The sequence below is a fragment of the Pipistrellus kuhlii genome, unplaced genomic scaffold (assembly GCF_014108245.1).
Source record: "Pipistrellus kuhlii isolate mPipKuh1 unplaced genomic scaffold, mPipKuh1.p scaffold_m20_p_11, whole genome shotgun sequence".
Lineage (NCBI taxonomy): Eukaryota > Metazoa > Chordata > Mammalia > Chiroptera > Vespertilionidae > Pipistrellus > Pipistrellus kuhlii.
The window spans coordinates 52,236,154-52,499,052 of record NW_023425416.1 but is presented as its reverse complement, the minus strand read 5'-3'; the positions used below and the strand labels follow the sequence as shown (position 1 = coordinate 52,499,052).

At 67.5% G+C, this 262,899-nt stretch overlaps 22 protein-coding genes across 39 annotated transcripts in view; 5 read left to right on the top strand and 17 right to left on the bottom strand.

The window, feature by feature from the left end:
- The window catches only part of CDC25A (cell division cycle 25A), a 15,864-nt gene extending 10,941 nt beyond the window's left edge, over positions 1 to 4,923 (bottom strand). The window contains exons 1-5 of one of the 2 annotated variants that reach the window (XM_036432360.2): positions 4,325 to 4,923; positions 3,470 to 3,543; positions 2,489 to 2,531; positions 1,709 to 1,745; positions 852 to 953 (exon numbers count right to left, since the gene is read on the bottom strand). In XM_036432360.2, coding sequence (XP_036288253.1) covers positions 852 to 953; positions 1,709 to 1,745; positions 2,489 to 2,531; positions 3,470 to 3,543; positions 4,325 to 4,494 — 426 coding nt within the window. In that variant the 5' untranslated portion in view covers positions 4,495 to 4,923. The remainder of the gene's footprint in view (positions 1 to 851; positions 954 to 1,708; positions 1,746 to 2,488; positions 2,532 to 3,469; positions 3,544 to 4,324) is intronic. The other variant, XM_036432361.2, reaches the window with a different exon arrangement.
- A 15,274-nt stretch (positions 4,924 to 20,197) lies between these two features.
- On the top strand, positions 20,198 to 22,192 carry LOC118715792 (cathelicidin antimicrobial peptide). The gene is made up of 4 exons (XM_036432411.2): positions 20,198 to 20,440; positions 20,715 to 20,822; positions 21,453 to 21,524; positions 21,905 to 22,192. Exons 1-4 carry the CDS (start codon positions 20,228 to 20,230, stop codon positions 22,175 to 22,177), a joined length of 666 nt encoding a protein of 221 aa, XP_036288304.1. The 5' UTR covers positions 20,198 to 20,227; the 3' UTR covers positions 22,178 to 22,192.
- A 3,378-nt stretch (positions 22,193 to 25,570) lies between these two features.
- NME6 (NME/NM23 nucleoside diphosphate kinase 6) lies at positions 25,571 to 33,695 on the bottom strand. Of its 2 annotated transcripts, none has more exons than XM_036432362.2 (7): positions 33,548 to 33,695; positions 32,162 to 32,257; positions 29,989 to 30,091; positions 28,921 to 28,960; positions 27,118 to 27,278; positions 26,730 to 26,880; positions 25,571 to 26,548 (listed from the first exon to the last, which is right to left on the bottom strand). In XM_036432362.2, the coding sequence occupies exons 2-7, from the start codon at positions 32,249 to 32,251 to the stop codon at positions 26,515 to 26,517; spliced, it is 579 nt and encodes a 192-aa protein (XP_036288255.1). In that variant the 5' UTR covers positions 32,252 to 32,257; positions 33,548 to 33,695; the 3' UTR covers positions 25,571 to 26,514. The 2 variants fall into 2 exon arrangements, with proteins under 2 accessions (XP_036288255.1, XP_045435583.1); XM_045579627.1 differs by having other exon boundaries at positions 32,162 to 32,270; positions 33,549 to 33,695.
- A 277-nt stretch (positions 33,696 to 33,972) lies between these two features.
- Positions 33,973 to 39,864, bottom strand: SPINK8 (serine peptidase inhibitor Kazal type 8 (putative)). Of its 3 annotated transcripts, XM_045579629.1 has the most exons (5): positions 39,609 to 39,818; positions 38,468 to 38,514; positions 37,364 to 37,485; positions 35,747 to 35,789; positions 33,973 to 34,603 (listed from the first exon to the last, which is right to left on the bottom strand). In XM_045579629.1, the coding sequence occupies exons 1-5, from the start codon at positions 39,679 to 39,681 to the stop codon at positions 34,592 to 34,594; spliced, it is 297 nt and encodes a 98-aa protein (XP_045435585.1). In that variant the 5' UTR covers positions 39,682 to 39,818; the 3' UTR covers positions 33,973 to 34,591. The 3 variants fall into 3 exon arrangements, with proteins under 3 accessions (XP_045435585.1, XP_045435584.1, XP_036288303.1); XM_045579628.1 differs by lacking the exon at positions 35,747 to 35,789 and having other exon boundaries at positions 39,609 to 39,864; XM_036432410.2 differs by lacking the exon at positions 33,973 to 34,603 and having other exon boundaries at positions 35,171 to 35,789; positions 39,609 to 39,849.
- A 4,846-nt stretch (positions 39,865 to 44,710) lies between these two features.
- Positions 44,711 to 53,418, top strand: FBXW12 (F-box and WD repeat domain containing 12). The gene is made up of 9 exons (XM_036432409.1): positions 44,711 to 44,812; positions 45,341 to 45,378; positions 45,612 to 45,745; positions 46,655 to 46,770; positions 50,470 to 50,628; positions 51,277 to 51,493; positions 52,314 to 52,492; positions 52,850 to 52,983; positions 53,319 to 53,418. The coding sequence occupies exons 1-9, from the start codon at positions 44,711 to 44,713 to the stop codon at positions 53,416 to 53,418; spliced, it is 1,179 nt and encodes a 392-aa protein (XP_036288302.1).
- A 6,915-nt stretch (positions 53,419 to 60,333) lies between these two features.
- On the bottom strand, positions 60,334 to 90,170 carry PLXNB1 (plexin B1). The gene is given in 39 exon segments (XM_045579626.1): positions 60,334 to 60,911; positions 61,792 to 61,866; positions 62,353 to 62,428; positions 62,521 to 62,585; positions 66,091 to 66,238; positions 66,309 to 66,469; positions 66,557 to 66,726; positions 66,921 to 67,005; positions 68,684 to 68,787; positions 68,998 to 69,166; positions 70,803 to 70,949; positions 71,158 to 71,224; positions 71,323 to 71,501; positions 71,569 to 71,786; positions 72,218 to 72,318; positions 72,851 to 72,999; positions 73,961 to 74,125; positions 75,162 to 75,404; positions 75,894 to 76,056; positions 76,174 to 76,350; positions 76,611 to 76,747; positions 76,972 to 77,077; positions 77,654 to 77,805; positions 78,274 to 78,443; positions 78,535 to 78,628; positions 78,895 to 79,017; positions 79,100 to 79,222; positions 79,320 to 79,782; positions 79,784 to 79,995; positions 80,277 to 80,385; positions 80,463 to 80,571; positions 80,798 to 80,954; positions 81,180 to 81,312; positions 81,870 to 81,970; positions 82,067 to 82,195; positions 82,443 to 82,625; positions 83,295 to 84,392; positions 85,299 to 85,336; positions 90,078 to 90,170. Coding segments are annotated over 37 exon segments (6,360 nt in total). The 5' UTR covers positions 84,387 to 84,392; positions 85,299 to 85,336; positions 90,078 to 90,170; the 3' UTR covers positions 60,334 to 60,806.
- A 2,386-nt stretch (positions 90,171 to 92,556) lies between these two features.
- CCDC51 (coiled-coil domain containing 51) lies at positions 92,557 to 112,084 on the bottom strand. Of its 5 annotated transcripts, none has more exons than XM_036432350.2 (4): positions 111,941 to 112,084; positions 94,410 to 94,726; positions 93,941 to 94,105; positions 92,557 to 93,500 (listed from the first exon to the last, which is right to left on the bottom strand). In XM_036432350.2, the coding sequence occupies exons 1-4, from the start codon at positions 112,062 to 112,064 to the stop codon at positions 92,778 to 92,780; spliced, it is 1,329 nt and encodes a 442-aa protein (XP_036288243.2). In that variant the 5' UTR covers positions 112,065 to 112,084; the 3' UTR covers positions 92,557 to 92,777. The 5 variants fall into 5 exon arrangements, with proteins under 5 accessions (XP_036288243.2, XP_036288242.1, XP_045435574.1 ...); XM_036432349.2 differs by lacking the exon at positions 111,941 to 112,084 and adding an exon at positions 96,207 to 96,644; XM_045579618.1 differs by lacking the exon at positions 111,941 to 112,084 and adding an exon at positions 95,003 to 95,911.
- TMA7 (translation machinery associated 7 homolog) lies at positions 96,767 to 98,954 on the top strand. The gene is made up of 3 exons (XM_045579625.1): positions 96,767 to 96,916; positions 96,999 to 97,054; positions 98,590 to 98,954. The coding sequence occupies exons 1-3, from the start codon at positions 96,901 to 96,903 to the stop codon at positions 98,752 to 98,754; spliced, it is 237 nt and encodes a 78-aa protein (XP_045435581.1). The 5' UTR covers positions 96,767 to 96,900; the 3' UTR covers positions 98,755 to 98,954.
- On the top strand, positions 101,271 to 113,848 carry LOC118715697 (ATR interacting protein). Its single transcript, XM_045579616.1, has 13 exons — positions 101,271 to 101,522; positions 103,966 to 104,096; positions 105,030 to 105,200; positions 106,374 to 106,492; positions 107,738 to 107,892; positions 109,436 to 109,531; positions 109,800 to 109,929; positions 110,094 to 110,735; positions 112,418 to 112,554; positions 112,634 to 112,725; positions 112,963 to 113,043; positions 113,143 to 113,395; positions 113,703 to 113,848. The coding sequence occupies exons 1-13, from the start codon at positions 101,327 to 101,329 to the stop codon at positions 113,768 to 113,770; spliced, it is 2,271 nt and encodes a 756-aa protein (XP_045435572.1). The 5' UTR covers positions 101,271 to 101,326; the 3' UTR covers positions 113,771 to 113,848.
- A 17-nt stretch (positions 113,849 to 113,865) lies between these two features.
- TREX1 (three prime repair exonuclease 1) lies at positions 113,866 to 115,954 on the top strand. The gene is made up of 2 exons (XM_036432353.2): positions 113,866 to 114,372; positions 114,993 to 115,954. The coding sequence occupies exon 2, from the start codon at positions 115,010 to 115,012 to the stop codon at positions 115,916 to 115,918; it is 909 nt and encodes a 302-aa protein (XP_036288246.1). The 5' UTR covers positions 113,866 to 114,372; positions 114,993 to 115,009; the 3' UTR covers positions 115,919 to 115,954.
- Positions 115,955 to 116,359: 405 nt separating this feature from the next.
- SHISA5 (shisa family member 5) lies at positions 116,360 to 126,387 on the bottom strand. Of its 4 annotated transcripts, XM_045579621.1 has the most exons (7): positions 126,223 to 126,356; positions 122,607 to 122,760; positions 120,642 to 120,728; positions 117,957 to 118,072; positions 117,357 to 117,499; positions 117,278 to 117,323; positions 116,360 to 117,199 (listed from the first exon to the last, which is right to left on the bottom strand). In XM_045579621.1, exons 1-7 carry the CDS (start codon positions 126,275 to 126,277, stop codon positions 117,120 to 117,122), a joined length of 681 nt encoding a protein of 226 aa, XP_045435577.1. In that variant the 5' UTR covers positions 126,278 to 126,356; the 3' UTR covers positions 116,360 to 117,119. The 4 variants fall into 4 exon arrangements, with proteins under 4 accessions (XP_045435577.1, XP_045435576.1, XP_045435578.1 ...); XM_045579620.1 differs by having other exon boundaries at positions 117,278 to 117,499; positions 126,223 to 126,355; XM_045579622.1 differs by lacking the exon at positions 122,607 to 122,760 and having other exon boundaries at positions 117,278 to 117,499; positions 126,223 to 126,387.
- A 4,049-nt stretch (positions 126,388 to 130,436) lies between these two features.
- Positions 130,437 to 146,393, bottom strand: PFKFB4 (6-phosphofructo-2-kinase/fructose-2,6-biphosphatase 4). 3 transcript variants are annotated; one of them, XM_036432348.2, is made up of 14 exons: positions 146,272 to 146,393; positions 137,463 to 137,579; positions 136,925 to 137,021; positions 135,958 to 136,024; positions 135,426 to 135,500; positions 134,929 to 134,985; positions 133,891 to 134,012; positions 133,387 to 133,594; positions 132,690 to 132,836; positions 132,181 to 132,285; positions 131,843 to 131,972; positions 131,716 to 131,778; positions 131,236 to 131,300; positions 130,437 to 130,611 (listed from the first exon to the last, which is right to left on the bottom strand). In XM_036432348.2, exons 1-14 carry the CDS (start codon positions 146,333 to 146,335, stop codon positions 130,552 to 130,554), a joined length of 1,377 nt encoding a protein of 458 aa, XP_036288241.1. In that variant the 5' UTR covers positions 146,336 to 146,393; the 3' UTR covers positions 130,437 to 130,551. The 3 variants fall into 3 exon arrangements, 2 of the variants coding, with proteins under 2 accessions (XP_036288241.1, XP_036288240.1); XM_036432347.2 differs by lacking the exon at positions 146,272 to 146,393 and adding an exon at positions 142,331 to 142,485; XR_006741191.1 differs by lacking the exon at positions 146,272 to 146,393 and adding an exon at positions 142,331 to 142,488 and having other exon boundaries at positions 130,527 to 130,611; positions 131,716 to 131,773.
- Positions 146,394 to 146,499: 106 nt separating this feature from the next.
- On the bottom strand, positions 146,500 to 154,589 carry UCN2 (urocortin 2). Its single transcript, XM_045579624.1, has 14 exons — positions 154,550 to 154,589; positions 154,230 to 154,310; positions 153,960 to 154,013; positions 153,782 to 153,898; positions 153,236 to 153,298; positions 153,026 to 153,142; positions 152,822 to 152,899; positions 152,678 to 152,731; positions 152,507 to 152,555; positions 151,985 to 152,017; positions 150,549 to 150,626; positions 150,322 to 150,411; positions 150,039 to 150,236; positions 146,500 to 149,117 (listed from the first exon to the last, which is right to left on the bottom strand). Exon 14 carries the CDS (start codon positions 147,692 to 147,694, stop codon positions 147,380 to 147,382), a length of 315 nt encoding a protein of 104 aa, XP_045435580.1. The 5' UTR covers positions 147,695 to 149,117; positions 150,039 to 150,236; positions 150,322 to 150,411; positions 150,549 to 150,626; positions 151,985 to 152,017; positions 152,507 to 152,555; positions 152,678 to 152,731; positions 152,822 to 152,899; positions 153,026 to 153,142; positions 153,236 to 153,298; positions 153,782 to 153,898; positions 153,960 to 154,013; positions 154,230 to 154,310; positions 154,550 to 154,589; the 3' UTR covers positions 146,500 to 147,379.
- Positions 154,590 to 154,828: 239 nt separating this feature from the next.
- LOC123652093 (collagen alpha-1(III) chain-like) lies at positions 154,829 to 162,665 on the bottom strand. The gene is made up of 35 exons (XM_045579644.1): positions 162,585 to 162,665; positions 162,505 to 162,540; positions 162,197 to 162,292; positions 162,080 to 162,115; positions 161,230 to 161,288; positions 161,012 to 161,131; positions 160,723 to 160,923; positions 160,601 to 160,636; positions 160,461 to 160,514; positions 160,237 to 160,305; positions 160,117 to 160,161; positions 159,940 to 160,002; positions 159,798 to 159,842; positions 159,514 to 159,549; positions 159,396 to 159,431; positions 159,235 to 159,252; positions 158,747 to 158,782; positions 158,596 to 158,676; positions 158,394 to 158,462; positions 158,264 to 158,299; positions 158,153 to 158,194; positions 158,013 to 158,057; positions 157,900 to 157,944; positions 157,151 to 157,186; positions 157,015 to 157,074; positions 156,769 to 156,876; positions 156,585 to 156,656; positions 156,414 to 156,449; positions 156,148 to 156,207; positions 156,000 to 156,044; positions 155,754 to 155,789; positions 155,612 to 155,647; positions 155,481 to 155,537; positions 155,298 to 155,369; positions 154,829 to 154,906 (listed from the first exon to the last, which is right to left on the bottom strand). Exons 1-32 carry the CDS (start codon positions 162,663 to 162,665, stop codon positions 155,623 to 155,625), a joined length of 1,863 nt encoding a protein of 620 aa, XP_045435600.1. The 3' UTR covers positions 154,829 to 154,906; positions 155,298 to 155,369; positions 155,481 to 155,537; positions 155,612 to 155,622.
- Positions 162,243 to 183,237, bottom strand: COL7A1 (collagen type VII alpha 1 chain). Its single transcript, XM_045579643.1, is given in 63 exon segments — positions 162,243 to 162,292; positions 162,396 to 162,431; positions 162,505 to 162,540; positions 163,385 to 163,429; positions 163,514 to 163,576; positions 164,071 to 164,106; positions 164,299 to 164,379; positions 164,457 to 164,492; positions 164,771 to 164,806; positions 164,883 to 164,963; positions 165,078 to 165,107; positions 165,279 to 165,305; positions 165,545 to 165,589; positions 165,824 to 165,895; positions 166,099 to 166,143; positions 166,314 to 166,349; positions 166,964 to 167,044; positions 167,135 to 167,170; positions 167,281 to 167,340; positions 167,418 to 167,462; positions 167,574 to 167,606; positions 167,896 to 167,928; positions 168,051 to 168,086; positions 168,163 to 168,207; positions 168,504 to 168,539; positions 168,632 to 168,676; positions 168,792 to 168,827; positions 168,918 to 168,968; positions 169,052 to 169,114; positions 169,222 to 169,275; positions 169,356 to 169,382; positions 169,784 to 169,837; positions 169,974 to 170,009; positions 170,532 to 170,603; positions 171,098 to 171,142; positions 171,461 to 171,650; positions 171,732 to 171,878; positions 171,968 to 172,094; positions 172,353 to 172,489; positions 172,564 to 172,710; positions 172,784 to 172,912; positions 173,713 to 173,859; positions 174,028 to 174,150; positions 174,328 to 174,474; positions 175,072 to 175,197; positions 175,436 to 175,579; positions 175,699 to 175,818; positions 176,331 to 176,474; positions 176,565 to 176,690; positions 176,778 to 176,921; positions 177,747 to 177,875; positions 177,950 to 178,099; positions 178,172 to 178,288; positions 179,122 to 179,250; positions 179,253 to 179,267; positions 179,356 to 179,472; positions 179,555 to 179,684; positions 179,783 to 179,946; positions 180,063 to 180,224; positions 180,530 to 180,623; positions 181,366 to 181,529; positions 182,326 to 182,502; positions 183,153 to 183,237. Coding segments are annotated over 60 exon segments (5,241 nt in total). The 3' UTR covers positions 162,243 to 162,292; positions 162,396 to 162,431; positions 162,505 to 162,540; positions 163,385 to 163,395.
- A 2,798-nt stretch (positions 183,238 to 186,035) lies between these two features.
- Positions 186,036 to 194,959, bottom strand: LOC118715700 (cytochrome b-c1 complex subunit 1, mitochondrial). The gene is made up of 13 exons (XM_036432346.2): positions 194,815 to 194,959; positions 194,447 to 194,587; positions 192,210 to 192,296; positions 190,042 to 190,171; positions 189,744 to 189,942; positions 188,892 to 188,971; positions 188,207 to 188,322; positions 187,850 to 187,993; positions 187,590 to 187,750; positions 187,248 to 187,333; positions 186,942 to 187,030; positions 186,604 to 186,679; positions 186,036 to 186,180 (listed from the first exon to the last, which is right to left on the bottom strand). Exons 1-13 carry the CDS (start codon positions 194,881 to 194,883, stop codon positions 186,116 to 186,118), a joined length of 1,443 nt encoding a protein of 480 aa, XP_036288239.1. The 5' UTR covers positions 194,884 to 194,959; the 3' UTR covers positions 186,036 to 186,115.
- Positions 194,960 to 197,764: 2,805 nt separating this feature from the next.
- On the bottom strand, positions 197,765 to 199,789 carry TMEM89 (transmembrane protein 89). Its single transcript, XM_036432408.2, has 2 exons — positions 199,292 to 199,789; positions 197,765 to 198,185 (listed from the first exon to the last, which is right to left on the bottom strand). Exons 1-2 carry the CDS (start codon positions 199,574 to 199,576, stop codon positions 198,000 to 198,002), a joined length of 471 nt encoding a protein of 156 aa, XP_036288301.1. The 5' UTR covers positions 199,577 to 199,789; the 3' UTR covers positions 197,765 to 197,999.
- A 1,694-nt stretch (positions 199,790 to 201,483) lies between these two features.
- Positions 201,484 to 209,971, bottom strand: SLC26A6 (solute carrier family 26 member 6). 2 transcript variants are annotated; one of them, XM_045579612.1, is made up of 20 exons: positions 209,739 to 209,971; positions 209,526 to 209,665; positions 209,015 to 209,125; positions 208,022 to 208,188; positions 207,699 to 207,863; positions 207,044 to 207,196; positions 206,736 to 206,818; positions 206,520 to 206,667; positions 206,301 to 206,414; positions 205,666 to 205,743; positions 205,386 to 205,481; positions 205,197 to 205,303; positions 205,053 to 205,122; positions 204,485 to 204,577; positions 204,243 to 204,346; positions 203,997 to 204,087; positions 203,233 to 203,409; positions 203,091 to 203,145; positions 202,378 to 202,514; positions 201,484 to 201,606 (listed from the first exon to the last, which is right to left on the bottom strand). In XM_045579612.1, the coding sequence occupies exons 1-20, from the start codon at positions 209,855 to 209,857 to the stop codon at positions 201,592 to 201,594; spliced, it is 2,223 nt and encodes a 740-aa protein (XP_045435568.1). In that variant the 5' UTR covers positions 209,858 to 209,971; the 3' UTR covers positions 201,484 to 201,591. The 2 variants fall into 2 exon arrangements, with proteins under 2 accessions (XP_045435568.1, XP_036288233.1); XM_036432340.2 differs by lacking the exons at positions 201,484 to 201,606; positions 202,378 to 202,514; positions 203,091 to 203,145 and having other exon boundaries at positions 203,280 to 203,406; positions 203,997 to 204,091; positions 209,739 to 209,970.
- A 2,504-nt stretch (positions 209,972 to 212,475) lies between these two features.
- On the bottom strand, positions 212,476 to 235,612 carry CELSR3 (cadherin EGF LAG seven-pass G-type receptor 3). 3 transcript variants are annotated; one of them, XM_036432335.2, is made up of 36 exons: positions 231,865 to 235,612; positions 229,613 to 230,263; positions 228,874 to 229,099; positions 228,554 to 228,669; positions 228,244 to 228,332; positions 228,009 to 228,166; positions 227,500 to 227,663; positions 227,128 to 227,253; positions 226,868 to 227,037; positions 226,297 to 226,482; positions 225,528 to 225,644; positions 225,075 to 225,189; positions 224,809 to 224,950; positions 224,597 to 224,717; positions 224,180 to 224,363; positions 223,866 to 223,967; positions 223,646 to 223,660; positions 222,532 to 222,626; positions 222,179 to 222,388; positions 221,764 to 221,959; positions 221,431 to 221,586; positions 220,955 to 221,126; positions 220,410 to 220,577; positions 220,112 to 220,238; positions 219,823 to 220,029; positions 219,469 to 219,643; positions 219,202 to 219,314; positions 218,800 to 218,879; positions 218,242 to 218,365; positions 217,871 to 217,987; positions 217,649 to 217,797; positions 217,422 to 217,537; positions 217,011 to 217,169; positions 216,373 to 216,573; positions 214,893 to 215,769; positions 212,476 to 214,084 (listed from the first exon to the last, which is right to left on the bottom strand). In XM_036432335.2, the coding sequence occupies exons 1-36, from the start codon at positions 235,550 to 235,552 to the stop codon at positions 214,057 to 214,059; spliced, it is 9,840 nt and encodes a 3,279-aa protein (XP_036288228.1). In that variant the 5' UTR covers positions 235,553 to 235,612; the 3' UTR covers positions 212,476 to 214,056. The 3 variants fall into 3 exon arrangements, with proteins under 3 accessions (XP_036288228.1, XP_036288227.1, XP_045435567.1); XM_036432334.2 differs by having other exon boundaries at positions 225,075 to 225,246; positions 231,865 to 235,611; XM_045579611.1 differs by lacking the exon at positions 223,646 to 223,660 and having other exon boundaries at positions 225,075 to 225,246; positions 231,865 to 235,611.
- A 2,898-nt stretch (positions 235,613 to 238,510) lies between these two features.
- Positions 238,511 to 247,323, bottom strand: NCKIPSD (NCK interacting protein with SH3 domain). The gene is made up of 13 exons (XM_036432337.2): positions 247,059 to 247,323; positions 244,481 to 244,590; positions 244,118 to 244,319; positions 243,905 to 244,001; positions 243,283 to 243,773; positions 241,730 to 241,900; positions 241,538 to 241,624; positions 241,268 to 241,406; positions 241,108 to 241,188; positions 240,659 to 240,787; positions 240,468 to 240,560; positions 240,223 to 240,395; positions 238,511 to 239,396 (listed from the first exon to the last, which is right to left on the bottom strand). Exons 1-13 carry the CDS (start codon positions 247,227 to 247,229, stop codon positions 239,193 to 239,195), a joined length of 2,148 nt encoding a protein of 715 aa, XP_036288230.1. The 5' UTR covers positions 247,230 to 247,323; the 3' UTR covers positions 238,511 to 239,192.
- A 2,024-nt stretch (positions 247,324 to 249,347) lies between these two features.
- On the bottom strand, positions 249,348 to 256,764 carry IP6K2 (inositol hexakisphosphate kinase 2). 2 transcript variants are annotated; one of them, XM_036432344.2, is made up of 6 exons: positions 256,317 to 256,764; positions 256,132 to 256,164; positions 254,287 to 254,509; positions 253,044 to 253,219; positions 250,515 to 250,690; positions 249,348 to 250,096 (listed from the first exon to the last, which is right to left on the bottom strand). In XM_036432344.2, the coding sequence occupies exons 1-6, from the start codon at positions 256,702 to 256,704 to the stop codon at positions 249,596 to 249,598; spliced, it is 1,497 nt and encodes a 498-aa protein (XP_036288237.1). In that variant the 5' UTR covers positions 256,705 to 256,764; the 3' UTR covers positions 249,348 to 249,595. The 2 variants fall into 2 exon arrangements, with proteins under 2 accessions (XP_036288237.1, XP_036288236.2); XM_036432343.2 differs by lacking the exon at positions 256,132 to 256,164 and having other exon boundaries at positions 256,317 to 256,763.
- A 3,424-nt stretch (positions 256,765 to 260,188) lies between these two features.
- The window catches only part of PRKAR2A (protein kinase cAMP-dependent type II regulatory subunit alpha), a 48,397-nt gene continuing 45,686 nt past the window's right edge, over positions 260,189 to 262,899 (bottom strand). Inside the window, exon 13 of the mRNA XM_036432357.2 lies at positions 260,189 to 260,202. The gene's annotated coding sequence lies outside the window, so the exon portion shown is untranslated. The remainder of the gene's footprint in view (positions 260,203 to 262,899) is intronic.

Genomic DNA, 262,899 nt, shown 5'->3' with positions numbered 1-262,899 from the left:
TAACACCAGAGGCTCCGGTGCCAGGACTGGACCAAGTGCTGTCTGGGCACCAGCTCATCAGCCATCAACCATCACCCACAACCCGATCGTCCATCCCCGTCCACCAGAGACCTCACAGGCGGTGATGTGCCTGGAATCTGGCTTCACCGACGGCCAGGACACCTCTACCCTATGCTGTTTCCTTCTAGAAGGAGGCTCCAAGCAGGCCACCCCAGGAGAAGCCAAGGCTGGGAGGGAGAGGGGGACCGGGACACCAGGCCTGGCCCAGGTAGAAGCCACTGCCGAGGCCGCAGCCTGGGGCACTGAAGGCAGGAACTCATCCTCTCCGGGTCCCTCACAGCTGCCCAGGCATCAGGGAGCTTGTGGAAGCAGAGGTCTCCCAGAGCCTGTCAGGTTGTGAGGAGGATGGACCGGCAGTTTAGCAGGGAAAGAGGGGAGAGGAGATGGGAGATACACAAGAAGCCTGACTTCCCACGGCAAGCACAGCTCAGCCTCTCAGCTGCCGCTTCAGTGACTGACACTCCCTGGGACTTGGCCGCACTCCTGCATGGATGTAAGGACCCCTGAGAGCTCCCGGCAGGGCAAGGCCTGCTTTCCTGAACCAGGTGAACGGCTTGTGTCCTCTCCCCGAGTTCCCACAACAGCCCTACAGGACCCCGCTGCTCCTGCTCAGACAAAAACCTAGCGGAAGAAACACTGGCCGAGGGCAGAGCTCCCAGCAGGATGCACACACACCCCCCCCCAAGCGCCTTCTCCCTGGAAGCGCCCGGCTGGCCGGCCCCACGCCCCTGCCCTGGGGCTCTGCTTCGGGTTAGTCATAAACACAGGTTAGTCCACGGAGCAGCACTCACGTTTTCCTTATTCTCCTCCGGGTCCATCAGCTGGAAGACACCGCGGTCCAGAGACTCCGAATGGCTCCTCTTCAGAGCTGGGCTACATCCCAGGAGCTTCGGCTGCCAAAGGGAAGAAGGGAGGTTGGGACCATAGACGAAAAGGCAATGGCAACTCAGTTCCCCAAAGACAAGAGATGCCGGGCACCCGCCCTCACTGCAGGAAGGTGGCCTCACACGCACTCCCCACAGGCCTACAGCCCTCAGCAGGGACTTGGGGTTGAGGAATCACCCCTTCCTGATAACATCGCTTACACAAAAGAACCCCTCCTGGTTCCTAAAGCTAATAATTAGAGGTGGAGGAAAAAGAGGCAGATTTGAAGTACCGTATTTTTCGGACCATAAAACGCTCCGGACCATAAGACGCACCAGTTTTTAGAGAAGGGAAATGAAGAAAAAAAGATTCTGAAACAAATAGTGTCCTAAAATATTTTATGTGCATTAAAACCCAACATCATAAACACATGTAATCAACCCTGTAAAGTAAACAGCAGCATTTAGAACCATTTTAGAGCCGGGCAAGCACACAGAGACCACACAGAGCCGGGCAAGTAAAAAAACTTTTTTTTTTTAAAAATATATGTGTAGGCTATATTTGGACCATAAGACGCAGGGACTTTTTCCCCCCACTTCTGGGGGGAAAAAAGTGTGTCTTATGGTCCGAAAAATATGGTAGCTTCTAGGAATGTCTGAATGCTTTTGAAACTAAGGAAAAGAAGACTCCATTGTCTAAATCCATGTCAGGGATTAGGAGCATTCCTGGCAGCTTGGGGGGGGAGACACAGATTAGTTGGAAACATATTAGAGGACTGACTTACAGGCAGGGAGTTTATTCTCCTCATGGACTTTTCAAGGCTGCAATGAAACCAGAAGGTAAATCATGAGAATAAAGCAAAGAGTCTGGCATATCAGGACTGTGGACCGAAGGGTCCTGGGTCCGATTCTGGTCAAAGGCACATGCCCAGGTTTTGGGCTCGATCCCCAATGTGGGGTTCTCTCATCACTGATGTTTCTCTCTGAAATCAATAAAAAATATTAACAAATAAAAAATCAGACTGTTGCCCTGGCAGGGTGGCTCAGTTGGTTGGAGCATTGCCCACACACCAAAAAGGTCAAGGGTCGAATTCCCGGTCAAGGCAATAGATTTCCTGGATTGGCCACATACAGGAAGCAACCAAGGGATGTTTCGCTTTCACATCCATGGTTCTTTCTCTCTCTTCCCCTCCTTTCCTCTCTAAGGACATTTCCTTGGGTAATGACTTATTGATTATTTATTTACTTATTTTAGAAAGAGATTGGTTTGTTGTTCCACTTACTTATGCATTCATTGGTTGCTTCGCCATGACCCGGGATTGAACCCAGCGACCTTGGTGTATTGGGAAAATGCTCTAACCAACTGAGCTATCCCCACCAGGGCATTGGGTGAGCATTTAAAAAACAATAGTAGTAATAATAATAATGGTAAGATATCAGACTGTTGATAGGACCTAGGAGGAGTCTTACTAGGGACAGCTAAATCCAGAGTATGACCAATTTCATAAAAAAAATTAAGGGAATTTTTTTCTAAGCACTAACATCTAAAAGCAGCGAATACATACTTTTCTTTACTGTCCAAAGGCCCAGGAGAATCCAGACAGAAGCCTGTGGGAAAAAAGAATGCATCTTTTAGGCACAAGTACACAAAACACCATTTTGTCTTTAAAATAAGACTCCCTAGCTCTAACAGGTTTGGCTCAGTGGATAGAGCGTCAGCCTGCGAACTGAAAGGTCCCAGGTTCGATACCGGCCAAGGGCATGTACCTTGGTTTCGGGCACATCCCCAGGAGGTGTGCAGGAGGCAGCTGATCGATGCTTCTCTCTCATTGATGTTTCTAACTATCTCTCTTCCTTCCTCTCTGTAAAAAAGAAGCCAATAAAATATATCTGTCTGAAAAATAAGACTCCCTAGTCCTGTTTCTTTAGACCACTCCACAAAGATGGCCTGGACTTTATGCCAACTAGTATGACTGTCAGAAACATCACATTTTCATGGTATATCTGCCAGTCCCCTGGCCTATTTGCAAATCCCATCAAGGAAGATGGCATTTGAGGAGGGTGTGAATTAGCCCGAACCCTCTCATCTCTTTGTGGTTATTGAGAAAGTTACCCAGTAACTTTCTGTGAGTTCCAGCCCCCAGAGAGAACATTCCAGCACCAATGTCTGGCATAGTTTTTATTTCAAATACCTTATCTTGTCAGATCCCCATGCTTAACTCGGGGGTTCTGGAAATATGACTGTGTCATAGGACAGTCAGGCATTTATTGCCTTCAGCAAGTCACCACCAAGAGAGGTACCCGCCCACCAGAGGGGGCAGGTGGAACCACTGCCCTGCACGGCCCAGATCAGCAGCCTGCCTCTGCAGGTAACCGTGGGTGCGGATTTATTATTTATCTATGTTAGAGAGCGAGAGATGGGTGTGTTGCTCCACTTCTCTAGGCATTCAGTGGCTGCTGGGTCGGATCCCGGGGCAGGGGAAGCAACCACTGAATGTGGACAAGTGGCTGGCACCCAGGATGAACCAGCGGTGAGGACAGAGTACCTGAATCTGTTGACTCTGAGGAGCCCATCCTCTGAAGACTGCCGTTCTTGGCCTCCTGTGGCTGCTCGCCCACACTGAAACCAAGGAGAGAATCCGTGTTTCTCGGCCATGAGGGCATCGCTGCCTCACGCAGCACAACTCAGGGCCCAGCACCCCCCCCCCCAGGAAGGATGGGGAGGGGGCGGTGCTGGACAGGGGGACTCGGTGAGGGCTGGAGTGTGTCCTGCAGGCACTGAGCTCGGAGCAGCCACACACACAGGAAAACAAGCTACAGGACACGTGCTTCCTTAGGAAGCGCCAGGTCCAAGGTTGTAGGGAGAACAGCTTCCAGCAAACACGGTGGGATGCTTTTTTAAATTTTTCTTTCTCCTCGGAGAAGCCCAGAGGATTCTGCGTACAGGAAGTTGGGTAAAAAGGCCCGGCTGTAGGCACGCATGCGGGTGGTCATCGGGAATGTGCAGGGAGCAGGGATCCCCAGGGTTTTGCACACAAAAAAGCACAAAACACTCAGGAGAGAAAGCGCCACGTTCCTTTGTTGGGAAGGAAACGAGGATCCTGCAGGGTAGTGGGGCCAAGGATGCAAGTGGGGCCTCGGGGGGCCTGTCTGTGCCCAGGGGGTCCCGGCGTGGGGTGGGGGGTCCAAACAGCCTCCTGGGGCCAGGGCAGAAGCGGGCGGGGGGGAGGGGGCAACCCGAAAGGCAAGGGCAGCGAAGGTCGGGGGCCAGGCCGCCCCGCACCCTGCCGGGCCGGCTCAGGCCCGACGGCGGCCTCCCGCCCCAGCATCCCGCCCGCGGGGTGCCCAGGGGAGCCCCCGGGGGGACAGGCCCGGCCCTCCCCGGGCCCGCGCCTCCTCACCTGCCCAGGCCCTGCAGCTGGCCCATGGTGGCCGTCAGGGTGGTGACAGGCGACAGGCCGCCGGCGGCCTCGCCGCCGAAGAGCGCCTTCACGACGGGCGGCGGCGCGGCCGGGGGGCTGCAGGCGAAGAGCAGGCGGCGGCGGTGCGGGGGCTCCGGGCCCAGTTCCATGGCGGCGCCCCGGCTCCTCTGCCTCCGCGGCCCGCCCGCCCCGCCGCGCTGACTGGGCCGCGCGCCCGCCGGGGCCGGTGCCGCGGCTCAAACACAAACACGGCCCCGCGGTCCGGGCCGCGGCGGCCGCGGAGGAGGCGCGGACGGCGGGCGGGCGGGCGGGCGGGCGGGCGTCCGGCCCGGCAGGCGCCACCCACACGCACGGGTGCTTCCCGCTCGCCCCGCGAGGCCGGCGGGCGGCGGCGCCCGGAGGTTAAATCCAAACAAACGCGGCGGCGGCGAGGGAGGCGGCCGGACGGAGAGGCCGCGGCCCGGGCCCAGCTGCCTGCGCGTCGCCCCGGCCCTCGCCCGCGGAGCCCAGTGGCCGCGCCGGCTGCCGCCTCGCTCGTGGACTGCGCGGCGCCGAGCCCTTTCGCGCTAATAGCTGCTCCGGGAGACCCGCGCCGCCCGCCCCGCCCCCTTTCCTAGTTGGCGCCAAACGGACCCACCAATCAGCGAGCAGCCCCGCCCCCCGGCCCCAGACAGGCAGGCGGGCTGGACCACCGAGAGGGGGCGAAGGGCGCAGCTCGCGGGACCCGGCGGGGTCACGTCCCCACCGGAGGGGGCGGGGCCTCGGCGAGACCCGAGCGGATCCGAACGCTACCGAGGTCAATGAAAAGTCCCAGCAGCTCCCTGCGAGGCGCGGCCGGGAGGGGGCGTGGCCGCGCTTGGCCCGTTGCATGCTGGGGAGTGTAGTTCGCAGCCCGCGCGACCGTCCCGTTGCTACCTGCCCGGCCTGGGCTGCGGATGCTTGGCCCCGGGCCCCTGAGCGGCGGGGTGGGGGGAGGCTGGAGGCGGCCTTCGGGGCCCCCAAGGCCAGGCTGAGCCCCGTCTGGCAGGACTGCGGGCGCCGCTCCCCCGCGCGGGCCTCCCCGCCCCGGTTTTATGTTTGATAACGAGGGAGGGACCGAGTGACCCCCGGACTGGGCGCTGCCCTCCCACCCCGCTCAGCACCCTGCGGCTGGGCTGGCCCTGCAGGAAGGCGCGGGCGTGGGCCTCGGCACCCTGTGCTCACCTTCATTTTCGCGCCATGTTTTCTGAGAACCACTTCCTTCTCCTCCACCCTTTCTTCCCCCACCGGGAGGTGCTAGCCTCGCCATCACTGCAATCATGGCTGACACAGGCCCTCTTCCAAGTGTTATCTGTATTATTATTATTATTGTTATTGTTATTGTTATTACTTTTTCCTTCTTAAAGGTTGACGCAAGTGCGGAGGGTGGTTCTTACACTGTTGGGGCCAAATCCCGAAGCAAAAGGAAAAGCCTAATTTAGCCCCATCCTCCCCGTTCCAGCCGGTCTGCTCGCCCAGGCCTGGAGCAGCAGGAGGGCCGGGGCCTGGCCCTGTGGACTGGAGGTTGGAGTTACCGGATCCTGCTCTGGGGCAGGTCGGTTTGCTCTTTTGGTCTCTCCCCAGAGCCCACCACTTGGTTAGATCCACAACGACTGGGTCAACACGTCCTTGGAAAATGCTGGAATGCCCCCTCACGCCCTGCCCACACCCCTGAGCTTCCAGGACACCTCTGCTCCCAGGCCCTGACGGACACATTCCCGTGTTATCATCTACCTTCAAGGCCAGGCTGTGTCCACCCAGCGATCGGTGGTCCCAAATTCAGACTCAGGACCACCCCAGGGCCCGCCTGGGTCAGGGGCCCCTCGGGACATGGAGACGCAGGCTTACTGCAGAGAAAAGGTGTGCGTGCTGAGAGTTTAACAGGGAATCTGATCTGGTATGTCAGGAATTCTGAGGAAGCAGCGGGCTCAGTCCTCGGGGTGGGGAGGGAAGGCTGTGCGGGCCCCAGAGGGTGGCAGAAAGCCAGTCGGAGGAGAGGTGCGAGGGGAGGGCCCAGGTGCCCCGGGGCTGGCAGACCCCACGCTGGGACTGGAACTTTTCTCTCCCAGGGGCCATGGAAACCGTGGAAAAGCTGATGTTTCCGTTTAAGAGAGTGACCCTGACTCCAGGGTGGAGAGTGGAGTGGGGAGCAGCAATGAATAGAGCTGGGGACCCCTTGGGGGGCATCCTGAGGTCCTTCTAAGAACGAGGGAGCGAAAAGAACGATGCAGAGGAGAGAGGAGGCCTGGGTCCCATGGAGGGGGGGTGAGAGAGCTGGACTCCCCTGTGCTCCTCAGCAAGGCCCGGGCCGGCTCCTGGTTCCTCCCTGCCACTCCTTGGCCACTGAAATGAAACGTGGCCTTTCCATCTGCCACGCCCTGTGTCTTTTGTTTGGAGAAGGGATTCCCCTCCTTAAAAGCCAAAGCAAGGATAGATAGACATCCACACATCCTGCAGGGAGCCTCCTTCCTCAGACACAATCCGAGAAGCGGTTTGCTCGGAACAGAACCTCTTTTCCCAGCGGAAATAATGTCCATCGAATTAGATGATGCCCTGATTTAACCTTCCTTACAGGCAGTACACGGCTGATGTGCTGTTTAATTCACAAACACTTCTTACATTTATCAGACCTCTCCCTACGCCCCTTAAAGGGGTTTTGCATACATCGCTGCCTCTGAGTGCCACCTCCAGCTGCTTTTTGCTTATTCAATCCATTTTTCTGCCTCTCCCATCCATGCCCCTCGGTGGCTGTTCTGTGAGCATTTTCTCGTCCTTAGCGACATTAGCACTCTTGATGGTCTTTGTGGTTTAAAGTTGCCAGTACCAAAGGCATTCTCTCCTTCGTTTGTTACTGGAGAGAAGCGTTCGGTCCTGAGAGGGTTGCCAGGTGGAAAACTGAAGTTTCAGTCGACAACAGAGACATTTTTCTGTGGATACAGCCGAGAGCCATGGGAAGCAAGTCTTGAAGCGAGGTTTTCAAGCGTAGTGACCTCCATCTTGTATAAAAAACTGCTGCCTGAAACTCTCTGCTATTGTCAGAGAGACACTGTAAACACTGTCATTATGAACTCTGTCACTTTAAGACAGTCTGTTGTACTGTAAAATGACTTTGTTTTTTTTAGTTGAAATAATAGAAAAAGGTAAACTTAACTGTCTGACCTTGCAAGCTAGCCACCCAATGTGATAGACTAAAATAGATTAATACTATTGGGTCTCAAAAGAACTGGTGGCCCAGAAAGAAACTCAGCTATTAATACATAGGCCTTTCAGCATAACCATGATTGCTTATCTCAATTTTTATTCTTATGAGAATATTTCCAGGAGGACATGACCCCACTCATCCAGGGGAAACGGTGAACAACATAGACTGATGAGCAAGAACAGACCCAGAGAGAAGGAGCCATGGGTCAGACTGCTGGACCTCAGAGGGAGGGAGGGGATAAAAGGGAGAGATCAACCAAAGGACTTGTGTGCATGCTTATGAGCCTAACCAGTGGTCAAGGACAATAGGGGGGTGGGGGCATGAGTGGGGGGGCAGGGCGGTTGGAATGGGGGGTTGAGGACAAATATGTGATACCTTAATAAAGAAATAAAATAGACTAATACTGATAATGATGCCAAGTACAAACTCATTATGTATTCAAGGTTACCACTGCCGGTAACTCACACAGCCCTGCGAACAAAGAGGCTCCGCACGGATAAATGGCAGACTTCCTGTGTGTGGTGCAGATTTGGAAGGGACACCTCCCTCTGGGCCTGGGGCCAGAAACAACAGTCTGGCCACACAGAGTGACTGTAAATTTCCCCTCTCCTTTATTTTACTTCTATTTTTGTTAATCCTCTCCTCAGGACACGTGCATTGATTTTCAGAGCCAGTGGAAGGGAGGGGGAGAGACCAAACATTGATGTGAGAGAGACACAATATTTGGCTGTCCCCTGCACCCTCCTCAACCAGGGCAGGAGACCCAGGTGTGTGCCCTTGACTGGAATCAAACCCAGGACCTTCCGGTCCTCCGGTGAGGCTCTATCCACTGAGCCAAACCAGCTAGGGTGTGGGCAGGTCCTTTAATTCTGGACTCAACACCCCTGTTCTTGCAGCCATTTATTCAAGGAATGCTTCTTCATTGCGGATCAGAGCCCCGTAATTCCTACCCTCAGGTGCTCCCAGGCCACCTCAGGAGCATTTCTTTAATGACTGGCCACCTGCAGGGCTGCTGGGACCCGGAGGAGGGGCGGGGAATACAGATGGGGATGCTAGGGGGGCGGGCAGACAGGGGGAGGGCAATTTCCAGAAGGGATTAAAGCTTCAGAGCGGGCCAGGCTGCTGGGAAAAGGAATTCGGCCGGGTGGGGCGCTTGTCTGTCTTTCTTTTCTCCATTCTCCTTTGTTTGTTTGAAGGAGGTGGGTGCTTCAGGAGAGAGGAAAGAGCCCCAGGAGGCCTGGGAGGCGGGCCCGCTTCCGGGAGCTACTGCGGAGCCTGGGCCCCGGGGAGGCTCCGATCTGGCCGGACTTAGAACTTCCCCTTGGGCTGGGCCGGGTGGGAGATGGCGCCGGGCGTGGAGAGGGCGTGCTGCCGGGCTGGGCCAGGTGGGAGATGGTGCCGGGCGTGGAGAGGGCGTGCTGCTGGGATTGGAGCGCCTGGGGGGAGGTGGGGGCTGTGCAAACGGGGCACCGGAGGAAGGGAGTGGTGGGGCGGGCGGGGGCAGTGTTAGGGTGACCTGCTGCTCCCCCAGGCTGGGGCCCAGCCCTGTCTCTGCTGCGTTGGCTGGAGCCGTGACCGGCAGGAGGATCTCGGCAGGAGGCTGTGCCCCGGGAGGCGCTGAAGGCTCAGCTCTGCCTGCTGCTGCGTGGGGCGGGGCGGGCGCTCGGAGAGGGACTCGGGGTCCCCGGGGGGTGGGGGGGGCACACTGTCCCTGAGGGTGTGCAGTGTCCTAGGGTCGGGGGGCACCAGCACGCAAGCCTGAGTGTAGCAGAGGCGGGGGGCGGGGGGCAGGGGAAGGAGCTGGAGGAGGAGTGTCCAGTCCGAGGTTCGAGGTTCCCACCCCCAGGAGGGAGCCCCGAAGGAGCCCCATGGAGATCTTGTGGAAAGGGTGGCAGAGGTCAGAGGTCAGAGGGAGGATGTAGCCAGGGGCGGGCTCTGGGAAGCAGAAGGTGCAGCTGGTTCCTAAGCGCCCCCAGCGCCTCTGAGCTCTCATTTCAGCCCCAAGCAGAGAACAATCTACACAGGCGTCTTCAAACTACGGCCCCCGGGCCACATGCGCCCGCAGAGGAGTCTGATCCGGCCGCCAGGTTTTTTGGGCAGTGAGCGCAGCCGAGGTGTTACAGTAGGAATTAGTAGTTCATATAGTCCGGCCCTCCAGCTCTCTGAGGGACCGTGATCTGGCCCCCACTTTAAAAAGTTTGAGGACGCCTGATACAGCTACGGACGGACAGTCGGAAAGACGGACAGATGGATGGACGGACGGAAGGACGGACAGACGGATGGAAGGATGAATGGAGGGATGGATGGATGGATGAACGGACGGACGGTTGGAAGGACGGACAGATGGATGAACGGAGGGATGGATGGATGGATGAACGGACAGACGGAAGGATGGACAGACAGACGGACGGAAGGATGGTCGGAGGGATGGATGGATGGACGGAAGGATGGACAGACGGACGGAAGGACGGATGGAAGGACAGACAGACGGATGATCAGATGGATGGACGGAAGGATGGATGGAGGGATGGATGGATGGATGGACAGACAGACGGACGGAAGGACGGACGGAGGGATAGATGGATGGATGAACGGACGGAATGGTCGGACGGACGGAAGGACGGGAGAATGGGTGCCTAGAGGTGCCCCACGCAGTGATGGAAGCAGAGCACTGTGGGTGGCTGTCGCAGTTGGTGTTGAACATACGCCAGGCACAGGACATGCTACTCCATCCCCCGACACCGAGCTTTAAAAAGGAGAGGCCTGCCCTGGCCGGCGTGCTCAGTGGCTGGAGCAGGACCAGCAGACTGAAAGGTCCCGGGTTCGATTCCGGCCGATTGCAGCTGGATCCCTGGGCGGAAGGCAGCCAGGCCTCAGGCCGATGTCTCTCCGGCCGGTCCCTCCACTCTTCCTAAAAGTGAAGGGAAGAACTCCCTCGGTGAGGAGTAACAACAATAAATGAGTGATCCAAGTTTCTTAAAAAAATGAAGTTTAAAATTCTAAAAAAGAAAAGCCCTGCTTTTCCGCTGTTGGTGATGGAAGTCAGGGTGCTGTGGTCTTTGGGGTGGCCGGGCGGGCTCCGGAGGGCTGTGGACCCTGGTCACGTGGTTTCTCCGTCTGCGAGCTGGTTTCATGATGGTCACCTGGCGGAAACTCGCCGAGCTCTGCCACATGGTCTGTTCGCTCTTCTGCCTGAATGTTCATTTCAGTGAAATGTTTACTTATTTTAAATTTTTATTGATTTCAGAGAGGAAGGGAGAGGGAGAGAGAGAGAGAGAGAAACATCCCTGAGGAGAGAGAATCATGGATCGGCTGCCTCCTGCATGCTCCCCACTAGGGATCAAGCCTGCATGTGCCCTGGACCAGAATCGAACCTGGGACCCTTCAGTCCCCAGGCCGATGCTCTATCCACTGGGCCAAACCGGTCAGGGCTTAATTTTTTATTTTAAATATATTTTTACTGATTTCAGAGAGGAAGGGAGAAGGAACGAGAGAGAGAAACATCAATGATGAGCCCTAGCTGTTTTGGCTTAGTGCAGTGTTGCCCAAACTTCTCTCATGATGAGACAACTCCACCAGGTGATTCTCATCATGAGAGAAGTTGGGGAAACACTGGCTCAGTGGATAGAGCGTCAGCCTGTCGACTGAAGGGCCCTGGGTTCAATTCCAGTCAAGGGCAGGAGGCAGCCTATTAATGATTCTCTCATCACTGATGTTTCCATCTCTCTCTCTCACTCTCCCTTCCTCCTGAAATCAATTAAAAAATATATTAAAAACAAAACAAAACATCAATGATGAAAGGGAATCATGGTCAGCTGCCTCCTGCACGCCCCCTTCTGGGGATGGAGCCTACAACGGGGGCCTGTGCCCTGATGGAGAATGGATGGTTCACAGGTCGACGCCAACGCCTGAGTCATGCCAGCTGGGCTCAATGAAACGTTTATTTCTACTAATAAAAGCCTTCCTCTCACCCTCTTTCTCCTCCAGCGACATTCCTTCCCTTCAGGGTAAAGCTCTAAAAAGCTCTGATTTCTCTCCCGAACCCAATCCAACACTCCCCGCTCCCAGAAACCGGCTTCGGCCGGTTCTCCAGGGACAAACACAGCCTGGCCTCCCCGCCCGGGGCCAGCCCATGACTGGCCACGGCGCTCCCGCCCCCTCCCTCTAGGACGCAGCGGCTTGGCCTTCGGGGCACCCTTCTCCAGACGACCCCCCCAGCTGCTCCTGAGGGGCCTGCCAGGCCGGAGGAGGGAGGGCCTTCGGCCTCCTGGGAAGCCGGTCGGCACGTCATGGCCTCCTGCTCCCAGCAGCACAGAGCCCGGCTGGGGGCGGGGTGAGAGGTTATCTGAGGTCAGAGGCTCCCCCGCCATGGCAGATGGACCACACTTAGAGCTTGGGGCGGCGAGCAGTCCTAGATCCCTTTTCTCTAAGAGAGGGAAACAGCGATGGGAGAGAAACATCAATGGGCTGCCGCCTGCATGGCCCCTGACCCAGGGCCCGGGCCAGGAGGAGCCCGTAACCAAGGTTCCTGCCCTTGGCTGGACTCGAACCCGGGACCCTTCGGTCCACAGGCCGACGCTCTATCCATGGAGCCAGACTGACTAGGGCCCCTTTTCTCTTCTGAATAAGTTGAAGACTGAAGGGTCCCAGGTTCAATTCTGGTTGGTGCACAGGCCCAGGCTGAGGGCTCGATTCCAGTGGTAATGATTCTCTCTCATCTCTCATGTTTCTTTTTTTTTTCTTTCTTTTTCTTTTTTAAAATATATTTTACTGATTTTTTACATAGAGGAAGGGAGAGGGATAGAGAGTTAGAAACATCGATCAGCTGCCTCCTGCACACCCCCCACTGGGGATGTGCCCACAACCAAGGTACATGCCCTTGACCGGAATCGAACCTGGGACCCTTCAGTCTGCAGGCCGACGCTCTATCCACTGAGCCACACCGGTTAGGGCTCATCATGGATGTTTCTCTCTCCCCTCTCCCTTCCTGTCTGAAACTAATAAAAATACATCACAAAACAATACCAGTAAGCCCAGGCCTTTCTGCCACTCCCCCGCCCCACCCCCTGCGGGCACTGGCATGGCACCGCGGAGGCCACCAGAGGGCACTGGTCTCCCAGCAAAATGTGAGTCTGGAAAGACAGGTTTGGGGGAGCAGACAGGGGGGCAGACAGGGAGCAGACAGGGGAGCAGAGACAGGGGGCAGACAGGGGAGCAGAGACAGGGAGCAGACAGGGAGCAGACAGGGGGGCAGAGACAGGGGGCAGACAGGGAGCAGACAGGGGGGCAGAGACAGGGGGCAGACAGGGAGCAGACAGGGGGGCAGAGACAGGGGGCAGACAGGGAGCAGACAGGGGAGCAGAGACAGGGGGCAGACAGGGAGCAGAGACAGGGGGCAGACAGGGAGCAGAGACAGGGGGGCAGACAGGGAGCAGACAGGGAGCAGACAGGGGGGCAGACAGGGGGGCAGACAGGGGAGCAGAGACAGGGGGCAGACAGGGAGCAGACAGGGGGCAGACAGGGGGGCAGACAGGGGGCAGACAGGGAGCAGAGACAGGGGGGCAGACAGGGGAGCAGAGACAGGGAGCAGACGGGAGCAGAGACAGGGAGCAGAGACAGGGAGCAGAGACAGGGGAGCACAGGAGCTAAGGGCCGTGGGGGACTGCACGCAGGCAGCGATGGCCCGGCAGAGGGAGACAGGCCGGACAGTCTTCAGACTCTGTGGCCTCAGACGGGGTCCTGGAGTGACTGGGGTGATCACTACCTAAGGCTGAGTGTCTAACCAACTGTGTGTACCCCTGAAACGAATATAACAGGTTGTGTCAGCTGTGATTAAAAAATCAGCCGGCCGGCGTGGCCTGTGAACCAGGAGGTGACGGTTCGATTCCCGGTCAGGGCACAGGCCCAGTTTGCAGGCTCAGTCCCAGTGTGGGCGTGCTGGAGGCAGCAGATCGATGACGCTCCTCACGGATGTTTCTCTCTCTCGCTCCCTCTCCTTTCCTCTCTGAAATCAATTAAAAATATTTTTTAAAAGGAAAAGCAGAGCATGCCCCCATGTCCAGGGTCTGTTTGCAGAGCCTTCGCAGGGTGGGGCGGGCTCAGGGCCGGGCCCACACCCTGGGCTAACCTCCCTCGCTGGCGTTACCTCCCGGACTCTGGACTCACTGCTCTCCGTTTTCCCCTCGGAGACGGGAGGAAGAACCCTCACCTGTCTGCCACCCAGAGGCGGGCAGAGGACAGAGCCCTGTGTGGCACTTTCTGGAAATACAGCGGAGAAACCCTGGCCCTCAGCCCGGCCCTCCCCCTCCGCCCTCCGCCCGGCCCTCCCCCCCGCCCTCCGCCCGGCCCTCCCCCCCGCCCTCCCCCCGGCCCTCCCCCCGGCCCTCCCCCCGGCCCTCCCCCCGACCCTCCCCCCCGGCCCTCCCCCCGGCCCTCCCCCCGGCCCTCCGCCCAGCCCTCCCCCCCGGCCCTCCCCCCGGCCCTCCGCCCGGCCCTCCCCCCGACCCTCCCCCCGGCCCTCCCCCCGACCCTCCCCCCGGCCCTCCCCCCGGCCCTCCGCCCGGCCCTCCGCCCGGCCCTCCGCCCGGCCCTCCCCCCGGCCCTCCGCCCGGCCCTCCGCCCGGGCCCACCCCCCTGCCCTCCCCCCGACCCTCCCCCCGGCCCTCCCCCCGGCCCTCAGCCCGGCCCTCCCCCCGGCCCTCCCCCCGGCCCTCCCCCCGGCCCTCCCCAAGGCCCTCCCCCCGGCCCTCCCCAAGGCCCTCCCCCGGCCCTCCGCCCGACCCTCCCCCCGGCCCTCCGCCCGGCCCTCCCCCCGGCCCTCCCCCCGGCCCTCCCCCTGGCCTGTGGTACGTGGCTGTTGAGGGGTCACACTGCCCCCCCACTCCACAGCGAGTGAGTGCCCGCGCCGGGCATTCTGGGAGCGGGTTCCCCAGCAGGTGGAGGCGATGAGGCTGGATGAGGGCAGAGGGCCGGGCCGGCAGCCATGGGAGCCGAACATCAACAGGATGACGACTGACACTTCTTTGGAGAGCAGCATTTTTTAAACTTAAACTTCTTCGAACGCCACTTCTTCCAAATAGACTCGCCCAGGCCGTGGTGTTTTGTGGAAGAGCCACACTCAAGGGGCCAAAGAGCCGCATGTGGCTCCTGAGCCGCGGTTTGCCGACCACGGCACTGGAGCAGCGGAAGCCACAGCAGCTCTGGAGCAGGGCAGGGCGGGGGCACGCTGCATTCCAAAGGGTCACCGTTTCCTGTGGGGTTTCTTGGGGTGCCCCCTCTGGGGGTCAGAGGTCCTGGGCAGCAGCTGCGCCTCCTGACCGCCTGCACTGGGGTGCTGCCCCTGCCCCCAGATCCTGCCTGGGAGGAAAGGGACCTTGTACGGGGCTGAGGGGGCTGGAGCCAGCAGGCTGGGCCTCCTCCTCCCAGCCTCCTCCGTCCAGTCCCTTTCCGCCCAGGCCTGGGAGGTGACCCTGTTCCTGGGGCTGAGTTACAGCCTCTTGCACAGCCGCCTGCCAGTGGGTTAACAAAGGTCCCGTTAGGCAAGATGCGGGGTGTGTGTGTGTGTGTGTGTGTGTGTGTGTGTGTTCCAGGCCTGGAGGCGGTAAGGCCTGCCCTCCGGGATGTTGGGGGGGACCCACTCCAGTCCTCCACCTGACACCCAGACCCCAGGAAGCCGGCCTCCGGTGCCTGTGTGAGCCGTGCAGAGGCCGTGGGAGCAGTGCCCCCGCTTCCCCCCGAGGCCCCTCCTCACAGACGGGAACAGGACAGAGGGCCGGCCGGTCCCTGTGGGGCTCCTGAGCCAGGCGGCCGCCCCCCGTGTGCGGGAGGGGCAGCCACAGGCTCCTCCTTCCCTCTTCTCCTCACGTCCCCCCATCTGCCTCCGTGACCCCCGACCCCTCAGGCCGCGGAGTCGGGGGAGACCCGCCCCCGAGCGGCCACGCCGAGCTGCTCCTCTGCAGCCGTGACCGCAGCCAGTGCATCCGCATGAGGCCCGTCCTGCGTCATCACCGCAGCCAGTGCCGGCTGAGTCCCCGCGGCCTCGAGGCGCCCGGCGCTTCCGTTCCCGAACCGGGCCCTGCAGCCAGCCCGCCACGTCCCCTCCCGGGCCCTGCCTCCCGCCACCTCACAGGAGCCGAGCCTGCGGTCCCCCGGGGCCTCCCGGCCGGGAGCACCAAGCGGGAGTCTGGGTTGCAGGAGCGAGAGCTCGCCCTCTGATTCTTTTAAATCTGATGGTTTTGTGGATTTCAGAGAGGGAGGGAGGGGGAGAGAAACGGTAATGATGAAAACAATCTCAGAGGGAGGGTGGGGGTGTTAAGAGATTAACCAAAGAACGTAAATGTGCATCTGGGTAACCCCCGGACACAGCCGTGGGGGGGGGGGGGTCAGGCCAGAAGGGGTCCATGGGGAAAAGGGGGACATCTGTAATACTTTCAGCAACAAAGATTAAAAAAGAAAAATAGCCAAACCGGGTTGGCTCAGTGGATAGAGCGTCGGTCTGCGGACTGAAGGGTCCCAGGTTCGATTCCGGTCAAAGGCATGTACATTGGTTGCGGACACATCCCTGGTAAGGGGTGTGCAGGAGGCAGCTGGTCGATGTTTCTCTCTCATCAATGTTTCTAGCTCTCTGTCCCTCTCTCTTCCTCTCCGTAAAAAATCAATAAAATATATTAAAACAAAAAAAAATGGAAACAGCCCTAACTGGTTCGACCGTGAGGCCCAGCGCACACCCGGCCTCTGGCTGCAGCTGTGCTGGAAGGGCTTTGCCACCGGAGGACCCTCCCCTCAGTCCTTTTCCACCGGAAGTCACGGATCAGCGGCCCCTGCACGCCCCACCCTGGGGACCGAGCCCACCACCTGGGCGTGCGCTCTGCCTGGGAATCGAACCCTGACCTCCTGGGTCATAGGTCGATGCTCAGCCCCGAGCCACGCCGGCCGGGCTCCCCTGGAAAACCCGGTCACCTTGTTCCTGAGATGAGCCATTCTGAAAAAGGCAGGCTGGGAGCGCCCTCCCTCCCCGGGAGAGCGGTGGCCGTGGCTGCTGAGGGTCCGATCAGCCTCCCCCCTCTGTGGTGGACACACACACACACACACACACACACCCGCACACCCTGGCCCGGCGGGGGCTGTCCTGGGGGCTGGGAGGCCTGGGCCCCGGAAGGCGACCCCGGGCCCCAGTCCCACTTGCAGCTGTCAGAGGACCTGTGAGGCCCCGGCTCCCATTGGGAGCGGAGGGGTGTGCCGGCCGCCGAGGCCCAGGCCCTCCCAGCGGGAACAGCGCTGAGGGGGGTCTGGCCTGGAGGAGCGGACGGGCAGGTCCCTCGCCCCCTCCTCTCCCGGCGTGGCTCCTCGGGGACCCCGAAGCCAGGACAGAAGGTGAGAGGCCAGGAGAGGCCTCCGGGGCCTGGTGTCCCGCTGACCTTCCTCCCTCCACATCCAGGCGCCCGCCGTGTGTAAGCCCAGCTTGGCCAAGAGCCGCTGGGGCAACGCGGCTGTGAAACCAGGTTGCACACAAGCCCAGGTCTCCTTCCTGCTCCCAGGCCGAGTGCGCAACAGCCCCTCCACTCACCGCCCTTCCAGCCCCTGTCCAGGCCCCGAGGCCCGGCCCAGAGGCCGCCAGCAACCCAGCCGCCGATCACGCTGGCCTCACCTGTCCACGCCGCTGTCCACGCTGGCCTCGCCTCTGTCCACACTGGCCTCGCCTGTCCGCGCTGGCCTCACCTGTCCGCGCTGGCCTCGCCTGTCTGCGCTGGCCTCACCTGTCCACACCGCTGTCCACGCTGGCCTCGCCTCTGTCCACACTGGCCTCGCCTGTCCACGCTGGCCTCACCTGTCCGCACTGGCCTCGCCTGTCCGCGCTGGCCTCGCCTCTGTCCGCGCTGGCCTCGCCTCTGTCCGCGCTGGCCTCGCCTGTCCGCGCTGGCCTAGCCTCTGTCCGCGCTGGCCTCGCCTGTCTGCACTGGCCTCGCCTCTGTCCACGCTGGCCTCGCCTCTGTCCGCGCTGGCCTCGCCTCTGTCCGCGCTGGCCTCGCCTGTCCGCGCTGGCCTCGCCTCTGTCCGCGCTGGCCTCGCCTCTGTCCACGCTGGCCTCGCCTCTGTCCGCGCTGGCCTCGCCTCTGTCCGCGCTGGCCTCGCCTCTGTCCGCGCTGGCCTCGCCTCTGTCCACGCTGGCCTCGCCTCTGTCCACACTGGCCTCACGGCTGTCGTGCTGGCCTCGCCTGTCGTGCTGGCCTCGCCTCTGTCCACGCTGGCCTCGCCTGTCCGCGCTGGCCTAGCCTCTGTCCGCGCTGGCCTCGCCTGTCCGCGCTGGCCTCGCCTCTGTCCACGCTGGCCTCGCCTCTGTCCGCGCTGGCCTCGCCTCTGTCCACGCTGGCCTCGCCTCTGTCCGCGCTGGCCTCGCCTCTGTCCACGCTGGCCTTGCCTCTGTCCGCGCTGGCCTCGCCTCTGTCCACACTGGCCTCACGGCTGTCGTGCTGGCCTCGCCTGTCGTGCTGGCCTCGCCTCTGTCCACGCTGGCCTCGCCTGTCCGCGCTGGCCTCACCTGTCCGCGCTGGCCTCGCCTGTCCGCGCTGGCCTCGCCTGTCGCGCTGGCCTCGCCTGTCCACGCTGGCCTCGCCTGTCGCGCTGGCCTCGCCTGTCCGCGCTGGCCTCGCCTGTTGTGCTGGCCTCTCCTGTCCGCGCTGGCCTCGCCTGTTGTGCTGGCCTCTCCTGTCCGCGCTGGCCTCGCCTGTTGTGCTGGCCTCTCCTGTCCGCGCTGGCCTCTCCTGTCCGCGCTGGCCTCGCCTGTCCGCGCTGGCCTCGCCTGTCCACGCTGGCCTCACCTGTCCGCGCTGGCCTCACCTGTCCGCGCTGGCCTCGCCTCTGTCCACACTGGCCTCGCCTGTCCACGCTGGCCTTGCCTGTCCGCGCTGGCCTCGCCTCTGTCCACACTGGCCTCGCCTGTCCGCGCTGGCCTCGCCTCTGTCCACACTGGCCTCGCCTGTCCGCGCTGGCCTTGCCTGTCCGCGCTGGCCTCGCCTCTGTCCACACTGGCCTCGCCTGTCCGCGCTGGCCTCGCCTGTCCGCGCTGGCCTCGCCTCTGTCCACGCTGGCCTCGCCTGTCCGCGCTGGCCTCGCCTGTCCACGCTGGCCTCGCCTGTCCGCGCTGGCCTCGCCTGTCCGCGCTGGCCTCGCCTGTCCGCGCTGGCCTCGCCTGTCCGCGCTGGCCTCGCCTGTCCGCGCTGGCCTCGCCTGTCCGCGCTGGCCTCTGTCCACGCTGGCCTCGCCTGTCCGCGCTGGCCTCGCCCTCCCGGTGCTTCCCTCCAGCCGCCCGGCCTGTCTCCACTGGAGCAGAACCGGGAGCCGTCTGGGATCCAATCGGAGGAGACGGAGGCCGGGGAGCTTGGTGGGATGGTGCGGGGTGCGGGGCAGAGGGGAGGGAGCACGGGCACTGAGGCCTTGTGGTGGGGTGCGCGGCCTGGGGCCTGCAGGGCTGCGGGGAGGGCAGTGGGAGCAACGGGACTCCAGGCCCTGCCGGGCTGTGGAACCCGAGCCAGGAGGTCAGGGTTCCATCCTGGTCAGGGCACAGGCCCGGGCTGTGGGCTCCATCCCCAGCAGGGGGCGTGCAAGAGGCAGCCGATCCATGATTCTCTCTCATCATGGCTGTTTCTATCTCTCCCCCTCTCCCTTCCTGTCTGAAATCAATAAACATACATTTTTAAAAAAACCCTCCAGGCCCTGATGCCATTGGAAGGTAGGGGGGCTCCTGGAGGTGGGGGGGGAGGGGTGAAATGTGTTATCAACACCCAAAGGAGCCCCATGAGGACGGTGGTGATGGGGGGGATGGGGGGACGGTGGGGATGGGGGGGGACGGTGGGGATGATGGGGATGGGGGAACGGGGGGGATGGGGGAGACGGTGGGGGATGGTGAGGATGGTGAGGACGGTGGTGATGGGGGGATGGGGGATGGGGGACGGTGGGGATGGGGGGACGGTGGGGATGGGGGGGATGGGGGGATGGGGGACGGTGGGGATGGGGGGATGGGAAGGATGGTGGGGACGGTGGGGATGGGGGGGACGGTGGGGATGGGGGGATGGGGGGGATGGGGGGGACGGTGGGGATGATGGGGATGGGGGAACGGGGGGGATGGGGGAGACGGTGGGGGATGGTGAGGATGGTGAGGACGGTGGTGATGGGGGGATGGGGGATGGGGGGACGGTGGGGATGGGGGGACGGTGGGGATGGGGGGATGGTGGGGGATGGGGGGATGGGGAGGATGGTGGGGACGGTGGGGATGGGGGGATGGGGGGATGGGGGACGGTGGGGATGGGGAGACGGTGGTGATGGGGGGGATGAGGGGACGGACGGTGAGGAGGTTGGGGACGGAGGGGTGGGTGTCTGGGGCAGCCTGGAGCCTGGAGGAGGTGGGTCTGGAGGTTGTGGCTGCCCCTCAGAGGGAGGAAGTGAGGCTGTGCAGGGGCAGGCAGGGGTGGGGACCCGTGGGGAGCGTCCCAGGAGGAAGAGGAGCAGGTAGGAGATGGGGAAACCACTTCTTCACGTTGCACAGGGCCGACCTCGCCGCCCACCGCGCAGCAAGCCTGTGAGGCAACAGGGAGTGAGGCAAGCCTGGTGCCCATAAAGGGGGAGGGCGCCCATAAAGGGGAGGCCTGCAGCTGGGGGCCATCGCCATGGAGACCCAGGGGAGCTGCCTGTGCGGGGGGCGCCGGGCGCTGCTGCTGCTGCTGCTGCTGGGCCTGGCCATGCCCCCGCCGGCCGCCCAGGCCGCCCAGGCCCTGAGCTACCAGCAGGCCGTGCGCCTGGCCGTGCTGGGCTTCAACCAGCGCTCCCGGGAGCCCAGCCTCTACCGCCTGGTGCGGCTGGACCCACCGCCGCCGCCCGGCGTGAGTGGGGGGCCGGGGCGGGCTCGGACCCGGGACGCACAGAGCCCACCCCGGCCTCCCACCTCCTCCCCGCAGGGGGGCCGGGGCGGGCTCGGACCCGGACGCGCAGAGCCCACCCTGGCCTCCCACCTCCTCCCCGCAGGGGGGCCGGGGCGGGCTCGGACCCGGACGCGCAGAGCCCACCCTGGCCTCCCACCTCCTCCCCGCAGGGGGGCCGGGGCGGGCTCGGACCCGGAGGCACAGAGCCCACCCCGGCCTCCCGCCTCCTCCCCAGGACCTGAGCCCAGAGGCCCGCAGGCCCGTGAGCTTCACCCTGCAGGAGACCGTGTGCCCCAGGACGACGCGGCGGCCGCCCGAGGAGTGTGACTTCAGGGAGGAGGGGGTGAGCGGGGCTGGGCACCACAGACTGGCCACCACACAGGGGCCGGGCGGGGTGGGGGCCGGGGCGGCGGGGATGGGGGCCGGGCCGGGCGGGGTGGGGGCCGGGGAGGCGGCGGGGATGGGGGCCGGGGCCGGGCGGGGTGGGGGCGGGCAGGGTGGGGGCTGGGGCGGCGGGGATGGGGGCCGGGCCGGGCGGGGTGGGGGCCGGGGAGGCGGCGGGATGGGGGCCGGGCCGGGCGGGGTGGGGGCCGGGGAGGCGGCGGGGATGGGGGCCGGGCCGGGCCGGGCGGGGTGGGGCCGGGCGGGGTGGGGGCCGGGCCGGGCGGGGTGGGGGCCGGGCGGGGTGGGGGCCGGGCCGGGCGGGGTGGGGCCGGGCGGGGTGGGGGCCGGGCCGGGCGGGGTGGGGCCGGGCGGGGTGGGGGCCGGGCCGGGCGGGGGCCGGGCGGGGTGGGGGCCGGGGAGGCGGCGGGGTGGGGGCCGGGGCGGCGGGGGCCGGGCGGGGTGGGGGCCGGGCCGGGCGGGGTGGGGGCTGGGGCGGGGTGGGGGCTGGGGAGGCGGCGGGATGGGGGCCGGGCGGGGATGGGGGCCGGGCGGGGTGGGGCCGGGCGGGGGTGACCTGCGCCCCTTGCAGCTGCTGAAGGAGTGCTCGGGCTCCGTCATCCTGGACCCGGACAACGGCTACTTCGACGTCACCTGCGAGGAGGTGAGGGGGCGGGGGGACCGTGAACCGCTGCCTCCTGGCCGGGAGCCCCTCCCCTCACGCCCAGCCTGGTTCCCAGTGTGGCCCTCGCCCGCCCGGAGTGATAGGAAGGCCCCCTCCCAGCTCCCACCCCCACCCCTTGGCTTCAGACTCCGGGGAGGCCGCCTTCCGGAAGATTCCTGCTGAGCTGGGGAGGCCGTGGGGCCTGGGGGCCACCGGCCAGCTCCGGCCTGTTTCCCCGTCTGTTTGGGGACGGGTTCAAGCACAGGTCCCAGGGTCCCAGCCGGAGGGAGAGCCGGGCCCCTCGGGGGCCCAGGAAAGGGGGGCCTGGGGGGCTGCTGCCCCGGCCCAGCCCCAAGGAGCCGTCTCCTCCCCGCGCACAGATCAAGAAGGTCAATCTGGACAACCTCATCCAGAAAGGCCGGGAGAAGCTGGGCAGGCTGCGCGAGCTCTTCAGGAAAGGCGGGCAGAAGGTGGGCAAGCTCCTCCAGAAAGGCGGGCAGAAGCTGGGCGAGATCGGCCAGAGGATCAGGGATTTCTTCAGCAACCTGAGGCCCCGGGAGGAGGGCCCGCAGCCCCGGGGGGAGGGCCCGCAGCCCCCGGAGGGGGGCCCGCAGCTCCCGGAGGAGGACACTCAGCCTCAGGAGGAGTCCTGAGGGCCGTCGGCCCGGCTCCCACCTCCCGCCTCGGCCCCGACAATAAAACCCTGGAAAGCAGCCTCAGCCGTTCTCTGTCTTTTCTCGTCGCCGCAGTGCAGTCTGTGGGCTCTGTGTTTCTCTCTCTTCCTGAAAACCCGTAAATGGGGGCTGGGGGTGGGGCCTTGGGCGGCGGCCCCGTTGTGGGAGCAGCGTCCTGTGCCGGAAGGTTCCGGTTGGTTCCGGTTGGCCCCGGTCAGGCACACGCCGTGGTCTCAGGGCCCAGCCCAGGCCCGGGTGCGTTTGGGAGGCATCCAGCCAATGGTTCTCGCTCACAGTCTCCTCTCCCTTCTCTCTCCCTCTCGCCCTCTCTCCCTCTCTCCCCTCTCTCTCCCTCTCCCCTCGCTCCCCCTCTCCCTCTCTCCCTCTCTCTCATCCCTCTCTCTCCCTCTCTCCCTCTCATCTCTCCCCTCCTCCCTCTCCGCCCTCTCTCTCTCTCCCCCTCTCTCTCGCCATCGATCCCTCCTCCCCTCTCTGCCCCTCGCCTCCCTCCCTCCTCCTTCCTCCTTTCCTCTCTCCCTCGCGTCTCCTCTCTCTCTCTCTCTCTCTCTCCCTCTCTCTCCCTCTCTCCTCTCTCTCTCTCCCTCTCTCCCTCTTCTCTCCCTCTCTCCCTCCTCTCCCTCTCTCTCCCTCCTCCCTCTCTCTCTCCCTCTCTCCTCTCTCTTCTCCCTCTCTCCCTTCTCCCTCTAGCCCCTCTCCTCTCTCCCTCTCTCCCTCCCTCTCTCCCTCTCTCCTCTCTCCCTCTCTCTTCCCCCCCCTCAAAATCAATAAAAACAAAAACAAACCCTTGGGTGAGGATTAAGGCCGGCGTGGCTCAGGGGCTGAGCGTCCACCTAGGAACCAGGAGGTCACGGTTCGATTCCCGGTCGGGGCCCAGGCCGGGTTGTGGGCTGGATCCCCCATGGGGGGCGAGCAGGAGGCAGCCGATCCGTGCTTCTCCCTCATCACCGATGTTTCCCTCTCGCCCTCTCCGTCCCCCTTCCTCTCTGAAATCAATAAAACATATGAAGATAAACAAATAGAAGCAGTAAGCACACGTCCTCGGCGGACGAAACGAGCCAGGACCCTGGCGGCTCCGAGGAGCCGGCCCCAGCCCCCCTCCGGGAGCCGCGGGGAAGGCGCCGGCGACATGGGCGGGAGAGGCCCTCCGGCTGAGGACTCCGTTACTTCACGTGTGTGTGTGTGGGGGGGGAAGAGTGCAAGGGGGCACCCCAGAAGGCACCCCTAACTGCCGTGACTCGGGGCGTTTGGGCTTCTCAGACGGGCACCCCGGGAAGGGAGCCCCAGACTCACCTGCTCCCCGGGGAGAGGGCCAGCACTGCCCCCCGGACGGCCCTCAGGGTCACCCCGGGCCTCCGAGGGCGCCACCCCCGGCTCACAGACCCCAGCGTCTCAGAACGGGCCCCTCAGACGCGCGAGCGAGCGCGGGTCCGGGGAGGGAGTCACAGTCGGAGTCACAGTCGGTGAAGGATGGAGGTGAGGATCCATCAGAGATCAGCCTCAGGCCTGTCTGATGCCGATAAGCAGAACCAATGGACACCCCGTCGGGGGCTGGGACCGGCCAATGGGAGGGGAGGGGAAAGGAGACACATGTAATACTTTCAACAATAAAGAATTTATTTATTTTTTAAATCAAGCCCTGACCGGTGTGGCTCATGGATAGAGCGTCGGCCTGCGGACTGAAGGGTCCCAGCTTCGATTCCAGTCAAGGGCAAATGCCCAGGTTTCGGACTCGATCCCCAGTAGGGGGCGTGCAGGAGGCAGCCGATCAATGATTCTCATCACTGATGTTTCTTCCCCTATCTGAAATCATAAAAATATTTAAAAAATAAAATAACTCTTCCTTAAAAAAAAAAAATCCATTATAGTCTCAGGTCTAATTGCAGCAGAATGAGTTTCCCCTCAATAATGCACTTATGTTGAGTCTTTTTTTTTTAAATCCTCACCTGAGGATATTTTCCCATTGATTTTTCCCTTCTCCCTCTCTCTTCGTTATTTTTATTTTACTTTATTTATTTACACGCACACACCCCCCCCCCCCCCCCCCCGTCCATTGATTTTTAGAGAGAGTGGAAGAGAGAGGGAAAGACAGAAACCTGGATGTGAAAGAAACACATGGATTGGTTGTCTCCTGCAGGGGCCTGGGGCAGGGGAGGAGCCTGCAACCCAGCCCTTGACCGGAATCGAACCCGGGACCCTTCGGTCTGCAGGCAAACGCTCTATCCACTGAGCCACACCGGCTGGGGCTTATGCTGTGTCTCAGATAGAGGCATGGCTGAGCCAGCTCCCAGCTCTGTGGCAGACACTCTGAGTGCCACCGACGTGTGGCCGGGCCGGCCCTGGGCTGTGGGCGCTGAACCTGCACGCTGAGGACAGACACGGACTGTGGGCGGAACCTGCAGCTGGACGGGGGAAGTAGACGGTGGCCTTCTTCCTGGGCCTTGAGTTGGAATTCAAACCTTCCTCTCTGACCCTGGGCCTGGGACATTGGACTTGGCCGGAAACCAGACCTCAGACCTCAGGGAGGTTCCTGGATGGCCCTGGACCTGGGCCCTGACCTCAGACATGGTCTCTGCTCAGGAACCCGAACGCCTGAGAGGGTTTGGACCCTGGATCTGACCTACTGCCTGGACCTCAGGCCTGGATGTGGAATGAACTGGTCCCTGAACTCTGACCTACTCCTAGACATTTGACCTCCAACTGTGTACCTGGCATGAGATGTGGACCTTGGACCTGGATCAGACCTGGAATTTGGACTTGGACCTTCTTGCCCTGGCTGTTTCTTTAAAAAATTATTTTTTAATTAATTTTTTACAGAGTGGGAGAGGGATAGTTAGAAGCATCGATGAGAAACATCCATCACTTGCCTCCTGCATGCCCCCTACTGGGGATTGGGCCTGCAACCCAGGCATGTGCCCTTGATTGGAGTTGAACCTGGGACCCTTCAGTCTGAGGGCCAATGCTCTACCCACTGAGCCACACCGGCTAGGGCTATTTCTTCATCTCCTTTGTTGGCTTGTGCAAATATTTGTTCTCACAAATTCTGTGTGAATTCCAGGCTCACTGATGTAGATTGTCATGATATGGCCCCAATAGTTCACACCTCCCAGCGTCCCTCCCTTATGCAGGCCCTTGCCAAATGGACGCTTTGGCCAATGGGGTGTTAGCGAACGTGACAGGAGCTTGTGAAGGGGTGGGGCTGGCCCCTGGGGGCCCTGAGCCACATGCCGGGAGGAGCTCAGGAAAAGCCCCCGGGACCCTCCGCCCAGCGCAGCCACCAGTGAGCCCGGCACCCACCCTGCCGATCGACAGACACATCAGAGCAAACGACTCCTCTCTCTCTCTTATTAAAAATATATTTTTATTGATTTCAGAGAGGAAGGGAGAGGACAGAAACACTGATGATGAGAGAATCATGGATCGGCTGCTCCTGCGTGCTCCCCTTAGGTGCCCCTGACCGGATCTGAACCCGGGACCCTTCAGACTGCAGGCCGGCGCTCTGTCCACTGAGCCACACCGGCCAGGGCGTGATTACTCCTCTCTTAAGCAACTACACGGCCTCTGTTCACATAAAGGCCCCCCTCCCCCGCCCAGGAAGCAGGTCTGGGCCGGCGTCCAGCGGGATCGGAGCCCACACTCGCTCCGTCCCGGTGCTCCCGCACGTGGGCTGCACCGTGTGGACCCGGGAGAGGTCTGCAGGGCTCCCCTGCCCGGAGCAGGGGGGGGCCTCCGGGGGCTCAGTGACTCCATAGGGACCAGCACCCGAGCAGTCGCCTCGCAGGGAGACAGAGGCCGAGCCTGGGTACAGTCACCCGGCAGGCGGGGGGCTCCCCCGCCCCGAGAAGGGTGAGCAGTCTGAGGAGGAGGAGGAGCAGCCCCGCTCCGTTCCCGGGCCCCCGACCAGCCCAGCGCGGAGCAGAGCGCCAGGCCGAGGCAGGCAGCGCGGAGCCAGGCGGCAGGCGGGTGGTGCCCAGCGGCCTCGGCGCCATGAGCCCCGGCCCCCATCCAGCCCTCAGACCGCCGGGCCGCCTGTGCCCGCTGCGCAGTGGACGGGACCCCAGCCCGGCCCCCATCCAGCCCTCAGACCGCCGGGCCGCCTGTGCCCGCTGCGCAGTGGACGGGACCCCAGCCCGGCCCCCATCCAGCCCTCAGACCGCCGGGCCGCCCGTGCCCGCTGCGCCCGGCCCCCATCCAGCCCTCAGACCGCCGGGCCGCCCGTGCCCGCTGCGCCCGGCCCCCATCCAGCCCTCAGACCGCCGGGCCGCCCGTGCCCGCTGCGCCCGGCCCCCATCCAGCCCTCAGACGGCCGGGCCGGGGTCAGGCCGGGCCGGGGTCAGGCCGGGCCGGGGTCAGGCCGGGCCGGGGTCAGGCCGGCCGGGGTCAGGCCGGCCGGGGTCAGGCGGGCCGGGGTCAGGCCGGCCGGGGTCAGGCGGGCCGGGGTCAGGCCGGGCCGGGGTCAGGCCGGGCCGGGGTCAGGCCGGGCCGGGGTCAGGCCGGCCGGGGTCAGGCCGGGCCGCCCGTGCCCGCTGCGCAGTGGACGCCGCCCTCCGGGCTGTAGCGCACGGGACCCCAGCGCCACCGCGGCTCCTCCTCCTCGTACCAGCGCTGCTCACTGAAGTCCGGGAAGAAGGCCGCGATCTCCCTGCTGGCCGAGGCCACGGAGTCTGCAGCGGGGTGGGGGGGCCGGGAAAGAGAGAGAGAGAGAGAGAGAGAGAAGGGGTCGATCGGGAGGGCAGAGTGCAGGCAGGAGGCGGGGCCGTCAGGGTCAGAGCCCCTTTCCTCAGTCCCTGGGCCACATGCGTGGCTGGGCCACAAAGGGCCAGAAACGCAGGAGGGAAGATGCTCCCTGTCGTGTGTCCCCCGCCCCCCTGCCCTCTGGGCCGAGGCCGGGAGCAGCCTACCGGAGCCGTGGGTGGTGTTGCGGGTGTCGGTGAGGCCCAAACTGCCCCGGATGGAGTCGGGGGCCACGTGGCGCGCCCGGAACACCCTGGTGGGCCCCATCAGCGTCCTCCAGCGCTGGATGGCGTCCGGGTGGGCGAGGATGTAGGCCCGGATGGGCCCGCTGGGAACCAAGGGCCACGTGTCAGGCGTCTGGCCACCGGGCGCGGGGGCACGCCGGAGCGGGTCACAGGTCAAGGCGCCCTGCAGCCCTCAGACCGCCGGGCCGGGGTCCGGCCGGCGTGGCTCAGGAGGGGACACTGAGGTCAGGTTCCACTCCCGGCAGCGCACAGGCCCGGGCTGAGGGCCTGATCCCCAGTGTGGGGCGTGCAGGGGGCGGCCGCCCCATGGCTGTCTCCTCACTGATGTTTCCCTCTCTCCCCCTCTCCCTTCCCCTGAAATCAATAGAAATACGTTTTTATAGATGGCGTGCTGTGCACCCTGAGGTTTCCGGGCCTTTCTCGCTGGATGCCGACGCTGCTACCATAGGCGGCGAGGGCTACGGCTCATGGCCCAGCGCGCCGGAAGGCCAGCCGGTGCTGGGCAGAACCAGCAATACGCCGCTGGGCCGGGCACCTCAGGGGACGGCCGCCAGGCAGCATGGCGAGTCCGAGCCCCGAGGTCACGCTTCTGGACACTGATCACAACCTAAGAGTGGCCGGTACCACCTGTGCGCCTCTCAGGGGCGGCCCGTCTGGGTACCACCTGTGCACCTCTCAGGGGCGGCCCGTCTCGGTACCACCTGTGCGCCTCTCAGGGGCGGGGCCGTCTCGGTACCACCTGTGCACCTCTCAGGGGCGGGGCCGTCTGGGTACCACCTGTGCACCTCTCAGGGGCGGGCCTATCTCGGTACCACCTGTGCACCTCTCAGGGGCGGGCCGTCTGGGTACCACCTGTGCCTCTCAGGGGCGGCCCGTCTCGGTACCACCTGTGCACCTCTCAGGGGCGGCCCGTCTCGGTACCACCTGTGCACCTCTCAGGGGCGGCCCGTCTGGGTACCACCTGTGCACCTCTCAGGGGCGGCCCGTCTGGGTACCACCTGTGCACCTCTCAGGGGTGGCCCGTCTGGGTACCACCTGTGCGCCTCTCAGGGGCGGGCCGTCTGGGTACCACCTGTGCACCTCTCAGGGGCGGCCCGTCTCGGTACCACCTGTGCGCCTCTCAGGGGCGGCCCGTCTGGGTACCACCTGTGCACCTCTCAGGGGCGGCCCGTCTCGGTACCACCTGTGCACCTCTCAGGGGCAGGGCCGTCTGGGTACCACCTGTGCGCCTCTCAGGGGCAGGGCCGTCTCGGTACCACCTGTGCACCTCTCAGGGGCAGGGCCGTCTGGGTACCACCTGTGCGCCTCTCAGGGGCGGCCCGTCTGGGTACCACCTGTGCGCCTCTCAGGGGCAGGCCCGTCTCGGTACCACCTGCGCCTCTCAGGGGCGGGCCGTCTGGGTACCACCTGTGCGCCTCTCAGGGGCGGGCCGTCTGGGTACCACCTGTGCACCTCTCAGGGGTGGCCCGTCTGGGTACCACCTGTGCGCCTCTCAGGGGCGGGCCGTCTGGGTACCACCTGTGCACCTCTCAGGGGCGGGCCGTCTCGGTACCACCTGTGCACCTCTCAGGGGCAGGGCCGTCTCGGTACCACCTGTGCGCCTCTCAGGGGCGGCCCGTCTCGGTGGGTAAAGAGCCCAATCCCACACGGGGCCACAGCAGCAGCCCCCGAGGGCTGCCGGGAGTGCAGTGGCTGACATCAGGCGCAGCGGGAGGGTGGACGCACCTGGCCATGAACTCCACCAGCCGCTGGTAGAAGAAGCGCCCTGCGGAGAGAGCGCCCGCGTGAGCACACAGCCCGCAGCCCCGCGCCCCAGCCTGGAAGGCTGACGGCTTGACGAGGAGCGGAAGCCGGCCGTGCAGCCTGGCGCCCCGGGGGCCGAGGCCCGGCTCCGCCCCTTACACCTGGGCCGCGTGGCCCAGCGGCTCCCTGTGCCTGGGGACATGACAATGCCCGCTGGAGGGTCACCTGAAACAGGAGCTCAGCCCAGCCCAGGGCGCAGTGGGGAGAGCGTGGGCCCTCGGCCGGAGGACCCGGTTCTGTTCCCGTCAAGGGGGTCCCAGGCTCCGATCCCCAGATCCCCAGCCCCGGTTGGGGCGTGTGCAGGAGGCAACCAATCAATGTGTCTCTCTGTCCCTCCCCTTCCCTTCCCCTCTCCAAAACTGCGTGGAAAGATACCCTCCGTGAGGATTAACACAGAAACAGCGTTGGGAGGAGGTCTGAAGAGGGAACATCATGGTCGTAAATCTGAGCTTCCTGCTGGGGTGACGAGTTTCCAGAGGGGGGGAGTGACCGGGTCCAGGGCACCCTCTGTGCCTCCGGGCGGGCGGGCGGGGGAGTGACCGGGTCCAGGGCACCCTCTGTGCCTCCCGGTGGGCGGGCGGGGGAGTGACCGGGTCCAGGGCACCCTCTGTGCCTCCGGGCGGGCGGGGGGGGGGAGTGACCGGGTCCAGGGCACCCTCTGTGCCTCCGGGCGGGCGGGCGGGCGGGGGAGTGACCGGGTCCAGGGCACCCTCTGTGCCTCCCGGCGGGCGGGCGGGGGAGTGACCGGGTCCAGGACACCCTCTGTGCCTCCCGGCGGGCGGGCGGGGGAGTGACCGGGTCCAGGGCACCCTCTGTGCCTCCGGGCGGGCGGGGGGGGGGGGAGTGACCGGGTCCAGGGCACCCTCTGTGCCTCCGGGCGGGCGGGCGGGGGAGTGACCGGGTCCAGGGCACCCTCTGTGCCTCCCGGCGGGCGGGCGGGGGAGTGACCGGGTCCAGGGCACCCTCTGTGCCTCCTGGTGGGCGGCCCACCTTCGTGCTCCTGGTAGAAGCGGCGGCAGTCTTCCCTCCTCCACACCAGCTCTCTCCGCCGCACGATGAGGAGCTGGCTGCTCAGGATCTGCTGGTGGACGGCCTGGCGGGCACCACACACACGGTCAGTCGGGCGGGGAGGGACCAGGGGCCCAGGCCAGGAGAGATGGTGGGTGAGGGGAAGGCCTTTGGTCACATGACCAGCATGTGAGCCTGGGTGGAGGGGCAAAGTGCTGGCTGCCCTTCTGCTCTGGCCATCCCAACAGCCTCTCCCTGGTGGCCCTGCTGCCGCCTCCCACTCTCTCCCCATCACACCCGGTGAACACACATCAACCACCCTGATAACTCTTTCCCATCAATCACACCCGGTGAACACACATCAACCACCCTGATAACTCTCCCATCAGTCACACCCGGTGAACACACAACAACCACCCTGATAACTCTCCCATCAGTCACACCCGGTGAACACACATCAACCACCCTGATAACTCTCCCATCAATCACACCCGGCGAACACACATCAACCACACCTGATAACTCTCTCCCATCAATCACACCCGATGAACACACATCAATCACCCTGATAACTCTCTCCCATCAATCACACCCGGTGAACACACAACCACACCTGATAACTCTCTCCCATCAGTCACACCTGGTGAACACACATCAACCACCCTGATAACTCTCTCCCATCAATCACACCCGGTGAACACACATCAATCACTCTGATAACTCTCTCCCATCAGTCACACCTGGTGAACACACATCAACCACACCTGATAACTCTCTCACATCAATCACACCGGTGAACACACATCAATCACCCTGATAACTCTCTCCCATCAATCACACCTGATAACTCTCTCCCATCAATCACTCTGATAACTCTCTCCCATCAGTCACACCCGGTGAACACTCTCTCCCACCACACCTGATAACTCTCTCCCACCAATCACACTCGGTGAACACACATCAATCACCCTGATAACTCTCCCATCAGTCACACCCAGTGAACACTCTCTCCCACCAATCACACCCGGTGAACACACATCAACCACACCTGATAACAGTCTCTCTACCATCACACTGGTGAGTCAGACAGGCCACCATCTTGGCCACCGGCCATTAGCTTAGGGGTGGCTCCCCTTTCTGCGGACCGCTGGCCCTCACCTGGGCACCAGGGGGAGCCCGTCCTTCCCTGAGGCCGGGCCTGGTCCCAACACCTGCAGACGCCCTGCTGGCCGCCCATGGGGGCCCACTAGGCGCTGCCGGCGACCATCTATGAACAACTCCCAGATGAACGCGGCCCCTCCAGGACTGCGGACACCGTGCACACGGGGACACGGCTCTGGGGCGTGATGCTGGCCGCCATCAGCTGACTCTGCTTTCATCAAGAGGGAGAGGATCTGGCCAGGCCAGCGCATCACAGGATGCACCAGATCTTTAAAAGCAGAGCTGTGGCCCTGACCCATGTGGCTCAGTGGACAGAGCGGTGGCCTGCGGACTCAAGGGCCCAGGTTTGATTTCGGTCAAGGGCATGGACCTTGGTTGTGGGCACATCCCCGGTAGGGGGTGTGCAAGAGGCAGCTGGTCGATGTCTCTCTCTCATCGATGTTTCTGGCTCTTTCTCTCCCTCCCTTCCTCTCTGTAAAAAATCAATAAAATATTAAAAAACACACACAAAAAACAAAAAAAACCCCAAACCACTAACAGGTACTGGTCTCAGCTGCTGTGTTTACGGTGACTGCTGTGCAGCCACAGAGAGCTAGTACACAGACACTGTCTTGAGGGGGTTTGCTTGTGTTATTGTGGTTACGTCTTCTACGTTACACCTGCCCTGACTCGCCAACAGATCGTTATCGTCTTTTAGGGTCTGGTTCCTGGCTCCCGGCTTTGCCTCCAGGGCAGTGGTCGGCAAGCTCAGGAGTCCACAGAGCCAAACAGCATACAACCATCGACGTTTCTTTAGAGAGCCAAGTTTTTTAAACTTAAACTTCTTCTCACGCCACGTCTTCCACACAGACTCGCCCAGGCCGTGGCGTTTTGTGGAAGAGCCACACCCGTGAGCCGCCGATCGCCGACCACGGCTCTGTGGTCCCTCACGGGTGGCCCTGCGCCTGGAGCTGAGCGGGGCCAGGTGCGCCCCCAGAGGCGCGGCCCGTCTTACCTCCAGAATCAGTGGGTGGGCTACGGCGTCGGGCTTGACGAGGGCCAGGGTGAGCTGCAGAGCCTGAGGGCTTCGCCAGGCGGAGGCCATCTCGCTTCCGCGCCTGCTCCTGCCGGCAGAGCCGGGTTAGGGCCCCGTGGGGGCTGCTCGGCCCCCCCCACTCCTCCAGCCACGCAGCCCTGCAAGCTGACCCGGCGCCCCGCCCCCTCACACGCATAAAGCACACGACAGCCACATAGGAAGGCTGCATACATGGCTACTGCACACGTGTCTACACTGCTGTATTTAATGTAAGGTGACCAGACCATCCCGCTTTTGGCAGGACAGTCCCGATTTTCAACAATTTTTCCCGCGTCCCACGGCGTTTTAAAAAAGTCCCAATGGTGGGGCGATCTGGTCACCTTAATTTAATGCCTCTTTGTGCTCATGGGGCTGGGGTTGGGGGCGGGCAGGGGGCCCTCAGTTGCCCTGTGGAGCGCACGATCTGGTCTGGGCCCCGGTAAACCCATTCAGAGAAATCCCGGTTTAAACACCGCCCGTCTCTCCCTCCCTCCCTGTCCTGTCTCCCAGAGCAGTGTTCACCAGGAACTTCTCAGCCCGCCCGAGCGGACAGCCAGGATGTCCACCCGCCGGCCCCCTCGCTGGGTTTGCCCTCCCATCCATCCCAGGACCGGAAGATGCACGGACAGGAATGGGGTGTGGGCAGGATGCCACAAGCCTGCTGGACGCACCCCCCCTCTATCCAGGACCGTCCTGCCCGCCCCAACCCCTCGGCGGCCTGTCCTCGGCGGCCAGGCTGAGGACACACGGGCCACCCCACGCTCGGGGCCTGGGCACCCACTCCTGTCCGGCAGCTCGGAGTGCCTGCGGGGCCCGGTCACTTCCGCTGTGTTTGCTTCTTGCTGTTTTTACTTTCCTGCTTGACCAACTCCACTGACTGAATGCACCCGCATGGTCTTAGCTCGTTCATCTCCGAGTTTCCAGCGTCTAAGCTGGAGGAGCCAAGGACAAATGTGGGATGGTAGGAAGGACGAAAAGCATTTTACGGTTAGGTCTCTGGCCGGGGAGGCTGTGAGGGCTCCTCCAGCTGTGGATTCTGTTTCTCGGTGAGAAATCGACCACCAGGTCCCCAAAGGCCAGCGGCGGAACCCCTGAATCTGCCCCGAACGGGGCGGCGCCCGCGGACACACGGACGGTTCGAGGCCCGAAGCGGCCCCACAACCGCGCTCGGGTGGCGCAGGTCTGGCCCCGGGCGCCGGGCTCCGGTCCACGGCCCGGCCCGGCCCCGGGCGCCCCCGCCCCCGCCCCCCGGCCCGGTCTCGGCGCGGGCCCGGGCCCTCGCCCCCTCCATCCCCCAGGCTGCGGCCGCGGGGCCCTGCCCCCGTACCCGGGGCCTCAGGGCACCAGACTCCGGGTTCGGAGCCCCAGTCCCGTCGGAGTTCGGTCCGATCCACCTCCCCCTCCGGGCACGTCACGTGGCCAGCAGGCGCCGAGCTGGCCAGCCCCGCGGCCCGCGCGGGGTCCTTCAGGCGCGCGGCGGGCAGACCCGGGGTCCTCGCCGCGAGCGGAACCGGAAGCAGAGGGGCGGTGCTAAGAAGCCCTGGGCGGCGCCGCGCGGTGAGGCCCCCAGGGCTCCCGGGGGCAGGTCCTTGTGGGCGGGGGGCCGCGGACCCCGGTCGCTCCCGCGTCCGTCCTCGGAGGAAGCCGCCCCTCCGAGCCCGGCGCGGGCGCCCCCTTGCGGCGGGGAGGGGGCGGGGGAGCGGGAGGGGGAGCGGGACGGGGCGGGGACGGGGCGGGGCGGGGACGGGGCGGGGCGGGGAGGGCGGCCAGGTGCCCCAGTGCCTGCGGGGCCGCCCGCCTGTCCCCGGCCCGGGCATTCCGAACCTCCGGTTCGGTTCCGGTCTCTGGAGCCGCGTCTCGGGTGCGGACTGCCGTGCCGCCCGCCCGCCATGCGCTCAGCTCCGCGGGGACCAAGCCCGCAGCCTGTAACCCGCCGCCCCGGAGGCGCCCGGGCCTCTTTAAAGGTTCCGATTCGCCAAGGAAGCGCTGCAGCCACGTTTCTGCCGGAACGTTTACTGAGAGGCCGGGCCCCGGGGACCCGGATGGGCAGGGTGCGGGCCGGGCCCCGGGCCCCGGATGGGCAGGGTGCGGGCCGGGCCCCGGGGACCCGGATGGGCAGGGTGCGGGCCGGGCCTCCGGGGACCCGGATGGGCAGGGTGCGGGCCGGGTCCCGGGGACCCGGATGGGCAGGGTGCGGGCCGGGCCCCGGGGACCCGGATGGGCAGGGTGCGGGCCGGGCCCCGGGGACCCGGATGGGCAGGGTGCGGGCCGGGCCCCGGGGACTCGGATGGGCAGGGTGCGGGCCGGGCCCCGGGGAAGGAGAGGAGGGTCTGCCGGGGCAGCCGCGGTGGTGACGTGCCGGCGGGTCCATCAGGGGTTTTCCTGCGGAAGAAGCGTCTGCTCAGCGCAGCCGCCGGGGCGGTGACCGGACCCCGCCGGGGCCGCCCCTCCGCCCCGGAGGGACCTGCGGGCCGGGGAGAGGCCAGACCCAGGGGGAGTGGGGACAGGAGCCTGGGGCAGGGAGAGCGCAGGGCGGCCAGACACTGAATTATAATCCAGGGATGTGGCCTCGCCCTGGCAGCTTAACCGTCCTTGGAGTTTGGGAAGTTTTTGAGTCTTGAGGAAAAAGGTTAGTTTCCAGACACAATAGTTTTCGTTTGTTTTGAGTGATGTAATATTCCTCATTTGTTTTCCAGTTGGCTGTTACTGCTGTAAAGAAAAGTTATTGAGCCCGGCCGGCGCGGCTCGGGATAGAGCGTCAGCCTGCGGATGAAGGGTCCCGGGTTCGATTCCGGTCAAGGGCATGTACCTTGATTGCCGGCACATCCCCAGTAGGGGGTGTGCAGGAGGCAGCTGATCCATGTTTCTCTCTCGTTGATGTTTCTGACTCTCTATCCCTCTTCCTTCTTCTCTATAAAAAAAGTCAATAGAACATATTTTTTTAAATCAATAAAAAATATATATATTTTAAAAATGAAGTTATTGAGCCCGTCTGGCACTGCTCAGGGGTTGAGCATCAACCTAGGAACCAGGAGGTGGCAGTACAAGTCCTGGTCATGGTACATGCCCCAGGTTGCAGGCTCCACCCCCAGTAGGGGGCGTGCAGGAGGCAGCCGATCAGTGATTCTCTCTCATCATTGATGTTTCTGTCTCTCTCACCCTCCCCCTTCCTCTCTGAAATCAATAAAAACATATATTTTTTTAAAAAATTAAATAAGACAGCCTTGTTGGTGTGCAAGAAAGTGTCCACACTTCCTAGAGAAGTGCTCTGCAGTGTGTGGGAATCGAATACCATGATTTCGAGGTCTGTGGTAGGAAACTTCAGCGAAGGAAAGGAAACGAGGGGGGAAAGTGGCAGACACTGCGCTTTGTAGAGTCTACGTGGTAGGCATATGAGGTTTATGATGTTACTGTCTATGCTTGAGGTTTTTCATAACAAAATATTTAAAATTCTCTACTATGGTGAGCTCTTAACTATATTTGGTTTACTCCTAAAAATTAAAAATAAAAAGTGACTTTACTTACGCATGGTCCATCATGCAGTTTAGTTATGTTAAGCTTTTTATATCTGAAAGAAATTTTATTTTGAAATGATTATTTTTGCTCTATAAGTTATGACTTTTACTTAATAATCTAAGTTTGAGAAGAAAACATTCTGCTAATAGTGAATTCTTAATAAGTACTTTAAAATATCTACTACATAGATCTTTATTTGTCAAAGAGAGTGAACATATAAAATATACTCGGCCTTAATTCAAATATAGAAAATTCAGCCGGGACCGATTTGGCTCAGTGGATAGAGCATTGGCCTGTGGACTGAAAGGTCCTGGGTTTGGTTCCGGTCAAGGGCATGTACCTTGGTTGCGGGCACATCCCCAGTGGGGGGTGTGCAAGAGGCAGCTGGTCGGCGTTTCTCATCAACGTTTCTAACTTTCTGTCCCTCTCAATTCCTCTCTGTGTAAAATCAATAAAATATATACAAAAAAAAAAAAATTCAGTCATCTTGAATATTTAATAATAGTACGTATTAGAAAGAGAATGTACATTAAAGTATTCACTTGATGAAAGTTAAAGCATTACTAGTGACCTTAAAGAAATAATAACTATAAGGGAATACTATGAACAATTGCACATCAATAAATTAGATATCCTAGATGCAATAGACAAATTCCTAGGAACACTCGAATTACCTAATCTGACTAAAGAGAAAACAAAATCCACAGACCTGTATCAGGTAAAGAGATCGAATCAATAAAAAAACTAATAAGAGTTCAGAATCCGATGTTTTCACTAGTAAATTCTAACAGACATTTTAGGAGGATTTAATACCAATCCTTCTCAAACTCTTCCAAATGATAGAGGAATAAAACTCCCTAATCATTTTATGAAGCCAGAATTTAGTCAAAGACATCATAAAAAAGGGAAGCTACAGCCCTAGCCAGCTTGGCTTGGTGGACTGAGCGTCAGCCTGCAGACTGAAGGGTCCCAGGTTCCTTCATTCCAGTCAAGGACCTCTTCCTGGGATCCCCAGTAGGGGGCGTTCAAGAGGCAGCCAACCAATGATTCTCATTAATGTTTCTATCCTTTCTGAAATCAATAAAGAAGTTATATTAAAAAAAGAAAAAAAGAAACTACAGACAAATGTCCGTCATGAATATGATGCAAAAATTCTCAACTAAATACTAGGAAATTGGAGCCAATGAATATTAAAAATTATACATTCTGATTAAGTGGTGTTTTTTTTTTACCCATGAGTGCACTTAATAACCTAAAGTTATCAAGCAGTGTAATAACATTGGTCAAACAAAGGAGGAAAATACGTTTTTCTCTCTTAAAATTTTTTTTAATTGATTTCAGAGAGGAAGAGAGAAAAGCATCAGTGATGAGAGAGAATCATTGATTGGCTGCCTTCACGCCCCACACTGGGGATGGAGCCACAAGGGGGCATGTGCCCTGACCAGGCACCTGAACCATAACCTGGTTCATAGGCCAGCGCTCCACCACTGAGCCACACGGCCGGGGAGCACAGGGGAGAAGGGCAGAGATGGGGGGCAGTCGTGGAGGAGACTGGAGGGAAGATGGCCGAGGAGGAAGCCCTCTGAGGGCCCCCGGCCTCGGCCGAGAGGAGGGAGGGGGACTCACAGGACCGCGTAGCAGAGGTGGCATTCCCCGTTGTAGGTGACGCGGTCACTGCCACAGACGGGCTCGCTGGGCTTGGTGACGGAGACAAACCAGCACTGGTGGATTTCGTTGTTGCAAATGGCCTGAGGATGAGACATAGTGGTGCCTGCATCCGGGTCCTCCGGCTGTTCCCACCCCAGATGGTGGCTGTGAGTGATGGGGGTGTGTCATCTGATAGATAGGGCACCCCAATTCATCAGGAAAACAGCCATATTGTTTAAAAATCTTAGAACACGTATGTGAGTAGGGGATTACATTTCTTCTATGTGAATAGGGGGTTAAGTTTTTCTTAAGTTTCCTTTCCAAGGTCTGTGCCAGGCGATGGAGGAGGTGGCTCAGCTGTGACGCCAGCACGTAGAACTGATAAGCTGGGTCAGACCGACCCACCAGGAGTCAAAACCTCACCTCATCGCCATCAGCCCTCACCTCACCGTCTCATCGCCGTGGCCTCCTCACCTGGAGCCTAAGGACCATGGCTGCTGTCTGCACCCCAGGCCTGCACACAGCCTGCCCGCCCCTTCCCCACAGCCCTCCCCTGCACCTGCTGGAAGCCGGGGTGCATGGCTGTGAGCGCGGCTCCTTCATTGTGGGACAGCCGGCAGCCGAGCCCCCGCCCCTGGTGTCCGGGTAACCTCGTCACAGAGGGAATGTCTCTCAGGAGCATCACCCAGTGGCGTGTGTGTGGGGTGTGTGTGTATGTGTGTGCATGTGTGTGTGTGTGTGGGTATGTGGGGGGCGTCAGACAGCGGGGCTCAGGGCACAGGGCGTGAGGATGGAGACGGAGAGGGACAGAGCGGAACATCGGACCTTGTGTGTGGGAGGCAGGGCGTGTGCCAGCCGAGTGTCCCCCTCGCAAAGAATGTCCGCCAGGACGTCACGGCCGTCGCCCGTGCCACAGGCTGCCGTCCGCCCGCAGAGCCGCGCGAGGCCCCGGCTGAGGCCTGGGCAGCTGATGGCTCGGCTGGTGGGGGCATGATTCCCCGCTGCCCCCACCCCCCCACTCCCAGCAGAAGGCCGTCGGCTCGGCGCCCCCTGGCTGTTCCTCGGAGGCCGGGGGCAGCTCACCTGGGTCCCCCGGAGGCTGGCCCGGTCCCCGGTGGGAAGGAGGAAGTCTGGAAGACAGAACTCCCAGTTAGTCCTGCCCTGCCTCGCCTCAGGGAGCAGCGGGGCAGAGCTGGCTGGTCCCTGGGAGAGGCGGACCTTGGCCGGGCCTGGTGCCCCGGAGGGGGCAGAACCAGGGGCTCCCGCCTGCGCCCCACGTGAGAGACCCCCGGACACTTGGATCTTGTTTTTAATATTTTAGTCAAATGATTTCTACCTTTGGGACTGGGTTGTGGGATTCATTCACATTTAAAGTCTTATGATCTAGTTAGATTTGCATTTTATTTTGTTTTCCGTATGTCTCATCTCTTTTTGCTAACCTCTTCCTCTTTTGCTGCATTCAGTGAATATAATCCAGTGTTACATTGTAATTCCCATAATTTTTTCACCATTTTTCAGAATGCATATGTGTGTGTGTGTGTGTGTGTGTGTAGAAGATATATATTTGTATTGATTTCAGAGAGGAATGAAGAGGGAGAGAGGTAGAAATATCAGTGATGAGAGAATCATGGATCAGCTCGTCCTGCATGCCCCCCTCCTGGGAATCGAGCCCTCAAACCCAGGCCTGTGTCCTTGACTGGAATTAAACCCAGAACCCTTTGGTCCCCAGGCTGACGCTGTGTCCATTGAGCCGAAATGGCTAGGGCTAATGTTATGGGGTTTTTTAAATGGGGGCGGGGGGGGGGGGAGAGAAACATCGGCTGCCTCCTGCACACCCCCTCCTGGGGATCAAGCCCGCAACCCAGCCATGTGCCCTGACCGGGAATGGAACCAGCGACCTCTAGCTGCATGGGACAACGCCCGAGGCACTGAGCCAAACTGGCAGGGCCTGGGTGGTTGTAGTCGCTGCATTATTCCTTTCCACGGATAGCTAACTTATCAGAATGTGCCTCCCATTTACACTCTTAATTCCAGGGGCCTTTCGAAAGGTTGCTCCAGATAGCTCTATTCCTTCTTTCTTTTTTTGGTGGGGGGCATCCAGGCTGCCTCTGTAACGTGGAATTGGGGGTAAATAAGGCCAAATAGCATTCCCACAGCCGCCCCCCAACCCCCCACGCTCGGGGCAGACGGCAGGCCATGGGGCGCAGCGAGGACAGGGACTCACCCACGGCCAGGCCGGCCGGCGTGGAGCTGGCCAGCAGGAGGACGGCGCTCAGCAGGGCCCCCGGCACAGGCATGGCGGCGAGGAGCTGGGAACGAGGAGCCGTGAGGGACACGCTGTGCCCAGTGCGGACGTGGAGATGTCGCTGGCCAGACACCCAGCCACGCCCCGGGGCGGCCCTGTCCTGGCGTTGCTGGGAACGCACGGCGTCTGAGCCAATGAACTTGCCTCATTTTTTTTTTTAATATATCTTTATTGATTTTTTTACAGAGAGGAAGGGCGAGGGATAGAGAGTTAGAAACATCGATGAGAGAGAAACATCGATCAGCTGCTTCCTGCACACTCCCCACTGGGGATGTGCCCGCAACCAAGGTACGTGCCCTTGACCGGAATCGAACCCGGGACCCTTCAGTCCGCAGGCCGACGCTCTATCCACTGAGCCACACCGGTTTTGGCTGAACTCGCCTCTTTATTTGCTGAGGACATGCTGTAGGGAAAAGGATCTCCACAGGACTATGAGGAGCCAGAAAGGACACGTCCCAGTGTCTGCAGGGGCCTTGGCGGGAGCTCTGCACCGCCCCCCGGCCGGCCAGCTCTGGGCTGAGCGTCGACCTAGGAGCCAGGAGGTCACGGCTTGGGTCCTGGTCGGGCACAGGCCCAGGTTGTGGGCTCCATTCCTGTGGGAGCCCCTTTCATGTCCCTTGTGGTTCAGGGTTCCAGTTCAGGGTTCGGGTTCTAGAGAAGGCCCCACACAAATGAAAAGAGACTAGAAAAGTATTAATTTGGGAAATGGGGGGCCAGGCAGGAGCCCATCTCTAGGGGAGGACTACCCCTGCTCTGGCCTTGCCATCCCTTTTATTAAGGTTATAAGACACTCAGATCCTGTGGCAGGAAATCCCAATGAGAGCCAATCAGCAAGACTCTACATGTAACCAACAGGCGGAGGCAAGATTTTACATATAACCAACTACCAGTCTCAACTAAACATGAGTGATTAGTTCCGGCCGTTCAGAGCGATTAGGGTTGACCAGCCTCCCGATTCCCTGTTCACATTTCTGTTAGTGACAATGATCGGTTTCCGGCACATCCCCAGTAGGGGGCGTGCAGGAGGCAGCCGATCCATGATTCGCATCATTGATATTTCTTTCTCCTTCCTTCCTCTCTGAAATCAACAAAAGTATATTTAAAAAAAGAATAAGCACCAAAAATGTTTCGCTGAAACGTTGAGACGCTGGCACTTGCCTCTGAGGTAGGAAGGGCAGGCTCTAGAAGGTTCCGTGCCCAGGGAAGGCAGGCGGCGAGGAACAGGAAGGGACGGAACGCCCCCCCATCTCCCATCCTCCTCCTCACGATCCCTCTGGTGTTAACGTTCAGTAACCAATGACATGGCTGACTTCATGACGGAAATGTTATGGACCCGCCGATGGGCATTGCCTGAGGCTGCTGTACATTTTCCCATACGTTCCCGTGAAATGATCTATGCGGTCATTCCTACCCAAGACCTTCCCTGAGTGAAAATAAGTGATTGTTTCCTCCTCGAACGTCGGCCATGGGCAGGCACCTCACCTGCTGCGGCTGCGGTGGGACCGGCTGGGCCAGCTTCCTCCCAGGGTGTCCGCCCGGCAGTGCCAGCGTGACGGGCATGGCGTGACGGGCAGGACGCAGTGTTCCCGGCCTGGTGCGGGCACGGCCTTGACAGAAGCTGGCCCGCCGCCCCGAGCCTGGCTGCTGACCCCGCCTGCTGACCCCGCCTGCTGACCCCGCCTGCTGACCCCGCCTGCTGACCCCGCCGCTGACCCCGCCTGCTGACCCCGCCGCTGACCCCGGCTGCTGACCCCGCCTGCTGACCCCGCCTGCTGACCTCGCCTGCTGACCCTGCCTGCTGACCCCGCCTGCTGACCCCGCCTGCTGACCCCGCCTGCTGACTCCGCCTGCTGACCCCGCCTGCTGACCCCGCCTGCTGACCCCGGCCGCTGACCCCGCCTGCTGACCCCGCCTGCTGACCCCACCACTGACCCCACCACTGACCTCGGCCGCTGACCCCGGCTGCTGACCCCGCCTGCTGACCCCGCCTGCTGACCCCATCGCTGACCCCGGCCGCTGACCCCGGCCGCTGACCCCGGCCGCTGACCTCGGCTGCTGACCCCACCGCTGACCCCGGCTGCTGACCTCACCTGCTGACCTCGGCTGCTGACCCCGCCTGCTGACCCCGCCTGCTGACCCCGCCGCTGACCCTGGCTGCTGACCCCGCCTGCTGACCCCGCCGCTGACCCCGGCTGCTGACCCCGCCTGCTGACCCCGCCGCTGACCCTGGCTGCTGACCCCGCCTGCTGACCCCGGCCGCTGACCCCGCCTGCTGACCTCGCCTGCTGACTCCGCTGCTGACCCTGGCTGCTGACCCCGGCTGCTGACCCCGCCTGCTGACCCCGCCTGCTGACCTCGCTGCTGACCCCGCCTGCTGACCCCGCCGCTGACCTCGCTGCTGACCCCGCCTGCTGACCCCGCCGCTGACCCCGGCCGCTGACCTCGCGTTCCTGCTGCTGCTGTCTGAGGGGTTCCCATGTCCCCTGCGCCCCAGAACCCACTCGTCCTCGCCAAACCCCAGCAACAGCACAGCCGGTGTTCGGAGTCCAACTTTCTTTGTTAATCCTCACCCGAGGGTATTTTCCCATTTATTTTTAAAAAATGATTGCTGAAACCGGTTTGGCTCAGTGGAGCACCGGCTTCTAAAACCTCCGCCTACCTGTCAGCACAGAGGAAGCGCGGGGATGGGACTTCCAGTCCGCACTCAGAGAAGGGAAGGGACGGAAATCGTGTCTGTTTCCAGCGGGAGAATGAAGGCTGAGCTTCCCTCCCGCCGGCCCTGCGCCGGGTCCCGCAGGGCCGGCCCCAAGGCCTCGCGCTGGCCACAGGCCCAGGGCGCGCCCGCCCACCCCCTCCGACATAGTGTAACCCAATCTGTTTCCCAAACAAGCCTGCCTGTGGCTCCCAGTGAGTCAGAGACAGACCCTCCGTCAGAGGAATCGCAGCCATCGCCCGGAGAGACAGAGAACAGACACCCGACCCGCGGGCCTAATTCACTTACAGCCCGGCACAGGGCTCTGCGGGCGGAGAGCAAACCAGGAGCCGGAAGCGGCCGGCAAACCCATTAGTGCACAGAGCCAAATGCCGACAGGACAACGATGGAAATTTATTTATTTAAAATTTTTATTTTTTATTTTTTACAGAGACAAAGGGAGAGTTGGAGAGAGAGTTAGAAACATCAATGAGGCGAAACCGGTTTGGCTCAGTGGATAGAGCGTCGGCCTGCGGACTGAGGGGTCCCAGGTTCGATTCCGGTCAGGGGCATATATCTGGGTTGCAGGCACATCCCTGGTAAGGGGTGTGCAAGAGGCAGCTGATCGATGATTCTCTCTCATCGATGTTTCTAACTCTGTCCCTCTCTCTTCCTCTCTGTAAAAAAAAAAAAAAAAAAAAAAAAAAAAAAAAAAAAAAAAATCAATAAAATATATTTTAGAAAAAAAGAAAAAAGAGAAACATCGATGAGAGAGAAACATTGATGAGCTGCCTCCTGCACAGCCCCTACTGGGGATGTGCCTGCAACCAAGGTCCATGCCCTTGACCAGGAATCGAACCTGGGCCCTTTCAGTCTGCAGGCCAACGCCCTATCCACTGAGCCAAACCGGTTTCTGCTGAAATTTCTTTGGAGAGTCAAATCTTTGAAACTTAAACTCCTACTAACGCCACGTCTTCAAAATAGATTCGCCCAGGCCGTGGAATTTTGTGGAAGAGCCACACTCAAGGGGCCAAAGAGCCGCATGTGGCTCCAGAGCCGCCGTTTGCCGACCGCGGGGTTAGGGAGAACAGGGTGTGGAGACAGTGGTGAGCGGGGAGGGGAGTATGTGGGGGAAGCACGGGGCTCCAGGGCAAGAGGAGGGTCAGCAGCGACGAGAAATCTAGGCAACGCGGAGCACGAGGGTGAACGCAGGTGACTTCGGCGCCTCCTGGGACACAGCCAATGCCCGCGGGCCTGTCCCACCTGTGAACACGTCCGGCCTGAGACGCCGTGAGCGTCCAAGTGCAGACGTTCAGAAGAGAACAGGCTTGCCCGGCGGCGTGGCTCAGTGGCTCAGTGGCTCAGAGTTGACCCAGGAACCAGCAGGTCACGGTTGGATTCCCAGTCAGGGCACAGGCCTGGGCTGTGGGCTCCGTCCCCAGTGGGGGGCGTGCAGGAGGCAGCCGAAGTCACCTGCGTGCACCCTCATGCTCCGCGTTCTGTTACAGAAAACGGAAGAACAAGGCGATACCAGAGAGACGGAGTTACATCTATGACGTGCGGGACCAGAGGAAAATGGCTCTCAGATCCTGGCCCCCACATGCAGGAACTCTCCCTGTGTATGTGATTTTACCTTCCTCGTCTCCCAAATATGGGGTGTTCCCTGCCTGTTTTGCAAGTTCTTAAAGAGCCCGTATGTGCTGGGCCTCGAGACCTCCACCAGAGGCCTGGCGCCGCGCCGGCACTGACAACCTTGTCTGGGGAAGGTCCGACGGCCTCGCTGAAGGGGGAGTGGTCTTAGGAAGCAGGAACTCACAGAAGCCAATAGCAGGGTTAACATTTCTAACAGCAGTTTTCCCGTCCGATGGATGCGTCACCGCGATTCCCTCTCATCATGGATGTCTCTCTCTCTCCCTTCCTCTCCGAAATGAATAAAAAAATATATTTAAAAAGTGCCACCTTTCTTTAAAAAAAAAAATGAATGAATGAATGAATGAAATAACGAAGATTGGAGGAAAACCTGAGCTGGCGGCGGCAGCTGTCCGTGGGAGCGGGTCCATTGAGAACAGCGGGCAGCGGGCCTCGGCGGGCGGGGCGGGGCGGGGCACCTGCAGCCTGTTCCCCGCTGCAGCCGGGCGGGCGGCAGGTGGGCACCCTCCCGGCGGGCGGGCGGAGGCCAGGCCGGCCGTTAAATGCCGGGCGGCCTGCAGACCGGGAGGCAGCCCGGCCACGGCTCGGCCACGAGATGGAGGGGGAGGGGGAGGGGGAGATGGAGGTGGAGGGGTGGATAGAGGGGGAGGGGGAGGGGGAGATGGAGGTGGAGGCGCCGATGGAGGCGCCGGTGGAGGCGCCGGTGCCTCATGTGCCGCTGCTGCACATCTTCTCCTTCCTGGACGCCGCCAGCTTGCTGCGGGCGGGCCAGGTGAGCAAGGTGAGTGTGTGTGTGTGTGTCCTCCCCCCCCCCCCCCCCCCCCCGCGCTCTGCCCGCCCCGCTCCTGCTCCCGGCCTCCCGCCCCAGCACCCCCCCACGCCGCCTTCCTCTGCCCCCTAACGTGGCCGCTCAGGCCCACACGCCCGTGTCCGTGGGAGTCGGGCCATGTGGGTGCCGGTGAGCGGACAGCAGGGGCCCGTGGCCGTCGGCCGGCATCCCTCACCCCCGGCCGTCCTGTGCCACGAACACGACCACGGGAGCCGGGAGCCGGGCGGACGGACGCCAGCCCAGGCAGCCCCCAGGGTCCCGGCGGGCCTGTCCCGCGGCGGCCGCACTGACGCCCCCACGTCCGTCCGCGGCCCCCACGTCCGTCCGCGGCCCCCACGTCCGTCCGCGGCCCCCACGTCCGTCCGCGCCCGCCGGGCAGCTGGGGGCCGGAGGCTCGCTGCCCCCTGGGCCGTGCTCCGAGGGAGCTGGAGAGGAGGGGCCGCTGGGTCCCAGCCGCCTGCTTCTCCCTTCTCTCCCCAGTACTGGAACAGGATGGCCGATAACGAGAGCCTGTGGAGGTGCGGCCGGGAGGGGGAGATGGAGGGGGCGGGGAGGGAGGGGGAGATGGAGGGGGGCGGGGAGGGAGGGGGAGATGGAGGGGGGCGGGGAGGGAGGGGGAGATGGAGGGGGCGGGGAGGGGGAGGGGGGGGGAGGGAGGGGCCGGGGAGGGGGAGGGGTGGGGAGGGAGGGGGCCGGGGCCGGGCCGGGCGGCCCTGACGCTGCGCCTCCCCAGGCGCCTGTGCCGGAGCAGGTGGCCGGGGCGCTGGGCGGCCCCCCAGGAGCTCCGGTGGAAGCAGTTGTTCCTGGCGCACGGCCGGCGGGAGCTGCGGATGGCGCGGGCCCGGCCGCAGGACTTCTCCTACCGCGAGGCCCGGGGCAGGCTCGGTGCGGGCAGCGCGGCCACGGGGAGGCTCGCACGGGTTTGGGTGGTGTGCACACTCTGCGTGTGTGCCCGGGCGTGTGCACACGTGTGTGTGTGCACACTCTGCGTCTGTGCCCGCGCGTGTGCACACGTGTGTGTGTGCACACTCTGCGTCTGTGCCCGCGCGTGTGCACACGTGTGTGTGTGCACGTGTGTGTGTGTGCGTGTGTGTGTGCGCGTGTGTGTGCACATGTGTGTGTGTGCACGTGTGTGTGCACGTGTGTGTGCGCGCGTGTGTGTGTGCACGTGTGTGTGCACGTGTGTGTGCACGTGTGTGTGCACGTGTGTGTGTGTGTGTGCACGTGTGTGTGTGCACGTGTGTGTGTGTGTGTGTGTGTGCGCGCGCGCGCACTCGGAGGGAAGACGTAACGGGACTGGGCTGCTGTAATGATGGGACTGACCCCGTCCCGTCCCACCCCCCCGTCCCGCCCCCCGTCTCGCCCCCGGTGCTGCCTGGAGGAGCCGGCGTGATCTTCCCACACATAACGCCGGCCCTGACTCCCTTTCCCACAGGCTCCCCGTCCCTCTGAGAACACACGTTTTAAAGGAAAAGAAACATTTACTTATTTTCACTGACTTCAGAGAGGAAAGGAGAGATAGAAACATCGTGATGAGAATCATGGATCGGCCGCCTCCTGCCCGCCCCCTTAGTGGGGACGGAGCCTGCAGCCCGGGGCCTGGGCCCTGACCGGGACCCTCTATCCACCCGGCTAGGACCCGGCGAATAGTTGTCAATCCCCATTTTGTATCTCTGGAAACAGGTTAAGGAGGCCGGTGGGTGCCCCGGAGGCTGGGGGCGTGGCCAGGCCGCCCAGAGCCCCTCCCCGGGCCCCGCCCGCGGCGCCGGGGCCAGCCGCCTGCTTGCCTTCCAGGAATCCTGAAGCCGATGGCCTACCTCACAGGGAACGACCCCACGCAGAGCGGACAGCGGTCCATCCTGTGCTCGGCGTCCACCCGGCGCATGCTCTTCGCCTGGGACGTGCAGGAGGTGAGCGCCGGTCCGCCCGCAGGCCGGGCGGGAGGGGGCCCGACAGCGCGGGAACCGCTTCCCACCGGGTCTTACCGTCCGCACCGTCCCACCTCCGCTCAGCCTGGAGCAGGTGGAGAATTCGCTTTTCGAATGTCCCACCCTCCCCTAGGACATGCTTCCCGTTGATTTTTTTATTGATTAATTTTTTAAAAATATATATATTTTATTGATTTTTTTACAGAGCGGAAGGGAGAGGGACAGAGAGTTAGAAACACCGATGAGAGAGAATCATCCATCAGCTGCCTCTTGCACACCCCCTACTGGGGATGTGCCCGCAACCACGGTACATGCCCCTGACCGGAACCGAACCCGGGACCTTTCCGTCCGCAGACCGACGCTCTATCCACTGAGCCACACCGGTTTCGGCTATTGATTAATTGTTTTAGAAAGAATGAAAGGGAGCGGATGGAAGGGGAGAGAGAAACATCTGTGAGAGAGAGACATGGGCAGGTTGCCTCCTGGTCAAGGGCGCACACCTCCGTGCAGGCTCCTCCCCAGCCCGGACCCTTCGGCCCGCAGGCCGACGCTCTGCCCGCTGAGCCACCCGGGTGGGGGGCTCCCTAACCCTCCTCTGTGCAGGCCCCTCCCGGCCCCTCACGTGGCCACGATGCAGCAGACCTTCCTCCGCTCTGCTCCTGCAGAAGGAATGCCCTCCTCCCCCTGACCCCTGCCCTCCTCCCCTGACCCCGCCTCCTCCCTGACCACGCCTCCTCCCTGGCCCCGCCTCCTCCCCTCCCCCGCCCTCCTCCCCCTCCCCCGCCCTCCTCCCCCTGACCCCCGCCCTCCTCCCCCTGACCCCTGCCCTCCTCCCCTGACCCCGCCTCCTCCCCCCTCCCCCCGCCCTCCTCCCCCCCCTCCCCCGCCCTCCTCCCCCTGACCCCCGCCCTCCTCCCCCCTGACCCCCCGCCCTCCTCCCCCTGGACCCCCCACCCTCCTCCCCCCTGACCCCCCGCCCTCCTCCCCCTGACCCCCGCCCCCTCCCCTGACCCCCGCCCCTTCCCTGATCCCCCGCCCCCCTCCCTGATCCCGCCCCCTCCTGACCCCGCCCCCTCCCTGACCCCCGCCCCTCCCCTGACCCCCCGCCTTCCTCCCACTGAGACGACCCCCGCCCCCTCCCCCTGACCCCTGCCCTCCTCCCCCTGACCCCTGCCCTCCTCCCCCCTGACCCTCGCCCTCTCTCTCCACCTGACCCCCCGCCCTCCTCCCCCTTACCCGCCCCCCCCGCCCCCCGCCTCCTCCCCCCTGACCCCCGCCCCTCCTCCCCCCTCCCCCCGCCCTCCTCCCCCTGCCCCCCAGCCCTCTCCCCCCCCCGCCGTCCTCTCCCCTGGCCCCCGCCTCCTCCCCCTGACCCCACCCCGCCTCCCTCTCCTGACCCCCCCTCCTCTCCCCCTCCCCCCGCCCTCTCCCCTGAACCCCCCCACCTCCTCCCCCTGCCCCGCCTCTCCCCCGTCCCCGGTCCCCCGCCCCCCCTCCCTCTGGCCCCGCCTCCTCCCTGACCCCGCCTCCTCCCTGACCCCGCCTCCTCCCTGGCCCCGCCTCCTCCCTGGCCCCCGCCCTCCTCCCCTGGCCCCGCCTCCTCCCTGACCACGCCTCCTCCTGACCACGCCTCCACCCTGGCCCCGCCTCCTCCCCTGACCCGCCTCCTCCCTGACCACGCCTCCTCCTGACCACGCCTCCTCCCTGGCCCCGCCTCCTCCCCTGACCCGCCTCCTCCCTGGCCCCGCCTCCTCCCTGGCCCCGCCTCCTCCCTGGCCCCGCCTCCTCCAGGGCACCATGGTCTGGGCCAGCCCGGTGCAGCAGTCCACCATCATGTACCTGGCCACCCTGCCCGAGCGGGCGCTGGCCGTCACCGTGGACCATCAGGACACCGTGAAGGTGTGGAACTGCCAGGAGGCGGACGCGCTGGCCACGCGCAGCCTGCCCAAGCCCTGCCTCTCGCTGGACGCCTTGGTGGTGGACGGCGGCGCGGTGGCCGTGGTGAGCCCGCGCCTCCCTCCCGCCTGCCTTCTTTCTGTTTTCATTACTTTGTGAGAGGAACCCTTACCAGGCCCCAGAGGCGCGGTGCACGGAATCCACGCAGGGCCTCGGCCCTCGCAGCCCCGGCCTCGCCCAGAAGGACGTCCGGGCGGGGGTGGGGCCGCCGGTCCCGATAGCAGATGGTGCGTTTGTGGTTGTTACCACGGAGAATGTGGGCACGTGTCTCCCACGCGGCGGGCGCGCTCTGCGGACGGTTCCTCTGGCCGAGCAGCAGCCTTTATTCCGGTGTCGGCCCCTCTGGGACGGCGGTGGGCGAACCGCGGCTCTTTGCCCCCGAGTGTGGCTCTCCCACCAAGTGCCGCAGCCGTGCGGTGGGCCCGTGCGCCGAGCTCCTCCGGCTCCCAGGCCGATGCTCCACCCGGAGCAGCCGGTCAGGCATTCCCTGCGTACCCTCCCCGGAGGCCGTCTTCCGCTGACCCTCTTTAGACAGAGTGGAAGGGACGGGGAGCGATCCATGTGAGAGAGACCTCAATGGGCTGCCTCCGGCACACACTCCCCCCGGGCGGGGAACCTGCAACCGAGGTGCAACCCGGGACCCTTCAGGCCTTGGGCGGGAGCTCTATCCACTGAGCCACACCTGCCAGGGCTGCCGGTCTCCTGAGGCCGCAGCCCCAGTGCCACGGCCGCCTCTGGGCCCCTCTCCTCTGACACGGAGCCGCCGGGATTCCTTCGTCCCCCATTTCCTGTCCCGTGTGTCTGATCGCGGGGACGTGAGCTGGGGCAGGCGCACTTAGGGAGCGGCGAGGGCTGGGGCGTGGGAAGAGAGCGGAGGGTCGTGTGCGAGGGCTCAGGCCCTCGGAGCCCCTGGGATGGTCCCCCGGACCCCGTGGGCCAGGCTGGCCAGCGGAGTTCGTCTCCCTCTGGGAGTGAAGAAACGGTGGCGCCGCCCTGGCCGGTGTGGCCCAGCGGATAGAGCATCAGCCTGTAGAGCACATGTGTCAAACACAAGGCCCGCGGGCCACATCCGTCCCGCCAGGCCTTGCAATGTGGCCCGCACCGCGCTGTCATCACTGCACTCCGCTGCGTTTCCATCACAGTGACAGTTTATGACTGTTCAGTAAACCATTCGGCCCGCGATTTAGGCTGGATTTTAGATTTTGGCCCCTTCTCTGATTGAGTTCGACACCCCTACTGTAGAGGATTCTATTCTGGTCAGGGCACTGCCAGGTTGTGGGCTCGATCCCCAGTGTGGGGCATGCAGGAGGCAGCTGGCCTATGGTTCTCTCTCCTCATTGATGTTTCTCTCTCTCTCTTTCCCTTCCTCTCTGAAATCATAAAAACATATTTTAAAAAAAGAGACAGCTGAGACCGGTTTGGCTCAGTGGATAGAGCGTTGGCCTATGGACTGAAAGGTCCCAGGTTCAATTCCGCTCAGGGGCATGTACCTTGGTTGTGGGCACATCCCCAGTGGGGGGTGTGCAGGAGGCGGCTGATCGGTGTTTCTCTCTCATCGATGTTTCTAACTCTCTGTCCCTCTCTCATCCTCTCCGTAAAAAATCAATGGAATATATTTTTTAAAAAAGAAAGAAAGACAGACAGACAGACATGGTGGCCCGCCCCACCCCGGCTGCCTGGCTCTCGGTTCCGGCCGTGACAAGGGGTGCGCGTGGCTGCTTGCAGGTGGGCGACTCGGCAGGCGACATCCACACGCTGACGGTGCCTGGGCTGGAGCACCTGTCCCGCGTCCACGCCTTCGACCACACGGTGAACCACCTGCACTGCTCGCCCAACGGGAAGTGGGTGTTCGCCGGCGCCACCCTCCAGCTCATGATGCCCAAGGTGGGCCGCCTGCGCTCGGCTGGGCTCCGGGGTCAGGGCGGGGGGAGGCGGGGAGGCCCGGCCAGGAGCGCCATCAGGAGGGAGGGCCGGGCCCTGGCCGGTTGGCTCAGTGGATAGAGCCCTGGCATGTGCCCTTGACCAGAATCGAACCCGGGACGACTGGCCGCAGGCCGATGCTCTCTCCACGGAGCCCCAGAGGCCGGGCGTGGGAGCGGGGAGCTCAGGGAGGCGGCCAGCGGACCGGCCCTTGGCCTGTCTCTGCGGAGGGGCACCTCCCGCCCTGATGGGGGTCCGGTGGCCACGGGCAGCGCCCGGAGGGGGCGCGGGGACTCTGTGTGCGTGGACCTGAGGGCCGGCAGGGCGAGCGTGAGCTGAGGACAAAGGCCTCCTGCGGCTCACGGAGGGGAGGGGAGAGGGAGACGCACACGAGGGCGAGTCCTGGGTCAGCTGCCCCACGGCGGAGGAGCCGCAGCCGGACATGTGCCCTGACCGAGCGGAGGGGGAGGGACAGAGTGGGGACCCGGGGCCTGCAGTGGAGGGGGCTCTGGCCCCCGGCCCGGCTGGGCGGGCAGGGGCGGGGGTGGAGGAGGGCTTCCCGGCCTCGCCTCGCCTCCGCCCGGCAGCCCGCCCCGCCCTGCCCTCCCCCAGGTGTTCGCAGCCCAGTTCCTGCTCAGGCCTCAGGCCGGGGAAGACTCCCGCCAGTGGGCCTCCCTCCCACTCGCCTTCTGCAGCCAAGCCTGCTGGGCCCGGCAGCGCGCCAGCCGCGTGACCATGATGATCCAGCAGTCCTCCTTCAGGCGGACCGGCTTCAGCACCTTCGACCTGGCCGCCAGGACGGCCGCCGACGGGGCCGCCGTGGTGGAAGGTGGGCCGGGCTCTCGGCGGGAGGCCTGGCCGATGCGCGTTATTTCTAAAGCTAGAGGCCCGGGGCACGGAAACGGTGCACGGGTGTGTGTGTGTGTCCCTCAGCCCAGGCTGCACCCTCTCCACTCTGGGACATCCCTCTCACAATCCAGGGCTGCTGGCTCCCAACCGCTCGCCTCACTGCCAGCCTGATCACCCCTAACCGCTTCTGCCTGCCAGCCTGATCGCCCCTAACCGCTTCTGCCTGCCAGCCTGATCGCCCCTAACCGCTTCTGCCTGCCTGCCTGATCACCCCTAACCACTTCCCTGTGAGCCTGATCGATGCATAACTGCTCCCCTGTCGGCCCAATTGCCCCTAACTGCCCTTCCCTGCTGGCCTGGTCTCCCTCAACTGCCCTCCCCTGCCAGCCTGGTTGCCCTTAACTGCCCTCCCCTGCAGGCCATCTTGTGTCCACATGGGGGCAGCCATTTTTGACCACATGGTGTGGCCATCTTGTGTTGGAGTGATGGTTAATTTGCATATTACTTTTATTCGATAGAATAATTTTTACTGATTTCGGAGACAAAGGGAGAGGGAGAGAGAGAAACATTAAGGATGAGAGGGAATCATGACCAGCTGCCTTCTGCAGGCCCCACACTTGGGATCGAGCCCACAACCCAGGCAAATGCCGTTGACCAGAATCGAACCCTGACCTCCTGGTCCCTGTGCCGCCGCTCAGCCCTGAGCCCCTCGGCGGGCGGGCGGGCGGGTGTCTGTGCGTCTGTCTCTCCGTCCAGGGTGAGGACGTGGTTCTGACTGCGCGAATTTTCCCCGAAAACAGCCCACCAGGTGGCGAGCTTCATGCTGCCGAACAGGATGGAGCGGCCGTTCCAGATGGGGGTGCAGGACGGGGCCGCCATCGTGCTGCAGAGCGGCTCGCACCTGCTGCTCTTCTCCATCCAGGGCACACTGCTGCAGCGCTTCGACCACCACCAGCGGCACATCTGCCACCTGTGGACGGTGCGTGGGCCTGCCCCGCGGCTCCGGGGGGCGCTCCCCGCTCCCCGCTCCCCGCTCCCCGCTCCCCGCTCTCCGCCGCCCCGTCTCCCCGCTCCCCGCTCCCCGCTCCCCTCACCCCGCTCCCCGCTCCCCGCTCCCCGCTCCCCGCTCCCCGCTCCCCGCTCCCCGCCCTCCCGTCCCCCCGGGCTCCGGGCTCCGCTCCCCGCTCACCGCCGCCCCGTCCCCCCGGGCTCTGGGCTCCGCTCCCCGCTCCCCGCTCCCCGCTCCCCGCTCCCCGCTCCCCGCTCCCCGCTCACCGCCGCCCCGTCTCCCCGGGCTCCGGGCTCCGGGGGGCGCTCACCGCCGCCCTCCCCGCAGGACGCGCTGCACGTGGTCACCACGGCCATGGACGACTTCCTGCACCTGTACGTGTGGGAGGAGGGCGGCCTGGGCCCGCGCCTCCGCAGCTGCTGCCACCTGGAGCAGCGGCGCGCCGACCCCACGCCCAGCTGGTGAGCCCTCGCCGCCGAGGCTTCAGGCGTCTGTGAGGCAGAGGGTCCTGGGGTCTCTGCCCGGCCGGGGCGGCTCAGCGGGTAGACCATCCATCAGCCCGCGGACTAAAGGTCCCGGGTTCGATGCCAGTCAGGGCTCACGCCCAGGCTGTGGGCTCGATCCCCAATGGGGATGTGCAGGAGGCAGCCGATCAATGATTCCCTCTCATCATTGATATGTCTCCCTCCTCCCTCCCTCCCCTTCCCCTCTGAAATCGGTGAACATTTAAGAAGTAAACAAACCCCCACAGCAGTCCGAGGTCCCTGCCGTGCGCTGAGGCTGCTCTTCCTCGCAGCTTCCCCTCCTACTCGGTCTGCGACAACGCCAGCGTGGTGTGCGTGGTGACCCGGAACCGCGAGACCAGCGTGCTGGTGATGTACTCCCTGCCGCCCTGAGGCCGGCCGAGCTGCTGGCGGGATCGCCTCCCCCCGGCCTCCTCCCTCGCCCTCCTCCCTGCAGCCCAGTAAAGGGTTCTGTTTGCAAACCCAGGCGGTCGTGTCAGTGATATTGTAGAAATGGGCGTGATGGCCCCATCCATCAGACCCGGGCCAGCTCACAGGTCCAACACTCGGACCCGGACCAGCCCACAGGCCCCACGCTCACACCCTGGGCCGCTCACAGGCCCCACGCTCACACCCTGGGCAGCCCACGGGCCCCACGCTCACACCCCGGACCAGCCCACAGGCTCCACGCTCACACCCTGGGCCGCTCACAGGCCCCACGCTCACACCCTGGGCCGCTCACAGGCCCCACGCTCGGACCCCGGACCAGCCCACAGGCCCCACGCTCACTCCCCGGACCAGCCTGCAGGCCCCACGCTCGGACCCCGGACCAGCCCACGGGCCCCACGCTCACACCCTGGGCCGCTCACAGGCCCCACGCTCGGACGCAGGAAGGTGGAAAACGTCCCCCTGGCCCGCACATAGGGGAGCGTGGGACACTGAGGGCGGGGACGTGGCCGGCCGCACAGACACGGTTCCGGATGGTTCTGCGGGCACCTGCTCGGGAAGGGGGTTAGGCTGATGCTGGTTCAGGGGAAGGCCCCTGCGTCTGCTCGTCAGTGTTCTAGCCGGCGAGCAACCGAGGGACGTCCTGGGAACCGTGAGCCACGGGAGGGGCACTGGGAAAGTGGACATTTATATACGTATATACAAATCTTATTGATGCCAGAGAGGAAGGGAGAGGCAGAGAGACATCCATGATGGGAGAGGATCACTGATTGGCCGCCTCCTGCACGTCCCCCACTGGGGCTTAAGCCCACTACCTGAGCATGTGCCCCTGACCGGAACCAAACCCGGGACCCTTCAGGCCACAGGCTGATGCTCTATCCACTGAGCCACACAGCCAGGGTGTAAAATACAGAGGTTGATACTGACATGTACAATAGCTAAGAGACTCAGAATAAAAACGCTCCAAAGGACTGAGAAACACAGAACACATCGAAGGCTCACGCGCAGGCACACCCCACAGGAATGGGCCTGAGAACGAGCTGCCCCCCCGCCCTCTCCCACCCGTCCACCCCCCGTCCTGGCAGCGAGCGACTCCCCCAAACCAAGCCTAGAAGCCGGGGTCCACTCCCCTGACCTTGGGGCGGGCAGGGGGCGGACAGATGGGCGGATGACGGAGATGGTGCTCTGGTGGAAGTGTCTCCCGGAGCCTCCAGAGGCCGTGGGTGTGAGGTGGGCCTCCCGCCCCCTCTGTGGGCAGCGGGCCAGGAGCCCGGGAGGGAGGGGCGGGGAGGGAGAGCCTGGGAGGGAGGGGCGGGGAGGGAGAGCCCGGGAGGGAGGGGCGGGGGCGGCCCGGGGTGGAGCCGGCGCAGGGAGGCCTGGAGGCTGGCTGGCTGGCTCTGACCCGAAGGCCCAGCTCCCTGGAGGCGGCCATGGGGAGCGGACGCGGAGGCCAGGCGGGAGGTGTGGACTCACACCTAACACGGATGAAGGGCAATGGCGAGAGGAATTGTTCTTCAGCAAAGGAGCAAAAGACGCATGTTTTTTAGACCTATGTGTCTTTTGTTGTTTTTTAAATATATTTTATTGATTTTTAAGAGAGGAAGAGAGAAGGTTAGAGAGTTAGAAACATCGATGAGAGAGAAACATCCATCAGCTGCCTCTTGCACACCCCCTACTGTGCCCGCAACCAAGGTACATGCCCTTGACCGGAATCGAACCCGGGACCCTTCAGTCCCCAAGCCGACGCTCTATCCACTGAGCAACACCGGTCTTGGCATTGTTTCTAACTCTCTATCCTCTCTGTGGAAAAAAAAAAAATAAATAAAAATAAAAATAAAAAAGGTCTAGGACCCAAATATAGTCTGAGCCCCAGATGTTGGTCTGGGTCCTTGGAGGGCAGTTCGGGCCAGGGATTGAGTTCTGGGCCTCGGGGGACAGTCTTTTTTTAATTTTTTATCTAAGAAGTGAATTTTCTTTATTAAAAAAAAAACAAGTGATCACATGGTGAAATGTGGGAGATGTAATGGTGGATTTTCTATTTCCCACAGCGGGTAGAATGATATTTTAAAGCACCTGGAGACACAGAAACATAAAACGTATTTAAATACTGCTGCATCTTCCTCCAAAATACAGCAATTTTCTTGGGAAAACAACTTATGGGGACGAAGAAAAGAAATCAGCATTAGCAGAAGGACGTCTTTTCATGCTGTTAACATACAGACCAAATTTTTAATCAAGAACCATCCCCCGTCCCCGGTCATTGGTGTCCGGCTTTACCAAAGTTACAATCTGGCCCCCTCTCCTCTCTGAAATCAGTGAACATTTTAGAACTAAACAAACCCCACAACAGCCCCATCTCCCAGGCCCTTCCACACGCACCACCTGGCCCCCAGCAGCCGAGCGGCCACCTGTTAATCAGGGCCCGGGGGCTCTGTGTGCGGAAGGTGCTCAGTGAAAACCACTGGGACCTGCTCCGGGCCAGCCCGGTTTCCTGATGGAGCCCCCCACCGGCCCCTCAGGAGGCGGGGACCCCCTTTCCCTGATGGAGCCCCCCCACACCGGCCCCTCAGGAGGCGGGGACCCCCTTTCCCTGATGGAGCCCCCCCACACCGGCCCCTCAGGAGGCGGGGACCCCCTTTCCCTGATGGAGCCCCCCACCGGCCCCTCAGGAGGCGGGGACCCCCTTTCCCTGATGGAGCCCCCCCACCGGCCCCTCAGGAGCCCGGGGACCCCGGTTTCCTGATGGAGCCCCCCACCGGCCCCTCAGGAGGCGGGGACCCCCTTTCCCTGATGGAGCCCCCCACACCGGCCCCTCAGGAGGCGGGGCGGGTGCGGGAGCCCAGTGACCGGGCGGTCCCGGGGAGGGAAAGCCCGGCCGGATGGGGAGGAGGAAGGGCACCCGGAGGAGGGGCTGCAGGTGCGAAGGCGGAGGCGGGAAGAGCCGGGCTGGGAGCTGTGGGGTGGGGGGCGCCGGCCGGGAACCCTGCGGGGAGGCCCCGCCTCCGTCCCGGTGCCACGCTCGCGTGGTCACGTGGCCCGCCCCCTGATCACGCGCTCATTTACGGCTGTCCACGCGCTCACTGACGGCTGTCCACGTGCTCACTGACGGCTGTCCACGCGCTCACTGACGGCTGTCCACGTGCTCACTGACGGCTGTCCACGCGCTCATTGACGGCTGTCCACGCGCTCATTTACGGCTGTCCACGCGCTCACTGACGGCTGTCCACGTGCTCATTTACGGCTGTTCACGCGCTCATTTACGGCTGTCCACGCGCTCACTGACGGCTGTCCATGTGCTCATTGACGGCTGTCCACGTGCTCACTGACGGCTGTCCACGTGCTCATTTACGACTGTCCACGTGCTCACTGACGGCTGTCCACATGCTCACTGAGCTCACTGACAGCTGTCCACACGCTCACTGACGGCTGTCCACGCGCTCAGTGACGGCTGTCCACGTGCTCACTGACGGCTGTCCACACGCTCACTGACGGCTGTTCAGATGAGGTAAGACTCCCCCCGGGGGCAGTCTTGGGACCCCATGTGGCCATCTGGGGTATGGAATGTGGTCTGGGTTACAGGTGGAGAACTACACTCCTGATACAAGACTGTATTGTGTTTTTGAGGCCTGGGCCTAGGGTAAGGTGACCAGACGGCCCGCTTTTGGCGGGACAGTCCCGATTTTTAACAATTTGTCCCGCGTCCCGCAGTGTTTTAAAAAAGTCCCGCTCTTTGGAAAGAAGGCACAAGCTAGGGGACGGCGGGAGAACGGGAAGGGAATACGGCTTTCGGCGGCCACATGGCTAGCCAGGATATGAGCTTTATATTATTTTTGTTAATTTTATAAAATTAAACTTTAATAATAATAAATAACTGTTGAGAACGGGTTATCGAGAACTGCTTATCAAAGTTCGCATTGTTGACCAGTTGTTAGAATTTGACCAGCATTTGGACTTAATGAACAATGGCATTTTTTGGGATTGGCAAGGACGAAAACGTTTTGAAACTGTCTCTCAGACGATACCCATCGTACTGCGTGCTAGTAGCTAAACAAGTGATGCCATTACAAATCAGCTGTTCAGATAATTTAGGTAAGTTGTTTATTTACTTCACAAATACATAAATTTTCTTGAATTTAGCAGACAGTACTCATATTATTTATATTTTATAGTGGCGGCAAAGAGTCTAGCTCCGGCCTTGAAAGTGACACGACTATACATAATTTTTATTTATTATATTTGTAAATTGTACTTATGTTAAAATTTTAAAAAATACATTACAGTACTATTTTTGTGTTCTATGAAAATTTTTGTTGCTCCATATAGACCAAATTTTTAATCAAGAACCCCTCCTCCCAGTCAGTGGTGTCCCACTTTACTAATGTTGAAATCTGGTCACCTTAGCCTAGGAATAATCTCGGCTCCACCCTGATGGTCTGGACCCGGATGTAGCCGCAGGTGTAGGTCCTTTGGCTGACCCTGGATGTAGGTCTGAGGCCCAGGTGTAGGTCTGTTGTCTCTGAGAGAGGTGATGTCACTAGGGGGCGCTGTGGGCACAGGTGCTAGGTTTGGGTCCAGGGCAGGACCTGGGGATGAGGAACGTGTGGTTCGGACTCGCCCTGATATTTACACTCCATGGTAGGGATAGGCAATGGGTTCCAGTCTGGGACTCCAGAATGGCCTTCTGGTCCAAGCTATAAAGGTCAGGGCCCCGGTGGATACCGATTTCGCTCAGGGGAGAGAGCCTCGGCCTGGGGACTGGAGGGTCCCAGGTTCAATTGCCTTCAGGGGCATGTACCTTGGTTGTGGGCACAGCCCCGATGTGGGGTGTGCAGGAGGCAGCTGATCGATGGTTCTCATCATGTTTCTAACTCTCTATCCCACTCTCTTCCTCTCTGTGGAAAAAACAAAAACAAAAATCATAGAAAAGGTGAACCCCAGATGTAGGTCTGGGTCCTTGGAGGGCACTTCGGGCCAGGGAGGGAGGTCTGGGCCACAGGGGGCAGTCTGGGTACCTCACCTGGCCATCGGGGGTATGGAATGGTGGTCTGGGTTACAGATTGAGAACTACAGTCCTGATGGAAGAATATTGTTTTTGAGGCCTGGGCCTAGGAATAATCTTCTGGGCTCCGCCATGACGGTATGAGACCTGGATGTAGGTCTGAGCCCGGATGTAGGTCTGGGTGCCTGGAGGGAGGTGTGGTCACTAGGGGGCGCTATGGGCCCAGGTGGGAGGTTTGGGTCAGGGGCAGGATCTCGGGGATGATGAAATGGTGGTGTGGACGAGCCTGGGTATTTAGACTCCAATAAAGGGATAGGCAATGGGTTCTTGTCTGGGCCCCGGAATGGCCTTCTGGTCCCCGCCATAAAGGTCTGGGGCCTGGCCAAACCGGTTTGGCTCAGTGGATAGAGCCTTGGCCTGGGGACTGAAGGGTTCCAGGCTGATTTACTGTTTGGGGCACAAATTTTGGCTGTGGGCACATTCCCAGTGGTGGGTGTGGATGCAGCTGATTGATGTTTCTCATCGACGTTTCTAACTCTCTATCCCACTCTCTTTCTGTGGAAAATCAATTATGAAAGATGAAGTCTGGGACCGGGATGGAGGCCTGGGTCCTGGGAGGGCAGTTCGGGCCAGGGAGGGAGGCCTGGGCTCTGGTGGGCTGTCTGGTACCAACGGGACATTGGGTTATGGAATGGTGGTCTGGGTTTCGTGTTCGGTTTTGTGGCCTTGGCCCCGGGTTGGCATTCTCAGCCCGCCATGATGGTCTGGGACCTGGATGGAGGTCTGGGCCCCGGATCTAAGTCTCAGTGCGTGGAGGGAGGTGTGGTCACTAGGGGGCACTATGGGCCCAGGTGGGAGGTTTGGGTCAGGGTCAGGACCTCTGGGATGATGAAATGGTGGTGTGGACGAGCCTGGGTATTTAGACTCCAATAAAGGGATAGGCAATGGGTTCTTGTCTGGGCCCCCGGAATGGCCTTCTGGTCCCCACCATAAAGGTCTGGGGCCTCCCCTGGACATCTGGTGATGGAATGGTGGTCTGGGTAAGAGAGGGACAACCACAGCCCTGAGACAAGCCTGGACTCTGTGTTTGAGGCCTGGGCCCCGGGGTGATCTTCTCGGCCGTGAGGTCTGGGCCCCGGATGGAGGTCTGGGTCCTGGGAGGGCAGTTCGGGCCAGGGAGGGAGGTCTGGGCTCTGGTGGGCTGTCTGGTACCACAACGGGACATTGGGTTATGGAATGGTGGTCTGGTTTTATATGGAGATCTAGTCCCGACACACCATTGTGTTTGGTTTTGTGGCCTTGGCCCCAGGTTGGCATTCTCAGCCCGCCATGATGGTCTGGGCCCCGGATGGAGGTCTGGGCCCCGGGGGGCGGTCTGGCACCTCCTGTGGACATGTGGGGTATGGGTTACAGATGGGGAACTATGCCCCTGAGACAAGCCTGGCCTTTGTGTTTGAGGCCGGGGCCTGCCCTGAAGGTCTGGTCCCAGGTGTGGACAGCGGGTCAGTGTGGGAAGGGGCCCAGGACACCTCCATGCAGAAGACACCGAGCTGGGGAGCCCTCCCAGCCCCAGGTAGGGGGTGGGGCGGGCGGCTCAGACACAGGCCCGTGCACGGCCGTGAGCCGCTGCTTCCTCAGCCGGACGGTGCCATCCTTCCCGTCCCTTCCAGACGGACAAGCCCTGCCCTGGAGCAGGGGTGGCCAGTGGGAGCGTTCGGGGGGGAGGGAAGGGAGGGAGGCCTCCCCCGGATGCCCAGCCCACCTCCCACCCTCCGGTGACGCCGGGCAGCCGGCACCTCGGACCAGGCCGGGGCTGGCGGGCGCAGAGAGCAGACGCAGGCAGTGTGTTACCCTTTAATGAGGAGCTGGCCGGGCGCCCCTCCACGGCCCGCGGGCAGCGCCCTCACACGGCCGCCGAGGCTGGTGCCGGGCCAGCCCTCGGCCACCCCCCCGGAGCAGGCTCGCCCCTCGGACTGGGGTCGCGGCAGCAGCAGAGGCCGAGGCGGCTCAGTGAGGTCAGGGCGGAGGGCGGGGGCAGACAGAGGGGCCCTCCTTCCTGTGGGGACCCCGGAGGGACCAGGCCAGTGTTAGGACAGTGCAGTCTCCCTTCGTACCGGACGCCCGAGGCCAACAGCGCTGAGCGCGGTCCGGGGGCGCGGGGCCGGGAGCAGGCCGGCCGCCCAGGGGGCTCCTGGCCGCGGGCCCGCCGAATGCGGGCGGCAGGGCCCGGCAGGCCCGCCGGAGACGGCGCCACCTCTAGGAACGGCCGGTTGGGCGCTGAGGCATCTGCGGAGCCGCCCCTCGGGGCCAGGGCTGCCCACGGGGCTCGGCGGGCCTACAGGTCCGTGACCTTGTTCTCCACGGCTGCCGCCACCTGCTGCAGCCGGTAGCCCAGCTGCATCTTCTGCGCCGTGCTGTCCTCCTCCAGGGCCGTGATGATCTGTGCGCGGGGAGACCCCAGGCCCTGTGAGCTCCCTCCGCAGGGCCAGGAGCCCGCCCACCCCGTCTCCCCATCCCCTCCCACCCCGTCTCCCCACCCTCACCCCACACCCGTCTCCGCGGCCCAGCCCTCCCACCCGTTCCCCATCCCTTCACACCGGCCGTCTCCCCCGCACTCCCACCCGCCCGTCTCCCCCCCACCCTCCCACACGCCCCGTCTCCCCCGCCCTCACCCACCCCGTCTCTCCCATCCCTCACCCGCCCCGTCTCCCCACCCCCACCCACCCCGCTCTCCTCACCTCACCCACCCCGTCTCCCCCCTCCACCACCCGTCTCCCCATCCTCACCCACCCCGTCCCTCCCACACCCGTCTCCCCCCCCTCACCCGCCCCGTCTCTCCCCACCCTCACACAGACCCACCCCGTTATCCCGTCCCGCCCTCCCACCCCGTCTCCCCATCCCCTCCCACCCCGTCTCCCCACCCTCACCCGCCCCGTCTCCCCACCCTCACCCACCCCGTCTCCCGGCCGCCCTCCCACCCCGTCTCCCCCACCCTTACCCACCCCGTCTCCCCACCCTCTACCCCACCCCGTCTCCGGCCCCACCTCCCACCCCTCTCCCCCCCCTCACCCACCCCGTCTCCCCACCCTCACCCACCCCGTCTCCCGGCCGCCCTCCCACCCCGTCTCCCCATCCCCACCCACCCCGTCTCCCCACCCTCACCCACCCCGTCTCCCGGCCGCCCTCCCACCCCGTCTCCCCATCCCCACCCGCCCCGTCTCCTGGCAGCCCTCCCCCAGGCCGCCCCCCCGGCCGCCCTCCCCCCCCCCCCCCGTCGGCCCGGCCTCCCCCCCCGTCGGCCCCCCCCCCCCCCCGCCCACCTGGTCGTAGTACTTGTTGATGTACTTGTAGAGCTCGTGCAGGGCCACGCGCGCCCCCAGGTCCCCGGAGTGGTTCTGGGGGAGACGGGAGGCACAGCGATGAGCCCCCCAGGGGGCCCAAGAGCCAAGGAGGGGGCGGGGCCTCGGGGAGGAGGGAGCAGCCTGCAGTGTCCGACGGGCCTGGGGCCACGGGCCTGCCTCTCCCCCCGGGGGCTCAGCTGGGCCCTGGGTCCTCGTCCAGGTGGTCTGGCCCCACCCTTGGTCCCGGCCCCTCCTCGGGGCATCTCGGATGTGGAGCTGAGGGCCCCACTGGGGAGCCCCTACAGGGCCCAGCGAGAAGCCAATGGAACCCTCGCTCCGAGCACCCTGCCGCCAGGAGGAGTGTGCCCGTTCCCGGGCTGCCGTTCGGAGCTCCTTCAGGAGAAGGGGGCGCGGGCTGAGCCCCAGTAGCCTGGCCGCCTGGGCTGTTGTCCACAGACCCCACAAAGCAGGCGTGCGCAGGGGCAGGCCGGGGGGGGGGGGGCGTCTTAACCAGAGGCAGAGCGAGGGCCAGGGCCGCACCCGGGACAGCTCGGCCAGCAGCGAGTTCATCTCCTGGTCGCTGGCGGGCACGGCCTCTCGGATGTCAGCGTAGTACCTGCCGGAGGCGGAGGCGGAGATTGTGGGGACCGCAGCTGCTGGAGCACAACCCCCCACCCCCTCACCCCTCACCACCAGGCCCACCCCTACCTCTCCACCATCTGTTTGTAGCGCGGGATGTCCCGAGCGTACAGCAGCTTGTTGATGGGCGAGTCCTGGGGCCGGGCAGGTGGGAGGGGGAAGCAGAGGAGCCTGTGAGCGTGACCCACTGTCCCAGGAGCGCCCCCAACTGTCCCAGGAGTGCCCCCAGTTCCTCCTCCGCCCGCCTTCTCTGCCTGCCCTGCTCTCGCCTCGCCTCGCCCCGCTCCCCCCAGCAGCTCCACAGCTCCTCCCCTCCTGCTCCAAGGTCCTTCCCAGCTCAGGGCCTCCGGGGCCGCCCCTGGGCCCAGCAGGGCCTGGCCGGCAGGGCAGGCGGGGCCGGCGCCCTGAGCGGCCCTCCTGCCTCCCGGTGCTGCCTATTCCCCAAGCGATCATTTCTTTATTTTTATTTTACGGATTTCAGAGAGGAAGGGGGAGGGAGAGAGAGAAACATCAGTGATGAGAGAGAATCATGAATCATGGATCAGCTGCCTCCTGCACGCCCCGCCCTGCATAATCGAACCCGGGACCCTTCAGTCCACAGGCCGACGCTCTACCCGCTGAGCCGCACCAGCCAGGGCCCCCAGGCGATCGTTTTTAAAATCAGAAAATTGGCCGGGGATGTGAAGTCGGTTTCCCAGGCCAACCCACTCCTGCGTGGCTGAGCTGGGACCAGGAGCAAGCCTCTTAGATGAGAGCCTGCAACTTCCACCAGCAGCCGCCTCCTCGCCCACCCCCGGGAGCGGCTCCCAGCTCTGCCCCCGTGAGGGCTCTGGGGGCAGCCGCAGCCTCCTTCCCGCGGCAGCTGCCATCTCCCGGGGCTGCTGGGAGGCTGAGGCTGATGGCGCTGGGCCCTGAGGGGGACAGGAGCCCAGGCTGGGCTGGGGCGATGGGCGCCTGCTCCATGGGGGATGCCTGGCGTTCTGAGCTGCCCAGGAGGCATCTGCAGTTTTGCTGGGACCGGGAGGCAGTGACGCGGGAACAGAAACCCAGCCGCCCCCGTGGGCGCCATGGAGGCCGGGCGGCTTCACAAGAGGCAGAGATCGTCCTCAGGCCACAGGCAGCCGTCAGGCCTGGACGGAGCCCGGCCCCCGAGGCCCTGCCTGCTGGGCGGCCCTGTATGTCCAGACGCTCTGGACTCTGACTAAGGTCACAGCACAGCCCGCCCTGTGCCACCAGACAGCCCTGCACTTCCCGCTGCTCCCGCAACGCCCTCACCTCGAGGCCCTGCAGGCTGCCCCGTCTTAACCCCGTGAGTCAGCAGCTCATCTTCTCCTTGCTCATCCTTCAAGAATGAGGCCCCACCACTTCCCCGGAAGCGGGGACAAAGCCTGGCCTGGGCCTGGGGCAGGGGCCTGCCGTGGCCCTCCCCCTCCCTGAGGTTCTCAGGAAGCCTGGGATCTGTGTGCACGGAGGGCCTGGGATTTGTGTGTGTGCATGGAGGGCCTGGGAACTGTGTGTGTGCATGGAGGGCCTGGGATCTGTGTGTGCACGGGGAGCCTGGGATCTGTGTGCACGGGGAGCCTGGGATCTGTGTGCATGGAGGGCCTGGGATCTGTGTGTGTGCATGGAGGGCCTGGGAACTGTGTGTGTGCATGGAGGGCCTGGGATCTGTGTGTGCACAGGGAGCCTGGGATCTGTGTGTGTGCATGGAGGGCCTGGGATCTGTGTGCACGGAGGGCCTGGGATCTGTGTGTGTGCATGGAGGGCCTGGGATCTGTGTGTGTGCATGGAGGGCCTGGGATCTGTGTGTGCACAGGGAGCCTGGGATCTGTGTGTGCACGGAGGGCCTGGGATCTGTGTGCACGGAGGGCCTGGGATCTGTGTGTGCACGGAGGGCCTGGGATCTGTGTGTGTGCATGGAGGGCCTGGGATCTGTGTGTGCACAGGGAGCCTGGGATCTGTGTGTGCACGGAGGGCCTGGGATCTGTGTGCACGGAGGGCCTGGGATCTGTGTGTGCATGGAGGGCCTGGGATCTGTGTGCATGGAGGGCCTGGGATTTGTGTGCATGGAGGGCCTGGAATCTGTGTGTGCATGAGGGCCTGGATCTGTGTGCACGAGGGCCGGGATCTGTGTGCAACGGAGGGCCTGGGGATCTGTGGTGGGGTGCATGGAGGGCCTGGGATCTGTGTGTGTGCATGGAGGGCCTGGGATCTGTGTGTGTGCATGGAGGGCCTGGGATCTGTGTGCATGGAGGGCCTGGGATCTGTGTGTGTGCATGGAGGGCCTGGGATCTGTGTGTGTGCATGGAGGGCCTGGGATCTGTGTGCATGGAGGGCCTGGGATCTGTGTGTGCATGGAGGGCCTGGGATCTGTGTGTGTGCATGGAGGGCCTGGGATCTGTGTGGCACGGAGGGCTGGATCTGTGTGTGTGCATGGAGGGTCTGGGATCTGTGTGTGTGCATGGAGGCCCTGGGATCTGTGTGTGCATGGAGGGCCTGGGAACTGTGTGTGTGCATGGAGGGCCTGGAATCTGTTGTTGCACAGGGAGCCGGGGATCGTGTGTGTGCATGGAGGGCCTGGGATAGGTGTGTGTGCATGGAGGTCTGGATCTGTGTGTGTGCATGGAGGGCCTGGGATCTGTGTGTGTGCATGGAGGGTCTGGGATCTGTGTGTGTGCATGGAGGGCCTGGGATCTGTGTGTGCACAGGGAGCCTGGGATCTGTGTGCATGGAGGGCCTGGGATCTGTGTGTGTGCATGGAGGGCCTGGGATCTGTGTGTGTGCATGGAGGGCCTGGGATCTGTGTGCATGGAGGGCCTGGGATCTGTGTGTGTGCATGGAGGGCCTGGGAACTGTGTGTGTGCATGGAAGGGCCTGGGATCTGTTGTGCAACAGGAGAGCCTGGGATCTGTGTGCATGGAGGGCCTTGGATCTGTCGTGTGTGCATGTGGAGGGGTCTGGGACTCTGTGTGTGTGCATGGGAGGGCCTGGGATCTGTGTGGTGCACAGGGAGCCTGGGATCTGTGTGCATGGAGGGCCTGGGATCTGTGTGTGTGCATGGAGGGCCTGGGATCTGTGTGTGTGCATGGAGGGCCTGGGATCTGTGTGTGTGCATGGAGGGCCTGGGATCTGTGTGCACAGGGAGCCTGGGATCTGTGTGCACAGGGAGCCTGGGATCTGTGTGTGCACAGGGAGGCCTGGGATCTGTGTGTGTGCAGGAGGGCCTGGGAGCTGTGTGTGTGCAGGGAGGGCCTGGGATCTGTGTGCATGGAGGGCCTGGGATCTGTGTGCACAGGGAGCCTGGGATCTGTGTGCACAGGGAGCCTGGGATCTGTGTGCATGGAGGGCCTGGGATCTGTGTGTGCACAGGGAGCCTGGGATCTGTGTGCACGGAGGGCCTGGGATCTGTGTGTGTGCATGGAGGGCCTGGGATCTGTGTGTGCACAGGGAGCCTGGGATCTGTGTGCATGGAAGGCCTGGGATCTGTGTGTGTGCATGGAGGGTCTGGGATCTGTGTGTGTGCATGGAGGGCCTGGGATCTGTGTGCACAGGGAGCCTGGGATCTGTGTGCACGGAGGGCCTGGGATCTGTGTGCGTGTCCCACCCGCCCCACCACGGCCCCCGTCCCTGACCGCTCACCCGGCCCAGCTTGTGGTCCGCCAGGGTGCAGGCGTCCATGAAGGTCTGTGCGATGACCAGCAGCACGGCGTCCATGTTGTCTGAGGTCTGCACGTCGAACACAAACTGCGGGTTTTTGATGATGTTGATCCAGAACCTCAGCGGCAGGCTGCGGGCGGGGCGGGCGCGGTGTGAGCGGGGCTGCGGGGCGGACGGGGCCCGCGCCCGCCGCTGCCCACCTGTTGGTCTTCCAGATGTGCACGGTGTCCTGGTCGGAGATGCCGTGCTGCGCAGCCTGCTCGTCCAGCAGGTCGAAGAAGTACTTGACGGCCAGCGGGGCGGGCCGGCCGGCGCCGAGGATCGCCTGGAACAGGTCGTCCACGAAGGTCTGCAGGGTGCCCTGGGGGCGGGCCGGGGGCGGCGGTCAGCGAGGGCCGGGCTCCGGCCCGCGGGCTGCCCCCGCCCGCCCGCCCGCGCGCGCGCCCACCTTCATGGACAGCAGGCGCGTCAGGTAGATCTCGGGGATGGCCTTGGCCCGCTCACGCTCGCCGCCCCGCAGGCTGCCCCTCCGCCGCCGCGGCTCCGGCTCCTCGCTGGGCTTGACCAGGTGCCAGGGCCGGACGCCGCCCTCGTCCACATCCTCCAGCATCGGGGTCCCTGTGCCAGGACGCCCTGAGCCGGGGTCCTGCCAGCCCCCGGGCCGGGACACCCGGGCGGCTCCGCTGGGTGGGACGGGGGCAGACCCGGGCCCACCTGAGGTCAGTCCTCTCCCCACCGCCGGCCACCACCGGCCACCACCGGCCACCGCCGGGCAGAGCAAGTGCAGGGGCGGGGCAGCGGGGGACACTTACTCTCTCCAGGGACGTAGTCCTGGTTTTCCCGAAGGGCGTGCTTGGTGAGGCAGGGGACCAGGGCCACCGTCGCTCCATCCGGGACCTGCTGACCACAGCTGGTGACCCCTCTGCCAGCCGCCCCCCCAGCCCCTCCTCCAGCCCCCCAGCCCCTCCTCCAGCCCCCCATACCCTCCTCCAGCCCCCCATACCCTCCTCCAGCCCCCATACCCTCCTCCAGCCCCCCAGACCCTCTTCAGCCCCAGTCCCCTCCTCCAGCCTCCCTATACCTCCAGAACCCCTCCTCCAGCCCCCCAGACCCTCCTCCAGCCCCCCAGTCCCTCCTCCAGCCCCCATACCCTCCTCCAGCCCCCCATACCCTCCTCCAGCCCCCATACCCTCTCCAGCCCCCCGACCCCGCTTTCCATCTCCTCCAGCCCCCCATACCCTCCTCCAGCCCCCCAGACCCTCCTCCAGCCCCCCAGCCCCTCCTCCAGCCCCCCCAGCCCCTCCTCCAGCCCCCCATACCCTCCTCCAGCCCCCAGGCCCTCCTCCAGCCCCCCAGACCCTCCTCCAGCCCCCAGTCCCTCCTCCAGCCCCCAGACCCTCCTCCAGCCCCCCCCAGGCCTCCTCCAGCCCCCCCCCAGGCCCTCCTCCAGCCCCCAGGCCCTCCTCCAGCCCCCCAGACCTCCTCCAGCCCCCCCAGGCCCTCCTCCAGCCCCCCAGACCTCCTCCAGCCCCCCCAGTCCCTCCTCCAGCCCCCCAGCCCCTCCTCCAGCCCCCCAGACCTCCTCCAGCCCCCCAGGCCCTCCTCAAGCCCCCCAGACCCTCCTCCAGCCCCCCCAGACCCTCCTCCAGCCCCCCAGACCCTCCTCCAGCCCCCCCAGACCTCCTCCAGCCCCCAGGCCTCCTCCAGCCCCCTCAGACCTTCCTCCAGCCCCCCAGCCCCTCCTCCAGCCCCCCAGCCCCTCCTCCAGCCCCCCATACCCTCCTCCAGCCCCCAGACCCTCCTCCAGCCCCCCCAGGCCCTCCTCCAGCCCCCCCCCAGGCCTCCTCCAGCCCCCAGTCCCTCCTCCAGCCCCCAGTCCCTCCTCCAGCCCCCCCAGACCTCCTCCAGCCCCCAGGCCCTCCTCCAGCCCCCTCAGACCTTCCTCCAGCCCCCCAGCCCTCCTCCAGCCCCCCAGCCCCTCCTCCAGCCCCCATACCCTCCTCCAGCCCCCAGACCCTCCTCCAGCCCCCCAGCCCCCTCCTCCAGCCCCCCCCAGGCCCTCCTCCAGCCCCCCCAGGCCTCCTCCAGCCCCCAGTCCCTCCTCCAGCCCCCAGTCCCTCCTCCAGCCCCCCCCAGGCCCTCCTCCAGCCCCCAGTCCCCCCTCCAGCCCCCCCAGACCTCCTCCAGCCCCCCCAGTCCCTCCTCCAGCCCCCCCAGCCCTCCTCCAGCCCCCCAGACCTCCTCCAGCCCCCCAGGCCTCCTCCAGCCCCCCAGACCCTCCTCCAGCCCCCCCAGACCCTCCTCCAGCCCCCCCAGACCTCCTCCAGCCCCCCAGGCCCTCCTCCAGCCCCCAGACCCTCCTTCAGCCCCCCAGGCCCTCCTCCAGCCCCCTCAGACCTTCCTCCAGCCCCCCCAGACCCTCCTCCAGCCCCCCAGTCCCTCCTCCAGCCCCCAGTCCCTCCTCCAGCCCCCCAGCCCCTCCTCCAGCCCCCCAGGCCCTCCTCCAGCCCCCCAGCCCCTCCTCCAGCCCCCCAGGCCCTCCTCCAGCCCCCCCCCCCCCGCCCCACACACACACCTTGTAATGCTGCAGAGTGTTCAGGCGCCTCCACAGACCCTGGACCTCGGAAGTCACGTCCTCGTCAGAGAGGACGAGGTGCCCGGCCACCCCAGACCGCCACTCTGCAAGGGGAGGCGGGGCTGGCCCAGGCCCGGAGCGGCCTGCCTCCTGGGCCCCGGCCCTCCCGGGGCCGCCCACCCAGCCTCCGAGAGCCAGAAGCAGGTGCCCGCCCAGGTGAGGTGCCCCAGCCAGCTCTGCCCCCAGCAGGTGCAGGCCCAGCCTGGCCGGCCCGGCGCCCGCTCGGGACCGCCATGCCCCCCCCCCCGCCTCACCGACGTCCAGGGTGCGGGAGTCGGGTCTCTGGGCGAGCGGCAGGCCCTTGCACAGCTGATCCAGCATCTTCTCCTTGGCCTGGGAGATGGTGTCGCAGTCCAGCACCTTCACCGGCACGCCCTGGGCCTCTGCCGCCCCCGGCCCCACCGCCAGCAGCGCGTTCAAGGTCTGACAGGGACACCGGCGTCAGGGTCCGGCCGCACGGCACGGCCAGGCGCGGGCAGGGCAGGGCGGCCATGGGAGGCTCAGGGCCCCTCCCCGCGGCCCCGCGCCACGCCCAACATCTGTGGGTGAGGGGCACCTAACAGGAGCGAGGCCCGGCCTCCGTGGCCCGAGGTGGAGAGTCGACCTAGGAACCAGGAGGTCACGGTCCGATTCCCGGTCAGGGCACAGGCCGGGCTGGGCCTCGATCCCCTGGGCCTCAGGGGGCAGCCGATCCACGGTTGTTCCCTCTCACCACGGATATTCCATCTCTCCCTTCCTCTCTGACATCAACACAAACTCATTAAAAAACACCAGTGACCGGGGCTCGGGGCTCAGGGGTCAGGCTGAGGCACCGAGGGATGGGCACCCCCCCCCACAGCCTAATGGACGAGCAGGTCAGCGAAGCCCAAATGGGCTTTTCCCAAAGGAACTGTGTGGGTCCCGACGGAAGCAGAGCCGAGGGCGCTGCAGGCAGGTCTGCCGGGGGCTCCCGCCCGGCGGGCACAGCTCATCCCCGACAGGAGGGTGCGGCCAGGCCGGCAGACACACAGGCGCTGGCACGGAGGCCGGCCTGGGCTGGGCAGGGCCGGCAAACACACCCTGGCTGTCCGCCCCGACCCCGTCCCAAGCCTGGGACCTCCCGAGGCCCCGTCCTCCAGCCTCTATCCTGCTCAGCTGCTAACGGTCTCTCTCAGAGGCCTGGCAGGTTCTGTGCCCCGCAACACACAACACACGGCCTGTCATCGGGACTGACAACAGGCACGCGCACACACACACACACAACCACACGGCCTGTCATCGGGACTGACAACAGGCACGCGCGCACACACACACACACAACCACACGGCCTGTCATCGGGACTGACAACAGGCACGCGCACACACACACACACAACCACACAGCCTGTCATCGGGACTGACAACAGGCACGCACACACAGACACACACAACCACACAGCCTGTCATCGGGACTGACAACAGGGACGCGCGCACACACACACACACAACCACACGGCCTGTCATCGGGACTGACAACAGGCACACGCACACACACACACACACACACACACACAACCACACAGCCTGTCATCGGGACTGACAACAGGCACACGCACACACACACACACACACACAACCACACGGCCTGTCATCGGGACTGACAACAGGCACACGCACACACACACACACACACACACAACCACACGGCCTGTCATCGGGACTGACAACAGGCACACGCACACACACACACACACACACACACAACCACACGGCCTGTCATCGGGACTGACAACAGGCACATGCACACACACACACACACACACACACACACAACCACACGGCCTGTCATCGGGACTGACAACAGGCACGCGCGCACACACACACACACAACCACACGGCCTGTCATCGGGACTGACAACAGGCACGCGCACACACACACACACAACCACACGGCCTGTCATCGGGACTGACAACAGGCACACGCACACACACACACACACAATCACACAGCCCGCCGTCGGGACTGACACCCAGGTGCACACGCACACACGCACTCTCACACACGCACACATGCACACGCACACGCGTGCATGGCCCTCACCAGGGGCCGGTACTCCACGTCTTCACGCAGGAGGCGGTTGTCGTTCAGGGTGTACTTGGCTTTGCCCGTCACACTGTCCACGGGCCCCTTGTCCACCTGGTGCTTGATCCCACGGAAGAGCATGTACAGAGGCTCCCCCACTGCGTCCTGGGGAGGCAGTGAGCGCCCTGGGGCAGGGGACGGGCAGGGGACGGGGACGGGCAGGGGCAGGGGATGGGCAGGCGCAGGGGGGGCAGGGGCAGGGGACGGGCAGGGGCAGGGGACGGGCAGGGGCAGGGGACAGCCTGGGGCCAGGGTCCCGTGGTTGGAGCCGCCCTCCCGCCCCTCGGCCCCGCACCCGCACCCGCACCCGCACCCGCACGAAGCTGTAGAGGCAGATGGACATCCAGTTGGTGAGCAGCTTCTCCACCACGCTCTCCGTCCTGTGACAGGAGGGCGGGCGGGTCAGCAGGCGCTCAGAGCCCAGGCCCGGGGGTCCCCCTCGGCTCCCCGGGGCTCCCCCAGGCCCCGCCGCACCGACCTGCGCAGCATCAGCTTGGGGTTCTTGGCCACGTACTGGGCCACCAGGTGGCTGAGCAGCGTGCGCAGGATGTCGGTGAAGTACTCCAGCTTGCCGTGCAGCGCCACGGTGAGCAGCGACGCCACGTAGGCGCGGTCCCGCGCGGAGAAGGTGCGCTGGCTCTCCAGCGTGTGGATGAACTGGGGGAGGGGGGCGCTCAGAAACCGGGGGTGGGGCGGGCGGGCACGGAGTGGGGGTGGGGCGCACCTTGGTGAGGAAGAGCTTGCTGTTGAGCAGGTTGGACAGCTGCCCCAGGCCCTGCTCCACCGTGGGGCGCCGGCTCTCGGGCACCCCCAGGTCGCGGTGCAGCGGGGACTCGCGGTGCCCGGGGAAGAAGACGCGCTCGGCGTACGCCTGGTAGTCCAGGAAGGGGATGCCGCTGCCCAGCAGGTCGCTGGTGAGGTCCGTCATCTCCGTCATGAGGTCTGCGGGCGGGGGGGCCGGTCTGGCGCGCGGCGGGGGGGGGGGGGGGGGAGGGGTCCCCCGGGTGACGGGGGCGGGGGCGGGGGCGGGGCGGCCGGGGCGGGAGAGGAGGGCTCCCCCGGGTGATGGGGGCGGGTGACGGGGGCGGGGGGCGGGGGCGGCCAGGGCGGGAGAGGAGGGGTCCCCCGGGTGACGGGGGTGGGGGCAGGGGGGGGGCGGCCGGGGTGGGAGAGGAGGGGTCCCCCGGGTGACGGGGGCGGGGGTGGGGGGGTGGGGGGGTGGGAGAGGAGGAGTCCTCCAGGTGACGGGGGTGGGGGCGGGGGGGGGCGGCCGGGGTGGGAGAGGAGGGCTCCCTCGGGTGACGGGGGCGGGGGCGGGGGCGGGGCGGCCGGGCGGGATGGCGGGACCAGCATGGCGGCCCCCGTGGCCTCACCCGTGAACTCCTTCTTGCAGCGGTCCCGCACGCTGCTCTCCAGGTTCTCCAGCTGGATCTGCACCTTCTTGTAGTCCCGCAGGGCCTGCTTGCTCTTCCTCCTGCTCGGCACCGGGACGGGAAAGGCTAGAGGAGGCTGGAGCCCCCGCTGGGCCGGCCTGCCCCGGCCATGCCCACCGCGCCGAGGCCTGGCCCTGGACAAGGCAGCCGCTCGTCCCAGGCAGGTCAGACCTGCCTCTGCCCGTCCAGCCCAGCACCGGGGTCAGCAGGGGCCTGCTCTCGTGAGTAAAGGTTTATCGGGGCCCAGGCCGGGTGGTCCCATGGTTAGAGCAAGGTTGCCGTTGGATCCCGGTCAGGGCACGTACAAGAACCAGCCAGGGAATTCTTCAGTAAGTGGAACTAACGGATGCCCCTCCCTCCCTCCTCCCTCCCTCCCTCCCTCCCTCCCTCCCTCCCTCCCTCCCTCCCAAACCGATCACCAAGCTTTCACACCGGCGGAAAGGTGCCGGCGCGAGGCCGGCCCTGACCGCAGCGCCCAGCAGTGGCCGCCGGCCCCCAGGCTGACCCCTCCCTCCCGGCGCCCAGAGGAAGATGTCGCCCGGTCTTGCCCGTCCGCACCACGCCGGCACCCACCGGTACACGAGGACCACGACGCTGACGCCCAGAGCCAGGAGCGAGGCGCCCACGCCCAGGCCCACCCGGGCGGCCAGCGGGGAGGCCGCGGGGCCCTCGCCGTCGTACTGCACCCGGCCCAGCGCGAAGCGCAGGTTCCCCATCTGCACCTGCGGGAGCGGCCGTGAGCCTGCGGGCGAGGGGGCCCCCTCCTCTCCCGCCCCCACCCCCCCCGACCCCTCCGCCGCCCGGGGCCCCCTCCTCTCCCGCCCCGGACACCCCCCCCCCCCGGCCGCCTCGGGGCCCCCTCCTCTCCCGCCCCGGACCCCCCCCCCCCGCCGCCCGGGGCCCCTCCTCTCCCCGCCCCGGACCCCCCCCCCCCCCGCCGCCCGGGGCCCCCTCCTCTCCCGCCCCGGACCCCCCCCCCCCCGCCGCCCGGGGCCCCCCCCTCCTCCCGCCCCGGACCCCCCCCCCCCCGCCGCCCGGGGCCCCCTCCTCTCCCGCCCCGGACCCCCCCCCCCCCCGCCGCCCGGGGCCCCCTCCTCTCCCGCCCCAAACCCCCCCCGCCGCCCGGGGCCCCCTCCTCTCCCGCCCCAAACCCCCCCCCGCCGACCGGGGCCCCCTCCTCTCCCGCCCAACCCCCCCCCCCGCCGCCCGGGGCCCCCTCCTCTCCCGCCCCAAACCCCCCCGCCGCCCGGGGCCCCCTCCTCTCCCGCCCGGGGGCCCCCCCCCCGCCGCCCGGGGCCCCCTCCTCTCCCGCCCGGACCCCCCCCCCGCCGCCCGGGGCCCCCTCCTCTCCCGCCCCAAAACCCCCCCCCGCCGCCCGGGGCCCCCTCCTCTCCCGCCCCAAACCCCCCCCGCCGCCCGGGGCCCCCTCCTCTCCCGCCCGGACCCCCCCCCGCCGCCGCCCGGGGCCCCCTCCTCTCCCGCCCCAAACCCCCCCCCCGCCGCCCGGGGCCCCCCCCCCCCGCCGCCCGGGCCCCCTCCTCTCCCGCCCGGGGGCCCCCCCCTGCCGCCCGGGGCCCCCTCCTCTCCCGCCCCGGACCCCCCCCCGCCGCCCGGGGCCCCCTCCTCTCCCGCCCCGGCCCCCCCTGCCCCGGCCCCCCCCCCCCTGCCGGGCCGCCCGCCTACCATGAACTCGGGCAGTGCGTCAGGCGCCGTGCCCAGGGCCGGGGGCTGCTCCGCGGGGGGCTCGCAGTACAGGTGGTGCCGGGTCAGTGTCTTCACCACGCAGACGCCCGCCCCGATCGTGGCCACCACCTCCTCCTTGGACATGGCCAGGTCCAGATTCTCCCCCTGCAAGGCCGTCCGTCCCTGAGCGGCTGCTGGGAGCTCCCCCGGGCGAGCTGGGGCCCCTCAGACCCTCCCCCGACCAGGGAGGGCGGGCCCCGTCCCCGTGCCTTCACCCCGTCCCCGTCCCCGTCCCCGTGCCTTCACCCCGTCCCCGTCCCCATCCCCGTGCCTTCACCCCGTCCCCGTCCCCGTCCCCGTGCCTTCACCCCGTCCCCGTGCCTTCACCCCGTCCCCGTGCCTTCACCCCGTCCCCGTCCCCGTGCCTTCACCCCGTCCCCGTGCCTTCACCCCGTCCCCGTGCCTTCACCCCGTCCCCGTCCCCGTCCCCGTGCCTTCACCCGTCCCCGTCCCCGTGCCTTCACCCCGTCCCCGTGCCTTCACCCCGTCCCCGTCCCCGTCCCCATCCTCATGCCTTCACCCCGTCCCCGTCCCCGTGCCTTCACCCCGTCCCCGTGCCTTCACCCCGTCCCCGTCCCCGTCCCCGTCCCCGTGCCTTCACCCCGTCCCCGTCCCCGTCCCCGTCCCCGTCCCCGTGCCTTCACCCCGTCCCCGTCCCCGTCCCCATCCCCGTCCCCGTCCCCGTGCGTGAGGCCATGTCCCGGGGCGTCTTCAACGGCCAGCCCCGCCGAACCCCTGCCCTGCCCGTCTCTCCCTCCCGCCTCCTCACCCAGAGGCCAGCCATGGGCACGCCGGGCCCTACCAGCGCACCAGGCCCTGCCAGGTGATCAGCCCTGCCAGGTGCCCCAGGCCTGGGTCCACCGCCAGCCCCTGGGCCCTCGCTGCACCAAGGGCGGAGCTAGGGCCGCCACCGGCCTTGCCCTGCAGCCCGCGCCCTCTGCCCACGCCCCCTACCCCCCACGGCCACGGCCACAGCCACGGCCACGCTGACCCCCATGGTGCCACAACCACGCTGTCCGCCCCGCCCCGGGGCCACGGCCACGGCCACGCTGGCTCCCCCCGGGGCCACGGCCACGACCACGCTGTCCGGCCCCCCCCCCCCCCCCCCCCCCGCGGGGCCACAGCCACGCCGAGCAGGCACCTCCACGGACAGCACGCTGCCCGGCTTGTGGCGGAAGGGCGCGGTGGGGTCCTCGGGGTGCAGGGGCCGCAGGGTGGGGTCGGCCTCGTAGGAGAAGGGGGTAGGGCTCAGCGCGGCGAAGTCGAAGACCAGGTTGTCCAGGACGAACTCCACCCGCACCCAGCGCTCGGGTGGCGGCCCCGGCAGGGCGGGCGTGGGGCAGGTGACCAGCCGGGAGGAGTTCACACGGCACGGCTCCTCCACCTGGGGGCGGGGGGAGGGTCAGGGGGGGGGGCGGGACGGGGGGCGGGGGGAGGGTCAGGGGGCGGGGGGGGAGGGTCAGGGGGCGGGGGAGGGTCAGGGGGGTGGGGGAGGGTCGGGGGGAGGGGGGAGGGTCGGGGGGCGGGGGAGGGTCGGAGGGCGGGGGGAGGGTCGGGGGCGGGGGGAGGGTCGGGGGACGGGGGGAGGGTCGGGGGACGGGGGGAGGGTCAGGGGGACGGGGGGAGGGTCAGGGGGCGGGGGAGGGTCAGGGGGCGGGGGGAGGGTCAGGGGGCGGGGGGGGGGGGGCGGGGGGACGGGGGGAGGGTCAGGGGCCCTGCAAAGGTAGTGCCCACCCCACGGCTGTCCTGGGGTGGGATGGGAGTGGGGATGGGGTAGAGGGTGGGGTTGGGGAGGGGGGAGGGGTGGGGTGGGGATGGGGTGGGATGGGGGTGGGGGTGGAGGTAGGGATGGGGTGGGGATGGGGTGTCCTACCTGAAGGCCTTGGCCGCTGCAGGGGGCTCCGGGGGGGCACGGTGTCTCGGGGACCACGCGGCGCCTGCGCCCCAGGCCCCCGCCCGGTGGCAGCGTCACGCGGATCCTCGGCGTCTGGACCACGTCCAGGTTCTGGCCTCGGACCCGGATCTCCCGTCCTCCGCTGCAAGAGGAGCCGCCGCGGTCTGGGGCCGGCTTCCCGGCACAGCGGGTCCCGCCCCCGCAGCGCCCCTGGGGGCCGCCCCCGCCCCGCCTCCTGGCTCCAGCCCGGCAGCGGCACCTGAGGAAGCTCCGGGCCGGGCCGGCGGCCGTGACGTTGGGGTTGGCCGTGTACTCGAACCCGCCGTGCGGCAGCCTCCGCTCTGCCGCCCCGAACCACACGGCCACGGGCAGCGCGGCGGGCGCGGGGTGCGGGCCGGTCTCACAGCGCAGCTGCCCCGCCTGCGGCCCCGGGAGCCTGGGAGGAGGCGGGAGGCGGTGGGCCGGCGGCCGGGCCGGGAAGGGGGGTCTGGATCCGGGAAGGGGGGGCCGGGAGGGGGGCCGGGAAGGGGGGACCCGGGAAGGGGGGGCCGGGAAGTGGGGCCGGGAAGGGGGGTCTGGTTCCGGGAAGGGGGGGCCGGGAGGGGGGCCGGGAAGGGGGGACCCACGGACCCTCAGCGCCCCGCCCTGCTGAGCCCTCCCCGGAGCGGACCGCCCAGCGCCCTCCGCCGCTCTCACAGCGGACACGGCTGCTCTCCGACCACCACGCGGAGGTCCTGGGGCCGCCCGGTCAGCAGCCGGGCGCCGCGCAGCGTGAGGCGGGTGCCCCCCGCTCTGGGGCCTCGGGCCGGGAACAGGGAGTGCACCTTCGGGTCCTGCGGGACGGATGGACGGACAGACGGATGGACGGTGGGACAGGCGATCAGGCCGCAGACAGGGAGGCCGGATCCCAAGAGACACAAAAGCCCGCAGAGCCCAGAAACCCGAGGGCTGGGAGGAGCCACTGGAGGGGTGGGCGGGGCCAGCGGGGAGGTGGGCGGGGCCGGCATGGGGGGTGGGCGGGGCCAGCAGAGGCGGTGGCCCCTCAGCAGCCAGGCACCTGGTAGGCAAAGTCGAGCTCCGAGACCCCTCGTCCTCTTCCGGGGACTTCCACGGTCACAGGGCCGGTCACTTCCTCCCCGCTGGCCTCCGTCACACACACGAGGCTGTGGGCACCGGGCGGGCCGTGGGCACCGGGCGGGCCGGGGGCACCGGGCGGGCCGGGGGCACCGGGCGGCCGGGGGCACCGGGCGGGCCGGGGGCACAGGGCGGGCCGGGGGCACAGGGCGGGCCGGGGGCACCGGGCGGGCCGGGGGCACCGGGCGGGCCGTGGGCACCGGGCGGGCGGGGGCACCGGGCGGGCCGGGGGCACAGGGCGGGCCATGGGCACAGGGCGGCCGGGGGGCACCGGGCGGGCCGGGGCCAGGCCACGCCCAGGGCTGCCTCCTGCCCCGCCCTCCCGGGGTGGATGGGAACCCTCCGCGTTGGAGGGGACCCCAGGGGGCCTCCTGGAGGCTCTGCAATCCGGGGATCCACCAGCTTCCTGGGGTCACAGGGTCAGGCGGGGGCCGGGCTGGGCACGGTGCGCCTGCCGAATGCTGGCAGCGCTGGGCCAGGCCTGGCGATGAGTGACCACGGCGCCCGGCCGCAGCCCCAGCCCTGAGCCGGGCAGGGGTGCAGGGGAGAGGCAGGGGCGCCCCGGGAGGGGAGGGGCGGCCCTGAGCCCGAAGCCGCCCGCTCACCTGCTGGACACCGCGTACTCCCGCGCGTCCACGGCGCAGGGCAGCCCGGCCACGCGCACCGTGTCCTGCACGTCCCGCACGCGCTGGCCCAGGTTGGAGCCCCTGATGGTGACGCGAGTGCCCCCGTCCACCGGCCCGCTCAGCGGCTCCACCTGCCGGGACAGGGACCGCTCACACCGCCCCCGGGGGACCGGCACAGCGCCCTCCGCGCCCGGGACCCTTGGCGGCCGGGACCCTCCGCACCCGGGACCCTAGGCAGACCTGACCCTCCGCGGCCAGGACCCCCCGCGCCTGGGGTCCCCCGCGCCCGGGACCCCCGGGCCTGGGACCACCCCCCGCGTCCCTCCCTCCCGGGCGGCCCCTCCCCCGCGCCCCTCCCTCCCGGGCGGCCCCTCCCCCGCGCCCCTCCCTCCCCGGCGGCCCCTCCCCCGCGCCCCTCCCTCCCGGGCGGCCCCTCCCCCGCGCCCCTCCCTCCCAGGCGGCCCCTCCCCCGCGCCCCTTCCTCCCCGGCGGCCCCTCCCCCGCGCCCCTCCCTCCCGGGCGGCCCCTCCCCCGCGCCCCTCCCTCCCGGGCGGCCCCTCCCCCGCGCCCCTCCCTCCCAGGCGGCGGCTTCCACGCACCGAGTGGATGCGGGGCGCGGGGCACTGGGTGGCCACGGCCCCGGCCGCGCCGCAGGCCTCCCGGGCCACGCACCGCTGCGGCCCCTGGCACCACACGCAGCCGAACCGGGGTGCGGCCGTCTGGCAGAGGCTGCAGTCCCCGCGTCCCACTGAGCAGTCGTACAGCAGCACTGGGGGCAGAGGCGGGTGAGGGGCATGGGGAGCCCGGGCCCCCCTTTCCCCCTCCCCCCCGCAGCCCCGCCGCCCGCCGCCCCCGCTCACGGTGCAGCCCGCTGGCGCTGTCCACGCGCAGGCGGCCGGCTCGGCGCAGAAACAGCCCCACCCGGAGCGCTGGCTGCAGAGCCTCGTAGCTGAGCTGCGGGGTCAGGAGGGCAGGGTCAGAGCAGGGCTGGGAGGCAGCCGGGGGCAGGGGCAGTGCCTCTGCTGTGAGGGCAATGGGTGGGAGGCCCTGGGTTCCACGTCAGAGAAAGGACCAACCTGACCCCTTGTGAGACCCCCAAGCCAGAGATCAGAGTCGGGGTGCAGGGACTCCACGGGGGCACAGGGCCCCATGGAACACAGGGTCAGGGGTCAGAGAGGGGGGCAGGGTCCGAGCGGGGCTGGGCTGGGCGAGGTGCGCACCTGGTGCTGCTGGCAGGTGACGTGGCACCGCGTGTCCGGAGGCAGCTGGCACTGCACCTGGGCCGGCACCGCCACCTCTCGGCCCTCGAGCTCCATCACACACTCGCTGTGGCCGGGGCCGTCCTGGGGCGCGGGCAGCGTCAGGGGCGGGCCTGAGCCCCCGTGAGCCTGCCAGCAGCCGGCCCCCCACCGCCAGGGCCCTCACCTGGAGGAGGCGCAGGTTCCTGCCCAGCAGCCGAACCTGTCGCTCCACGTGGACCGGCAGCAGCTCAGAGCCCTGGACGCTGTCCACACAGGGGCAGGCGCCGGCCCCCCAGCTCCCCTCGTCCTGCGGGCACCGAGCCAGGCAGGCATGGAGCCCACGCCGGGCCTCCCCGCACAGAGGCCGGGCCTCCCCGTCCCCCGGCCCCGCCCGGCGGCCTCACCGGCTCCCAGGGCCCGGGGCCGTCCAGCTGGTAGTCCAGGCCGGACAGCAGGAGGGGGGCGGGCGGGCCCTCGAGCTCGGCCGAGTCCCCGTCGCCTGAGAGGAGGCTGGAAGTGGAGAAGGCGGGCGGGTCACCCCCCGGCCACTCGGCCGCCTCGGGCCGCGGGCCGCCTTCTCTCGGGAGCCAGTCCAGGCCGGGCTCGGTGGCGCCGGCCGCCCCTGGGAAGGGGGTGGCGGGAGCGGCGCTGGGCGGCCGGTCCGGGGGCCCCGCGGGGGGGAGGGCGCCGGGGCCGGGGCTGGCGGGGGCCGTGTCCGAGGGCGCTGGCTGGGGGGCCGCCAGGTCCGTGGGGGTGGCCGTGGGCTCGGCGTCAGTGACAGCGGGGACGGTGGTTCCAGGTCCGTCCAGGGGGCTGGGAGGGAGGGGGCCCTCGTGCAGAGGGGTGGCCGAGGCCGGTGTGGGGCTGGGGCCCCCCCCACGGCCCCCCGGTGCTGAGCGCGGAGGGCCCGGTCCCAGGTGGGGTCTCTGAGGCTGCAGCCGAGGAGGGGGCTGAGGAGGGCTCCGCGGGCTGGGTGTCAGGGGCAGGGGTGATGGCGGTCGTGGGGGAGGGGGAGGGGGAGGGGGAGGGGGAGGGGGTGGGGGCATCCTTTGCGGGAGGGGCCGGGGAGAGCGGGGGGCTCTGGGGGAGGCAGAGGAGGGCCCCGCAGCAGGCAGCAGGCAGCAGGCAGGAGAGGATGTGTGAGGAGGAGGAGACCAAGGGGAAGAGAAAACAAACAGCCCGTTAACTCTCCATTGGAGGGCGGCTCCGGGGTCTGTGCCGAGGGGCCAGGCCTCGCTGCCTCTCAGCTGCCGATGCCCCTCCCGCGGGAGCGGCCCACGGGGCGGGCGGGCAGGGCGGGCCGTGGAGCAGCGCTTACCCGGGCATCCGACCCTGCAGGGCCCCGCCCGAGTCACGCTCACCTGCTGGCTGGCCACCAGGGGCCCGGAGTCACACGCGGTCCTGTGCGTACACAGGTGCTGCCAGACGCACCAGTTACACCCCCAGCGGCTGCGCACGCAGGCCTGGCACCTGCACAGACACAGCCGTGGGCACAGGGCGCGGGCGTGGGCGCGGGCGGCGGGCCTGGGGGTCAGGGAGGGACTCACGGCGCAGACGGGTGCAGCTCGGTGATGGCCACGCAGTCGTAGAAGGAGAGGGCAGCCTTGGCAATCAGGACCGCGCCCAACCTGAGCTCCACGCTCACGGACACGTGGTCTGCAATGGGGGAGGGCCCGCTGAGGAGGGGGCAGGGTTTCCAGGCCCCGCCCAGCGCCCAGAGACCACAGGGTGGGAAGGCACGCCGGGTCGGGAGACAGAGCCCACTGGGAATAAAATGGGCACTTTGGGGGTTGGGGACTCGTGGGGGGACTCAGGGCCCACCCACACCCCCGGGAGCAGGCAGGCAGGCAGGGCTGGGGGGCCGGCCCCCTCTCTCACCCACCGGCTCCTCTCGGCAGCGCTGGGGCCCCACTCGGGCCTGGGGAGGGGCACCTCACCCCCGACGGGGCGGGCAGGGCCGGGCTCTGGAACTCCCCAAAGTGGCAGGAGTAGGACTCCCCCGGCCACAGGGCGGGCAGGTCAGGCACCGACAGGAAAACCTGCCGAGAGAGGCCATGGGCAGCAGATCCGGGCTTGTACCCGCCCGGCAGACTCCAGTGGGACCAGCCCAGCTCTCACGGGCACCCTCGGGCCCGGCCAGTAACCGTCAGCGGAAGCAAGGCCCGAGACGTGGCCTGCGCCGGCCACGGGCACTCAGCACGTCTGACACCCACAGCCACGGTGCGGACCCACCACCAGGGCCCTCCCCGGCCCCGCTCACTCACCTCCCTCCTCTCCTCCCGGCTGATGCTGGCGGGGCTCACGGCTGCCACCTGCAGACAGCCCGGCTCCGGCCCGAAGCTCCACAGCCACCGGGCTGGGCCCTGGCCCCGTGAGCACTCCGCCCGGCGGCTGCACCTGCGGGAGCGACCAGTGTCCCCCGGGACCGCCAGGCGGGGGCGCTCACGGGGTAGGGACACCTTCGGCCCGAGGACACCGGGCAGTACCCTCCGCGGGGCCGGGACACCGGGCTGGGGGTGCCTGGCCAGGCCCTGATCCCGGGCGGAGGACGGAGTCGGGGGTTGGGGCAGGCAGAAGGCGGGGGTTGAGAGACAAGAGCCAAGGACCAGGAACCCTGGAGAGGGCTGTTGTTATTATCATCATTTTAAACACGTTCGTATTGGTTTCAGAGGGGGAGGGAGAGGGAGAGACAGAAACATCAACCATGAGAGAGAATCATGGATAGGCTGCCTCCTGCACACCCCCTCGTGGGGATGGAGCCCGCAGCCTGGGCACATGCCCTTGGCCAGAATCGAACCCAGGACCCTTCAGTCCGCAGGCCAACGCTCTATCTACTGCACCATACCAGCCAGGGCCTGGACAGGCAATTATAACTGCAGGAGCATGGAGGGGAGGGGAGGAGGCTGGGTTAGGGCTGGGGCTGGGGAGAGGTCAGGGGCCCGTGCAGCACCCACCTGCCCAGGAGCACGCACCACCCGCAGTACGGGTCCCTGTGAGCGAGGCAAGAGGCACAGTCCGGGTGCTGAGCACAGGCGGCCACCGGGACCCGGAGGAGCTGGGACGGCGCAGAGGGTTGAGGCCGGCGATCCCAGCAGGTGTCCCCCCCCCCCCCCCCCCCCCCCGTCCCGGCCCCAGCGCCCGCAGCACTCACGATGCTCTGGGTCATGACATACAGGTGCTCAGAGGCCCCGTCGAAGGTGAGGTCCCTGCTCACAGGGGAGCCCGGCTGGATGCTCTGGGTGGAGTACGGGTGCCCGTTGCCGCCCGGGCCCAGGAGCACCTGAGATCGGAAACCACAGTCCGTGCCACAGGCCGGGCCCCCCTCTGCCCGCAGGAAGCAACTGGCAGGCAGCGCAGGTCTGCCCACCAGCCCTGGGGCCGGAGGGGGGCCGGAGGGGTGGGGGTCGCAGTCAGACACGGCCCAGCCCTCGGAAGGGGAGCCTGGGGCTGGGGTCGTGTCCCCATGCCCTGTCCCGGCCTCAGGGGTCACGGGCAGCCCAGCCCTCCAGCCCTCAGGGCAGACTCACCCTGTGCAGCTGCCCCTGACTGTCCCCCAGGAACGCGATGGTGTGGCCGTCCTCCACGGTCACCGCCACCGCCGTGAGCTGGACCCCCGGCCACTCCAGCACCGGCTGGGCTTCCAGGGGGACACGGCTGGCCATGGGGCTGGGCGTGTGGTCGGAGCCACAGGGATATGCATCCAGCGTGTCCTGCGGGGCAGGGGGCCCGTGAGCCCTCCGGAACCCCGCCCCGCCCGCCCCGGCCCCGCCCCCTGCCTTCCCCGGCTCCGCCCACTGCCTTCCCCAGCCCCAGGCTCTGCGCCAGCCTCGCTGACATCGCCCACAGCCGGTAAGGGCACTCAGCCCGCCTGCCCGGCGTACCCCCCGCTGCCCGGCCGGTCTCCAGCAGCGCCTTCCTCTTTGGTGGACGCCCACCCCTCTGGGCCCACCTTCGCCCACCCCTGGCCTGGGAGCCGCTGCTTCCAGGTGTGTGAGCTTGGCCTCTCCTGGACCACGTTTCCAAAGGCCCGCGCAGCCTGCACGGTCCCCAGTCCGCTCTGGGCACCTCTTCCCTCTCTGAATCCTGAGCTAGAGCCGGACAAGCCTCGCCCTCACCTGCCCTCTTGCTCAAAAAACTATCCCAACAGGACCCAGTCCCCACCCCATTCTGGGCGGCGGTCCCGCATCCCCCAGGGCCCCAAACACCCTCTCCATCACCCACCCAAACGCAGTCCCTTCGGTGCCCAGCTCAACCCCTCCCCTCCCCGTCCCCCCGAACGCCATGAGGTCCCCCCCCACCCAGATACAAAGGAAGCAACACCCCCAGCTTCCCGCTCGGGCTGCGTGGCCGTGGCCGTGGCCGTGGCCGCCACGGCTCACCACGGGCAGCTGCGCGCAGTCCGAGTTGACGTCGTACTCGATGTAGGCCACCTCGGCCCCGTCCTCCGCGCGGCCCTCCCGGGTGTAGCAGGCGTCCCGCGTGCGGTTGGCCAGCCGGTCCACGTCGTCCAGGGCGAAGGCGCAGAGGGCAGAGCCGCCCGCCGCCCCGGCCGCGGCCACGGGGGGCCGGCCGGCGGCGGGGGGCGCGGCCGAGGAGAAGGCGGCGAAGAGCACCTGGCCCCCGGCGGCCAGGGCGGCAGCCCGCAGCAGCCCGTGGCGGCCGGCCCCGCAGGCCAGCGGCAGCTCCACGTACGAGTAGTAGTGCAGGTCCTGCAGGCACACGCGGGACACGTAGGCCCGGAAGGCGCGGGCCTGGGCCTGCAGGTCCCGCCGCAGGAACAGGAAGTAGGCGCTGGCCCCGCGCCCGAAGGCGCCCACGAAGTGGTGGCTGAACTCGGACAGGCGGCCCACGGCCAGCTTGGCCGTCTCCTCGTAGGAGAAGGCGGCCTGGGGGTCCGGCGGCCGCAGGGCGCGGGTGGTGATGGGCGGGATGCCGCCCCCCACGCCCCGGCTGGTGTACCCCCGGCCCACAAACAGGAGGGGCTCGCCGGCGGGGCCCTGGGCCACCAGCCCCACCGTGCTGACCTCGGGGTCGTTGGCGGCCACGTACTGGGTGTCGCCCGGCCGCTCCGGCCGCAGCAGCAGCCGCCCGAGCTGCCCCAGGCCCCGCTGCTCGCACACGCCCTGGTGCACGCTCCCGCACACCACCAGCGCCCCGGGGCCCACCAGCAGCAGCTGGTTGGGGTTGTCGGTGGGCCGGGCCTGCGGGCACTCCTCGGGCACCACCGGCGGCAGGCAGTCCCTGCTGTCCAGCACGGGGCCGGTGGGCACGGCGGCCTCCAGCTGCAGCGCGGGGCTCAGCTGGAACAGGAAGTTGGTGGCGCCCAGGTAGATGGTGCCGGAGGCGGGGTCCCGGGCCAGGTGCTGCAGCTGCGAGCCGTTGGGCGCGAAGGCCTCCGGGGCCGGGGGCTGCAGGGCCAGGGCCCACCCGGCCCAGAGTGCCTGGAGGAGGGCGGGGCCGAGGGCCGGCATGGTCACCTGGGGGGGAGGCGGGGCGGGCTCAGTGGCCACCGGGGAGGGGCAGGGCGAGCAGAGGCACGTGGTCCAGGCGGAGCCCAGGCCACACACAGGCCTGGGCATGTCCTTCCTGGGACCTCCCAACTGCCCGGTTCCCGCAAGCACTGCCCTCTCGGAGGGAGACCTTGCCCCACCCCCTCACCGCCCGCCCTGGTCACCACCATCCGGGGACACAGCCGGAAGGGGCAGGAGGGAGCAGGGATGGGAAGGAGGAACCAGAGCCCAAGGAGGGCGGGCCCTCTGCCCAGCCAGCAGTTCCTGGGCAGCAGGAGGGAGGGAGCCGCCCCTGGGCCACTGGCATGTTAGGGCAGGGCGGGAGGGGGGGGCAGGAGCAGGGGGAGGGGGGCGGGCGCAGGGGAGAGGGAGGGGAAGCGGGGAGCAGGAGCTGGGGGAAGGGGAGCAGGAGTGGGGGGGAGGGGAGCGGGGGCAGAGGGGGCAGGGCTTTCAGGCAGGAGTCCAGGAGGCAGTGAGCACAGAACCAAAGGGCTGGAGAGAGGAGGGGGTCAGGGCCGAGGGGAGGAGGCGTGAACGGCGGGGCCGTCCTGCAGAACCCGGAATAGAGGTGGGAATCCCGCCTCTCCCGGACGCCCGGGGGAGGTCAGGACGCCTGGGGGGAGGTCAGGACATGGGGCGGGGGTCAGGATGCCTGGGGGGAGGTCAGGACATGGGGCGGGGGTCAGGATGCCTGGGGGAGGTCAGGACACGGGGGGGGGGGGGGTGTCAGGATGCCTGGGGGGCAGTCAGGACGCCTGGGGGGAGGTCAGGACATGGGGGGGGTCAGGATGCCTGGGGGAGGTCAGGACGGGGGGTGGGGGAGAGGTTAGGATGCCTGGGGGCGATCAGGACACGGCGGGCGGTCAGGCTCACCTGGCGGGGCCGGCTGGGGCAGCAGACAACAGCATGACCTGCCGGGAGAAGGCAGCGCGTGAGCCAGGCATGTGGAGGCAGCACCAGGCACCCTTCTCGGCCCGGCCTGCCGGTGGAGCTGGGCCCAGCCTGGCCCGCGGCCACCACCGCATTCCACAGGGGACGCCTCCTCAGCGCCCACACAGGGAGGGGGCGGTGGAACCGGAGCCCTGGGGCCTGGGAAAGGGCGAGAGGAGGGAGCCCGCGGCTGGCAGGCCCCGTGGGACCCGGCCCGGCCCGGCCCCCGCCGCCCCGCTCCCTTCCTGGCAGGCTCCCTCCCGCTCCGGGCACACGCCACCGTCCGGGCACCGGGCTGCCCCGGCCGCACCGCCACCATCACAGGCAGACACATGCTCACACACACCAACAAGCACATGCGTGCTCACACACACAGATGCCTGCAGACGCCATCTGGACACACAGACACCCAGGCAGACACACCACCCTCACAGAGCCACCTGCACCGAGGCACATCCACACGGAGACAAGCTCCCGACACACGCAAACACACAGGTCGCCCCTCACAGGCACATGTCACAGGCACATACCGAAGGCGTGCTCACATCCAGACACCCCACAGGCCAGGCACTGGGCCCAGGGCCGCAGGCCAGGCCAGCTCCTGCCATTTCCTCCGGCAGGTCAAAGCCGGGCCAGGACCGGGTGTGGAGAAGGGAGGGGGCGGGCGGATGGATGTCCTAGAACTGTGGTCGGCAAACCGCGGCTGGTGAGCCACATGCGGCTCTTTGGCCCCTTGAGTGTGGCTCTCCCACAAAACACCACGGCCTGGGTGAGTCTATGTTGAAGAAGTGGTGTTAGAAGAAGTTTAAGCTTAAAAAATGTGGCTCTCCAAAGAAATTCCAGTCGTCGTGCTGTTGGTATTTGGCTCTGTGGACGAATGAGTTCGCCGACCACTGCCTAGAATAAGACCCCGCTGTGCCCCCATCCCCGGAGCTCCCAAACCTTGGTGCCTGCTCTGCGCACAGACCCCTCCTCTCCTCAGAGGCCCCAGCTACGGCCTGCGAGGACCAGGAAGCCATGGCAACACCATCGTCCCGGCCCGGTGGCCCCCGGCCAGGACAGGCCGCGCACCGCAGCCGTGAGACACTCGCCCACTTCCTGTGCCCGGGCCTCGCTGCCCAGCCCCTCCTGCCACCCAGCTGCCAGGCTCTGCCCAGGCCAGCTCCTCCCCGCAAGGCCCTGGGTGTCGCCGAGGCCGCCGGAGCGAGTGGGGCTGGGCAGAGGCCCCAGCGGGGGAGGGTCCAGCGGCCTGTGGGGCCGAGGCCACAGCCCGGCCGGGCACGGCTCCCGAAATCGCTGGGGGTTTCCATTTTGAGTGAGAGAACAGGGCTGCTCTATGGGCACGGAACAAGGCTCCTCTGTTCGCCCGAGGGGGCGGGAGGGGCGCGGGGCGAGCGTGAGCCCCTGCCCGGAGCCGGAGCCGGAGCCGGAGCCGGAGCCGGACCGGCGGAGAGCTTCCCAGGAGCCCCCACTGGTCTCCAGGGCGCGGGGAGCGCCTGCCGCAGGACAGGGTGTGCCTGATGGCAGGGCCGCTCTGCCCGCCCCTCCCGCCCGGGGCCGTGCCCGGGGCAGAGGGTCCAGTGAGACCAGCGCCCCCCTGGTTCTCGGACAAACATTTGCTCAGTCTGTGCCAAGGCTCTCCAGCCGGGAGCAGCCCTGGGACACTCCCGAATACCAGAGCCCAGTGGGGTGGCCCGGGGAGGGGGGGGGGAGGGCGGGTCGGACAGCCCCAGGCCGCCCGAGGAGCAGGCTGAGGCTGCGGCTAACCCTCTGGAAAGGCGGCCGCACCATCGCTGACCCCGGCCTGCACCGGGTGGCCTGCCCCGTGACCGCGGGAGCCGGGGCGGGAACAGGGAGTGGCGATTCCTCCTCCTCCTCCTCCTCCTCCTCCTCCTCCTCCTCCTCGCTGGGCACGGCCCCTCTGCCACAGGCCACAGCGCAGGCTCTCCAAGCCGATTCCCCCATCCCTCTCCCGGCCCCCCACCCCGTCTCTGGGGCACCTGGGCCTGTGAGGAAGTCGAACCTCCAGCCCAGCCTCCCCATCCCATGCCCGCCTGACCCGCAGGCCCTACCCTCCTCCCTGCCCGCCCACGGCTGATCCTCCGCCTGGAGTACCCCACCCCCAGCCCGCGTTCCTGGGGACCCCGTCCCCAGCCCACCGGGCTGCTGCGCCCCGCACCCCAGGGGGCTGGGCAGCTCTGCTCTGGCCGTGACACATGACGTGGCACCTGCCTGGCATCAGTGGCTCCAGCCAAGGCCCTGTCCTCCCTGCGGCTCCCGCACCCTGGACAGGGACAGCAGGGGCTCCTGGGAGCGTTCTCTGAGCTCCGGCGTCAGAGGCAGGTGCGAGCCCCAGGGTTTTGTTTTTCTGTCTTTTTAATCCTCGCCCGAGGATATTTTCCCGTTGATTTTTGGGGAGAGTGGAGGAGAAAGGGAGAGACAGGGCCTCGGGCGGGAGGAGCCCGCCAAGGAGGTGCCTGCCCAGACGGGAAGGGAGCCGGGACCTTTCACTTCGCAGGCCGCCTGCGCTACCCACTGAGCCGCACTGGCAGGACAGGCCACTCTTCAGGAGCAGCCGGCGCGGGGGGCAGGAGGGCCTGGGGGCCAGCAGCCTGCCCCGACCTGCACAGCCGGGGCCTCCCGCCCGCGGCCGACCTCTGGCCCCACCGGCCGGGCCTCGGCCTCGCTCTTGACCCTGCGCACCGGGGGCCAGAGGTCCCCGCTCCCTCCGCCCCCTCAGCCTTAGGTCCCGTTCCCGCCGGCGCAGGGCAGGGACCCCCGTTCCCGCCGGCGCAGCGCAGGCCCCGGGCCTGGGCGCCCCCTCACCCGCGAGGGCGCACAGCCTCTGTCCCACCGCCCTCCTCTCGGACCCGGACCCGCTCTCCCCTCCGCCTCCGGCCCCGCCCGCAGGTCACTCAGTGACGGAGCGGCCCGGGGACCGGGAGGACCCGCCGGGGAGGACCCGCCGCCACCGCACCTGCGGGGCTGCACCGCCCGAGGCCCCGGCCCCCATCGGCTCCTCCCGGACCTCCGACCTCCCTCCCCCGGCGGCGGGCAGGACCCCCGGGGCGGGAGGGGGCGGCGGGCAGGACCCCCGGGGCGGGAGGGGGCGGCGGGCAGGACCCCCGGGGCGGGGAGGGGGCGGCGGGCAGGACCCCCGGGGCGGGAGGGGGCGGCGGGCAGGACCCCCGGGGCGGGGAGGGGCGGCGGGCAGGACCCCCGGGGCGGGAGGGGGCGGCGGGCGGCTCCACCTCCTCCGTCTCCCAATCGCGTTCCGGGCGGAGCCGCGAGTTTCCCTCCTCAGAGCAGCTTCCAACTTCCCGGCCCGAGGCCGCCGCACCGGCCGCCCCTCCCGCCGCCCCGGGACCGGCCCTCCCGCCGCCCCGGGACCCGGCCCGGCCGCACTCACCGCCGCGGGCCCGGGACCGGCGCGAGGGGCTCCGCTCCGCTCCGATCGGCGCCCCGCGCCCGGGCTGGGCCGGCGCCGTTACCCGAGGCCGAAGGCGGGAAGCTCCCCCGCCGCCCGCGCCGCCGCCGAACAAAGAGACAAAGCGGCGCGCCCGCCGCCCGCCGTCCGGCCCCGCCGCCCCCCGGCCCCCGCCGCCCCCCGGCCCCGCCGCCCGCCGGCCCCGCCGCCCGCCGGCCCCGCCGCCCCCCGGCCCCGCCGCCCCCGGCCCCGCCGCCCCCCGGCCCCGCCGCCCGCCCCGAGCTGCCCGCCGCCCCGCCGCCCGCCGCCCGCCGGCCCCACCGCCCCCGCCGCCCGCCGCCCGGCCGCCGGGCCCCCCGCCCCCCCGGCCCCGCCGCCCCCCCGGCCCCCCGCCCCGAGCTGCCCGGACCCGCGGCCCCGACGTGCCGGGGGCGGGGGCGGGATCGCGGCTGCGGGGGCTGCGGGGGCGGTGGGTTCCCCGCTCCGCCGGCCTCACCTGCGCCCGGGATTGGCGGGAAGGGGCGGAGGGGGACCGGGGCGGAGGGGGACCGGGGCGGACGGGGGACCGGGGCGGAGGGGACCGGGGGGCCCGGGGCGGACGGGGGCCCGGGGCGGGAAGGGGGCCCGGGGCGAGGGGGGCCCGGGGCGGGGGGGGACCGGGGCGGGAAGGGGGCCCGGGGCGGGAAGGGGGACCGGGGCGGGACGGGGGACCGGGGCGGACGGGGGACCGGGGCGGAGGGGGACCCGGGGCGGAGGGGGGACCCGGGGCGGAGGGGGTCCCGGGTGGAGGAGCCGGGACCCGCGCCCTCACCTGCTCGCTGCCCGCCCCCTCCCTCCAGCCCGGGCTCGGGCGGCTCCCAAGTTTGTTTACCCGGAGCCCGGGCTCCGGACCCACAGGCACCGCTTCCGGCCCCACCGGGCACCGGGGCCCCTCCCGCAGCCCCCCTCACCCTCACCCTCACCCTCTCCGTCCCCCTCACCCTCTCCTCACCCTCTCCTCCCCCTCACCCTCTCCCTCACCCTCACCCTCTCCGTCCCCCTCACCCTCTCCCTCACCCTCTCCCTCACCCTCACCCTCTCCTCACCCTCTCCTCACCCTCACCCTCTCCCTCACCCTCACCCTCACCTCACCCTCACCCTCTCCGTCCCCCTCACCCTCTCCTCACCCTCTCCTCACCCTCACCCTCTCCTCACCCTCTCCCTCTCCCTCACCCTCTCCCTCACCCTCACCCTCACCCTCACACACTCACCCTCACCCTCACACACACACACACTCACGTGCACGCCGCGCTCACCGGGGGCGGAGGGGACGCGGCGGCTGCGGGAGTCGCGGGGAAGGCGCTCCCTCCTCCTCCGCGGCCGGGACCTGCGCCTCCGGGAAGCCCTGGGCAAGTCCCAACGCCCCGGCAGCGAATACCTGGCCTTCCCGAGGGGCGGGCCGCGGGCAGAGGCTCCCGCTCCGCCCGGCCCGCGTGTGCCCCCTGCCGGCCGAGTGCGTGTGCCCCCGCCTGCGGCCGCCTCGGGAGGCCAGTCCTGGCGCCTGGGGGCTCACCGGTCACCCAGAGTCACCCTGGAAACCCAGGGGCCGTGTGTGTGAACCTGTGTGTGTGAACCTGTGTGTGTGAACCTGTGTGTGTGCGTGTGCGTGTGTGTGTGTGTGTGTGAGAGAGAGAGAGAGAGAGAGAGAGGGAACCCGAAGGCTCAGGACATTCACACGCTGCTATCCAAAGGGCTACCACCACCAGCACCCTCTTCCCACCTGCCAGCTTCCGTCGAGTCTGCCGTCATGCCCGGCCAGTTTGGCTCAGTGGATAGTGTCCTCCTGCGGACCAAAGGGTCCCGGGTCCGATTCCTGTCAAGGGCAGGTTCCCGGGTTGCAGGCTCTTCCCCGGCCCGGGCCCTGGTCGGGGCTCATGCAGGCGGCAGCCCATCGATGTGCTTCTGTCTTTCCCTCTTCCTCTCTCTAAGACCCATGGGCAATGTCCTCTGGTGAGGACAGAAAGGAAGAGTCCGCCTCACTCTAGTCTACCCAACTCCGCCTCCCAAATCCCCTTCCCAGCATCTCGGGTCACCCCCCTCCTCCACCCCTCCCCGCCCCCTCACCCCCAGGACCCCAGGTGCCCGCCAATCTGCACCCCAGCTCCTCCGCCTCCTGCTCTCCCCGTATGCTCCACCCGCCCCACAGCCGTCCCCGAGCCAGACCACAGCTCTCCTCCCCACAGCTCGCAGCGTCTCCCCCTCTCCCCCTACCCGGTTTGTTCCAGTGCATCCCTGCAGGACCTCCCGCACCCAAGGGACTTGCAGCCCCCACAGTAGCCCTCATCTGTCCACAGACACGGCCCCCGCTGCCCGTCAGGACCTTGCACATCCCACCGGCAGAGGTCGTGTCATCTGTTCCATCCTGGGGACCTGGCTGGTGCCACTCAGTGGATAGAGCCCTGGCCTGCGGATTGAAGGACCCCGGGTTCGATTCTGGTCAAGGGCACATGGGTGTGCAGGAGGCAGCTGACCAATGATTCTCTCATCACTGTACCTATCTCTCTCACTCTCCTTTCTGAAATCAGTAAAAATAAAAACAACAAAAGCAAAGAAAACCTTGCCAGGGGTGCAGTGACCGAATGACCAGGCGGTGCATAGCACTGGGGGGCAGAGCGGGTCATTTGGACTGAGCACAGCTTGGAGGGAGGGAGGGCTCCTCCCGGGAAGCTGGCTCCAGGGGGCGCCCCCTCGGGGTGAGTGCGAGTGCCTCCCCACTGCCTTGCTTACTCAGGACACACAAGAACACCCACACCAGCTGGCCCGGGAGGTCAAAGGTCGCCCTTCCCCCTGGAAGAAGAGCGGGTCAGAGGTCCTCGGGGTAGTCAGCCTCATGCCTGCCAGGCACCGCCCACCTCTGGGAGGTTCTCCCGCCACTGCCTCCCCCACCTCCGGCCGGCAAGCTGACCTCCGCTCAGGCGTCACTCAGCCCAGTGGCACCCAGTGCCACCTAAAGCACTGCACCAGGACCCAGGCGGACCCAGTCCCCTCATCGTCTCCAGAATATTTATCCCCCCAGCCCTGCCCTGCCCCGAGTGTCTGTCCAGCATTAGAACCAGCGGGTTCCCCCACCGGGCAGAGTGGCCCAGGGGGCGGTAACCATGGTCACCATCGCCAGGCAGCAGGCAGGGCTCCCTCTGGACGCCCAGGCTTCCTGACCGGGCGGCTGGGCAAGCAGAGGGCAGGCAGGACCCAAAACAAAGCGTCCAGACCCAGGAGACCGTGAGACGAGAGGAGCTGAGGGGGAGAGTCCGCAATTCCAGACCAGCCCTCGAGTCTTTGTTGTTGTTTTTATTTTTTAAATATAGCTTTAACTTTTTAAATTATTGATAGTGTTACAGATATCTCCCATCCCCCCCCTTTACCCCCCTCTTTACCCCCCCAGGTCTTCACTACTCTACTGCCGGTGCCCGCGGGCAATGCACATCCCATAAAATAAAAGACAAGCAAATTGATCAAATGGTGGAATGACCAGTCACTATGATACGCACTGACCACCAGGAGGCAGCTCCTGCATTGAGCATCTGCCCCCTGGTGGTCAGTGCGCTCCCACAGGGGAGGGGAGGGGGCGGCGGTAAGGAGTGAGGGGTCCCGGACTGCCAGAGGGCGCAGGCCGGACTGAGGGCCCTCCCCCCAGTGCATGAATGTCGTGCACTGGGCCCTTAGTAGGTATGCAAGTTCTTTGCAAACCCTCCAGTATTGAATCTCCATCTCCAACAAGTAAAACAGTTGATATAAATTACTTTAAATAACAAACTCAGACATTTTAATGGGACGTCAGCACAGTTTTCATAGTTAATATAGAGGAGCACTGCCTACGGAGGGAAGTGTGTCTGTCCGCCGTGCACCACACAGACGTGCCCGCACTCGGGCTGAGGTGGCGTGTCCCCCACGAGTCACTTCACCACCGGGACCCGCTGCCGCGTCCACGCCGGCCAGCGAGGCCCCCCGCGCGGCGGCTAGCTGGCCCTGAACAGCATGTAGAGCATCGGCATGGTGGCCACGATGGTCAGGCAGGTGGCCAGCGTGCTGTAGATGGTGTTCCTGTTGACCCGGGCCTCCAGCCGCTGCTCCAGGTCCGGCAGCACCAAGACCAGGCCCCCCGGCTCCAGCGCCGCGCCGGGCAGAGCCGGGTCTGCCTTCGCCAGCTGCGCCACCCCGGCCACCTGGCCCAAAGTCTTCTCCAGGCCGCCCAGCTGCTCCTGCAGGCCCTCCAGGCAGGAGCAGACCTGCCGGGAGAGGCCGAGCTGCTCTCTCAGGGCGGCTGAGAGCGCGTCTGCGTCGCCGCCTCGGGCGGGGGGCCCCGCCGGGGGCCCGGAGCCGGGCGCCGGCTCGGCCGGGACCAGGCCCCGCAGGTCCGCGATGAGGCCGTGCAGGTCGCGGTGCTGGAGGGAGTAGCTGGACGCCTGCTCCCGGATGGCCTCCTGGAGGCTGGCGGGCCCCTTCTGCGCCTCCAGCAGCAGGGCCTTCAGCTCCTGCAGCCGCACGCGGTTCACGTAGGTGGAGCCGGCCACGCCGATCAGGGCGCCCAGCACCGAGCCGATCAGGGACCAGTTCTTGGTGCGCTCGGCCCGCGCCCGCTCCTTCTCGTGGCTCTCCCGCACGGCCGCCGAGAACAGGGAGAACTTCTCCCGCTCCGCGTCTTCCGCCCGCAGGTGGGCCGTGCGCAGCCTCTTCTCCTCCTGCGGGGCGAAGCCGGTTACACAGCTGCCGAGGCTGCCGGCGCGTTCCGCCCTCGCCCCGAGGCCGGCCTCGGGCCTGGCACAGGTGACCTGCCAGCGAGTGCGGGCAGCGTGCGCCTGGTGTGGGCGGAGCAGGGGAGTCGGGGTGGCCAAAGCGGCTGCACTACCCCCCCGGCCCCGCACCCTAGCCGTCCTGGTGTTTGCCAGACAAGGGATGTGCCGCCAGAGGGGCGTGTCTGGCACGCTCTGGTGCCCCCTCCTCGGCCATCGGGGGCCAGACACACGCCCGGCAGTCCACACAGCGCTCCAGGAGGACGTGGGCGATGGGCTGAGCAAGCCCGGGCCCTGTCCCTCCAAGGAGCTTCTGGGTTACCTCCCTCCCAGGCCTGACCCTCGGACCAGCCGGGTTCCCACCGCCCCCCCCCCTCCCCGGGGCCTACCTGCAGCATCCGGTGCTCCAGCGTGGCCAGCTCCAGGTACTGGCTGTCCTCCTTGGAGATGCGGTCCAGTCGGTCCCTCACCGCCTTCAGCTTGGCCTGCTGCGCCTCCAGCTGCTCGTGAGCCTCGCGGACGAGCCCTCGAGCCACCATGAACACCTTCTCGGCCTGCGGGAAGGACAGGAAGCTGCCTGCCCCTCTCCTCACCCTCAGGGTCCGGCTCGTTTCCAAGCAGATGGGCCGAGAGGAGGCTGGGGGGGAGGAGGGGTTGGCCTCGAGGGCCCGGGAAGCAGCCGAGAGTGTGCGCAGCCGGGGAGAAGCCTGTTCTCAGCACATGGCGGGCAGGCGGAGTTCTCCTCGCTTCCTGCTACACAGTGTTTCACAAAGTATCGAACTTTAAAGACAGTAGCTGTGAGAACTTGTGATAAGGAACTCCCCCCCCCCCCCCCCCCTGCCCCCGGGGCCCCCTCACCTCCGCCACGTTTCCCTGGGCCTCTCGGACCTCGTTGAGCCCCACAAACTCCTCGTACCGCTCCCACCAGGCGGAGGCCTGGGCGGCGGCGCGCTGCTGCAGGCGGCGGCCCAGGGCGCGGCCCTGCTCCGCCAGGCGCTGGGGCAGCCGCAGGGCCTCCTCCGGCCTGTCCCCGCGGGGCTGCCGGGGGCCCGGGCTGCACAGCGTCCTGGTCACCAGGCGGTCCCGGCCGAGGAGGCCCCTCCGCACCAGCGCGGGGGGCACGCCCGCGGCGCACTGCATGGCGGGCAGGGCGCTGCACCCCGTCATCGGGAGGCCTGGGGGGACAGACGGGTCAGCTCCCAGCGGAGGAAGGCGGGCCACGTCAGGGTCAGGGCCTGGGCCTCGGTCAGCTCTGGACCGACCGGCTGCCATAGAAAGGTCCACACCGCGTGCCACTCCGCTGGGCCGGGGTCCGCCAGGGGAGTCCGCGCGGGAAACCATGCCCCCCCCCCTCCGCACCAGCCCCCCTTGGCAGCCTCAGCCAGGTCTCTGCCAGGACTCAGATCCCAATTCTGGGCCCAGGTTTCTGACGTCTAGGAGAATGGTCACACCTGAGTTTGTTCACGCCGGCAAAGCCCCACGAACTCCCTAAGGAACCGAGGACCCCAGGGGGTTTCGGGGACAGACCCCTCCCGGACTCTCCGGAGGAGGACCCAGGCCTGTCCCCGCAGAGGACGGGGTGTCCTGGGCTCCCCCAGCCTGTCCGCCCGCCTCCACGCCCACTCGCTCCAGGTCACGGGCTCCCGTTTCACTCGCCTCCAGCCCAGCCACGGCCACGGCCACGGCCACGGCTCAGGTTCCCGGGGCCCCTCCCGTTCAGCCTCACCCGGATGTTTGGGGCCCAGCCTACTTCTTCCCCCTGAAGGAACGGCCCGGGGCGTCTCCCCTGCCCGGCAGGCCTGGCCGAGCCCCAGAGCCCCAGAGCCGCTGTGGCAGAGGGACCCCCCCTTCCCAAGAGGGCAAGCCTGGGCCAGCAGCACCCTCCTCTGGCCAAACCCGCCCTTACCCCCACGTCCCGGCTCCGGCGCCAGAGCGACACCTGGTGGCCACGGGCAGAGGCGCTGGGACAGGGAGACCCACGGGAGGCGCTGGGGGGGGGGGGATGGAAACCCCACGTCCGACCTGGGCCAACAATCTCTCCTCCTCCCGCCTCACGTCCATCAGCCAACACCGCTTCCTTTCGTGACCCCGAATCCCTCTTCCTCTTGCCCCTGCCCTGGTCCCACTGGCCAGCGCCCCTCGCCTGGCTTTCCCGGGAGCCTCTGGACAGGTCTCCCTGCTTCCGCTCCCGTCCCCCCAGTCTCCTGTGGACAGAGCTGTGGTCCCTTCAAAACACGTCTCTTCTGCTCAAACCCGCAGCAGTCCCCACTTCTCTCACGGCAAACGCCATCCCTGCCCCCGGCCTGCCTGCCTTCTTCTCTGTCTCCCAGTCTCCGCACTCTGCTCCCACCACAAGGACCGTCCCCACGGCTTTATGGGACATTGCTGTCGTGTACGCCTGTGTAAGTGTCAGGGGTACAATGCGATGCTGTGATACACCTGCAGACTGCTAAACGTTTGCCACGATAAGGTTCGCACACGCCTCCTCCTGCTCACGTAACTGCCACGCGTGGACTTAGCGGTGTGGCTGGAACACACCAGCCTATCCCCCCTGCAGGGCCTTCACACCGGCTTCACTGTCTGTACTGCAGCTCCCTGCCCTTTCCCACGACCTGCTCAACCGTCATGGCCACCCCCAACCCCAGCACTCCTCACCCACTGCCTCTGCTTCGTTTTCCTCCAGGGACATGTCACATGACCTACGACAAGTATTTCTCTTCTTTGCTCGGCTCAGAGTCCGTCCGACTGACCCACCCCGGCGTCAGGTCTGCCAGAGCAGGCTCCGCTTCCTCCCCGGCTGCGCCCAGACCACCTCCTGCGCGTGGCACCCATTCAACACAAACGCTACGGGCATCAGCAGAAGGAGCAGCGCGTCGCGATCGGGGCTGTATGACAAAGGCCAGATGCCTTCGGGGGGGAAGAGGGGCTCCAAGGCTCTGGGGCCCGCGATCTAACCCCACCCCACCGCCTCCCGGCAGCGTCAGCCTCGCGGTGCCTTCCTACGTCCGCACACACGCGCCAAGGAGGTCTGTGCACAAGCCCTCCCCTCGGCCTGCAGGGCTCTCCCCGTCCCGCGCACGGCCCGGTGAAGCGCCCTCCCGGCCCCGGACCTCCCCTGGCCGGGGACCCCGAGCGCCACCCCCGTACCCGGCCCGCCTAGCACCTGAGCCGCCAACCCCGCGGAGCGGCTGCTCCCGCCTCCAGAAGGCCGCTTCCGGCAGCCAGCGCACAACTTCCTTTGTGGCAGCCAATCGGCGGGCGCGGCGGCGGCGCGGGGGCGGGGCCGGGAGCTGGGCTTCCGGTGGCGGGGCTTCCGGTGGCGGGGTCTGCGGCCGGGGCGGCAGGCACCATGTCCGGCCGCGAAGGTGAGTGTGCGGGTTTGGCGGGGCGGGCCGGCCGGGGTCCGGCGGCACGGGGCCCGGGTGAGCGTGTGCGTGTCGCCCGCAGGTGGCAAGAAGAAGCCGCTGAAGCAGCCCAAGAAGCAGGCCAAGGAGATGGACGAGGTGAGGGCGGCGCGGGGCGGCGCGGGCGCGGGGGCGGCGGTGGGGACCCGCCCGGAGGGGAGGGAGAGGGAGCCCGCCAGCACGGCGCCCGCTCTGCTTCCCCAGGAGGACAAGGCGTTCAAGCAGCGGCAGAAGGAGGAGCAGAAGAAACTCGAGGAGCTGAAAGCGAAGGCCGCGGGGAAGGGCCCCCTGGGTAAGTGAGGGCCGGGCCGGAGCCGCACGCCTGCCCCGAGCATCAGCCCGAAGGCGGGCCGAGCAGGTCCCGGTCCGCCCCTCGGTGAGTGGCGAGGCCTCGGGCCTCCGTGTCCGCCGCGGCCAGGCTGGGCTTTGCCGCCGCAGGAAGGGGCGGGAGCCAGACCGGCCTCCGGGCAGGAAGGGAAACGCAGGGGCCCTGCAGCGGGGTTTCCAGAGCCGGGACGCGCTGCCCGTGTTGCTGACGGCGGTAGGTGCGTTGGCGTCCTGGGTCCTTTGACTTCGGGATGTGCCTGGACTGAGGCAGCACAGACTGCCTGGCGGCTGTTGCTTCGCGTGCTTTTTAAACCGGACCCTCACCATTCTGCCTCTCCTCAGGTCAATCCCAGCAGCCCCGGTGTGGTCTGTGCTGCTGCAGTGCTGGTTACGTTCATCAAATTGGGATCACTGAGCCGGGGGAGGGGCAGTGGAGGCTGGGATGGTGGAGTGGCGTCCAGGATTTCCCTCCCAGTGGGTTTTATTGTTTAGCCCCATAGCAGATTCCTTTTTGAATGGTGTGATGAGGTATCCTTTTTAAAAAATATATACATATTATTGATTTTAGAGAGGAAGGGAGAGGGAAAGACAAACATCAGTGATGAGAATCATTGCTTGGCTGCCTCCTGCACGCGCACACACACACACACACACACGCACGCACGCACGCCTTGGGGATCCAGCCCACAGCCTGGGTATGTGCCCCGACTGGGAATGGAACCCTGACCTTCTGGTTCATAGATTGATGCTCACCACTGGGCCGCGGGCTGTAAAAGTTTATTCTGTCACAATAGGATCTCCATTCCTATACTGGGCATACCCAATTCTACAACTATTTCTTAAATTACATACTGTTGGCCACAAATACAGTCATTTGTAAATAGGGAAAAACATGATGCTGAGTGAACCAGACTCCAGGGTCATCATATAGAAGGTGTGGGATGATGTGACAGTTATGAAGATGGGTTTGGAAGTCAGACTGCCCGGTTGGAATCCTGGCTTCATCACATGCCGGTTTGTAACGAACAACACCTGGCACTCAGACTCGTATCTGTGAAGTGGGTTGGTGGAGATGAGGCTCGTTGAGCCAATCAGCGATGGAGCACAGGACACGGTGTGGCTGCAGCCAGTGCACAGCCGTTCCGGTGCCCTGCTCATCCTCAGTCTACCCCCCCCCCCCCCCTCGGGAAAATCACGTCGGTAAAGCCCGACGTGCTGGTCAGAGAGGACGCCCGTGGGAGAGGGGAGCCGAGCCGTGCTGGGATTCTGCCAGCACTGTCTTCCCTCTGACACCTTCCCTTCTGCAGCCACAGGTGGAATTAAGAAATCTGGCAAAAAGTGAACTGCTTGTGCCTGGGGCAATGGTGATCCTCGATTCCATCCCTGTTCTCACGTCAGGACTCCCTGTCATCGCATCTCCTGCCACCTGGAGCTGGAATGAAGTGTTGTCTTGGAGACTGTGGTACATTTAAGAATAAACGTTTGTAAAAACAAAAACAAAAACAAAAAAAAAATGATAACGATAATTATGCATCGGCTCATCTCTTCACCTCTCATTCTGCCATTTCAACCTTAGGCGTGTGGTCAGAGGAAGCCCAGCTCAGAATCCTGGCAAAGCGTGTTCTTGGAGATACTCTGTGTAACACCTGGAATTAAACCAGCGTGCTGGAAATGGCTGCTGTTTCCGTGTGGTTGTACGTACGAAGGAGTGCATGACATTGGTGGGAGGTTTCGTGTTTTGGAAAGAAAAGCCACCCTTCTCTGATACTCACGTTGCCTTTTAACGGGGCTGCTGGGCTGTTTGCGTACGCAGGCTGGGTTTGTGCCAGCGACAGTTCCTGTTGTCAAGGGGCTTCTTCCAGGAGGGGAGCAGGACAAACACTCTGCACCATGAAGGGAAGCAAGTGGGGGGCGGGAGGGAAGACTCCTGAGAGTCTAAAAACCACGCCTACGCCTGGGTCCCCACTAGGGCTTTGAGAGGTCCTTCCTGGTTCTAGGGTCTAGTGCCCCACATTCAACCATCAGGGAAATTAAATCGGACCTCTTCATATTTCTTCCAAGAACCATCCCCAACCCTAAGCCCTCACCTGGATTGTTGCAGTCACCTTCAAACTGTCTTCTGCCCCTACCCTGGTTCCCTCGGAACCCAGAGTGGCGGTGCTGAACTGCTGTTACCTGGTGTCTCTGGGCTCAAATCCCTCCGTGACTTCTTAGGGCAAAAGCCAGGGTCTCTACGATGACTGTGAGGCCCTAAGGGATCAGACACCACTCCCTGCCCTCCCATGGCTGCTCCTCCTGATCCATCGTGAGCTCAGTGGCCTCTGTTCCAACAAGCTCCTGCCTCACTTCGTCACCGACTCACTCCTCTCTGCCTGTCGCTCTCCCGGGTACTGGAGACTCCCTTCAGACGGCAGCTCTTCCTGATGACTCTAACGGAGGGCGTGCTTCGTTTCCCCCTGACATTTGTTGATTATCACCCTTCCCTCCAGTGTTAATTCCTGGAGGACAGAGGCCATCCATGATGTGTGCTAAGTGCATGTGTACTGAGGTGACTCAGAGGCACAAGTCTGAATTTCCCTCCGGAACCCTGACACACTGGGAGCAATGCTAAGCTCTCAGAATGTGTTCTCCACAGGGTCTCCAGAGTGACGGCAGGGGCCGCCGGTGTCTCTCCCGTAGATGTCTCTCCCCCCTCCCTCCCACTCTTAAAAAAAAATAAAAAAATCGAGGGGAAAATGTCCTCGGGTGAGGATAAAAACAAACCCCAGCAGGTCTCTAGACATGGTCAGATTTTGCTAGGTCAAAACTGGAAAAGGTTTTGATAAACCCTGTTTTATGACGAATGTGCTGGGTACTGATAGAAAAGGGGAAGCCTGCTCTGGCCCTCTCCTGGGAAGCGGAGCCGCCATCAGCACCATCCTGGGCATTCCCTGCGGGGCCTTGCCAGCTGCACCCAGCCCCAGCTGCTGAGAAAGCCCTCCCAGAGCCAGTGCCAGCGCAGGGTCCCAGCCGGAACCTAATCCCTCCGGCGAGCCCAGTAGGCTCCCGCCTCGGCAGATCTGCATCAGCTACCACTGAAGCCTTCGGCGTCTGGGCAGCTGAGGGAAAGCACCAATGACCCCAGAAACTAAAGGCAGGCATTCAAGACCCGCTAGGCCCTGACGTCTGCTGTTCATTTGCGGCCTTCACAGACATTCCCGGGCCACATATGGCACTAAGCACGCAAGGCGGAGAGGACTGCCCGTTACTCTCCCACTCCCTGTCCTGCTGCCTGTCCTGCAATGCTGCGCCAGGTCCCAGCCTGCCGGCAGGTGCCACTTCCGGGGGCCTCCCGGGACTCCCGAGCCTGGCTCATGTCTCTATGGCCAGAACTTGGGGTGACAACAGCCAAACGTTCCGGGAAAAGAACGAATGCTGCTACCTGCCCGAGGAGCTAGCTCCCAGCCCTCAACACAGCCACAGCCTTTCAGGATCGCCTCTCCCCTCGGACTGTCTGCCCGAGACCGACCTCCAATGGACACATTGCAACCAGGTACCGGTTCAAGCACAACTGCTCGCGACGGCTCCATCTATCCACCTCCCCTCAACCCCGCTCTCCGGGTCTCCACCCCCGGGAGCCTGCTGGTCTGCGAGGGGGGTCCAGGGGTGAAGCGAAGCGGCGGCGACGAACCCTGCCCGCTGGCTGCCTCGGTTCACGTGCGCAGAGTGGGGTGACGCGAGCTCCCGCAGCCGGGCCGTGTGCCCCCCGGCCCCCCGTCGGGGGACTGGGGAGCCCAGACGCACCCCCGGAGGCGCCGGTCTCACCGCGCAGAGCCGGTCTCAGACCCGCGGAGGAGCCGCCGCAGGCACAGGGGGCGGGCACTGGGCGGGGCGGGGGTCGCGCTCGAAGTGCGTCATCGCTCCGCGCCCGCCGGCCGCCTGCCGATTGGCCCGCTGGCGGGGGCGTGGCTTCGGCGGAAGCGGCGCGCGGCGGTTGGCGCACTGGCGGCCTCGCGCCCGGCCGGCTCTGCGCCTCCGGAGGCGGCGGCGGGCGGCGGCGGCAGCATGGCCGGGGCCCCCGCGCCGGGCAGCAGGCGGCCCCCGAGCAAGCGGGCGCGGGGCCCCCCCTCGGCAGCAGCCCCGGACCCCGAGGACCCGTTCGGCCTCCACGGGGACTTCACTGCGGACGACCTGGAGGAGCTCGACATCCTGGCGTCGCAGGCCCTGAGCCAGTGCCCGCCCGCGGCCCGGGGCGCGTCCCGTGAGTGCGCCCGGGGCTCCTCCCGGGGGGCTCCTCCCGGGGGGCGGCGCGGCGGCTGCGGAGCCCGCGGAGCCCGCGGGGGCGCGGCCCTGGTGTCCACCCACCCCGCCCCTTCGCTTCTTTAAAATCCCCGCCGGCTGGGCTCCGTGGATGGAGCGTCAAAATGTAGACAGAAGAAGGGTCCTGGGTTCGATTCTGGCCCAGAGCACAGGCCCCGGAGGCGGGCTCGGTCCCCAGAAGGGGGAGTGCAGGCCAGAGGCAGCCGACCCACGATCCTCTTGTGCAGCTCACTTAGCAAGGAGCAAAAGACAGAAGCCCCTTCCTTCAGGGAGCGTACATGCTTTCCAGTTGGGGAATGAATGAAGTCTTGGGCTCCCAAAAGAGGAAGTTTTTCCTTTATGTTTTATACAATAGATTTCAGAGAGGAAGGTAGAGGGGGTGAGAAATATCAATGATGGGAGAGAATCATGGATCTGGATGGGCTGCCTTCTGCACAGCCATATTGGGAATCGAGCCCAAAACCTGGGCATGTGCTTTTTTTTTTTTTTTTTTAAGATTTTTAAAAAATATATATTTTATTGATTTTTTTACAGAGAGGAAGGGAGAGAGAGAGAGCTAGAAACGTCGATGAGAGAGAAACATCGACCAGCTGCCTCTTGCACACCCCCTACCGGGGATGTTGGGCATGTGCTCTTGACCAGAATCGAACCTGGGACCCTTCAGTCCACAGGCTGACACTCTATCCACTGAGCCACGCCGGTGAGGGCAAAAGGGAGAAAGGTTTTGAGGACACCTTGTGTCTCTACTTGGATATCTCGCAGGCATCTTCAATTCCACTGTCATTTTCTGGAGACCCAGTCCTCCAGCATCTCCAGCCTGGCACCTGGCAAACACACCTTCAGAACACACTGCCTGGTGCCCAGATTCTCTGCACCACAGTGACTGGCACCACTGCCTCCCAGCTGTCACGGCAACGCTCCCTTTCCGTGGCCTTACACACAATTCCCTTCCAATCCTGTACCTTCACCGTTTGTGTGTATACACACACACACATACATATATATATATATATAAAATTTGATTTTTTACAGAAGGGAGAGGGATAGAGAGCTAGAAACATCTATGGGAGAGAAACATTGATCAGCTGCCTCCTGCACATCCCCCACTGGGGATGTGCCTGCACCCAATGTACATGTCCCTGACCGGAATTGAACCTGGGACCCCTCAGTCTGCAGGCCGACACTCTATCCACTGAGCCAAACCGGTTTGGCACCTTCACCTTAATCCACCTCTGAAATCTGCCCTCTTTGCCTCCTCTCTGCCACCTTCCTGATCTAAGGTACCATCGCCCCTCCCCTGGACAACAGTCTGACTGGTCGGCAAACTCATTAGTCAACAGAGCCCAATACCAACAGGACAACGATTGAAATTTCTTTAGAGAGCCACACTGTTTAAACTTAAACTTTTTCTAAAGCCACTTCTTCAACATTGACTCACCCAGGCCGTGGTGTTTTGTGGAAGAGCCACACTCAAGGGGCCAAAGAGCTGCGTGTGGCTCCAGAGCCGCCGTTTGCCGACCACTGGTCTGGGATGTCTTCCCAGTTCCAGTCCTGACTCCCTGCAGGTAGACTTCACACCACAGCCGGCGTGATCTGTTCACAACGCAGTCGGCTGCGTCTCATACGGACACGCGTGAACACCCTCCTGAATGCGCTTTAGTGGCCGCCGCCGTTTCTGGGGGAAAATCAGACCCTTCATCTGGCCTGACAGGCCCAGCGTGCCGTCCCTTCCCTCTTCCTCCTGGTCAGCCACACTGACCCTCCTCTGTTCCCTGAACTCTCCCTGCTTCTTGCCCCTCGCTCTTCCGAATGTCCGTGAGCTCCTCAGCCTGACAGTCCACTGCTCACCCTGTCCTGGGGCGGCCAGGCCGGCAGAGAGCAGGTGCTCAGTAAGGCTGTGATCCATCGCTGCGTCTGACCGCGGGTCTCCACAGCGCCTTTCAGCCTTAGACGAGGCTTCGCATCGGGGGGGGGGCTGAGCGGGGAGGGCGGCGGGACCTGCTATTTCATCGAGGTCATTTCTTTTTTTTCTTTTTTTAAATATATTTTATTGATTTTGTACAGAGAGGAAGAGAGAGAGAGTTAGAAACATCGATGAGAGAGAGTCATCGATCAGCTGCCTCTTGCACACCCCCTACTGGGGATATGCCCGCAACCAAGTACATGCCCTTGACCAGAATCGAACCCCGGACCCTTCAGTCCCCAAGCCGACGCTCTATCCATTGAGCCAAACCGGTTTCAGCCATCGGGGTCATTTCTGAGCTGAGGCACATTCCTAGGTTGGGAAATGCCTGCATCTCTTCTAGATCCTTCTCTCATTTGCTTTCGAGAGTGACTCCAGCATTATCTGGCAGGAGTGGGGAATGCTGGGAACTTTCTTCCAGGTGCTCATGGCGCCCCCAGGTCGGACGGGGTGTCCAGAGGCGCCGCGGGGAGGAGCAGGGAGAGCGCTGCAGTCAGAGAGAGTTTTGAATTGGAGCTGCTTCAGGCCCAGTACAAAGAACTTAGAGAAAAGGTAGGTGGCTCCCTTTGGTTCCTACAGCGAACCCTTCTCTTAGGCAGGCTTTGTGCAGTAGTGAGCACGAGGGCCTGGCAGAAGCCGGGGACAGGAGACACTTTGATACAACCAGTACTTGAATGAGGAGCCCAGCCCTATGGAGCTGCCGCTCACTTAGCAAGGCGGGAAAGGAGACCCTGCACCAGACCCCCTGCCCCAGAGACCAGCTTCCTATTCACACAGAGCTCACAGCACGGAGCACACGGCTTAGTGGTGGCTGTTTTCAGGAGCCATTTTGAAAAAAAAGCAGATATACTTCCTGTGACCAACCTGGGTCCCTAGGAAAACAGGACCATAACGTGGGATTTTCGTTCTGTGACGTGTGTAAGGCTCACTGGTTCTGCAGTCTGCATGTGTGAGTGGCAAGCGTCTGTAAGCACCTTGCTGACAGTCATGAGCAGGCCCAGGAACCTCAGTGCTGTGTGTGTGCGTGTGTGTGGGGTGGGGGGGGCATGGTGTTCTGGGCGCTCACCGGTCTGTGGGACACGTGTGTGTGTGTGTGTGTGTGTGTGTGTGTATGTGGGGGGGCACGGTGTTCTGGGCGCTCACCGGTCTGTGGGACACGTGGGGGGGGGGGCACGGTGTTCTGGGCGCTCACCGGTCTGTGGGACACGTGTGTGTGTGTGTGTGTGTGTGTATGTGGGGGGGCACGGTGTTCTGGGCGCTCACCGGTCTGTGGGACACGTGTGTGTGTGTGGGGGGGGGGGGGGGCACGGTGTTCCGGGCGCTCACCGGTCTGTGGGACACGTGGGGGGGGGGGGGCACGGTGTTCCGGGCGCTCACCGGTCTGTGGGACACGTTCCCATGCTTTCCCGCCTCCCCCTCGTGCTCACACGGTGCACATGTGATCCTCCCTTACACACGTCTCACAAGCTCGCTTTGGCGTTCCAGATGAAGGCCATGGAGGAGCAGGTGCTCGCTAAAAACGGAGAAGTTAGAATCCTGCGGGACTCCCTGCGGCAGACGGAGTCGGCACTCGAGGAGCAGAGGAGGTCGCAGCTCCTGCTGGAGCAGGAGAAGGCGCAGGCGCTGGGCGACAGGGAGAAGGAGTTCTCCAGAAAGGTGACCGCACTCCGTGCGCTCCCTGCGCCGCTGGCCGCTCGCCCAGTGCCTTTGGAGGCAGCGGCCAGTGGCCGAACCTTCCGGAAGATGCCAGCAGTTCTGTGCTCAGTGCTTCCCGCCACCGGGAGTGCGGGTCCTTGTCCTGGGCTCCGGGCGCGGCACCGCCGTGCTGGGGTAGCTGGTCTGGGCAGGAAGGACTCGCTTAGACCAGGAACAGGTGCGAATGGGGGACTCAGCCCACCGAGCTTAGGCCAGAGGGAAGGTGGCAGCGCCCATGACGAAGTCTGGGAAAAGCGGGTGTGCGTGCAGGGTGGGGCCCCTCCCCCCATGGCTCACGCCCGGCCCGGCCCTCGTGAGCCGCCCTGCAGCCAGCCTCCGGCCTCGGGAAGACTCTGCCAGCGCCGGGGGCCCAGCGCGTGGCCCCTGAGGAGCTTTAAGTTCTGGGGAAGCTCTGACGTTTACTCTGTCTGACCTGAGCCAGCGTCTGCCCCTGACCCGTCACTGTCACCATGGAGACAGCTCCTGCAGGTCACGTGGTCAGAGGTGCCTGCTTCTGGGGGGTGCTGTCCTGAGAGGAAAAGAGCGGTGCAGTGGCTACCACCCTTCCCTCAGCACTTCCGAGCCATCCCTTCACCCAGCAGCCTTTGCAAGCTGGACAGAGCAGCCAGCACCCAGGCAGGGGCTGCCTTTCCGCGTACATGGTGAGGGCAGGGGCCCAGCAGTCAGACAGCGTTAGAGTCCAGTCCTCACAGCAGCGCTGACCTCGGCAGAGCCCGGAGCTCTGGGCTGCGCATCCGGGAGGTGACCCGGAGGCCAGGAGACCAGACTCTGCACGGGTTTTGGTGGAACTTCAGGTGCTCTGCCCCGACTTCCCCGAAGCCTGGGATGTGCGCCACCTTCGCTGAAAGGTCACAGGGACCGAGACGGCCCCGTCCAGCTCTGCTGGCGTGTGGTGGCACTCTTACCCTCCGCTGTGAAGACGGGAGTTTCTGGAGGACCTGCTGGTTTTCAGAGAGGCCACCGCCGATGCTCAGGGCCCTCAGTCTCAGCAGGCTTCCCCCTTTCTCAGCACATTTCCCTTCTCGTTGCTCACTGTCTCCTTAGCGTGGATTTGGAAGCGGGCGCATCTGCGCGTGTGACGTGTATGTGATGGAGTATTTTCTTTTCCCCCAGCTCCAGGCGCTGCAGTCTGAGCTCCAGTTTAAAGACGCGGAGATGAATGAGTTAAGGACAAAGCTTCAGTGCAGTGAGCGAGCCCATAAGCCAGCTGTTCCCTCCACTTCCCACGGCAGGTGAGGGCGGTGCGGGGGGCTGGGCCGGTCTGGGGCGTCACGGCAGGAAGCCCCCACTCTGGCCGTGCCTCCACTGCCGGGCTGCTGGCACACCCCCTCGGGGCTAGAAAAGGTGGCGAGGTCGTCTCCAGACTCTGGGGTGGGTCAGTCTTCACTTTATGTCCTTTGTCTTATAACTGATTCTGCCCCAAGCGTAAGTGGGACCTTCCCCTCCCTCGCTGCTGGGGTCCTTGTCCGCAGCCCCTCATGCTGCGGGTGTGATGAGCCTGTTGATGGCAGGTCCGCTCCCTGCCGCCCAGAGGCAGGCAGTGCCGTTTCAGCCTTGACATTTGGACAGTGCGGCTCAGGCGCCTTTCGGTGGTGAGCGGCCTGGCCCTCATGGGCAGCTCGCCTCGTGTCCAGGGAGAGGAGAGCGAGGGGCCTCTTCCTGCCCAGAGGGCCGTGGCTGTCCCCTCAGAGGGTGAGGCGGCCTTGGACGCAGAGACCAGACCGTGGCCCCAGGAGCCGGCTCCCTGAGCTGCGGACACAGCACACCTTTTCCCTAATTCAAAATTTTAAATCCTTTTTTCCTTCTCACTCACAGTTGACATTTAATATCATATTAATTTCAGGTGACAACACACCTCCTAATCGACCCTCTTTTACTGAAAACCTTTGACTTCAGTCCCTGTGAAAAAACCTGTTTGACAGAATTATGGCCAATATTTGGGGGATTAGAAAAATATGGACATAAATGAAAGTTTTATTCAACACTTTGGATTAAAATGCCTTGAATTTTTTTCTGCTTTGCATGTTTGTTACCGCATTGCTAAGCCTTACTGCATTTCTGTCTTTTTTCGTTTGTTGGGGAAACATTGGTTGGTAACATTATGTAATGTTAGGTGTGCACCTTCACGACACACATCTGTCTGCCACCCAGAGTCCAGTCTCCTCATCACCTTACATGTGACCCTTACCCCCCATGCCCCCCCCCCCCGCCCTCCGGTGACCACCATGGTGTGGTCTGCTGTGAGCTTGCTGTCTGTTCCTTGGCTGGTTTCTGTCCCACATGGAGTGAGGCCATGTGGCTCTCGTCCTTTCCGTCTGACGCTTCACTGAGCCCATCCCCGTGTGTAAAGGCAGCGGCTCTGTCCTCGTGGACAGATAAGTGCAGAGAGAACCTGCGCCAGGTCACCGGGCGTGAACGTTCAAAGCTTGTCAGGAGTTTATGACCCTTACTCTGCATTCACAGTTAACTTTTTCTAGTCCTAGGAAAAGCCCTGTGGCTCTGAAGCCGGAAGCGTGTTCCCCACTATTTGGAAAACCATCTTTCCCTACAAAGGAGTCTTTCAGTGCCAGCACGTCCTTTCCCCAGCCCTGCCACACACAGCCGGGGTTCAAGTCGCTGGCCGGCCGGGCGGGTAAGTCCGTCCATCCGTCTCCGAGGGCTGTGAACACACCACCCCAACTGTGGCTTAAAACAGCAGCGAGCCTTCATTTCCTCCTGGTCCCTGGGGCCAGCGGCTCTGACAGGCCATGGGGATGGTGTGTCTGCAGGGTCAGTCCCAGCGGCTCTGACAGGCCTGGGGATGGTGTGTCTGCAGGGTCAGTCCCAGCGGCTCTGACAGGCCATGGGGACGGTGTGTCTGCAGGGTCAGTCCCAGCGGCTCTGACAGGCCTGGGGACGGTGTGTCTGCAGGGTCAGTCCCAGCGGCTCTGACAGGCCTGGGGACGGTGTGTCTGCAGGGTCAGTCCCAGCGGCTCTGACAGGCCATGGGGACGGTGTGTCTGCAGGGTCAGTCCCAGCGGCTCTGACAGGCCTGGGGACGGTGTGTCTGCAGGGTCAGTCCCAGCGGCTCTGACAGGCCATGGGGACGGTGTGTCTGCAGGGTCAGTCCCAGCGGCTCTGACAGGCCATGGGGACGGTGTGTCTGCAGGGTCAGTCCCAGCGGCTCTGACAGGCCATGGGGACGGTGTGTCTGCAGGGTCAGTCCCAGCGGCTCTGACAGGCCATGGGGATGGTGTGTCTGCAGGGCCAGAGTCCCAGCAGGCTTGTCTAGGGCTGTCAGGTGGCTGGCAGCGGATTTCTCTCCACGTGCGGGCGCCTCCATGGGGCTCCTGGGCTGATCTCATCACCTGGTGACTGGCTTTCACTAGAGCTAGCAAACCCAGAGTTCCAGGTGGGGGCTGTCCCACTTGCGGCCTCGCCACAGGCGCCATCGTGGCGCTTCTGCACGGTCTGTCTGTTGGAAGCACATCGCTGAGTCTGGGCCACGTGGAAGGGAAGGGAGCTCGGGCACCTTGGGAGGGACCTGAGCCAAAGCATGTGCAGGCCATTTAGAACCCGCAGCAGCACCAGAGCCTACCAGGAGCAGCCGGAGCAGGGACAGCGTTTCTCTCCCCCAGCCTCCAGCTGTCCCGCCCGCCAGGCTGAGGGCCGCTCCTGCCGTCCAGAGACAGTCCGGCCGCAGGAAGGCTCCGCTGAGACTGCTGGGCCCGCTCCCTTCTGCTCAGACGCTCCCTCCCCGGCGGGCTGTGGCCACCTCTGAGCACCCCGCACTCACCCCGAGTCCCGGAGCCACGGGGTGTGTGTGTGTGTGTGTGTGTGAGAGAGAGAGAAAGAGAGACGGGAGTGGAGCCCACCGCCTGGCCAGGAGGCCCTGCCCCTGCTTACCGGCTTGTGCCTCGGTGGTCCTGCATGTAAACAGCTGATGACAACAGCTGGTCGGGGTGCTGGGCAGCGAATGGGCAGCAGCAGCGGCTGCTGCGCTGACCCTGCTCGCTGCCAGGAGGGCACACGACCTAAGTGTCTCCCTTTTCGTGCGGGAGCTCCGGTCTCACGCGAAGACGAAGGCACGAGGGACCTTGGGTTGCTCTGGCCAGAAGTAGGAGCATCTGTGTGTTAGCCCATCGTATTGGATGTTTCTGAAATGCCTGTGCTTGGATTCACATTTTATGTTTCAGAAAAGAGGACCCACAGTCTGGGAGGTGACCCCACAAAGCAAGAAGAGCCCCCAAAGAGCCCTGTTGGCAGCCTGATGCGGAGACCCAACACTCGAGGTACCGGAGCCCCTGTGCGCTGCAGGGGCCGCCGGCTCTGCTGTGCTCTGGCGGCGGCAGCCGCGCCAGTGCCAGGAGCTGCCGCGCTCCGAGGCGCCGTCCTTCCCGGGTCCCGGAGAGGCCAGGTGGTGACCAGCAGCGGACTGAGAACGGCAGGGGCACAGCAGCATGTCCCAGAGCCCGCGGCACCCGGGGCCCCTCCGCTTCCCCTGAGGCCACAGAAGGCCTCCCGTGTGGGCACCGTCCAGAGTCGCCCTCCTTCCTGCAGGTTCCATTTTGATAAACCTCCTCCTGCAGCAGCCGTTGGCCCCAGGGTCGCCCCTCGGTCTGTGCCACCTCCTGAGCTATGGTTCTGAGGCTCCCACCAGCACTCTGCTGCAGCCCCCGGGGCTTGGCAGGTGAGCAGGACTCCTACAAAGCGTGTCTAGAGAGAAGTTTCCAGAACTTCTGGCCTTGGCCAGCCTGGGAGGCCTGTGGCTGGACAGGGCAGACGGGGACTCGGGGAGGCAAGTTGTCTGGGCCTGACCGCCGTCCTCACTCGCCTTCCTCTGTCTGTCGCTAGCGCGGGGGCTGCGGTGTCAGGCCTGAGGAGCACGGGCCCTGGCGATGGGCCCTTCCCCCGCTCGGCCCTCCGGGAAGCACAGAGCCTGGCGCTGACGGGGCTGAACCTGCTCGCCAGGGAAGAGGACTCCTGTGACGGGGCCTTCCCGCTCAGCCCGCTTCCCGGCGCCGTGCACCTGCTCCCGCTGGTGCAGTTCTTCGTGGGCGCGCACTGCCAGGCGCTGCAGGACTCGGCGGCCGCCCGGAGGAGCGGCACGCCCGCGGGCTCGCCCGCGCGGTCCTGCGGGGGCTCCAGGGCGGAGGCCGGCGCCGAGGACGCGCCGTGCAGCCTGGAGAGCTGCTGCCTGGCCGCGCTGGGCGTCCTCCGGCACCTGGTGTGCCACAGCGGGGCCGTGGTCCGCCGCCTGCTGTCCGGCGCGGAGGCGGGCTCTGCCGCTGGGCACGGGAGCCAGAGCCCGCGGCCCCCTGGGGAGGCCACCTCTGCCGCGGGGGGCCAAGACCGGCACCCCCTGCTGGAGACGCTGCTCCGCCTGCTGGCTCTCTCCGCTGCAGCCCCCGGGCACCTTCAGGCCAGCCTCCTGAGCCCGGGCCTCACGGTGCTGGTGACGTCAGCGGAAAGCGCTCCCCTGGAGCTCCTGCCCAGGTACCGTGCCGCCTGCGAGTGGTCTGTTCCCTGACCTCCTGCGGGTCATCCTGTGGCCCGTGGACTGCGGACTGCTGAGCTGGTTTAGGTCCCAAGGCCTGTCGGGAGCTCTGAGTGGTGGGCAGTGGGACTGGGTACTGGGAGAGCCAGGGAAGTGTTCGTTTGGGCAATGCTGCCCGCACAGCAGGTGAGCAGAGACACGTGGTGAAGGCGCTATGAGCCCGGGGAGAGTGGCTGGCCCGGACGTGGGTCAGGCAGAGACCACACGTCGCCACCACATGTAAGGGTCCCAGGAAGCAGCAGGTGCAGGGGGTGAGCCCATCGCTGTGCCCACCTTGTGCGTGAGCCACAGGCTGACCACTCCTGGGGTCTGTGGAAGTGATGGCGTGGCTGGCCCAGCTCACAAGCGCTTGGTCCTCAGTTCCCAGCGTGGGGCTCAGAGCTGCACGCCGGGAGCTCCTGACACCGTCCAGCCGTGCCCTCGCCCAGTACCCTCCCTGCCGCCCCCCGCCTTCCTCCCCGAGCGCAGCTGTTCCCTCGGCACCCGTGTCCTGGCTGCCACCCTCCTGCGGTGACGCTCAGGGCCGGCAGGACTGCAGGGCACGTGGGCAGCTGGTGGGCACAGGGCCGCCCCCAGGTGCCTGGCAGCCCAGCTCGGGCTGGCTGGTGGTTTCGTGTTTGTTAGGGGACGCACCAGGGACCACATCTTCACCGTTCCTCTTGACAAACACCGTCCTGCATCCCTAGGACAGCAGCCATCAGCCCCCAGGGCTTCCCGCAGCCCCGCCCCGAGACCCCAGAGGGCATGTGCTGGGTGGGCTCCAGCTTGGCCCTTGGTCACGGACCCCGCCTCCCCCTCGGAACGACTCCGGTTCCTTCCTCGAGGCGGAGCCACCGCACTGCTCCCATTGAACTTGAACTTGGCATGAAGGCCAGGACAGGTGCCACCTGGGAGGGTGCCTCGCTCTAAGGCAGGGCACTGTGCCCACCGGTGTGAGGGCACACCACCTCGGACGCTGGTAGCAGCAGGCCCAGGCTGCTCCCAGGCACTGGGACGGGGCCTCGGGCACAGAACCCTCACCCCCAGCGAGCGTGGGTCAGAGAGGCGCTGCTGTGGCCGTGGACCCACTGCCAACACGAAGGGGACTTTCCCTGCAGCCAGTCTGTTAGGGGCCACGTTCGATCCGGCATCCCTGGGGCAGCACCTTCGGCTTCTCCGCCCCAAACTAAAAGAGTGGCCCGTCCTAGTGCATCCTGGGAATCGTCAGCCCGGTGCTGGTGCTCAGGCTGGGGGCGGGGGGGGGGCACGTAGGACTGCCTCCCACCCATGAGGCTGTGCAGCCGGACAAGCAGCAAGTGGCTGCCTTGGGACTCGGTCCCCGGGCTCACAGTGGGCCTTCCCGCACGGACGGAGGGGGGCCTGGCCAGGCCCCGGGTGGTGGACTCTGTGCTCTCCCCGGCCTCAGAGCAGGAAAGCGCTCGCTAGGGTGTGGCCCGGCCTCTCCCTGGTGGCACTGAGTGGGCAAGGCTGCCACCGGCCGCAGCCGGCCGGCGAGGGCAGTGCTGCTCCTGTGGAAGGAGTGGGCGGCTGGCCTGAGTCGGGCCTTCGGGGCCGTGTGCCCTGGCCCCCGATGAGAAGAGGAGAGCCGGGGGGCAGGCGTCCACCTCGGCCTGCTTTCCAGGTTCCAGTGTGTGTTCCCGCTGCTGGCGCGGTGCCTCCGCCCCGACGCGGCCCTGCCCGGCGTGCTGCTGGCCGTGAAGCTGCTGGCCCTCCTGGCGGACCACGAGGCCCTGGCCCCACAGCTCTGCTCCCACTCGGGTAAGGCGGGCAGAGGGGCGCAGGGCCGGGCCGGGGCTCCCAGCTCGTCGGGGACCCTGAGCGAAGGTGCCCCTTCCAGATGGCTGCCTCCTGCTGCTGCTGTACACGTACGTCACCTCCAGGCCCGACCGCGCGGCCACGGACACGCAGTGGCTCCACCTGGAGCAGGAGGTGAGGACGCCCGCCCCTGGAGCTGCTCGTTCATTCCCGCCCCCAGCCAGCACCGCCCGGTGCGAGGGGAGCCCGGTCCGGAGGCATGCGGGTTGTTGGGGGACACAGGTGCTGGTCCTGAGCTGGTCTGGGGGACGTACCCCCGTGTCCTGGACCGTTCAGGCAGGCGAGCGTGGGGCTCGGTGAAGCCGAGAGGCCTCGCTGAGCCCGGTCTCCGGACGTCTGCTCTCGCTCCAGGCCGTGTGGCTGCTGGCCAAGCTGGGCATGCAGAGCCCCTCGTCCCCGGTGACCGGCTCCAGCTGCCAGTGCTACGTGGAGGTGCGTGCCCGGCGGGGGGCGGGCAGGGGCGGTGTGCGGCGGGTCCGGGGCTGAGCAGGCTGTGGGTGCAGGTGTGGCCTGACCTCGGCCTGCACCCAGGTGGTCCGGGTGCTCGTCGTGGTGCTGCACAGGCAGTGGCTGACGGTGCGCCGGGCCGGCCGGGCCCCCTGGACGGCGCTGCAGAGGCGCACGGTGCGCTGCCTGCGGGACGCGGTGCTGCTGCTGCACAGCCTGTCTCAGAGGGACAAGCTCTTTGCCGTGCACTGCGTGGGCGTCCTGCACCAGTTCGACCAGGCCCTGCCCGGCGTCAGCGCGCTGCTCCGCGGCCTCCCGGACCTCACCGACAGCGAGGGTGAGCGTGGGTCCTGCCTGCGCCCGTCCACAGCCTGGCCAGCGCCGGCGGCCTGCGGCCCTGTCGGGTGGGCTGGCAGGGCCTCGGTTTTCCACAAACATCCCTGCTGATTGCCTGGTATCACTTTGCTCCAGTAGCTGAGGGAGGAGGCCTGGGCTGGAGGGGACGGGTCAGCTCCTGCCAGGGAGGAGAGGGGAGGAGAGGGGAGGGGAGGGAAGGGGAGGGGAGGGGAAGGAAGCAGCAGGGAGGCGGGCTCTGCTCTGGCACTTCCGGCCTCCGCGGAGCAGAGCCCTCTTGTCCGGTGCAGAGGCTGCCCTGGATGACCTCTGCGCAGCGGATCCTGACGCCGAAGACCCCGACATGGACTGCGGCTGAGGCCGAGCAGCCTGGCGCCCTCAGGCCATTAAAGCCCTGAGAACAGCGCTTTGTTGCCTGAGTCTGGTCTGTGCTGGCGAGGGGGAGGGAGGGAGTGCGACACAGGGAAGGCTGGGTCCTCCTTCCGGGAGCGTCCCTATGGCAACAGCTGCCGGAGGAGGGAGCCCTGCCTGCTGTGGAGTCGTCCTGAGTCATGGCCCCGGGCTGAGCCCTGGGAAGAGACCATTGTACAGCGAGGCGGGGCTGCCTGGGGAGGGCTCAGGCGGGAGCCAAGTGCCAGCTGAGGCCCCTGAGGGCCTTCCCCGCAGCCTGGCACCTCTGCCCGGCCTCCTGGCTTGCTCTCACGGGTGCGCTGTGCCAGCCAGCAGGCACGGCTGTAGGTCTGAGGCCTTGTGGAGTCACGGGGCCGGGAGCTCTGGGCGGCATGGGTGCTGGCACAGAGGAACCAGACAGGCTGACTAGCAGGGCGGGCCCAGCCGCACGCCAGCTGGAGGCGGGCTCCGGCTAAGTTTCACTTCCCGCCTCCGGGCCAGCAGCGAGAACGTGTGCGGTGTGCGGTGTGCCGTGCGAGTGACTGCCACCCACCTGCCTGCCTGCGCGTGGTAAGTGCGGACCCTGAGGTGGGCCGGGTGGGAAGGCCAAGGACTCCGCGCCCCCACTCCCACCCCGGCCACCCCCAGACTGGGTGGGTACTCGGGGAGAAACCCTCCCCCAGCGGAGTGCGGATCCCACAAGCCACCACCTGCCCCTCTGGCTTCCTGCCTTGATGGTGGGTCCTGGGGCTCAGCAACCTGATGGGGCCTGTGCGGGGCCAGAGTGGTGCCTCCGCCTCCACTGCGTCCCTGGGCCTCACCCCTCCCTGGGCCTCCACCGCGTCCCTAGGCCTCCACCTCCACTGCGTCCCTGGGCCTCCACCGCATCCCTGGGCCTCCACCCCATCCCTAGGCCTCCACCTCCACTGCGTCCCTGGGCCTCACCCCTCCCTGGGCCTCCACCGCGTCCCTGGGCCTCACCCCCTCCCTGGGCCTCCACCGCGTCCCTGGGCCTCCACCGCGTCCCTGGGCCTCCACCTCCACTGTGTCCCTGGGCCTCACCCCTCCCTGGGCCTCCACCGAGTCCCTGGGCCTCACCCCCTCCCTGGGCCTCACCCCCTCCCTGGGCCTCCACCGCGTCCCTGGGCCTCCACCGCGTCCCTGGGCCTCACCCCCCTCTGTCCTCCCAGGCCCGGCAGCGTCCACTATGCGCTCGCAGGCCCCGCCCCCAGGCCCCATGCAGACCCTCGTCTTCTTGGACCTGGAGGCCACCGGCCTGCCCTTCTCGCAGCCCAAGATCACGGAGCTGTGCCTGCTGGCCGTGCACAGGTGTGCCCTGGAGAGCGCCCCGGCCCCGCAGCGGCCTCCCGCGGCGCCCGCCCCGCCCCGCGTGGTGGACAAGCTCTCCCTGTGCGTGGCCCCCGGGAAGGCCTGCAGCCCCGCCGCCAGCGAGATCACCGGCCTGAGCACAGCCACGCTGGCAGCGCACGGCCGCCAGCGCTTCGACGCCGACCTGGCCCACCTGCTCCGCGCCTTCCTGCGGCGCCAGCCGCAGCCCTGGTGCCTCGTGGCGCACAACGGGGACCGCTACGACTTCCCCCTGCTGCGGGCGGAGCTGGCCGCGCTGGGCCTCGCCGGCGCGCTGGACGGGGGCTTCTGTGTGGACAGCATCGCCGCCCTGAAGGCTCTGGAGCAGCCGGCACTGGCACCGGGCCCGCGGAAGAGCTACAGCCTGGGCAACGTCTACGCCCGCCTCTACGGGCAGGCGCCCCCGGACTCGCACACGGCCGAGGGCGACGTCCTCGCCCTGCTCGGCGTCTGCCAGTGGAGGCCCCGGGCCCTGCTCCGGTGGGTGGACGCCCACGCCAGGCCCTTCAGTGCCGTGGAGCCCATGTACGGGGCCACGGCCCCCCCGGCTCCGGCCGCCGCGGCCTCTGCACTCCTGGGCAGAGCCAGGCACGCCGGTCCCGGCCTTGGGGCCAGCATCCTTCCTCCGGGGAAGGGCCCCGGGGCCTCGCCCAGGGAGGGGCTGCTGGCCCCCCTGAGCCTGCTGGCCTTGCTGACCGTGGCGCTGGCCGTGCTGTATGGGCTGTCCCAGGGCTCGCCTGAGCAGTAGCTGAGGACAGCCTGACAATAAAGACGCCCGCCTGAGTGCCTGCGTGCCTCCACTTCCTCGCCGCCTCTGCCCGCTCAGGCCCCCGGAGGGCAGAGGGCGGCACATCCATGTCCCTCTGTCCATCCTCCCTAGCAGGAAGGTCAGACACCTGAGCCCAATGCTAGCAGGGAAAACCTGGAAGTCCAAGTGCTGGAAAGAACCGGTACCGGCCCATTTCCCCAGGCAGCTGCACCGGTGCGGCTCAGCTGGCTGAGCGACCGCCTGGGCACCAGAAGGCTGCTGGTCTGACTCCCGGTCAGGGCACATGCCCGGGCTGCCAGCTGGATCCCCAGCAGGGAGGGAGCATGCAGGAGGCAGCCAGAGGATTTGTTCCCACATTGACGTTCCTTTCCCATCCTCTAAAAATCAATCTTTTCAAGTCTTTAAAGAAGGGCCAGAAGCTCCAAATTTCTGCGTTTATTATAAACAGACTCAGATGCATCAACAGTACAACAGTACAAAGTGGAGACAGATCCAGAGACAGAGGGACGGGACGCCGAGGTATTGGCATCTGGGCCAGCAGCCCCCGGGACCCGCTGCCGGGACAGCGGAGCTAGGGCCAGGAGCAGGTGCGAGGGAGGCAGGAACTGTCAGGGCAGGAGGTCCCTCTCTGGGCAGTGTCCCTCTAGGACCAGGGGTTTCAGCCTCAGCAACATTTAAAAACAGAAAAGAGGCAAAAAAAAAAAAAAAAAAAAAGCTTGGCTAAAAATAACAGACACTGGGGAGGACACCTGAGTGTGTGGGTGGACAGAGACCACCCTGTCCGATGGGTGGGGGCCAGGCAGCCAGCACCGGGTCGGGAGTGGCTCCAGACGGTCTCCGGAGGGCGCAGGAGCTCCTGGCTCCAGGGAACGAGGGGACGGACACCCAGCCCAGCCGGCCCAGCCCCTGCCGGCCTCCCAGCTCTCTGGGAAGGGCTGGCCACTGCAGACCCGAGCCAGGGTGCTCCCTGCCCACAGAAGGCCTCCCCATTCTGTGAGTTCTGCTTGAGACTTCCAGGAAGCACGGTTTGAAGTGAAGAGAACAAAGCACGGTTCCAGCAACTCTGGTGGGAGTGTCCCCACCTTGTCATCACAAGTGTACAAACGGCGCGCACACACACACACACACACACACACACACACACACCACGTATCAAGTGGCAGCCAGAGTTGCATTGCGCTCAGCGGGTGGCCTTCGGGGGGTCCATGTAGGCTGGGTTGTAAGGAGGCTGGCTGGCAGGATAGGCCATGGCTGCATCCCCTGCAAACAGAGCGGAAGAGATGAGCCGCGGGCACCGCGGGAGCGGGGGTCGGGGGTCAGAGCTGGCCCCGTACTCACCAGCCAAGGTCTCGTGGTAGGCCGGCGGGCCCACGGGATGGGCCGGATGGGCCGGGTAAGGCGGTGGGTACTGCGCCGGGTAGGGTGCTGCCACCATCCCTGGCTGCGGGGGGATGGGGTGGTAGCCCTGGTACGACGGCCCGGGGTAGCTGGGCGGCACGGCGGGAGGCTGGGGGTACGGGGCGTGCACCACGGTGGTCGCCGTGGTGGTGGTCACCACCGCTGCGGAGAGAAGCTCGTCAGGGCCTCGGCTGGCCCCGCCCTTCCTCCAGCTAACCCAATCAGGGCCCGGGAGCTCCTGGCCCGCCCTTCCCCCAGCGTAACCCAATCAGGGCCCGGGCGCCCTGGCCCCGCCCTTCCCCCAGCGTAACCCAATCAGGGCCCGGGCGCCCTGGCCCGCCCTTCCCCCAGCGTAACCCAATCAGGGCCCGGGCGCCCTGGCCCCGCCCTTCCCCCAGCGTAACCCAATCAGGGCCCGGGCGCCCTGGCCCGCCCTTCCCCCAGCGTAACCCAATCAGGGACCGGGCGCCCTGGCCCCGCCTTCCCCCAGCGTAACCCAATCAGGGCCCGGGAGCTCCTGGCCCGCCCTTCCCCCAGCGTAACCCAATCAGGGCCCGGGCGCCCTGGCCCCGCCCTTCCCCCAGCGTAACCCAATCAGGGCCGGGGGGGCGGTGCTCACGGCGCGGGCGGCAGCACATCTTGTAGAGGCAGCAGCAGGAGCAGGTGAAGCACACGATGATGGTGACGATGAAGAGCACGAAGATGGTCAGGCCGATGGCTATGGTGGCCCCGAACCTGCCGAAGAGCCGGTGTGACCGGGGCCTCCGCCGGGCCAGGGCCCGCCCCCGCACCCCTCCCGCGGGAGGACGCGCCGGGCCGCGGGCAGAGCCGCTTCCGGGCGTGTGGCTGAGCCCGAACCGCCGCTTCCTCCCGGCAGCCCGGCTGCGGGTCCCAGCGCCGCGCCCGGGCTCCGTGCGTCCCCTCCGTCCCCCCCGCACCGCCCCCCGCCCCCGGCCACGCCCCGTCCCCCGCGGCCCCCGGCCTGGCCGTGGGCACAGACCGCAGCCGGCGCCCTGGTTTAAGCCAAAACCCAGCTGGGCCAGGTCCCGGCCGGCAGCCGCGGCCCGGGGAGCAGCCCGCTCGCTGCGGGCTCAGCCCGGCGGGCGGTCCCGGTGCCCCTGGGCTCCCCGCCCGGCGGACACGCGGGCTGCCTCCGGGGCGGGAGGCCGCCGGCCGGCGGAGAGCGGCCTCCCAGGAAGCCGCGGGGCGGAGGTCACCGCCGGGGACGGAGGGCGGCCCTTCCCGCAGCCCCGCGCCCGCAGGACGGCCCAGTGGGTGCCCGCCCGCCCGCGGCCGGAGCGGGGACACTTCCCCAGACCAGCGACCGGAGGGCGGGCCGCGCTCAGCCCCCGCCGCACACACTCACACTCACATACACACACTCACATACACACACACTCACATACACACAATCACACACACATACACACACACTCACATACACACACTCACATTCACACACACAATCACACACTCACATACACACACACTCACATACACACAATCACACACACTCACTCACATACACACACAATCACATACACACAATCACACACACAATCACACACACATACACACACACTCACATTCACACACACACTCACGCGGTGCCCACGCCCTCTCACCCCATGGCCGCTCCCTAACGGCGTCCTGCGCGGACTCCCCGCTCCCCCATCCCGTCCCCCCTCCTCCCCCTTCTCCTCCCCCTCCCCGCCTTCGCCTTCGGGGAAAAGGAAAGCGAACCCGAACCCGCGCCCCTGACGTCGGAGGCCGGAAGCAGAGCCTCTTAAAGCCACAGCCGGTGCCGCCCGCAGAGCCCAGCACGGCTGCCACCCTCTTCCCCCTCCGCCCTCTCCCCGCTCCGCCTCCGAAAGAAAACAAAACCAGAGAAGCCTCTTCTGGACAAGGGCCTGCCCGCGAGGAGCCTGATCAGAAAGCTTTTCTCCATCCCCAGATTCTCGGACCTCACTCAGTCTAGCGTGTCTTTTTGTTTGTTTTGTTAACCCTCACGGACCCTATTTTCCCATTGACTTTTTTTTTTTTTTTTTTTTTAGAAAGTGGAAGGGAGGGAGGGAGACAGAGAGAAACACGGATGTGAGAGACACATTCACTGGTTGCCTCCTGCACGCGCCCTAATCGGGGCCGGAGACCCGTGCCCTTGACTGGAGTCGAACCCGGGGCCCTTCAGTCTGCGGGCTGACGCTCCATCCACTGACCCAAATGAGCCAGGGCTGGTGTATCTTTTACACCAGAGAGACTTGTGGCTCAAAGGCCCAAACATGAGAGATTTAAAATGTGGGTGTCGGGGCACATGCCCGGGCTGCGTGCTCGATCCCCAGTGGGGGCTGAGCAGCAGGCAGCCAACCGATTTCTCTCCCATCAATGTTTCAATCTCTCTGTCCCTCTCCCTTCAATAAAATCACTAAAAACATCCTAATAGAGGGGACCTGCTAATTGACCCTCACACCATTGCAAAGATGGTGGCACCCACAGCCAATAAGGAGGAATATGCTAATTAACTGCCACTCCCTCAAAGATGGCAACACAAACAAGATGGCAGTGCTCAACCATCCAGGGCCAGCCGAGGTGCAGACAAGCCTCAGGTGGCGGCTCCCAGCCTCCCAGGGCCACCGAGGCTCCGGTAACCAGGCCGACGGAGGCTGGCACTGCCGGCAGTGGCAGCAGCAGAGGTGTGATGGGGCATTCCTTCCCTGATGGCCAGTTTGCCTCCTGCCCCTGAGGGTTCCCGAACTGTGGGAGGGGGCAGGCTGGGCTGAAGGTCCCCCCACTCCAGTGCATGAATTCTCATGCACCAGGCCTCTAGTTTAAAACAGATAGATAGATGCATAGATAGATAGATAGAGAGAGATAGATCTATGGGTGACCATGGACTTCCCGGTTTTCCTGGGCTTCATGGAATGCCAAGACTAAAAGGGTGAAGTGGCCCCAAGAAGAGAAAGGATGACGGATTTTATGGCAAAAGAGAACAAAGGGTGACAAGGGGGGGTGGTTTGCCCGGCCTCCCGGGATGTGCAGGGGAGCCAGGCCACTGGCCCATCCCGATACACCCACCACCACCACCCATCACTGTCTCCCGCTCAGTGCACCCGCCCGTCCGAGTCAACCCGAACCCCTCCCCTGGCCTTCCAAACGCCAACCCACCTCGGCCACTCCCAGCCCCGCCCCCGAGGAGGACACAACGCCCCAGCCTAAGGATAGAGTCGCTTCCAGGGGGCACACCCCAATGACTGTCTCCTCCCAGACCTCGCCGCCCTCCCGCGCCCGCCGAGCCCCCCGCACTCACCCCGGCATCGGGTCAGTGTCTACGTCGGACAGCAGCGAGTCCGACTTCTCCAGCAACGCGGCCGCCTCCTCCAGGTGCTTCTGGATGCTGCCGGGTGCGGAGAGGAAGCCTGTGATGAGCACGGCCAACCCCACAGGCCAGGGCACACGCACCTCCTCAGCACACGGAACACGCCGGGAGCCACGGGACTGCGCCCGGCGTCCGGAGGGCGGGTGGCTCGCTCGCTCCTAGGGTCTCGGGGGACGAAGCCACGCATATGCCACGCGTTCTTCTCACGTGCACACGGGACCTTCCCCAGGACAGACTACGCGTGAGACCATAACCCCCATCTCAACAGATCTGAGGAGACAGCGGACATTGAAGTCCCTTCTCAGACACAGTGGGGTGGAGTTAAAAATCAGTAACAGGCCCTGACCGGTTTGGCTCGGTGGATAGAGCGTCGGCCCCGGGTTCGATTCCGGTCAAGGGCATGTACCTTAGTTGGGAGCACATCCCGGGGGGGGGGGGGGGAGGCGTGTAGGAGGCAGCTGGTCCATGTTTCTCTCTCATTGATGTTCCTAACTCTCTATCCCTCTCCCTTCCTCTCGAAAAAAAAAAATAAAGTATATTTTTAAAAAATCAGTAATAGAAGAGTTCAATGCCACAGTATTTAAAAAAATGCCGAAAATAACTCAGACCTTGGGAAACGAATTAATCTGGTACAAAAATATTTAAATTAAATTTAAAAAAAAAAAACACACCCCGGGGGCTAAATAAATCATGAAGGAACAGAACCTCAATGGTGAGATGGGATTAAACTCAAGAAGGCGGGAAAAATTGTGCAGGCCCCCAAAGGGCAGGTGCGAAGAGGGTCCGAGGAGCTCGGAGCCAACGCCACCGCCATCGCAGGACAGCCCCCGCGAGGAGAAGTGACAGGGAAGGAAGAAGCAGGACGGGAAGCGGAAGAGGCTGCGGGCACAGCCGAGATTTAACAATAACAACCGCCCGGCGGCTGGCACGGTGGGCTGAGTGCCAGCCGCGGACCGAAGGGGCCGATCCGATCCGGCCAAGGACGTGGACTCGGGTTTTGGGTTTAATCCTGAGTCAGTGTGTGGGGAGGCAGCTGATCCACGTTTCTCTCTCTCCTCTCTCACTCCCTCTCTAAACTTAAAATCAATAAAAATATATTTTTAAAAACCAGTGTGCACGCTTTCCTCAGTGGAATGGTGGGGAGTGCCCAGCTGGGACTCAGGGCGGGAAGGCTGGGAGGGAAATCCAGGAGGTGAGTCCGGGGCACCTGCCGATGCCAGGTGGCCCGCCATCAGCAGGCGAGCTGAGCGCCCGGGCCCCTGACAGAGGCCACTTCCGCCCTCCCCGGAGGGACCCCAGCTCCACGTCCACCTTCACCTCTGCCAACGCGCGTCAGGCACACACAGTCACAGCTGTCCGATCGCCCGGCCAGACGGCACAAACAGAAAACACGCTACAGCGAACAGGAATGTGGAGGTGGGGGGGGCAGACACGGGTTACCAGGCACGGCCGTTCAGGGAAACGCCCTGATCAGGGAGATCGCAGAAAAGCTGGGGCAGTGATAACATTCTATCATAAGACTGAAAAATAATGCAGCAGGTTAATAACTGGAGCCTGCCCCAGCTGGCGTGGCCCAGTGGGTAGAGCCCCGGTCTGTGGGCCAGCGGTCCCGGGTTCGATTCCGGCCAAGGGCAGGTACCTCGGCTGCAGGCTCCTCCCGGCCAGGGCAGCCGGTGGATGTGTTTCTCTCACATGGATGTTTCTCTCTGCTCTCCCTCTCTTTCCCACTCTCCCTAAAAATCAAAGGGAAAACACCCTCAGGTGAGGATGTACAAAAAAAAATTAAAATAAGAAAGAATCAGACGCGGCCAGGTGTCCGCCACCATCTTGAAAGGGCTGAGAGGCGGGAGGGGCGGGCGCCCGCGGCCCTGGCCCACCCATGGCGCCCGCACGCACCTGTCCAGGCGGTGGTCGCAGCCCTGGCTCCAGACCGCCCTCTTGAGGACGTCGGGGCAGCAGTACTGGCGGTCGCAGGTGCCGCAGCAGAACTGGGGGCAGGCCTTGGGGGAGAGGCTGTCTCCGGTGTTCAGGAGGCACACGTCGCCCTGGGCTGGAGCGGGGACACGGCTCAGCGTGGCCAGGAGGGCCGCCCCACACAGCCCTGCCCAGCCCGCCTGCCCCCCGCACACAGGAGGACCCGCCTCTGACGGGGCTGAGCTTTCTGTGGGTCTGCCCGGCCAGGCCCACCCTCAGCCCTGCCCTGCCCGGTCACTCGCCGGAGGCTCCCATCCACAGCCCGCGGAGCAGGCCAGAGGCAGAGGGTCTGGAAGAACAGTCTCGCCCCAGCCGTCCACACTCACCGTTTCCCACCCTCGGCCTCCAGGCCTCCTCCTCCCGGCCGCCCAGGCCCAGGGCACAGGCTGGACGGCAACACCCTGGCCAGCCTTGGGCCACACAACCCTGCCCTCCCCACACACAACCCTGCCCCCCCCCACAACCCTGCCCCCCCCACAACCCTGCCCCCCCCACAACCCTGCCCCCCACATACAACCCTGCCCCCCACACACAACCCTGCCCCCCCCCACAACCCTGCCCCCCCACACAACCCTGCCCCCCCACACAACCCTGTCCCCCCACACAGAACCCTGCCCCCCACACACAACCCTGCCCCCCCACAACCCTGTCCCCCCCACAACCCTGCCCCCCCCACAACCCTGCCCCACACACACAACCCTGCCCCCCCCGACACAACCCTGCCCCTCCCCCGACACAACCCTGCCCCCACACACACAACCCTGCCCCCCCCCCACAATCCTGCCCCCCCCACACACAACCCTGCCCCCGTCTCGGCCCAGAGCCCAGTGTCCTCTGACCTCACACACCGGCCAGGGCTCTCCCAGCCTCCCCGGACCCAGCCTCCTCGGACCGGCCAGGGCTCTGCCTGCTGTTCCCCCCTGGGCCCTCGGGTGCCCCCAGCCCTCCAGGAAACAAGGCCCTTCCCCTGAGGAAGCACCCTCCCCGCTCCCTGGCTTCCCGCTGGGGTGCCCATTCCGCACCTAACGGCCCAGCCTGGCCCTGTGGATGCACCGCCAGGGCAGGCCCCCCCCAGGGGCGTTCCAGGGACCCCATCGAGGAGCACAGACGCCCCCCTGCCCTCCCCCCCTCCCCCCCTCCCCCTCCTCCCCCTCCCCTCCCCCCCCCTCCCCTCCTTCCCCCCTCCCCTCCTCCCCCTCCCCCCTCCCCCCTCCCCCTCCCCCTTCTCCCCCTCCCCCCTCCCCCCTCCCCCTTCTCCCCCTCCTCCTCCTCCCCCTCCCCCCTCCCCTCCCCCCCTCCTCCCCCTCCCCCCCTCCTCCCTCCACCAGCAGGGACTGAGCGGTTCGGCTGGATCTGGAGCACCGGCCGGCCGGAGGGCAGGGCGGGCCCAGCCGCAAGCAGAGGCCAGGGAGGCGGGGAGACGCGCCCCAGCCCCGGGCCCCCCCAGGACCTCGGGGCCCACAGCCCCCACCCCAGCTCCAGGACTGGCTGCGGCCCGGGGTCCGGGTCCGGGTCAGTCCGGGCGGCGCGGGGGCGGGAGGGGGTGCGGGGGGCGGGGGCTGCGAGCTCCGGGGGTGCCGCCCCCGCTCCCCTCCCCGCGGGACCCCGCTCACCCCCCGGGACCCCAGATCACCCCCCGGGGACCCCGCTCACCCCCCGGGGACCCCAGATCACCCCCCGGGGACCCCGCTCACCCCCCGGGGACCCCAGATCACCCCCCGGGGCTCCAGATCACCCCCGGGGACCCCGCTCACCCCCCGGGGACCCCAGATCACCCCCGGGGACCCCAGATCACCCCCCGAGGACACCGCTGACCCCCCGGGGACCCCAGATCACCCCCCGGGACCCCAGATCACCCCCCGGGGACCCCGCTCACCCCCCGGGGACCCCAGATCACCCCCGGGGACCCCAGATCACCCCCGGGGCTCCAGATCACCCCCGGGACCCCAAATCACCCCCCGGGACCCCAGATCACCCCCGGGGCTCCAGATCACCCCCCGAGGACACCGCTGACCCCCCGGGGACCCCAGATCACCCCCCGGGACCCCAGATCACCCCCCGGGGACCCCGCTCACCCCCCGGGGACCCCAGATCACCCCCCGGGGCTCCAGATCACCCCCCGAGGACACCGCTGACCCCCTGGGGACCCCAGATCACCCCCCGGGGACCCCAGATCACCCTCCGAGGACCCCGCTCACCCCCCGGGGACCCCGCTCAACCCCCGGGGACCCCAGATCACCCCCGGGACCCCAGATCACCCCCCGGGACCCCAGATCACCCCCCGAGGACTCCGCTCACCCCCCGGGGACCCCAGATCACCCCCCGGGGACCCCGCTCACCCCCGGGGACCCCAGATCACCCCCCGGGGACCCAAGACCACCCCGGGGACCCCGCTCACCCTCCGGGACCCCAGATCACCCCCCGAGGACCCCGCTCACCTCCCGGGGACCCCGCTCACCCCTCGGGGACCCCGCTCACCTCCCGGGGACCCCGCTCACCCCCCGGGGACCCCGCTCACCCCCGGGACCCCAGATCACCCCCCGAGGACCCCAGATCACCCCCCGGGGACCCCAGATCACCCCCCGGGGACCCCGCTCACCCCCCGGGACCCCAGATCATCCCCCGGTTACCCCGCTCACCCCCCGGGACCCCAGATCATCCCCCGGGGACCCCGCTCACCCCCCGGGGACCCCGCTCACCTCCCGGGGACCCAAGATCACCCCGGGGACCCCGCTCACCCCCCGAGGACTCCCGCTCACCCTCCGGGACCCCAGATCATCCCCCGGGGACCCCGCTCACCCCCCGAGGACCCCGCTCACCCTCCGGGACCCCAGATCATCCCCCGGGGACCCCGCTCACCCCCCGGGGACCCCGCTCACCCCCGGGACCCCAGATCACCCCCCGAGGACCCCAGATCACCCCCCGGGGACCCCAGATCACCCCCCGGGGACCCCGCTCACCCCCCGGGACCCCAGATCATCCCCCGGGGACCCCGCTCACCCCCCGGGGACCCCGCTCTCCCCCCGGGGACCCCGCTCACCCCCCGGGGACCCCAGATCACCCCCCGGGGACCCCGCTCACCCCCCGGGGACCCCGCTCACCCCCGGGACCCCAGATCACCCCCCGGGGACCCCAGATCACCCCCCGGGGCCCCCGCTCCCCCCCCGGGGACCCCGCTCCCCCCCGGGGACCCCAGATCACCCCCCGGAACCCCGCTCACCCCCGGGGACCCCAGATCACCCCCCGGGGACCCCGCTCACCCCCCGGGGACCCCGCTCACCCCCCGGGACCCCAGATCATCCCCCGGGACCCCAGATCACCCCCCGGGGACCCCGCTCACCCCCCGGGGACCCCGCTCACCCCCCGGGGACCCCGCTCACCCCCCGGGACCCCAGATCATCCCCCGGGACCCCGCTCACCCCCCGGGACCCCAGATCATCCCCCGGGACCCCAGATCACCCCCCGGGGACCCCGCTCACCCCCCGGGGACCCCGCTCACCCCCCGGGGACCCCGCTCACCCCCCGGAACCCCGCTCACCCCCCGGCGGCGGCAGCAGCAGCAGCAGCAGCAGGACCCGCGGCGCCGGCGCCATGGTGCGCGGTGGGCGGACAGACGGCGGCGGACAGACGCGCAGCGGGACCGCCAGCCGGAAGCACAGGCTCGGGCGCCGCTCCTCCTGGGCGCCGCCCCGTCCCGCCCGGAGCCCCGCCCCGCACAGCGGCCCCGCCCCGCCCCGGAGCCCCGCCCCGCACAGCGGCCCCGCCCCGCCCGGAGCCCCGCCCCGCACAGCGGCCCCGCCCCGCACAGCGGCCCCGCCCCGCACAGCGGCCCCGCCCCCAGAAGCCCCGCCCCGCCGGGAGCCTTGTCCGGGAGGGGGGAGGAGGGGGAGGCGGAGGAAGAGGATGAGGGGGAGGGGAGGGGGAGGGGAGGGGAGGGGAAGGGGGAGGAGTAGGGGAGGGGGAGGGGGAGGAAGAGGATGAGGGGGAGGGGAGGGGAGGGGAGGGGAGGGGGAGGGGGAGGGGAGGCGGAGGGGGAGGAAGAGGAGGAGGGGGGGAGGAGGAGAAAGAAGGAGGCGTCCCCGCTCCGCCCCGCGACGGGCACCCGCAGTCCAGCGCCCCCGGCAGAGCCAGCGCCTGTCCGGCCCCCCTCCGGAGTCCGGTCCGGAGCCTGGCGGGACTCACTCCGAGGACCCGGCACGCTCAGCCCCTGGGGGCGCCCCCGTTTCTAGGGCCTCCTCCCCGGCCCCCGCGACCCAGCCTGGCCCGGGTGGCAGGAGCCCACAGCCCCGGCCACTGGAGCCCACAGCCCCGGGCACAGGAGCCCACAGCCCCGGGCACAGGAGGGCACAGCCCCGGGCACAGGAGGGCACAGCCCCGGGCACAGGAGCCCACAGCCCCGGGCACAGCCCCGGGCACAGGAGCCCACAGCCCCGGGCACAGGAGGGCACAGCCCCGGGCACAGGAGCCCACAGCCCCGGGCACAGGAGGGCACAGCCCCGGGCACAGGAGCCCACAGCCCCGGCCACTGGAGGGCACAGCCCCGGGCACAGGAGCCCACAGCCCCGGGCACTGGAGCCCACAGCCCCGGGCACAGGAGCCCACAGCCCCGGGCACTGGAGGGCACAGCCCTGGGCACTGGAGGGCACAGCCCCGGGCACAGGAGGGCACAGCCCCGGGCACAGGAGCCCACAGCCCCGGGCACAGGAGCCCACAGCCCCGGGCACAGGAGCCCACAGCCCCGGGCACAGGAGGGCACAGCCCCGGGCACAGGAGCCCACAGCCCCGGGCACAGGAGGGCACAGCCCCGGGCACAGGAGGGCACAGCCCCGGGCACAGGAGCCCACAGCCCCGGGCACAGGAGGGCACAGCCCCGGGCACAGGAGCCCACAGCCCCGGCCACTGGAGGGCACAGCCCCGGGCACAGGAGCCCACAGCCCCGGGCACAGAAGCCCACAGCCCCGGGCACAGGAGCCCACAGCCCCGGCCACTGGAGGGCACAGCCCCGGGCACAGGAGCCCACAGCCCCGGGCACTGGAGCCCACAGCCCCGGGCACAGGAGCCCACAGCCCCGGGCACAGGAGGGCACAGCCCCGGGCACAGGAGCCCACAGCCCCGGGCACAGGAGCCCACAGCCCCGGGCACAGGAGGGCACAGCCCCGGGCACAGGAGCCCACAGCCCCGGCCACTGGAGGGCACAGCTCTGGGCACTGGAGCCCACAGCCCCGGGCACAGCCTCGGGCACAGGAGCCCACAGCCCCGGCCACTGGAGCCCACAGCCTCGGGCACAGGAGCCCACAGCCCCGGCCACTGGAGCCCACAGCCCCGGGCACAGACGCCCAAGGCCCAGAGAGTCGATGGATGCCAAGATGCCCCGGCCCCAAGGAGCAGCAGCTCATGGAAGCTCCCTCTACCTTCCTCTCCCCAAAAGCAATAAAAACATTACAATCTTTAAAAAGGCAATAAGATTTAATTTTTTAAAAAGATGCCAGCCCAGCCAGTGACCTAGGAAGGAGAGGTCACAGTTGGAGTCCCGTCAAGGGCACGTGCAGGAGGGGGGCATGGGGGAGGCAGGTGGCCCTGATTCTCTCATCATGGATGTTTCTCTCTCTCTCCGCCCCCTGAAATCAATAATATATATTTTACTATTTATATACATATACACACACACACACACACACACACATATATATATATAGATTTTACAGAGAGGAAGAGAGAGGGAGCGTTAGGAACATCCTACTGGGGATGTGTCCACAACCAAGGTACATGCTCTTGACTGGAATGGAACCTGGGACCCTTTAGTCCACAGACTGACACTATCCACTGAGCCACACCAGCCAGGGCAGAGATGGTTCCCGATTTCAGTGCAGAGACCAGGACCAGGTGACAGGGCCAGGAGCAGTGCTGAGCTGCCAGGTGTGGAGACGCAGCGGGGACACCCCCAGGTGCCCGGAGGGCTGCCCGCTGAGACCCAGCTGCAGGAGAGGGTGTGCCCCCACCGCCCCCAACATCAGGCCACAGCCCAGGCCCTGCTGGAGCGGGTGGCGTCCTCTCAGGGCCCCGTGGGAACAGCACAGGGTCACACTGCCCCGCCCCCTTCTTTATTTTAAAACGTTGCTTTCTTTTAAAGAACATTTATTTTTATTGATTTCAGAGAGGGAGAGAGAGAGACATCAGTGATGAGAGAATCATGGACCAGCTGCCTCCTGCACGCCCCTCAAGCCCACAACCCAGGCCTGTGCCCTGACTGGGAATCGAACCCCAACCCTCAGGCTCATAGGTTGATGAGGGCCGGGGCCATCCTTGACACAAAGCTGGCTCCCCTCCCCCGGAGGCCAGCATCTGGGACCCGCCTTTCCAGGGACCCTAGAACCCTGCACTTAATGGGGTTCCACCCGGCCCCCCGCCCCCACATCTGCCTCTGGCTCAGGGCGTGGAGACGGGCCCAGGCCCTCAGGAGACAGGGGCACAGCGTGGGGTCCGCAGAGCTGCCACATGCAGCCTCCCTCAGGATCCTTTCGGTCTTGAAAGCGTTATTGCAAAGAGCGCGGACACAGTGCGATGTGTGCCGATCCCACACCACCCTCGGGGAGAGCGGGAACCGCCCCGGACGACAGGACGTGCGGCCGGCCCAGCAGCCGGCGGCCTGCGGAGCCGTCCGGGCAGAGGCGGGAGGGCTGCCACGGCCCTGTGTGACCCGCCCCCCGCCCAGCCGGCCGGGGACAGGTCCAGGCCAGGCCAGGCCGTCCGGACACGGCGGGGAGGGCTTCGCCTCGGAGCCAGAGCCCGAGAGGTGTCCGTCCGCTCCGGAGGGACCACGGCCGACAGAGAGGGTCCGCGGACACATCACTGACTCCAGTGCACCGACTCAGCAGCAAAGTGCGCCGGGCCCGAGCTGCGGGGCTGGGCTCCGACGGGGCGGCCCCGAGGACCTGCCCCCCACCCCGGCCCCGGCCCCGGCCCCCTCTCCCCGCGTCCACAGCCGCTGCCGCCAGCAGCCGGGCCGGCCGGCCGGGAAGGGCGCTGTTCCCATACGGACACAGGAAAGGTGCAGGCGCAGAGCGGGCGGGGCCGGGGCTGGCATCCGGGGGCACCGCGGGCATCCGGGGCACCGCGGGCATCGGGGGGCACCGCGGGCATCGGGGGCACCGTGGGCATCCGGGGGCACCGCGGGCATCCGGGGGGCACTCCGGGCATCTGGGGGCACCGCGGGCATCTGGGGGGCACCATGGGCATCCGGGGGCACCGCGGGCATCCGGGGGCACCGCGGGCATCCGGGGCACCGTGGGTATCCGGGGGGCACCGTGGGCATCTGGGGGTACCGCGGGCACCTGGGGGCACCGTGGGCATCCGGGGGCACCGCGGGCATCGGGGGGCACCGCGGGCATCGGGGGGCACCGCGGGCATCCGGGGGCACCGTGGGCGGCAGGCACAGGCACCAATGCAGACCGTGGCCGTGGCCCCGGTGCTGCAGCCCCCGAGTCCGGGCCAGCGCGCCTGGCGGGCGACGCTCCCTGTTGTCGGGTTTCTGAGAAGCCGCCGTGGGGCCTGGCCAGCAGCTCCTCGGGCTCCTCCTCAGGCCCCCAGAGTGGCCGCCATGACGGCTCCAGGAGCCCGCCTCCCCATCGGCTCGGACGCGGCCTGGCCAGCAGCGTCCGTGGTGGGAGCCCCCATCCCTGCGGGCGGGTGGGGCGGGCTCTCCTCGCACCCGGCCAGCGGGCGCCTGCAGGGTCCCGGCCATGCCGGCAGCGTGGCCGCGGGGGGTCTCGCCCTTCACAGGCCGCAGGTGCCCGGTGCCTGCTGGCGGCCGGGCCTGGGGCGGCCCTGTCGGCAGAGACCGCGGCCGCCGGTCACCGGGGAGGCCGGGTCACTGGTGAGCGGGGACCGTGACCAGCGCCTCCTCTGGGGGCCTCGCGATGTCCACGTTCTGCATGGAAACGAACAGGCCTTCACCGCGGGCACCACCCTGCCGCGCCCTCCGCCCTCTCCCCTCCACTCCCCTCTGACCCCCCTACCCGCCCCCCAGCCACGGCTCCGCGGCCCTGGGTGCGTGGCTGCTGGACACCCAGGAAGAGGCCAGGGCGCCCGGCCGCACTCCTGCTCCTCGGGGAGGGTCAGATCTCAGCAGAAAGGCCGCCCGTGGGACCCCCTGTGGCCTGGCCCCCGGGCGGACGGGCAGAGGCCGGGCAGCAGACCTGGGGAGCGTGGAGGCGGGGTGCTGGGCTCAGTGGGAGGGTACCCATGACAGGGAGCAGTTCTGGGACACTTCGCGGAGCGCCTGCCTTAGTCGCAGAGAGCCAGCTGGTTCCTCTCGCTGGAACCCGCCCCGGCCCGGCCCCTGGCAGGCAAGGCCCTCCCCCCACAAACCCAGTTCATGGTCCCCTCCTCGGCTCAGTCCACTGTGGGGCTCCCCCCCAGACGGCACCCAGTGGGGGGAGAGCAGCTGGGCGGGAAGCCAAGCTCACCCCGAAGGAGCCTCTAGGCCGGCTGCCCCACCTTGGCCCCCGTTCCCCGGCCCCGGCCCCCGTTCCCCGGCCCCCGCCGGTGGTACCTGCGGCCTTTCCCGGTGTGTGTTCACTGCCCCCACGTTCAGGAAGATGGACTCCACCTTACAGCCTGCCCAAGGGAGAGACGGCGGTCCCGAGGGCGGCCTCGCCTGGGTCTCCCGCCCTGGGCACCCGCCAGGCCCTGCCCATCCAATGCCAAGCCCAGTGCAGCCTCCCGCGCAGCCCAGGCCCGCAGCCCAGGCCCGGCAGGGCGGCTCTGAGGCCCGGCTGCGCCTGGGGCGAAGGTGGTGGGAGGGGCACAGGCCCAGCCCTGCGGGGAGTCACTGCTCAGTCCTCAGGCCCGGCCCCTCCCGGTCTCCCACACCGAGCGGTGCCAGGGCAGTGAGACCGGCAGCTGGTGCCTCGCCCACACCCCGGCTCCTGTGGGCGCGGTGGCCTCCGCCGCCTTGGTGTGGGGACGATGGGGAAGGAGGCAGGGGCTCCTGGGCCACAGGAAAAGGACAGGCGCTCGGGAGGGGCCTCACCGTAGGCCACGGGCGTCAGCTTCAGCACAGTGTGCAGCGGGCACTTGAGGTAGGGCAGCTGCTCTGTGGGCACAGAGGGTCAGAGCCCGCCCTCCCCTCGCCCCCCCCCCCCCGGCGGGCGGCCCACCTGCCGCCTTGTCCAGGAAGTAGGCCAGGAGGCAGCGCATCACCGCCTGGTGCCCGATGACCAGCACGTTCTCCTGCCGCTCCAGCTCCATGATCACCGGCTCCAGGCGCTGCACCAGGTCCTCGTAGGACTGAGGGCGGCGCGGCTCAGCGGGCGGAGCCACGGGCCCCTCCCCACGCCCGGGGCGGCCAATCGGGGCTGGGCCCGCCCACCCCATGACTGACAGGGCCGTCGCCGTGGGAGGGACAGGGACGCTGGGGCTGGGGCTGGGGACGGGCGTCTGGGAGAGGGACCCCCCACCCCCGGCCAGGGGGGACCGGGCCCTGAACCCCACCTACCTCCCCCTTGGGGTAGCGGTACCGGTACTTGTCCTGGTCCCGCAGGGCAAACTCCAGGGGGTAGTGGCCCTGGATCTCCTCGTAGGTCATCTCCTCGCAGACGCCCTAGGAGACACGAGGGTCACCCCCAGCACCCAGCACCTGTCACCCCGTGCCGTGCCGGGCCGGGGTCAGCCTGGGGGTCCGGGGAGAGCCCGAGGCGATGAAATATGGAAGAAGTTCTTGGGTGAGGATGAACAAAAACAAATAATAATAAAAGGATGAGCCCTAGCCAGTGTGGATCAGTGGATAGAGCATCGGCCTGCAGACCAAAAGGTCCCAGGTTTGATTCTGGTCAAGGGCCCATGCCCGGGTTGCAGGCTCGGTCCCCAGCAGGGGGCGTGCAGGAGGCAGCCAGTCCATGACTCCCTCTCACCATTGGTGTTTCTCTCTCTCCCCCTCTCCCTTCCTCTCAGCAATCAATTAAACAGACTGAATAAGAACAAACCCGCAGCGCCCCAGGTGCCTACCGCGTCGATCTCGTTGAGCACCTTCCACTGCTCGTAGGGCACGCCCAGGGCCTCCGCCGTCTGCATGGTGCGGCGCATCTGGCTGGTCCACACCTTCAGGTCCTTGATGTTCTGGTCGCGGATGAACTGGGCCAGGCTCCTGGCAAACTGGACGGCGCCACGGACTCAGCCCACGGCCCCGGTCTCTGCCACGCGCCTCGAGGCCGCCCCCACCCCTCGGGGCCGCCCCCGTGCGCCCCTCCCGGACCCCGCTGTCGGTGAGAAGGCCCGCAGCTGCCCCGGCCCCGCCCACCTGAGGCCGAGGACCCCGCCCAGGCCTCAGGATCTCCCCAGACCACGGCCGCGCCCCGAGCGCCACGCTTCCCGGGGCGGCTGTCTCAGCGGAGGCCAGATTTCCAGGATCCAGGGGTCCTCAAACTTTTTAAAGTGGGGGCCAGATCACGGTCCCTCAGAGAGCTGGAGGGCCGGACTATATGAACTACTGATTCCTACTGTAACACCTCGGCTGCGCTCACTGCCCAAAAAACCTGGCGGGCCGGATCAGACTCCTCTGCGGGCGCATGTGGCCCGCGGGCCGTAGTTTGAAGACGCCTGTGACTGAATGAAGGTCATCATCTGGATGACTGCGTTAGCTGTGAGCTGCAGCCCAGCACACGCGCGTGCGTACACACGTGCACACACGTGCACACGCACTGACCTCCCGGCCGCGGGGGGACAGCCCGGGGTCCCCCCCGATGCGGCCCTTGAGGTTGAACTCGCTCTCGCCGTGCCGGCAGAGGTAGATGCAGCGGGGCGTCACGTGGATGTTCATGAGGTAGTACACGATGCGGCTCTGGATGTGGTCGGCCACGCGGTTCACCACGTAGCTCTGGCCCACGTCCATGATCTTGATGTAGGACAGGTCCCTGCAGAGAGAGGCCGGGCGCCGGGCCACAGGTGTGAGGGACATGCCGGCCGGCGGGCTCAGGGGCTGAGCGTTGTAAGGGGAGCAGAGACGGCTCTTCTGGACCGGACCCGGGAGCCGTGGCAACACTCCTCCCCCACCTACCACCCAGCCAGCACGCCGGGCCTCCCTCCCTGAGCGCCCCTGAGGTCCCGTCACCCACCGGACCCCCGGCAGAGGGCTGCCCCCCCCCGGGCAGCAGGCCCCGCGCGGCCTGCCGGCGGCCGTGGCCAGGCCCGCCTCGCCCCAGGCGCCCACCTGTCCAGCTCCTCGTCCAGGGGCTCGTAGGAGCTCTCGTAGCAGGCGATGCGCTGCAGGAAGTCCTCGGCCGCCTCCTCGCCATCGCGGCCCACGTAGTCCGGGCTGCCCAGCTTCACTTGCTGCCGGGCAGAGCAGCGGTCAGCGGGGCCGCACGCGGGCCGAGGACAGTGCGGGGGCTGGGGGCCCGGGGCTGGGAGCTGGGGGGCCGAGGACAATGCGGGGGCTGGGGGCCCGGGGCTGGGAGCTGGGGGGCCGAGGACAGTGCGGGGGCTGGGGGCCGGGGCTGGGAGCTGGGGGCCGGGGCTGGGAGCTGGGGGGCCGAGGACAATGCGGGGGCTGGGGGCCGGGGCTGGGAGCTGGGGGGCCGAGGACAATGCGGGGGCTGGGGGCCGGGGCTGGGAGCTGGGGGCCGAGGACAATTCGGGGGCTGGGGGCCCGGGGCTGGGAGCTGGGGGCCCGGGGCTGGGAGCTGGGGGCCCGGGGCTGGGAGCTGGGGGCCGGGGCTGGGAGCTGGGGGCCCGGGGCTGGGAGCTGGGGGCCGGGGCTGGGAGCTGGGGGCCCGGGGCTGGGAGCTGGGGGGCCGAGGACAATGCGGGGGCTGGGGGCCTGGGGCTGGGAGCTGGGGGCCCGGGGCTGGGAGCTGGGGGCCTGGGGCTGGGAGCTGGGGGGCCGAGGACAATGCGGGGGCTGGGGGCCCGGGGCTGGGAGCCGGGGGCCGGGGGCTGGTCCACCAGGAGGGACCCAGTGGCTCCTGGTCCCGGTTCCCACGCCGGCGCTGAGAGAAGGACTGGGCGCCCTGAGGCCGAGCCCTCCTCCTGTGGGACGGGAAGGGGGAGGGGAGCCCGAGGCTCCCTCCCTCTCCCTTCCTCTATGAAATCAGTAGAAATGTGTTTTTTAAATGTACCGCCCCTCCCCCACGCCCTGCTCGGGGCTAGGCCTCTCCTCACGCCGGACGGAGGGGAGGGGAAGGGGCCACAAAGCCCAGCCCGAGTGGCCTGGGGGTGCGGGACGCGGACCCCGCAGGCCGGGACCCACCACGATGTTGGCAGCGATGACCTCCGGATCCACACAGATGGACTCGACGAAGAAGGTCTGCAGCCGGGGCGCCCGGGCGGCGGGAGGAAGGGGGGGGGAGAGGGGGGGGGAAAGAGGGGGGGAGAGGAGGGAGAGGGGGGGGAGAGAGGGGGGAGGGGGAGGGAGGAAGGGGGGAGGGAGAGAGGGGGGAGGGAGAGAGGGGGTAGGGAGGGGAGAAGAGAGGGGGGAGGGAGGGGGGAGGGAGGGGGGAGGGAGGGGGAGGGGGAGGGAGGAAGGGGGGAGGGAGAGAGGGGGACGGGGAGGGAGGGGGAAGGGGGAGGGAGGGAGGGGAGAGGCGGGAGGGAGGGGGAGGGGGAGGGGGAGAGGAACCAGGTCAGCAGGCTCGCCGGTCCCAGAGCGCCCTCCACGCCCAGGGCCCCCAGTCCCGGCTCCAGGACGGAACCCCAGCTGGTGAGGGAAGTGCCCGCCCCCCCATGCCCTGACCCACCAGGCCTCACCTTGTAGCCGTTCTGCTCCCCGAAATTAAAGATGGTCGCCCTGCGTTCTCGCGTGGTGTTTGTGGCATCGAAAACCTAGGACCACAGGGTTACCGGCTCTGCCCGGGGGCTCCTGGGCTCCCACCAGCGGCTGCCGGCCAGTCTCCTCCGCCGGGGCTGTGGGGCGGGGGGCCGGGCGGGGGGGCGGAGGGGGAGGGGGCCGGGTGGAGGGGGAGGGGGCCGGGTGGGGGGGCCGGGCGGAGGGGGAGGGGCGGGGGGCCGGGCGGAGGGGGTGGAGGGGGGCCGGGCGGGCGGGGGGGCTCAGGGCCGCACCCTCCTGTGGGACACACTCAGCAGCTGCACGTCTGACCCACAGGTCGTCCATGGAACTAGTTAAACCGGAGACCGGAACCCTGTGCGGCCTCTGTCCGGAGGGGCTGTGCCCGGAGGGGCGGGCCGGGGGCGGGGGCCCTGGGAGCACTCAGAGGGAGTGCAGGCCTCGCCCTGCCTGCCCCGGCCCCGTGGCTCCCGCCCAGACGGCAGGGTCACTCACCGCCACGTGCCCGCCCTCCTCGCTGAGGAACTGCCGGACGTCACGGAGCGCGGCCAGGGCACACTGCCTTCCGGGGGAGACACGGTCAGCCGGGCGGCGGGGGCCGGGCACGGCTGCGGGGCGGGGAGGACACGGCTACGGGAGGAGGACACGGCTACGGGGGGAGGACACGGCTACGGGGGGAGGACACGGCTACGGGGGGGAGGACACGGCTACGGGGGGGAGGACACGGCTACGGGGGGAGGACACGGCTACGGGGGGAGGACACGGCTACGGGGGGAGGACACGGCTACGGGGGGGAGGACACGGCTACGGGGGGGAGGACACGGCTACGGGGGGAGGACACGGCTACGGGGGGAGGACACGGCTACGGGGGGAGGACACGGCTAGGGGGGAGGACACGGCTGTGGGCGGGGGGGGGGTGGGGGGGGGCTGGAGACTGACGTGAGCCCAGAACAGCCCCTGAACCAGGACCAGGGCCGGGAGCCTCCAGGTGGCCAGGGCGTGGGGTGCGGAGGGTGCCGCCCGAGGGCTGGGGGCTCAGGCCACGCCGCCCTCCCCCTTGCCCCTCCCCCTGCCCCGGCACCCCTGCCCCGGCACCCCTGCCCCGGCACCCCTGCCCCGTGGCTGTGGTCTTTCTTCCTTAAAACATTTCCATTGATTTCAGAGGAAGAGAAAGAACGTCATCAATGGGGAGGAGCAGCCTCCGCACGCCCCCTACTGGGGACTGGTGGCACAGCCAAGGCCTGTGCCCTCACCCAGTCCGAGCGCCTGGGTGTGAACACGCCCTCACGGTGACCCCGCGTGTGCCTGTGTGTGCTGAGGTGTGCAGGCATGTGCGTGCGTGTCCTTGTGTGCTGTGTGACCTTGGCTGCACACGCATGAGTGCGGTGACCTCGTGTGCAGACTCGTGTACAGTGCGACTGTGTACACACGTGCACACGCACACGCACGCACACGCACTCACTTTCGGATCCGCAGGCCCTCCTCGTTGTCAGGAAGGAAGAACTCGAAGGACCTGTACGTCTTGACCATTTCCCGGCGGTACTGGCCCACGTTGAACTCTGCGGGAGAGGGACGCTGGCTCCCCACGCGGCAGCCCTGCCCCCCCCTCCCACCGCCCCTCCCACTGGCCCTGCCCCCGGCCCTGCCCCCCGCCCTCCCACCGGCCCTGCCCCCCGCCCTCCCACCGGCCCTGCCCCCCGCCCTCCCACCAGCCCTGCCCCCGGCCCTGCCCCCCCTCCCACCGGCCCTGCCCACGGCCCTGCCCCCCCTCCCACCGGCCCTGCCCCCCGCCCTGCCCCCCCTCCCACCGGCCCTGCCCCCCGCCCTGCCCCCCCTCCCACCGGCCCTGCCCCCCGCCCTGCCCCCCCTCCCACCGGCCCTGCCCCCCGCCCTGCCCCCCCTCCCACCGGCCCTGCCCCCCGCCCCTGCCCCCCCTCCCACCGGCCCTGCCACCCGCAGTCCGGCCCCCCGGCCCAGCCCAGGCCCGGGAGCCGCCTCACCCCGCGTGGGCACGCCGATCCAGTTGAGGTAGCGCGTCAGCTTCTTGGAGATGTAGGTCTTGCCGCGGGCGGGCAGCCCCACCATGACGATGAGCGTGGGGCAGTTGGTCATGCACACTGCAAGGCGAGGGCACTCAGACCGGCCGCTCGGCCCACCCAGGCCGCCTCGCCCTCCGGCCCCCAGTCTCACACCGCCGCCGGCACCGGCCCCCAACCTGAGCCTCCGTGCCAGGCAGGCTGTCCGAGCGGAAGGCAACCCTAGCCGCAGACCAGAACCTGCCCCGGCCCTGAGCTCGGAGAACACACCCCCGCCCGCCCGCGGGGCTCAGAGGTCACCTTCGACCTCCACCGGGGGCACCCCCTCCGGGAGCACCCCTCCGGACACACACCCCTCCGGGCGCACCCCCCTCCGGGAGCACCCCCCTCCGGGCACACCCCCTCCGGGCACACCCCTCGGACACACCCCCTCCGGACACACACCCCTCTGGACACACCCCCTCCGGGAGCACCCCCTCCGGGCGCACCCCCCTCTGGGCACACCCCTCCGGACACCCCCCTCCGGGAGCACCCCCCTCCGGGAGCACCCCCCTCCGGGCACACCCCCTCCGGGCACACCCCTCCGACACACCCCCTCCGGACACACCTCCCCTCCGGACACACCCCCTCCGGACACACACCCCTCTGGACACACCCCCTCCGGGAGCACCCCCTCCGGGCACACCCCCTCCGGACACACACCCTCCGGACACACCCCCTCCGGGCACACCCCCTCCAGACACACCCCTCCAGGCACAGCCCCTCCGGCACAGCCCGCTGACGGAGGCGGCTCTTCCTCCCGCCTCTGCGGCCCTCGGGGGCTCGGGGGCTCGGGGGCTGGGCGTCTCCCTCCCCTGCCCCTCGGCCTCTGACCCGCTCACGTACAGGCCGCACGCGTGTGGACGTGTGTGAGTTAACTCGGTCACTCTGGCTGATGTCTCCGGTCTGTGACCGTTACACCTCAGGGCAGGGAAAGCTGGCTCTGCCCTCCTCCCGCCCCAGCGGACCTCGCCAGCCCGACCTGCTGGGCATCACCAGACACAAAGCCGAACCGGCCACGCCCGGCAGCCACGACGGCGAGCCCAGGGGAGGCCGGGCAGAGCCAGGGCCAGGGGACGCAGCGCCCTGCGGCCATCCAGGGGCCAGTGCTTCCTGCTCAGCCTCCGGCTCATGTCTCTTCCTCCCCCAGAGCCCAGCTCCACACGGCCTTTCCCCACGACCGCCTGGCACGGAGCGGGTGCCCACGGTGAGGGCAGGAGGAAGGAGGGGAGCTTCTCGAACCCAGCAGGGAGAGGCTGCCAGAGGCCGAGACCTGAGACCCAGCGACGCCCGCAGGTGCACCCGCGACAGCCCGCGCCCGCGCCCCGTCCGCCACCAGCCCGTGTGCCCGTCGGAGAAGCTGCGGAGGCTGGAGGGGGGGACGCGGCCCCACCCGGCCCCTGGGCAGGCCGGACCACAGGACGCGGCTGCCCGTGACCCAGCACACGCTCAGCCGCCCCCCGGAGCCCAGGCGCTGGGCCGGTGCAGCCGCGGGGACAGACACCACCAGTGCGAGCCTGCCAGGCCCTCCAGCCCGCGGGCGGCAGCGCCATGGCCAGGGCCAGCCCTGCCTGGGGGCAGGGGGCAGAGGCTTGGGTCCTGTCGTCGATGATTTTCATTAAACATATTGTTATTGATTTCCGAGAAGAAGGGAGAAGGAGAGAGAGAGAAACATCGGTGACGAGAGAGAATCATGGACCGGCCGCCTCCCGCACGCCCCCTACTGGAGATCCAGCCCGCATCCCGGGCATCTGCCCTGACTGGGAATCGAACCCTGACCGCCTGGTTCATAGGTCGATGCTCAGCCCCTGAGCCACGCCAGCCGGCCGGGTCCCGTGTTGACCGTCCCCACCTGGAGGGTCTAGCGCACATGTGTCAAACACAAGGCCCGCGGGCCAAATCCGTCCCGCCAGGCCTTGCAATGTGGCCCGCACCGCGCTGTCATCACTGCACTCAGCTGCGTTTCCATCACAGTGACAGTTTATGACTGTTCAGTAAACCATTCGGCCCGCGATGTAGGCTGGATTTCAGATTTTGGCCCCTTCTCTGATTGAGTTCGACACCCCTACTCTAGCACTACCTCCAGGGGAGAGCCCGTCGGGGAGCAGCGCCCGCTGAGGACACAGCTGCACCTCAGCACCGAGGCCCCTCTGACCCCAGGCAGGCCCTGCGACGACGGATGGCCAGAGGGGCCGGGGCCAGGCCAACGAGAAACCAGGGAGCCGGGGCGGCGGGCAGAGCCTCGCTGGCGAGGGGAGACGGGTCAGGCCAGGCCTGTGTCCCGGGGCCAGCAAGGCTGCTGCGCTGTTTGCACAATCCCCGCTCTCAGCACCCGGAGGGCCTTTGCAGGAGGCCGCCCCCCACCCCCGCCTCCGGGGGTCCTCCGCGGACTCGGGACAGGGCCTGCGTGCCCCCTGCACGGCCATCCCCCTGGGTGCCCCGCCCGCACAGCCCCCGGAAGGACAGCCGGTCCAGGCTGGGGAGAGCCAGAGCAATGTTACCTGTCACCTGCTCCTCCAGATAAGCCCAAGGAAACGGCCCTGGGCCAAAGTACAGGGTGGTCACGCACTCTGCTCCCGGCAGCAGAACAGGACCCAGCTCGGCCGTGGCAGAGCGTGTGGGGCACTGCGTGGACGGGGAGCTGGGCTGAGCACCAGGAAGCAGGCACACGGTTAGGACACACAGTTGGGACACACGGTTAGGACACACGGTTAGGACACACGGTTAGGACACATGGTTAGGACACGGGCTTGTGGAGAAGGAAGTGTGAAGACAGCCGCTCAGCTTCCTTTTCCTGCACAATTTGCTCAAGACCCGGGAGGCCTCACCCGGCCGGTGGGGCCCAGTGCACAGAGCATCGGCCTGGGGACAAAAGGAAGGGTCCCGGGTTCTATTCCGATCAAGGGCACAGGCTCCTCCCCGGCCCCAGCCCTGGTCAGGGCTTGTGCAGGAGGCAGCCACCGAGGTGCTTCTCTCCCATGGACGTCTCTCCGTCTCTTGCTCTCCCTTCCACTCCCCGAAAACCAACGGGAAACACCCTCAGGGGAGGAAGGAGAGAATGGATGGATGCTGAGACAAAGTTAAAGGCGGCCCTTAAAGAAAGGCCAGGGAGGCTGGGCAGTGTACCTTCTGGGGGTGCCCCCGGGGCGGGCAGTCTCCGAGTGAGTTCGGCGGACTCCCGCGCCGCACGGCTGGACGCCCCTGGGCGGGCGGGAAGGAACAGCTCCTGAGAGCGAGGCAGCAGGTCTGTCTGTTCACAGGGCAGACGGCCACTCTCCCTTGCCCGGCCATCCGCCAGACGCGTCCTGTCCTCCCTGCCCAGCTCCCCGGGTCCCTCTTTTTAAAAAAATTATATATTTTTTTATTTCAGAGAGGAAGGGGGAGGGAGCGAGAGAAACATCAAGGATGAGAGCGAATCCTGGATCAGCTGCCTCCAGAACACCCCACACCGGGATCTAGCCTGTTGTGGGCTCGATCTGGGAATCGAACCGTGACCTCCTGGTTCAGAGGTTGACTCTCAGCCACTGAGCCAGCCGGCTGGGCCAGAGCCGGGTTTTAACCACAGCCTGGGAGCCCGAGTGGCCAAAAGACCTGGGCCAGCCCCCTCCCCGAGGCTGCAGGCCCTTCCCCACCCTGGAACCCGGGGTTCGCTCAGAACTGCCGCTCCATCCCTGACTCTGTGGGAGGGACAGCGAGGAGCCGTCCTGCCCGTCCTGCCCGGGGCCACACAGCTGTGCCTGATGCAGCCGAGGCTCCTGCTCCGAAGTCCAGGGCCGGAGCGGAAGCGGCCCGCACACAGACCCCGGAGCTGGGGGCCTCCGGCGAGTGCGGAGGGGGCAGTGGGCGTGCCCGGAGCCCCTGAGGACGCAGAGCGGGAATGGGAGCCGTGGGCCCGGGACTGAAGGCAGGACCACAGGCTCACCCCCGCCAGGACCCACGGGCCACACAAGCCCCTCCCCAGCTCTCACACCAAGGCCCTCGCTGGCCACCATGCGGGCCCAGCACAGCACTCTCCCTCCCGGGTCACCGCCACGCAGAGCCAGGGGCAGGGAGACCCCGCACACAGCCCGGCCTCCTGGTCGCCATGTCCATTTCTGCCCCAGGAGGTGGACTAGCTGTTCTCTGAGGTCCTGGCCATTACTCCTAGGACCATCTTCTCTGTTTTTGTGTGTATTTTTTGTAATAAAGAGGTTGCAGATTCATTTTAGTTCAAGTGAGAAGTCGAGGCATGGATTAAACGCCCAAGACCCAGGAAAGCTGAGCCCCTTACAAGGTCGTGCTTTCAGCGTGTCCCCCAGATGTTTCACCCTAAAGTTCACCTCTGCCCACAGCACCGACGGGCCAGCCCACAGGGCACGGAGCCCTCGGGTCCCTTATCGGGTCGGACCGCACTTCCTGAAATTGCACGAACGTGCCCTGAGGTGAAGAGGTGGGAGATAGGCCCCGGCCCCGCCTCCCCCCTCCTCGGGGCCGGGCTCAGAGAGGCCCAGCAGCTCCCGCAGGGCCGGCCCAGCAGAGAGGAGGGCAGGGCTCCAGGCCCCGGGCCTGAGCGGTGGGGACCCCGGTGCGCAGGGACCGGACCAGACCTGGCCCCCGAGCCGAGGCTCCCCTCAGACCGGCTCCGCCTCCGGCGCTGCCTCCCTGCCCTCGGCCCACCACCCGGTCCTGCCCGGCCCACCGGCCTGGCAGCCTCGGCCGCGCGGCTCCCGGGCTCCCGGCCCCCTCCCCGAGGGACCGCCGCCCGGGCCGCCCGTCCATCCCGCCCGGCCCCGCCTCCGCCCCGCGGCCCTCACCGCGGCGCTGGCAGGCGTGCAGGGCCGGCCGCCCGTTGCTGTAGGGCATCCAGATCTTCCTGAGGGGGTTCTGCGTCAGCTCCCGCGGGGACGCCATCCCGAGCCGAGCGGACGGAGGCGCGGTGAGGCCCCGGCAGCCGGCCGCTCCGGCCGCTGAGGCCCCGCCCGCTGAGGCCCCGCCCTCGGCCCGCCCCTCTTCCAGCCGCGGCGACGCACGTCCAACCCCCCCAGGCCCCGCCCAGGACGCGCAGGCCCCGCCCTCGGCCCGCCCCTATCCAGCCGCGGCGACGCACGTCCCACCCGAGGCCCCGCCCAGGACGCGCAGGCCCCGCCCTCGGCCCGCCCTATCCAGCCGCGGCGACGCACGTCCCACCCGAGGCCCCGCCCAGGACGCGCAGGCCCCGCCCTCGGCCCGCCCCTCTTCCAGCCGCGGCGACGCACGTCCAACCCCCCCCAGGCCCCGCCCAGGACGCGCAGGCCCCGCCCTCGGCCCGCCCCTCTTCCAGCCGCGGCGACGCACGTCCCACCCGAGGCCCCGCCCAGGACGCGCAGGCCCCGCCCTTCAGTCCGCCCCTCTTCCAGCCGCGGCGACGCACGTCCCACCCGAGGCCCCGCCCAGGACGCATAGACCCCGCCCCAAGTGGAGAGGGCGTGGCCTCGGAGCGCGCACGCGCAACTCGCCCGTCTTCGGTTCGGACTCCGCAGCGCCGTCCGCCCTCCCTGCCGGACCCTGGATGCGCATGCTCAGCGCACTCGGGCCTCGTGCAGGAGCCCAGCACCCCACCTCGCCCGCGCGGGTTTGTGCGGGCCTCTCCCAGGGCCTCGCCCCCGGGGTCCTGCTCCTCAACACGCGGGACCGCGGGGCCCCAGGAGGGCGGGGCTTCCATGCATGGGGCGGGACCTACGGGACCGCGGGGCTTGATTGGTCAGGACCAGGCGGACTGCCTAGGCGTGACTGATCACTGGCCTGACTCTTTTTTTTTTGTAATATATTTTATTGATTTTTAACAGAGAGGAGGAGAGAGGGATAGAGAGTTAGAAACATCGATGAAAATCATCAATCAGCTGCCTCCTACCCGGGATGTGCCCGCAACCAAGGTACATGCCCCTGACTGGAGTCGAACCCGGGACCTTTCAGTCCTCGGACCGCAGCGCTCTCCACTGAGCCAAACCAGTTTCGGCTGGCCTGAAGTCTTGGCTGTCAACTCCGCCGTGCCCTGCACCCCCCTCCCCCGGAGCGCCTTGCACGGCTCTCAGGAGCGGGGAAAGGCCCTTGATCACAGACAGGGACCCAGAACACGGTTCAGAATTGGTCGTGTTTCTCTCTTGCCTCAGCTGCTGGGGAGCTCGGGCGAAGCACCGGTCCACCTGGAGCAAGTGAGTGGGAGCTGGTACCCAAGCTCTCCGGGGACTCGCCGAGGATGGACCGTGCATCACCAATCTTACAAGGTCCTGGCACACAAGGCTCATGGCACAGGCCCAGGTTGCAGGCTCGATCCCCAGTGTGGGGCTTGCAGGAGGCAGCCGATCCATGATTCTCTCCCATCACTGATGCTCTATCTCCCTCTCCCTTCTTCTCTGAAATCAATGAAAAAAATATTTTTTAAAAAATCTTGCAAGATTCTGGCATAGATGAAATGTGTCAATGTCTGAAAAATCCACTCAGGCACATTCATGTTATCATTTATTGTATGACTTGTCTCCTGTCTCAAACGCAGTGGAGGCGAGGGGCAGGGCGGAAAGTGGAAGCTCAGGATCTCCTGGCCTCTCCTGTCTGCACGCTGTGGACTCTTCCCAGCCGGGGCCCTGGGGTCCTGGAGCCCCTCGCACTGCCCTCTAGCGGCGGCTCCACCACACCCTGGACAGTGCCCCTCAGCCTCACGTTCTCTCTGCCCCAGGGTGCCTGGCCGGAACCAGGTGCTGGGCGTGAACAGGGGTCAGCGGGTACACCCAGCACCCCTCCTCTGCCCTCCTGGCCACGCCCCTGCCTTGTGTCAGTTCCCCAAATTCCCACCCAGCCCTTCAGAGTCTGGCCAGGACCTTAAGATGCCCGTACAGGGGCCTGCCCACTTCCCAGAAATACACCTGCTGGGAGCCCACCTGGGCCCGCCCTGAAACCGGCTCTGGCTCTGGCCACCCGCCCCTCGGATGCTCTGCCTCCTGTCTCCTCCGACAGATCCAGCCACTTCCCCCTCCCCCTCCCTCTGCTGTGCCCGCCCAGCTGCCTCCACCTCATGCCTGGCAGCTCTGAGCACACCCGTGGGTGTGGGTGGCTCCTGGGAGCAGGACGCCCCTTGTGACTTCCCGGCAGCTTCCTACTCCTCTTCAGCCACTCATCCGTTCCTGCCACAGCCAGCCTCCTCCCTGTCTCCCGGCCACGGCCAAGGTCATCCCAAGGCCAAAGTCAGAGCCTTGGTCACCCAGGCCCACACGCTGTCCAGCACCAGCTCTCACTGCAGAGGCCGCCTCCGCGGACATCAGACACCCAGCACCCTCAGGCCTGCCCCCCACCCCATGGGCTGTCAATCAAAAGCTGGGGGAAAGGGCAGCCAGGGCAGGGCGGGAGGCCAGGGCCAAGTCTGGGCAGCCGCCACCACACCCCGAGAGCATGGGCCTGGCTTCCTAGGAAATGCAATAGCTCGCCACCTCCCACTCTTCCCCACACAGTCTGACCCCGGGCTGACCCCCATCTCCCCGCCCAGGTCCCTACAGCAGGCAGGGGCCACAGAGCAATGCAGGAGAGGCCGGGCCCCCTGCAGCCCTCAGAGACCCTCCTCCTCGCAGCCACTCCCACGGCCACACCTGAACTCTCCTGCTCCTCACCCTCAGGCCAGTGGGTGCCCTCCTGGCTGTACCCCCTTAGCCATGCCAAAGCGAGCCAGCTGTCCCGGCCCAGGGGGGGACGTGCTGATGTCAGTGTGTGAGCGTGTCCTCTCAGTCTCCCCACATGAGCCCCCCGGCCCTGGTTGCCTCCCGGAGTGCCTGCTGCACTGTCCACTGGACCTCGCAGTGTCCTCAGTGCTCAAACTCTCCCATCCTGACTGCTGACCGGCCCTGGCCGACCACCAGGCCAGCCTTCGCAGCGGGAAGGCTGGGGATCCCGGGGAATACCACGCAGACCCACACGTCAGTGGGTGAACGCACGCGTGTGCACACGGCTGCAGGTACACACGCACGGACAAGCCCGCGCCCGGGCCCTGCTCTCTGCTGCCTCCCTCCGCCTTCACGCCCCTCCTCCTCTCCCTCGGCTGCCCCTGGAGGTTCGGAGAGCTCCCAGGAGTCCCGGCTTCCTCTGGCCACTTCCGGCCAAGGAGCATCCCCGGGGCCTCCCTGGGTCCAGAGCCTGCACAGGGCGTGAGGCCACTGGGAGACACGGGGTCACGTGGCCGGGGAGCCGGGAACCCTGGCCTGCACTTGCTGATCCCGGCCTGGCACGCAGTAGGTGCGCAGCCAGGGGCCCGGACAGGACCCCGAGCGGCGCATGGGCAGGGCAGAGCACACAATAGGTGCTTCGTCAACTCAGGAGGCCACAGGCCGCAGTAGGTGTCCTGAAAGTGCTGGTTTACGGCTCAAGCCACATCCTGTGAAAAACGTCCCAAAGGAGCCTCAGGACCTCCCCAGACCGGTCTGACCCCTCAGGGGGACCTGAACGGCGTGACCCCCTAGGAGGCCAGCGCAGGGCCCAGCAGGAGGCCCGAGCAGCTCCAGCTGGCGGTCCCTCCCCCGGCCGCAGGAAGCACTATTTATAGCTCCCCCTGGGCCCGCTCCCTCTCCCCGCGAGGCGCCCGTGTTCCCCTCTTCCTGACCACAGCCGGCCGGTGCCCCTCAGAGCACCCCTGTACCTGCCGAGACCCCCACCAGCCTCGCCCTCCTTCCAGCACCACCCCCGCCGCACCCAGACCGTCCCTGCCCCCCACCCCCTCCAGGCCACCTGTGCCTACCCCGCCTGCTGCTCCTTGGCCCAGGGTCCATCGGCGAGCTGCCTCCTTCCGAGCCTCTGTCCATGCTGCAGCCCAACTGGCCCGGGTTCCACCCCCAGCAGCATGGAGCCCAGCAACCCCGCCCTCAGCTCTGGAGAGGGGTGTGCCCTGGGGCCCCGCCCCTGCAGCCCCGCCCCCAGGCCGCCTGCACCGGATCAACACCAGGGCCCCCACTCCAGGCGGCCCCACGCCCGCCCGCCCGCCAGGGCTGCCTCTTTCCGCCAGAGCTGTCCATGCGCCCGCTCTGCCCCGTCTGCAGCGGGAGCTGTCTGCCCGCCCCCAGCCGCCCGCCCACAGCACCCGGCCAGGCCTCTCGGGCCGGCAATGGAGACGGGAGAGTGAGATAAGCCCCACCAGTGTGGCTCCGTGGCTGAGCATCGGCCTAGGAACCAGGAGGTCGTGGTTTGATTCCCGGTCAGGGCACAGCCCGGGTTGTGGGCTCCATCCCCATTGGGGGTGTGCAGGAGGCAGCCCATCGATGGTTCTCTCCCATCATTGATTCTCTCTCTCTCTGAACCAATAAAAAGCATGCTTTTTAAAGAGTGTGAAATAAGGGAAGCCTCCTCCTGGCACACCGAGGGCCGGTGTGGGCAGCCCGAGTGGGCGGGCAGCAGAGCCGCGGTGACAGCCTCCGAGTCCCCGCCTGGTGCCCACACCGTGGAACGGGTGACTGGCCGTCCTCCCCGCCGGTCACGGAGCACTGCTGCGGGCAGAGCCCTCACTCCCCCACCACGGGGGCACGGAGCGCGGCGGCTCCGCCGTTTGGGGGACGAGGGCGGCCGAGGAAACGGGCTCAGGAAGGGGCCGGCCGCCGGGGAGCTGGTCTCAGTGGGCGGTCTCGGGTGCAGTGGTGGTGACCACAGGGTGGTGTCCAGGTGCTCCGTGACCATGGGGCACCCACACGTAACAAGCTGGCACGGGCAGTGACTCCCATGGCGTGTCCGAGCTGTCCGGGCCCACGGGACCGAGGCGCGCAGGTGTGATGTGGCCCCACGTGGCGGTGCCCACGTGATGAGCCCGATGTCCATGCCCAGGCGTGCTGTCCGGCTCCGCGGCGGCCCTCCCCCGCTCAGCGGCGGCCCACCTGGGCCAGGATGCGGGCGTTGGCGGCCGCCTGCTCCCACAGGGCTCGGGCCCGGGCCTGGGCCAGGACGATCTGCTGGAGGCCCAGGGGCACATCCAGCGAGAGGGTGATGCGGGGGCCGGGGCGGGGCCCGGGCTGGCTCCCCGCGGGGCTGGCTGGGGGGCTCTCCGAGGCCGCAGGGCGGGGGGTGGCCGGGGGGGAGTGCTGCGCCGGGAGCTGTGGGGCCGGGACAGGGGTCGCTGAGGCCAGCGGGACCCCGCCCAGCGCCAGGACCATCAGCGCCATCACCCACCCGGGCATCGCAGTCAGGCTGTGAGGAGAGAAGAGGCTCAGGGCAGAGGCTGTGGGCGGCTGTGGGCGGGACAGAGACAGAGAGAGGGGGGACCCAGACCCTGAGACAGAGGCTGAGGCCAGGCCAGGCACAGAGAGAGACACAGTGAGAGCAGGGAGACACAGAGAAGGGGCCAGAGACAGAGGGTGAGGCAGAGAGTGAGCGACAGAGATAGATAAAGAGACAGAGAAAGCGGCCCGGGGTCCGGGCGGCGTGGCTCAGGGGCCGAGCGTCCACCTTCGAGCCAGAGGTCACGGTTTGACTCCCGGTCTGGGCCACACGCCCGGGTTGTGGGCTCGATCCCTGTGGGTGTGCAAGAGGCGGCCAATCAGTGATGTCCTTTCATTTCTTTCTCTCTCTACCTTTCCTTTCCTCTCTGAAATCAATAAAAATATTTTTTAAAAAAACCTTAAAAAAGAGAGAGAGAAACCCAGAGATGGCGAGTGTCCAGCACACACATGTATACGGAGGGAGAGAGAGACGGGGGGCGGGAAGGAGGGGATGGTGACAGGAGGAGAGGCGGAGGCAGAGCGGCAGAGGCAGCTGGAGGAGACCCAGGCGCAGGCAGACCCCGGAAGGCATGGCAGCGGAGACAGACCCGGAGGGCAGGGCCAGGCGGCCTGCGGTCTGCGCACGGGCCCCGCAGTAGGTCCTTGGGGAGCAGCAGCCAGGGACCCGGAGCCTCCTCAGGTCCAGAGACCTTCACTCGCCCACCCCCAGGTCCACTCAACCCCAGGCCCTGCCCGCCCTTCCGACCACCCGCCCGTCCTACCAGGAGCAGCAGCCTCCGCGGGAAAGGCCAGGCACCGGGCTGCCGAGGGCTGGCTCACCCTCTGCCCCTGGGGCCCATTTATCGCCCTCAGCTGGGGGTGGGGGGTGGGGGGCGGGACTGGGGTTCGGCTGCTGGCACAGGCAGCCCCCGCCGTGCCTCACCCCCTCCCGGGGGCAGTGAGGACAGACCCCCAGCTGCTCCTTCGGGGACACGTGGAGGGCTGAGGGTCACAGGACAGTCACCGGGCTGCAGAGGGGCTCCACGCCAGGCAGGGCAGCCCTGACCACCCCAGCAGCCAGTCACACAGGGGCCTTTCACAGCAGCAGCTTTAATGCCCCATCAGCACCATGTCACCAGCCCGGGGCGAGGGGCGGGCGGCGGAGTCACATCCGCTCCTGCCCACGGCCACCCCACACTGAGCCATCGGCCGGCGCCACAATGGGGGCCTGTCCACAGGGCACGGCCAGCCCCGGGGCCAGTCACCGAGACAACGAACGGACAGACGGATGGATGGGCGGACGTGTGCACGCTCCCGCACACGAGCCGCTAGCACCAGGAAAGACCCCGCCTCCAGGGTCGCTGAACTTCAGCCGCATCTGGGGCTCAGTGCTGGAGAGCACCTGGTGGGGGGGGGGGTCCTGTCTTTAGCCGCACCCTCACCCTCCCCCTCACCCTCACCCACCCCCTCATCCTCACCCTCACCCTCACCCACCCCCTCCCCCTCACCCACCCCCTCACCCTCACCCACCCCCTCACCCTCACCCACCCCCTCATCCTCACCCACCCCCTCATCCTCACCCACCCCCTCATCCTCACCCACCCCCTCATCCACCCCCTCACCCTCACCCTCACCCTCACCCTCACCCACCCCTCATCCTCATCCTCACCCTCACCCACCCCCTCATCCTCACCCAACCCCTCATCCTCATCCTCACCCTCACCCACCCCCTCATCCTCACCCTCACCCTCACCCTCACCCACCCCCTCACCCTCATCCTCACCCTCACCCTCACCCACACCCCACCCTCACCCTCACCCTCACCCTCACCCACCCCCTCACCCACCCCCTCACCCTCACCCTCACCCACACCCTCACCCTCACCCTCACCCACCCCCTCATCCTCACCCACCCCCTCATCCTCATCCTCACCCTCACCCACCCCCTCATCCACCCCCTCATCCTCACCCTCACCCACCCCCTCATCCTCATCCTCACCCTCACCCTCACCCACCCCCTCATCCTCATCCTCACCCTCACCCACCCCCTCATCCACCCCCTCATCCTCACCCTCACCCACCCCCTCATCCACCCCCTCACCCTCACCCTCACCCACCCCCTTACCCTCACCCTCACCCTCACCCTCACCCACCCCCTCACCCACCCCCTCACCCTCGTGGGCCCAGCGGCACTGGGAGAGGGGGCCGGGGAAGGGTGGGGGTCTGACCTCGGAGCGGGGTCCTTATCCAATGGGGTGAAGGGAGGGGGCTGGTGGGAGCCGCACGGCGGGCCTGTCCCGCCCGGCCCGGGGGCCGCGGCGTACCTGCTGCCGGGCTCGGGGCCCCGCGGGGCGGGCAGCGGCGCTCACAGGCCTCCCGGGTGGCGAAGCGGTTGGCGTTCCCTCCGCAGCCGCCGTAGACGAAGGGGTGGCAGGCCCGGGCGCCCCCCGCGGCGGCCCGGTGGTACCAGCGCAGCGTGTAGGCGGAGCAGGAGCCCTCGTCCAGCGGCAGCCAGCAGGGGTCTGGGGTCCAGGGCTCAGGTCAGCGGCGGGGCGGGGGCAGCCGAGAGGGAGCCTGCCCCGAACCCTGCGCCTGCCCCGCTCTCACCGCCGTCGCCGTCCCAGGGGGCCAGGGGGTCCTGGGCGTCCTCCCCGGGGTACTCGTCCTCGTACTCATCGTCCTCGGGGGGCACTCGGTCTGCGGGGGCGGTGGGGGTGCTGTGGGGGCGCTGCGGGCCAGCCCCAGCCACACCTCCCACGTGTGTGCGCATGTGCACGCGTGTGCCCTGCTGTGCCCGCGCCCCGCCTGCCACGCCCCCGGTGCGCAGCCCTCACCTTCCTCCTCCGCATGGGAGACCTGCAGCACCGGGAGGCGCTGGCGGCCGCTGGCGTCCGCGTAACTAGGCAGGGGCCCTGAGCAGAGAGAGGGTGCAGGGCCCTGAGCAGAGAGGGTGCAGGGCCCTGAGCAGAGAGAGGGTGCAGGGCCCTGAGCAGAGAGAGGGTGCAGGGCCCTGAGCAGGGAGAGGGTGCAGGGCCCTGAGCAGAGAGAGGGTGCAGGGCCCTGAGCAGGGGGGGGTGCAGGGCCCTGAGCAGAGAGAGGGTGCAGGGCCCTGAGCAGAGAGGGTGCAGGGCCCTGAGCAGAGAGAGGGTGCAGGGCCCTGAGCAGGGAGAGGGTGCAGGGCCCTGAGCAGAGAGAGGGTGCAGGGCCCTGAGCAGGGAGAGGGTGCAGGGCCCTGAGCAGGGGGGGGTGCAGGGCCCTGAGCAGAGAGGGTGCAGGGCCCTGAGCAGGGAGAGGGTGCAGGGCCCTGAGCAGGGAGAGGGGACAGGCCCTGAGCAGGGAGAGGGTGCAGGGCCCTGAGCAGAGAGGGTGCAGGGCCCTGAGCAGGGAGAGGGTGCAGGGCCCTGAGCAGGGGGGGGTGCAGGGCCCTGAGCAGGGGGAGGGGACAGGGCCCTGAGCAGGGGGGGGTGCAGGGCCCTGAGCAGGGAGAGGGTGCAGGGCCCTGAGCAGGGAGAGGGTGCAGGGCCCTGAGCAGGGAGAGGGTGCAGGGCCCTGAGCAGGGAGAGGGTGCAGGGCCCTGAGCAGGGAGAGGGTGCAGGGCCCTGAGCAGGGGGGGGTGCAGGGCCCTGAGCAGGGAGAGGGGACAGGCCCTGAGAAGAGAGGGTGCAGGGCCCTGAGCAGGGGGGGGTGCAGGGCCCTGAGCAGGGAGAGGGTGCAGGGCCCTGAGCAGGGGGGGTGCAGGGCCCTGAGCAGGGAGAGGGTGCAGGGCCCTGAGCAGGGAGAGGGGACAGGGCCCTGAGCAGGGGGAGGGGACAGGGCCCTGAGCAGGGGGGCGTGCAGGGCCCTGAGCAGGGAGAGGGTGCAGGGCCCTGAGCAGGAAGAGGGTGCAGGGCCCTGAGCAGGGGGAGGGGACAGGGCCCTGAGCAGGGAGAGGGGACAGGGCCCTGAGCAGGGGGGGGTGCAGGGCCCTGAGCAGGGGGAGGGGACAGGGCCCTGAGCAGGGGGGAGTGCAGGGCCCTGAGCAGGGGGAGGGGACAGGGCCCTGAGCAGGGGGGGGTGCAGGGCCCTGAGCAGGGAGAGGGTGCAGGGCCCTGAGCAGGGAGAGGGTGCAGGGCCCTGAGCAGGGAGAGGGTGCAGGGCCCTGAGCAGGGGGAGGGGACAGGCCAGGTCACCACTGTGGCCACCCAGCCCCGCCCCTGCTGAGGGCCAGGTGATGGGCAAGAGGCCTGGGGGAGGGAAGTTCTGGGGCAGAAAATACCAGGAAACTACTCACGGGATCCAGACGCGAGGAACTGGCCCTGGCAGGCTGGGGGGGACGGGACGACGATGACACAATGAGAGGGAGCAGGGAAGCGGCACCGAGGGGGGCACACAGCGAGGATGGAGAGGAGGACGGAGAGCACAGGGAGGACGGAGGGAGGACGGAGGGAGGACGAAGAGCACAGGGGGACGGAGCACAGAGGCCGAGGAGGACGAGGAGGGATGGAGAGAAGTTGGGAACAGAGTGAGCAAAGGGCAGGAGAGGACACAGGGACCAACGTGAGACAGAGGGGCGGGGGGGGGGGCAGATGCCTTCGGGGCCAGAGCCCCTCCCCCGCCCCATGTCAGGCCCAGGGACCCGCTCGGTGCCCCCCCCCCCGCCCCTGCCCGCCCACTGCCTCCACACGCCACACGGGCCTCAGAGACCACAGCCCATCGTCTGCTCCTCCTGGGCCCCCGGGGAAGTCCCGCGTCCCTCCAGCCCACCCGCTGACGCCGGCACCGCCGGGCGGGGGAGTGTGGGGCGCCCACTCACCGCAGTGCTGGCCCAGCTCCTGGCGCACGAAGCCCCGGATGTCGTCCTCCTGGGCGCGGCCACGAGGGTCAGGGACGAACAAAGGGCACAGGGCAGGAGCGCGAGGGACAGTCAGGCCCGGTGAGGGGCAGGGTGTTGTCCGGGCAGGCCCAGCCCACCCGGCACACTCACGGTCAGCGCAGCTTGTCCCTTCTCGCCTCGGGGGCCGGCAGGTCCAGGCCGCCCCTACGTGCAACGGGGGACCAGGCTGTGGCCTGAGCTCAGGGACGCCGGAGGTCACCCACCCTGACCCCAAGCCCAGGAATCCCCACTCACCTGTTCCCCTCTCTCTCCGGGGGCCCCAGGGGCGCCGGGGGCCCCCACCACGCCCTCTCCACGGGGCCCTCGCTCACCCTGTGGGACACAAAGGCCGAGGGAGCAGGGTCAGAGATTTGGGGTGGGAAGTAGGGCATGTGGGGTTCATAGGGTCAGAGGTTAGGATCCCAGGTCCGTGAGGCTGGGAGAGTCGGGGCCCCTCACCTTCTGGCCTTGGAGTCCTTCCGAGCCTTTGGGCCCCACACTGCCGGGAGGCCCGGGGGGACCACGGGCACCATCACTGCCCCGGGGCCCTGGGAGGCCCCCAATTCCTGGGGGGCCCTGGGTAGAAACAGGTCAGCGTCAGTGCTCAGAGCCCCCGAGGAGAGCACCAGCCCCCCAGCCCCGGTTCACCCCACCTTGGCCTCCACTTACCCGCTCCCCTTTCTCGCCCTGGTCACCCATGGGCCCCGTCTGCCCGTCAAAGCCCCGGTCGCCCTGGCAACGGAAGGAAGTGTGAGGGACCCTCTGTCTTGGCCTCCCCGTGGCCACACCTCCCGGAGCCCAAGCACCGGGGACCCTCTGAGCCTGGAGCCCGCAGCCATGTGCCCCCAGGACTGCCCCCACGGTAACCTGCACTCTGACCCTCTGACCCCGCCCCCCCCACCTCAGCCCTCCCACCCCCACCCGAAACCCCAAGACAGCCAGTGTCCCAGCCCCACAGCTCCTGCTCCCGACACCCCGACAGCCCGACAGCCCAACACCCCGACACCCCGACCCGCCGGCTCCCTGCCCCTCCGACACCCCAACAGCCCGACACCCCGACCCCCCGACCCCCCGACACCCCGACCCGCCGGCTCCCTGCCCCTCCGACACCCCGACCCGCCGGCTCCCTGCCCCTCCGACACCCCGACAGCCCGACACCCCGACCCGCCGGCTCCCTGCCCCTCCGACACCCGGCCCGCGAGGGAGAGGCCGTACCTTGGGGCCGACCAGGCCCTCCTTGCCAGGGGCCCCCGCCTGGCCCGGCTCCCCCGGCTCCCCCGGGTCGCCCTTGTGTCCGGCCGGCCCGTGTCGGCCCGGGGGCCCCGCCTCGCCCTGCGGGACAGGGGGGTCAGCGGGGCCCTCGCCCGGCGGCCGCCCCGCCCGCTCACCTCACCTTGTCGCCCTTCTCGCCGTCCAGGCCACAGGCGCCCTTCAGCCCGCGCTCGCCCTGCGGGGAGAGCCGGTGTGGGGGGCCCTGGCAGGTGTGGGGGACCCCGGCTGCCCCCCCCGCCCCCGAGCCCCGAAGCCACTTCCCAACCGGCCTCGCCCAGCGAGCCCTGACCGCCATCCCCACGGCCAACCCGGACACCGCAACCTCTGACCCCGACACCGCGCCCTCCAGCATCAGGCCTCCCGGCCAGGAAAGCGCCCGGTCCCTTCCCACCTTGAGGCCGCGGGGACCCGCAAAGCCCATCTCTCCTTTCTCTCCACGGAGGCCGGGGGCTCCGTCCCTTCCTGGGGACCCCTGGGGAGAGGGCAACAGAGGCCGGGTCAGGGAGGGTCAGGGGGCTTGTCCGGACAGAACAGCGTGGGGGGAGGCAGCCTTGGGGGCAGGACATTCCGGGGGTCAGGGGTCACTGTGATGGTGGGGGCCGCGGGCAACTCGATGACACCATGGAGTCCTGGGGCGTCGTAGGGTCAAAGGTCGCCACGTGAGGGGGGTAATGGGAAGGGGAGGGGAGGGAGAGGGGGGACGCGCCTTACCGGGTCTCCAGGGATCCCCGCGGCACCGGGCCCCCCCTAGGGAAACAGGAGGAGGTGGCCCTGAGTGGACTGCCCCCCACACGGCCTCCCGCCCCAGAAGCAGCCGCGGGGGCTGGTCAGGGCCCAGCTGCACCGACCCTGTAGGACACGCTGGAGGGAGGGAGCGGGAACCCCTGCCCCGTCCCCCCCGGGCCCCGTGTGTGATGTGTGTGCGTGCGTGTGTATGCGTGTGCGTGCGTGTGTATGTGCGTGGGCACGTGTGGCCAGTGTGGTGGGGAGCCTTGCCTGAGGTCCTGCAGGTCCGCGAGCTCCGGGCGGCCCGGCCGCGCCCTTGTCCCCGGGCTCCCCGCTGCTGCCCTGCGGGACACACACACACACACACACACACACACGGACGGTCACACCGCAGGCGGAGCGGCGACGGGACCTGCCCCTGCTGCCCCCGCTGCCCGCCCTGGCGTGGCTGTGCCCCACCCTCCTACCACCTGGGGGCCCTGACCCCAAGAAGCCTTTTCCTGTTCCCAGAGCCGCACCCCCATGACCTCCATTGAGGCCCTTGAGCCTCTGTGCAGCCCAGCTGTGCGCTGACCCAGAGGTCACTGTGGCCACCGACTCCCCTCTGAGGCCCAGAAAGCCCCCTCCCCTCCCCCTCCCCGCCTTCCCTGCCCCCTCCAGTGTACCACCCCTCCCCCTCCCTCCCCGCCTCCCAGGAACCCTCCTGACCCCAGGGAGCCCCTCCTGCCCGTACCTTCTCTCCAGGAAGCCCGGTGTCTCCCCGAGGTCCTTTCTCGCCATCTGCACCTCGCAGCCCTCGCTCACCCTGGGTCAGGGTCCGGGGTCAGGGTCAGGGTCAGGGGCTGGGGGTCTCTCACCCTCGGATCTCCTGGCCCCGCCCCCAGGGAGGCCGGCCTGCACGTGGGCAGCTACTCACCGCGTCCCCCTTGGCGCCGCGGGGCCCCGGCGGCCCCAGCACCACAGCCGCGTCGCCCTGCGTGTTCGGGACGGTCAGAGCCGCCAGGAGCCCCGAGTCCCCCCCGCACCCCCACCCGGGCCCACACTCACCCGGTCACCCTTCAGCCCCGCGGCTCCAGGGTCGCCCTGTGGGGGTAAGCGTGTGAGTCTCCCCAGACCGAGGGTCCCCAGCCCTGACTTACAGGGCCACCCCACCTCCAGGCACCCACCCCAGCCTTCCCCAAGTCCTTACCTTCTCCCCGCGTTCCCCCCGGCTGCCTGGGGGGCCCTGGGAGAGAGAAGCCTGTGAGCTGGGCGGCCGGGGGGACACAGGTCATGGGGGGTGGGTCGGGGGGAGCCCGGGGAAATGCGGGGACAAAGGCCCAGAGAGGAGGCGGGGCAGAGGGAGGAGGGGGCGGGGCCGAGTCCCCAGGGCACAGAGTGTGTGTGTCCACCCCCCCCTCCCCCCCCCCCCCCCCCCCCGCCTTCTGGGACCCACCGCAGGGCCTCGGGGTCCCTCCTGGCCGGGGTGGCCGTCTTCACCCTGGATGGTGACGGTATTCAGTCAGATGTGGGGGTACAGACGTGGGGGTACAGAGAGGAGCCGTAAGGGGTCCCGGGTGGCGCGTCCACGGGCAGATACGTACCCGGAGGCCCGGCTCCCCACGCTCTCCACGCGCCCCGGGCAGCCCCGCTCCAGGGTCCCCCTGCAGGTGAGAGGGCACCAGGGTCAGAGCCCGGAATCGGGGGGCGGGGGCAGGCAGGGGGCCATGGCAGGTCAGTGGGGTGGGGGGGTCAGTGGGTGGAGGGGTCAGTGGGGTGGGGGGGTCAGTGGGTGGAGGGGGTCAGTGGGGTGGGGGGGTCAGTGGGTGGGGTGACGGGATCAGGGGAGCCAGCACACCGTCCTGCCTACCTTGTCTCCTTTGAGTCCGGAGGCCCCGGGTGCTCCCTGTGGGCAGAGGGGGTGAGGGTCAGGGCCCCTCGGAGGCACCCCCAGCCCCCAGCCCCCCCAGCGTGGCGCAGCCCCCCCAGGCTCCGTGCGGACCGGCGTCCTCAGGACGGACACGGCGGGCACCTCACTCACCGCCGGCCCTGGTGGTCCCGGAGGCCCCGAGGGACCGGGGGCCCCCTCTCTGCCCGGGGCACCGGCCAGGCCCTGCGGGAGGGAGAGCGAGCGAGGAGCAAGGTGACTGGGTCCCCCCACCCCCCGCCTCCCACACACGGGCTGCAGGCCGGCCGCCTCTCTGCCGCCCGCCCCGGCCCCTTACCCGCTCTCCGCCGGGGCCCGGCTGGCCCGCCTCTCCCCGAGGGCCCGTCTGCCCGGGGAAGCCAACGATGCCAGGAGCGCCGGGCGGGCCCGAGGCGCCCACGTCCCCCTGGACACGGAGAGCAAGGGAGGAGCGGTCCGGCCCCCGCCGGCCCCCGCCGGCCCCGCCCTCTGCCTCCCCTCCGGCCCCCGCCGGCCCCCGCCGGCCCCGCCCTCTGCCTCCCCTCCAGGCGGGGCGGCGGCTCACCTTCGCACCCGGAGGACCGCCTGGCCCAGGGGGGCCCTGCGCCCCGACTCCTGGGTCACCCTTCGAGGGAAAGGGGATGGTTAGGCAGGGCGGCTCAGGGTGCGACCCCCCTCAGGGACACTTCGAGTGCACGTACCTTCTGGCCCTTGAGTCCCGGGGCTCCTTTGAAGCCCTGAAAAGGCAAAGGAGGCAGCTGAGGGGGCATGTGCGAGGGTCCCCGGGAGCCGAGGCAGACGGGACCGCGGGCACCGGGGACACAGACGTGTGACACGGGCACCGGAGACGCAGGCGTGTGACACGGGCACCGGGGACACAGACGTGTGACACGGGCACCGGGGACGCAGGCGTGTGACACGGGCACCGGGGACGCAGGCGTGTGACATGGGCACCGGGGACACAGACGTGTGACACGGGCACCGGGGACGCAGGCGTGTGACACGGGCACCGGGGACACAGACGTGTGACACGGGCACCGGGGACGTAGGCGTGTGACACGGGCACCGGGGACGCAGGCGTGTGACACGGGCACCGGGGACGCAGGCGTGTGACACGGGCACCGGGGACGCAGGCGTGTGACACGGAATGGCTGGTGGGGGCTCAGAGGGGATCAGGGACTCCGGGGGGCTGAGGTGACCACAGACAAGTGGGCCATGGACGTGAGCGTGATGTGTGGAGCTCGGACACGTCAGTCCACAGACACCGCCGGGCACACGCAGCACCGCCGGGCGGGGAGGGCCACGCTCTGCCGTCCGAGCCCGGGAGGGTCAGGGCCTGGGCCGTGCGGTCCGGAGCGTGAACCGCCGGGCCTGGGCGTGGGCTCAGGCCAGCAGACCCGGGCCCGTGTGCGATGGCACCCCCACCCCCCGGGCGCCGGGCCAGACTCACATCTTCCCCCGGGTCTCCAGGCTCCCCCGCGCGGCCGGCTTCTCCCTGCGCAGAAACGGGGTGAGGGTCTGCCGCCCCCTCCCCGCCCGGGGCGCAGCCTGGCCCGGCCTCACCTTCTCTCCCCGCGGCCCGGGCAGTCCACGGTCCCCCTTGGCTCCCTGCGGGGCAGCAGGAGGTGGCGGGTCAAAGGTGGTGCTAGGGCGCCGGGTCCAAGGGCACGGGGCTGTGGGCGGGCGGGCGGTGCCATACTCACCGGCTCTCCCACCAGGTCGCGGGCAAGGCCTCCGGGGGCTCCCTGTGGGGAGAGGGCTCAGCGGGGATCGGGCCGCCCCGCGCCCCACTTCCCGGGCGCCCCCACACTCACCTTCTCCCCCTTCGCGCCAGGGGGCCCGGCCACAGCCTGCGGGGAAGGCCAGTGAGCTCCCACACCTCCTGCCGCGGCCCCCACTCTGCCCCCGGCGGCCCTGCCAACCAAGCTGGGGGTCCAAGGTCACCTGTCCGGGGGTCCCCATGGGTCCAGGTTCTCCTTTAGGCCCGACAGGGCCGGGCAGGCCGGGCGACCCCTGTGGCAGAACAGTGAGGAGCTCAGTGCCTCCCCCTCCTTCCCCTCCTCCTCCTCCTCCTCGTCCTCCTCCTCCCTCCTCCCTTCCGCTCCTCCTCCCCTCCTCCCCCTCCTGGGAGCCCGCCAGGACACACCGGCACTCCCGGGGCTCCTCGGTCTCCGTCTTTGCCGCCGGCTCCGTCACGCCCGGGGGCTCCCGGCTTCCCCGTCTCCCCCTGGAGGAAGGGCGCTGTCAGGGCCGCCCCGGCCCCCACCGACCGGAGCCCAGCCCGACCTCGGACTCACCACTTGTCCCGGCAGCCCGGGCGGCCCCTGCGGCCCCTGCGGGAGAGAAGTGTGAGGGGACGCGCGGGCAGGGACGGGGACGGGGACGGGGACGGGGACCGGGCGGGCTCACTCACCACCAGGCCGGAGGCGCCGGGCGGCCCGGGGAGGCCCACGGGTCCAGGAGGTCCAGCCAGGCCCTGGGGGAGAGAAGTCAGCGCGTGACCCCCCTCCCCGTCGCCCCCCGCCCCTCCCTGTGACTCCGGCCACGGTCTGGCTACTCACCCGTCCGGGCGGGCCTGTCTCTCCCGGCTCCCCCTGCGAAGACGGGGCGTGAGCGGACAGGCCCGGCCCCCCCCCCCCCCCCCACACACACACACGCAGTAGCAGGCGGCCGCCAGGGGCGCAGGCGGCTCGCCCCCTCCTCCCACCACACCCCCTCCTCCCACCACACCCCCACACCTCCCCCACGCCTCCCTCACCTTCAGCCCGGACGGTCCCTGCGGTCCCGCGGGGCCAGCGAGACCCTGGAGAGAGGTGCCGAGGGGAAGGGGTCAGGGGTCAGAGGTCAGAGCCACCCACCTGGGCTCAGGGATGAACACAGACAAGGTCTGCTTCTCCGTGGGCCTGCCCTGTCCCGCCCCTGCGGGCAGAGCCCCCTGTCACTCACCGGGGCCCCGGGCGGTCCGGGGTCTCCGTGGCCACCCTGGTGGGGAGAGGGTCGGTGAGGCCGCTGCCCGCTGTGGGGCTGGGCAGGAGGGGCGGGGAAGGGGATTCTGGGTACTCACGGCTGGGCCAGGGGCCCCCCTGGGGCCTTGCAGTCCCTGGAGAGAGAAGGGGGTGCTGAGCCTCCATCAGCCTCCACCCCAGCACAGGTCACCCTGCCCACAGGCTGCTCCGCAGACAGCACATACGTGCACACACGACCCCCCCCCCCACATACACAAATCCTGCATCCGCACCCACACCCACACCCAGGCACAGACACCCCCCATCCCCCACCCCCCGCCCCGAGCCCGGGAGCGGGTGCCCAGCAGCCAGCAGCGCCGGCCAGCTTCCTGCCTCCACTCACCGGCTTTCCTTCGGGCCCAGCCACACCGCGCTCTCCGGGCAGACCCTGCAGAGAGGGGGTTCAGGCCCGCTGTCCCCCCCCTCCCCCCCCCGCTCCCCCAAGTGTCCCAGGAGCTGCAGACACTGGCGCTGTCAGGACTCACCGGGAGGCCGCCCAGGCCCCTCTGTCCAGGCTCCCCCTGCTCGCCCTTGACGCCCGGCGCCCCCTGCAGAGGAGGAGCTGTCACTGCCCTGCTGGGTGCCCACACCCCACCTGCCCAGCAGGCCCACAAAGGAGGGGAGAAGGGGAGGGGAGAAGGGGAAGGGAGGGGAGGGCTCACCCTGTCTCCTTTGGGGCCGCGGTCGCCGTCACTGCCTGGCTCCCCCTGTGAGGACACATGTCAGGCCAGGCCCTGGCGCCCAGGCGGGAGGCTGGCCCCCGGCTGACCCCCCACACCCACCTTCGCGCCCTTGGGTCCGGGGGGTCCTTGCTCCCCCGAGGGCCCAGGACCTGGCTTGTCCACGTCCACCTGTGAGCACAAGGTCAGAGGGAGGGTGGTCTGTCATGGGGGCATGGAGGGGCCAGAGGTCACGGGTCAGAGACACCACGTGGAGTTGCTGGGCCTCCACAAGGGTGGCTTCTGAGCGGCAGAAGCCGCAGGCCTAGGGCAGAGCAGGCGGTCACCTTGTCACCGGGCGGTCCGGGGGGTCCGGGGAGGCCCGGGGGGCCGGCTCTGCCCTGCAGGGGAGAGAGAGAGTGGGTGGCTGCCCTGTGAGGCCTCTCGGGGGCCCCCTCTCCCCCTGAGAGACCCCCCCCCAGCTCACCTGCTCTCCACGTTCGCCTTTCTCTCCCCGTTCTCCCTGAAGTGCACATGGTGGGGTGGGTGTGTTTGTGGGGAGTCTGGCTCCCTCCCCCCTTCCCTGGTTCCCGGCACCCCCAGGCTCACCCGTTCTCCTGGCCTTCCTGCCTCCCCCGCAGCCCCAGCCGAGCCCGGGAGCCCGGGAATGCCCGGCTTCCCAGGCTCCCCAGCCAGGCCGGGAGGGCCCGGGGCGCCCCTCTCCCCGAGGGCCAGGCCGGGCGGCCCCTGAGGGCCGGGGTCTCCACGGTCTCCCTTGGGCCCGCGGTCTCCGGAGAAGCCGATGGGGCCCTGGCGGAGAGAGGCGTGAGTGCTGGTGGCCGTGCGGCCCTGCACCACCCCCCGCCCCCCCCCCGTGCCCTGGGCAGCCCGCACGCACCTGCTTGCCCGCAGGGCCCGGCTCGCCGGGGTCCCCCTTGGGGCCGCGCCTCTCAGGCCCGGGCAGGAAGCCGCTGGCGCCCCCCTGCCAGGTCTCCACCATGTCCCGCAGGGCTGAGGTCTGACAGGGAGCAGAGGGCAGGGCATGGCTGCAGCCAGGCCGGCCGCCCCGTGGGCGTACTTAGCCCATTGCACCCCCCCAGACCCCAAACCACCTACCTTGATCCCGATGTTTTCCAGCAGCCGCTCCACGTTCTGGAAACACAGCTGGTGAGGGACTGCCGGAAGGGGACAGCCCTGGCCCTCCCTCCATGCCCCCCTAGCCTCCATGCCCACCCCCGCCGGCCTCCATGCCCGCTCCTGGCCTTCATGCCTGCCCCCCCCGGCCTCCATGCCCCCCTAGCCTCCATGCCCGCCCCTCCATGCCCCCCTCCATGCCCGCCCCTCTATGTCCCCCCTCCATGCCCGACCCCTGGCCTCCATGCCCCTCCATGTCCCCCCTCCATGCCCCCCTGGCCTCCATGCCCCCCCGGCCTCCATGCCTGACCCCGGCCTCCATGCCCCCCCCCCAGCCCCCATGCCCCCTCCACCCCCCCCCTCCACGCCCGCCCCCCGCCTTTCACAGGGACTCAGCCCCGTGGAGGGTGCAGGACCCTGGAAGCCCGCCAGGCGTGGCCCCAGGTTCCGGGGGATGATGGGGGTGGGGGGGTAGGGAGGATACAGCAATCCCAGCAGGACGGGCCGAGCAAGCGGACAGACCGTGTGGGACCTCGCGCAGGGGCGACAGGGAGGCCCCGCCACTCACCGGCCCACTCCCTGGCTCTCCTCTCAGGCCGCGCTCTCCCGGGAGGCCCTGGGGCAGAGACAGGCTGCTGGGCCGCGTGGGGCCGCGTGCGCACGTGTGGGGGCGTGTGCGCACGTGTGGGGCCTGTGGCCACCGGGCGGGAAGGGGGGCCTCACCTGCTCGCCTTTGGATCCGGTGTCCCCCCGGTCACCCTGAGCACGAAAACCATCAGGTGGGGAGGCCAGCCCGGGACCCCCCCCCCTCCCGCCCAGCACGTACACTCACCTTGGGGCCCGGGCTGCCTGCGACGCCGGGGAAACCCTGGGAGGTGAGAGCACGGGGTCACACGGGGTCACACGGGGCCGCGGCTGCGCCCACGTCCTCGCCGGCCCTGACACTCACCTGGCCGGGCGGGCCCACCTGCCCGGGGAGGCCCGGGGGGCCGGGGAGGCCAGGGCTGCCAGGGGCTCCGCGGTCGCCCTTGGGGCCCTCGTGACCCTGGGGAGGAGGCACCGGCGTCAGCCCTGAGGTCCCAGAGCCGGAGCGGGATCCCCGGGGCAGGGGCAGGGCAGGGTCAGGGGCTGAGGAAGATCGCACTCACTTCTCTCCCAGGGGCGCCTGAGTCTCCCTTCTCCCCCTGTGGAAGGAAGACAGGGCGCTGCAGCCACCGGCCGGCTCCGGCCCAGCGAAGCCCAGGGGCAGGGCCTTACCTTCCTCCCGTCTTCTCCGGGGTCCCCCGCTTCTCCCTGCGGACAGACGACGACTCAGCCAGACATTCCCAGCGTCTGACCCTCTGGGCAGCTGCCAGCGGCCCTCTGTGCCACGGCCCCCACCCCCCGTAGTCCTGGAGCGTGGCCTGTGGCCTGGCCATCCGTGGGAGCGGTGTGCCTGTGCAGGTCTGCTGGCTCCACACTTACAACACACGTGCTCCTGTCTCTGGCTTCTACACATATCCTGGGTCTCTGTGTCAGCACGTGTGCTTGTGCATGGGTCTGCGTGTCCCGTGGGCGACACTGGGTCGGTGTGTGTGGACGGGGCTTGTGCCGCACGCACTGGGTGAACACGTGTCTGTACGTCCCTGGGGCTGGAGAAGTGTCTGTGACTTCTCTGAAACTCTTAGGCACCTCATTTCAGTCGGTGGCGCACATACCACATGTGCATGTGCAGGTGGTCTGCGTGTCGTGTGTGTGTGTGTGTGTGTGCCTCTGTGCCTGCACCCCAGTCTGTGTGCGTGTGCAGGTGGCCTGCGTGTCCCGTGTGTGTGTGTGTGTGTGCGTGCAGGTGGCCTGTGTGTCCAGTGTGTGTGCGTGTGCAGGTGGTCTGTGTGTGCCTCTGTGTCTGCAGCCCTGCCTGTGTCCCGTGTGTGTGTGCAGGTGGTTTGCGTGTCGTGTGTGTGTGTGTGCAGGTGGTCTGTGTGTCCCGTGTGTGCGCATGTGCAGGTGGTCTGTGTGTCCTGTGTGTGCACATGTGCAGGTGGTCTGTGTGTCCTGTGTGTGTGCGTGTGCAGGTGGTCTGCGTGTGTACTCCCTGTCTGCACCCGGGCTGTGTGCGTGTGCTCCTCGGCAGGTTCGCCGTTGCCCGGACACTCACGTTTTTCCCGTTCAGGCCCGGCCTGCCGTCCTCGCCCGGCTTTCCCTGCAGGAAGAGATCATTGGCCGGAGGTCAGAGTTGGGGTGCGGGCGGTCGGGGGGCAGAGGGCACCAGGAAACCAAGACTCACCGGCGCTCCAGGGGGGCCGGCGGGGCCGGGAGGTCCCTGGTCTCCTCGGAGGCCCGGAAGCCCCTGGAAAAAGCCTTTGTAGGACGGAGGGGACACAGAATCCCTGGCGCCCGCGGGCTGGGAGGACCCCATTAGGATCTCCTCCAGCCTGGCAGGGGCCGAGCGTGACCTGTGACCTCAGAGCTGACCTGTGACCAGGGGTCACGGTTTGGTTCCCAGCCACGGGCACGTGTCCCGGTTGCAGGCTCCATCCCCAGTGGGGGGCTGTGCAGGAGGCAGCCGGTTCACGATTCTCTCATCATGGAGGTTTCTCTCTCCTCTCCCTTCCTCTCTGAACCAATAAACACATATTTTTAAAAAGATGCTCCTCCAGTGTAGAGAGCCCGGAGCTGGGAGTGCCACTGAGATCCCTGAGGCAGAGGCCAGAAGGTGGGGCTCGGCTAACATCTGCTAGGACGGGACCCCCCCCTCAGGACAGGATGTGACCACCTCCTTCCCCCAGATGGACACTGGTGATGGCTGAACCCTGCCCCCGCCTGATGCCTCCCCTTACTTACGTCTCTCCCTGGGTCCCCAGCTTTGCCCGGAGCACCCTGAGGAGAGACCACGGTCAGGGAGCCCACAGTGGTCATTATGGGCCCACGGCCTGAGGGTAGAGCACCCCCCCCCCCGGCAGGCCCTAGGAGGCGCACATGGCCCGCCCGGAGCACACCCATGCCAAGAAGACCCCGCGAGGCCGGGGCCACTCAGGGGCGCGGGGCGGGGCGGGGACCCCCACGACTCACGTGCAGCCCAGGGGGCCCAGTGGCTCCTGGCTTCCCATCCAGCCCGTTGCGGCCATCCAGGCCAGGGGGGCCTCGGTCGCCCTGGGGAGAACCGAGCGGTAAGAGGCCTCCCGGGCGGAGCCCAGCCACAGCCAGCACCTCCGCCTCCTGAGTCTCACCTTGTCTCCTGCGAGGCCGCGAGCTCCTGGGTCCCCCTGGCGGAACAAGGTCAGTGACGGGGAGAGCCACGGGGCGCAGGGCCCGGCCGGCGTGGCCCAGGGGCTGGGCAGCAACCCAGAACCCCAGGTCGCTGGTGCGGTCCCCCTCGGGGCACGGCCCGGGCTGCGGGCTCGATGCCCAGTGAGGGGCGTGTAGGAGGCAGCCGACCCACGATTCCCTCTCGTCACAGATGCTTCTCTCTCTCCCTCTCCCTTCCTCTCTGAACTCGATACAATTGTTTTAGAAGTTGTACGGGATCGCGCACATCACTCACCTGTGGGCCCGGGGCCCCCCGCAGTCCGGCGACACCCTGAGGACCAGGCAAGGAGAAGTCAGCGCCGGCTTCCCAGGCCCTACCCCCCCCTCCCCCCGCCAGCCCCACTCACCCTCTCCCCGGGGGCTCCGGGGGGCCCGGGGTCGCCCTTGGGTCCCGGAGGTCCTTCCTGTCCCCGGTCGCCCGGCTCTCCCTGCGGCAGAGACGGACGTGGGCGGCACAGGCTGAGCCACGGGCACGCGCGGCAGAGAGGCCTGGGTCCCGGGAGGCCCGGTGCCCCGCCTCAGGCCACCCACAGACCCGGTACCTTCTCTCTGGCTCCGGGCCCCGAGTCCACCTGCGGGGGAACGGCAGGGAGGGGTTCAAACGGAAAAGCGGCGGCGGGCAGAGGGGGCCGCGGAGGGCTGCGGGTCAGTGAAGGTGCCGAGGGCACTGGGGCGGGGGCGTCAGTGGAGGGAGGAGGGGACACAGCGAGGGGCCAGAGGACCAGACCTAGCTCAACCCTTACCAGCCGTCCCGGGGGTCCTGGGGGGCCCTAGAGAGGAAATCGCGGTCACCCGGAGCCCGGAGCCCCAGGCCTGGCTCAGGTCTGCCCTCCCAGAGGCTCCGCAGCCAGCCAGGGCCAACCCAGAGGGCCGGGCAGGCCTGGAGGACCCTCAGCTCTCCACCTTGACCTCCAGCCGCCTATGTGGCCGCTGCTGACCAGATGGAGACTAGAAACCTCCAGCACCAGCACCCCCCCGCCTCCCCGGGCCCAGAACCCCGAGGACTCACCGGCTCCCCGCGGTCCCCTTTGGGCCCAGAGGGGCCAGGGCTGCCCTGCAGGGTCAGAGGCCAAGTTTATGCAGCAGTTCCGTTTCAGGGAGCCTTGGGAGCACCCCAAGGACTCAGGGGGCCCCGGTGGCCTTTGGGGGTCATGACAAGGGGCTCACAGGAAGTGAGGCTTGTGAGGGGCAGCATTTCAAGGCTGGGGTGGCAGGACCAGGGCTTGGGATCTGGATGGCTGGGGCTGGAAGCTGAGGTCAGAGGCCGGGGTCAGGGGTGAGGACTTACGTTCCGTCCGTCCTCTCCGGGATCTCCCTGGTCTCCCTTCTCACCCACAGGCCCCCGAGCTCCCAGTGGCCCCTGGGGAAGACGGCGGTCAGAGCCGAGCCTCCCGGCACTTCTCAGGGCCCCCAGCCCCCTCTGCTGTCCCAGGTTCCCCGTCACCCCAAAAGCCAGCCAGGGATTGCCGTCACCGCCCGCCGCCCGCAGGGTCCCTTCTCTCCCCGTGGTTCCCGCCACTCGCCCTCCACCGGCCGCCCCGCCCGCCTCCTGCCATGCCTCACCCGCAGGCCACGCTCGCCAGCTTTTCCGGGCAGACCCGGGTCCCCCTGGGGAGAGAAAGCCCACGGGGTGGTGAGCGAGGCTGACCAGCTCGGGGCCTGGGCACTGGGCACACCGGCAGGTCAGGGGAGGGGGGGACGGATGCCCTGGGGAGGTCCCAGCCCAGGGGTCCCAGTTCAAAGGTAAAGGGGAAGACCCCACAGGCAGGGGGTCTCACCGGGGGGCCCTCGTCGCCTTTCTCGCCAGCTTCGCCCTGTGAGACATGAGTCAGCCGGGTCCCAAGACCCCAACACGCCGGGACCCCCATCCCGGACCCCCAATCCAGGACCTCCCATCCCGACACCCCCCATCCGGGACCCCCCATCCTGGACCCCCAATCCAGGACCTCCCATCCCGGACCCCCAATCCCGGACCCCCAATCCAGGACCCCCCATCCCAGACTCCCCATCCCGGATCCCCCATCCCGGACCCCCAATCCAGGACCCCCCATCCCGGACTCCCAATCCGGGACTCCCCATCCGGGACTCCCAATCCGGGACTCCCCATCCGGGACCCCCCATCCCGGACCCCCCATCCTGGACCCCCCATCCGGGACCCCCAATCCCGGACTCCCCATCCCGGACCCCCCATCCCGGACCCCCCATCCCGACACCCCCCATCCCGGACCCCCCATCCCGACACCGCCCATCCCGGACCCCCCATCCCGGACCCCCCATCCCGGACCCCGAATCCCGAACCCCACATCCCGGACCCCCCATCCCGGACTCCCCATCCGGTATTCCCAATCTCAGACTCCCCATCCGGGACTCCCAACCCCGGACTCCCAATCCGGGACTCCCCATCCGGGACACCCCATGGCCCCCTTACGTCTCTTCCTCGGGGGCCGACAGGTCCTGGGGGCCCGGGCCGCCCAGGGTCGCCCTTCTCTCCAGGAGCCCCTGAGTCACCCTGGGGAGGGGGCAAGAATGGGCTGCGTGCGGGGCCGGCCCCGGGAGGGGAACCCCCCGCCCCGGCCTCACCCAGGTCACAGGCACTCACCGGGGGTCCCGCTCTGCCGGTGAGGCCGATGGGGCCCTGCGGACACAGCGGGGGGGGGGGGGGCCCACAGGACTCAGCTGGTCTCCCAGACACCTCCATCCGCTGGCCCCTCCCCCACCCGCCGGCCCCTCCCCCACAGGACTCACCCGGCTCCCAGGGTCGCCCTTGGGGCCTGGGTCTCCAGGAAGAGCGAGGCCAGGAGGGCCCTGGGGGTGGAAGAATGAGAAGTCGGGGTTCGAGCCTTCAGCCCCCATCCCCCTCCTGCCCGCACGCCCTCACTCACCGGCTCCCCCTTGGCTCCCGCAGCTCCTCTGGGCCCCGCTTCTCCCTGGAGGGACAGAGACCACCAGCAATCACGGCACAGCCTCACGGCCTCCGGGCCTCCCTGTGACCTTGACCTCTGCCCTGTGACAGCCTCCCTGCCTTTCCCCAGCCTCACCTTCTCTCCTTTGACTCCCCCGCCATCAGGTCCCTGCAAACAAACAGGACAGACAGCTTGCTGGCCCGAACCACGGCCTTGTGTGGGGATGGGGTCCTGGCCGGGCCCCCGGAGCTCATGTGCCCGAGCTGAGTCACTGCTGGGAGCTCATGACCAGCATGGCGGTCACGGGGACACGGGTCACAGGGTCCCAGCCAAGGGCGGAGGCACTTCATAGCAGGAGAGTCAGCCTCGGCCTGCGCCTCCCCGGGGTCCCGGGTCCCTGGCTGGCAGGTCCGTCTCCTGCGCGAGGAGCTCCCCAGCTCAAGCCCCCCTCACTCACCGAGGCAGGGTCCCCCGGGCGGCCGGGCTCTCCCTGCGGAGAAGGGACAGAGGCAGAGATGGGACAGACCCCCGAGAAACCCAAGGCCCCCGTGTCTCGCTGCCCAGTCCCTGCTACGGGGGTCGGGGTGGGACAAGCTGCCAGCCACGACCCACCTTCTCTCCGCGGCGGCCAGTGGGTCCTGGTGGGCCCTGGGCGTGGAGACAGCGTGAGCCCGGGGGGGAGGGGCCGGGAGGCCCGCACCGCTCCCACCACCGTCCCCCTCACCTCGGGGCCCTCCGCGCCCGGGTGCCCGGCGACTCCCGGCAGCCCCTGGGGAAGAGGGGAGAAATGCTGGTCGGGGTGGGGACGGGCAGTTGTGGCAATGGCAAACCAGGGCTGGAGGGGGAGAGGAGCTGCAGAGGTCAGGTCAGACCAGGCTGTAGGCCTGCAGGGGTCAAACTCGGCCAGGTCGCTCGCTGGAAGTCAAGGTCAGAGCTAAGCAGGTCCCTGGGGCTGAGGCCAGTCCCTCCCCCAGCACGTGAGGGGGTCAGGGGGCAGGGCAGGGGCTCAAGGGTGGGAGGTGAGACCGGGAGGGTCACCGGGCACTAGCATGGGGCAGGGCTCACCTGGGGTCCCATTGGGCCAGGGGGTCCACGTTGGCCCTGACGGAACAGAATGGGTCAGAGTGGAGCCTGGCCCCATACACCCCCACACCCCCCGCCCCCAGGCCCTGAGAGCCCCCGGGCTGACTTACCTTCTCTCCGATCTCACCCACAGCCCCTGGCAGCCCCCGGTCACCCTGAGGACGGACAGGAGAGGGGCCTTGATGTTCCAACGCCGCCCACCTGGACTCTGAGCCCACAGCCCTAACACCCCCTCCTAGGGGGGTCCCCAAGGGTCTGAAACGCACTCACTCGGGGGCCGGCGTCTCCGGGCGGTCCCTGCAGGCCCTGGAAGGGGTTCAGGGGTGAGGCTGGGGCAGAGGGCGGCGCAGGGGCTGAGGGCTGAGGGTTGGGGCTGGGGCCGTGCCCCCCACTCACCGGGAGCCCAGGTGGTCCTGGGAGGCCTGGGGCTCCGTCCTCACAGTCCCCCTGAAGGAGAAACGGGGGGTGGACGAGCTGCTCCCGGCGCCCAGGCCCTGCCCCCGCCGGGCACCCCGAGATCAGGGTCCTACCTTCTGTCCTTTCTCCCCAGGGGCGCCTGTGGGGCCCTGGGGTCCGGGGCTCCCGGGAAGACCCTGGGAGGAGGGATCAGAAATGTGAGGCCCCAGCCGTGAGGCCGGCACCCGCCCTGGCCCAGCGGCACCCCAGCCCCTCCGCCCAGCCGGGCGTGGCCCGGCCTTACCGGCAGCCCGGGGTCCCCGGCCGCAGGGCCGCCCTCGCCGGGTCCAGGGGGGCCCTGGTGGGAATAGCAGGTCAGGGGACGGTCACGGGGACCCAGGCTCCGAGCCACCCCTGCCCGCCTGGCCCCTCGCTTACCCGCTCCCCACGGTCGCCTTTGTCACCCTGGAAGACAAGTGGTGACCTCGTGACCCTGGGCCACCCTCCACGCCCCAGCACACAGGAGGAGGAGGGTCACGGGGCCCCACGGGATGACTGACGAAGGTCACGGGCAACTGAGGGCCCGTGGGGGGAGTCAGGGTTCACCGGGCTCAGAACGACCCGGCGGGTTCAAAGGGCATCACCAGGTCGCTGGGTCACTGGCCATGGGGGTCATGCTGTCACCTTCACAGCTGTCCCAGGAAGTCCTGGGAGACCCCGGAGTCCTGGGTCCCCCGATGGGCCCGGAGATCCGGGAGGGCCCTGATGGAGGAGACAGCGTGTAAAGCACCCCCAGACCTATCCGCCTGCCTCCTGTGGGCACCCCCATCTCGCTGCCCTCAGGTCGGGAGGTCCGGAGAACTCACCGGAGGCCCCGGAAGGCCTGGGCCATCTCCCCCCGACACCCGGCCGGGCTCTCCCTGCAGGGACAGAGAGCGGCAGGATCCTGGGTGCAATTCTGGGCACAGGAGCTTTGCGGGGGGGAGGAGGAGCCCCTGGAAGTGCCCCCACTAGTCCTTAGGGTGCCTTAGAGCCTGCCTCCTCCTCTTCACTTACCGGCTCCCCCTTTGGGCCTCGAGGTCCTTGCTCTCCCTGAGGACAAAGCAGGCAAAGGGTGATGCTTGATCTCAGGGGAGTCCCCGGTGGGCCCCCACGGCCCCCCACCCCCACCCCTCGCCCCTGGTCCCCGCGCTGCCCAAAGGGCCGGGAAGATGCTGGGCGAGCAGGGGAGGGACCACGGCTCACCGGATATCCACGAGGGCCGGATGCCCCTGGGGAGCCCTGGAAAGGAGGCCAGAGTCAGGGCATCCCCGCCCAGCACCCCCCCCCGCGCCCCCGCCCCTATGTGCCCCCCCCCGCGCCCCCCCCCCGCCCCTGTGCCCCGCCCCGCGCCCCCGCCCCTATGTGCCCTGCCCCACGCCCTGCCCCACGCCCCCATCCCTATGTGCCCCACCACGCGCCCCCGCCCCTATGTGCCCCCGCCCCTATGTGCCCCGCCCCACGTCCTGCCCCGTGCCCCCGCCCCTATGTGCCCCGCCCCTATGTGCCCCGCCCCACGTCCCGCCCCGCGCCCCCGCCCCTATGTGCCCCGCCCTGCGGGCAAGGCTCACTCACCTTGGGGCCAGGCGGTCCAGGAGTGCCAGGGCGGCCAGGGCTGCCTGGAGCCCCATCTGCCCCAGGGGAGCCCTAAGGAGGCAGAGAGGTCAGGGCGGGAGTCCCTCCCTCGGGGCCCTGGGGCACCCAGACTGCTCTTTAGGGTGAGTGCTGTGGGCCTGCTGTGCTGGGGCCGGGGAGAGAGGCCACCCTCCAGGCTGGCTGAGCCCGCGAGCGGTGGGCCCAGGGCAGTGGGTCTTGCTTAGAACTTCCACCCATGGCTCTCCCCGCCCCCTGCTTCAGACCCTCCCCGTCCCGCCATAACTGCACAGCAGGGCCGATGGGGTGCAGCCCGGCTCCCAGGGCACCATGGGTCTAGCTGCCCGCTCTCCGACCCTCTCCCCAGGGCATGGGGGAGTTTGGGGGGCCACACTCACCCTCTCGCCCTTCTCGTGGGCACGCCCGGGGGGCCCCTGGGGGCCAGGAGCGCCGGCCCTGCCCTGCGGGAGAGAGCACTGAGCCGGCGGCCGGCAGGGCCCAGGGCACCCGCACGGGACACACACACACACACACACACACACACTCACCGTGAGGCCAGGGGGGCCGGGGGGCCCGTCTCGTCCTCTCGGACCCTAGAAAGGGTGGCCAGTGAGACCAGGCTGCCTGCCTCCCTGCCCCCTGCCCCCTGCCCCCAGCCATGCTCCCCACAGGCTGCTCACCATCTCTCCGGCTTCCCCCTTCTGGCCCTGGGGAAAGACACGTCGGACAAGGGTCAGCGTGGCCCGCGACAGGCACAGCCCTCACCCCACCTCCGTCCCAGACACTGACCTTCGGACAGAGCACCGAGCAGGGCTGTGGCTGCGGGCGGACACAGGGTCTCCTCAAGGCCAGGCAGTGCTACCGGGACGGGCCAGCCCCCCTCTTCTCCACGCCCGGCCCCCCCTCCCCACCCGAGGCCCTTCCGAACCTGCGCCGTAGAAGCCACCTGGCACAGGGCGGCTGCCAGGCCGCTGACCGCCCGGTCCAGGGCGGGCCCGTCGTCCGCGGCGAAGAAGGTCCGCACGGGGCCCGTGCCCGGCACCAAGCGCCGCAGCTGCTCCAGGTCGGCCCCCGCCAGGCCCAGGGCCATCACCTGGAGCCCTACGGAGGGGGCACAGCCGCATGGCACCCCGGGGCCCGCCCCCACCCCGCCAGGCGCCTCCCCAGCAGCCCGCTGCTCACCAGCCGCCTGGGCCTCACGGATGGGGCTGGAGACGTCACCTCTCAAGGGCTCGTCCACCAGCAGCACCATCACCCCTGGCGCCTGCCCTCGGCGGCCGGGAGCTTCTGGTGCCAACAGGTACCTCTGGGCCCAGGCCACGGCTGTGCCTGGGGGAAGGACGTGTCAGAGCCCAGGGCGCCGGGCTCCCAGTGGGGACACACACACACACCCCGAACCCCGTCCGCCGCAGCCGTACCCAGGTTGTTCCCGCTGGGGTCCCCGTAGGGGATGTCTCGGATCTTCTGCAGGACGACGCCGAGGTCGTGGGAGCTGTTCAGCGGGAACAGTGGGAAGGCCTGGTAGCTGTAGGTCAGAAGGCCCACCTGGGGGAGGGGACACAGAGCCTGGAGGGGTGATGGGCGGGGATGGGGGACCCCGAGCCCGGGGGGCAGACTCAACCTGAAGCAGGAGGGGCCGCAGTGATGGCAGGAGCGGAAGCCGAGCAGGGGCAGTCTGGGGCCTGGGGCCTGGGGCTGGGAGGACCGCTGGCGGGGAGGGGGGGGGGGGAGCTGGTGTGGAGCCCGGGGTGGGGGCAGCGGGACAGGCAAGCAGGGGTCTGGCTGCTGCCTCCGGGGCCAAACCTGGACCGCCTGTGGCCCGAGAGGCCCCAGTGCCGACACCAGACGCCCCAGGGCCGCCTTCACGGCCGCGGCGCGGTGGGCGCTGTCCCGCGTGGCGTGCACCAGGAGCACCAGGTCCATCAGGCCCCGGGGACATGCTGCGGGAGGGGGGCGGTTACTGACTGAGGAGGCCGGGCTCCCTCCCCTCAGGCCCCGCCCCAGGGCCGCCTACCTGGGCTGTGTGTGACCGTGGCCGGGGCGCCCCGGACGCCCTCCTGGACGGCGGTCAGGGAGAAGACGTAGGACACGCCGGGCGCCAGGCCCGTCACCCGCTGGGAGCTCGAGGTGCCGGGCAGCGTCTCTGAGGCCCCGGGCGGCTCTGCAGGGGACGCCCTGGGCTCAGCACCAGCCCCTGGGGCTCCCCACCGGCCCCCAGGCCCCGGCCCCCTCACCTCGGCCCTCCAGCGGCCGCCAGGACAGGATGAAGCTGGATGCTCCGGGCACAGGGCTCCAGGCCAGGGTCACCGAGTCCACGGACGTGCCCACCACACGCAGCTCCGGGCCCTGGACACGCAGTGGCTCTGCGGGGGAGCGGGCGGGCTCAGCCTGTGTCTGGAGCACCCGAGGGCCGGGCCTGAGGGGCCCCGGGCAGGCTCTGCCAGCGAAGGCGGCGACAGGGAGGTCATGCGGGGTCGCCCAGCACCGGGAGGGGTCACCAGCACCAGGAGGGGTCACCCGGCACCAGGAGGGGTCACCAGCACCAGGAGGGGTCACCCGGCACCAGGAGGGGTCACCAGCACCAGGAGGGGTCACCCGGCACCAGGAGGGGTCACCCGGCACCAGGAGGGGTCACCAGCACCAGGAGGGGTCACCCGGCACCAGGAGGGGTCACCCGACACCAGGAGGGGTCACCAGCACCAGGAGGGGTCACCCGCACCAGGAGGGGTCACCCGGCACCAGGAGGGGTCACCCGGCACCAGGAGGGGTCACCCGCACCAGGAGGGGTCACCAGCACCAGGAGGGGTCACCCGGCACCGGGAGGGGTCACCCGGCACCGGGAGGGGTCACCCGACACCGGGAGGGGTCACCCGGCACCAGGAGGGGTCACCCGGCACCAGGAGGGGTCACCCGCACCAGGAGGGGTCACCCGGCACCAGGAGGGGTCACCCGGCACCAGGAGGGGTCACCCGCACCAGGAGGGGTCACCCGCACCAGGAGGGGTCACCCGGCACCAGGAGGGGTCACCCGGCACCGGGAGGGGTCACCCGGCACCGGGAGGCCGGGGGCTGCGGGGAAGTCACTCGAGCTCACAGGGCGCAGACAAGCAGGAGGTCACGCGGGGAAGAGAGGAGAGCGCGGGAAGGACGGCCTCTGGGCTCACCCGTGTGCGCCGTCACCTCGGCGGGGGGCCCTTCCCCAGAGGGCCCCAGGACGCTCAGCCACACGCGGTACGGGGTCCCGGGCTCCAGCCCGTCCAGTTCATAGCTGCTCAGCTCGGCCCCCAGGACCCGAGACTGGTCCTGGCCGCCTGGGCGGGCGCGGAGGGGCGGGCGTGTCACAGCGCGGGTAACGGCCGCCGCGCTCGGCCTCAGCCCTCCTGCCCGGGACCTCGCCCGCCTGTGACCACCAGGTCCCCCCGGCCGTCTCCCCTTCCGCTGCCCCGCCCGCCCCAGCCCCGCCCCGGGGCACCGCTCACCCTCGGGCCGCCAGCGCAGCCGGAAGCCGTGCGCCCCGGGCGCCGGCCGCCAGCGCAGGCCCAGCGAGTGCTGGCCTCTCCGCACCACGCGCAGGCCCTCCACGGCCGGCTGCAGGGCGGGCGCTGCAGGAAAGCGCGGGAATCAGGAGGCCCGCCCCCGCGGCCCCTGCGCCAATCCCAGGCCGGCCGCGGAGCACGCCCCGCCCCCAGACGGCCCCTCTGCCTATCCCAGGCGTCTCCCCGCCCCGCGGCCCCGCCCCCGCGGCCCCGCCCACGGCCCTCTCCCAGTGGCGGGCCTACGCGTGGTGACGAGGATGGAGACCGGGGCGCCCTCGCGGTCCCCGACCAGCGCGGTCACCCGCACCGCGTAGCTGACTCCGCCCTCGAGGTCGCGAATCTCTGCGGACTCCGCGTTTCCGGGGAGCACCTGCTGACTGGTGGGGCCCCCTGAGGGGAGGGCGGGGGGCGGGGCGACAATCAGGGGTGCCACGGAGGACAGGGGGAGCCGGGGTCAGGGTGGGGTCAGGGCGGGGTCAGGCCAGGCAGGGGTCAGGGCAGCCAGGGGTAAGGTTGGGGCTGGGGTCAGGGCAGCCAGGGGTCAGGGCAGCCAGGGGCCAGGTTGGGGCAGGGGGCAGGGCAGCCAGGGGGCAGGGTGGGGCTGGGGTCAGGGTAGGGCAGGGGTCAGGGCAGCCAGGGGTCAGGGCAGCCAGGGGTCAGGTTGGGGCTGGGGTCAGGGCAGCCAGGGGTCAGGTTGGGGCTGGGGTCAGGGCAGCCAGGGGTCAGGGCAGCCAGGGGCCAGGTTGGGGCAGGGGGCAGGGCAGCCAGGGGGCAGGGTGGGGCTGGGGTCAGGGTAGGGCAGGGGTCAGGGCAGCCAGGGGTCAGGGCAGCCAGGGGTCAGGGCAGCCAGGGGTCAGGGCAGCCAGGGGTCAGGTTGGGGCTGGGGTCAGGGCAGCCAGGGGTCAGGTTGGGGCTGGGGTCAGGGCAGCCAGGGGTCAGGGCAGCCAGGGGTCAGGGCAGCCAGGGGTCAGGGCGGGGCAGACAGACCCTCGCTCCGGCCCCAGGCCAGTCTGTAGGCTGTGGCTCCAGGGACGCCCACCCAGGTGACCCGCAGGACGTCGCTGGACGCGGTGAGGATCTGCAGCTTGGACACACTGCCCACGGGCACGGGGTCTGGGGGCGGAGGAGGGATAAGGGGTCAGGGGCCACGGAGTGGCCGGCAGGGCAGGCTGGCCAAGGCACAGGTCAGAGGTCAGAGGTCAGTACGGGAGCCTGTGAGCGGGAGCGGGAGCCCCGGAGGGCGCTGGGGTGGACGCGCGGTCGGCGTGGGGAGAAGGCACTGAGGGGTGCAGGGCCGGCCGGAGCGGCCAGGACCACACGGCAGGGCGGGGCCCGTCAGAGGTCCGCTCACCGGTCCGCACAGCCAGCGCCGTGGGGGGCCCGTCCACACCGGCCACGTGGGCCCACACGCGCACCGTGTACTCTGTGTCCGGCTCCAGCCCGTCCAGCCGGGCCGCCGCGGCCTCCCCCGACACCTGCCGGGACCTCTCGGGGCCTGGGGGTGGGAGGGCAGCTCCAGGGCTCGCCAGACGCCGGCCCCGGCCCTGCCCGGCCTCCCTGTCACCCGTCCTGCCCCTCCAGCCCCCACCCTCCCGGCCCCCGACCCGGCCCCACCGTAGCCTGCGCGCCAGGAGACCCCGTATCCCGTGGCGCCAGGAACCCTGCTCCAGGCGATGGTGGCCGCGGAGCTGGTGGCTTCGGTCACACGGACGTTCTTCAGCGGGTCCAGGGGGTCTGCGGAGAGGCAGGGGCGTCCGCTGGGGGGCAGAGGGGGTCTGACGGGGGAGGCAGGGGCGTCCGCTGGGGGGCAGAGGGCTCTGACGGGGGAGGCAGGGGCGTCCGCTGGGGGGCAGAGGGCTCTGACTGGGGAGGCAGGGGCGTCCGCTGGGGGGCAGAGGGCTCTGACGAGGGAGGCAGGGGCGTCCGCTGGGGGGCAGAGGGCTCTGATGGGGGAGGCAGGGGCGTCCGCTGGGGGGCAGAGGGGGTCTGATGGGGGAGTGTCGGGGGCCGACAGAAGGCAGGTGTCTGAGAGGGGGGCCAGGGAACGGTCCGATGAGGGTAGAAGGGGGATCTGATCCTGAGAGGACAGGGGGATCTGAGGGCAGGTGGCGGCGGCCGAGACGGGAGGGAGAGAGGGAGGGAGGAGGTGCCCACGGAGCAGGAGGCAGCCAGGGGCCGGGGAAGGAGAAGGCGGAGGCGGAGCGGAGAGGCAGGGTCCGAGGGCCCCGGGCAGGCGGGGGTCTGACCGGTGCGGGCGGCGGTGATGGTGGCGGGGCCCTCCTCTCGGCCCCGCAGGGCCCGCACGGACACGCGGTAGGCGGTGCCGGGCCGCAGCCCCGTGATGTCCGTGCCCGTGGATTCCGGGGGCAGCGTCCGGCTGGCCTCGGGGCCTGGGTCAGAGGGAGGTGTGGGCCTGGCTCCCGCGGCCCCGCGGCCCCGCACCCCGAGCGCCCCCCTCGGCCGCCCCGCCCTCCACGGACCACTGTCCGTCCTCCAGCTGATCCGATAGCCGCTGGCTCCGGCCACGGGCCCCCAGGCCACCCGCACGCGAGTCAGGTCCGACGCCGCCACCTGCAGTCCTGGGACCGCGAGCAGGCTTTCGTGCTCTGGGGGTCGAAGCGGAGGTCGGGGGTCACGACCAGGACCAGCAGGGTCAGCGCCGGGCCGCTGGCCCCACCCCCGCCTGCGCTCACCCCGGCCGACGGCGAGGGTGCTGGCACTGCCCTCGCGGGAGCCCACGCGGGCGGACACCCGCACGGTGTAGCTCAGCCCCGCGCGGACGTCATCCAGGTCGAAGGCCGTCTGGCTCCCGGGGAGCACCAGGGTCCTCTCCACTCCTGAGGGGAAGCGGGGGGCCTGAGCCCGGGACGGGGGAGGCAGAGGGGGGACGGGGGAGGCAGAGACCGGGACGGGGGAGGCAGAGACCGGGACGGGGGAGGCAGAGGGGGGACGGGGGGGAGGCAGAGGGGGGGACGGGGGAGGAAGAGGGGGGACGGGGGAGGCAGAGGGGGGGACGGGGGAGGCAGAGGGGGGGACGGGGGAGGCAGAGACCAGGAGGGGGAGGCAGAGTCTGGGACGGGGGAGGCAGAGACCGGGAGTGGGGGGGGCCTGAGGGGAGGGCGGCGGTCAGTGACGGACAGATACTGTGAGGGATGGGCATGGGCTGGAGAGGGGTGAGGTGAGGACGTGAGAAACAGGACCCAGTGATGGACAGGGACACGGGATGGCAAGGGCATGGCAAAGGGAGGTGCAGGATGGTGGGGTCAGTGGGCGGGGACATGGAGGTGGGGTCAGTGGGCGGGGTCATGGAGGTGGGGTCAGTGGGCGGGGACATGGAGGTGGGGTCAGTGGGCGGGGACATGGAGGGTGGGTTGGCGGGGACATGGAGGTGGGGTCAGTGGGCGGGGTCATGGAGGTGGGGTCAGTGGGCGGGGACATGGAGGTGGGGTCAGTGGGCGGGGACATGGAGGTGGGGTCAGTGGGCGGGGACATGGAGGTGGGGTCAGTGGGCGGGGACATGGACATGGATGGAAGTGGAGACAGACGGGCAGAGCAGAGCTGGCGTTGGAGCGGGAGGGACAGGGAGTGAAGGGGTGCGGTGCGGTCAGACTGAGGACTGGAGCGTTAGTGGGGGCGTGGAGGGTGCTGGCTGTGTCCCTCACCCTGGGTGCCGCGCACAGCGATGCGGTACTCGGTGGCACCTGGGACCGGGCTCCAGGTCACCCGCACCCGCTGCCCGGGCAGCTGGGTCGCCCGCAGGTCTGTCACGGGGCCCACCGGCCGCTCTGGCCCTGTTGGAGGCCACAGCGTGAGGAGCGGCCGGGGCTGTCCCTGCCCCTCTGGCCGGGCCGGCCCGAGCCCTCACCTGTGGGGACCACGGTGGCCGGCGTGGCCACCTCCCGGCCCTCCAGCAGCGTGTAGAGGGTGAGGCGGTACTCCGTGCCCGGCTGCAGCCCGTCCAGCTGGTAGCGGGTCACCTCGGGGGGCAGCACCAGCTTCTGCGGCGCCTCCAGGCCTGCGGGGCGGCGAGGTCAGGCCCCGAGCCGCGCCAGCCGCGCCCGCCGCCCGCCCTCCGGTCGGCACTGACCACTCTCCCGCCGCCACTCCAGCCGGTAGCCGCGGGCCGCGGGGACAAGGTTCCAGGACAGGAGGATGGAGGTGGGGCCCAGGATGGTGGGGCGCAGGGTCTGCTCCACAGGAGCGTCTGCGGGCACAGGGTCAGCGGCCAGCCCGGTGCCCACTGCCCGCCCCCCGCCCGAGGGCACCCCGCCGGTGCCCACAGCCCGCCCGCCCGAGGGCAGCCTTCCCTCCCGGTGCCCGCCGCCCACACGTCCCGCACGAGGAGCAGCCACGCCCGGTGCCCACGCCCGCCCGCCCGCCCTGAGGGCAGCCCCGCCCGGTGCCCGCCGCCCGCCAGGGGCCAGGCCCCCCCGTTGCCCGCCCACGCCCGCCCGCCCGCCCGAGGGCAGCCCCGCCCGGTGCCCGCCGCCCGCCCGCCCGCCCGAGGGCAGCCCCGCCCGGTGCCCGCCGCCCGCCCGCCGCCCACCCGAGGGAAGCCCCGCCGCCCGGTGCCCACCGCCCGCCCCGCCGAGAGGGCAGCCCCGCCCGGTGCCCGCAGCCCGCCCGCCCGCCCGCCCCGAGGGCAGCCCCGCCCGGTGCCCCGTCCCGCCCGCCCGCCCCGAGGGCAGCCCCCGCCCGGGTGCCCGCCCGCCCGCCCACCGCCCGCCCGCCCGCGGGCAAGCCCCGCCGGTGCCCGCCCCCCGCCCCACCGCCCGCCCCAGCCCGAGGGCAGCCCCGCCCGGGGTGCCCGCGCCCGCCGCCCGCCCGCCTGAGGGCAGCCCCGCCCGGTGCCCGCCGACCGCCCGCCCGCCCGAGGGCAGCCCCGCCCGTGTGCCCGCCCCGCCCCGCCCGAGGCAGCCCCGCCCGGTGCCCGCCGCCCGCCCGCCCGCCCGAGGGCAGCCCCGGCCCCGGTGCCCGCCGCCCGCCCGCCCGCCGCCCGCCCGAGGGCAGCCCCGCCCGCGGGCAGCCGGGCCTCACCCGTGCGGGCTGTCAGGGAGGCGGCGGGCCCCACGCTGGCCACCGCGCAGGACGCTCAGGGTAACCTCGTAGTCAGCGCCGGCTGCAGGTCCCGAAGCAGCGCGGACCCCTGGCCCGGGCCCAGCTCTGCTGCTGCGTGGGCCCGCCTGGCGGGCGCAGAGAGTCAGTGCGGCTGACCCGGCCCCCAGCGCCTCTGGGGTGCAGAGCGGCCTGCGGCCCACACCCCTCGCTCACCGCTCAGCAGCCGCCAGGTCACGCGGTAGCCGGTGGCGCCCGGCACGCCCCGCCAGGCCAGCAGGAGGCTGTGGGCGGTAGTGTTCTGGACGGTCAGCTCCGGCCCCTCCAGGGCGGCTGGGGAAGGGCCCGCAGGGTTAGCGGAGAGCTGTGGGGTCCCGGGTGGGCGGGAGGGGTGGGCGGGGTAGCAGGTGCTCACTGGTCCGCGCCGTCCCGCTCACGGCCTCCCCGACGCTGTTGGCGTAGAGGGCGATCACCGTCACCTGGTACTCGGTCAGGGGCTGCAGGCCCTGCAGCCGCGTGCCGGTCTCGCCGGCCGGGACACTCACCTGCCCGGGGTCAGAGGTCACCGAGCCCTGCCCAGTGCCCAGTGCCCAGTGCCCAGTCCTCGGCCCTTCCCCTCCTCCCCTCCCCCGGACAGCGTTACCTCCCGCCGCTCGCCGAGCCGCGGCTGGCCCAGGCCTGTCAGGGGCGTGTACTGGACCTGGTAGCCGCTGACGGGGCCGCTGGCCGCCGTCCACTGCACCCGCAGGGACTGGCCGGTGGGCTCGGACAGCACCAGGTCCCGCGGGCCCGAGGGCGAGCCGTCGGCTGGGGAAGCGGGGATCAGGCAGCAGGGTCAGGCTCGGTGCTCGTGTGGGCGCTGGGGTCAGGGGTCGGGTCGCAGGGCAGCAGCCCGGGCGCAGGCCAGCGCGGGCGGTACTCACGGGGTAGGGCCACGGGCACACCGCCCGCGCTGGTGCACACCCGCCGGGAGACCAGGGGCAGCAGCGTCCGCAGGATGCTGAAGTCGTTGACGTAGAAGAAGAAGTCGGCGGTCGGCTGGGAGGCCACTCGCCTCAGCTCCTCGGGGTCCGCGTTCTTGATCCCTGGGGAGAGGCGTGGGGCTGAGCCGTACGCCCGCCCACCGCCCGCCCCCCCCCCAGCCCCCAGCCCACCCCCGGCCCTGCCCCCGGCCTGGCTCCCCCACCCACCCCCACCCCCGGCCCCCGGCCCTGCCCCCGGCCTGGCTCCCCCACCCCACCCCCACCCCCACCCCCGGCCCCCAGCCTGCCCCCGGCCCTGCCCCCGGCCTGGCCGGCCCCCCCCGCCCGCCGCCGCCGGCCTGCCCACCGGCCCCCGCCCCCGGCCCCCGGCCCTGCCCCCGGCCCTGCCCCCGGCCCGCGGGACTCACCCACAGCGAACAGCTTGACGCCCTGGCCCTTCAGCCTCTGGGCGGCCGTGTCCACCAGGTCCTGGGACCTCCCGTCCGTGATGAGGATGCAGACCTGCGTGGGGAGGGGTCAGCGGGGCGGCCGCAGACACCGAAGCTGGGGGCCAGGCCCCGGAGGGGTCACCTGGGGGGCCGGGGCAGGGGGGGTCACCTTGGGCACACTGGGCCGGGGGGAGGGCACCGTGGGAGCCAGGGGGAGGGCACCTGGGGGCCGGGCGGGGGGAGGGCACCTGGGGGCCGGGGGGAGGGCACCTGGGGGCCGGGTGGGGGGAGGGCAGCTGGGGGCCGGGCGGGGGGGGAGGGCACCGTGGGGGCCGGGGGGAGGGCACCTGGGGGCCGGGCGGGGGGAGGGCACCGTGGGGGGCCGGGGGGAGGGCACTGTGGGGCCGGGCGGGGGAGGGCTCCTGGGGGGCCGGGCGGGGGAGGGCACCGTGGGGGCAGGGGGAGGGCACCGTGGGGGGGCCGGGGGAGGGCACCGTGGGGCCGGGGGAAGGCACTGTGGGGGCCGGGCGGGGGAGGGCACCGTGGGGGCGGGGGGGAGGGCACCTGGGGGCCGGGCGGGGGAGGGCACCGTGGGGGCCGGGCGGGGGAGGGCACCTGGGGGGCCGGGCGGGGGAGGGACCTGGGGCCGGGCGGGGGAGGGCACCGTGGGGGCGGGGGGAGGGCACCGTGGGGGCGGGGGGGGGCACCGTGGGGGCGGGGGGAGGGCACCGTGGGGGGGGGGGGGGGGGCAACCGTGGGGGCGGGGGGGGGGGCCACCGTGGGGGCGGGGGAGGGCACCGTGGGGGCGGGGGCACCTGGGGCACGCCGGGCCGGGCCAGCGGGGGCAGGAAGACGCGGTCGGCCACGTGCAGGATGGCGGCGCCCGTGCGTGTGTTGCCCCCCTTGTAGCTGAGCTCGCGGAGGGCGTGGATCACCTCGCTCACCAGACCCAGCGCGTCTCCAGGCCCCGAACTCTGTCCTGTGGGGGGGAGGGGGGGGGTGGCAACAGACCGGGCCGGCCCTTTCCCGCCCTGGTCTCAAGGGGCCCTGGGTGAGGGTGGGGTGTCAGGCACCTTGGGGGTCCTCTTGGCCCTGTGGTTCCTTCCTCCACCTCTGACACCCCAAGCCAACTCCTCAGTGTCCCATGTCCGCCTGTGGCTGGGCCAGGGCCGGCCTCAAGCCCTGGTGCTCCTGGCCCCCCCCCGTCGGCCCCCCCCCCCCCCCCCGCCCAGCCCTCCCTCCCCCTCTCCCCTCCCCCCCCCCTCCTCCCCCCAGCCCCCCTCCTCCCCGCCCTCCTCCCTCAGAGTTGATCCCTCCCTCCCGCGCCCCCTCCCCCTCCTCCCGAGCCCCCCTCCCTCCCTCCTCCCGGCCCCCCCCCCCCCCTCCTCCCGGCCCTCCTCCCTCCCTCCTCCCGGCCCCCCCCCTCCTCCCGGCCCTCCTCCCTCCCCTCCTCCCGGCCCCCCCCCCTCCTCCCGGGCCCTCCTCCCTCCCTCCTCCCGGCCCCCCCCTCCTCCCGGCCTCCTCCCGGCCTCCCCCCACTCCTCCCTCCGGCCTCCCTCCTCCCTCCGGGCCAGGCTGTGGGTCAGTGAAGGAACCGCAGGAGGAGGGCTGCTGCCTGGCAGAGGCCCTCTGGGTCCGAAGGCTAGGGGGGCGGGGAGTGGGGGAGCCCAGCAGGCAGGGCTTCTGAGGGGTGAGCCCTGGCTCCCCAGGCACGCCCTCTGCGGGGCACTGGCCGGCTGGGGGAGGAGGGCAGTGGGCGGCGGCCGGACGCTCACCGCGGGTCGTCGCTGTACTGCACCGCGGCGAAGCGCACGCCGGGGCCCGCGGCCGCGCCCGCGAAGGGCAGCGCCAGCCCCTCCAGGAAGGCCCGCACTTCGCGGAAGTTCGCGCGGCCGATGGACGAGGAGCCGTCCAGCAGGAACACGATGTCAGCGGCGTAGAGGCGCGTGCAGGTCACTGCGGAGCAGCGGCACCTTTCTCAGCCCCTCCCCCCAGCCCCTCCCGCCAGGGTGGTGAGAGGAGCGCAGCCTGCACGCCTGCGGAGTGACCGGGCAGAAAGCCAGGGCGCATCTGGGGGTCGGGTTGGGGTGCATAGGCTGGGTGCGGTTTGGAGACAGGCGTGTCCTGGAGGGTTTGGGGAGACCAGGGAGACGCAGGGGCCTGTGCGTGGGGCAGCCAGGGACCAAGGCCAAGTGTGGCCGCGGGGACGGGGCGCGGGGCCGCGGGGACGGGGCGCGGGGCCGCGGGGGCGGGGCGCGGGGCCGCGGGGACGGGGCGCGGGGCGCGGGGCGCGGGCCGCGGGGACGGGGCGCGGGGCCGCGGGGACGGGGCGCGGGGCCGCGGGGACGGGGCGCGGGGCCGCGGGGACGGGATTCGGGGCGACGGGGCAGCGGGGACGCGGGGCGGGGACGGGATTCGGGGCCGCGGGGACGGGGCGCGGGGCCGCGGGGACGGGGCGCGGGGCCGCGGGGACGGGGCGCGGGGCCGCGGGGATGGGGCGCGGGGAAGGGGTGCGGGGCCGTGGGGACGGGGGCGGGCCCGTGGGGATGGGGACGGGGACTGGGTGCAGGCCGCGGAGCGGGTCCCTCCTGGTCGTACCCACCTCGTTCCGCGGCCTGGGCCTGCGCTCGGGGTGCCCTGGCCAGGATCCCGGCGCAGAGCGCGGCCACCAGGAGCGGCAGCTTCATCCTGGGGGTGGGGGACGGTCAGCCAGGACCCCGCACTGGTCCCGCACCCGCCGCCTTGGCGTCCGAGCCCGGTGCTCCCCAACCCCCCGTCCCAGTCTTGCCTGCGGGTCCGGTCTGGTCCGGTCCGCTGGCTCCCCCGCCAGCCGCCGCGGAGTCCCGCAGCCCCAGCCCCGGCGAGAAAAGTCCCTAATCCCGGGGGGCGGGGCGCGGGCGGGGACCAGGGGCCGCCTCCACCCACCGGCCCAGCGGCCGCCGCCTCGCCGCCCCGCCATATGGACAGATGCTCCGACTCCCCTCAGAGCCCCACATCGCAGGGCTCCTGGGAACCCCCCAAGGGTCTGCAGACAGTGGGGCCGTGGGGACGGGGGCAGAGGTCCTGGCTGAGCTGGCACCGAGCCCGGGCACTGGCGGCGGGTTCCCAGGCTCCTGGGCAGTGACTCACCCACCCTGGGGGCTGGACAGCCGCCTGTGATTCAGCCCCTCCATCCTGGGGGGGTCTCCTGTGCCACCCCCACCCCCTGGACAAGCAGAGCAGCCCCTCAACAAGGGCTGGGAGCTCTCCCCAGGGCGTGCCCTCGCGCGTGTGCGCGTGTGCGAGAGGGGTCAGGAGAGAATCTCACGCTTATGCATACGTGTCCATCCAGCACCCTGCACCCCACGTGCCGGAACCGTCCCAGACAGATGCCATCCAGCTGTGCCTGCAGGGACCACCCACAGTGACAGCTCCTTCCTCAGGAATTCGCCCTCCTGCCTGCTCCCCTGTTCTGCCTCAGGCCAGACCCCCTGCCTCCGCCACCTCCTCTTCCTGACATAGCAAGACCCGCTTCCTCCGGCCGCCCCAGGCAGGGGCCCCCTGGCTCCCCTCCCCCTGCCCACGCCCTGTAGCTCCCACCTTCCTCACCGTCCCCCACCCCAACCAGCCTGGCTTCCCACTCGTCTCCTGGGCCTGGACAGGCCGCCCAGGACCCCCGTCAGGGCCATCAGAGGAGGTGACGGTGTGCGTGTCCATCAGAGGCAGAGGGTGCCCAGGCCTCCCCTCCGTCTTCCCTGCCAGCCCGGATCATTCTGGAAACCTCGCCGCTGCCACCAAGCCTCCCAGCATGCCGGGCCCTGGCGGAGTGGGGACCCAGGCCGTGGGGAGAGCCGGGGTGGCGCTTGTTGAACTGGTCTCCCCGGGACAGGGCCTGTGGCTCCAGGGACAGCCACTGGGCTCTGCGGCCTGTGTCCCGTCACCCAGAAGGCAGAGGCGACCTCGTTCTCCTGGGGTGCCGAGCTGTGACCACAGGGCCCACACCTCCCAGGGCCACGCTCTCAGCGTCTGCCAGGACCCCCCACCCCCAACAGACCGACAGGTGAGGGTAGCAGAGAACCAGACAAGTCTTGTGTTTTTTTTTTTCTTAATGTATTTTTATTGATTTCAGAGGGAGAGAGAAACCCCTAGGATGAGAATCATGGGTCGGCTGCCTCCTGCACGCCCCACTGGGGATGGAGCCTGCAGCCCGGGCCTGTGCCCCGACCAGGAACCAAACCCTGACCTCCTGGCTCATAGGCTGCTGCCCAACACTGAGCCAGCCGGCCGGGCCCAGACACGCTCCTGTCCCGCGGCAGCTCCGCCCCAAGACCCCCTCCCCTTGCACAGCAGGGTGGGTGAGAGCGGGAGCAACTGGCACACAGTGTGGACACTGGGTGAGCCTTCAGGGGAGACAGGCCCAGCTGGCAAACCTCACCGGAACCCGGAGGGGCCCCAAAAGGCAGGCAGGCCGCCTGCTGGGCGGGTCATTCCGAGGATGCTGGGAGAGGCTGCGGGAGGCAGGGCTGGGGCCGAGTGCGAGTCTGGAGCTCCTGGGAGCCTCGAGAGCACACATGTGGTCTGTTGGGCCCCTGGCTGCCGCCTCCAGGCAGGCCCCCCTCCCCACCTGGGACACAGCCCTTCCAGGCCCTGGCCGGGGCTTAGAAAGCCAGTTCACCCTCAGGACTCCAGCTCTGCCTGGTGAGCTGCCTGTGAGCACACTGCTCCCTGGGCCCCAGTGCGGGGGTCTGAGTGCCCCCAGCCCGAGCTCCAGAAGCAGCTGGCGCTACTTCCTGACGGCGGGAGGGAGTCCACGGTGCTCTGGCTGCTGAGGCCGGGCCTTCTGAACCGTCCCCAGCAATCCCGACCCAGGACCTGCTCCAACTCCCAGCAACACCTTCCTCGGAGACTTGCCCCCTCCCCCCCACTCCCGGGACCTGACTCCAGGGCTGGGGCAGGAAGAGGACCTCCCCTACCTGCCTGCACAGGGCCCCGGGGGCCAGGGGACCAGAGCCAGAGCCTCGGAAGATGGGGAGGGGACGGCAGCAGCTCAGGACTTGCCTGGGAGACCGACCGAGGCAGGGAGGGGGTTCGGGTCCCACTGAGCTCAGGGCTATTCTTGGAGCCTGAGTCAGCGCCAGCATGCGAGCGGGCGAGAGGCAGGCGTTTCTGCCCTGCCTGTCCAGGCAGCAGCGAGGAGCCAAATGGAGCACCATGCCCAGGCTCCCTCCTCCTGGATCCAGAGTAAACATGAAGGGGGCTCCCTGGGCGACAGCCAGGGACTTCCGCCTGAGCACCCGAGTCCCGGGGCCTCCCGAGGGCCGAGGCTGGCGTGCAGTTCCCGTGGCGCCCTGCCTCACCCGGGACGTCCTGGAGGGGATCGCCCCACGTGGCTAAGTGGGAACATCTGGCCTCTGCCTGAGGCATCAAAGGCTTCCCGCCTGCTGCTGGCCCGCGAGGACACAGCCTGCGGGGGCGGGAGGACGCGGACCCACACAAGGCCAGAGGACAGCGGCTCTCACCAGCTTTATTGGTGCCGGGTGGCAGGGCGAGGGCTGAGGCGCGTCCCGTGGGGCGGGCAGGCTCCCCCTAGAAGCGCAGCCAGAACATGCCGCTGCGGGTCCGGTTGTAGTCCGGGAGCTGCTCAATGGGGCCTGCGGGGATGGGCGGGTAAGCGGGCGCCCGCCGTGCAGGGACACCTGGCCCTGCACCGCACCCAGCCCGGGGCAGCCGAGCGGCTCAGGCAGGCGGAGGGCGGGGGAGGCCGTCCGGGGGCGCTGAGCCTGTCCCTTCACGCTCGGCGCCGAGCCCCACCCCGTGGTGCCCGTTACCTGGAGGGTCGGGCACCGAGGGAGGCAGCTTGGCAGGGAGTCAAGGAGCTGCTGGGACAGGTTTTCTGAGCAAGAACTCCCTGGCAGCCAGACTACGGCACAGCCTCTTGGGGCTCTGGCTGCTCCAGCACAGGCGGGGGGGGGGGGGGGGGGGGGGGGGGGAGGGGGGAGAGCGCGGGCGGAGGGGCAGGGAGAGGGGGGAGGAAAGGCCCAGGGAGGAGAGCAGCTGGCCGGCCGGTCACTCACCCACTGCGGCCACCGCGGGGCACTGGTCATAGAAGTACTGGGAGCAGACCTCACGCACCATCTGGGCATCGACCTCCTGCAGGCGAAGCAGGGCACCCTGACGGGCGGGCACTGGGCACCACCCCACCCGTCAGGACGACCCCGCCGACCAAGGGCTTCGGCACAGACCTTGGCACTGCCCCCGGCCCTGCAGGGAGGGCAGGGCTCGTCCACCCCACAGCCAGGCCTCTGCTGTCCCTTCCCTCCGCCCCGCCAGCCCCGCGGAAGCCCAGGCCTCTGCTGCACCCGGGGTGCCCATCGGAGTCAGCCAGGCCAGAGCCCACACCGCCCCGCCGTACCGCAATCCTGCTTTCCCACTCGGCGAGGGGGATGCGGCGGCCGTAGGTCAGGAGGCTGCGTCCGATGTCCTCGCACACAGGAGTGGTGCCTGCCAGGGGAGGGCAGGCTACAGGTCCCCGGTCCGCCCAGCTTTCGGCTGACCCTGGACCCTTCTGACCCCACTGTCACCGGGAACGGCCACCCCCTGGCCGCCCGCCCGGGTCTGGTCCCGGCTGCTGTGGGCGGGGTGGGCTGTGGCGCAGCCTCGTCTCCCTTCTCCTCGCCTTGGGCAGGAGCAGCCCGGCCGTCACGCAGGCAGAGCTCACCGTCCAGGTGGGACACGAGGGCGTTCCTGAGGAGGTTCCCGCCACGGCGCACGTCGCTCTCCGTGGCGCTGGTGCACAGGCGCATCCTGGCGGGGAGGGGGGGGGGGGGCGAGGGGGGTGAGAGGAGCTGTCCGGGCCCCCCTGCTCCCCCCCTTCCTCCTGCTCCTGCCCCCCCTCCTGTCCCCCAGGTCCCCCCTCTCCCCGCCCCTCAGGTCCCCCCCTGCTCCCCGCCCCCCAGGTCCCCTCCCCTGCTCCCCGCCCCCCAGGTCCCCTCCTCTGCTCCCCGCCCCCCCTCCTGTCCCCCAGGCCCCTCCCCACTCCCGGCCCCCGCGCTGCCCTCACCACTGGCCCTGCAGGAAGAACACCATGTCGTCGATGCTCATGCGGTCGCAGACAAAGTGCGCGCCCAGCAGGCCGGTCTCCGCGTAGCAGATGTTGAAGGTCTGGAAACTCTGGCACAGCTTGTTGGCCACGGCGACTGAGGCCAGCGGGCTGGACAGGTGCTGCAGGCGAAGGCGGTCAGCGGCCACCCCTCCCCCACAGGGCAGGGCATGCCGCCCAGAGCCCTCCCCTCCGAGACCGGCCCCGCCCACGGCACTCACCACGCCGCCGCCATAGGTGCGGTCGTAGTGGCCGATCGTGGCGTTGGCCACCTGCAGGGCCACGTTGTCCGGGTTGGCCCAGCCAGGCCCCTCCACGGCGATGGCCACGTGGGCGAACGGCAGGGCGTCGTCACGGTGGGCGATCTGAAATGGGCACGCAGGGCTGAGGGACGCTGACGGCCCAGGCGCCCGGGAAGGGTGCGGGTGGGGGAGGGGGAGCGAGTGCGAGCACATCTGTGAGGCGGCAGCCCTGGCCCTGCCCACTGCCAAGGCAGCTCCGGGGTTGGGAAGGTCCCGTGTGCATGAGAGTCCCTCCTCCCGGGCCGGCGAGCAGTGCCCCGCCCACCAGGAGCCTACCTGGCTGCCAGTGAAGCGGCACGGAGCGAGCGTGGGCACAGCGTCCTCGGCGTACGAGCCAGAGATGCCCCCGAAGTGCTTCTGGGCGAGGTCCAGCAACTGCCGGTGCTCCACCCCTGCCAGACAGCGTGTCACCGGCTGCCGGGCGCGGGCGCGGGGCCGGACAGGGCGTCACCGGCCGCCGGGCGCGGGCACAGGGCCGGACAGGGCGTCACCGGCCGCCGGGCGCGGGGCCAGACAGCGTGTCACCGGCCGCCGGGCACGGGCCACATGGTGTGTCACCGGCCGCCGGGCACGGGCATGGGGCCGGGGAGGGTGTCACCAGCCGCCAGGCGTGAGCACAGGGCCGGACGGTGTGTCACCGGCCGCCGGGAGCGGGCAGGGAGCCGGACAGGGCGTCACCGGCCGCTCTGCCTTCCTCTGCAGGCACCACCCGCTGCCTCAGAGCCGCGGGGCGGCCGGGCCTCTCAGACCAGGTGGCTGAGGGAGGCGAGGCCTGGACAGGCCCAGCCCGCGAGGCACAGGCAGGATCCACTCCATCTGAGCCGGGAAGGGGCTGCTCCCCGGGCGGGGAGGACAACAGGGTCGCCAGGAGTGGACGATGACCCGCTCAGAACCAGGGACCCGAGCCCGGTGACCAGGCCGGCCTCCCCGCCACTGCCCGCGGCTGCGGCTCAGCACTCACCTCCCGCCGCCGCCAGCACCATGCGAGGGGCCTTGTAGTGCTGGCCCAGGAACTCCGTCAGGTCCGCACGCGACAGCTTCCTGCGGAAGCGGCCAGGGACTGGGTCACACATAGGGCGGTCCCTTCCCCGTCCCTGCCCCCCCTCCGCTCCCCGAGGGCCCTGCCTGGCCCAACTCACCCGACCCCAGGACGGGCGCAGAGGCCCGTGAGGAGGGGGAGTGGCCCTGTGGCTCCGGGCGGCAGAGCTCTCCCACCACGGACGGCACCACACCCTCCCTCTCGCCGCCGTCAGGGCAGGCGTGCAAGCGCCTGGGATAAGCCCTGCATGCCAGCAGCGGGCACAGCAGCCGGGGGGCACAGGCCACACTACAGAGGAAGTGCTTCCAGGGGCCGGGGGGCACAGGGGCCGGGGGCACAGGGGCCGGGGGCACAGGGCCGGGGGGCACAGGGCCGGGGGGCACAGGGGCCGGGGGCACAGGGCCGGGGGGCACAGGGCCGGGGGGAACAGGGGCTGGGGGGCACAGGGGCCGGGGGCCCAGGGGCCGGGGGCACAGGGCCGGGGGGCACAGGGGCCGGGGGGCACAGGGGCCGGGGGGCACAGGGGCCGGGGGCACAGGGGCCGGGGGCACAGGGGCCGGGGGCACAGGGGCCGGGGGGCACAGGGCCGCACTACAGAGGAAGTGCTTCCAGGGGCCGGAGGGCACAGGGGCCGGGGGGCACAGGGGCCGGGGGGCACAGGGCCGGGGGGCACAGGGGCCGGGGGGCACAGGGGCCGGGGGCACAGGGCTGCACTGCACGGGAAGTGCTTCCAGGGCGGGGACGAGGAAGTCCACAGCACGGCGCCGCCCCCACCTGACGTTGTCGCTGGGCCCCTCCACGGGCTGGGCGAGGGGCGTGCCCTGGAAGGCGGTGGCGTGCAGGTAGTCGAAGACCACGTCTCGCAGGGACGCGTCGTTCTCCTGCAGCTCCCGCAGGATCACGTCCCGCTCCTTCTCGATCTGCGAGTCCTCCAGGCTGCAGCTCTGCACGATGTCGGCCAGCAGCTCCACGGCTGGGGGGAGGGCAGGTGTGGGCACACGCCCGGGCGGCCGGCTGCCCGCGGCCAGGCCGTATGCCAGGGCGGCCCGCCCCGCCGGCTGCCCCGCGGTACCTTTGGGCAGGTCCTTGGACAGCGCCTTGATGTAGTAGGCCGTGTGCTCCCGAGTGGTGTAGGCGTTCAGGTGGGCCCCCATGCTCTCCACCTCCTTCTCCAAGGCATTGCCAGGCCGGTTCTTTGTTCCCTGAGCCAGACCCATCGGCACCGTCAGGAGCCGCCAAGCCCGGAGCCCGGCTTCGCAGACGGAGTCCCGGCAGAAGCAGTGCCTCGGCAGAGCCCGGGTGCAGGGCAGGATCTGTGCCCCCGGCACGGCAGCTCCGCGCTGAGGCCAGACACGAGCCCAGGAGGCCGTGGCCAAACGTGGCCTGCAGCCCGGAGCGCCCCCTTCAGTGGCCTTACCCTCCCCTCACCCACAGGCCGCCCAGGCCAGCTCACACCTGCCTTCAGGGACCCTGCCGCTGCCCGCTCCCCACACCACGCACTGACTGTGTGCGGAGGCCTGTCCTGTGTGTGTGTGTGTACGGGCGCTCTGGCCGGCTAGCTCAGCTGCTTAGAGCTTCGTCCCGGTACACCAGGCTGTGGGTCTGATTCCCAAACAGGACACACAGGAGGCAATCAATGGCCCGTTCTCTCTCACTCATGTCGCTCTCTAAAACCAAATCCTCAGATGAGGGGGAAAAAAAATCAATCAAGCAAGAATCAACATAATTGGTATCTTTCTCTCAAATCAAGAAATGAAGAGAGTCCTGACCGGTGTGGCTCTGTGGTGGAGCACGGCCTGCGGACGGAGGGGTGCCAGGTTCGCTTCCGATCGGGGGCACAGGCCCAGGTTGTGGAGCAGAACCCCAGTTGGGGCATACAGGAGGCAGCTGATCAATGATTCTATGGTTGATATCCTCCCCCATCCCACTTCCTCTCTGAAATCAACAAAATTAAAAAACAAAAAGATCTATGCCTTAGCCAGATGCTCAGTGGTTAGAGCACTGGCCCACAGACAGAAAGGTCTTAGGCTTGATCCTCGGTCAAGGGCACATATTCTGGGTTGCAGGTTCGACCCCCCACCCTGGCTGGGGCACATGTGGGAGGCAACCAACTGATGTGTCTCACATCGATGTTCTTTCTCCCCCCACCTCTTCCCCCCTCCCGCCCAATCCTCTCTGAAAATACGGGGGACAGCACCCCCTCCGTGAGGAGTGACAACAGGCGCGCACACATCTGATGTGGAGCCGGCCAGGCTGCCATCCCACGCCCCCTCCGTGTTTGCATTCATTCAAAACGCCGTCTGCTCTGTGCCAACCGGGCCGGCAGGGCCGCCGTGGGACTGCCCCTCAGGAGAGCCCGAGGCCCAGGGCCCACAGGCAGCGCCGCCCCGAACGCCTCAGCCCAGCGGGGGGTCACGGCGCGTGTGCCTATGGCCACTCCGCGCGGGGCCACTGGGGAAGGGGGGCTCCTGCCGCTCCCCAGGTCTGATGGGGCCTGGGCAGGGCTCCGCACAGGTGCTCCCAGGAGGGGCCAACCTGGAGGCTGCCCCAGCTGCAGCCTGTCCGAGGAGCGGCTTCCCAGGAGGGCAACCCGGAGCCGGGGAGAGGGGGCCGGGGGCTGGGAGCCCGGAGCCCGGGGAGAGGGGGCTGGGGGCGGGGAGCCCGGGGAGAGAGGGCCGGGGGCGGGGAGCCCGGGGAGAGGGGGCCGGGGGCGGGGAGCCCGGAGCCCGGGGAGAGGGGGCCGGGGGCGGGGAGCCCGGGGAGAGGGGGCCGGGGGCGGGGAGCCGGGAGCCCGGGGAGCGGGGGCCGGGGGCGGGGAGCCCGGAGCCCGGGGAGAGGGGCCGGGGGCGGGGAGCCGGGAGCCCCGGGGAGAGGGGGCCCGGGGGCGGGGAGCCGGGAGCCCGGGGGAGAGGGGGACGGGGGCGGGGAGCCCGGAGCCCGGGGAGAGGGGGCCGGGGGCGGGGAGCCGGGAGCCCGGGGAGAGGGTGGCCGGGGGCGGGGAGCCGGGAGCCCGGGGAGAGGGGGCCGGGGGCGGGGAGCCGGGGGCCCGGGGAGAGGGGGGCCGGGGGCGGGGAGCCGGGAGCCCGGGAGAGGGGGCCGGGGGCGGGGACCGGGAGCCCGGGAGAGGGGGCCGGGGGCGGGGAGCCCGGGGAGAGGGGGCTGGGGGCGGGGAGCCCGGGGAGAGGGGGCCGGGAGCCGGGAGCCCAGGGCCCGGGGAGAGGCGGCCGGCCGGGAGCTCACCTTGAAAGCCAGATGCTCCACAAAGTAGCCCGCCCCGTTGTTCTTCTCGTTCTCGTAGCGGCTGCCAACGTCAATCCACACCCCGACCTGGACAGGAGGAACAATCACGCCAGCCCATGTACCCACCCTGGCGCTGAGCAAAGCCCGGGACCCCCACCCACAGGCGGGACCGCTGTCTCCCAGGACGGTGCGTGGAGGGGCCCGGAGACGGTGCGTGGGACAGGCCCAGCCGCTGCACGCTCCCCCTCCCGCTGTCTGACGGTCAGCCCGCGCTCCGAGTCCCTGACTCTGCCGGCCATCACCGGCCCCTCCCGCTCCTCTGGACGGTCAGGGACTGCTTTCTAGGAAGCAACGCATCTGCAAACAACGACCTTCCTCTCCTCTAACCACTGCCCTCTCCTGCTGTGCTGAGGAAGGAGGCTGCCTCTCAGACGGGGCGTTCACAGAGGAAGTGCCTTCACTCCCGGAAAAGCTCACTCAGCACTGAGCTCGCCGTGCTCCCTGCGAGCCAATCAGAGGATCCACCCTTTCTGGGCAGCCTCCTGTGAGCTGTGCAACAAGCCCCCCCTCACCCCCAGGTCACACAGGCCGTCTTTTAATTTACTATTCGCTCAGAGTCCACTGGAAATTTTACATCTTGCCCTGGCTGGTTTCCTCAGTGGATAGAGCGTTGGCCTGAAGACTGAAGGGTCCCAGGGTTGATTCCTTCCAGTCAAGGGCACATGCCTGGAATTCGGGCATAATCCCCAGTAGGGCGCGTACAAGAGGCAGCTAATCAATGATTCTCTCTCATCACTGATGTTTCTCTCTTTACCTTCCTCTCTGAAGTCAATAAAAAAAATCTACAAAAATTCTCACATCTACTTTCCTGAGAGATATTGACATACCACCATATGTCATAAATTCTTTTTAAAATTTTATTTATTTTTTTTTACAGAGGGGAAGGAAGAGGCATAGAGAGTTAGAAACATCGACGAGAGAGAAACATCGATGAGAGAGAAACATCAACCAGCTGCCTCCTGCACACTCCTCACTGGGGATGTGCCCCCAACCAAGGTACATGCCCTTGACCGGGACCCTTGAGTCTGCAGGCCAATGCTCTATCCACTGAACCAAACTGGTCAGGGCCAGTATGTCATAAATTCTTCCGTGAAGATCTATCCCACACGTAACACCTTGGGAAGATGCGTTTAAAACCCACGGCGCCTTTGACAGTAACTGCAGCATCCTTTCTCTGGCTTTCTCCTCAACCTGGAGCATCTTCTCGCACGGGAACTCCTAGGTGCACCGGCTAATAACGCGCGTTTTTTTTCAATAGGAGGTTGATATATATATATATGTGATTTGATACGTATGTGCAATTTGATATGTATCAGCGGCACACACACTCTCTGAGCAGCACTTCAAGACGTACGAAGAAGTGGAAGATCGGGTCTCTGAACGGTCTGCCTCAAAACAAGAAAAGTTCTATGGGGACGGTACCCGCCAATTACCTGAAGGATGGGGAAATGGGTAGCTAGCGATGGACATTGCTTTGAATAAAGCACTTCAGATGTTTCTCTTGAAATTATTGTGTTTTCTTTGATTACAAAATTCGCATTATTAACCGGTAAAGGGTTGATTACTAACCAGGTGCGAGTGGTTAACCCGCATTATTAACCGGTGCACCTAGCACAGGTGTCTCTGCTGAGCCTGTGGGCGGCTCTGGCGTGGCCTACGCAGGTGCCATGTGATAAGGAAGTGGCCCTTGCCCTTTGCTATGCTTTGTACCACCACCACTCGGGGCACCTCCGTTCCCGAACGGAAAGGTTTTGCCAATCAAACCATGTCGCCCCGGCGTTTGGGGTGGGGAGGAGGGAGAAGGGTCACTTCCTGAGGAAACTCTCGCCGATGCCTGTGTCTAACCAAGATTTCTATCCTTGAGTCAAATGTGAGGATGTGCATTTTCCTGGAAAATCACCCTTCCCTAGAGGCCCCAAATGCGTCTCCCCTCAATGCCTTCCCGGTCCGCCCGGAGAGTGTGACCTCATGTCTCCGAACCCCGTTTTCCTCGGCGTCGCCCTGAGGCCGGGGCTCCTCTCCCGTGAGCTGCGAACGGAGAAGCTGGGGGGACGCGTGGCCCCTGCTCGGGGGGCATCGTCCGCGGCCTGCGAGTGGGCGGCGGGGCCGCGCCCGCCCCAAGGTCACCCCGCCCCGGCCCCCCGCCCGGGCGCCCGGCCGCCGCGCGGCGCACTCACCGTGCAGGTGGGCTGGGCCGACTGCTCCGAGGCCACGCGCAGGCCGCTGTCCAGCTGGCTCACCTGCGTCTCGGGCACGCGCTGCAGGGCCTGCGCGAAGGTGGCGGCGCTCCGCAGGCCGGGCGGCAGCAGGGCCGCGTGCTGCGGGGGGCCAGGGTCCGGCATCGCTCCGCGGCCCGGGCCCCCGGCCCCGCCCGCCCGCCCGCCCGCCCCGCGGCCGCCATCGCCGGCCCCGGCCCGCCCTGGGCCGTGACCTTCCCGCGGCCCTGACCCCGCGCCCGCCCCGGTCGCTCCCGCCGCCGCCCACAGCCCACCCCGCCCGCGCCCCGGAGCCCGCGCCGAGCCCCGCGCCCCCGCGGCCGCCTCACCGGCCGGCGTGCGCGCAGCAGCACTCGCGCCCCCGCGCCGGACGCCCGGCAGACCGCCGCCGCCGCCATCTTCCAGTCCTGTCGGCCCGGGCCGCGCCACGCATGCGCGGAGCGACGCGGCGGCGCGCGAGGCGCACGCGCAGTGGCGCCCCGGCGCGCGGGCGCCCCCTGGCGGAAGCCGGGAGGATTCCCTCCGGCCGGTCGCCGCCAGCCACCGCGCCCGGAGAGGGCTCAGCACCAGCCTGCGGCCCGGCCCCGAGGCCTGGGCGGGCGGGCGGAGCACTGCTGCTCGGGGAGGAAGAGCAGTGGCGATGAATGCGTGGGAAGGATTCCTGTTTGGAAAGCAGAATCCCCATTTCCTCCCGAGCCCTGGCTGGCAGCACTCCCTTTTGTTGTATTTTTAGTTTTAAACCCTCACCTGATGTTTGTCATGGATTTAAGAGAGGGGAGGAGAGACCCATGGGTTGCCTCCCTTCTGTGTCCCTGCAACTTGGGTCCGGGCCCTGACGGGGATCAAAGCCCCGGGCCGCGGGGGTGATGCCCCAGCAGACGGCGCCCCCCGGGCTGGGACAGCATCCTCCTGCCCCCGGGGGCAGCGGAGACTCTTCTCCCCCGTGTGGCCGGCAGACCCGGTGGAGGCCGGGCTCCAGATGGCTAGCCAGACTCCAGGCCAGGGAAGGAATGAGCAACCAGACCCACAACAAAGAGTGTAGCAGGACTGTTGGTCATAAAATAGTTCTGTTGCAAGGCTCCACCCCCAGGCAGGCACGTCCTGGTTCCAGTAGCCGCAGGGCAGGACCAACGGACCACACCAGGCACACAGAGACTGCTTAAGCTGAAAGTAACCCCCACCCAGGTGTTGTGAAAACTTTAAATGTCACTGTACTAGTGGGATTTTCTTTGTTAAAACTTTTAGCCAGTCATGATCTGCCAGGCTCCCTGAGACGGGGTAAAAGCGGCGTGCTTCGAGTGGGCCGGGCTCTCGTTGCTCGCTGCTGTGTCAGTTGAGACGGGAGCCGGGACGGGAGTTCGTAATGAAGGCTTCCTGAATTCCAATGTGGCTGAGTGGTGGCGTCATTCGCCGGTCGCCCATAACACTCCCCACATCGCCCGCCCCCGAGAATTTGGCTGAACCCACAGGACACAGACGAACGAGAGAAGACCGGGTTCCGATCCCCCTGCCTGGAACCCCAGAAACATGACCGCCGCCTGGAGCCCGAGGGGTTCGGAGGCAGAGTGAGGCCTGGGTGAGACGTGCTGAGCGGCACCCCACGGGCCCCACGGGGACGCCGGCCGCTCCCTGCCTGGCTCCGGAGCCGGGTCCTCGCGCCTCACGTGTCGAAGCGCCCGCACTCCGGACCCAGCACCGCATGTTCTGCTTCAGTCACGGCCGACACGTGGCCGGGAACCACACACGTGTCCCCTCCCGCTCACGAGGGAGGCCACCCTCCAGCATGGACGCCGCTGGCCGGACGCAGGCCCCGCGGCCCGGCCCAGCCCTCCCCTCCCCTCCCCTCCCCTCCCCTCCCCTCGCCGGAGGCTCGGGTAGGAGGCACCCTCGGCCGCCAGGCTGGCGACGGGGCCGGGCGGGGGTGGGGGGCTGGGGCCGGGCGGGGGTTGGGGGGACGGGGCCGGGCAAGGGTTGGGGGCCAGGGCCGGGCCGGGGGTGGGGGGCCGGGGCCGGGGCCGGGCGGGGGTGGGGGGCCGGGGCCGGGGCCGGGCGGGGGTGGGGGGGCCGGGGCCGGGGCCGGGCAGGGGATGGCGGGCCGGGGCCGGGCGGGGGTGGGGGGCCGGGGCCGGGGCCGGGCGGGGATGGCGGGCCGGGGCCGGGCGGGGGTGGGGGACGGGTCCGGGGCCGGGCGGGGGTGGGGGGCCGGGGCCGGGGCCGGGCGGGGGTGGGGGGACGGGGTCGGGGCCGGGCGGGGATGGCGGGCCGGGGCCGGGCAGGGGTGGGGGACGGGGCCGGGGCCGGGCGGGGATGGCGGGCCGGGGCCGGGCGGGGGTGGGGGGCCGGGGCCGGGGCCGGGCGGGGATGGCGGGCCGGGGCCGGGCGGGGGTGGGGGACGGGGCCGGGGCCGGGCGGGGGTGGGGGGCCGGGGCCGGGGCTGGGTGGGGGTGGCAGGACGCGTGTGTCCCTGGCGGCTGCCCCTGCAGGCATGCCCAGCCAGAGGCCCTGCGTGCGCAGACCTGGATGGGGAGGCCCAGTGGCAGGGCGGAGCCCCTCACCCTCTGAGCTCAGCAAACCGGGCCGCGGGAGGACAAGGGGTGAGAGTGGAATCCTTTAGTTCCTGATCTTAGAGGAAACGCATGAAGCCCGTCACTATCCTAGATAATAAAAGCCTAATATGCTAAGGCCACGCAACTGCTGGCTATGACACGCACAGACCACCAGGGGGCAGTTGACTGTTCAACCACTTGCATTGTGTGCACTGGCCACCAGGGGGCAGGTCGTTTCTTCTCTCCTTATTTCAGCTCACTGGCTTCTGTTTTTGAGTTTGTAACGTTGTTTTCTAAAACGGAGACCCTGGAAGTGCGCAGGCTCAGCAGCTACATGCCAGGCTGCGGGCAGGAGGGCCCCTTTGGGAGGGCCTGCCCTCCCTCCCCTCCGGGGGCCACGCGGGTGCCAGAGCACAGGTGTGAGGCACCACAGGCGCCCTCCCCCAGCTCAGGCCCCGGCCCAGCCAGGAGCCATGGCTGGTCTTCACCTCTGGGCCTCCCTCCCTGGACCACCCAAGTCTCCTCCCACCCCCTGGGGCCTCCGGGGAGCCCCAAAACAGCAGGTGTGTTTGTGGGTGAAACCCTCCAGGGGGAGGGGGCAGTGCAGCAGTGAGCCAGCTGCAGGCTCTCCGCACAGGAGGGGCCGCAGGGAGGATGGACACCCACACGGGTGGCAGTGCCGGCCTGCCCAGCGCCCGCCCCCCCCCCCCCCCCGCGGCCAGCGGAGGCGTGCTCGGGTCACCCGCTCGGGGTGGCAGTGCCGGCCTGCCCAGCGCCCGGCCCCCCCCCTGCAGCCAGCGGAGGCGTGCTCGGGTCACCCACACGGGTGGCAGTGCCGGCCTGCCCAGCGCCCGGCCCCCCCGCCCCCTGCAGCCAGCGGAGGCGTGCTCGGGTCACCCGCTCGGGGTGGCAGTGCCGGCCTGCCCAGCGCCCGCCCCCCCCCTGCAGCCAGCGGAGGCGTGCTCGGGTCACCCGCTCGGGGTGGCAGTGCCCTTTATTGCCCGGGGCTGCTGGGCGGCGAGGCGCTGCAGGTGGCCCTGGATCTGGGCCAGGAGGGCGTCCAGCATGTGCAGGACGGTGAGCAGCAGGGCGTGGTCGGAGGCCGGGGGCCGCCGCTTGGAGGGTCCAGGGGGCTGAGCCATCACCTGCAGGAGCTGAGGGGACGGAGCCCGGTGAGAGCCGAGGCCGCGGCGCTGGGAGGGCAGCCCTGGGCTGGGGCAGGGGCTGGGCTCTGAGGGGGGCAGGGGGGGTCTGTGGGGCCCCTGGGGCTGGATGAGGACCAGGCATTGAGGGAGATGGAGGGGCAGGATCCTGGCCCCGGGGTTGGGTCAGGGACCAACAGGTGTGATATATGTTCCCACCTGTGGGGTGTGGGGGGCCTCAGGGGCCCACAGTGCGGCCGGAGGCGGGTGAGGTCAGGGGTCAGGGGGTAAGGGAGGCGGGCGGAGGAGGCGGGCTCACTGGGTGAGGTCAGGGGTCAAGGAGGAGGGCTCACGGGGGGAGGTCAGGGGGTCAGGGAGGCGGGTGGGGGAGGCGGACTCATTGGGTGAGGTCAGGGGTCAGGGAGGCGGGCTCACCGGGTGAGGTCAGGGGGTAAGGGAGGCGGGTGGGGGAGGCGGGCTCACCGGGTGAGGTCAGGGGTCAGGGAGGCGGGCTCACCGGGTGAGGTCAGGGGGTCAGGGAGGCGGGCGGAGGAGGCGGGCTCACCGGGTGAGGTCAGGGGTCAGGGAGGCGGGCTCACCGGGTGAGGTCAGGGGTCAGGGAGGAGGGCTCACCGGGTGAGGTCAGGGGGTCAGGGAGGCGGGTGGGGGAGGCGGACTCATTGGGTGAGGTCAGGGGTCAGGGAGGCGGGCGGGGGAGGCGGGCTCACCGGGTGAGGTCAGGGGTCAGGGAGGCGGGCTCACCGGGTGAGGTCAGGGGGTCAGGGAGGCGGGCGGAGGAGGCGGGCTCACCGGGTGAGGTCAGGGGTCAGGGAGGAGGGCTCACCGGGTGAGGTCAGGGGGTCAGGGAGGCGGGTGGGGGAGGCGGACTCATTGGGTGAGGTCAGGGGTCAGGGAGGCGGGCTCATTGGGTGAGGTCAGGGGTCAGGGAGGCGGGCTCATTGGGTGAGGTCAGGGGTCAGGGAGGCGGGCTCACGGGGGGAGGTCAGGGGTCAGGGTGGCGGGCTCACGGGGGGAGGTCAGGGGTCAGGGAGGCGGGCTCACCGGGTGAGGTCAGAGGTCAGGGGTCAGGGGCCAGGGGGCGGCGGCGCGGGCCTCACCTCGCTCTGGGTGCCGGGCGCGCCCCGCCGGCGCAGCACCTTGCGGCCCACCACGAGCACCACAGCGCTGGTGAGCGTGACGCCCGCCACCGAGTAGACGGGGTTCGAGCTCAGGCCCAGCCAGTGGCCGGGGCAGCCCAGGCCGACCCCGCAGCCGTCCAGGCTGCTCGGCTGGCACCCCCAGGGCTGCAGGTCCAGCCCCACCTGGTACCACAGCGGCCGGGACCAGGCCAGGGCGGGCGCGGGCGCGGCCAGGGCGAGGAGCCACAGCAGGAGGGACGGCATGGCCACAGCAGTGCCCGCGGAACCCGGCGCCCGGCGACCGGGGCGCGTTCCGGGCGGGTTCCGGGCGGGGCCCCAGGAGAATGGAGGGCGCCGTGCCAGGCTCGGGGCCCAGGACGGGGGCACAGCTCCTCCCCTCCCCACGCCAGCGCGCGCGCGCACACACTCACACTCACTCACACTCACACACACACTCACACACACACTCACACACACACACACTCACACTCACACACACACACACACACACTCACACACACTCACACACACACACTCACACACACTCACACACACACACCACACTCACACACACACTCACACTCACACACACACACACACTCACACACACTCACACACACACACTCACACACACTCACACACACACACACTCACACTCACACACACACTCACACTCACACACACACACACACACGCACACACACACTCACACACACTCACACACTCACACACACTCACACACACACACTCACACACACTCACACACTCACACACACTCACACACACACTCACTCACACACACACACTCACACACACACTCACACACACTCACACACACACTCACACACACACACACACACACTCACACACACACACACACACTCTCACTCACACACACACACACACTCACACACTCTCACACACACACACACTCACTCACACACACACACACTCACACACACACTCACACACACTCACACACACACTCACACACACTCACACACACACACACACACACACACACACCCCGCCCGCCCGCAGTGCATGCTCCGGTGCAGGGCCGTGGCCCAGCGGCTGAGCACCGACTATGGACCAGGTCAGGGTTCAGTTCCCGGTTGGAGCCCGTCTCCAGTGTGAGGCGGCAGGTGGCAGCCGATGGGTGATTCTCTCATCATCCGTGTTTCTCACTCTCTCCCTGGATCAACAAACACATATTAAAACCCAAAACCGTGTGCCCCCCCCGGCCCTGCTGCCCCCTCCGGGCGGGCACTGGCTCCCTCATGACCTTCCCTTCGCCCTCTCCTGACCGTCGCTTCCTTCCTGGCTCTCCTGCGGAGCCCAGCTCCCGGAGCCTGCCCTTCCCTGGGCACGTCCGCCTCACCCGGCCAGTGTTTACCAGGCACGGCCGGGACGCGCGGGCAGCGGGCAGCCGGCCGCCGTGGCGTGGCGGGCGGGAGCGGGAAGCCGAGCCGGCAAGGTGACTGGGCCCGCCCCGCCCCGCCCGCTCCCGGCCTGGCCTCGGAGCTGCCCGGAGGCACAGCCCGCCCGGCTGGGGAGCAGACACCGCCCGGTTCCAGGACCTCCCACTGCCCACCGGCCACGATGGCAGCGTTTTATTTTAACTTAAATATTTTTATTGATTTCAGAGGGAGAAACATCCATGAGCGAATCCTTAATTGGCTGCCTCCACTCGGCATGAGCCCCTGACCGGAATCAAACCTGGGACCCTTCAGTCCCCAGCCTGACGCTGTCCACTGAGCCACACCAGCCGGGGCCGACTGTTTTCCCACACAGATCAGTGCGTGGACTCTTCCTCCTGTGATCACCTGGGCCTTCTCCCGCTCTCACCTCCCTCCCGCTCTCACCTCCCTCCCGGCTCTCACCCCCCTCTCGGCTCTCACCCACCCCCCTCCCGCTCTCACCCCCCTCCCGCCCAGCCCCCTGGGCCGCGGATCCTTCCTGAGATGGCCGATTCCAGCGAGTGGCCCCGGAGGCCCAGCCAGGGCCGCGTGGCTGGAGAACCGCGGCCTGGTGCCCCTGCCCACGGGCCCCCCGCCTCCCGCCCTCTCCACGCGTCCCGGCCTGATCCCGCCAGTCCCCCCTTCGGGCGTCGAAGTCGCCCACCAGCCAGCAGAGCGGGTGTGGGCGAACGAGTCTTTATTCCTGAGGCAGGGCACTCGCCCCGCGGCCGGCCAGGCCCAGCCCCGAGGCAGCTGCGTCCGGAGCCGCCTCGTCCCTGAGTGCGGGAGGGCTCCGGTGAGGGGCGGCCGGCAGCGTGGTCAGAGCTTGGTGACCTAGGGCACCGGGAGGGCGCGGTCAGCACTGAGGGCGCTCCGCCCGCCCGCCCGGCTCCACGTCCGGACAGGAGGGAGGCATGGGAGGCCGACCCGGAGCGGGGCCAGGGAGGGCGGGGGGGGGGGGGGGGGAGCGGAGAGCAGGCGGAGCTGGGGGGGGGGCTGGAGAGGGGGGAGGGACGGGGGGGGGAGCGGAGAGCAGGCGGAGGGGGGGGTAGGGACGGGGGGGGGGAGCGGAGAGCAGGCGGAGGGGGGGGTAGGGCCGGGGGGGAGCGGAGAGCAGGCGGAGGGGGGAGCGGGGGTCGGGGGGGGAGCGGAGAGCAGGCGGAGGGGGGGAGCGGGGTCGGGGGGGAGCGGAGAGCAGGCGGAGGGGGGAGAGCGGAGAGCAGAGCGGAGCTGGGGGGGGGGGCTGGAGAGGGGGGGAGGGACGGGGGGGAGCGAGAGCAGAGAGCGGAGGGGGGAGCGGGGTGACGGGGAGCGGGGCGGGGGGGGGGAGTCAGGGGGGGGGGGGAGCGGAGAGCAGGGCGGAGGGGGAGCGGGGTCGGGGGGGGAGCGGAGAGCAGGCGGAGGGGGGAGCGGGGGTCGGGGGGGAGCCTCAGGGGCCAGGGGGGGGAGGGAGGAGGGGGGGGGGGGGAGGGAGGGGGGGGGGGGGAGGGAGGGGGGGGGGGAGGGAGAGCAGGCGGGGGAGGGGGGAAGCGGGGTCGGGGGGGGGGGAGTCAGGGGGCCGGGGGGGCGGGGGGCGGCGGGGGCGCGGAGCGGGGGGCGGCTCACCAGGACGGGGCTGGCGGGGCCGGAGCGCGGGTGCTGGAGGGCGAAGAGGACGGCGTCGTGGACGGAGGCGAACAGGTGCTGCTTGGAGATGGACGCGTCGAAGAAGCCCCCGGCCTCCAGCTGGGCGACCACGGGCGCTGTGGGCGGGCAGGCGGGCGGGCGGGCGTCCTGACTCCGAGCCCGGGGACCGCAGCGGCTTCCCTCCCCCCTCCCCCCTTCCTCCTCCCCCTCCTCCCTCTCCGTCCCCCTCCGTCCCCTCCTCCCTCTCCCCCTTCCTCCTCCCTCTCCGTCCCCTCTCCCCCCCCTTCCTCCTCCCCCTCCCCCCTTCCTCCCCCCCCCTCCTCCCTCTCCATCCCCCTCCGTCCCCCTCCTCCTCCTTCCCCCCTCCCTCTCCGTCCCCTCTCCCCCCCTTCCTCCTCCCCCTCCTCCCTCTCCGTCCCCCTCCTCTCCCTCCCCCCTTCCTCCTCCCCCTCCTCCCCTCTCCCGTCCCCCTCCCCCCCCTTCCTCCTCCCCCTCCCCCCTTCCTCCTCCCCCTCCTCCCTCTCCATCCCCCTCCGTCCCCTCCTCCTCCTTCCCCCCTCCCCCTCCGTCCCCCTTCCCGGCGGGCAGCGGCCGAGAGCCTGTCACTGGTGACCCTTGACCCCTGCCTTCCCGGAGGCCTCCTTCCCCTGGAGCCCCGCCCTCTTCCCAGACCTCAGGTCCTGCCCACGCACCCTGGCAGCCGGCCAGGTACACCTGCACCTCGACGTCCCGGAAGTCCCGGAAAACCTGCGGGCGGGCGGGAGCGGCTCAGAGCGGGTTCGGGCCGGGGCTGAGCCCCCCGAGGCTGGCCTCCGCCCCGCGCCCCGCCCTCACGTTCTTGAGGCTCTTGATGCACACGGTGTCGGCGAAGGAGAGGGCGCCCAGGTCCAGCACGAGGCTGTGGAAGGCGGGCGGGGCCAGGCCCAGGCCCTGCAGCGAGCCGCTGCCCCAGGCCTGCGCGTCGTCCTGCCCGCCGGCCGCCCCCGCGGGTCCCGGCTCCGGGCTCACCTGCTGGGAGCCAGACACCTTCCAGGCTGCCCGGGGAGGGCGGACACGGCAGGCACGCGGGGACACGGCAGACACGCGGGGACACGGCAGACACGCGGGGACACGGCAGACACGCGGGGACACGCAGACACGAGGGGACACGGGCAGACACGCGGGGACACGGGCAGACACGAGGGGACACGGCAGACACGCGGGGACACGGCAGACACGCGGGGACACGGCAGACACGCGGGGACACGGGCAGACACGAGGGGACACGGCAGACACGCGGGGACACGGCAGACACGCGGGGACACGGGCAGCCGCGGGACAAGCAGGACGCACCCACACGCACAGGGTGTGTGGGGAACACGGACAGGTATGCAGACAGGAGGGACGCTTGCGAAGGGAGGTGCTGGGGGGCGGGGGGCCAGGGGCTGACAGACCCAGACCCCCGCACCCCTGCCCCCCACCTGCGTCTTAAGGGAGCCGGGCGTCCCCTTTGACCCTCGCCTGCCCCCTGGGGCCTGATCGGAGAGGAAGCCACAAGCAGAGCCTACGCCCCGCCCGCCCCGCCCGCCGGGCCCTCCACCGCCCGCCCGCGGCCTCACCGGGGCCTGGGGGCCGTCGGCGTCCTGGCTCTTGATGGCGCCGTCAGGGGTGTGGACGTCGATGGGGATGGAGGTGCCGGTGGAGGCGGCCTGGGCGGGCGGGGAGGCGTCACCCCGGCAGCTGGCGCTGCCCCGGCTCCGGGCAGGAGGGGCAGCCGCGCGGGGAGGTCAGAGGTGGGGAAACCAAGCCCCCCAGAGCGGGGTCAGGGAAGAGGGGGCCGGGCGGGAGCGGGCCGCGGGGTCCCTGCCTGCTGCTGGGGCTTCTCCTTCTGCAGGCGCCGCAGCCTCAGCTCCTGCTTCCGGAGCAGCTTCTTCTTCCGGGAGATGAGGTGGTCCACGTCCACGCCGCACTGGGGGCAAAGGTCGCACGGAGGGCAAAGGTCACACTGGGACAAGGGTCGCACTGGGGCAAAGGTCACACTGGGACAAGGGTCGCACTGGGGCAAAGGCGGGGGGCGGGCGTGCGGCTGACCCGGAGCCGGCCTCACCCTCTGCTTGAGTGCGTCGCTGTAGAGGTCGGCGTTGGCGAAGTACACGGTGGCCGAGGAGCGGAAGACCTTCACGCCCGGGACCTCCCTGGCCTGGGGGGGCACGGGCGCTGAGCCCTCCCGGGGCACCTCCTGCCCCCTCCCCAGCTCCCTGCCTCTGCTCCCCACCCAGCGGCCGTCCCGCCCGGCCCTCTGCCCGGCCCCCGCGGCCCCGCCCCGGCCGCGTCTGTCCTCTGCCGCCCGCCATGGTGACCTTCCCGGCTGCCGCCCACGGGGCCGGGCCAGGGCTCGGCTGGGCTCAGCCTGCAGGCTGTGTGCCCGCCTCCCCTCCCTGCCGTCCCACGTGCTCGGCCCCCAGGGCTCCCCGTCGGAGCCCCTCCCTGGGCCAGCCCTGCCTGCAGGGCGGCTGGTGCGCCGGGGAGACCCCGAGCCCGGCTCCATCCCCGTCCGGCCCTGCCCGGCCCCTCGACGCGAGTGGGGCCCGAGCGAACCCCTCCAGCTCCGGACCAGAGTGTCCTTGGGGAGGAAGGGACTCACAAAGGCCCATTGTGCCCGCTCCCGGCCTCACCTCCGCGTACTCTGCCACGTCTCTGTAAACATCGGTGTCTGGGAGCTGCCCCAGGACAGAGTAGCGGGGCCTGAGGAGAGAGCAGAGCCGGTCACCGGGCGCGGGCAGCGGCCCGCCCTCCCCTCGCTGCGGAGCCGGACCCACCGCTGCGTGCGGACCACCACGAGCAGCAGCGAGAAGCCGACCGCCACGGCCAGGCCCACGTCCAGGTTCAGCAGGAGGGTGGCCGCGAAGGTGACCAGCCAGATGAGCTGGAGAGAGACGGGCCGGGGTCACAGGCCGCGGGGTCACGGCCCCCGGGGTCCCGGCCCGCCTCCCGGCCCGGCCGCTCACCAGGTCCACGCGGTTGGCCCTCCACAGGGCGCACACGTCCCTGGCCTGCAGGAGCATGCCCTTCAGGTTCACGATGACGATGGCCGCCAGGACAGCCTGGGGGCGGGCGGGTGGGCTGTCACCGCTGACCCACGCCCACCCCTGAGCCTGACCTGGCTCCACTCTCACCCCAAGATCTCACCTGGGACCTGACCGGTCACCTGGGCCCAGGGCCTGGCCCCAGCCTCAGGCCTGCCTGGGTGTGAGTGTGGGTGTGGGTGTGGGTGTGGGTGGGGCTCACCTTGGGCAGATCTTTGAAGAGTTCCCCAAGTTTGAGGATGATGATGAGGATGAAGAGGGAGGAGACAGCCCCAGCCACCTGGGTAGCAGTGAGCGGGGTCATAGGCCGTCTGTGCAGAGGCTGAGCCCGCCCGCGCCCACCCGTGCCCGCCCGCGCCCGCCTGCGCCCGCCCGTGCCCGCCCGTCTGTGCCCGCGTCCGCCTGCGCCCGCCCGCCCGTGCCCGCCCGCGCCCGCCCGCCTGTGCCCGCGTCCGCCTGCGCCCGCCCGTGCCCGCCCGCCTGTGCCCGCGCCCGCCTGCGCCCGCCGGTGCCCGCCCGTCTGTGCCCGCGCCCGCCTGCGCCCGCCGGTGCCCGCCCGTCTGTGCCCGTGCCCGCCCGCGCCCGCCGTCTGTGCCCGCGCCCGCCTGCGCCCGCCCGCGCCCGCCCGTCTGTGCCCGCGCCCGCCCGCGCCCGCCCGCGCCCGCCCGCCCGTCTGTGCCCGTGCCCGCCCGCGCCCGCCTGTGCCCGTGCCCGCCCGCGCCCGCCCGCCCGCCTGTGCCCGTGCCCGCCCGCGCCCGCCCGCCCGTGCCCGCGCCCGCCTGCGCCCGCCCGCCCGCGCCCGCCCGCGCCCGCCCGCCCGCGCCCGCCGGTGCCCACCTGCGTGTTGCCGCCCGCGCTCTCCTGGACGAGGCTCCGGGACATGGAGCAGCTCACGGGGAAGCACTGGAAGATGCCCCCGACGAGGTTGCTGAGGCCCAGAGCCACCAGCTCCTGGGGGAGGGGAGACGTCAGCAGCGGTGCCCGCCCCGCGCTCACCCGCACCCCAGGCCCTGGTCTCCGCAGCCTTTGGCCCTCGGTGCCCCGTCCCACCCGCACCTGGTTGCTGTCCACCCGGTAGCCGTGCCTCAGGGCGAAGATCTTCCCCAGCGAGATGGCGATGGCGAACCCCACCACGGCGATGGCGAAGGCGTTGCCCACGAGGCTGGCAAACAGCTCGGGTCTGGGGGCCACGGGGGGCACCAGCCTGCGGGGGCGTCTGTGAGGCCAGGGAAGCGCCAGCCCAGCCCTCCCGCCGGCCGGGGCCGCACTCACCCCGTGGGGATGCTGCCCACCACGTCCACGCCGAACCGGGCCTCGAGGCCCACGCCGTAGGAGATGGCCGTGGCGCCGATGAGCTGCGGGGACAGAGGCGGGCGGGCTGGGGGCCACGTGGGCACCGGGAGGTCCAGAGCCAGACCTCGGGGGCGAGGGGGGGAGAGGGGAGGTGGGCGGGGCTGCGGGAGGGGGTGCTGTGCCAGGGAGCCTGCCAACTGCGTGGCCCCCCAGGACGCCCCGGGTGCGGCCTGGCCCGCCCCTCGCCCCCCGCCCGTGCCCGTGCCCGTGCCCCTGCCGGGACGAACCGTGAGCAGCTCCCCGGGCAGCGGCAGGGGCAGGCATCGCTTCAGCTTGTCGTTCAGCAGCTTCACGGCCACGAGCACCATCCCAGCCACAGCGGCCGTCACCACGGAGCCCACCTTGCTCTGCGGCAGCTTCCAGCCGACCTCCAGCAGCGTCTGCGGGGAGCGGGGTCACGCCAGCCCTCAGGGTCCCAGCCCCCCCGAGCGGCCCGGCCCCCCCACCCCGGCCCCCCGCCCCCACCCCCCGCCCTCACTCACGTAGACGAGGGACAGCCGCCCGGCGCCCCCCCACCCCCGCTCCCCGCCCCCCGCCCTCACTCACGTGGATGAGGGACAGCGGCCCGGCCCCCCCCCCCCCCCCCCCCCCCCCCCCCACTCCCCGGCCCCCGCCCTCACTCACGTGGATGAGGGACAGCGGCCCGGCCCCCCCCACCCCCGCCCCCCGCCCTCACTCACGTGGATGAGGGACAGCGGCCCGGCCCCCCCCACCCCCGCCCCCGCCCCCCGCCCTCACTCACGTAGACGAGGGACAGCGGCCCGACCCCCCCCCCCCCCCCGCCCCCGCGCCCCGCCCGCCCGCACTCACGTAGACGAGGGACAGCGGCCCGGCCCCCCCACCCCCGCCCCCCACCCCCGCCCCCCGCCCGCCCTCACTCACGTAGACGAGGGACAGCGGCCCGGAGAAGCTGCTCAGCTTGAGGCCGAACACGTACTTGAGCTGCGAGACGAAGACCTGCACGGCGGCGGCTGTGGTGTAGCCGCGGACCAGCGGCTCGGACAGGTAGGTGACCACGAAGCCGAAGTGCACCAGGCCCAGCCCCACCTGCGGGTCGGCCACGGCGGTCGGCGGTCAGCGGTCAACAGGGCAGGGTCCTGGGTGGCTGGGCCAGCGCCCAGGGCGGGAGGGATGGGAGGGGGTGCGATGAGGACACGGGGGAACTGGTGGGGGGCCGAGGGGACACACTCCTGACGGCTCCGCACCTGGAAGAGGCCCACCAGGACGCTGAGAGACGAGGCCAGCGCCACCCGCTCGGCGTCCCTGGCCTCGGTCGCGTTGACGGTGGAGTTCCCGTTCTGCAGGAAGTTCTCATCCGGGGCCAGGGCTTCGGTCACGCTGCCCACCATCACGGACATGACAGCAAAGGTGCCTGCAGGGCCAGGCAGGTCTGACGGGCGCGGCCGCCGCCCCCGGGGAGCCTGGCCTCAGGGAGAGGCGGGGACACCGGACTGGACAGAGGTCCCAGACTCCACTGGGCAGCGGAGGCCGTGCGGGGGGTCGGGTGGGAGCCTGGCTCCGGGCTCCAGGGGCTCGACGTGCTGGCCCTGCGCCCTCTGCCCTGCCCCGCGCGCCCCAGCTCCGAGCAGGCGGCTCCTGGGCCCCGGCTCCGAGCGGGCGGCTCCCGGGCCCCGGCTCCGAGCGGGCGGCTCCCGCGCCCACGGCTCCGAGCGGGCGGCTCCCGCGCCCACGGCTCCGAGCGGGCGGCTTCCGGGCCCCGGCTCCGAGCGGGCGGCTCCCGCACCCCGGCTCCGAGCGGGCGGCTCCCGGGCCCCGGCTCCGAGCGGGCGGCTCCCGCGCCCACGGCTCCGAGCGGGCGGCTCCCGGGCCCCGGCTCCGAGCGGGCAGCTCCCGCCCCACGGCTCCCGCGCCCACGGCTCCGAGCAGGCGGCTCCCGCGCCCACGGCTCCGAGCGGGCGGCTCCCGGGCCCCGGCTCCGAGCGGGCAGCTCCCGGGCCCCGGCTCCGAGCAGGCGGCTCCCACGCCCGCGGCTCCCGCGCCCACGGCTCCGAGCGGGCGGCTCCCGCGCCCACGGCTCCGAGCGGGCGGCTCCCGCGCCCCGGCCTGCCCGGGGACAGCCCTCAGGCCGTCTCCCAGCTGCCCTCTTCCCAGCTCCAGGCCCTGCTCGCCCGCCCTCACCCTGGCCCCCATGGAGGGAGCGGGCACCGTCCCGTCAGGCAGGGCGTGGCTCCACTCACCCACGGAGATGTGCCGGGAGGTGCCGAACAGGAAGTAGACGAAGACGGGGTAGAAGGAGCTGTAGAGGCCGAACACGGGGGGCAGCCCCGCCAGCAGGGCATAGGCCAGGCCTGCGGGAGGGGAGCGTGAGGTTTGGGAGCTGAGCCTGAGAGGAGGAGGAAATCCCAGCACCAGGTCACGGGCCCCCGCTGCAGGGGCAGAGTCACGGCGTCAGGGCTGCTTTTGGTTGACTATGTGCTCACTGACTTCAGAGGAAGGGAGAGGGAGAGAGAAACATCCACAAGGAGCATCAATGGTGGAGGAGAAGCACTGACCGGCCGCCTCCCACACCCCCACACTGGAGAGGTGCCTTTGACCAGAACCGAACCCAGGACCCTCAGTCCACAGACTAACGCTCTACCCACTGAGCCACCCTGGCTAGGGTTATTTATTTATTTTGGGGGGGGAGGGCAGGCCAGGGTCAGGGTCACCCCCCGAAGGCTGGGGGTCAGCTTTGAATCAGGGCCTCACCCTGTGGCAGCTGCATGATGGCCACACTCAGGCCGGACAGCAGGTCGCCCAGGAGCCACTCGCACAGGGGGTACCGGGGCAGCCAGGCGGCGACGGGCAGGCGCTGCAGCAGCAGGGCGCGGGCCCGGGCCCGGGAGCACCTGGGGACACGGGGTCGGCATCCGGCACAGGGGCTGCGAGGCCCCCGGGCCCCTCCCCCGCCCTCGGTCTTACTGCAGAGAGGCGCGCCAGGGGCGGGCGCGGGGGGCCGGGCCCCAGCGCCCCAGCTCCTCCAGCTGCTCCTGGTTCAGCAGCGGCCGCTCCACTCGGTAGTCCCGCCTCCTCCACTCCATGCCTCCGTGGTGGCCGGCGGAACCTGGGTGCCTCTCGGTCTGGGGGGGGGAGGGGCGAGACCAGAGACACAGTGAGACGCACCCCCAGTCCCCCCCCCGTGGGACCAGAGCATCCCGTCTGACTTCTCGAGGCCCCAAGGCCCAGGTGGGTCCAACCTCCAGCTGGCCCCGTGCCCGGCCAGGTAGTCCCCGGGCCAAAGTCCCCCTTCCAGAGACGGCGGGATGAGCACAGGCCACACGCCAGCCCCGGGGAGGGGGGGCTGTGCATCCCAGTCGCCCCCAGCCAGGTCCCAGGCCGGCTGCCCCTCCAGCCTCCTCCCCTGAGCCCCCAGGCCTCCCCCAGGCCTCGTCCTCGCTCCCAGCTGTCCCGGGAGCCCCCGAGGCTGGCCGGGAGCCCAGACGGGAAGGACCCAGCACCGGGAACTGGTCCTCAGGGACAACCCTCTTCAGGGGGGCCCCCCGGGGGAAGGGAAGAAAGGTCCTACCAGAAGCGGGGGCCCCCCAGGGGCAGCCTGGCCAGCAGGGACGTTTCACCTGCCAGACCCTCTGTCCTAGGCAGAACCTGACCGCGCAGTTCCAACCGGAAGAGGGGGCACGACCTCCCTAGGAGCAGGGCTTCTTACCTGGGGGAGCGCTCACCTGGGGGCTCCCCTGGAACGGGAGCTACGAGAGGGGGTTCGCTAGGCCTGCCCGAAGCTCCCAGCAGCTGGAGAGTTTCAGGCGGGACGGTCCTCCCCGGGGAAGGCGCTGGCCCGGAGGGAGGAGAGTTCGCGGGGCTCCGCGCCCGGCGGAGAGGCCGCTCTGACCGGGAGGGTCCCCAGGGGCGGGCGCGCCGGGAAAGGCCTGCGCGGCGCTGGGAGGAGGGAGCGCGGGCACTCGCTCGGAGATCTTTGAGCCCCGCGCCCTGCGCCTGAGTCACTCGGGTCTTCCCCGCGCGGGCGGGGCCGGCGCCTGCGGGCGGGGCGGCGCCCGGGGCCCCTCCCGCGGGGACAGCCCGGCGGCCCGAACCCCAGCGTCCCGGACCGCGCCGGGGGCCCAGCGGGGCGGCCAGGCGTCCCCGCGGACTCGCCGCTGCGACCGCCCGGCACCGGCGCCCCCGCGCGCACCTCCCGGGCGGGCGGGCTCCGGGCCCGCCGCCGCCTGCAGCCCCCCGGGCAGCCCCCGAGGCGGGGTCCGGGCGCCCGCCCATCCCTCGTGCAGCTGCGGCGCCGCCGCGGGAAGCCGCTGTGCAGCGGGCAATGGCTGCTCCCGGCGCCGCGGCCCCGAGCGGCCCCGGCGGCGCCCGCACTCACCCCGACGCCGCCGCTCCAGCCACGCGGGCCGAGGCCGCTACGGGCCGGGAGGCGGGGCCCGGACGCGAGGAAGGGCAGCGGCGCGCGCCCGGGAGCCAATCGCCGGGCAGGACGGGGAAGGCTCGGGCCAATCAGCGCGCCTGGGCGGGGCCTCGGCGGGGCTCCCTGGGCGGGGCGGGCCCAGCGGGGGGAGATTTAACTCCTTCGCCGCCGCGGCCGGCTGGGCGCTCCGCCCGCCCTGCCCTCCCGCCCGCGCCGGCGGCTCTGCAGGCCGGGCCGCGGGCGGGTTCCTGACGGGACAGGGTGGTGCCAGGCCCTGGCTCCTGGGGGAGGGCCCCATGGGTGCCCTGCGGCCGGCTGTCCCTGACGGAGGTGCCGGAAGCCTCCCTTCAACTCTGGACGGACACCCAGACCTGAAGGGAGACTGCCCCCCCAAGCTCAGCCCGGAATCCTGCCCCACCAGCCAGGTGTCTGCGCGGGACGCGGACGTGGATGCCCCCGCGGCTCAGGGCGGTGCTGTCCGCGGCTGGCGGTCAGCAAGGGCAGCTGCCGGCGCTCTGCCCCAGGCCAGGCAAATGTCAGGGTTCCCAGCGGCCTTACTTGGGCCCCAATCCCAAGGTGAGGCCAGAATGGAGGGCAAAGGGGACGGGACTCTCCCATGAAAGGGGTAAAAATAGCTGCCATTCTCAGGAGAATCCCTGCTCAGGTTTCTCCCCAGGTCAGCCTGCCTGTGGCTCAGTTCCATCCCTGGTCAGGGCACGCAGGAGAAGCAACCAATGGCCCTGGTGGCTGGTGTGGCTCAGTGGATAGAGCATCAGCCTGTGGACTGAAGGGTCCTGAGTTTGATTTCCAGCGAGGGCACAGGCCTGGGTTGTGGACGTGATCCCCAGTAGGGGGCGAGCAGGAGGCAGCTGATCCATGATTCTCTTGCATCATTGATGTTTCTATCTCCCTTTCTCTTCCTCTCGGAAATCAATAAAAATATATATTAAAAAAAAGCAACCAATGAGTGCATAAGTGGGACAAATTGATGTTTCTCTCCCTTCCTCTCTCTAAAATGAGTATTTTTTTAAAAAAAACTATATATTTTATTGATTTTTTTACAGAGAGGAAGAGAGAGGGATAGAGAGTTAGAAACATCGATGAGAAAGAATCATTGATCAGCTGCCTCCTGCACACCCCCCACTGGGGATGTGCCTGCAACCTAGGTACATGCCCTTGACCGGAATCGAACCCGGGACCCTTCAGTCCGCAGGCGGACGCTCTATCCACTGAGCCACACCGGTTTCGGCTAAAATCAGTATTTTTAAGAAAGAGAGACAATAGCCATTTTCTATAGAAGTTTATTCCCAAAACAGAGTGCGGCTTCACGGAACAATGTACACAGACAGGAAGCAGGGCCACAGCTGAGGGGGCGACCCCAGAGAGGGGCATCTGCAGAACCCAGGACAGAGCCAGGACGAGCCCTCTCCCCACAGCGGACCCCGCAACCCTGCAAGGGCGGGGGTCCCTCTGGGCGGGAGAGCAGGTCCTGGCCGGCGGGGTTTGGCACCAGTCAGCAAAGGAGAACCTTCAGTCTCCTTGGAAACTGCCCCCAAGAGTCTCCGTGGAGGAGGGGCTGTGCCCGACCCCGCACCCACCCTGTGAGACCCGGTCCTGGTGGCAGGGGGCTGCCTGCCGCCCGCTGTCCGGCAGGCACTCGGCTGACCTTTGGTCTGGGAGAGCGAGGCTCACCCCCTGCCGAGGTCAGGGCCCCCCTAGGGGGGCTCCCCACACCCCTCGCCCAGTTTTCCTACCTCCCACTTGTAAACAAAGGGGTGGAACACTTTAAACTGTAAACAAAGCGTAAAAAGTTCCAGGTTTTACTGCTGTAAACAAAGGTTTAAAACGGTTTCCATCTTGTCCTGTAAACAAAGTAACAGAATGTAAAGTTCCCAGTTCTGGACCTCAGACAACGAATAAAACAGAAGTTTGTGGACAGGGTCCTAACAGTCATGTCTCCCTTAGAAGGGAGTGGGGGGGGGGGGTAGAGCCCGTCGGAGCCAGGTGCCCAGGTCGGCATTCTGTAAACATGGGGCGCTGGCACTGGGCATGTCAGCCCATGTTTCTGATCGCGGCTCTCCCTCCCACCCCAGCCCTCAGGTAAGTCCTGCTGGAGGCAGAGCCAGGGACCCAGGTGGCACCACAGACAGCCTCTGCTCCCCGCTGCGGGCGGGCGCCCTCTGCGGGACATGTGTGATCGTGTGATCGAGGCCTGAACCCGCTGGGAGGAGGAAGCTGCTCTGTAAACACGGCTGCTCCCGCCCCAGCAGCAGTCCTCGGTCATAAGGCAGTAACGGCGGGGGCTCCCCACCACAAACCCCCAAACCCATGGGGAGGGGCCGCACGAGCGGGCCTGTGAGGAGGGCTCCTGTGAGAAGGCCGGGGAACCCTTGTCTCCAAGCCCCACCCCCAGTCTCAGGAGTTTGCATCCAAGAAAAAGCAAAAATCAGTTCTGTCCGCGGGGCCCTGACCACACTCAGATCCCCGGGGGGAGGGGGGCAGCAGGGTCTGCCTGCGCCCAGCCCAGCGAAGCGGAGAGAAAAGGGCATGTACTAGTTTGCGGGAACCCCAATGGAGTCAAATCTGCACCTTTCCCCCTCGCCCCCCCTGCCCAGCCTCAGAACCCCAGGCAACAGAAAAGCTAAAAAATAATGTAGGCATATCTCTCTGGTTACAAAGGTACAAAAGTATAAAAGTCCGTCTTCAGTTCGCGGCCTGCCCCTCAGTCCCGCACGCGCTCAGGAGCGCGGCAGCTCAGCCTGCGGCCACGGGGAGCTGGCCGCCTGGGGTCCGCCAACTCCTGGGGCTTCCGTCAGCGCCAGCCCGAATCCTCCCGTGGCCATGGTCCTCGCTGCCGGCCTCCCCTCAGGAGTGGCCCTCACTTCGGGGGACTCTGCAGAATCGAAACGGGGAGACCCATCAGCAAAGCCGTGCCTCTGAGGCTGGAGCAAGCACCGCCCGCGCACAGACACCCGGTTAGGCCCAGTCTGTATCCCAAAACCCCCACCTCTCGGGGCCTGTCACTATGGCACACTGTGCAGGTCAGCAAACAGGCTGAGGGCCAAGTCACTGCAAAGCCTGAACCCCTGCTCCGTCCCCCAGCTCCCTGCCCCCAACAGCCAGACCCCAGACAGGGCTCCGCACCCTCCCTTTGACTGCCAAGGCCTGGCAAGGCCTGCTCTGCCCCACGGCCTCCCTGACACCTGTGTCCGCCGTCCCCCACCCTCAGACGCCCAGGGGCACCGAGATGCACCAGGCCCCAGCTCAGTGTCTGCCCAGCCCCCAGTGCCCTCAGCAGAGGAAGCTGACATGGGCTCAGTGAGGGATGAGTGCGTTACCATTGAGTGTCCAGCCTGGCATGCAAGGGCCATATCCTGACACTACTCCCCCCCCACCACCTCCTGCCTCACCCCCCCACACCGCACAGCCTCCTGCCTCCCCCCACCCCACCCCGACAGCCTCCTGCCCCGCCCCCTGCACAGCCTCCTGCCTCCCCTCCCTCCCCAAAGCTCAAGCCCCTGAGAAGGCCCGGCACCTGGAGGGCGCAGGGAGGGTGCTGGCCCATCACAGCCGCGAGCGCCCGTCATCACCGCCCCCTGCCTGCAGGTCTCTGCCTCGGCCCACTGAGGCCCCTACACCCCGCCCCTGGCAGACATGGGGCGTGCCCCGGAAGTGGTCCTGAGCCCACGGGCCCCGCTTACTCTGAGTCGGGCGACAGCTCGGAGATGCTGTGGGACGTGGCTGAGCGTGGCGTGGAGGGCCCCAGCGCGGAGGCGGTGGCGGAAGGCGTGGCAGTGGTGTGGGGGCCGGAGGGCGAGCTGGAGGACTGCACGGAGGAGGAGAGGGCCGAGGAGTTGAAGGAGGCGAGGATAGAGGAGAGGATGTCCAGCTGCTCGGTGGAGGGGCCGCGGGCCGGGTCCTCCCGGACTCGGAGCAACTGCAGGGGAGGCCCCAGGCCTTCCCGCGAGGGGTGCCGGCTAGGCCCCTGGTCCAGCCGCTCCCCTGAGTTCGAGCTCCTGGACAGAGAGTCCAGGGGCCGGGATGGCAAGAGGGGGTCCCTTGAGAGCTGCCGCGGGGGAGACAGGGGCAGAGGCGGGGGCTGTGGGTCCCGGTCGCGGGCGCTGCGGGGCGGCGGCAGCGTGCGCAGCCACTCGCAGGGCGCGCCCAGGTCCAGCGCGTCCCGTGACCTGACGCGGCCGGCCGCGGCGCCGGCGCAGTCCCGGGGCGGCTGCCTCCGCGGCAGGGTGCTGCCCCGAGCCCTGGGCTCCGGGCGGCCGGGCCCGGCAGCCAGGCGCTCCTGGGAGCCCGGCCGACTGAGGGCGCGCAGCAGAGGGCCCGGGGCCTCCTCCAGCCGCTCCCGGCTCAGCTGCCGCCGGAGGAGCAGGTCCAGCTGTTCCCGGGAGGAGTAGCGGCTGGCCGGCTGCGAGAGGCTGCCCGAGCCCCCTCCGGCACAGATGCGGCCGTAGGAAGCCGCCGGCACGGCGCGGTGGCCCAGGGTGGCTGCGCGGCACCAGGACAGCTCCGGGGTGCCTCGGGGCTGTGGCACCAGTGGGCACTGCAGCCGGTTCTTCAGGATGCCTGGTGGGAACAATGGGGGAGAGGTGTACACGGGGCAGGGACCCCCTGGGCCTAGGACATGGCAGCTGGACAGCCGGCCCCCGCCTGGGCCAGGACGGGACAGTCCCCAGGTGTGGGGTGGAGATAAAGCTCCCCGACCAGGTTGGGGTGGGGGCAGCCCCGGGGCTGGTGATGCGAACACGGTCAAAGGGCAGAGCCCCCTGGGCTAGGGCAGGGGCACTCCCCGGGCCCCTGTGTGCAGGAGTCAGGGCAGAAAGCCCTTGGGTGGGCGGGGCTGTCTCTCGGGGCCCCTGTCCAGCGGGGGGGCAGGCCGGAGGCCGGAGGCACAGGCGCTCCTGGGGCTCACAGGACGCAGCCGGGCCGGGGAAGGACCCCCTGGGCTGGGCAGGAGGCCCTGGGGTTTCCGTGGTCCACCGCAGGGCGGAGCAGGCGCTGCGCGGCCATGAGGGCGCCCCCGGAGACTGTGGAGCAGGGCTGGGAGTGGAAAGCCCCAGATCGGAGCAGAGGGAGCACTCAGGGCCCCCTGGAGCAGTCTGGGTTGGGAGGGCGGAACCCCGAGTCAGGACATGGGGTCCCCGCAGTGCCGGCCGGGCCGGCTCGCACCTTTCCTCTGGCGCTGGGCCCGGCCCAGGGAGGTCTCATCGCCGCTGGTCAGCACTGCGTCCGGCGGGTTGTTGTTGGCTGCATCCTTGCTGGCGTCCAGCCCCAGGCGCCGCTCGGAGCCCCAGGCCTGCAGCGCGCAGGGCGCGGCCTCACACTCCCCCAGGGCCGGCCAGTAGGACAGGAGGTCATTGCCGTCCACATCTGCAGAGGCAGGGCCGTGACAGGACCCGGTGGTTCATGACCCCTGCAGCTCGACTCTGACCCCTGACCCCAACGGCTCCTAAAACCCTGGCTGTCCCGGGAGCACAGGTGCGAACAGGAGCAGCTCTGAGGTCGATGAAACTTCGGGGGGACTACGGCACCCTCCCCCTCAGCTGGAGGCGGACAGAGACGGGGGCGGGGGAACGGGACCTGATGCTGAGAGGAGCCCCACCCCAGGGAGTGGGGGCTGGCGGGATGGCGAGTACCCAGAACCCCGAGCTGCCCTCCGCCACCGGCTGCGAGGGCCTCCAGCCAGGGCACACTCAGAGGGGGAGGGGGGCGCCAGCCCAGACGCCGGCTCCCAGCAGGTCAGTCCCACGCCTCAGGGATAGGAGGGTCCCGGGTCACAGCCAAGGGGAAGGGTGTCTCCAGGTCACCTGTGGGGTGGCTGAGGAGCCTCTCGCTCTGGGCGGCCAGGCAGAGCGGACGCTGGAGCCGCCCCCGCGGCCGGCCGCTGTCCTCGCTCTCTGAGGACGGGATGGACAGGCTCCTCTCCTCCTCCAAGGACAGGTCGCTGTCGGAGTCGGAGCCTGCACCTGGGTGGGAGGTCAGAGGTAGAAGGTCAGAGGAGCAAGGCCCAGGGTAGAGGTGGGGGAAGGAGGGACTTGGGGAAGGAAGGGGCCAGGACCGGGACCTGAGAGGGAAAGGGGCCGAGGGACAGAGGGCAGGGACCTGTCAGGAGAACAGGCTGGGTGCTGGGGCCTCCTGGGACGGTGACCTGGGGAGCTGCCTCCCAATTTGGGACAGAAGAGGGGAGGCGGGGATGTGTCCACCCGCCAGGGCCCCACCTCCACCGGCGTCTCGATGGAACATGGCCACATCCAGGTCTGTGGGGCCGGCGTGAGGCTGGAGGCTGTGGTCAGTGTGGTCCGCAGCCGAGCCGTGTCGAACCAGGACGTTGTCCCTGGAAACGCAGGCCCTCCATTAAGAGCGGTGGGTGCCGTGGGTGGCTCCGAGGCGCCGGGTGGCAGGAGGCTCGGACGCAGGGGCGCGGCTCCGGGGGTGTCCCGCTCACCTGAGGCAGCCCCGGCCGCGCTGGCTGTCCTGGTCCGGGGCCCGGCCGGAGCGGGCGCTGCTCACGGAGGAGACGGTGGAGGCGCCCAGCGTGATGCGGATGAGGCCGCTCTCCTCAAACAGGGCCGTGTTATTGTAAGCCCCAGGCCCCTGTGGGAGACGGAGGTGAGCCCACCCAAGAGAAGCCTCGAACCCCGGCCTCCCGGCCCCCAGGGCCTCCTACCGTCCCCGGCGCGGGCCTGGCCTCCTCGGGCGCCGCCTTCTTGCGCAGACAGGCTGGTGCCCAGGCGGCCCAGGCGTCGGCATCCAGGACACAGAAGAGCAGCAGCACGGCCAGGCCCTGCGGGCAGCGAGGGTTGGAGACTAAAGCGAGCGAGGACAGGGCAGAGGCGGCCCCGGGCCAGCCAGGCGTCAGCCCAGATTCAAGGGACACGAGGGATGCGGCGGGGAAGGTCAGTGTGGCCAGGAGGCAGGCGGCCCGGAGCCCGGGGAGCCCGGGGTGGGTGAAGGCCGCCCAGGCGGCACCCGCTTGCTGCCAATGCCCGCCCGGGAGCGCCCTGCGGCGCCGTCAGGCCGGGGCAGGGCCCAGCTGACCTGGAGCCCGCAGAGCCCGGCGTGGAGGTAGTGGAAGGCCAGCACGCTGTGGTTGACCGCCAGGAGCCCAAAGAGCCAGGAGGTGCTGACCAGGAGCAGGAGCAGGAAGGAGCTCCGAAGGGTCCTGCCAGGAGCGTGGGGGACACGACACACGGGGCACATGGGGTCACACAGCGCTCGTGGGGGGACGTGGGACACACGGGGCTCATGGGGGGACTCGGGGGGTCACACAGGAGGCAGCACGGGGCCGGGCGGGGGCCCCCAGGGACACGGGAGGAGGGGAACTCCCACAGGAACATGGAGTATAAGGAAGATGCTGAGGGATGAGGCCCAGGGGAAGCAGCAGGAAGCCGGCATGAGGGAAACAGGGAACAGGGGGGAACCCATGGGCGGGAGGAGGCTCTGGGGAGGCAGCAGGGCCAGAGAGGGATAGAGCCCCGGGCAGCTGCTTCTTCCCCCCCCAGAACCTGGAGCCCAGCCTGCACCCGAATGTCCCGGGAATCCCAGGCCCCAAGCAGGAGGGTGGGACCCCCCAGGGCCCCCAGGCAGCCAACTCACACTGCAGAAGTCTTCTTAGCCTCCCTCTGCCCGGGGGCGCAGGGCACGCGGGCAGCCAGGAGAAACAAGGTCCCGTTCATCTGTACCCACGGCCAAGGCAGGCACCCGGGCAAGGCCGAGAGAGACAGAGAGAGAGACCACGGTTCTTCGGGGGTTGGGGGGCAGACCCAGTGAAACAGGTCAGAGGCAGAGACAGGAAACCAGAAAGAACTGAGGTGGAGAGACAGGGAGGCCGAGGCCTTGGGGCAGCCAGCTCTGACCCGCCTCCATCTCCATGCCAGCTGCATGGGACCGGTGGGCCAAGCCAGAAAGCCTGCAGGCTGCCACCGGCACCCCTCCCCGGCATCCCTCACCTGCTGCCCCCAGCGGGGCGCACAGTGGCACCGAACGCAGGGCACTCACCACGATGACAAGGGCCATAGGGCCTGCGAAGCTCCAGATGAGGGGTTCATGGACCGAGATCCAGCAGAAGTCGGGGTTCCCATAGCCCTCAGGGTCCAGGCCGACGGCAAGGCCTGGGGGGGGCGCCAGGACAGAAGGGGCGTGTTTTAGTCTCTGAACCTCCGGGGATGGGAGAGCCAGGGTGGCGAGCAGAGCAGGTCCTCCCAGAGGGGTCGCAGAGGGACAGAGGCCAGGGGTCACAGCCCGACGGCGGTGGTGGGGCCTCACCCAGCAGCACAGCAGGCACGCCCCAGCCCAGGGCGTGGTAGAAGCGCATGGCGCCGCGGTCCACGTTGCGGGGCTCCGCCTGCACGCGGTGGAGGTGCAGGCCCTGCACCAGCAGCCACGCGAAGGTGCTGAGGAAGAAGTAGTGCAGGAGGATGGCCACCGCGGTGCACGCCAGCTGGAGGAGGGGGCGCGTCAGCACGCTCGGCCGCCACGCCGCCCGCCCGCCCGCCGCCTCTGCTCTCCACCGCCGCTGACCCCTACCCTACCCTACCCCACAGGCAGCGCCTGCCCCAGGACCGCCCCACACCGGCCCGGCCGGAGCACCCTGGGTCTTCCTGACTCCTGGCCCTGCACCTGGTTGTGGGTCCTATGGATCCCCAGCAGGAAGAGGAGCTCGGCTGTCCCCAGGGCGGCCGCCACGTGGGCGTGGATCCTCCGTGTGTTGGACTTGAGGCTGCGCAGGCTCAGCAGGAGGGCCGCGGTCAGCAGCAGCAGGGCCACCGACACGGCCACGGCCACGTGAGTGAACACAGCCAGCAGCTCCAGGTCGCCCTCCAGCCGCTGCGGGGACAGGTGGCCGTTGGGGCGCTGCGACCCCCCCTTTGACCCTCCCACTTCCTCAGGGCCCTGAACACAGCTGCACCTCGCGGGGGGAGGCGTCCATGAGAACCCCGAAGGTGCCGGTCCGGCTGCAGCGACACCGCGCGTGGGACCCGTTCCTCCACACCAGCTCGCAGTCCCGGGCCGTCCACACTCCGTGCTGGTCCGCCCTGCGGCCACGGGCAGTGAGACCACCAGCGGCTCGGAGAGGCCCTGACGCCCAGCGGGGTGAGGGGGCAGGAGGGCCCGGTGTCTGAGGTTGGGGAGCAGCGTTCCTGGGGGCTGGGTGCACAGGGCGGTGGGGCCGGGGCAGTGGGCCTCCCAGGGGCGGGGGTCCTCACGGGCCAGGCGGGTCCCACTGCACACAGATGGCCTTGCTCCGGTTCGCCGTCTGCAGCAGGCGGAACTCCAGGCTGATGGGCGCCTCCAGGAGGCCCTGCAGGAAGCTGCGCCCGTGGAAGACAGCCACGCTGACCACGGGGGAGTTCATGACCGGGTGCGGGGGGAGCCTGAGGAGACACCGCTTGGGCTTCACACCGCGGCCTCCAGGCCCTGGTGCCACAGTGGATGCTGTTCTGAGACCCCTCAGCCTCTGCGGTCACAGTTCCCCGGAAATGGCAGGTTCTCTCCAGCGAGGGGCTTCGGACCACTGGGCTCCCCGCCCCCCACGGGCCTCCCCGGGCGGCCCCCCTGCTGCCCTGGCTCCCGCCCTCTGCCTCAGAACCGTCCCCCCAGCACCCCGCAGCGCCGAGAGGACCAGGCAGCATGGACCAGGCTCCCATGCGTGCAGAGGAGCGCCTGTGTGGCCACGGACGGGGTTGCGGGGGCTGGGTAGAAGCTGCAGGGAGCTCAGGGTGAGGGGCCCGCATCGCCCCCCACCCCGTACCTGGCCCCCCGGCGCTCGGCCTGGAACTGGGCGGGGAGCAGCCCCCCCAGCGTGCGGTAGACCAGGAGGGTGACGATGGAGGTCCTCGGCTCGGGCTCGGGCTCCAGGGCGGGCGGCGGGGGGGCCACGCTTGGGGAGCTGGAATTTTCCACGCTGCTGCCTGTGGGCAGAGCTGCCGGGGAAGGGGAGGAGCCACCGTCAGTGACCTCCGGCCCTGAGCACCCACAAACCCAGCTCTCAACCCCACCCTGCACCCGGCAAGGGGCCTCCTTCCCTGCAGGTCCAGACTGGGGCTGGGGAGCAGGAGCCCAGGAGGAAACGAGGCCGCCCAGGTCAGGCCTGGGCATGGGGCCTGGGAAGGTCCTCAAGGTGACGGGAGCTGGCAAGGCGAGTGCTGCGGCCGGGGGGGGGGGGGGGGGAGGGAAGGGGGAAGGCTGACGCGGGGTCCAGCCCATGGGTCACTCCAGGGCACTCACCGTCATGTGGGGACAGCCGCGGGGCCTGGGAAGGCAGCAGTACGTGGGTGTGAGGGTCCCAGGCATCCTGGCCACGGAACAGGTTGCTATGGTAACGAGGGTAGCGGCGGGTGCCCCGGGACGGACTGGGGTGCTCCATGCGGTCGATGCTGAGCACTGCCCGGGAGGAAGAGGAGTGAGGCCGTCAGGGACTCCTCCCCAGGCCGGGTCCCGCTCCCTCCTGCCCACACCCAGCCCCTCCCTGCTACCAGCAGAGCCGTCCCCACGGAGGGTGCAACCCAGCCTCAGGCCCCGGCCCTCACCCTTCCGCAGCCCTGCCCCCGCCCCACATACTGATGTTGGGCGTCACCAGCCCCACGGGATTCAGGTACGTGAGCTCCATGTTCCTGGCGAGCGTGGCCGCGTACTCCTCCAGGTGCCGCACCAGCCCCGCGCTGCCGGGGGACCCCCCGGGCGCCCGCCGCCCCAGCACGGCCCACAAGTCCCCGGTCTCCGGGGCGAGCAGCGCAGAGCCCGCCCACAGCAGGTTCTGGAGGAGGGAGAGCGGGCTCAGCAGGGGGCTGTGGGAGGGCAGAGCGGGCAGAAGCACCTGGCCAGGGCTCAAGGGGCCCAGCGGGCAGGGGTGGGTCTGGGGGCCGAGGAAGAGGGAGCTCAGGGCCTCCCCTTCCCCAGGGCCGGGGGGCCTGAGTGGGGATCGGGGCCCGGGGTCCAGGGCCAGCGATGGGTGGCGAGCACAGGCACAGCCCACCTCATTGAAGTGGGCGTCCTGAGTGGCCGTCAGCCCGAAGCCCTGCTGGTGGCTCTCAGAGGCCAGCAGGCGGGCCAGCAGGCGGGCAGCGACGCGGACGTCCTGGCTAAAGTAGTGGTCAGTGTGGCCGGTCACCTCCCGCAGCCTCTGAGCCAGCTTCTTGGCCTCCACAGTGTCCAGCGCTGTCCTGTTCAGCTCCAGGCCATCCAACTGCAGGACAAAGATGGGTCCGGGTCACTGGGTCCCTTTGGCCTTTCTCAAAAGCCTCACAGGAAGGGTTTGGCCCGGGAAAGGCGCCCAGGGAGGCCCGGGCATGGCGTCGGGGCTGCCACAGGCCTGGCCGGCAGTCTCACCAGCAGTGTGAGCTCGCGAAAGGCGGGGGAGGTGCAGTTGAAGAGATCGGGCTCCAGCCACCCCTGGTCCTCGTCACAGAGCCGCACGGCAGCACCTGGGGGCAGGGAGCCCTGGTCAGGCCTGGGGCCTGGCACCTTCTCCCGCCTCAGAGGAAGCTGAGTCAGAGACCAGAGGACTAGCCGTCAGGCCCTGGATGGAGCTGCACCCTCCCTCCCCCGCCCCTGCCCAGGAAGCCCCAGCTGCTGCCAGCCAGCTCCTGAAGGCCTGTGCCATTCTGAACCAAACCAGCAGCGAGAAAGGTGAGCGTGAGGGCAGGGCTGGGCACACGTCCACACGCACATGCACACACAGGCCAGAAAAGGTTCACAGACGTGTGGTCCAGGGCAAGCACACATGCACGCATGTACACCCCAATGGTCCTATCTGCACACACACGTGTAGGGACCGGGAAAAGTACACAGACACACAATGTTCTTACACACACACACACACACACACACACAGGCCAGATTCTCCAGGAGCACTTTGTGACCCAGCTGGTGGGGGTGGAAGTGTCCACGCAGGTTTTAACTGCCCAGGCCGGCTGCTGCCATCTCACTGTCCATGACCAGGGCGGGCTGTATGAGAACTGACCTGGACCAGGAGGGAGCTTGCAGCCACCAGCGAAAGCGACCCTAACCTTAGCACAGGGTCCTCTCCCCCCAAGACAGACTCACAGACACGTGCGCAGGCACAGAAAGACACACACACGTGCATGCACACGGGTGATCTCTGTCCAGCCACTGCAGGGACCTCAGGCCAGGAGGGGGGGGGACACCTCAGGCCGTGGGGAGGAGCCTGGAAGGCGGAGTCGCCCCGAGAGCTCAGGCAGCAGGGACACAGGAGCCTGTAGGGCCCTCAGGACCTGAGGAGGGGGAAGGTCTCTGAGGACCACGGGCAGCAGAGAAGGGGCCCCGGGTCCTCAGACAGCAGACGGGCCCGGTTCTCCGAGCCATCGGGGTCGCTCTCAGAGACCTCAGGAGGGGGAGGGTCTGCAGGGGCTTCAGGCAGGGGATCTGCAAAAGCTCTGGCAGTGGGAGGGGCAGCGCACCTGAGCAAACACGTACCCCTTACCTGCACCCCGCAATCCTGCCCAGAAGCCAGGAGAAACAGACGGAGGCTCAGTGAGGTGGGGGGAGGGACACGGAACCCCTAGGAGGTAGTGAGGGGCCCGCCTGGACTGTACCCGCCTCCCACCTGTGCAGGAACCAGGCCGCCGGTCTCAGGAAGAGAGAGCCACAGCAGGCCAAGGACAGGCCACCCCCCAGCACTGCACCTGCTTCGAGGTACTCACCCAGGGCCCCCCGGGGACAGGGCACTGAGGCCAAAATGCCGAACTTGGTCTGGGGCCACCACACACCGGACCGCAGGGACTTGGGGCAGGCATCATAGAGCACTGCGGAGAGGGGGCACTGAGCCAGGCGGCCGAGGCAGGGCCACACCCCGCCTCCCCGGGCCTCTCGGAGCTGCCTGGCCGCCTCGGGACAGGCCACCCAGGCACTTGGGCAGTGCGGCTCCCTGAGCTCCTCAGAGAGCCAAGGCCCATCGCCCGCTCGGGCAGCAGCCGGCTGGCCTTCCGCGCACGGGGCGGGGCTGGGGGCTGCTCACCTCGGCAGCCGCCGGCCGTCACCTCGGCGAAAGGGCTGTCACAGCTGTTGCACTGGCGGCCCAGGGCGCCCGGGCGGCAGGGGCACTGCCCGCTGTGGGGCGCGCACGAGCGTGAGGTGGAGCCCACAGGGTAGCAGTCACACGGGAGGCAGGCGTCACTGCCCCGGGGGCGGTAGTGGAACTCCTGTTTGAGAAAGGGTCGGGGCCGAGGTCAGAGGTCAACGCTCACAGGCCAGAAGGAAGCCGGGCATCAAGGGAAACTTAAGGGAGGGGTCAGGTGTCAAGGACAAAGGTCACAGGACAATAGAGGGCCAGGCCTGAGTCAGGGGGCAGAGATCAGCAAGCTGGAAAAGACTCACCAATCATGGCTAGGGAAGAGTGCGAAGGCCAGGGGTCAGGGGTCAGGGCCCGGCTTACCTTGCAGTGGCACCGCCCGTCAGTCTTGTTGCAGTTGGGGTCAAAGCCCTTGTGGACGTCACAGTTGCAGGGCCCGCAGGTCGGGCTCCCCCACCAGCCTCGTGGGCACTGCTGGTCCATCCTGGGGGTGCACAGCCAGGTGAGATGCCCCCGACGTCTCAGTGCCCTCCTCACCCCCAGGTCCTCCATGATCTCGGCCCCTGACCCCCTACCTGTGCTCACAGTGCTGCCCGAAGTAGCCCTCTACACAGTCACAGGCGTAGCCGTGCGGGGCCCCGGGGAGACGCCGGCACGACCCCTGGTTCTGACAGGGGTTCAGGGAGCAGGCGTCCACGCAGCCCGGGCCATAGTAACCTGCAGGCCGGGTCAGAGAGCTCAGGACACTGACCATAGGGCGCGGCGGGAGGGAGGGCCTGTCCGCGGTCTGCTCCGGGTCCCCGTCTTCATCAGCCCCCGTCATGCCGCCCCCGGGCCCTACCTGGCCAGCACGTGCAGGAAAAGGTCTGCCAGAGGTCGCGGCAGTCAGCGTGGGGCGGGCAAGGCCCGGGTGCACAGGCGCTGTCCACGACACAGCCAGGTTCCACATTCACTCGCTGCGTGGGGGGGTGCAGGGCTGGGGACCCCAAAGGCGTGGAGCCGAGCCATACCCCCTGTGGACACAGCTGGTCTGACGACCCCTGACACGCAGCTCCCTACCCGACCTGACCCCATGTCCCTACGTCAGCCCCGAGCCCCGAGTGTGCTGGCCCTGACACTGACCTCGCAGGCCCGTGACCTGTGAGCGGGACTCTCGCCTCCAGCAGCACAGAGGCTTGGCTTCTGATGGCTCTGCGTGCCCCCCCCCCCCCGCCAGGTGACCAGCTGCTGAGGCCCCCAGGCCCCTGCTCTCTCCCCTCACCCGAGGCCCAGGTCACTCCCGTGTTGACCCCACCTGGACACAGCCGACCAGCCCGGGGGGGGCCTCCTCTTCGCCGCGGGGGGGCAGGCCCCCCACATGGAGCCGCTTTACTTTCAGGCCCTGCAGCTCACTGCCCACCGCCATGGTGTCCTGGGGGAGGGGGCAGTCAGCACTGGGGAGGGGGGGAGGACCCCTGCCCTACCTCCGAGTCTGTCTTGGCCCTGCCCTGCCCTGCACAACCTCCACTCTGGGAAGAGCTGATCTCGAGAATGGGACCTGCCACAGCCTGGGGGCGGGCTCAGGAAGGTTTCTACTGGGCTCAGCCCTGGCTGGCTTGGCCCGGTGGATGGAGAATCCATCTGCGGACTGAAGGGTTCCGTTTGATTCCGGTCAAAGGCACATGCCCGGATTGCAGGCTCGATCCCCAGTAGGGGGCGTGCAAGAGGCAGCCAATCAATGATTCACATCATTGATGCTTCTATCTCTCTCTCCCTCTCCCCGCTCTGAAATCAATACAAAAATATGTATTAAAAAAAAAAGAGCTGCGCTCAGATAGGCCTTCTGGGCCAGGACAGACCCTGACATCCCACGACTTGAGCTGGGAGGTGGGGCAGCCATGAGTCCGGCAGAGTGCTGACCTAGACCGGCCAGAATCAGGAGCCTCCCTGCAGGAGGGCTAGCAGGGAGGGCGAGCAGGACGTGGGGGGGCAGGCAGCGGGGGAGGGAGGGGAGGAGCGGATTAGAGGCGGGATCAGCCGGTTGGAAGACTAAGAAGGGACTACTGCAGGGTCAGAGGTCAGACCTGGAAGAGGCTAAAGTCCAGCGAGACCATGAGGACATGGTGGCCCCGCCGGCCACCTGGCTCCTCCTGCAGCTCCAGCCGAAGGTCGTGCCACTTGCCGTCACTGACAGTCACCTGGTCCAGGAGGAGGTGGGCAGCACGGCCCGAGCCCCTGGTCACCGTCAGGGACAGCAACCCCCGATCCAGCTGCGGGGACAAAGGCACAGACCTGGGTCAGGGGCCCGTTTGGCTGGGGCTGGGAGTGTCGGAGGTGAGGCCAGGGCCTCCGAGGCCAGGAATACCGAGGGCGGAACAGTAGGAGCCAGGCTACCTCTGGAGGCCCTGCGCCCAGGGCCTCTCCGAGGCCGGAGCTGGGTGAAGGGGCAGGGGTCAGGCCAGAGGTTGCTGAGTGGGGCAGCCAGCACAGAGCTATGCTGATGCCCTGAGCCTGCGGAGGATGCCCTGGTGGGAGAGGGTCAGGGGCTAGGGGCCAGGGCCAGGCTGGGTCAAGGAGGGCCAGTGCACCTGGCGGAGAAGCATGCTGGGGCCTCAGAGGTGGAAGCTGGAGGTTGGGAGGGTCGGGCAGACACACCTGACAGAGGAGCGTGCAGTGTGGCCCAGCCTGCACTTGCATCAGGACCCCGTGCGGCGCCCGCGTCCGGAACGCCAGCCCCAGGTACCACGGTGCAGACACCATCACGTCACTGCCGAAGTCCCAGCTCAGGGTGCCGTTGCCGCGGAAATGGTGGGGGTGGGCCATGGCTGCAGAGGCGGAAGGGGCGAGGTCACAGGCCTCCCTCAGGAGCAGAGCCGGTCCTCAGGCCGCCCTGCCCCGCCCAGGCCTCCACTCACTGAGCCGACAGTCTCTGCCGCCAAAGCCCACAGGACAGTCGCAGCTGAAGCCACCCCACCGCTCCGCACAGCGGCCATTGTTCTTGCACGGGTTCGAGTCGCAGAAGTGGAGCTTGGCCTGGCAGCCTGGGAGGGCAGGCACAGGGAGGGCTGAGACGAGGGGCCCCAGTGGGTAGGGCCTGGGGGTGCACGGGGACCGCAGGTGACCCCGATCTCAGCCCTGTGTCCCCTGGGGTAGATTGGGAGGAGGCGGGCCTGTGCCCAGCCATGGTAGAGCTTTGCTGCCCGTGCTTGCCACCAGAGGCGACAGGGAGCAGGCAGCTTTGGGGTCTCTCCAGGCGCCCTCCACACGCCCGGGACAGGGCTTCCTACCTGCCATGGTGCCGTTGTTTGCAACAAAGGCCGCCATGTCCACTCGGCGGCCATCAACGTGCAGGTCCCGCATGCAGCCGACGAAGTCCTTGTGGGACACGGGGAAGTTCTCGGGGAGGTTGGGCACCCCCCCCAGGAGCAGAGGGCCTGTCAGGTCCAGGGACCTGGGGGTCAGGGGTGCAGGTCATTGGTGGGCCTGCAGCCAGGGGAGGGTTGCTCCTGGGGGGTCACAGGAAGTGTGGGGGCAGGACTTAGAGGACAAGGTCACTGAGGAGGGGGAAGCCAAGGAGCCCATGATGGGTGAATCTGGGGCAGGGGCAGGGCGGCTGAGGGTGAGGGTGCCTGGGTGGCGGGCGGAGAAGGGGTGAGGTGGGATTCCGGGGTCCAGTGGGAGCAGGAAACCTGGTGGTCTGGGGAAGGATGGGAGTTTGGCGGCGGGAGAAGCGGGGGGTGTGAGGGACTGGGTGGCTTTGCCCAGCAGAGGGCACGGGGCGCGGGAAGGGCCTCACTTCTTGGAGCTGGTCTGCACGCCCGCAGCTGCACACGAGTAGTTCCCGATCTCGGCGCCGAACTGCAGAGCCACGGCCACGTCGCAGTCGTCCACGCTCAGCACAGCCACCTTGTCCTTGGAGGGGCCCTGAGCAGCCCCCAGGGCATCTGTCCGGGGCTAGAGAGCCAGGCACACCGCTCAGTGGGCCCCGGGGCAGACTCGGCACCCAGCCCCCCAGGCCGAGGGTCGCTCACCTTGTTGTAGTATCTCAGGTGCACGGAGTGCCACTGGCCGTCACTCAGGCCGCCGGGGACCGTGGGGCTGACCACCGTGCTGGACTCGCCTGTGGAGAATGGCGTGGGGGGTGTCTGCCACGGCTGCGCTGACCCCCAGTCACGTAGGCACAGCTCCCCCAGGGCGACCCTGTTGCCCCAGGTCACCCCACACAGTGGGGCCCACGCTGGGGCCCAGAGAGCCGGGCAGACAGCAGCACCCCCACCGGAACCAGGTCCTCGCTGCTGCCTGTCGGTGGAGGTGGATGTGCAGGTGCCCGGGGGCACCCACCTGTGGAGTAGGTGAGCCGCACTTGCCCAGCCACGATCTCCAAGGCCAGGAAGTCGTGCTTCTCGTTCAGACGCCCGTTGTAGAAGAGCAGCCCGCTGGGCTGCACCGTGGCGAACCTGGGGAGGGGGCGAGTCAGGAGCCGCACCCTCCGCACCCCCGACCTGCGACCAGGCTGGCGAGAGAGGGAGCCTGCCGGGGTGGGAGGAGGCCCTGAGAGGGACCCCGTGAGGCAGGCGGACGGCCAGGAACCGGGCGGGCGGCGGGAGGGGCGGGCGCGCGGCGGGAGGACGCGTGGGGCGGCGGGAGCGGGCGGCACCTACGAGAGGGACAGCGTGAGGTGGAAGCGCTGCCGCAGCCCCCGGAACATGACGAAGGAACTGGGCGGGAAGGAGCGAGCCGACACCTCGCAGCGCGGGCCCTCGAAGGCGCCGCCCGCCGGGCACTGGCAGCGGAAGCCGCCGTGCGGCCCGTCCGCGCAGGTGCCCCCGTTGCGGCAGACGCCGGGCACGCAGCGTCCGGCCTCCGTGTCCAGCTCGCAGTCCTCTCCTGGAGGCGAAGCCGCGGTCAGAGGCGGCGGCGGCCACGCCGGCGCCGCGGCCCCTCCGCCCGCGAGGCGCGGGCTCCGGCTCAGCCCTCAGACAGGTCCGGCCGCGGCGCGCCGCGCGGCCTGGCCCCGCCCAGCCAATGGCCCCGCCCAGCCAATGGCCCCGCCCAGCCAATGGCCCCGCCCAGCCAATGGCCCCGCCCAGCGCCAACCACGCTCAGCCAGTGGCCCCGCCTCTAATCTAACCACGCCCCCGCTCTGTCCACGCCCCGCCCACTCTAACGGACTCTCACAGCCCCGCCCCTGGCCTGGCCACGCCTCCCTCCGCCTCAGCCCCGCGTCAGGCCTCGGGGCCTGGCGGCCCTGGACTCTCCCAGGACCAGGCTCTCCCGCTTCTGGTCCCACCGCGCCCGGCGGGCCCGGCTCCGGGTTCCTTCATGCCCGGCCTCCCGGCACTGCAACCCGCCCTCGCGCTCCGCCTGAGGCTCCCCCAGCCCCGCGGGCGGCGGGCTCACCCGTGAAGCGCGGGCCGCAGACGCACGTGTAGCCGCCCTCCCGCCGCGCGCAGGCGCCGCCGTTGCGGCAGGGGTTGGAGTAGCAGAGGTCCAGCTCCGTCTCGCAGAAGTCTCCGGTGAAGCCGCGCGGGCAGCGGCAGCGCAGGCCGGCGATGGGCTGGATGGGGCGGAAGAGCGTGGAGGCCGAGGCCAGGAAGGGCGCGGACGAGTCGAAGCGCAGCACCGACACGCACTTCATGTAGTTCTCGCAGGGCTCGCGCAGGCACACGTTGTCGTCGAAGGGCAGCACGTCCAGCAGCGAGCGGGCGGCCAGCGCCGCGCGGCGCACGTACAGCTGCTCCTGCAGCTCCTCGGAGCTGAACCAGGGCCCCGCGGCGCCCGCGCCCGCCCCGCGCGGTGCCAGCGCCGAGAAGCTCACGTTGAGCACGGCGCCGCCCACGTCCGTGTCGTTCTGGATGTTGAAGATGAACACGTCCTCGGCCGGCGTGGCGAGCACGGCGGCCACGCCCTCCAGGAAGCGGCCCAGCAGCGGGGACAGGAAGCGCTCCTGCCACATGTTCTCCAGGCGCACCGTCAGGCTGTTGGCCAGCAGCTCCTCCGTGATGATGGCCACGCGCAGCACGCACTGCGCCGTCACGCTGTGCAGCCCGTCTGCGGGCAGGGAGGGGCTGGTCAGCCTGTGGTCAGCGGCTGCCCTCCCTGGGACACAGGGGCCTAGGGCCAGTGCCCGCCCAGGTTGCTGGCACCTGAGGCAGCAGGGACCCTGCCATGACACTCGTAACCCTGGGGGACCCAGGTCTCGTGTCACATTGTCAACAAGTTCCTGCTTCCTCTCGCCTCCGTCCAACACAAGGAGGGACTGAGCCAGGGACCAACCCGCAACCCCTCCCCATCCCAGTGCCCGTGGGTTGGCAGGCCACTCCTCCAACAGAACACCAGCATCATAAGTGTAACTCACCCTTGCGGCAAGTGGTCAGCAAACTCCTTAGTCCGCAGAGCCCAATATCAACTGTACAACAACTGAAATTTCTTTGGAGAGGAGAGCCACATTTTTTAAACTTCTTCTAACGCCACTTCTTCAAAATAGACTGGCCCAGGCCGGGGTATTTTGTGGAAGAGCCACACTCAAGGGGCCAAAGAGCCGCACGTGGCTCACAAGCCACAGTTTGCCGACCACTGCCCTAGCCCAAGTTATCCTAGCCCGCAGGCCACCCCATACAGGACACTGACCACCCATCCTCCCCCACGCCCCAGCATCACAGAACCAGCAAGACACCCTCCAAAACAGAGGGTTCTAGGCAGGGGTCACCCACCCCTATGTCTGTCAGCAAGTTAACTACTTTCCCATGGCCCGGGCCCTGTAACCACTCAACCCTGTCCCCCCAGGTCAGTAAGCTCCCTCCCACCAGGAGGGTCATGCACCCCAACCTGTCCCAACCCTCAGCATTCTTATGTCAGCAAGTTGCCTATCACCCCAGACCCGGGCCCTGCGATCTCAGGGCCCTCGCCCCGAAAATGAGGGCGAGGGGCTGATACGCTGTGTCCCTAGACCACGCACACTGGGCGGGCGGTGAGGGCTGGTTGGGTGGTGCGTAGTCGAGTGGCACGCGGGCGTTGGGCCTGCTTGGGCAGGGCCAGGAACCAGGCTCCAGGACGGGGGAGCGAACGCCAGTGACGTCTGTGTCCAGCCTCTGCAGCCTCCAGAGCGGAGTGACCAGAGCCTCTCCCTGCCCCTCCCCAGGGGCTCTGACAGCCGCTGTGCAGGCGGGAAAGAGGCAGGCGAGCCTCGGGTGTTCTTGGTCAGGCCCTTGGGTCGTAGCCGGGCCCATGTGGCCCTCTCTGCCTGGAGCTGCCAGGGTGAGCTGCTGTTTCTGAGCACCAAGCCACTGCTTCCCCTCCCGCACAGAGGGGTGAGGGTCAGCGTGGACCAAAGTAGCCCAGCTTCTGGACCGATGTGGTGCGGGCTGACCGTGACCTCCAGCCTTGGAGGGAGGGGGCCCCCTAGGGTAGCAGACAGACGGCTCATGCAGTCTGTGTAGGGTTTGCTGGATGCTCTCGAATCCTTGGGGTTCTGAGAGACTTCCCAAGAACCTAGGCAGGGGGATATGCACCTAACCTGGGGTCAGGCGGGTCCTGTGAGGTGCAGGGACCCAACCCCGGAGGGCTGTTTAGAAGGCGTGGGCATCATCCCTCTTCGGTGTGAGGAGCCCTGCGGAGCCCCGGACGAGCACCTGCCTGCCTCCGCCTCTTACCTGTGACGGTCACCAACATGGAGGCCACCAGCGGGCGGTTGTTGTCCAGCTTGCGGCTGAGCCGAAGCTCCCCGCTGGTCTGGTTGACGACCAGCAGCTGCAGCTCGTTGCCGCGCTCGAAGGAGTAGAAGAGGTGGTCGGAGACGTCGGGGTCGTACGCCGGGATGCGGCCGATGACGCCGGAGGGGAAGGTGTCGGAGCGGTTGGACACGTAGTTGTTGAAGAGGATCTGGAAGTTGTTGAGCACGGGGCTGTTGTCGTTCTGGTCCACCAGGCGCACGTGCACGGTGGCGCGGCTGACCAGCGGGGCGGACGTGGCCTGCACCACGATCACGTACTCCTGGCGGGCCTCGTAGTCCAGGTCCACGAGGGCCGTGAGCTCCCCAGAGAAGATGTCCATCTGGAACAGCTCGGGGATGTTGCCCTCCACGATCTGGTACATGACGTGGGCGTTGGGGCCTTCGTCGGGGTCGGCCGCCGTGATCTGGGCCACCACCGAGCCCACCACGCTGTTCTCCTTCACCCGGACCTCGAACTCCTCGGCGGGGAAGACGGGCGCGTTGTCGTTGACGTCCTGCACCGTCACCTGGATGCCGACCGGGGTCCGGAGCGGAGGCACGCCCCGGTCCACCGCGTAGGCCGTCAGCTCGTACACTGGCCTGGCCTCCCGGTCCAGCCGCCTCACCGAGCGGACGATGCCGGAGGTGGGCTCGATGGTGAAGTCTCCGTCCCCGTCCTCCCCGTTCTGGAAGGTGTACTGGACCCGGCCGTTGGCGTGTGCGTCCCGGTCGGTGGCGGAGATCTGCAGGACGCTGGTGAAGGGCGGGGCGTCCTCCGACACCAGCCCCGCGTAGCGGGAGGCCACAAACTGGGGGGCGTTGTCGTTGACGTCGTTGACCATCACCTCCACGTACGTGGTGTCCGCCTTCTGCGGGATGCCGTTGTCCCGCGCCGTGATGGCCAGCGTGTAGGTCACCTGGTCCTCGTAGTCCAGCGGCGCCTGCAGCGTGATGGCCCCCGAGGCGGCGTCGATGCGGAACTGGGGCAGGTGGTCCTCCAGCAGGTAGGTGATGCGGGCGTTCTCGCCCACGTCGTCGTCGGAGGCGCTGATGACTACCACGGTGCTGCCCACGGGCCGGTCCTCGTTCACGCTCACCGAGTAGTGGGCGCTCTGGAAGACGGGCCGGTGGGTGTTGGCGTCGGTGATGTTGACGTGCACATAGCAGTGGTCGTGCAGGGCGCGGTCGGAGGCGGTGAGCACCAGCTTGAAGTAGCGCTCCTGCTTGTAGTCCAGGGGCAGAGCCAGCGTCACCAGCCCCACCCCGCCCTGCGTGCTGATGGCAAAGCGGTTCCGGGTGTTGCCGCCCGTGATCTGGTAGCTGATGGCGCTGTTGGCGTCGCGGTCCACGGCGGTCACGCTGACCACGCTGGTGCCCACGGCGGCGTCCTCGTTCAGCCGCAGGTGGTGCTCCTTGGTGGTGAACTCGGGCCGGTTGTCGTTCACGTCCAGCACGGTCACCGTGACGCTGGCCGAGGAGGACAGCGGCGGGGAGCCGTGGTCCCGGGCCTCCACGCCGAAGAAGTAATGCTCCACGGACTCGCGGTCCAGGGGGCCGCTCACGGACACCCAGCCCGTGGCGCTGTTGACCACGAAGGGCGTGTCGGGGGCCACCCCGGTCAGTGAGTACTCCAGCCTGGCATTCTCGCCGTGGTCCGCGTCCACGGCCTGGATGTGGATGACCGAGTGGCCCAGGGGCGCGTTCTCCAAGACGGACACCTGGAAGGGCGTGCTGACAAATATGGGCGCGTGGTCGTTGACGTCCACCACCTGGACGCTGGCCAGGCCCGTGTTGTTGGACAGCGGGGGCCGGCCGGCGTCCTGCGCCCGGATGCGCAGAGCATATTCGCGCTCGGCCTCGAAGTCCAGCGGGGCCACCACCTGGACCTCGCCCGTGAGGCTGTCGATGGCGAAGTGGCCGCGGCTGTTGCCGCTGATGATGTTGTAGTGCACCAGGCCGTTGGCGTCCTTGTCGCGGTCGGTGGCCGTGACGCGGAGCACCACCGTGTGCGGGCGCACGTCCTCGCGCACCTGGGCCACGTAGCGCTTCTCGCTGAACTGCGGCGCGTTGTCGTTCTCATCCAGGACGGTGATGTGCACCCGCACGGTGGCCGAGCGCGGCCCGGGCTCCTGGCCCTGGTCGCTGGCCTCCACCACCAGCTCGTAGCTCTCCATGAGCTCCCGGTCCACGCGGCCGCTGGTGCTGATGAGGCCCGAGCGCGGGTCGATCTCGAAGGCGGCGGCGGCGGCGGGGTGCGCGGCGGGCGGCTCCACGAAGCGGTAGCGCAGGTTGGCGTTGGCGGGCGCGTCGCCGTCCGTGGCGCGCAGCTGCAGGATGGGGTAGCCCTCCTCCACGTTCTCGCGCAGCGTCTCGCGGTACTGCGCCTGCTCAAACACGGGCGCGTGGTCGTTGCGGTCGGCCACCGTCACGGCCACCATGGTGGTGGCCGAGAGGCGCGGCGAGCCGTGGTCGTGCGCCGTGACGCGCAGGTAGTGGCGCTCCATGCTCTCGCGGTCCAGGGCGGCCTCGGTGCGGATGAGGCCGCTGTGCGGGTCGATGCTGAAGAGCTCCAGCGAGCGGCTGTTCATGAGCGCGGCCAGCGAGTAGGCCAGGCGCCCCGCCTCGCCCGCGTCCGGGTCCTGCGCCGCCACGCGCAGCACCGCGGCGCCCGCCGCCTGGTTCTCGGGCACCAGCGCCTGGTAGTTGTACTGCGGGAACTGCGGGTGGCGGTTGGCGGCGCGGCGGCGGCGGGCCCGGCTCGCCGGGGGCGTCCTCCGGGGCGCGGGCGGGGCCGGGACCCCGGGGCGCGGCGGGAGGCGGCGGCGGAGCCCGCGGGGGCGCATGCGCCCGGGCGGCGGCCCGGGAGCTGTCCGGTCGCCGCGCGGTGCTGAACCCGGCGCCGGAGCTGTCCCGGCCGCGCGCGGTGCTGAAGCCGGGCCCGCGGCCCCGGGAGGACAGTCCGCCCGGGGGGCCGTGGTCTCGGCTCGGGGGCTCCGGGCTCTCTGGCTTTGACCCCTGCGCCCCGGCACCCACAATGCCCCGCAGCACCTCGTGGCTCCCACTTTTTTGGGGGCGCCTCTCCCAGCGTTCCTCTGGGGCCGAGCCGGAGGGTCTGAAGGGGCGGGCAAGCTGTTCTCCGGGGCCGGGAGCCCTGGGGACGGAGCCTCCGGCGGCGAACTGCGTCTCCGCGAAGGTCCTGTCCGTCCGCAGGAGGAGGCCTCCGGGCGCCAGCACAGCGGAGACGCCGGCCCCTGGCGTGCCCCTCTCCCGCGGCTACCGAGTGCCCGGGCCCCGCATTCCGCCCCGAGCCCCGCATCCGGCTGCCCAGGGGACCCCCGGCCACTCTGGGCGCTTGGCGTCCCCCCTCGGAGCCCCACGAAGACAGGCTCCCCGCCTCCCAGGCCGGGCTCCCCGTCCTCCCGGGCCCCGGGCGGCTCGGCACAAAGAGCTAAGGCCCCGCCACCGGCCCGCGCCCCGGACTCCGGGGCGGCAGCCCGCGCCGCGCCCCAGCCCCGGCCCCCGCCGCTCCCCGGCTCCTCCCGGCTGAGCGGGAACAAAGAGAGGAGCAGGAGCGGGAGCAGCGAGGCCGCCGGCCCGCCGAGGCCCCACCGCGGCGGCCGCCTCCCCATCGCCCCCCGCCTCCCCGCACGGCCTCCACCGCCCCCCGCCCTGGTCCGGGCCTCGGGCCCGCCCCGCCGGTCGGGCCCCCTCCCGGGCCCCCGCCGCCGCCCCGGCCCCGCGCCTCCCGGCCTGTCGCTCCGCGCCCCCGCCGCCCCGCTCCGGCCACCATCTACTCCGCCGCCGGAGCCCCCGTGGCGTGCGGCCCCGGGCTCGGCCGCCCCCACCGCAGCATCCCGGGCGCCGCCGCCGCCTCCCGCCGCTCCAACATGGCTCCCGGCCCCCGCGATGGTTCGTTCCGCCTCCGCCCGAGACCTCGAACCCGGTGGTACGGGCCGCGGCGCATGGCAGCTCCGGCCGCCGACGCCGGCGCCGCCATCTTTACTGAGGGCACAGCCCGGGCGCTGCCCGCGGTGCTGAACGGGCGCGGGGCCTCCTCCCGGGGGGTGTGCCCTCGAGGTCTCTCTGGCACCGCCCTCGCCCGCTTCCCTCCTTTCAGGGCCGTCTCCCAGCCTTTCTTCTTCTTCTTTAAAAAAAATATATTTTATTGATTTTTTTTCAGAGAGGAAGAGAGAGGGATAGAGAATTAGAAACGTCGATGATGAGAGAGAAACATCAACCAACTGCCTCCTGCAATGTGCCCGCAACCAAGGTACATGCCCTCGGCCGGAATCGAACCCGGGGCCTTTCAGTCCGAAGACCGACGCTCTACCACTGAGCCAAACTGGTTTCGGCTCCCAGCCTTTCTTCTTGTTTCCCCGCACAAAACTTTAACTTTATCCGATCCTTTCTTGCGCTTTCAGGCCTCTTGCTCCCTTGCTGAGCCCTCGTTCCGAGCCTCGCTCCGGATTTGGGTGTGAGCACGTGGGGCACAGTGAGCGTCCTCAGGCCGCCGCCCGGGGCGCCATGTGGAACCCTGAGGGCAGCGGGGCGATGGGCGGGGGTGGGGCCGCTGGGGCACCAGCAGCCCGAACAATGGCTTTAACTCTTCCATCAGTGAGTTTAAACCATGAAACGTCCGACTATCCACCTCCTTGTGTGGAGCGCCCCGTGGGCAGGACCGGCGGTGACCTGCGGGGGCAGGAGCGGAGGCAGCCCCTGCCCGGCCTTGGCAGCCCCCAGGGCCTCCCGGCGCTGGGGGACCCCCCCAGGCTACACCCCTCCCGCCAGGGCGCGGGATCCCCCGCGGCTGCGGGCCGGCTCCTCGGATCCCGGCGGCTGCCCCCTAAGACCGTTCCCCCTGGGGGGGACTAACGGGAGCTCAGCCCTCTTCCCGCCCCGCAGTCCGGCTCCCCCGCCGCGCGGCTCCGGACGCGGTCGGTGCCTCCGGCCAATGGCAGGCGCGGCGGTGCCGACGCCACGGGACCGCGGGCGGCGGGTGGGCGCCGGGCCCCCAATCGGAGAGCCCCGTCTCCGTGGGCACGACGTGAGGCTCTGCCCGCGGGACGCATTGTCTGGGGACCGGGGCTCGTGGTCCCGGCGCCGGCGGAGAGATGCTCCGGGAGACGCTCCGCCCAGCGGCCCGCACAGGCGGCAGTGACCACGGCCTGCAGCGCCGGGCAGAGGGGGGGGCGCCCCCGGACCCAGGCGGGGTCGCTCTGGGGCCCAGAACACCCCGGGGTGCGGCTCCCGTTGGGACCCAGCGGAGAGCCCCGGACTAAGGCCTCGCGCCCTCCCAACTGTAACTATGACATCACCACCAACCAATCAGACGGCGCGCTGGTTGGCCTCTCGACACCTTCGCTTCCGGGAGGCGGGGCTTCCGGGGGCTCCTCCTCCGAGCGCCGCCCGCTGGGCCCGAGGCGGGTGAGCCCAGAGGCGCTTTGCCCGGTCCCTGCACCTGCGGACGCCCTGCGGCCGGAGCTTCGGCCCATGCAGGTCTGGGTCCCCCAGGGCGTCTGCCTCCCCTACAAACACGGCAGAGTCCCCAGGACAACTGGCAGCGGCCTCGGTGCTCCCGCCTCCCGGCTCCGTCCGGAGGGCACGGCCGCCCAGGTCGGAGTTTCAGGAAGAAAATCGCGGCCTCCGACTCCGCTCCCGGGAGAAGGAGCGGCTGGGAGCCGGCCACTGACTCTGGGTGACCAGGGCGGCTCCAGGAGCTCCGGTCCGGTGCTCTGGCCTCGCCTTCCTGGGGACCCGAACCAGGGACCCTCCCCTCCCCGCGTCTCTGCCTTTTTCATCCCAATGAGAACTTAAAGGTCGTGACCGGAAGTCACAATGTCAGGGATGAGTCTGAATGTGTGGGGTCACCTGATAGAAATGGCCTGGGGCAGCCCCGGCTGGCATGGCTCCGTGGGCAGAGCGCCGGCCTGTGGGCGGTAGAGTCCCAAGTTCAGTTCTGGTCACAGACACCTGCCTGGGTTGTGGGCTTGATTCCCACTGGGGGGGGGATACGTGCGGGAGGCAGCCATGACTCTCATCATTCATGTTTTTCCCTCTCTCTCTGAAATAAATTTTTTAAAATCATCTTGGGTTAAAAAAAGGAAAAAAAATGAAAACCACTGACTGGTTGGAGTCTGGCACTGAGTTCCTGGAATCTCCTCCCCGTACAGTGGGAGTTTTTTAAACGTGGGAGCCCACAGGAGAGTGCAAACCGAACCCCCTGTTTGCTCAGATACTCTCTATCCCACCATAATTCCCAAACTTCTGCCGAAGCCGAGAAATGCGGCATCTCGCCTGGCCTCCTGACCAAAGAGACAGGAACACGGAGCCGGGCAGGGCCCAGGCCGGGGCAGGGTTCCGACAGGGAGGAAAAGGTCTGCGTTCACAGGGACATTTGAAGCGAAGCCTGCGGGGCAGCACCTGCCAGGACCTGTGGCCCCGAGGAGGGAGCTCCGTGAAGCAAGGCTGGACAGGGGCTCCGGGCCTCGGCGGACAGGCTGTCCGGGTCCTCACCTGAGGGCTGGAGAGGGCAGGACAAGCCCCAGGGCCCCGCCACCCTCCTCCCACCCCAGGATCATACAAAGAAGCCTGTTTCCAGAGGCAGTTTATTTCCAAAGGTGAGCAGCAGCACACAGGAAGCTCACATGGCTTTTCAGTCTGCGTGTTTACAGAGAAAACAGAATCTGTCACAGGCTTTCTCGGCGCCATCGCCCCATGCTGAGGCTCAAGCACCGGTCTCCCAAGTTCTGCTTTCGAAGCAGCATCTTGATCTAGGCCCCTGAGGGTGTGGGGGAGGGGACTGACCCCTGGGGGGCTGGAGAGGGGAAGCACATGAGCGGCACTTATTGCAAAGCTAAGGCAAAAGACAGAGCTAGCGGGGGTCTCCCCTCTCCCCCAGGACACAGACCAGGCAGGCTGGGGATGGGGCCCCGGCCCAGCCTGAAGCAGCAGCAGGACTCCGAGTGTGCGTGTGCCTGTGCGTGTGTGCACGGAGCGGGGGAGGGGGACATGCTGAAGAGGCAGCCGGGACGCGGAGGGGCCTCAGCTCACACACATTCCCTCGGCCCCGGCATTGTTCCCAGAGCGTGGTCCCCAGTCCTGCACTTGGCCCCTCGCATCAGCCCTACGCCAGGGGGCGGGGGCGGGCCCTGCTCAGGATCCTTCCGCCTCCGCACCCCTTGACTCCCTCCTCCGAGCAAAACATTCTTGGGCCAAGCCCCAAGTCCCCATCGCTGGCCAGGGCGGCAGGGAAGGGCGGGGAGGGCGGCGCTAGCTGGGGGCCTCGCCCAGCGCCGGGAACTCCTTGCACATCTCCCGGACAATCATGCGGTCCATCTGGCACTGGGGCGAGGCGTCCTCCTCCGCCAGGATGCGCCGCAGCGTGGCCTGCAGGTCCGGCAGCCGGTGGCGGTGCTGCAGGTAGGGCGTGGAGCGGACCACGGCGAGCATCAGGGAGAGGTACTCCATGCGCAGCTGCGGGGGGAGCAGGTGAAGCTCAGGGTCCCCGGGCCGCCGCATGGACCCCGGGCTGGGACACAGGGAGGCTCCCAGAATGCACTTGGCAGAGCTGGCCTGCGTAGAGTGAATCACCCGAGACAGAAAGCCCCGGGAGGCGGCTGCCTGCAGCAGTTCTGGCTCAGAGCGGTGGCAAGAAGCACCGGGGAGACCCCGAAATTCACCGAGAGGGTGGGACGTGGTGCCCAGAGGGGGAGGGGAGCCGAGCAGGGTCCTGGCAGCCACAGGAGGTAGCAGCGGGCTGAGCCCTCCCCTCCGTGCAGTCAGCGCTCAGACAGCCCGCCCAGGCCCCGGCCCACGGCGCAGGTGGCTGGAGCTCATCCCTGCGCTGCGGGTTCGGGGCAGGGCACACATCCACGTTGGGGGTTCAATCCCTGGGCGGGGTGGGGCCTACAGGAGGCAACCAATCCATGTTTCTCTTTCTCATCAATGTTCCTCTCTCTCTTCCTGTCGCTCTCTCCTTCTGCCTCTCTCTAAAGTCAGTAAGAACATGTCCTCGGCTGAGGATTCAAACATAAAAACAACCCTCCACACTCCACCCCCGCCCTGGTGCCCAGCCCGGCCCCTCCGGCACTCCCAGCGCTCCTGGAGGCCCCTCCTGGGAGGCGCACGGCCTGCACCCCCACTCCCACTCCCACCCCCGCCCCCACCCCTCAGGGCTCCAGGCTCCCGCTTCCCCCACCCCACGCCCCTGCCCCCCACCCCGGGGCGCCGGCCTCGTGCCTCCAGGTCCCAGCGCTTCCCGCCAGCGGTGGTCACTCCCCCCTTGGCCCCGGCCCGGCACCTTGTCTCCGGGCGACAGGTCGGCGATGTGGCGCACGGTGATGTCGATGAGCGCCATCATGTCGGTGTGGTAGAAGATGTTGGCCGTGGCGGGGCTGGCGAACACGTCCTGCAGGAACTTGAGCACCGCGTGCGGCGGCGCCGGCTGGTGCGTGAAGATGCGCACGGGGTCGTCTGGGGGCGGGGAGGGGGGTCAGGCCCAGTCCCCGGAGTGACCGCCCCGGTCCGCGCACCCCGGGGCCTCACCCCCTCTGTTGAGGAGCAGGAGCAGCTTCTCGGAGAAGACCTTGACGTTGGCGTGCTTGCCCAGGGCGGCCATGACCACGTTCTGCTCGGGGGCTGCGGGGAGGGGGAGGCAGGGGTGTGTGCAGGGGAGGGGGGAGAGTTAGGGTTAGGCGGGCGAGGCTGGCGGGCCCCCCGCCGGCCCCCGGCCCCACCTGGCAGGTGCAGGTTGAGCGCCAGCAGCAGGTTGGTGCAGAGGTCCGGCAGCTGCTCCGCCGCGTCCGAGGGCAGCCCGTCCTCCACGACGCTCAGCAGGAACTGGGCGAAGGGCGTGCCCAGGTGCTCTGCGGGGGACACAGCACGTGCGGCCGCCGCCCGCTCCCCAATGAGAGCCCCTCCGGGGGACCCCCTGCAGGCCGCCGCGGGCCCGGCCCCCAGCCCCCAGCCCCAGCCCCAGCCCCAGCCCCCAGCCCGGTCCGGGCCTCAGCCCCAGCCCCCAGCCCCAGCCCCCAGCCCGGTCCGGGCCTCAGCCTCAGCCCCAGCCCCAGCCCCAGCCCCCAGCCCGGTCCGGGCCTCAGCCTCAGCCCCAGCCCCAGCCCGGTCCGGGCCTCAGCCCCAGCCCCCAGCCCCAGCCCGGTCCAGTCCGGCCGGCGGGCTCCCGTACCGTAGTGGGCGCAGGGCACGGCCTCGCCCATGGAGAGGACCATGGCCAGGACGAGGGCGGAGTAGCACAGCTTCTGCTGGTCTGGGGGGGACAAGGCGGCCGTCAGAGGCCCGCAGGCGGCACGAACCCACCCCCATGGCAGGGAGCGCCCCTCCCTCACCCTGCGTGTCCGTCTGCATGTCCCGCGCCAGCTCCACGGGCAGCACGGACAGCACGAGGGTGGAGATGATGGCCGCGTCCAGGCTGCACATGGCGCCGAAGCACTTGAGGAGCAGCAGCCGCAGGGATGCCCGGTGCTCCTGGCAGGGACCTGCGCGCTCAGCGCCGGAGCCCCCAGGCCCCGCCCTCCCCAGGCCCCGCCCACCCGTCAGGTCCCGCCCCTCGGGCCCCACCCTGCCAGGCCCGCCCCAGGCCCGCCCCGCCCTCGCACCATCTGGTAGTAGGCCACCAAGGCCAGCACGGACTCAAACTGGTTCCTCTTGCACATCTTCTTGCAGACTTCAGGGTCCGCGTCCGTCTGCGGGGGAGGGCGTGTGAGGTCTCCCTGCGAGCCCCGCGGGCAGGTGAGGAGAGGGGACGCGGAGGGGGACGCGGGGGCCGGCGGCTGGGGCCCACCCCGCACCAGGATGCGCAGCAGCTCGTCCAGGTAGCAGCGGATGACGCCCTCGTCCTCGTACAGGGCCCAGCTGCGCTGCTGGGCGTCGTCCTTCCGCTGCGCCAGGTCCGCGAAGATCACCTCCAGCCGCTGCTGGTCATGGCAGACCTGCCCCGAGGGCAGCGCCGAGCTCAGGTCCTGGGGGAGAGCAGCTCCTAGGGCCTGCGAGGGGGCCGGACCCGGGTCCCGCGCGCCCGCCCGCCACCCCCCCACCAAGGCCTGCTCCCTCCACAGCACGGCCGGCACCGCCAGCTCTCCGCCCTCTCCGGGTTCCCGCCCCCTCGCCCCCAGTCTGGATAACCCCGGGCACAGGCTTCTGCACGGACACTGATGTGGGGGCCAGTAGGTTTGGCTCAGTGGACAGGGTGTTGGCCGGCAGACCAGAGGGTCCCGGGTTCGATTCTGGTCAAGGACATGCACCTGGGTTGCAGGCTCCTCCCCAGCCCAGGCCCTGGTCAGGGCCCATGCAGGAGGCAACCAATCGATGTGTTTCTCTCACATCGATGTTTCTGTCTTTCCCTCTCTTTTTATTTTTATTGATTCCAGAGAGGAAGGGAGGAGGGAGAGAACATCAATGATGAGAATCATTAATCAGCTGCCTCCTGCATGCCCCGCACCGGGGACCGAGCCTGTAATTTGGGCATGTGCCCTTGGCCAGAATCAAACCTGGACCTTTCAGTCCGCAGGCCGATGCTCCATCCACTGAGCCAAACCGGCCAGGGTTTTCCCTCTCTCTTGCTCTTTCTCTAGAAGACCAATGGGAAAATGTCCTTGGATGAGGATGAACAAGATTCTCTCTCCTCCCTGATATTTCTCTGTCTTTCCCTTTCCCGTCCTCTAAAACCAATAAAAAGATATAAAAACAAGAAACTCCTGTGTGCCGTGTTTTCCAACAACCTGCCCCTCATCTCAGACCTGGATAAACCTGAGGCCCCGCCCCCAGTTCTACGCTCCCCGTGGGCCCTGCCGCTCCCCGTGGGCCCTGCCGGCCAAGCACATCCACCTGCCGGCACACACGCTCTTAGGCCACTGCCCCCCCCCCGACCTGACCCCGAGCCCCCAGAGCCCCGGGAGGCCCCACAGTGCGGACTGGGCTCGCCGCTGCCAATCCTGCTCCCTGGCCGTGCCCCCCCGGGGGGTGTCCCTGCACCTCCTCACGTCTGAGCCAGCCCCTTCTCTCCACCGCCCAGGCCAGCAGGCAGCCCTACCCTGCCCTGCGTGCACGCCTCCCGCAGCCAGAGCCCTGGCCACACACACACACACCCCCCGTCTCACCTGTCCCCGCCGGGCCGCCGCCTCCCACACCCCTGTGCTCACTCCTGTCCCAGCCGCCCTGCCTCCAGGCCTGTGCAGGGAGCCCTGGGGAACCCCCTTCCTCCCGTCTCCTCAGGGCTCAGCCCCGCTGTCCGCAGCGCCCAGCTGAGCGGAGGCCCCAGCCAGAGCTCACCCGGCGCCTGCCCAGGACAGGCGGGCACCAGCGGGAGGGGGCGGGCGGGAGCAGCAGGGTGGCCCGCCCTCACCTTGCCTTCCACCAGCGAGAGGAGGACCTGCTCCATGATGGGCGAGCTGGCTGGCACGGAGGCCTGGATGTGGCCCACCACCACGCCGATGGCCACCCGGCACAGCTCGTGGCTCAGGCCCGTGTTCCTCCGCACCAGCTCCATCAGCTCCGCCCCGATGGTGCGGGGCACGGCCGGCTCGGCCGCCGCCTTCTCCTCGCCGGCGCCCAGGCTCAGCGCGCCCAGCGCCTCCAGCTCTGCGGGGGCCGCGGGGGCCGCGCCGGGCCCCGCCTCGGCAGGGGGCTCGGGGAGGGGCCCCTGGGAGGGCGGCGGCTGTGCAGGGGACACGGCGGTGTGCGGGCCGCGGCGGGGCACGGGCGGGGGCGTGGGGGAGCAGCTGGCGCCCGGCTCGGGGGAGCTGGAGCCGGTGTAGAGCGTGTCCAGGGAGGTGCTGCTGACGGAGGAGCCGCCGGACACGGAGCTGCCTGCGGAGGCCGTGGCGGGGCGGCTGCCTGCGGGCAGAGGGGACGCTGTGCCAGCCCCCCCGGGGCCCTACCCGCCAGCCCAGAGCCCCCAACAGCCTGACCCAGCAGAGCAGCCATTCTAGCTCCCTGGCCCACGCTCCCCCACCCCTGCCTCTCACCGCTCCCCGCAGACGCCAGGGCCTCCCGGTCCCGGTCCCGGCGTTTCACGGGTGGAGGCGGCGTGGCCGGCGCTGCGCGGCGAGGCTGGGACGGGATCTGGGGGGGCACCGAGGTGTGAGGACGGGGCCCTGCTCGCCCCGTGGGCCTTCAAGCCTCCGGCAGAGTCCTTAGGGCCCCCCAGGCTGCCTCCCCCCCAGGCTGCCTCCCGCCACCTGGTAGAGGCCTCCGTCGGCCCCCAGGAACTCGGAGCTGGGCAGGCTGTGCTGCCGCTCGAGCCCAGTGCGACACACCCCGTTGGGCTGCCGGGCGGCGGCGTCCAGGTAGTGGTCACTGGTGGACGGGGGCATGGCTGCAGGGCTGGAGGCCGAGGGGCCCCTGCGGGACAAGGCCTCCTTCCGGTGGTGGATCAGCTTCCTGCCGAGGAACGGGGCCTGGGGGTCACTCCACAGCTCCCCGTCTTCACACGCGCCCTGTGGGGTGCTGCCCCCCCAGCCAGGACCTTCCCGCTCCGGCATCTCCACCCCCAGCTCCGTCCCAGCACCCCCCCCTCCCCTGTACCCGGGGGCGCCACTCACTGCAGGACCCCGCGCTGCTCCAGGCTGTACTTGCCCCCTTCCCGCATGGCCGCGTTGTGTACGGCCTCGATGGCCCGGTCAATGGCCTGCAGGGCATCCTGCTCCACGCCCTGGGGGGGGGGAGGGGCCGGCGATTAGACCAGGGGCCACTGAAGGGCACTGACCGCAGGCCCAGCCTGGATGGAGCCGGGACAGAGCGGCACCTCTGCCGCCGGAGCCAGAGCATAGAAACGGGTCCTCAAGCTGCACCCCAGGGAGCTGGGCGTGGCACGGGGGTCCCCTCAGTGTCCACCCCACGGAGGTTTTCCCGCTAAGATGTCCATGAAAGCCCGGAGCCTGGGCAAAAACACAGCCCGGGGACCCCAGCAGAGGCCGGGGACACGCCTGGTCCCTCCCCGGGGGGACTCCGGCTCAGGCTCCTTGAACAAGTCACCCTGGTCCTGCTGACCCTTCACAAAACCAAGGTCACACCCCAGTGCAGCCCTGTCTCCATGGAGACCTGCAGGCCCTGGCAGCGACCACGGGCCACGGGATCACCCCTCCCTCCCCGCCTTCTCCCCCTCCCACCCGGCTCCCAGTCCCATCTCCCCGAGCTGTTCCAGGAACCTTTCTCACACGCACACGCGCGCACACACATATGCACACGAGCACGCACACACGCACGCACGCACGCACACACGCGCGCGCACACATGCACACACATATGCACACGAGCACGCACACACGCGCGCACACACATGCGCACACCCGGGAGCAGCAGTTCTGTTTGTGGCGAAGGACGGACATAATCATGAGAGGCCTGGCCCTGCCCGGAGTCAGCTGCCTGGCCGGGGCGGGCGCAGGGGGCAGCTGCAGGACTGGCCCCTCCCGCCCCCGGCTCCCGGCACACATGTCCATCAGGCCACCAGGAGCCTCCGAACTGAGGCCGCATCACTACACGGCAGGTTTGGACAGACAGAGGGACGCATTCAGCACAGCCACCCAGGGAACGGCAGAGGGGGAACAGGGGCACACACACAGGATCAGAAAGACACTGAGAGGAGGCGGGGCACGGGGGCGGGGAGACAGGCCGCCGGAGGCAGCCAGACTGAGGGCCGGAGGAGGAGACACACGGGGAAACTGAGGCAGGGGGCTGAGCAGAGAAGACGGGAGCCTCCCCGACGCCCCAAGCTCCCAGCCCTACTGCCCCGGGTGGGGCGGGCTCACAGGGCCAGACAAGAGGCAGGACGGTCCTCCAAGGCCAAGAGCGCTCGCCCCGAGAGCCGGTGCGGCCCCAGCAGCCCCACCGCCATCCACCCCGGGCGTCCGCCCCACCATCCCCCCCCCTCTGCCATCCACCCCGTCCCACTCTCTCCGCCGTCCCACCCTCTCTGCCATCCACCCCGCCGTCCCACTCTCTCCGCCGTCCGACCCCCGCCGTCCCACTCTCTCCGCCGTCCCACCCTCTCTGCCATCCACCCCGCCGTCCCCCCTCTCTGCCATCCACCCCGGGCGTCCGCCCCACCATCCCACTCTCTCCGCCGTCCGACCCCCGCCGTCCCACCCTCTCCGCCGTCCGACCCCCGCCGTCCCACTCTCTCAGCCATCCACCCCCGCCGTCCCACTCTCTCCGCCGTCCCACCCTCTCTGCCATCCACCCCCGCCGTCCCACTCTCTCCGCCATTCACCCCCGCCGTCCCACTCTCTCTGCCACTGCAGGTGCCGCTGGACGGTCAGGCGGAGGGTCGGGCTGGGCCCTTCCCTCTGGTGCAGCCAGACGGCATCTCCAAATTTATCCCGTTATTTCCGTCCTGGCTGGGCTGGGCCACGATGCCTCTAAGGGAGGGATTAGGGTGGCCGGGGCGAGCCGGAGGCTGCAGGCCGCCCTGCCCTGGGTCAGAGAGGACCAGCTGCACCCCAAGAGCAAGGCTCTCCCTGGGGACACAGGAGGGGAACGGGGCCGTGGTCAGCAGCCCCCCAGGCTGGGCTCAGGAGGGATGGAGAGTCCGGGAGGCAGGGCCTGAGGCTTGGGGGGCGGGGGCCGGTGGTTCAAAGTGGAGGGAGGGCGGGTGGCCCGAGGCAGGCCTGGGGTGGCTGAGGAGACGGTGAAGACGCTGAGGTCTCAGGCTTTGGGGTCACCGGGGATGGGGGGTCATGGCTCTGGGTCTCCAGGGTGTGAGCGGCGGTGGGACATGGGGGTCGGGGAAGCAGGTGGGGTCTCAGGGGCTCCACTTGGGGGCCTGAGGGTGGGAGGGGGAGTGTGGGCTCCTGGGGACCCAGGGGGACGGGGAGATGGAGAGTCTGGAGTCGGGGATCTGGAGAACTAGCCAGGCCCGGTGGGGCTGGAATCGGGCTCAGCGGGTCCCAGGGTCCGGGGCCCCAAAGGGTCTCAGTCCCGGAGTCGGGTGTGCTGGGTCTTGGGTCCGTGGAGGTGAGCGTGGGTCTGGGGTCCCGGTGCCCGTGGGTTTGGGGTCTGGGTCAGGTTCGCCATCGCCCTCTCCCCGGAGGCCGCCCCGGCCGGTGGGGAGCGGCGGGAGGCAGGGCCGGGGCCGGTGGAGGCCGGCGGGAGGCCGGTCGGGCCGGGCCGGGGCGCACTCACCTGCAGGCGGCGCAGGTAGGCGGGCGGCACGTAGCCGGTCTCCCCGCTGCGCGCCCGCGCCGCCAGCCACCAGTGCGCGCTGCTGCGCTCCAGCACCACGAACGTCTCGCCCGCCGCGAACGCCAGCGCGTTGGGCTCCGCCGAGCGGAAGGCGTACAGCGCGCGGTACATGGGGCCGCCGGGCCGGGCCGGGCCGGGCGAGGCGGCGGCTGCGGAACCGGGACCCAGGCCGCGAGCGCGCGGGCCCCGTGACACCGGCGGGAGCGCGCACGCCGCGCCGCGCCGCGCCGCCCGCCCCGGGGCCACGCCCGCCGGCGCCCCCTGGCGGCCCAGCGGCCGAGCCCGCGTCCCCTCGCCGGCTCCCCGCGCCCCTCCCCGCCCAGAGCCCCTCCCCGCTCAGCCCGAGCGCTTTGGCCCCCGGGAGCCCCCGCCGACGGCCGCCCGGAGGAGTGGTCCCGATCTCATCGCCGGACGGTGCCTCCGCTGAGCCGCTCCGCTCGGACCCGCGGCTCCCGGCCTCTCGGAGTGGCTCCCCGGGCGCCGCCGCCGGGGGGCCGTGGGGGACGAGAGCGAGGAGGAGCCTTGGACACAAACCAGCCCGGCTGGTGTGGGTCAGCCGCTGAGCATCGACCCAGGAGCCAGGAGGTCCGGTTCGATTCCTGGTCAGGGCCCAGGCCCAGGGTGCGGCTCCATCCCCAGAAGGGGCCATGCAGGAGGCAGCCCATCCATGATTCTCATCATCAACGTTTCTCTCTCTCCCTTTCTTTCTCTCTAAAGATCAATAAAAGTATATTACTTTAAAAATAAACAATAAAAACAGAAACCATGCTGGGCCATCACCCGTCCCAAACCCTCCCATCCTGCTACACACCCCACTTCCTCCCTCAGCAGCTTTCCCCTTCCTCTCTCACACTGTATTTTTTCTTAATCCTCACGAGGGCATTTTTTCCCTTTTCAGAGAGTGGAAGGGAGAGAGGGAGGGAAGGAGAGAGAGAAGCATGGATGTGAAAGAGGCATCTCGACTGGTTGCCTCTCACGTGAACCCCAACCCGAGGTCGGGAGGGAACCATGGCCCAGGTAGGTCCCTGACCAGAAACAGAACCTGCGACCCTTTGACCCTTGGGTGCCTGGGCAGCCATCTAACCACTGAGCCCCAGGGCAGGGCCCTGACATGGTGTGGTCTGTTTCCTCTGCCTGGGACACGCTCCCTCCTCCACAGCACAGGCCCTCCCAGCTCCCACTGCTGCCTCTAGGTGTCACGCTGAGGCTGAGCAGGTGCATAGCCGCGTAGCCTTAGGGCTGTTTGACCACTCACTGTCCGTCAGAGGGTCTGAAGGAGGGGCCTCTGGGGACCTCCCATCTCATTCCCCACTGGGAGCCAGGAGCGGGGTTGGGGGCCGACCCAACCAGAGTGTGCAGGGGGCCTATGTGGCTACGGTGGACGTAGGCGTGCTGGGCCTCAGAGGACACGCCGGGGCCAGGAGAGGGGGATTTGCTAAATGGCACAGACCTGTGCTCCTGGCACCAGGCCGAGCCCCGCTCCCCGGTGTCTGGTTCTGTAGTTCAAAACCTCCTGCCACACACACCTCCTCCCAGAAGCCCAGAGCACCGGGCACGGGGCGTTCTCCCGGCGAAGGACAGGACGGCACGGTTGCCGGGGCTCGGATGAATACTGTGGTGACAGGACACCCCTCATGGCACAGCCATCTCTGGGACCCCGCTGCCACAGAGCCATTGCTGCCACAGCCAGAGCCTGGAGCAGCCCGATACTGGTTCCAGGTCCTCTGACATCACAATGCCCAGCCAATGAGCTGCTGCCAGGCTTGGCTTAAGCTGCTCGAGGGCAGGGCAGGACCGGCAGGAGTCCAGTGTCATTCTTCCCAGAGGAGGTGCTGGGACACTCGGTGACGGACCCCAGAGCCATGGGCTGAGGTTTCACGTGTTGGGGTCCTTTGGGGGTCACCTCAGGGGCCTAGGTGAGGGGACTGAAGACCAAGCCAAGAGGCTGTGGTGACTTTAAGCACCATGGAGGGGCCAGTAGGTGAGGCGGCTTCTGAGGGTCGGAAGGAAGATGGCTGCCTGCCTCTGACAAGAAAGACGGGGGAGGAGGGCGGTTAGGGGGGGTTAGAAGGTGAAGGGGGTAAATGGTGATGGAGACTCGACTGGGGGCGGTAAAAACACACAACATACAGATGATGATGTTATAGACAGTGTATCTGAATCTATATGATTTTATTAACCAATGTCACCCCAATAAATTCAATAAAAAAAAATGACAGCAGCACTGTGTACAATTAACAAAAGGCTTTGTATTAGGACATTTACACTCAGGGAAGAGGTATCTGCATCATCGAACATGGAATGTTGAAGAAACAGGTAAAATAAATAAAGACGGAGCGCGGTGGCTGGCTCAGGCGGGGACGTGGGCCTCTGTGCGTCAGCTCCAGGCTGCAGAGGCCACCCGCTGGCCACACTGGCTTCCTCCGACACAGCACAGCTGTGCCCGGCACAGGGTCAGGGCAGTGCAGGCGGCCAGCTCACTCCCCGCTCTCCTCGGTGATCTCTGTGACAATGTCTATCAGGCTCTGGAGCCCGAAGATGTAGCCGGCGTCCTGGCCCTCGTGCACGACGCTGTCCTCGCCGTACAGCCTGCAGGTGGTGTGTGCAAAGTCAATCATGCGCACGTCCACGGAGCTGGCGCCGAGGGGCTTGAAGGCATAGGCCCCCGCGGACTCGTCGGCCGACTCCTCAGACAGGTCCTCCAAGTCCTCCGCATCCGAGTCCAGGGCCACCTCGGGCCACTCCTTGCCGTCGTAGATGATGAGCAGGGAGCTGGAGTAGAAGCGGTAGGACTCCTGCCGCTCCAGCACGGCCTTGAGCTCCGCCAGCTTCTTGAGCACCGGGCCCAGCAGCTCGCGCCGCAGGTACCGCCCGTTGTGGAAGAACTGGAAAAGCGCCTCCTTGAAGCCCTGCACCGACAGCTTCCGCCCATGGTACTTGTTCATGAACATGAGCTGCCCACTGCCCGCCTGGTACACCTGTGGAGGGAGACCGGCAGGTCAGGCGGAAGCCGCCTCGGAGCCGGGCCCTGGGCGTGGCTGTGGTAACAGCAGCCCTGGGCCAATCATACTCTCTAACTGGCTGGGTCACAGGAGACACTGTGCCCAGGTTACAGCCCTCTGCACGGGCTCTGCCCCAGCTCCGCGTCCTGTATGGGGCTTGAGGAGAGGGCCTAATCCTCTGGCCTTGCCCGTCCTCCTGTCCAGACGCTGGACTCGGCCAGCCAGGCCAGCCCAAAGGGGATGACCCGGACGTGCGTGCTTTCTTTCCAACCAGAAAGTGTAAGATTTAGTCAAATCTGGTATCTTTTGAGAAAAAATAGGACTGTGACAAGGTAGGGGCGCGGCAGGAGGCGGACGCGTGGCCAGCCCGCACCATGCCCCAGCTCTCCCTCACCTGCATGCCGCACAGGCGCACGCCAATGACCGCAGAGGTGCTCTGCTGGCATTTTCGGATCTGGTTGGCTGCCTTCTCCTCGGAAGCATCGTCACCATGCTGGCGTGTCCCCATCTTGAGGTCCAGGACACACGGTACCTCATAGCGGGAAGTGAGGTTCTCCAGCAAGATGAATTCTGCGTGGTTAAGGAAACACCTCTAAAGAGCAGGTGCTCTGCAAGGGCCACTCCACTCCCAGGGCACAATGCCACACACCGTGCCCAGAGAAGCTGGAAACGACAGAGGGCCGCCAGTCCTGCCATCCCCCAACACGGAGCCCAAGCTGACAACTGGGCTAACAGGCTGTGGGCTAACTCCCCTGTGGGGCGAGCGAGCAGGAGACAGCCAGTTAACGGTTCTCTCTCATCATTGATATCCCTCTTTCACTCTCTCCATTTCTCTCTGAAATCAATAAAAATATATTTAAAGAAAATAGATGTGTCTTTCCCAGCTGCATATACTAAAAACGTCTAGAAACAATGACTCCACATACACACAATTCCGTCATGAACCATGAAAATGAAATAAAATCTCGTGCCCATAAACAGTTTTATTGGAGTGCAGCCATACCTATTCGTTCACTGTCTATGGCTGCTATCGTGCTACGACAGAGTTGTGACCGAGAGCATGTGGCCTGCAAGACCTAACATGTTTACTGTTTGGAGCGTTAACTGCAAAGGCGTGCAACCCTGCCTCAGAGGAATGATTACATTCACACCCGGAGCCGCACACACACGCCTGGACTTGTTCCACACCAGAAAAGAAGCCCGCCATGACAGACCACTGTGACTGTGTCCCAGTGACTCAGGAGCTGCTTTTAAAAGTCTCCCCCGCGCCGAGACCGGTTTGGCTCAGTGGATAGAGCGTTGGCCTGCAGACTGAAAGGTCCCAGGTTTGATTCCGGTCAAGGGCATGTACCTTGGTTGCAGACACATCCCCAGTAGGGGGTGTGCAAGAGGTAGCTGATCGATGATTCTCTCTCATCGATGTTTCTAACTCTCTATCCCTCTCTTCCTCTCTGTAAAAAATCAATAAATATTAAAAAAAAAAAAAAAGTCTCCCAACTGGCAAAGGTATGATAATTTGAGCATCAATAAAGACAACTGCAATGAACTGAGACATGTCAGATGTTTAAATTCATACTTATGCTAAAAAACTCACTGGAAACCTTTGGAGGATGTTAAGAAACTCATTATTCCATATATGTATTAGATATGTATTAAGTACATATCTAATAAAGGGAGGATTTAATCTGCTTTTCCTATATAAACTATACTTCAGGATATAATGAGGAAAAGTTTTTCTTTATAGTAGGATTCCAGCTCATGAATGAAGGAATGTCAAAATCAGAAAATCACCCAATGAGAAAAGCAGATCTAAGGACAAGACAAAAGAAACAGACAACTGAACAGCAAGAAATTTCTAAGAAAAAACAAAAAGGGTATTCAGAAAACCTTAAACATTTCAACCAAAAGCAACACGTGAGCCTCATCTAGATCCCCATTCATGGAGACTATCAATACAAGCTTACTCATGAGACAATTGGGGAAACTGGACAGAAACCAGGGGTTTCATAGGGAGGAATTATTGTCCCCTTTGCAAAGGAGTGGCAATGGTAATAATGTTTTAGAAGGCCCTGCTCTCCTAGAGATGCATGCTGGGTGCACACCCGAGCCTTCCTCCGAAGCAGGTCCGCGGTCGGGCTGGGCAGACAGTCCTGACAGTGGGTTTCCTGCCGAACCGGGTAACTGGTACTTAGAGGTTCAACATGTATTATTTTTAACATGTTTAAATTATTCCCTAATAAAATGTTAAAAGTAAATGAAACATAATTCTTTTTCTTCACACACACTCAATTCTGAGGAATTTCCCCCCATAAGATTAAAACAAAAAAAATCGAGCCCAGCTGGCGTGGCTCAGCGGTTGAACTTTGACCCATGAACCAGGAGGTCATGGTCAGGGCACACGCCCAGGTTACAGGCTTAGCCCCTAGGAGGGGGCATGCAGGAGGCAGCTGATCAATGATTCTCTCATCATTGATGTTTTCCTCTCTCCCCCCTTCTCCCTTCCTCTGAAATCAATAAACACGTATTTTTAAAGAATCAACACCTAGCCTGGTGGTAAGAAGGGAGATAACAATGGCCTGTGCTTTCTTCACGGGCCGGCCTGGAGCCGTGGTGGTCAGCCCGCCCCACCTGGCCCTTGGCAGGGAAGCTGTTTGGGGCTTCTGAGGAGTCTAATACGAACCTGCGCCTTGCACTCTAGGCCAAAGGCCTCCTGATGCAGACTGGTCCCTAACTGAGAAGCGCTCATCCCCCCAAACCTCTCAAACTGCCCCCATCTGCATTCCCAGAGCAGCCCTCAGCCTGAGGGCAGTGACTCTGCCCACAGCGTCACACAGTAGTGTCCTGGCACAACCAGGACTGACAGCTCACACCTCCTCCCCACCCCCACCCCACCGAGGCAGAGATGCCCGTAGACGAAGGATACTGTACTGGTTCCGATGCTTGGCGTTCTCCTTCATTCTCTGTAACTGTTGCTGGTGACACTTCATGCTCCAAGGGTTGTAGTATTTAAGCTGGGAACTTACGTTCCCCTTCTTCTCTACACTGTAGTACAAGACTTCAGATTTCTTCAGCCACTCAAACTCTTCTTCTAGCTTATGGCTATGAAGAGATAAAGAATCAATAAATCACATTGTCTTACCCAAATTCAGGGCCAAAGGAAGCACGAAGGAGCTTTCTAGAGTGATGGGAAGTTTGATGTCTTGATATGGCGCACATATCAGACACTTTAAAAAGGTACACGTCACTGGCCGAAGCCAGTTTGGCTCAGTGGTAGAGCGTCGGTCTGCGGACTGAAAGGTCCCAGGTTCGATTCCGGTCAAGGGCATGTACCTTGGTTGCGGGCACATTCCCGGTAGGGGGTGTGCAAGAGGCAGCTGGTCGATGTTTCTCTCTCATCGACGTTTCTAGCTCTCTATCTCTCTCCCTTTCTCTCTGTTAAAAATCAATAAAATATATTTAAAAAACAAACAAACAAACAAAAAAACACGTACCTGTCACTGTATGTATATTATACCTCAGGAAAAGTGACTTTTCTTTTTATTAAATTAAGAGGCCAGCTCACTTTCTCTACAGGAAGGAGGACCTACGACGCAGGACCAGCCTTTGCCTCCCCACTCCCCCACAGGCAGCCTCCACAGCCTCCTTCTTCAAGGATACCACGTGGTTCCTGGTACGTCCAGTTCCCGGACTCCAAATGCTGGAGGCTGGGGAAATGGGAACCGAAATGCCTCGGCGATAAGCCAGACTTCACCAGGTATGTTTACAAGCTCTGCCGGTGTGGCACTTGGAAGGCCCTCCCTGGCTAGGTGCATTCCTAAGTTTCGGGGATGCCCAGCAGACCATTTCTCTCCCACTGTCAGGGACCCACCTGAACCAATGGCTCTTAGCACTGCCACACCCCCAGGACGCAGCATGGGACTGGCACAGAGGAAGGTGACTGAAGTCCTTCTACAGCTGCCACCACAGCCACTTATCCAGACGCCACCTTGTAATCCAGTCAACGGCAAAGGAGCTACGCATGCCGGAGGGAAACGGCCACTGAGTGACAAGGCACCTACTAAGTGCGTGAAGTGCGTCCTCAGGTCCAGGGCACTGAGCTGCAACTAGGATTCCCTCCCTCTCCCCCCACCCCCTGCCCCAGTCCGGTTCCCTCAGCTGACACCCACCTCTTTGTCTTCTCCTCCTTCCAGTGCTGCCGCACCCAGTCCTTGGGGCTCTTCTCTGTCTCTAGGACATGATGTTTTTTGGTGGTCCGCCTTAGCAGCTTGCTTTTTGGTTCACAGTCTGAATTGTCTACACTGTCCACAGTTCCATGGTCCCCTTTTACTGGATATGCTATTAAGCACAAGTTCCTGTCTTCATCTTCATCAAAGCACACAGATACCACACCTGGGGGGGGGGGGGGGAGCAGAGAGGACTGTTCATTCCACAGCAGCAGAGAGAACTTTAATTCCACACACCTTATAAATAACGATTGGAACATTTGTGTTTTCTCTTACCCTGTTCCTTAGTCTCTATGTTGCCAGAGGCCTCAAACTCATCTGCAAACCTAACAAATCTCAGAACACTAGAAGAGATGACACCACACACGACAAGCGTTAGGGAGCAGACACAGCGAGGCGTCCTCTCTGATGCACTCAGCAAGGCAAGAGCCAAAGAATTACAAGACACATTTTTCCATCATCAAAAGCGTTTATTAATTTTATGTAATCCTCTAACGCTGAGAGGTGTGAACACATTTGCTCTTTATGAGGATCTTTAATGCCCTAAACAGAAACTCAGCGGCCGCAGGCTGGCTCCATAGCAGAGCCTGGTGGGGAACACAGGTTTGCCTGAGGGTAAGAGCGTCCAAGGGAAGGAAGGCTGGGCAAGCAAAACAAAATGAAGGCGCAAACAAAACAAACCACACAGCACAAGAGACACCCTAGCAGAGGCTTCTTGCAGCCCCCTTCCAGGTGGGGCCCATGCCTCTTGGTCTTCCTCAAAGGTTACTTTATTGTCTGAGATCTCAGGTCACAAAGAACAAAGTAAACAAGGCAGCAGGACTGGGCGGTACAGACGGGCGCCTGGCCAGCGGCTCCCCCTCCAGGCGCTAACCCCTGCGTGTACTCAGTCTCTGAGGAGGGGCTTGCCCCCGGCAGCATCAGCAGGTGTCGACGAGCGCCTGACAGCCAGGCTGACCACTCTCCTCCCAGACCTCTGGCCCACGATCACTCAGTGTGCGTCCTTGCTGCCCGCCCGCTGCAGGGGAAAGCGTGCTCAGAGAGACGACACTTCTGAGGTGGCCCCGGGGGGGGGGGGGGGGGGGGACACGACTCAGGGGCCACACTCCCTGCGGCCATGGGCAGAGAACCAGGGGGAAGGGGCAGGGGCGGCCAGCTAACATAGGGCCTTGGCTTTGTCCTGGAAAAAACAACAGAGAAGGACCAAGTGAGGGCCCCCCCTCCCCCAGCACACATGCATATTCAGACAGAGAGGTGCCCGGCGCTGCCTTCAGAGTGTTTCTGCAGTCCCAGAAGAGCCCATGTTGTTCAGAGTCTTTTGTTTAATCAGACAATACACATTCCACATTAGTTTCCTTAAGGGACTCTTCCTTATTTACAAAGACCCGCCTCCCAGGAAGAACACGCCAGGCGGCTGCTGATGCCCCCAAATGCATTAGAGAAAGGCAGAGTCACCGTGTGTGAATCAGAAGTTGCTGTGACAGGCCATTTCAGGGACATTCCGTAACAGCCTGGGCTTCAGCCCGTCAGCACAGCCTCCCACTCCTGCATTCCATCTGACTCAACCTGCCCCGAGCCTACCTATCACCAGGGCTTCTGGTTTTCTGGACAGAAAGCCGGCAGCAAGCATTCTGGGAAAAATCCTCCCAGTCTTCCCCGCTGGCCCTCCATGGAGACTATGGGTCACTGTGACCGAGAGACACTTGAACATAAAACACAACTACACTGTCACCAAAAACCAAATAAACTCAATCAATCCACAAAACAAAGACAATTGAGCAATCTTACCAGGGCTTGAAACTGAGGGTGTGAGGTGCTGGGATGAGGGCCAAGAGGAGGAGGAGGCGGCGGAGGGAACAGGGAGCGGGAGGGTGAAGGCTCTGGGTATGGCTGCCACCGAGGTCACCGCGCCTCACCTCGCCTGGCCTCACAACTCAGCAGGCACTGGCGACCCCTAGCAGCAGGGGGCTCACCTTTGTACTGGGGTGTGAATCTGCGCATCTCGGCGGGGAGAGTCTCGTAGAACTGGTGCTCCCGCGGGACCAGGGGCTTGCACAGAGTCGTCTCGTTGAAGCGGAGCACACAGGAGTGCCCCCCGACCTGATGGATGAAGGGCTCCAGCAAAACGCCCTTGGCTCGGGGCTCCACGTCCATGGCCCTGAAGGCTGGGCTCATCCTCCAGGGGCAAGCCACAGGGAGGAGGGGGTGGCGGCCGGGCGCAGCGGCCAGTGTCCTCGGTCTGTCTGTCTGTCTGTCGTCTGTCTGTGTTGGGTGTCTGGCCTTGGCTCCCTGGTTGTGCACGACAGGACTCTCTGCGGAAGCAAACAGCGGCAGGAGTTGGAAGTGACCTGGGAACCGCATCTGCCAGAAAGCGATGCCCTCCACCTCCAGCAGCAACACAAACAGCCTGAGCTCACCAGAGCCCCGCCCACATCACCCCACCCGCCTCCTCCGCAGACAAACAAAGCCTGCTGGGCGGGCCCTAGGCACGGCCTGGACCGGCTGCAGGCGCCTCCGAACAGCCCTTCCTACCGGGCAAAACGTGACGTCACAATGAGGGAAAGTCATCATTTCACACCTAATATTCGGATAAATCTTACTATTTTCTAAATATCTTTTATTGATTTTTTTTTACAGAGAGGAAGGGAGAGGAATAGAAAGTGAGAAACATCAATCAGCTGCCTCTTGCACAGCCCCTACTGGAGATGTGCCCGCAACCACAGTACAAGCCCTTGACCAGTATCAAACCTGGGACCCTTGAGTCTGAAGGCTGATGCTCTATCTACTGAGCCAAACTGGTTAGAGCTAAATCTTACTATTTTCTAATAAAATCGTTAAACTGAAGGTAACTGATGTCCAAGTCTCTTTGTTAATTATATAATTTTTAATAAACTACCTTTAAGAGAAGTTTTAGGTTAAACTTAAGAAGAAAATAGCTTTCCCATAGAACCACCTGCCCCCATATATGCATGACTTTCCATGATGAACACTCCCAGTGCGGTACGTTTATTACAAACAAGAGGCCGGAAAGGTGCAGGAGTAGGCCTTCCTTCCCGGCTGCGGCACCCGGGACAGGCTGACTTCCCTCCGGAATGACGCGGGTCTAATTAGCATATTGCCCTTTTATTATTATAGATGATGATAAACCTACATCATCATAGCTTACACTGGTGTTCACTGTTGGTCATTAGTTGGGTTTTTATAAAATGCTCTTAAAGGAAAAACTGCTTCCCCGTCATCTAGTAAGATGTCCTTCCCCAGGGCGTGTGAACACACCGCCCCATCCAAGGCCAAACGCATGCCCCAGTACCCTTGTTAGCAGTGGAGCTGGGGCCTCGCTTTAATGATTAACGTCTGTATCTTAAAACAACTGATCAAGGCCGTCTAACTCCCTTTAAAAGATACCGTGTTCTAGGTCACCAACTATTTTTATCAGTTCTCCCTGCTCCCCAAGAGCTGGACTGGCCTTTACACCGAAGCTGTCCTCGGGGGCAATCACAGCTCGCTCCCCTCCCACACCCGCCTTCGCATTCCCAAACACACTGGGCCCAGCAAAGCCTCCTCCGTGTAACCGTCAACAGTGTTAGGGCACGTCTGTTCCGTCTGGAACTGACAGACTACAGTCAGTACCAGCATTACTTCAGTATCTGCTCAGGGTTCCCATGACTCCCACCGAGATGGTGGTGGTGAGAAGGGCCGGCTGGAAAAGGGCCCACTGTCCTCTACGTGCCAGGCTCACTGCAGGATCAAACCTCATCTAGTCCTCACAATCCCTTCTACGAGGTGGATACTACTCTCCCTGTTGCAAACAATGCAGCTGACTCGGGGAGGAAAGCAAACTCAACCATATTAAGAGACAATAAGGTGCCCTGACTGTTTGGCTCAGTGGATAGAGTGTCGGCCTGCAGACTGAAAGGTCCCAGGTTTGATTTCGGTCAAGGGCATGTACCTTGGTTGTGGGCACATCCCAGTGGGAGGTGTGCTGGAGGCAGCTGATGGATGTTTCTAACTCTCTATCCCGCTCCCTTCCTCTCTGTAAAAAATCAATTAAAAAAAATATATATATATATATATTTTATTTATTTATTTATTTATTTATTTATTTTTTTAAGAGAGACAATAAGGCACAGCTCCCAAATGAACCTCAATCTGCTGGATTCTCCCACAGGGCAGCCACCAGGCCAGGGTCTCTGCCTTGACATAGCACGCCTTCGTACTTGGGACATTAGCTTGTCCTAGGAGTAGCTTTCACTGTGTATTTATAGTACTATTTCTAAAACACGCCCTGCACCACTGAACAAGCGTGCATTCTGAGAAATGCATCGCAAGGCAATGCTGTCACTGTGCGAATGTCAGAGTGCACGTACACAAACCTAGACGGTGCGGGCCCCCACACCCCTCGGCTATATGGTACAGCCTATTGCTCCCGGCTACAGGCCTGCACAGCATGTTACGTACAAAGCAACGCGAGATTAAATCACACACAAGAGAAAACTACGCCCCCGCCAGAGTGGCTCAGTGATGGAGCACTGACCCAAGCACCAGGAAGCCCCCAGTTCGAGTCCAGTCAGGCAAATGCCTGGGCTGTGGATTTGGTCCCCAGGAGGGGTGTGCAGAAGGTGTTTCTTATCAATGTTTCTATCTCTCTCTTCCTCTCCCTCTAAAATCAATAAAAACATTTTTTTAAAAAGAAAATTATGTAATCAAGAGGCGCTGTAAACACAGGATGTCTGAGGCTGCTGCCAGCATAACGTGTACTTTTACAGAAAACCTTGGTGCTTTTTTAAATAAGCAGAAATACACTCTAAAATAATGATAGAGTACAGCATAGTACATATAGAAACAAGTGATGTCATTATCTTGCTAAGCATCACACACCGTACATAACTGCATGTAACATCTTTTATACACTGGCAGCTGGCTGTTTACCCAGCACCACCACAAACATGCGGGTGACGTGCTGCGCTACGACATCAGCATGGCTAGAGGTCACCAGGCGACAGGAGTCTTTCACTTCCATGGTCACCCACGGGGCAGCATCACATTGTGGTCTGTTGTTACCACCATGTGGCACATGACTGCACAGGCTGCCCTCGGGTCACGTCGGACTGGACATACATCGTTTCACGGTTACGTCGCCATCTCCCATTTATTTATAAAAAAAAAAAAAAGTTCCATCATTTCGATGTATGTACATGAGTGCTTTATGGTTTTTATTATTTATTTACCACATGTAAGAGAGGAAGGAAAGGGAGAGTGAAACATTGATGTGAGAGAAAACCATTGATTATTGATCAAGTTGCCTCCTGCACAGCCCTACAGGGGATTAAGCCCGCAACGCAGGCATGTGCCCAGACCAGCAATCACACGGTGACCTTGTGATTCATGGGTCAATGCTCAACAACTGAGCCCTGCCGGCCAGGGCCAAAGGCCCTCATTCTCACCTGGCACCACCTTCTCATCATGAGAGCAGCATTCAGGAGGGCATGTGCTAAGGTAGGGGTGTTGAACTCAATCAGAGAAGGGGCCAAAATCTAAAATCCAGCCTAAATCGCGGGCCGAATGGTTTACTGAACAGTCATAAACTGTCATTGTGATGGAAACGCAGTGAAGTGCAGTGATGACAGCGCGGTGTGGGCCACATTGCAAGGCCTGGCGGGACGGATTTGGCCCGAGGGCCTTGTGTTTGACACATGTGTGCTAAGGAGTTCCAACACACAACAGGCAATCAGCTCTAAGGGTGAGCACAATCTTGTCATTCCCGGCTCTCTCACTAAGGTGGCGCTCTGACATGCTTCGCCACACACGCCCTTTCCCAAGATCTGAGAAGGGTGGTTCACTCTCTTCTACTGAGAAGACCTTATGAATAAGAGCAATTCCAAAGGAACCTCCAGACTGACTCATGGTGAGGCTGCTAGTGCCCAAGCACAAACCGGGTCTCCTAATTACTAAACTGTGAAAGTAGAAGGCGCCCACTTTGTCATCAGAGCAAGCTAACAACAATACAACCCCCTTTCCAGCTCTGTTCCAGGTTCCTTAAATGTATTCAATTTGGAAGAAAACTATCTTTCCACACGTTTCTTATCTATCCCCATCTCCAATGACAAACCTAAAATTCACAAAAACCAGTCCTTCCAACAGCTTCCTGTAGAGCACTGGTTCTCAACCTTTTTAATGCCTCGACCCTTTAATACAGTTCCTCATGCTGTGGTGACCCCAACCATAACATTATGTTCGTTGCTACTTCATAGCTGTAATGTAAACATCTGTTTCTGATGGTCTTAGGTGGCCCTGCTACAGGTTCTCAGCCTGTGGGTTGCGGCATGAGGAAAGCTAAGAACCCTTGCTGTAGAGCAGTGTTTCCCAAACTTTTGACATATGTGTACCCCCTCTATAATTTTCGTAATGCTGAGTACCCCTCGTGCTCATGAGAACGTAGAATTAGGCGCAGCTAAGCACGGTGCAGTGCATATCCCCACCAAACTCCGGTGCAACGCGTACCCCCACCAGACTCTTCCCGTACCCCTGGGGGTACGCATACCCCACTTTGGGAAACACTGCTGTAGAGGATGGCTCCTGGGAGTGGCTGGAGACTGACAGGCAGCGTTAGGTCCTCAGGGTGCTCACAGCACTTACCCCCTCCCCGCAGCACCCCGCTCTGGCAGTCCCCAGGACACGACTCCCCAGAGTCATCCTCCTGAGCAGAGCAGGAACACAGGCTCCCTCTCCCCTGAGCCGCGCCTGATGAGAGGCAACTCCCTCTGCGAGGCGGAGCTACAGTGCAGTGGGGTTCCGGGGAGAAGGTCCCCATTAGCTTTCCAGCTTTCCAGACCCGTTTTCTGCTCCATAAAACAGGGAGGAGTGGGCTGGAGTGGATCTCCACTCTGTGGGCTGTTTTAGCCAAAGAGGAAAAGCAAACGACTGTCAATGTCCTGCACAAATACAGGGAGTCCTGTTTGTGGTTTTCACAGTTGGACTGCTCCACAGGAGCATACGTTTGCCTTCTCCTATAACATGCTCCTGGGGCCCTTACCCGGCCCTTAGAGAAGGGAAGGATCCAGTCGCTAGCAGCCTCCAAGGAAGAGAACCCCAAGCACCTCTCTGTGTCACCTGCTGCTCTCCTGCTCCACATGCGGTGTGAGAAACGGGGAGGGAGGGGGGTCGCTTAGTGGTTTTCAAGTATCTGAGTCGAATCCTGGGGTAGTAACGGTTACTATGAAGCCAGGCAATGGCTCGGCCTGTATCTAGAGACGTGGAATAAATACCGTGAAACACTGGCTCCAGATTGATTACTGTTCAACTTCCTGTATTACCTCACACATTGTCCACGACACTAACCAGGTGAGAAACACAGCAGGATTCACCCTAGGCTAGGACACAGCTTTCTCCCTAATTCACGTCCCTAAATCCATGAACTGGGTTAGGGATCTCCTGTAAACAGTCTACTGATATTCTTAACTTTTAAAATAAAACGGCTGACTCATGACAGCCCGGGCCCCCAGCCCACACCCCTAGAATTTAGTGAGTGAGGCCGCACAGGGATCTGCTGGGCTGCTGACCCTCCCTCCAGAGGCCCCAATGTGAGGCACACTAGCCTGATGGTGGGAAAGCAACCCTTCGCCCTGCCTCCGAGAGCCACTGCCCAGCCCTGCACACACCCACCCCCACAGCTCCACCACCAGTGCCAGTCACGGGCACGCTAACACCGCGGGGAGAAGTACAAGATACCCCACGTATACAGTTGAACATATACTTAATATATGACCCAGCAGTCCCCCTCATAGGTATTTACCTAAGAGGAATAAAAACGAATGTCCACACAGAGAATTGTGCGTGAGGGTGGGGTCTAGAAGAGATCAATGGGGGGAACGGAACGTATGTAACACTTTCAATAATAAAAGGTTTAAAAAACCTGTACATGAGAATGTTCACAGAGGCATTATTCACAATAGCCAAGAGGTAGAAACAACCCAAGGCCCATCAAATAGGTGAATGAATAAACAAATTGTGGTATGTCCTAAACCTGCATAATGGAATATTCATGAAAAGGAATGCATCAATACATGCAAAACAAAGATTAATCACAAGAACATTGTGTGAAGTGGAAAATATAAGATACACATAAGATATACTGCGAAATCTCATTTCTCACAAATTCTAGAAAAGCAAAACCACAGCAGCTGATGAGCAGCTGCCAGGGAGCAGAGGCAGGACACGGACTGGCGGCAAAGGGCGTGCCGACAGTCCGCGCTGCCACTGGGGCAGAGATTGCGTAAGTTTGTCAAAACTCATCAAATTATAGACCTGAAATTGATATTACTGTAGAGAAATTGTATTTCAATAAAGGGATGAAGTTTTACTTATACATTTCCTAATTTACAAAATTTTCATAACAACATACTATAATAATCAAGTCAAATGGCAGAATAACAGCCTCTCTATACAAACGCCCGGGCTGGTATTTGCCTTTGCATCCACTCTGATGGGCTCACTGGCCTCCCACTGAGGACCTGGCACCATCTGCACCAAGGTCGGTCTGAGTCACGTCTTATCAAA

Bases quoted from the DNA above. Each gene is read 5' to 3' on its own strand.
- LOC118715792 (XM_036432411.2), top strand. From the start codon at position 20,228: ATGGAGACCCAGGGGAGCTGCCTGTGCGGGGGGCGCCGGGCGCTGCTG. The intron at 20,441-20,714 runs GTGAGTGGGGGG...CCTCCTCCCCAG, and splicing joins ACCCACCGCCGCCGCCCGGC to GACCTGAGCCCAGAGGCCCG. The intron at 20,823-21,452 runs GTGAGCGGGGCT...CGCCCCTTGCAG, and splicing joins GTGACTTCAGGGAGGAGGGG to CTGCTGAAGGAGTGCTCGGG.
- NME6 (XM_036432362.2), bottom strand. From the start codon at position 32,251: ATGGCCTCCGCCTGGCGAAGCCCTCAGGCTCTGCAGCTCACCCTGGCC. The intron at 26,881-27,117 runs GTAGGCTGCTCC...ACCCCGCTGCAG, and splicing joins CAACACCACCCACGGCTCCG to ACTCCGTGGCCTCGGCCAGC. The intron at 26,549-26,729 runs CCCGGCCTGACC...GCCCGGCCTGAC, and splicing joins TGCGCAGCGGGCACGGGCGG to CCCGGCCCGGCCTGACCCCG.
- SPINK8 (XM_045579628.1), bottom strand. From the start codon at position 39,681: ATGCCTGTGCCGGGGGCCCTGCTGAGCGCCGTCCTCCTGCTGGCCAGC. The intron at 38,515-39,608 runs GTGAGTCCCTGT...TCTGTCTTCCAG, and splicing joins GCCGGCCGGCCTGGCCGTGG to ACTTCCTCCTTCCCACCGGG. The intron at 34,604-37,363 runs GTGAGTCCCCCT...CTTCTTCCGCAG, and splicing joins CACCTCTGCTACGCGGTCCT to GAAAACCCCTGATGGACCCG.
- FBXW12 (XM_036432409.1), top strand. From the start codon at position 44,711: ATGGAGGCGCCGGTGGAGGCGCCGGTGCCTCATGTGCCGCTGCTGCAC. The intron at 50,629-51,276 runs GTGGGCCGCCTG...GCCCTCCCCCAG, and splicing joins TCCAGCTCATGATGCCCAAG to GTGTTCGCAGCCCAGTTCCT. The intron at 51,494-52,313 runs GTGGGCCGGGCT...CCCCGAAAACAG, and splicing joins CGGGGCCGCCGTGGTGGAAG to CCCACCAGGTGGCGAGCTTC.
- CCDC51 (XM_045579617.1), bottom strand. From the start codon at position 94,892: ATGGTTTCCCGCGCGGACTCCCCTGGCGGACCCCGGCCCAGCGGAGTG. The intron at 94,106-94,409 runs GTGAGGGGGCCC...TCCTTCCCGCAG, and splicing joins CCCAGGGAAACGTGGCGGAG to GCCGAGAAGGTGTTCATGGT. The intron at 93,501-93,940 runs GTAGGCCCCGGG...TTCGCCCCGCAG, and splicing joins TGGAGCACCGGATGCTGCAG to GAGGAGAAGAGGCTGCGCAC.
- TMA7 (XM_045579625.1), top strand. The intron at 97,055-98,589 runs GTGAGGGCGGCG...TCCCTTCTGCAG, and splicing joins AGGCCAAGGAGATGGACGAG to CCACAGGTGGAATTAAGAAA.
- LOC118715697 (XM_045579616.1), top strand. From the start codon at position 101,327: ATGGCCGGGGCCCCCGCGCCGGGCAGCAGGCGGCCCCCGAGCAAGCGG. The intron at 112,555-112,633 runs GTAAGGCGGGCA...TGCCCCTTCCAG, and splicing joins ACAGCTCTGCTCCCACTCGG to ATGGCTGCCTCCTGCTGCTG. The intron at 112,726-112,962 runs GTGAGGACGCCC...CTCTCGCTCCAG, and splicing joins GGCTCCACCTGGAGCAGGAG to GCCGTGTGGCTGCTGGCCAA.
- TREX1 (XM_036432353.2), top strand. From the start codon at position 115,010: ATGCGCTCGCAGGCCCCGCCCCCAGGCCCCATGCAGACCCTCGTCTTC.
- SHISA5 (XM_045579620.1), bottom strand. From the start codon at position 126,277: ATGGCGCCGGCGCCGCGGGTCCTGCTGCTGCTGCTGCTGCTGCCGCCG. The intron at 118,073-120,641 runs GTGAGTGCGGGG...GCTCTTCGGCAG, and splicing joins GACACTGACCCGATGCCGGG to GTTCGGGGCCACCATAGCCA. The intron at 117,200-117,277 runs GTGAGTACGGGG...CTCTGTTTGCAG, and splicing joins CTACCACGAGACCTTGGCTG to GGGATGCAGCCATGGCCTAT.
- PFKFB4 (XM_036432347.2), bottom strand. From the start codon at position 142,427: ATGGCGTCCCCGCGGGAGCTGACGCAGAACCCCCTCAGGAAGATCTGG. The intron at 137,580-142,330 runs GTGAGGGCCGCG...CTCGCCTTGCAG, and splicing joins GCACGCCTGCCAGCGCCGCG to TGTGCATGACCAACTGCCCC. The intron at 132,837-133,386 runs GTCAGTGCGTGT...GGCGCCGTCCAG, and splicing joins TGTCCCCCCGCGGCCGGGAG to TTTGCCAGGAGCCTGGCCCA.
- UCN2 (XM_045579624.1), bottom strand. From the start codon at position 147,694: ATGCCCGGGTGGGTGATGGCGCTGATGGTCCTGGCGCTGGGCGGGGTC.
- LOC123652093 (XM_045579644.1), bottom strand. From the start codon at position 162,665: ATGGCCAGGCCACAGGCCACGCTCCAGGACTACGGGGGGTGGGGGCCG. The intron at 158,300-158,393 runs GTGACCTTGGAC...CCTTCCCCGCAG, and splicing joins CCATGGGGACCCCCGGACAG to GCTGTGGCCGGGCCCCCTGG. The intron at 156,045-156,147 runs GTACGTATCTGC...GTCACCATCCAG, and splicing joins GTGGGGAGCCGGGCCTCCGG to GGTGAAGACGGCCACCCCGG.
- LOC118715700 (XM_036432346.2), bottom strand. From the start codon at position 194,883: ATGGCGGCGGCGGCGGTCTGCCGGGCGTCCGGCGCGGGGGCGCGAGTG. The intron at 194,588-194,814 runs GTGAGGCGGCCG...GGCCCCCCGCAG, and splicing joins TGCTGCGCGCACGCCGGCCG to CACGCGGCCCTGCTGCCGCC. The intron at 192,297-194,446 runs GTGAGTGCGCCG...CCTCCTGTCCAG, and splicing joins CGGCCCAGCCCACCTGCACG to GTCGGGGTGTGGATTGACGT.
- TMEM89 (XM_036432408.2), bottom strand. From the start codon at position 199,576: ATGCCGTCCCTCCTGCTGTGGCTCCTCGCCCTGGCCGCGCCCGCGCCC. The intron at 198,186-199,291 runs GTGAGGCCCGCG...CCGTCCCCTCAG, and splicing joins CGCCCGGCACCCAGAGCGAG to CTCCTGCAGGTGATGGCTCA.
- SLC26A6 (XM_045579612.1), bottom strand. From the start codon at position 209,857: ATGGAGTGGAGGAGGCGGGACTACCGAGTGGAGCGGCCGCTGCTGAAC. The intron at 204,347-204,484 runs GTGAGGCCGGCT...CTTTGCCCCCAG, and splicing joins GCGACGCACTCAAGCAGAGG to TGCGGCGTGGACGTGGACCA. The intron at 204,088-204,242 runs AGGGACCCCGCG...CCCGCCCGCCCA, and splicing joins GAGAAGCCCCAGCAGCAGGC to GGCCGCCTCCACCGGCACCT.
- CELSR3 (XM_036432334.2), bottom strand. From the start codon at position 235,552: ATGGGGAGGCGGCCGCCGCGGTGGGGCCTCGGCGGGCCGGCGGCCTCG. The intron at 228,670-228,873 runs GTAGGTGCCGCC...CCCCCTCCCCAG, and splicing joins CACCTCACGCTGTCCCTCTC to GTTCGCCACGGTGCAGCCCA. The intron at 221,960-222,178 runs GTGGGCTGTGCC...TCCCTCCTCCAG, and splicing joins AGGACGCCCACTTCAATGAG to AACCTGCTGTGGGCGGGCTC.
- NCKIPSD (XM_036432337.2), bottom strand. From the start codon at position 247,229: ATGTACCGCGCGCTGTACGCCTTCCGCTCGGCGGAGCCCAACGCGCTG. The intron at 244,320-244,480 runs GTGAGTGGCGCC...GTTCCTCGGCAG, and splicing joins GAGCAGCGCGGGGTCCTGCA to GAAGCTGATCCACCACCGGA. The intron at 241,407-241,537 runs GTGCGAGGGCGG...GGTCCCTGCCAG, and splicing joins TGGTGGCCTACTACCAGATG to GAGCACCGGGCATCCCTGCG.
- IP6K2 (XM_036432344.2), bottom strand. From the start codon at position 256,704: ATGCGGTTCCCAGGTCACTTCCAACTCCTGCCGCTGTTTGCTTCCGCA. The intron at 253,220-254,286 runs GTGGGTGTCAGC...ATCTCTTCATAG, and splicing joins AAGGAGGAGAAGACAAAGAG to CCATAAGCTAGAAGAAGAGT. The intron at 250,691-253,043 runs GTATCCTTCGTC...TTAACCACGCAG, and splicing joins CAAGCATCGGAACCAGTACA to AATTCATCTTGCTGGAGAAC.